The sequence below is a fragment of the Canis lupus genome, chromosome 25 (assembly GCF_048164855.1).
Source record: "Canis lupus baileyi chromosome 25, mCanLup2.hap1, whole genome shotgun sequence".
Taxonomy (NCBI): domain Eukaryota; kingdom Metazoa; phylum Chordata; class Mammalia; order Carnivora; family Canidae; genus Canis; species Canis lupus.
This window is the reverse complement of record NC_132862.1, coordinates 31,730,022-31,948,833: the sequence shown is the minus strand read 5'-3', so window position 1 is coordinate 31,948,833 and position 218,812 is coordinate 31,730,022. Positions and strand designations below refer to the sequence as shown.

General features: G+C 37.1%; 1 protein-coding gene across 5 annotated transcripts; it reads right to left on the bottom strand.

Annotated features, from left to right (window-relative positions):
* Positions 1–102,816: 102,816 nt before the first annotated feature.
* RERG (RAS like estrogen regulated growth inhibitor) lies at positions 102,817–216,381 on the bottom strand. Of its 5 annotated transcripts, none has more exons than XM_072798872.1 (5): positions 216,233–216,381; positions 212,280–212,444; positions 113,083–113,139; positions 106,122–106,195; positions 102,817–104,556 (listed from the first exon to the last, which is right to left on the bottom strand). In XM_072798872.1, exons 2-5 carry the CDS (start codon positions 212,338–212,340, stop codon positions 104,149–104,151), a joined length of 600 nt encoding a protein of 199 aa, XP_072654973.1. In that variant the 5' UTR covers positions 212,341–212,444; positions 216,233–216,381; the 3' UTR covers positions 102,817–104,148. The 5 variants fall into 5 exon arrangements, with proteins under 5 accessions (XP_072654973.1, XP_072654975.1, XP_072654976.1 ...); XM_072798874.1 differs by lacking the exon at positions 216,233–216,381 and adding an exon at positions 215,816–216,003; XM_072798875.1 differs by lacking the exon at positions 216,233–216,381 and adding an exon at positions 213,812–214,001.
* Positions 216,382–218,812: the final 2,431 nt, after the last annotated feature.

Sequence of the window (218,812 nt, the reverse complement as noted above, 5' to 3'; positions counted from 1 at the left end):
TGGTGGCTGAATAGTATTCCATTGTATATAGACCACATCTTCTTTATCCATTCATCTATTGATGGACATCTGGGCTCTTTCCACAGTTTGATTATTGTGGACATTGCTGCTATGAACTCTGGGGTGGAGGTGCCCCTTAGGGTCACTACATTTATATCTTTGAGGTAAGTACCTAGTAGTGCAATTGCTGAGTCATAGGGTAGCTCCATTTTTAACTTCTTGAGGAACCTCCATACCATTTTCCAGTGTGGCTGTAACAGCTTGGATTCCCACCAACAGTGTAAGAGGCTTCCCCTTTCTCTGAATTCTTGCCAACATTTGTTATTTCCTGTCTTGTTCATTTTAGCCATTCTGACTGGTATGAAGTGATATCTTGCTGTGGTTTTGATCTGTATTTCCCAAATCAAGAAATTTCTTGAGAAATTTCAATTAAAGATACATCTATTAGCACCTTGCTTTCATATCCTTCACTAGCTTAGCAGAATTCCATTAATCTATGTTTTTAAGAATCCCCATAGAGTAAATAATGTTTTGTTTTCTATTAGAGACCACAAAGTTTTAGAGCATGTTAGCTTTTGTTTTTAGCTCTATCATGTAACATTCTGTCTAGAGGTAGAGAGTAGGGTGTTAGGTATAATTAATTGTGGGGTTAATTCACAAAGTTTCTGTTTTTGTCCTTTACATACAATGTACATTTTTATTAATATTCTTATTCTTGAATACTCTTTGGAAAGAGTGTGGCCAGTTTTGTCTCATTACTTGTGTCTGATATGGCCAATTGTCTTGATGCTGAATTATTCTTATTTTTAATTACGCGGCCCTACAGATCTGCCCTTTGAAGTGGGACATCTCATTTTACACATAATGTCCAGAGACAGTGAGTAACATCCTCTAGAATCACAGAAAAAGCTAAGAATGGATTATGAATGAGGACCTAGGAAATGACTAATTCCTGGCTTAATGTTTTAGCTACTGTTATGAATTTTTTCATGTACTTCATGGCAAACATGGACAGAGCAAATATATATATATATATATATATACATATATATGCATATATGTAGAGTTATACACACATTTATAGAGATACTATGTAAGCACATTTATATATAGTGTATCTGTAGTATCCACGTGTATATATGTGTGTTTCTATTTTCAGATGAGGCAGTAGAAAAATTGTCATTTCTATAACATTTTTTATGTGTCTGATGATTTAGATTACCTTCCTTTAGTCCTGAGAATAAAAATTCAATGTGTGCATTATTAATAGCATTTTACACTATATAGGAAAGTAAGTCTTAGCAAGGTTAAAATAGCAGAAGTGTGATTAAAATGCTGGTCTTGGAACACAAATTGAAAAGTTCTTTTCATTACACCTGCTATTTGCATAGGATAAGAAGGGACTTAAACTACATTGAACTTTCAAGTATAAATGATCAATTCCATGAAATGCAAAAAAGTAGTTTGGAGGTATTCTGGGAATAAGATATGTATGGCCTCAGAACATACTCATATGTAGAATATATATGGGGTATGTGGGTCACTCTGTCAGTTGCACGACTGGCTCCTGATTTTTGCTCAGGTCTTGATCTCAGAGTCATGGGATTGAGCCCCACATTGAGCTCTGGGTTCAGCAGGAAGTATGTGTGAGATTCTTTCCCCCTGCCCCCACTCCTGCCCACACCATGTACTCTTGCGCTCTCTCTCTCAAATAAATAAATAAATCTTTAAAAAAGAACATATTCAATGATATGATGATGTTTCTGCTTGAAATTTGGAGAAATTTATATAAATTTAATAAAATTTTTCAGTATCAATTATTTTAGGGATCCCTGGGTGGCTCAGCGGTTTAGTGCCTGCCTTCGGTCCAAGGCATGATCCTGGAGTCCCGGGATCGAGTCCCACATCAGGCTTCTGCATGGAGCCTGCTTCTCCCTCTGCCTGTGTCTCTGCCTTACTCTCTCTCTGTCTATGTCTCTCATGAATAAATAAATAAAATTTTTAAAAAAAAATTATTTTAAAAAATGTGTGTTATGGGTTGAGCTGTATTCTCCCCAAAAGATATGCGAAAAGTCCAAATTCCTAGTACCATGAATGTGACCTTATTTAGAAATAGGGTCTTTGTGGATATAATAAAAAATATGAGATAATATTGAAGTAGGGTGGACCTATAACTGAATATGACCATTGTCTTTACAAAAAAGGGGAATTTTGGACACAGACACCGACACACAGGGAAGATCTCCCTGTGAAGACAAAGGTGGGGATTGAAGGTAGGTTGCCATAAGCCAAGAAACATCTGGAAACACTATCAGAAGCTGGATTAGACAAGGAAAGATCCTTCCTTAGAGGCTTTGGAGGGAGAATGGCCTAACCAGCATCTTCATTTCAGATACCAGGCTTTAGAACTGTGAGAGAAAAAATTTCCATTACGTCACTCAGTTTGTGGTACTTTGTTATGGCAGCCCTAATTGCCTTAGTTATGATCCTACATTAGGAAATTAGTACATTCTGTTAGGTCTTGAAAGAGATATACAAAAGCTAATTATTTATTCATTTACTAATTTTTTAAAGATTTATTTATTTGGGAGAGAGAGTCGGGGGAGGGACAGAGAGAGTGGGAGAGAGAGACTCTCAAGCAGACTCCACACTGAGTGCAGAGCCCGATGCAGGGCTCGATATGAGGACCCTGAGGTCATGACCTGGGCTGAAGTCAAGAGTCAGATGTTCAACCAACTGTGCTACCCAGGTGCCTCATCATTTACCAAATATTTTGAGCACCAGTTTGTGTCAGGTACTCTTGCACTGTGCTACAGATATAATAAAGAACAAAACCAGACATGATCCTTGCCTTTGCGGCACTTACATTCTAGTTGGGAGAAATATAATAAATAAAGATGACATATAGAAAAGTAAAATTTCAGCTGTGGTTAGATGTATAATGATCTGTGGTATATAAAACTGTAATGGAGAAATAACCAGGAAAGGTGGTCAGGATAGACATTCTTGAAGAAAAAACAACTGAAGTGAGATCCAAAGGAAAATCTGATTATCTAGATGATGGTGTAATGAAGATGTGATGAAATATGTCAGGCAGAAGGTAGAGAGCATTCAATAGCTCAAGGAGGAGTGATCCTTGCAAGTTCCTGGAATTGAGCAAAGTTTGTTAAAGCAGGAGTGTGGGGAGGAGGCAGGAGGAGCACAGTGCAGGATGAGACTGGAGGAACAGAGGGTGTCAGACAATGTGTCTTGCTGGCCCTGGCAAGAATTAGTTAGACCTTTTTTCATCCATCCTATGAGAATGTTAGAGAAAGCCAAATTATACAAGTTGAGTCCAAAGAAAAAAGCTAGTGGCTGATGGTGTGTTTGTACAAGACTATGTATGTCCTGGGTTCTTCCTACTCAGAATATCCAGGGTAGAGAGACCCAGGGTAGAGAGGCTGTAATCAGAGACTGTGTCCCTGAAATCTGGGAGAAGCATTGAGAGGACAAGGGAACATGAGCATATCAAAGCCTAGGAGGATGGCGCTTCAGTGGTTAGGAGTATTCCAGAAACACTATGCCAGAGCAACACCAGGAACGTTTCCATGTTTGAGAGCCAGCATTGCCCCAAGGAGCCTGAGCAAGAGAAAGAGGAAATGGCAAAGAAATTGGGATAGTTGGTTTTATGTATCAACTGGGCAAGGCTGTACTGCCTAGCTTTTCAATCGAAAACACTAATAGGCTGGGAAGATATTTTGTCATTGTGATTAACATCTACAATCATGGATTGAAGTAAAGGAGATTATCCTTGCTAATCTGGGTGAGCCTGATCCAATCAGTTGTAAAGCCTTGAGAGCACAACTGATGGTTCTCCGAAGAAAAATTTGGCCTGTACCAACCAGCTTCTGCTTGAGAGTTTCCAGCCTGCATTAAGATTTCAGGCCTACCTCGCCAGTCCCCAAAACCGCATACATCAATTTCTTAATAAAAACGTCTTAATGTTTATAGCCTACTCATTCTGTTTCTCTGGCGGAACACTGACTGGTATGGAAGTGAAGGTGCTAAGAGGTTTGGTTGATGAAGCATACCTGCCAGGGATCTCAGAATTAACTGGAGGAGTGAGGGTCGTGAGGAGCAGATTGAATTTCCCACAGTGGGAGTGGAAGTACAAACCAGAGAAAGATGATTTTGTGATTATTACTGGGGAACTATGTTCACAGGCTGTTAAGGGGGTGGAAGGTTGTGCGGAGTCGGCTGTCTCTGAATGGTATTTATGGCCTTATGGGGCTTTTCCTCAACCTATTTCTCTTAGTTCTTAGCTTTGTAATTTCTCCCAATAAGACTAGGAGGGTTAAAAAGAATGAAAGGGACTCTTTCTAGAACTAGACTTAGACTGCCATCTTGTGGATATTTAGCTTCATAGTCTAGTGCTGAGAGACCAATACATAAATATGTGCACAAGTATTCTTAGGAAACGTTAAAACCGGGAGCAGACTTTACGTTTATACAATATTTTTATTTGGCCAATTTGATGAGCCATTTTGGTATATCAGTAGCTTTCTGCTCCTCTGGACCTCCAGATAGAGTAAGACCGGGTTCGAGGCACAGGTTGGACAAAGATGAGATTTTAGGTGTGAATAAGGATAGGATGAGGTTCAGAAATGGATGAAGCCAAAGCGTGGTTCTTAGCACACTATTTTATTGCAAAATTATTTCATAAAAATCAGTGTAAATACATATTTAAGAAAGTAAAAGAGCTTATTATAAATAGCAAAATGGGGGAATTCATGGGGGGCTCAGCGGTTTAGCGCCTGCCTTCGACCCAGGGCCTGATCCTGGAGACCTGGGATCAAGTCCCACGTCGGGCTCCCCGCATGGGGCCTGCTTCTCCCTCTGCCTGTGTCTCTGCCTGTGTCTCTGTCTCTGTCTCTCTGTGTCTTTCATGAATAAATAAATTTTTAAAAATAGCAAAATGCCCATTATACTTTTTCCATTCTCTACTTTCTAAGGGCAACTCTTTGTCTGCTTCTACTTTTTAGCTTCTCATCATTACCAGTATAACTTTAAATTAGAGGCTTATGCCTTTGTTTAAACAATATGTATAGAGTCCTTGCTAGAAAAGATGGTATATATGACTTATATCATTGGCTACTTTCCTTATCCATTCTCATTTCTTAAATTCAATTCTTAGTTTTAGATCTTCTATTCATTATCACTATAATTTCATTGATACAGTTCAAGTGACATTTCTTCTTCAAACAGCTTTTGTCATTTTCTTGATTCTTTGCTTATTTAGGATGAGATTAGTGCTTTTACCCCCTTCTCCTACTTTCTCTTCTCTTTTCACCATTCTGTCAGCCACAACTTTTCTTTCACATTCTCAGGATTTTTAACATTAACATTCTGTTCACTAGCCCTACAGGAACCTTCTACATTTCTCCTATAAAATGATCCTAAAAACAAAACTAATCAATAGCAGTTACATTATTATGATTATATATCTTTTTTCCCCTAAAGTAGGGCCAAGTAGTATACTTAGTAAACATTTCTTCTCTATTCATTCAGTGTCTACATTTCTGGACTGCTCAGTGGAACATCTTCCCAGCATCAAGGTCAAAAGAAATCTTGGGGCACCTGGGTGGCTTGGTTGGTTAGGCGTCTGACTCTTGATCTCAGCTCAGGTCTTGATCTTGGGGTTATGAATTCAAGCCCTCTGTTGGGCTCAGCCCTGATTGTGGAGCCTACTTAAAAAAATGAAGAATCTCTTCCTTTACACGTCATTTATTACTTTAAGTCTTATAAATTCATTGTTTTTCTATTTCTTTTTCCGATTATCTTTTTTTGTTTGTTTTTTGGCAAAAAAAAAAACTCTATGTCTTTGTCATACTCTCATAGTTTATCTAACCTCATGATTATTTTGTATATTGAACCAAGTTCTCTGACTCTTTTAGGGGAGACCCCATGAGAGCATCTGTCCTACTGGGCCTGTCTGGACTGGCTGTTTTCCAAGCTTGTAGCGTAGTTGTGTTGTCCCAGACAACAGATCAAATTCCAGACCAAATTTGTGTTTTCATTCCTGTAAACATTTGTGATTATTTTTTTTTTATCATTGGTGCTCTAAAATTTACAAAGATTTTTCATTGAGTCTACTCGGCAATCAGGAACCCCTCCTCAGGAGCCCTGGGTGGCTCTGTGGTTGAGTGTCTGCTTTTGGCTCAGGGCATGATCCCGGGGTCCTGGGATTAAGTCCCACATTAGGCTCCCCATGGGGAGCCTTCTTCTCCCTCTGCCTATGCCTTTCTCTGCGTCTCTCATGAATAAATTAATAAAATCTTAAAAAAAAAAGGAACTCCTTCTCTGCTGAAAACATCTTTCTCAATTTCTCAAGACTCCCCCCCCCACCCTGCTGTTCCTTTGATAACATTATTTCTCCCTTTTCTCTCTGTCTCTGAGATTCTAAGTAAAAAATGGTTTTTCTATACCTCTTATGTTTTCTCTCATACTATATTCCTCCTATTGTCTTGCTTACATTTTTTGATATTTCTGTCCTTTACTGTTCATATCATTTTAGTGTGTGTGTGTGTGTGTGTGTGTGTGTGTGTAGTTCTTTTTCTATCCTATTTCCAACTTCTTTACTGGTCTTTGCTTTCTCCTTTCTCTTCACATTCTGTTCATGGATGTCAAATCTTTTTGTACACACAGTTTCTTTTTTATCCCCTGTTGTGATTTTGTTTTTGTTGTTGATCCTTTTTTCCTTTACGCTGTTGTTTTTTTCTCACTTATCTGGTCACCTTTGGATTGTTTCTTCATATTTAAGAATGAAGGATGGGATCTGGTAAAAGCACCTACCCTGTTATATTGGTTTCCAATATTGGCTTTCAGACAGCTGCTCCAACTGAGTGGAAGGAGGGAGTTCTGTTTACACAGGCAGAGCCTGTGGAATGGCAAGCTTAGTTTTACAATGAGAAGATGTGGAGGTGGCTGTCAGGTGTGCTTTTTCCAAAAGTCAGAGCAAGGAGATTTTACTGTGGGGGCCAACATCACACTAGAAGTCTTAGTTAGCTCTTAGCTCCCCAGGAGGCTTGCAAATGTTGGCAATGAAGGAGGTGGAGAGAAAAGAATTGAACTGGTATCCCTTTTCCCTATTTATATTTTCAGTAAATCTGTCTGTTTCCAGGCTCCTGACCAATTCCTCACCCTGAGCCCAGAGCCCCTTTGAGATTCTAGTTGGCAGATAGTGGCACCCCCATCCTCCAATGCATTTCTCTCATGGAACATCCCAGGGTATGACCTCTTTTGCTATAGTCCATCAATAACAATAAACTCCCATCCGTGTCCTGTCTTCTAGGGATTTATTGAAATCTCTCATCTATTGGTTATTCTTACCCTCCATTCCTGCTGTTTTCTTGATGTTGTGTGTGTTTGTTTCTGAAATATTTCAGTTTGTTCTGGGAGAAATGGGATATAAAGACAGATATCCTTGAACACGTGACTCCCTTTGATGTTAAAATGTTCTATTTCACTAGTGCTGGTGTGTCCTTTTCTGATTCTTAATAAAATACTCTTCCTTTCATATGTTTATGGTGTTGGTTTAATGATGCAGAAATTATTTCACATCTATTTTGTTGAGTAGGGATTTACAAAGGAACTTGGAGATAGTTTCTGTTCTTTCCAATTAACAAATCAGGAACATGCTGAGGACCTCCATGTTTTTTGAAATATGATATGCACGTTGGTACATAAAAATATGGCATATTTTTGCCGCCTTCTAGGAATATAAATGGTAGTGGCATGGACAAAACAATTCAGGTAAACAAGAATCAATAAGAGAGATTATATAATTAAATCCCAAATGGTATAAAATGGCTGATTGTCTTTTAAGCTCTTTCAGCAAGAGTGAGAGCCGTGAGGATTGGAGGCAGCATGGATGGCTCCCTAGAGGAGCTAGAGGCTGAGGTGTCATGAGTAGGACCATAGTCAGAGATATGGTAGGCAGATGAGAGTGATCAAGGCACAGTCAGAGGACCCAGTGAAAACCATCCTATTATGGTCTAATGAATGAGACAAAACCTAATGGAATGTGTGGAATCACTTCTTTAGTCAATAAACACGAGTTAAGTTGCTCCTATGTGCAAGCAGGGTATTGTGTTGGACATTGGATAGGTAGCACAGGAAAAGCAAGCCCTGTCCCTTTCTATTTATATAAATAGACCTAGTTGATGTAAGAATGAAAACATAGGTAAAGACAGCTCCTATTGGTACAGCCACCCTGGAAAACTGTGTGGAGGTTCCTCAAAGAGTTAAAAATAGACCTGCCCTATGACCCAGCAATTGCACTGCTGGGGATTTACCCCAAAGATACAGATGCAGTGACATGCCGAGACACCTGCACCCCGATGTTTCTAGCAGCAATGTCCACAATAGCCAAACTGTGGAAGGAGCCTCGGTGTCCATCGAAAGATGAATGGATAAAGAAGATGTGGTCTATGTATACAATGGAATATTCCTCAGCCATTAGAAACGACAAATACCCACCATTTGCTTCAACGTGGATGGAACTGGAGGGTATTATACTGAGTGAAATAAGTCAATCAGAAAAGGGCAAACATTATATGGTCTCACTCATTTGGGGAATATAAAAAATAGTGAAAGGGAATAAAGGGGAAAGGAGAGAAAATGAGTGAAAATATCAGTGAGGGTGACAAACATGAGAGACCCCTAACTCTGGGAAATGAATAAGGGGTAGTGGAAGGGGAAGTGGGCAGGGGGTTGGGGTGACTGGGTGACGGGCACTGAGTGGGGCACTTGATGGATGAGCACTGGGTGTTATGCTATATGTTGGCAAATTGAACTCCAATAAAAAAATTAAAGAAAAAAATAAAATAAAATCGCCACCTAAAAAAAAAAAAAAAAAAAAAAAGACAGCTCCCACTTAGGTCTTTCAGACTCCTCATGTAAAATAGACATTAGAGGGTGATAGAATCTCTAAGCTTCCTTTCAATGATTATAACTTATTATTCAAGAATCACATTTAGAAGTACTTAAAGTTGTTGGCTTATTCTGTTTCAGATCTAGGAGCTTTCAAATTGCTGCAGATGCATGGCAAGAACGTACTAATCATCAATATTCATTAGTTTTTGAAAGATAAATATTAGGGGGTAGCAATATAGTGATTAATTTTTTTATCACTGTAATTGGTTTTGTAACATTGTAACAAGGTATTAACACACTTACTACTAAGACAGTCTTATTGTGAAAATACAGAGGGACGGTGGATTTGGACAGGGCTAAACCTACTATTTGCAGATCAAACAGATGCGAAGGCCAGTGGGGAATCAGGAAAGGGAAAGAAATCACATCCAGTTAAGCAACATTCTCTACAGTGAGAAGGAACATAATTAGAGACTTCAGATTCTATTCCTGAGAAATGAAGGAGTAAATTTCTAAGACTTTTTTTTGTTTGTTTTTCATCTTCCAGCAGGGTAGGTTAATTCTTAGGGTGTGTCCAGGAGGGAAATTGTCTGAAGACTACAGAAGACACTGAGAAAATGTACCTTGGTTTCTAACACTCCACTCTTTCAGATCCAGGGTCTCTGAATACATTCTGTCTCCATCCCCACAATGCGCTTATCTGAGAAATTACACTTTGGCATCGGGAACTTTAACATCTGGTATTTACTGATTAGCTGCAAGTAACAGGAAATCTGTTGGTTAAACCTTTTTTTTTTTTTTTTAAACCACTTTTTTAAAAATCATGAAGCGGTAGAAAATGTATAGATGCTAGTGGTCATTCAATTGCTCAAAGATGTCAGGGTTGCTAGAATATGTCAAAGTTGGTCTTCTGGATTTTCAGGTCCTTTTTTTTTTTTTTTCATAACTATAAGATGACCACTATAGTCATCACATCAATGTTCAAGATAGAATGAGGAAATAGGAGAAGAGGCAAAAATAGCCAGAGAATACAGCACTTATTCTGGTCCCCACCCCAGCAGACTTCTGCTTATAGATCAGAAATATATCACATGGTTACCTCTAAGCAAAGGAGGCCTTAAAGATATCCAATTGCTATATACAGAGACCACAGGATGAAAGGGTTAGGAATGGCTTTTGGTGAGCCAATCACCAATGTCTGCCCCATTATTTCATAAATCAGCAGCATACTTTGAACAAATAAATGCTTAACATTACAGATTATTCCCACAACTATTTGCCAATATAGTTTATTGATTGATATTCATCTGTTTCTCCATTCAACAAATATATTACTCTGAGTCAGGCACTAGGCACCATATTCAGTAAATAAGACATAATCCCTTGCCTCAGGGATCTTCCAGATGAGACAGATAAACTAGAACATCTAAATCAACTTGAAGTTGGAAGGGACTGGGAGGAGGCATTATGTGCCAGGCACTGTCTTAAGTTTGGGAAGTACAAAGATGAAAAAACTGAGTCCAGTGGAAGGAGATAAGTGGGATAAGGGATCAGATAGAGGTTCCTGTCATCTTAGATCTTCCATTATTCAGGCCTGTGCGACCAAGGAATCACTGCGTTTCTTATCCATTATTTTATTTAATTTATTAATTTAATGTAATTTATTTTTACTTGTTAGAGACAGAAAGAAAATGAACAGGGTTAGGAAGGGGCAGAGGGAGAGAGAATCTTAAGCAGGCTCCATGCTAGGCCTGTGGGTCTTGATATTATGACCCTGAGATCATGAACTGAACCAAAATCAAGAGTTGGACACTCAATTGACTGAGCTACCCAGGCACCTCTTCTTATCCATTTTAAAACAGGAGTTTCAGATATTTTGTAGAGTTAGTATCTTGTATACCCCATGCTTAGGCCCTTAGAAACAATATTCTTTCTAAGCTTTACAGGCTTTCTGTAGGTTTTCTGGTAAATTCACACACACACACACACACACACACACACACACACACACACACACACACTTCTACCTTTAAGTTGTATGACCTAAGACCTCTTCTTTCTTGACTCCACATCTTCATTCCCTTCTATATCTTCCTTCCCTTAATAGTCACCTTAAACTCATGGAGTTTCATGAACCTTCAACTAAAGATTGCACACTTAGATATGATATTCAGTTAATATGACCATATGTGTTGTCTGGATATTGATATTTCTATAATATAAGTAGGTAAGTACTGTCCTGAGCTTCCTACATGTCCCCCACACCTCTGCACCTTAACCTCTTCTCTACACAATCAGAAAGCAATGGGTTAATACTTAACACTGCATGAGACCTGTAGGACCTCACTCTATTACCCATACCTTTTTGATTTTTTTTTTTAAAGGTTTTATTTATTTATTTGAGAGAGAGAAATAGCAAGTGAGAAAGAAAGATCATGAGCAGGGAGAGGGGCAGAGGGAGAAGCAGGCTTCCCACTGAGCAGGGAAACCCAACAGGCTTGATCCCAGGACCCTGAGGTCATGATCGGAGCTGAAGGCAGACGCTTAACCCACTGAGGCGCCCAGGTACCTACGTTCTTGGTTCTTATATATGTTTAATATCTTTCTGAGCTATTCAATGAGTACAGAGTCTGTAAAACTCAAATTTCTCCAAAGGCCAGTAGGTGATGGAACTGGGTGCAGCAGTTTGAGCAGGACCAGAGATTGTGCCCCAGGGACAGCATGCTCATGTTAGAGGACATCTTCAAGGGTGGCCACTGGAAATTGAGAGCTAGTGTTATCTGATTCTCAGAATATGGGTTTTAATGTTAGCTGTGAGAAAAAAATAGTAGGAAGAGTTTTTTTTAAATCCCTCTGGAAATAAAATTTATCTTTATAGCATTCTAAATAATCTATATAACCTACAGATGTTTTATAGAGTTTAAATTAATCAAGGATCAATAAATGTATGCCAGAATCTTAGTTACTTTTGCACAAAGACACAAAGACACAAATTTGATTAATATTCTCCATATTTTAATAGTTATGGTGCCTAGAAGAAGCAAAGCAAGTTGGAGTCAAGACATCGGTAGTATTTATTTTGCCCAGAGTAAAAATATAATGGAGCTAGAATAACTCATCTTACAATATTTGTATGTGGACAACTAACTATACACTCAACTGTAAACAAGTGATTTGCCACTGAAGCTTTAAAGAAAGGACAAGTTCCTGAAATGTCTCTGGGTTTTAATTCTCCTGCATAAGCTGTGCCTGTAACTCTCCACTAAATCTCTTTGGGAGGATCATTTCAGACATCATAGGATATGTCCAGGGCAAAAACATCCTCCAAGAGAGTGTCCTACTGCCCCCCACCTTAGTGTTCGGGCTTGAGCTGATGTGTCTGACTTTGGATTTTTCCAGGGAGCAGCAAATCCTAGGTCTTGTTTTATCAGGGACATGTTGTCAGCCAGAATGCTTAATACGAGCTACTGACAGTTGGAATGATGGCTTATGAAAAACAGAAATTAATGTAAAATTGCAATCCAGATGAGCTGGAGCATTCAGTTATTTTTATAAAATACTCTGTGTTCATCACATTACAAAAGGGAAGTGGATTGAAGACCCCTTCCCTACCCCCACCCCACGGACCTAGCACTACTGGCCATTGGTTATGTGTTTGTTTGCAGTCTGTCTACCCCATTAGAATAATATAAGCTTCATGAGGACAGGGAATTTGTCCGTCTTATTCACTGTTACAACCACCCCAGCACCCAGAAAAAATGCCTAGAAATGAACGTCAAAAAATACTTCATGGTTGAATAAATATATGAATAAGTGAATGAATGAATAAGTGTCTATGGATGGCTGGAAAGATCAACATGGCATGAACAGGGCTTCCCTACTCTTAGACACAGAAATGATGTTCTTTGTTTACAAACTTCAGGTGCCAATTGAAGCACTGCTATGATTTGTGACTGCCTCAGTTTACTTGAAGTGGTTGCTAAGAAGATACTGGACTGATTTCTGAAGCTAGTCTCTATTCCAAACTCAGCTTTCTATCTTCAGCTTTGTGAGGCCAGGCTGAGAGGCCAGGAATTGTAATTTGGGCTGCCTGGAGGAGGAGGCCCTGGGGGCATGCTGGGAGGTAGAGGGAGAGAAGGGGAAGTTCCTGTTTCTTTCCTGTCAACAGTATACCCAGCAGCAGCTGCTCTCTCTTGGCAGCAGTGACTGATCCCTTCTGTTCTCCAGTTCCTTCTATGCTCTCCCTCCTTCTGAAGAGCTGTCAGCACCAGCCAGGGAGTGCCTTCTCCACAGAGGTCTGGTGAACTCCGAGGGCCCCTTCTCCACCTCCAAGTTTTTCCCTCTACTGCACCTTCCTTATGGTGGTTCCTGCTTCTGGAAGTTCTGTCTGTATTCATTACCTCAGTGTTCCCTTTCTGCATTTTTGGCCTTCTAATGCTTATTTAGGGAGTTCCTTAATTGATTATAATTAACTTATACTATTTATATCTGTTAAGTAATTAGCATGCTTTCTAGCTGCCTAAACTGGACTCCAGTGGACAATGATACTCATGTTTTCTATCCTAAAGCTATATGTGTTTCTGCAAATTCTGTATTTTATTAATTTTTTAAAAAAATTTATTTATTTCAGAGAGAGAGAGAAAGAGAAAGAGGGTGTGCACGAGAGTAGAGTGGGAGGAGAGGGACAAGCAGACTCTGTGCTGAGCCTGGAGCTGACGCAGCTGATCCTAGGATCCTGAGACCATGACCTGAGCCCAAGTCAAGAGTCAGCCACTTAACTGAGCCACCCAGGTGCCCCTACAAATTCTATATTTTAAAGCTCTAAAAATTTAACCACAAACTTGTCGACCTTTTTAAAATTTAATTTAATAGTAATTCAAGATTTCTTTTAATTTAAAAATATTTTTATGATGATGGGTATTTAACTACATAAAATGCATGGAAGCATGTACAGAATATAAATACCATAATTCCAGTGATCAATTTTAACACATTTCAATTGGGTCAATGCATTTTTTACTCTTAAAACTATCTTTTTTTAAAAGTACAACATAAAAAAAAAGAAAAAACTATGAATGCTCCATGAATTCTGAGATCATCATCTGATATTGGAGAGGAGAAGAAATTCCTATGATTTCTAATCCTATCCCGTGCAGTTAAATTTGTTGTTGTTGTTGTTGTTGTTTTAGATTGAATCATTTGAGTAGTTTTCAGAAGAGCCTAATCTCGACAGACCACTTGTTTTTGCCTGCCAGAGTCTATTCACAGCAAGAAGGATGTAGGTACACAGTGTTCGTGAAGCAAGTTTTAGGAAACCATCCTTTCCTGGTGGGTCAGAGTCAGGGCAGCTTCCAAACAAATGGAAGCATTATTGTAGCTACTTTACACACATTTTCTTTCATAGTTCTCCACAAACCTGTGTTGTAAATATTATAATGGTAGAATTTATCATGCCCAGAATTTAATCCCCCACAACTAGATAGTGGTGGAGCTCATCCTTGGTCAAGTCTAAGTCTAAAGCCTGACATGTTGCCTTTTCATTTTTCCTCTTTCCACTATAACAGATATGCACTTGTGCATAATCTTACAGGGACATTTTTTACAATTTTTCATGAATGAAAACCACAGAGAACTGATGTCTCTTGCAACTTTTTAAAAAATTTGCATTATTTTTCCATTTCAAAAACAGGTATCATGCCATTTCTTAATTTTTCAATAAATCTTATGGCATTGGTATTGATTCCTAAGGAGGTGGCTTAGAGTTTCAGATCTGAAGCTATTGATCACTCAAAAATTCCTCCTTGAATTTTAATGTCGCATTTGTCCTTAGAACTTCAGGTTTCGCATTTGCTCTGTGAGTTGTATTCCAATGGAAGATGGGAGCTTCCTTTACTGTTTTTCTAAAACTATGTGATTTGGAGGTATTTTCTTTAGCAAACATTGAAAGAATATTTATTATTATATGTTTGACGCTAGAGTGCAATTCTTACTGCAATATTACCTAAGACAGGTAATATTGAATAGCCCGACTTATAAATAAGAGACACTGAGGCTCAGAAGGTAATTGTTGAATGTTACTAACTAGACTAGAAGATAGTGGGGCAATGCCTCAAATCAAGTCTATCCAAAGCCCAAAGCCTATTCCCCAAAGCACTAAAATCTATCCCACCATGTCCACTGCATCATACCATCGCCCAAACCTTGACTCAGAGCAACAGTTTATAGAGCACATGCCTGATGCCCTGGTGGTACCGTGTGATATCCATAGAGCAATGATCTGGCTCTGTTGTAACTGGCTGTTTCTGTCACCCCAACTTGAGGAGTGACAGGCATGAAGAGGTCTTCTTCACTGTTTCATTCCAGCACTTAGCATAGTAAGGAGCACATAGTTGGGAGTTAGCAAATATTTATTAAATAAATGGGTGAATGAATTCTAGGCTTGCCAAACATATGCTTAACTTCGCCTTCTGAGCCTATGTCTACCTGGGGAATTTCCATCTGTTCCACCCACCATCAAATCTCCATAAATAAACACAGTCTTTGTCAGGTTGGTAATGGATATTTGTTGTTGTTGACAAAGCTGATTAAGGGATGTGGAGAAATGACCTCTCTGATTATTTCCAGGAGCAATGAGAAATGTTCCTGAATGGACATTTTGGTAACAATATATTTTACTGAAATTGTATTGGCTGTGTCTTTTTTTTTGTAGCAAGTGGCCAAAACCCAACTGACACTAGTTTAGCAAGAAGTGTATTTATAACTTTTAATATATAGCTGGGAAATAGAGTGTGGGAGCTGGCTTCAGACCCTGATGGGCTGCAGAGCTGTACAATCTTGTTTAGGCTTCTCCCCGCATGCCCCTTCCTTTCTCTTTATTCCATGTCTCTGATTCTGACTTCATTCTACAAAGAGGCTCCCCTTTTCAACCAAAGAGCAAAACTGGATAGAAGGACCATAAGTCCAGAGATCTTAGGGTGCTTCCTGCAGAAGCAGTGTCCCCCAGAAGTCGCAACTTCTCAGGCTCTACCCCAGCTCCCATTGACTAAGCAACTCTGAGAGGAGGGACCAGTATTCTATTCTTTGACAAGTCCTCCAAGCTATTGTGAGATATACTAAGATTTAAGAACCACTGGAAACTGAGTCATGAAATAAATGAGGGCCATCCAGTGACCTTTCATGTACAGAAACAGAGGAACATGGAGATGGACCCAAAGGAGAAATGCATGCCTGCAATTCATCTGAGGTACAAGTCACTTACTTGAGAAGAGCCTAATTAATCCACCTGAATTACATCTTTTTCCCTATTTGGAAGAATTTTCAAAAAGAAAAGGATCTGGTGAAAGTTTATTCATGGATGACACTTTGGCCAATTCAATCTTTAAGACTTAGAGAAGAATTGCAGGACAGTAAGGGTCTGTGCTCCACCCAAGAAAGGCATTCAGGGTCAAAATTCCAGACTACTATAAGAAATTTGGGAACTCTGAAGCTTCCAATTTTATTTTTTATTCAAAAAAAAAAAGTTTTTAGCATCATTCTTCTATTGTATGGTACTTAATAATAAAATCGTGGGATGAAAAAAGATTGTTTATTACTTCAGGGAGATAGCACAAAGAGGAAAAAGTCTGAAACTGATCTTGAGGAAAAGGCATCCATGTAGATGAAAACAAAAGCCCCAGCTCAGAGGAGGAGAGGAAAACTATTCATTGCACTTCCAAGAATAGAGGGCCCCCAGGGACTACAAAGGATTCCCGGGGACCTCAGCTCCCTTAGAAGTAGCCACAAGTCACTTTGGAATGCTGTGTTCTGTGCTGTTTGCCCCCTTTATCTGCAGGGGAGACATTCCAGGACCCCCAGTGGTGCCTGAAATCGTGGCTAGTACTGAGCCTTACATATACTAGTTTTTTTCCTAGACATACACAACTGTGATAGAGCTTCATGTATAAATGAGGCACAGCAAGAGATGAACAACAATAACAAATAAATAGAACAAGTATAACAATATACTAACAAAAATTATGTGAATGTGGGCCCTCTCTCTCTCAAAATACCTTACCATACTCACCATTCTTCTTGGGATGCCATAAGGTGATAACAATGCTTACGTGATACAATGAAGCGAGCTGAGTGATAATGTGCTTTGAGAGCAGACTTACGCTACTCTTGACCATGAGAAGGAGAATCACCTGCTTTCTGACGGTGGCTGACCACTGTTAACTGAAATTCTGGAAGCAGAATCGTGGATAAGGAGCGACTACTGTATTATCTTTCTTTTCAGACAATAATTGTTTTTATTCTCATTTGCTCCTTTAATTTTTTTATTTTTATTTTTTTTAGAAAAGATTTCTCCTCCTTTTAGGGCTGATTAGAATTGTCCTGGCTAGGGCCATGGTAGAGGGAAGGTTGTCAGAATGCCTCTTCAGGACAGTAACATTGGAGGCAGCCGCTTGGCCATTCCTGGGCTAAAATTAAGATACAAGAGCTAAGAGAGAGCTAAATAATAATTCTAAATAATGTAACGACTTAAAATTGAATAATCCCAATAATTACTCTAAATAAAATAGTTCTTTTTTAAAAAAGATTTTATTTATTTATGAGACACACACACACAGAGGGAGAGAGAGAGAGAGAGAGAGAGAGAGAGAGAGAGGCAGACATAGGCAGAAGGAGAAGCAGGCTCCAATGCGGGACTTGATCCCAGGACCCTGGAATCATGCTCTGAGCCTAAGGGAGATGCTTAACCACTGAGCCACCCAGGAGTCCCTTAAATAAAATAGTCCTAAATAATAACAATAGTAATATATAATGCAAACACTTACTGATCTTTTATGGTCTAACAGGCTCTTCAATTATATTAACTCAGTTAATGTTTTCAGCTAGTATCCATTTTACAAACAAAAAAAACCTGATATAGCTTGTCCAACTCACTTTTTTAAAAGAATTTATTCATTTATTTGAGAGAGAGAGAGAGAGAGAGAGAGAGAGAGACATCATAAGTGGGGGAGGGACAGGGGGATGAGCTGATTCCTCCCTGGCTGCAGAGCACCATGCGGTGCTCCACAGGCTGCTCGATCCCAGGACCCTGAGATAATGACTTGAGTGAAAGGCGATGCTCAACCGATAGAGCCACCCAGGTACCCCCCAACTCAGTTTTGGAAATAAATCCATAAAGTTCTGTCCTCCAGAGCTTATGCAGTTTATCATTACATAATGCTACCTCTCTAGAGAAAGTGAGTTTTAGCAAAGTATGCAGATGTCTGCTAACATTTAAGACTCCTTGGTGTCCAGAAGGCTGTTGCACACCATTTTCCTTAGGAGCCCCACGGTATGAGGATGGGATTCTACTACCATCCTATCTCATCATGACACTGTCATTGACTAAGACATCAGAGTGGACATTAACCTCTGCTCAAGGATTTCCATCCACAGACCCTATTTGAGGCAGCCTACATGTGCTGCCTGTAGCTTATGTTTTTCTTTAACTCTTTGCTGTGAAGTTAAAAGGCTCTTTCCCATCTGAATTGTTTTTGATGAAAAAGCTACCTTCCCAAGCTTAACTTGGGAAGAAATACATGAACCTGTGGCCAGGAGGAGGCTGAGTAACTTGTAACCTGACTTCTTGACAAAGCAACTGACATTCATGCATTTGTTTTTACTGTAATTTGTCATGGTTCTTGAAGCCTGCTCAGAATGTTCAATTGAGCAGTAGTGGAGTCTGGCAAGATCTTACATCATTCTACGGGAATCAATTTATAAACTTTGTTTACTTCAAGATTCTAGTTGATACATAAATTTAGCAGCTACAGAATTACAGATAGCATTACAAAAAAGCTATTAGCTATTCTCTTAGAGATAATATTTATACATGAAATATAATTACTGCCCAAACGCACACTATTTCAGAGCTAAAAGCAACAAAGCTAAAGCAGTAAAGAATTCACTATTAGTTCTCCTGGGAGAAGGAGGCCACCAGCAGAATGGGAAAGAGGCTAGGTTGAGCCTAGAAGGGGAAAGTAGAAAGAAGAGGAGGGGATTAAGAGAGAAAGTAGGCTCTTCCAGACAATGAGTATGTTCCAAGCTGTTCTAAGGGAGCAGAGACTGGCACCTACAAAGAGCTGAAGTCTTCTACTGTCACTAGGAGAAGATCTGTTAAAGTACTTTTCCAACCTGAGACAAACTTTCTCATGGGAATGCCTTGCTCACAGATGTTTTCCCTGAAGATGCTGTTTTCTTTTCCCAGATAATTGGATTTTAAAAATTAATGAATGCAACCCAACAAGCTAGAGCACATGTGGCCTTTATCCTTAGAGTTGAAATTCAATTCAGGAAATATTTATTGTGCAACTACTATGTGCAAGATACATTTCTAGGGGTTTTGAGAGATACCAAGGTGAATAAGACATGATTCCTATCCTCAAGAAGCTTAAGGTTTAGAAGAGTGAGAAGCCATATAATACTGTGATTACTAGGTACTTGGTGCCAGGCATTGTTCTCAGGACGTTAGACATATTAAGTCATTTTATCCTCACAGTTACTCTGCAAGAATATGTCATCCTTATTTAATAGATGAGAAAACAGAGGTAGAGCATTGTTACAACTTGTCCAGTGTTACACAGCAAAAAGTAAATTGAAACTTGGGATATCATATACTTGCCTTAAAGTCATACAGTAAATCTATGTCAGAGCCTGGGCTATAATTCAAACGGAGTCTCCTAACTCTCAGCACAAGGCCCCTTTTATTAAACTATGAAGTCTTTTTGTTTTTTCCTTAATAATGAATGGGACTAGAAGGGATTTCCACACTCCATCCAAGACTCCTGCTTGCTTATTCTGAGAAAGCAATCAACTTTAACTCCAACTTTGTTTTTCTAAAGAGCCTTGAAAAGTATTCAGTAAGGGTTTTATGAAACCTTTAAGCAAAGAACTGTTTGTACAAATACCATTTTGAAAGAGTTTTCTGGCTAGAACTAATATAAACGTACATTGACTGTTGACTTTAGGAAGGCCTAATGTGAATATCAGTTTTTGAAGTTTATTTATTTTGAAAAATCACTCATTTATCTAAGAATGTATGTTTTGGTTTAGCATATCACAATCAAAGTTTGTTAGATGTCTTTATTGGGAAAAAAAAGGCTTTATTTACATAAAATAAGCGTGCTAATTTTCCTAAATGATTTTGAGGACATCAGCAGGGCTGACTGTAATCAACCTGGACCCTTAGACAAAAGTGAACAGCAGGCAGTCTCGCTTCAATATCGTATTTTTGATCTGTCTTCTCCCTCTTGTCTCCTCTTCATTTCTTGGATCGCTTTATTTGTCCTCTAGCCACTTGGGATGTCTCGCTCCTATGCCTTTGGCAGCCACTGAAGCGTCTCTATTTTCTATTTCATTCTCCCACATTCTACGCTTTTTCAAGTGTTCAAAGAGATAACTACATGGTTAAATCAATTAGTGACAATGGGCGTATTATTTTTCCAGGGTTGTCATAGCAAAGTGCCACAAAATGGGCGACTTAAAACAGCAGAAATTTATTCTCTCACCATTCCGGAGGCCAGAAGTCCAAAGTCAAGATATTGGCAGGGTGGCACTCCCTCTGAAGGTCCTAGGGGAAGACAACTTTCTCGTTTCTTCTGAGCTCCTGGTGGGTCCTGTCAATCCTCGGTGTTTCTTGGCTTGTAGCTGCATCGTTCCAGTCTCTGTTCCTTATGTCTCTGCTATGTCTCTGCATCTGAATCTCCCTCTCCTTTTTTGAGCAACTCTCAAAAAATTGAGCAACTCCTCATCCTTTGTAAGCTGTGGTTCAGTTTACCTGTAACTCATCTTTGGCAGGGTGACAATGTTGGGCCCAAACCCAACCCTCTTTTTTGAGAGACAGGCAGAGACAGACAGGGTGCCAGCGCAAGCATATGTGAGCTGGTAAGGAAGGGGCAGAGGAAGAGGGAGAGAGAGAAAGAATCTGAAGCAGGCTCCATGCCTAGTGCAGAGCTAGTGTAGGGCTCTGAGGGGCTCAGGCTCATGACCCTGAGATCATGACTTGCCCAAGTCAAGAGTGGGATACTTAACCCACTGAGCCACTCAGGTGCCCTTCCTTCTCCCTTCTCTTAGAGAGACATTAGTCACTGGATTTAGGGTTCACTCTAATCCAGTATGGCCTCATCTTAACTACTTCTCTTTATTTCCCTATTTCCAAATAAGGGCACATTCTGAGGTCTCAGGTGGACATGGATTGTGGGGGACATTATTCAACCCAATACAATGGTTCAATAAAAGAAGGTAGGAGGAAAAGTCTAGTCGTCCAAACAAATACTGGTTTATTTTGAGAGGAATTGTAAGGTTTTATCTGCCTAGAATTAATGCTTCTACTATTTTGTCATAGTTTCAGTTTTCTTTTACAGCTGAATGGAAATGACCAATGACCTTGGGTGGGATAGCATCTCAAAAGCCATGGTGACAAGTGTCCATGTTAGGCGAAGAGGAAGGTTACCATTGGTCAGATTAATTCATCCACTTCACTAATTATCTTCCAAAGAGCAATAGAATTAGGTATGTCTTGAAAGGAAATGGTTGTTAAAAAGCAAGTAAGCAAGCAAGCAAGCGAGCAAGCAAGCAACTGGAGCATAGTGTCCTTAGTGTCAGACAAAACATTTAATTCTCAACACTGCCATGTACTAGTTTCCTAATCATGGGTAACTGTCTTAGCAGCAATCTCTTGGACAATTACATTTACATCCAGGGCTAGTTATTATTAACATTAAAGAAAGACACAGTAGGGGCACCTGGCTGGCTCAGACAGAAGAACAAGAGACCCTTGATGGGGTTGTGAATTTGAGCCACATGCTGGGTATTAGAGATTACTAGAAAAAGAAATAAACTTTAAAAAAGGCACAGTAGGTATTCAAAAATAAAAGCTAGTGTGTTTCTTATAATAATAATAATGTCAAAAGGGAATGGGATTGCTATATAAGAAGATGCCTTCTAAAATGTATTCTACTTTTTTCATATTTTTGAGGAAGTTAATCCTATATTCCACACCAAAGAAGGGGACAGTAGGCTACCTTAGAAAGCTGAAACAAAATATTTAGTATTTACTGAGGTGGTCAAACCTCCAGAATCCTCATCCTTTGTAAGCTGTGGTTCAGTTTATCTACAACTCATCTTAGGCAGGGTGACAATTTTGGGCCCAAACCCAACCCTTCCCCAACATGGCACAAATTCCATTTTTCTGGCAATAACTCTCTCTCTCTCTCTCTCTCTGTGTGTGTGTGTGTGTGTGTGTGTGTGTGTAGGTAGGCAGGTAAGTAGGGTAACTCTAAAGACTAAAAGTGGTGAGAAGATGTCACTTAAAAAGAGAAGGTGGTGTGGGGTAGGTGCAATACTTCTAAGTATCCAGCTAGCTCGTTCAGACAGGATTCTGACTGCATATATGAATCTCAAGAGGAGTATCCTTTTGTTTATTTTGTCTGTTTATTACTGCCAACTGGAAATCAACTTCTTGCTCACTGTCTCTCAATTTCTCCCATCAGTCCCTGGTTTGCTTAAGAGAGTGCTTAGGTGATCATTGGACTTGCCCTGGCTTTGGCCTGGTCTCAGTCCGCAAAATCTATTTTTTTTTAAGATTTTATTTATTTATTCATGAGACACACACACACACACAGAGAGAGAGAGAGAGAGAGAGGCAGAGACACAGGCAGAGGGGGGAGAAGCAGTTTCCATTCAGGAAGCCCAATGTGGACTCAATCCCAGGACTCCAGGATCATTCTCTGAGCCAAAGGCAGACGCTCAACTGCTGAGCCACCCAGGTGAACCAGTCTGCAAAATCTATTAATGTGGAGATACCTCTGATAAGTAGTCATGTAACACCCAGTTTTGCTCCCTGGACTTCAGGTCTCTGATCTTCTGTCTCAGGCTCCTTGGTAAATTTCTTGTCTCTCCTGATCCCCCTGGACATTGCCACCGCTACCACCACCACCTATCTGGCCTCACAGGTTGGTTGTTGCCCTGCTGGTGCCTGTGGTATAGTTCAGGCAGAGCTGTCTTTTTAAAAATGCCCACTAGGGAGCAGCACACTGAAAGGTTTAAAGCCATATGCACCCTTTCGCTGGGTGGATTCATTTAACTTTCTACGTAGTTATTTATTATAAAGTAAGTAAAATGTGAATTCTTACATAAAACTCTTATCTGAGTATTTTTATTAGGGTTTTAGGATGAAAACAGTCAGATACAAATATTTTCCGGACACTCGTTGGTTATAGAAATTTAACTAGGCTCTGTGGGAAGGCAAAATAATATGGTGTTTGCTTCAGGGAGGTCAAAAAACATCATGTTTTCCTCATCCTAAATGACCCCCCATTCTTCTACTTTCAGGGAAAAAAAAAACAAGGAAAATGTTCTATCACATAGTTCTTTCCATTTCCTTCATTCCATCCTCCTTTGAAATACCTACCACTGCCAACAGCAAAGGATTTTCTAAGCAAAACAAAAATTTGTCCTTGCCAAAGGAAAAATAAAGGTCAATCATTGGAAGAAACTCCAATAGTGAATTCAAACAAATGCAGCCCCAAATCCCTCTTTTCTCAGCATGATCCTTGTACTTTGAATCTTGAAATGAAAGAACAAGGGGAAACTTTTTTTCTGTAGAACATAACACAAAATTTCCCCTTATTCTTTCATTTCAAGAACTATACTGGGAGTTCAATTCAAGAACTATACTGGCCAATGTCACAGAATCTTATTTATTTTTATTTTATTTATTAATTTTTAGAGGTGGGGAAGGGGCAGAGGGAGAGAGAGAATCTCAAGCAGACTCTGCCCTGAGTGTGGAGCCCAACATGGGGATTGATCTCATGACCCTAAGATGTTGACCTGAGCCCAAGTTCAGAGTCAGATGTTTAACCGACTGAGCCACCAAGGTGCCCCACAGACAAAATCTTATTTAAGAAAAAGAACTTCTATCAACTTTAAGTACCTAAAATAATTTCCTACTTTCTTTCTTTTTCTTATAGTCACACACATACCCTCACTGCATGTAGTTTTTCTCAAAATTGTGGAAAGGAGAAACATTAGTTGAACTTAGGCCCATTTATCTCAGTAGATGAATTAGCCTGTAACTAGTGGGTTACCATTAACTGGGATGAAAATTCAAAATAAATGTAGTTCTCCACATGTAGTAGCAACTAGAACTTGTATCTTCATGTAGTTCCAATCCTGTAAGTACACATGGCAGGAAAAGAAGTGATGCAAGTGCATATAATGTTCTGGTTACATAAAGAAGCAATAAGATAAAAATCGAGTGTGTCTGCATCTGAGGCTGGAAAGTGGTCAAGCAGAGAGCACAAAAAAATGTCAAATGTCAAACCGGGTCCAGAAATCAGATAATAAATAGTGGACCCTGGATTTAGCTAAATGGGAAGGAAGAAATTCTTGGGATTGAGAGAAATGGACTTGAAAAGTAAACCATTTAAAGAAAATGTTCTTTCAAAACATGTGTTAGAATTAAATGGTGATCACTCATTCAAATATTATAAATACATGCTGTGAACATGAAAGCGGAGGGACAGTGAGGTCAAAGGACATCTTTGTCTTTTGAGCACATCAGGCTAGAGAGCAGGGACCAAGTAGAACAGAGTTGATGTCAGAGAAGGAAGAAAGGAAGCTGTAGCTGAGAGCAAATTGTTCTTTGTCCTTGAGATGAAATGGAATTTTGCACTGTTGGTTAGAAACGTGCATGGCACAGGTCCCAGAATGATTTTTTTTTAAATGTCTTATTCTACAGATGGAATGGAATTAGATGACCAACTGCTCTGATAGATCCAGTTAAGAGCAGAGCCTGGATCTCACACTCAAATTCTCCCATCTGCAATGCGTTCCTCACCATGGGATACTACATTAAAAATATTTGTTGTCCTTTAATCCTCAAGGCTGATGATGCCCATCACATAATCATCTCATGTGGTTGCTGGCGAGTCATTTGCCAAAAGCTCACATTCAGAAGCAGGAGGCCCAACGCGGGGCATACTCATAACAAATCTTCAGTGTCTCTGAGACAGAGAACCCTGGGGTCATTGGCTTTTCTTTCACCTTATGACAAGTTTCTGTTATGTTGCCATGGAGCAAACCTGCAAACTTAATGTGGCCTTATGGTGTCAAGAGTTATCAATAAACACAATCCAAGCAGATTATTATTTCCAGGACCTGAATGAAAACACTACCTTACCCTTCCACCACCCCTACCTCCTCTGCTGTAACCTATTATTTTCTCTGACCACCATGGTGATAAAAAGGCTTGACATTGGCTAGTCCTTTTGGGTAAATGCTTGTAATAGGCACTGTGGGATGGAATGTATTACTGCTGTAAGCTGAGGCTTTGCAACCTTGGCATTTGGGAAACTATTCACATTTGGCTAGGTATTTCTTCATCTTTGGGGTTGTCCTGGCATTGTAGGATGTTTAGCAGTACTTGGTCTCTACCTGTTAGATGCCAGTAGTATAAAATATCTCTAGACACTGCTAAAGCTCCCTGTAGGGCAAAATCACCCTGGCTGAGAACTGTTGCACTGAACTATTACCTTCCATTAATCCTGTGATTTGGCTCCAAGAGTCTAGCAGAGTATTGAGAGAACAGGAGGTTTCTGGAGCTCAGGAAAACTGGAAGCTCAGGAAGCTGTAGGAAGTGGCTCCACAGTGTAAATGTGAATTGGCTATTACAAAGCAGAGGTAACTTCCAGAAAACCACAGCATACTGAATGAAGGGAAGACAAGGATGAGGGGCGAAAAGAAAAACAACTGAAAAGAAGATGGAATATTGAGAACAATGTGCCTTTCTCTTTGGGGCTTAAACAGACAACCAGAAGGCAAAAACCACAACAGACAGAGAATCTAGGTTCTGATTTCCATTTACCCATAGTTTCCTTATCTTTAAAATGTGACTTTGCTTCTGGATCTGATTATCCCAGATTGTTGTGTTAAGGTAATATGTAAGAACGTATCTTGTAATTGCGTTTCCTATAAAAGTGTCAAGAATTGTTATTTTTGTACAGCTGTGCCTCACATAGAAGTTGGAAGGCTGAGGGGATGTAACTCAAAACTGTGGAGGACCTGGGGGTAGAGGAAGTCAAATCCATCCTAGGGGAGAATCATGTAGGTTAGTAAAAACTGAGGCCATGCTTCATAACCTAACCCCGGATTCCTGGCTTAGGAACAAGGGGCATCAGAGAATGAACAGTTATATCTGAATAGATTGGAGAGCAAAAGTCAACTGTCAGCATCTTCCATATAAAGGAATTTCTGTTAATCTCAATGTGCATGCATAGATCTTCCCAAAAAGGAAATCTTAAATCTTAGTAATAAGATCATCATACATCTATACTGCTTGTGTTCCATGGTGGAAAGAATACTTGCTTGGCAAAAACTTAGAGAGGTATTTTCAGTAACTCTGTACACAGAACAATCATGGATTTTTCTCCCTTATATCGTGTATGGGGAGCTGATAAGATCTTTCTTAAAGCATATATTTTTTTAAAGACCAAAATAAAGCATATATATTTTTTAAAGATAACAGGAGAACAAATGAAAACACCAGGTTGAAAACCTAAGGCAACAACACCTTTTGGAACTTCCTAAAAGGTTATGTTGAGGATCAGCTCAAGTTTTAAGACAAGATTTAGTGCTTATTTGCTCAACCTTAGTAAAAATAACTAAACATGTTTGCCCTCGGCTGTCTAGACTTTTGTACCGGGCCAAAAGGAAAAAACAACATCAGCGAAGATTAACCCAGTTCTTACTGGAATATACCATGTGGGGCAGAATTGAGAAGTGTAGATGTAAGCACAGTGACTGGATGATCCCACCTTTCTCTTTATGTAGAAAGTTAGACATCCTTTCAAATTTTCATTTTCATTTTCAAACTTTCTGTAGACCAAGCTATAAATAAAAATATGTGGAAATGTGTTTTAGGCTTTCTATATCTGAAATGCTGCTGGAGATTACAGTTGTACTAAGTTGGAAGCTGAGAGCTTAATTATAGTAAAATCTAGTAGTGTGGGAGGTAGCAGCTGAGATGCCAGACTGCTTTTCCTTTGTTTTCGGTGTGTGGGGATGGATTCTAACCCTCCTCTTTTATACTTCTTCTTTTCATTTTCCCAAACCAGACAGCTTAACCTATGTGCACATTGTTACTGCAGCCATCTCATGGGGGGTGATTAATAAGTAACCACAGTTTAATGATACAAGGAACCGAGTGGCTAGTTACCAGAAAGACAAAGGTGACTTGAAGAATGCTGTAATGCTTTAAGAAAAATAAGTGCTCTAAACTGGATTTAGATACTTCCTGTATGTCAAATTCTAGGATTTCAATAAATTCATCCCCAGAAGAGTACAGAGGGTAAAATATTGTAGATTTTAATGGTGAGGTTTATCGAAAAGTGCAGTAGGCACCCTCAAATTGGTTGGTTCCCTATCACTGAATTATTTCTAATAAGAATAATGATCTCTTCCATGTAAAAATATCCACAAAATGGATGGACAAATCTTCATGATTACTACTTACTTGGAAATTGTATGATGTATGTATGTTGTTGGATTCTTAGAACTTTTGCAAGAAAAACACTGAAATCCTGTTTAAAAAACAGATCTATTTTATATGGTACAACATGGATGAATCTAGCGGCCAATAAGCCAGCCACAAAAAAGACAAATGCTCTATGATTCCACTTATATAAGAGGCATCTAAAGTAGTCATATTCAAAGAAACAAAGTATATAATGGTGGTTGCCAGTAGCTGGAGGGAAGGAGATATAGGCAGCTTCTTTTCAGTGGATGGAGTTTCAGTTTTGCAAGACAAAAAAGTTCAGATCTAGTGCACAACAATGTGAATATACTTAATAATATGATAGGGAATAGTTCAATAGGGAACTATATGGTTCCCTAATGGGTTCCCAAATGGTTAAGGCGGTAATTTTTATGTGACTTTTTTTACAATTAAAAATTTTTAAAGTATTTAAAATTTAGTTTAAGCTATTTCACAAAGAACAAGACTTCGCTATAAAATCCTGGCAAGAATAATTGAGTAGGAACACAGAACATGGAGAGAGTAGCTGAGTGTGGTTGTGTTATCTGTCAGATAAGCTTTTAGATCAGAGAATGAGAATCACTACATTTTAAGTACAGTTGAGAAAAAAAGAACAATTCTGTGCTGTTACGTGACTTAGAAAAATATACATAGTGCAATCTTCAATAAATATTTACTAGACAATGAGGAGAACCAATCATTGCGCTAGGTGATAGGGATTTAGCAATGAATGGGACTGACTGACATTTCACACTTCAAGTCTATATTGCAAATTCCCCCTTGGTGAGGTTGTTGATGACCTTCTGGTAACTAAATACTCTAGAAGCATGTTTGACAGAGCCTTATTGACTAGTTCCTCCTTGTTCAAACTTTTTTCTCTATCAGCTTCCATGACATCACCCCTGCCTGCTCCCTTAAGTATTGGTACTATTCATTCAGCATTTGATCCTAGGCCCTCCTTTCTTCTCAATGCATACACCTTGGGAAATCTCATCAACTAATTAATGTCCCCAAATCTTCTCTCCAGCTCAAATATCTTTTTCTGGGGTCCAAAGTATAACATCTTACATGCTACCAGAGAGTTCTACCTTGAATGTCCCAAACTCAAGACACAATTAAACTCAACTCTTTTCTTATGTCATTCTCTTCTTACACATTCTGTTTCAGAAAATGACACCACTATTAATTTAATTTCTCAAGTCAGAAATGGGGGGTCACTCTATATTTCTTCCTCCATCTAATCCTCACCCAACATTGCCCAAGATGCTCTGTTAATTTCATCTCTTTAACACTTTAGATGTATGACTCATCTTCTCCCTCATCCTACTATCACCGTTTGAGTACTCATTTGAATGATCTCATTTTAAGTATTTCAACAGATTCATTAGTTTCCACCCACCTAGCCTTGACTTACCTTAATTCACCCAACATATTACTGTCAGAAGGATCTTAGCCTATGTTGAGAAGGAAGAATTACTTCTGCCCTTTGAGGTCCTTCTAGCAGGATTAAGAATAAAATTGACAAGAGACAAATTAACAGGAGAAAATGATATTTAATTTCATATGTATGGGAAATTCACGTAGATACGAAATTCTAAAGACAGGCAACATGAGGTATATATGCCATCCTGAACTAAGAAGGGAGTAAGAAGTCTGGGACTTCAAAGAGAAGGAATGCAATTCACAGGAAAATGAAGAAGACTAAATGGTTGGTAAACAGATATTTGCTAGGCCACTCAGAAACAGTGCAACATAGAAGACTTGGATCAAACAGCCCTTGCTGGGTTCCTTCCTGTCTACCACACCCAGTTCATATTGTAATGTAACTATCTATGGTGATGGTTTTCCTCCTGGAGCAAGTTCTCTAAATTCTTTTTAGCAGCTGAGGGGAAGGTAAAGAGCTTTTCCTGAACCTGCTGAATTTTGATTAGATTACTATTAACTTAAACATGATCTTCATGATGAAGTGGCTCATCTTTGGGGCAGCTTGCCCTTGGCCCCTACACACACACACACACACATCTAATTATGTTTTGCTGTACAAAATTCCTAGTCGTTCTTTATTACCTGTAAGATAAAAATCCTTACACTTTTTCATTATCTTTTGGGTGCTCTCTTGGACCTCCTCTCAAGCACCATCTCTTATTTATATTATCTTTGCATCGTATGCTCAAACAAAATTGTTCTTTAATTTGAGACTCTACTATGCTTGCTTTCACATCTGTGCCATTGCATATTATTTCCTTTGGCTGGTTTACTCTCCTAAAAACTTGCCCTGTGAACATTTTTATAAGTGAATGTACTTTTAGCCATACGGAATCTTAGTTCTAGGTGGCTCATAACTATTGTTTTATTATTTCATTGATTTTAACTGTACATAAGTATATGGGAACTCTACTTTCTGCTCAGTTTTCCCATAAACCTAAAACTACTTCTAAAGAAAGAAATACAGTCAGTTATATATTTAAAAAGTACACCTTAATTTCTGAAGACAGGCAAATAGTTTACTTAACATCTATGTATGCTTTATTACGCACCTGATGGTACTGAACCCAAGATCCCCAAGCAGCTAAAGTAAAGATGATTTTAGTGTAACACAGGCAGACACCTTCTCTTGTTATTGGCTGTTAGTATTAGTGCCAAACATTACAGGGGAAGAACTGGTGATTCTCAGGATGCTCATGAAAATTTTGTCTTTCCATGGGGTGGGGTAGATTCTCAAGTGAGCCAGGACCATGTCATTGGAAGCAAATGGATAATCGGCCATTTAAAGAAAAGAAGTATTAGTCAACAGCTGTATATCTTCTAAGAAGAAAATCCTAAATGATCACAACTACTTCTGAAAAAATAGTATTAATGTTACCAATGATGCTGATAATGGTAACAGGAGTGAACATTTGCTGAAAGCTCAGGAACTAACATTAGGAACTAAACATTTTGCCCCCAAGGTACCATCACTATTAGCCCCATTTTTCAGAGGAAGTCTTACAGGGGTTATATCTTGTCGAAGGCTATACAGCTATAAAATAAGAGTATAATGTAAAAGCCTCTTGGGTATTAAAGCTACTACTGCCTCTAAGAGAATTTAGAAACAGAGAATTTGGAAACAGGAGAAGGCTTTTGGAGGCCTAACTTCTTAGAACCTGACCCACCAAACATTTCTCATTTCTTGACTCAAGCTTTCCCTCATTTCAAGAGATCTGCACCACATTAGCCAGGAAGTGTCAGAGAGAACTTTGTCATGGTTATTTAAAACCCAGATTATATGAGACCTTTAGCTTTATCATCTCTACATTAAGCCACAGCAGGGGGAAAGCTACATGAAGAATGAGTATCTGATAAGTATTCTCTGCCTTGGGCAATATCTTCTCTTTGAATTTAAAAAGGAGGGAAAATAGCATATCCCTGTTATGACTGTGGGGAGGGGAAAAAATCATAAAACTCAGATGACTTTGTTAGAGAGTCACACAAAACAACAAAGTGAACAGACAATTGCTTTTTACAGAACCGAAGCTCCTTTGCTGGTTTAGGCTGAACCTGAAATGACATTGGAGTAGGATTTGTGAAAAGGGAATTGGATATCTTGATGTTCCTAACAAGATAGAACACAACCATACTGACACTAACAAAAGCCATTTGGTGCTGGTGGAAGGCAGAAAAAGCCTTGAAGGAGAAGGTTAAAGGGATGACTCAGAGAGTCTCTCCTTCCTGTAGCCAGTCACAGCAGGGCAGTGGGATTTCAGAGAGAATTCTCCCTGTGAAAACAAAGGTACAAATGTTCTGACTTCACATTTCATCATGCTGTATTCTTTCCCAGCTACTTTCGCATTTTATCCTCATGACAAATTTGTGATGGCATTAGGGCAAGTACTGTTTTATCCAAGAAAAAAAAAAAAAAAGACCCAGCAAGGTTCTTTGTCTTGGCTGAATTCAAGGAGTTAATAAGGAGTGAAAATTGTACTCGGACCAGGAATACTTGGCCAGGTACTGTAATCATTGCTCACAATTCAAAGGAAATAGAAGAAAAGAATGGGACCTCAGACCTTATACACTTTCAGGGGCCAGGTAAGTGCAGAAATGAGAAGTGCAGAAACCAGAGGAGAAAGGAGACCATCTCAATTCCACCAATATTCACTCCTAGAATTGTGAAGTTAACTGTCTTGTTTTGGGTTTTTCAAAAACAGGTCCAAAAAGAAGAATTTCAGTGAAAGAAGTTAGAGGGTGGGAAATCAAGAAAGGGAAGGGAAACCAGCCAATAAAAAGGATGCATGATCAAAGCCAATTACCACTGTTGGCTACTGGATCTTAATTCTTCTGGGGAACTCCCTGGGAGCTGATAAAGAAAATGTGCTTCATAGTTAGCTCATCCAAGGGGTCAGGGTTAAGGGATACTGCAGAGATTGTGTAAAGGGAAACTAATTCCTCAGCACTTGTAGCCAGGTTTAGGCAGGTTTCAGCCTGTAGAGAAAACTCACAGACAGTTAAAGATTGGTTAGTTTTTCACTCCAGTGATAAAATCATAAGGGGTGTGGGTGAGTGCTGACAGTCTGCATAACAGTACCTCCAGCAAAGGTCAAGTGTGGGAGAGAAGTACTCAAAGAATAGGATAGAAAAGTTTTATTCTCGGATGGAGAATAGTATGGTAATTGATTGAGTTTTCTCAGCATCAGAGGTAATATCAGAAGACTTCTTTTTAAAAATTTTAATTAACCTTTGCTGAAAGGTTTATTGAAATTAACCTCCCTCTTCCCTCTTTCTTTTTTTTTTAATATAAATTTATTTTTTATTGGTGCCTCTTCCTTCTTTCTTAACCCCTGGCAACCACCGATCTGTTCTCCATCTCTACAATTTTACCATTTTAAGAATGTTATATAAATGTAATCATTTGGTATGACCCTTTTGGAATTGGATCTTTTTTAATCAGCATAATTCTTTGGAAATTTATTCAAATTGTATGTATCTATAGTTCATTCCTTTTTATTTTTAAGTAGTATGGTACGCATGTTACACAGTTTGTTTAACCATTCAGCTGTTGAAAGACACTAGAATTTTGATAGTTTCTTGCTATTACGAATAAAGCTGCTATGACCATTTGGGCACAGGTTTATGTGTGAACAAAAATTTTAACTTCTCTGAAATAAGTGCCTAGGAGACAAATGTTGGGCTCTGTGGTAGTTTCATGTTTAGTTTTTTTTCCCATTTAATTGCCAGACTGTTTTCCAGAGTTCCTTTATCACTTTCTATCCTCATCTGTAAAATTAAAGTGATCCAGTTTCTTCCCATCCTCACCAGTATTTGGTGTTGTCACCATTTTTCCTTTTAGCCATTCTTATAGATGTGCAGTGTTGGCTCATCGTAATTTTAATATTTATTTCACTGATTGCTAATGATTTTGAACATATTTTCATATGTTCTGAATATAAGGCCTTTGTCTGATTTAACAAATTTATTCCAGTATGTACTTTGTCTTCTCTGTCTTTTCACATGATATTTTGTAGATCAAGGCTCTCAATTTTGATTAGATCCAATTTATCAATTGTTTACTCTTATGAATTATGCTTTTGGTGTCAAGTCTAAGAACCCTTTGGTTCGTCTTAAGTCCCAAATATTTTATCCTATGTTATTTTCTAAAAAATTTATAATTTTATGTTGCATCCATAACCCATCTTTGTATGAGTTAAATTTTGTGTTGTTAATTTTTGTGTAACATGTGAGATATAGGTTTTTTTCTTGCCAATGAATACTCAATTGTTCCAGCACCATTTATTGAAAAAGCAATCCTTCCTTCACTGAATTGTTTTTGTTCATTTGTCAGAAATTAATTGGACATACTTGTGTAGGTTAGTTTCTGGGTTCTCTATTCTATTCTAGTGATCTTTGTATCCTTCCAATAGCACTATACTCTCTTGATTATTTCGGCTATGTAGGAAGTAAGAATATTAGGAAAAGTGATTCCTCTACTTTATTTTTAATTTTCAAAATTATTTTCAAAAATAAAGGCCTCTAAAACTTTTTCTCTTTCCATATAAATTTTAGAATAAGTTTGTCTATGTCAACATGAAACTGAAATTTCAATAAACAGATAAATTTGGGGAAAATTGATATATTTGCTATGTGGCACTTTTCAACCCATAATCATGGCATATTCTCTCCAAGTGTTTAAGTCTGATTTTTCTCCCCAGCATTTTATAATTTTTACAGATTCACTCTATTTTGTTACATTTTTATCTATTTCACTTTCTTTGACCAATTATAAATGGTACTACATGCTTTATTCCAGTTTCTACTTGTTCATTGTCAATATATAGAAAAACGATTGATTGTGTGCTGATCATGGATCCTGTCACTCTACTAAATTGTCTAAGGAGGTTTTGTTTTAGAAATTCCTTGGAATTTTCTATACATACATATCATTTGCAAATGGATGTCGTTTTCTTTCTTTCCAATTTGTATGTATTTTGTTCCTTTTTCATGCCTAATTATTATAGTGGTTAAAATTTCCAGGTCTGGTTAAGTAAAAGTTGTGAGAATGGATATCCCTAGCCTTATTTCTGATCATATGGGGAAGCATTCTTTCACTATTAAAGATGATGTTGACTATAAGTTATTTGTAGATGCTCTTTATGAGGTTAAAAAAGTCCTCCTCTCATCTTGGTGTACTGGGAGTTTTTATTATGAATCAAAGTTGAATTATGTTAAATATTTTTTCTGTGTTAATTGATATCATATGATTTTTTAGTGGTTGTTGCATGAATTAGGTTGGTTAAATTTTGAATGTAGAGCCAGCATATATATGTGGAATAAATGCTACTTGGTTATGATGTATTATTTCTTTTATACAATGTTTGAATTGATTGCTAAAATTTTGTTGAGTTCCCAGAATTCTGCTTCCCACTAGGATCAGAGAGTTTCAGATATTTGAAATCTATGAGGAACAGATCTTACGTTTTCTTATCAGAAAACATAAGAACCTTTTGGCTAGTCTTAAGTTCCAAATATTTTATCCTATGGATAAAATTTCTTTCTTACTTCTATGAGGAAATGTCATTTTAGGGATACGGGAAGAGTCTTACATTTTCTCTTGTTTGCTGATAATTAAAAAATCTTAAGAGGAAACAACTGATTTCATTCTGTAATCAGAAATAAACCGCTTAAAATGCAAAACACCCAGGGGAAAAAATACATCTGTAGATTTTAATCTTGGGAAAAGTAGGTGATACAGACAATCTCTAATTTTGGTTACATGAATGGCAACGTAGAAATGTCTGGCATTTGCCACTTCTCCTAGCTACCCATTATCCCTGCATTTCTTATCTTCTACTCCTTGTTAACAAACACTACACCAAAGCCCCATTGCCAAACCAATCCTCAAAATGTTTAAAATCACAGAAACCAGTTTTTAAAAATTTTAACACGAATGTGTAACATAAATAAAACATAGAGAGCTGAATTGTGGAAGAAATGGGCTAGCTGGGGAGACTTAAGCCTGTCCAATTGTTCTCTGCTAAAAGTTTAAAAACCACTCTCCTAACCTGTTTTCCCCTGGAAAAAAAAAAAAAAATGTAGGATGGCTGTTTGAGGGGAGAGGAAATATTCAAATAAGACAATATCTTGTTAAAATTAATAGTTTTAAAAATCTGGACATGGAAGACTGATCAAAATCATGGCCAATGTCAGACTTTTGAATTACCGTTTAAACCAAAGTAAAACGGGACACCTGGGTGGCTCAGCAGTTGAGTATGGGCCTTCTGCTCAGGTTGTGATGAGTCCCGCATTGGGCTCCCTGCAGGGAGCCTGCTTCTCCCTCTACCTGTGTCTCTGCCTCTCTCGGTGTCTCTCGTGAATAAATAAATAAAATCTTTAAAAATAAAAAGATAAAAAAGCAAAAAAACAAAAACAAAAACAACAACAACAAAAAAACAAGCCCCAAATAAAACAGAATTTGTGCAGGACTGAAGAAGGAGATGTCTATACAGACATTATATTGATGTCCCTGTGCTTAGAGATATTCCCCACATCCAAGTTTTGACTGAAGACAGGAAGTTCTCTCTGTGAGCCTCCAGACTGCCTTTCCCCACGTTTGCTTCCTTCTGCACTGCAGTGAAGCCTGTATTTTTGGGTCACCCTGGTCTGTTTTGGGGTGGGGAGAGATTTGGAGGAATTCTTGGAGCTCAAGCTTTATTTAGTACTTGTCACTATGTAAATATATATTGTATATACTATAATATTGTATAGAAGTGACAATCTAACAATAGAAGTTGTGGTAAGGTGGTGAGGGATTTTATTTCCCTATGACTATTGGAAATAGGATTCAAATTTAGAATTGGGAACTTCATAAATTGTATACTTTGTAGCTGTAGTAGGAAAGAGAGGAGATGTAACTGAGATTTCATTTAGCCCAATGTGCCCTCCTCCAGTGAGAAGGGAACACAAGATTTACTGTGGACGTGGGTCTTCTGCCCACTTCCTCACACTCCTGCATCGCCAGAGGGCAATCACAATTAGGGTTCCCACCCTTCATTCCCCGCCCAAATTAATCTAGGCTCCATGATTGTAAAAGATGTAGGAAAGAAGACTTCTTGTAGTGAAAGGATGCCTATATTTTGAGGCAGGATGTTTATGTTCAATCCCTGGTCTGAGAATAACCAACAATGTGAATTTTGAATAAATCACTTCATATCTCTAGCTACAATTTTGTTTTCTGTAGATCAAAATATTTACCTCAAAAGGATACATTGTTAGGTGTTTCAGAGTTGTCCTGGCATCTCTCATGTTAGAGAAGAGCTATTTCCTGTATGCAAGCAAACAGCTATTTACACTTGGTGGAATTAATGTTTGGGCACTACTGATGAAAACATTTTCGACAGTGGTTCCTGAATCTGACCAAGCTTTGGAAGTTTTAAAAACAGATTTAGGCCCACCCCCAAACTAAGTGAATCAGAATTTCCATGGTCAAGATCCAAGACTAGATATTTTCAGATAGTGCTCTACTGTGATTTTGTTGATTGCCCAGATTTGGGGAAACCAATGCTTTTCAAATTTAAAGTACATGTAATTCACTCAGGCTTTAGCTAGAATGGAGGTTTTAATTCAGCAGATCTCAGGTGGGGACTGAGGCTCTCCATTTCTCAGGAGATACTCTTTAGGTAGCAAGGGTTTAGATATCTTTTGGGTCTTCCTCTCTTTGAGACGGCAAGTCACACATTGTCAAGAAGCTTCTCTCTGGGAAAAAGGAGAGATGATTTCAACTCAGAGACTCCTTAGTTTGTGAGTATTTCAAATGGCAAAAGACCACACAAATTATTCTTGGCAGGGCCAAAAAATAAGTGGTTGGATGTGTAATTAAAATGTCAACTCTGTGAAGGTATTAAAAGAAAGAAGGCAGTTGATTTTTAAATATCATGCCTTGGGGACGCCTGGGAGGCTCAGTGGTTGAACGTCTGCCTTCAGCTCAGGATGTGATCCCAGGTCTCAGGATTGAGTCCCACATTGGGCTCCCCATGGGGAGCCTGCTTCTCCCTCTGTCTATGTCTCTGCCTCTCTCTCTCTGTGTGTGTCTCTCATGAATGAATGAATGAATGAATGAATAAATAAATAAATCTTTAAAAAATCATGCCTTTTTTATGAGATAGTTTGGGAGGCTAAGGGGGGCGGGTAGCTATGATTTGTTTTGCATGTCCATGTGTAGGGCAACTTGATTATTATCTTATAACAATTTAGAGTCACTTCAGCCAATGATTCAGGTAATAAAATTCATTTTCTATTGGAAGATTCCCTCAACAATGAAAACTTATTGGGAAGTTTCATTTTAAATTATTCAAATTCAGACTCCTCATAAATATTGAAATGGGACTTGGAAACATTTTTTAAAATAAAAATATATAATTTTTAAAAACAAGGAAATGTAAGAAGCAATCTCATTTTGATGAATTTATCGGGACCTAGGTTCTCATCCTCGCCTTTGTATGTTCAGACGTTGTATTATAAAAAATTAACTATAACATTGACATTCTTATTTTACACTGAAAAACAAAGCAATCAGGCACAACAGTTACTTCCTTGTACTGATCGATATATATTTTTCTATAGGCAAGCTAATGATGATGTTACCAGGAGGCCTGGTTTCAGAACAGAGGGATTAATTATATGATCTAAATGCTTACTAATATCCAATTCTGATAATTCGATGATTCAATCTCCATAATGAAGTTGCCTCAACCCAGATGAATGGATACCATCACCAATTATGCCTCTGGCCATAATCTACCAAAATGGTACATACTTGCTGAATACCAATCCAATCTAGCAAGGTGGATGGGACATTTGAGTCAGTCTTTCAGGATATTCTCATCTTTGGACAGTGAATAATAAAACCGGTGTTTCTAATTTTATGCTTTTATTGCTGACCACCACAGCCTTTCTTCCTAAAAACCCACTGAATAGTATTTTTCTCTTCTTTTAGGAGAATAGAATTGATCACATTTCTCAGTTTTAGGCTAATTATGATCTGCATTCCAAGACTCCATGTTTATTTTGTGATACTTATTATTTTTTCCTTTACCAGCCCGAAGGGTAATTCCATTTCCTTATCCCCTCAGTAGGCACCCACTCTAGTATATGTTTCTTCCAATCCACCTTCTATACCTGTTTTAACCTTAGAAAAATGTAAGGTGTGATTTTGTCAGTTTAATATACATATTAATGTAATGCTGTAAAATAAAAGTTACAATTATATTCTTTTTCCTTTATTTTTCATACAGCACTGTGTTCTTGATGACCAAAAAAGTTAGGAAGTCCAGTTATGGCTTGTGATTGCTATAATAATCCATTCTATGTATATATCAGATGTTATTTGGCCATTCCAGTAGCAATGATCGTGTTAGTTATTTCCAATTCTGCTACCACAAGCAGTACTATGTGAACATTCTGGTGCACTCAATATTTTGATTGATGGGATCCCTGGGTGGCGCAGCGGTTTGGCGCCTGCCTTTGGCCCAGGGCGCGATCCTGGAGACCCGGGATCGAATCCCATATCAGGCTCCCGATGCATGGAGCCTGCTTCTCCCTCTGCCTGTGTCTCTGCCTCTCTCTCTCTCTGTGACTATCATAAGTAAATAAATAAAAATTAAAAAAAAAATTTTGATTGAGCTTTTTAGCTCATTAAAATACATATACTTAAGTTTTCTTTTGGGTTTTCAGTATTTTTTCTTGCTCAGTTTAGGAGTTTCTTGTATATTCTCAATACTAACCCTTGTTAGTTTTAAAAATTACAAATACTTTTCCCCAACCTGTCTTCTTTGCTTTGTCTAAGGTCTCTTTAATTGAAGAGAAATTTTGGTTTTGATGAAGTCAAATGTATATATTTATTTCTTAACACCCTAAAAGTTCAAACCATAGAGAAAAAAAATTATGCACATTTGACCACATCATTATCAGGCATCTCTCAGATAACTATCATAAGTTACATGTATACAAAAGTCCATTTATGAATTTTCCACTTGTTTTCCTGGTTGATTTATGTTCTTCTTCTAGCACCACACAATTTTAAATATTTGTCTTTGTAATGTTGTTTGAGCACAAGCACCTTTGCTCTTCTTTTTTTTTCAAAATGTATTAGCTATGCAGGGACTTTTATTTACTAATATTAATTTTTTAATTAATTTATTAAGGTTCCTGCTTTCTGAGATTTTGATTGAAATTTAACAGAGTGTATAATTTATAAATTATTTTAGAGATGAACTGCTGTTAACCAATACACACATACATATATATTCCTTTATATCTTCTAGAAGAATACTAAATTTTTCTCTACAAAAGTCTATGTTTTCTTTGTTAATTCCTAGGAATGTTGCAAATTTTGTGAAATGTTATTTTATATAGTTGGTTATTACTGGGAGAGAGGAATAGTATTAATTCTTGTATATGGCTCTTTGATTAAGTAATTTTTTTGAATTTCTTATAGTTCTTATAGTTTATATAGGAATTTTCTTAGGGTTTCAGTATAAATAAAATCATTACTAAATAGTATCTACTTGTTATTATACGTTTTCTTTTCGGTGTTTTTTTCACTAGGAAGACCTAGAAAATTTTGTTGAGGAATCACTTGTCACAGCAAAAACTCCTGTCAGGTTCCTAAACTTACATAAAGTTTCTCTAAAATTTGTATATTAAAAATGATTGGGAGAAAGTCATAAGATTAAGAAAGTTCTCTTCTAATCATAATTTTCTAATAATTTTTATTATTGATAGATCTTGAACACCACAGCAGGCTTTTAAGGAATCTTTTGATATTTTTCTATTTTAAGTCTATAATGTGGTGAATTACTTTGAGAGATTTTTTTGATGTTTAAGTTCCTCATATTCCTGAGTTAAAACCCTATGTTGCCATCATGCATTAAAAAGGAAAAGAATAATTGAAGTAGAAGGGGATTGATTACTTCTGTTTTTCTGGAAGTTTGAAAATGTTCACCATAAAATGTTAAAATTGAAATTTAAAATATTTCAATAATAACCTGTTCAATTATAGGTACTTAATTATTTTATTTAGGACTTTTACATCTATGTGATTTTTCTTAAATATGTTAATATCAGTAGTTCTTTCTTTTTCATGGCAGGGCCTTCTGTTCACTGAAAGGTTATATTATAGGTTTACTTATTTTTTTAAGGCTCAGGGGGCAATCTTATTTCCCTGAGTGCAAGCCATTATCATTTCACATGTGCTCTCAAAATCCTGTGAAAATCACACGACATAAAGAATGCCTCCCTCTTTTTGCTTCTGCCTAAGGCAGAGGCTGTGAAATTTAGGGAGATATGATAAAGAAAATAAGATAGTTTTGATTTGTTTTTTAGTCTTCCCAATCTCTTTTCCATAAGCCAGACAGACGTTCTAGCTTCTGGTATTGGCAAAATAGTTGGGTCAAATGAACTCTTCTAAGATGACAATTGTAAAATCTGGACACTACATAATACATAACCATTTGAAGGCACTGGAAAGTGATCAGATGCAGGCTGAAGGGAATCAACCCTTCAAAGATGGAAAATACAACATGAACGATTTGCATATTTTACAGCCATTTCCTAAGCATATTTCCTGCACAACTTGGGATAGCACATAGACATAGCTCATTAAAAATATGTGAACCAAACCTTCAATTCAAAAGCTTAGAAAAAGAACATCAACATTGACTTTGCAAAAGCAGAAGGGAGTAATTGAAAAAAGCAAAAAAAAATGAGTTAGAAAAGAAAAATTATAGAACAAAGAAAATATATTTGTGAAATTATCAACAAAATGAAAAGCATTTTTCTAGTCTGGTTAAAAAAGTAGGCACAGATACACAAATACAATTATAAGTTGGCAAAACAGAATAATTAGCAAAGCTAAATAATTTAAAATTATCATGTAACTACTCTATGTATCTTTTACAAATAAATGTATAAACCTAAATGAAATGAATAAGCTTCTAGGAAAATATGCTTTATTAGAAATGCAGTTGCTATAGCAGATCCAAGCAGACCAATTTCCATTGAAATAATGCAAAAAGTTGTGTAATAGCTTCCCTACACAAAATCATTGACCCAGATGATTTCATAGGGAAATTCTACTAAAACTTTGAAAATCTGGATAGTCCTAGCACTATTTACGCTATTACAGCACAGAGAAAAAAATTCTGAATTCTTTTATAATGTAAATATAACAACACTAAGGCCAATATCAGGTGAAAACTTCACAAAGGAATAACTAATTTTGCTTATGAATGCTGATGCAAAATAATCAATTATAAAATCACAAAGCATATAGAATTCAATATACATTACCTTTGGATTCAGTAAGACTTATTTCAGCAATGCAAGGATAGTTTAATATTATGGGTTCCACTAATCTAAACTGTACATTGATATTTCTAGGAGAATTATAGGATCATCTCCATAAATTCTGAAAATGCATTTCAGAATCAATTAAAAAATCAATGACTACTCTGGATTAAGATAAAATCAATGAAATAAAAATAAAACAATTTAGCAGGCACACTCTGATGCCAGGATTTTACTTAACAGAAGAACATTAAATACCTAACACATTCCTCCTAAAGTCAGAAATAAAATAGATTTTCCCAAATCATCTCTACTATTTAACATTGCATCAGAAGTATTACTAGCAAAATTAGACTGTTAAAAGTTACCGAAGACATAAGATTTGTAAAAGGAAAGGTAAAACTAACTGTATCTATAGATGATATAATTACATATTTAAAAATCTAGAAAAATTACTACAAAATAAGAGTCCCTAATAAAGTAGAAGAATATAAAAACAATACCTGTCTCTCTCTTCTTTGTATATACAAACAGTAACTAGTTAGATGATACAATCAAATTGAAGAATCCATTTATAATCACAATAAAGAGAAACAATCTCCTTATGAAGAAAGTTTTAAAACACTAGTGAAAAACATAAAAGATGACTTACACAAATAAACTATGTTCTTGTTTAAAATTTAATATCACTCAGTTGCCAGACCTTTCTAAATTTATATGTTTAATGTATTTCAAATAACCTTGCCAATAAGTTTTTATTTTCTCAAGCCATGCAAATTGACCAAAAAGTTCATATGGAAGAGTAAATAAACAAGAAGACCTAAAAAGTGCTTTGAGGAGACTAGTTAGTTCTGTTATATGTTAAAACATAACATAAAGCTTCTATAATTGAGGGAGTATGATATTATTGAATAAATAGGAAAGCTAATGGAATAGGATAAATAAATTTAAAAAAATAGACCCATGAATATAGTAATTCTGTATATGATAAATTAGGAAACTCAAATTTATGGATGGAAAGACAGATTTTTTTTTTCAAAAAAGATTTTATTTATTTATTTGAAAGCAAGTGAGAGACTGAGTATGAGCAGGGGGCAATGGCAAAGGGAGAGGGGAGGGAGAAGCAGAGTCCTTGCTGAGCATGGAGCTGGACTCTGGGCTCAATCCCAGGACCCTGAGATCATGACCTGAGTCAAAGGAGGACACTTAACTGACTGAGCTACTCAGGTGCCCTGGAAAGACAGACTTTTTAATAAAAGGTTTTGGAACAACTGATCAGCAGCCATTTGGAAAAAGGCAAAATTCTATCTAGATTATACACTACAACTAAGAAAAATTCTAAAAAGATTAGCACCATACAAATGGAATTGTATGATGTCTAGAAGAAATCATGTGTGAATTCCCCTTTGCACCAAGGTACAGGGGAAAACTTCCTAATTATACCTAAAATTCAGGAGCAACAAATGTCAATACATTTGGTCATATTAAAACAAAAACAAACCTCTGCATGGCAAAAACCAAAGAGACAAATGACACACTGGGAAAAAACTGTTACAACTTTTATCTTAGAAAAAGCACCAATAACCCTAATATGTAACAATCTTCTGAACATCAATAGGAAAAAAACCCAACAATTTGATTTTCTTTTCTGTTCTTTTTTTTTTTTTAAGTCGGCTCCATACCCAGTGTGGAGCCTGATGTGGGGCTTGAACTCACAACCCTGAGATCAAGACCTGAGCTGAGATCAAGAGTTGGATGCCTAACCAACTAAGCCACCCATAATAACTTGATTTTGAAAATGGACAAAAATATAGACAGTTCTCAAAAAAGAATGACAATGACCCTGATGAATAATGAATATGAAAAAATGTTGCTCAATCTTTCCCATAATAAGAGAAATGCAAATTAAATCCACACTGACATACTGTTTCTTACCATCAGTTTCACAGCATGTTCTGTTGGTGTGGCTCTAGAAAGGCAGTCACTCTCACACTTTGTTAGTGAAAATGCAAAATGGGGTAGCTTTCATAGAGGAGAATTTGACTGCAGTTAGTAAAATCCCCTCTAAAATTTCTCCTTTGACTTAGTAATCTCACTTTTGGAAATATATCACAAATATAAATTTAAAAAAGAAAAAGTGACATATATACAAGATTATTCATTGTGGCATTATTTGTAATAGCAAAAGACTCAAAAGAACTTGCATGGTTATCAATAGGCAACTGGTTGAATAACTATAGCATGATCACACCATTGAATCCTATGCAGTGGTAAAAAGGAATTAAGATATTAGAGGGATCTCTATACATTAAAATGTAGTCATCTCCAATATATATTGCTAAGTGAAAAAAATAACAAAGTATGAAGAATATTATAGAATGTTGGCTTTTTTGTATATGAGAGATGGGGGAAATACATATAATTTGTAAAATATATATGTTTGCAAAATGAAACAATGAAGGGAAATGTAGGGTTAACACAAGAATTCTTTGAGATCCCTCACTGAGTTTTGAATCTCGAACTATGTAAATATTTTACATAATAAAATAATTAAATAATGAAGAAAATAATCCTTTGGCATCATTGAAAATTGAAAACAACAAATAAATTAATATAACCATATATTAACTTGGTGGGGGAAAAAAACCTTACAAAGCTAAAATTCATTCTGCTTGACCATAAATAAATAAATAAATAAATAAATAAAATTTATTCTGCTTGACCTACTGTGACTTTAAATCCTTAGCTATGTTTAACTTAAAGACTAAAAACTGAAAGAAATCTTAAACTTTATTGAATACTTTTATTGTTAATTTAAAAAACTACTGTATTCATTTGAAAGTATTACATGTTTATTGTAGAAGAAAGAACAGAATTGTATTAATATCCTTAGGAGAGACTCCGATAACTAGCATTTTTTATATACGCAGGGAGAGCAGTGAAGGGGATCAGCTGCCAAGAGGCAGCGCAATACAGAGAAATGCCAATGTTCCAGGCAGAAGTTATCACTGGAAACCAGGCCAAAGCTGGTCTCAACAGACCAGATAATTGGAGGCAGGAAGATAATGTTGGCAAGCTTAACATGAGGCTTGGTCCTTGTTTGATTGTTTCTGGATAAAATGAAATCAATAAACAGTTATGTATTCAATTTATAATTGGAGCAAGTTAACAATTGTTTCGGGTATTCATTCAATGAAACAAAAACATTTATGATTGTTCTCCTCTTATAATAATCTCTTATATATTGAAATACATGACAAATTTACTTCTCAACCCTCTACTTGGATTAAAACAAAAGAATTCTAGCCGTTTCTTCTGTTTTATTTTTCTGATCCTTTCATTTGTCTTCTTTTCAAGTGAAAAGAAGGATCTAAATTGCAATTACAAAGCGCAGCAAAATACCAGAAAAATATCAGTAAAGCTTCAAGGATAGATACAAGAATTTAGTAAAGGGCAAGAATTGTGCACAGTAGGTAGGAGTCAGAGGAGTCACATGACTGGTGAGGCACAGAATCTGCCTGCTGCTAAAGGCAGTGGCTCAGGATAACACTGACATTTTCAACAAAGCGAAGTTGTCTATGAAGGAGATGTAATGCTATGTCATGTATCCAGAGGTGAAAATGGTTTTCCCAACCCCTGCTTTGCATTGAAACACAGAAGTCTGAAGATGACATTTTTTTGCTTGTGAAAAGTCCTTGGGAGGCTCAGCAAGGTTTGTCAGTTGAATTGGCATATGGGAACTATTCCTTCCTAATGGGGAGCCTTTGCCTCCATCTCAAACATGACATGATATCTTTCCACTTTCTCAAATCCAAAACCAACTTCCTCCATGGAGTGTTCACCTACCCATCTTGATCTCTTTATCTCGCCACCCCCCCACCCCCAACCCTTTCTAACTTCAAGGCATATTGAAGCCCAAGCAGGTCAAGTTTCCTTGAAGCAGATAGGGTTTTCCAGGTGGCTTCCATTTCTTTGCTTCACAAAAATGGAAAAGCATATATAGCTTTCCTTTGCTTAAGAATTAGAAGAATTACACATAGAAGAGAGGGAAAAAATGGGGGAGAAGTGGAAGCCAAATAATCAGCCTATCCTTATTTTGTTTAGAATTGAGATATATGCTACCAGAAATGTTTTTGGGTGTGGTCTTAACCAAGAGACCCTCAGTGCTCCATTTCTAGTGTATTTAGGCGACCAGTGTGATGTAGTTTAATAAAAACAAAAATTAGGTGGCTCAGTTGGTTAAGCACCTGCCTTTGGCTCAGGTCATGATCTTGGTTCCACCCCTGGTGGGGCTTCCTGTTCAGTGAGGACTGTTTCTCCCCTGCCCTCCATCCCTCCCTGCCACTCACGCTCTCTCTCTCTCAAATAAATTTTTTTTCTCAAATAAATTTTTAAAAATCGTTAAAAAGATTAGAAAAATGGGTTTCCTCAGTTTTGAATGTGTACTATTGTATATTAACTTTCAATTTTTATTTTAGTTCCTGTACATGGCTTAGAAATTCAGATAGACCCAAAGGCTCATATTACACACATAACCACACCGAGCACATGACCCACCTTTTGTTCCTGAGTCCTACTCCCCAGGGAAAACTGTTTTTCAACATTTTTAGCTACTGCTCCTAGTATTTGCTTCCATATTTCTGAGTAGTATGCTTATTGGCTATTTCTTGATTTATTTCGTTAGGATATTGTGTGATGGCTTCCTACTTGGGAAGATGATTTAGTCCTTTAATATTATACCATGGTCTCAGGCACTTCCACTTCTCCTTCATTCCAACGTATTTATTGGACACATTTTTGTTAAATCAGTATTAGGCTTAGATTATTAGAATTATGCACATATTGTTTGCTGAGGCACATGGTGTATTATGATTACATTTTTCCTCATATAACTTTTAACTTCTCCTGGAGTTAACAACTGGCTCTTTTTTCCATTTGTTTGGTTTTTTAATGTATCTAGAAACTTCAGAAGGTGAGGGAAAGCATTGAACCTCACTGTGCCTCTGAGGGCATGGGCTTTGAAAGCATCACCAGCAACTTCATTTCAAAAGTTGGCTGAGAGTAGTTCTGCATCTGGCATGTATGTGGGGTCAATGGGGAAACTGCTCCTAGGAGACAAGATTCATAGGCAACATATGGCAGAGGACTGGAATGCTTTGGGATCTTACTGGAAGGCAGAAATAGATAAAAAGCCTGCAAAGAAAGAAGGGCAGTAAATGTTTCTTTAGGTTGCAGGTTAAAAATGAGAGGAGTTTACATATAAGAAGCACCAGTGGTTGCATGAAAAATAATTTACACAAATTCCTTGCCTAGAGTGCTGAGTACATAAAACTCAAAGGGAAAAAGGAAATTAAGACTTTTTAAATATATGGGATCAAGGGGCAAAAAGAAGGCTCATGGAGACTGGAATGTCTCAAATGCTCTGAGCGATAAAGCGGTGCATATGATAGATTCTTTTTCCCTAGGATAGGGGAAATATGAAAATTTACCTCTCAGTGGGACATTCTTGGAAATGAGTTTCATCCTACAGATTGCAAGCTTCAGACTACTGTTCAGAGAATGAATGGCATCCCAATCCATTGAAGGTAAGATATATTTTTCTCCTTTACCTTGTATATTTCCTGTCTACCCTTTCTAAGATAAGATCAAGCTTTTGCCTTGGTACACTTTGGTAGGTAGGCATGGAATAATCTTGTTCCTAGGAATTTAGCCATGGGGCCAAAAATTTGTTTTACAAGTTTAATGGAGATGAGGCCAGTGATATGATAGCGTATATCCTTTTCAGTAGGCCTGGACAAAGATGTACACACAAGCTCTAGAGTTGAAATAACAATTTGGGAGGCACCAGGGAGGGACACCATAGGACACAGCAGCTGGTGAAGAAACCCCAATTAAATGAGTGTCCTCTGAGCTGAGCAACAGAGAAAATGGCTTTTGAACTTTGATTTTTTAGTGCACAAGAAGAATATTCCATCTAAAAATGTAATTTTCTCTGGTAACGTCAGATTTAGAAAATGTACATATTAGTTTTCAGCACGTTGTATTATTTGGAGATAGTATTTATGCTGTCATTGGGGTATCACCTATAATCTTGGATGAGTTATAATGGATAAAATTACCGAGCGTAATCTGGAAATGAGAAATAGAATAAGGTTGACTTTTTGTATAGACCACATAACTTTGAATTAGTTAATGCTTTGTTCTGACCCATATGAAAGTATTTTGGGGGTGACCATTGAGTGGCAATTTCATGAACTTCAGAAGAATGTATCAGGGCATTGAACCTAGTCTGGCATGGCAATGTGAAAGACAGCCAAGAAGGCCATTCACACTCCTAATTGACCAGATGCATGGCTGTACAGTCTACTGACTATGATAGAAAAAAAAAATTGTGGAATCTTAGTAACATTGCATGAAACTACATTGCTGTTTTGGGCCAGAAAGCAGGATATTTCAATTTTCCATCCAACTTGGGAAATAGGAGCAAGTGTTAACCTGTACCTCACATCCTTATTTGCTCTCTTGTTCAGATAAAGGATGAATAATGAGTCTCTGCATTTATGGGCTCATGGCTTTTTACTAGTTTATAGAGTACTTTGCTTTAAAACTGGAAAAAATGGCACCACTCAGCCGAAAAGGCAGTTGATTTGTTTGGTTCTTCTAGTCCCCTGGAGAAAAAAGAAAGATAGGGACTTTACCTGGAAGGGCCAGCTAAGTCTCTGCTTCCTCTGTTCTAATGTCTTAGCCAGGAACTGTAAATCAACCCAGGCCTGAATATTTTTGATGTAATCAGCTTGGGGTTAGGGAAAAAATGGTCTTTCATGTTGTTAAAGTCCATCTTGTCGAAGGATTACTCTGCACCTTAGTAGAAAAATGAGCACCTAACTGGCCATAAATAAAGCTGATCTTTTGAGTCCAATTAGCTATATTATCATTGTACCTATTCTTTCTTATGGGGAAGGTCAGTCTTACCATCCCTATATTTGCAAAGCTAGAAAGTAACTTGAGCCTTTGCACCTGTGGCTGCCATCCACATGACCACATCTGTAGGCACTTCACTGGGCACAGCTGAAGAGCCTATGGTAGAATGCGACTTGATTCTCAATTATAATCACCTGGGGCATTTAAAAACATAATGCTCAGTTCTGCTCTCCAGAGATTTGATTTAATTGGGCTGACTTGGCCCTAGCATCAATGTTTCTATAAAGTTCATGGAGTTTCTAACATGCAGCCAGAGTGGGACCTAAATAAAATTAGAAGTTGAACAACAAGGGCTCTTACTTCACCTGAAATAGTCAAGGAACATGGCTTCTTAATAATAAGAATGCTATTTTAATTAAATAGCTTCTTTTTTCTTCTCCCATTCCGTCACCCTAGTGTCCTTACAGAAGAACTGGCATTACTAATTTATAGACTCTGCAGTTCCTGTTGGCCAGGAGCTGTAAAGGGTATATAGACTCGGGTGTTTAATCCTTACCATAATAGCTGTATTTTCATCTTATTGAAGAATCAAAAGCTAAAAGTAAAATCATTTTCCCAAGCCCACACTGTTAAGTTTGACAAGAAAAATAGGATTGGAACACTGGTAAGTTTGAATTACTCCATTATTTTATTCTCAGACTTATTCAGTACCTAGTTTTTAAAGTTTATATTTTAGTATTGTCATATATTTATTGAAATTCTTTTTTTAAAAAAAGGTTTTATTTATTTATTTGACAGAGAGTGAAGGAGAGAACACAAGCAGAGGGTAGAGGGAGAAGCAGACTCCCTGCTGAGCAGAGATCTTGATGTGGGGCTCTATTCCAGCACCCTGGGATCATGACCTGAGCCAAAGGCAGAGTCTTAACTGACTAAGCCATCCAGACTCCCCTGAAAGTCTTGTTATTTGCAGCTGTTTTAAGAAAGGGGCATGTGTAAAAATACCTTTACTTCATTATCATTAGTTATAAGTCAAGGGTGAAATTTCACCATGATCATTACCTATAGCTCTCCAAGTGCTAGAGGTGGGTTAGGTTGGCAATTTAAAGGGCAAAGGTTGGGGATCCCTGGATGGCGCAGCGGTTTGGCGCCTGCCTTTGGCCCAGGGCGCAATCCTGGAGACCCGGGATCGAATCCCACGTCGGGCTCCCGGTGCATGGAGCCTGCTTCTCCCTCTGCCTATGTCTCTGCGCCTCTCTCTCTCTGTGTGACTATCATAAATAAATTAAAAAAAATAAAGGGCAAAGGTTTTGAAACCAGGCCACACCACTTCAAGTCTTAGCCCTGTTATCTGTGTAACTTTGAGAAGTTTACTTAATGCATCTGTGCCTCAATTTCCCCATCTTAAAAGTGGGGATGTTTTCTGTTTTGTTCTGAGAATTTATATTAATATAAATTAAATATTGAGAACATAATCATAATTAACCAAATGTCAGCTATTACCTTGGCGTTGGTGAGTATTTGATGAGTAATATCTGAAAGTGCTCTGTTGCTTCATTGACACCCTTCATCAGAGTGGAAGGCCCAATAAGGTCAATTCTAGACCCCTTTAAAAGGATTTTTTCATTGAAAGATTTATAAGGAATTTGAATTTTTTGAGTATTTGCTCCAATTCTGGCACTAATAGCATTTTGTTTATCCCCTTAACTCTAAAATATATTATTTCCTGGTTGTATAGTGGAGCAAATGTTCTTGCATAATGTTTAAAATATTTAGGGAAAGTGACTTACATAGTTTCTTTTTTACATGATGTTTAAGTGTTAATGGTACTAAGTGGCACTGGGTTATTGGTTTTAGGTGTTGCATACTGTTTTCCACTAATGTACCTATGCTCCTGTCTTTTGCCTTATCCTCATTTCTCAATTTTATCCCTTAGGCAATACTGTTAGAGCCTAATAGTCTAAATAACATTTCCTCGGCTTAATGTATTGCAAGCTACCCAAATATTTTTACTTTATGGTAGAACACAAACCAAACCTAATTTGACTGCAGGTGTGAAAACTCATGGACTTTGGCAGAATTAACAAATTCTTGCTGCTTGTGGAATTAGCTGAATAGTTGTGATTCTGCCCCTTGGGGATGACTGGCTTAGGAAACTCTAAGCCTATAAAGATGGCCACATGCCAGTGCTTTGAGGTGGAGTCTTTGAAAGTCTCCACAGAACCTCTGTTGGCCAGGTTCATGATTCCAATGACTAAGCCTGCAAAATCAGTAAAGAAGTGGCTAATAGACTGTGTTAGTTACAAGTACTATAGCTTCTTTGTTGTGCTAGTTTGAAAAGTAAATAGGTGAGTTCAAGAACTGTAACATAGAATGATGTGAATTCCCTTTGAGTCTGGACTATTGTGAGAGAGTATATTTTAAATGTATCTTGGCAAGAGTACCAATGAGTCCCTGTGATTTGTAAAATTATTCTTCTAATCTACTTTGTTGCAACAAAGGCCACTACTTGGGATCTAGCTACTGATTTACAATCAATCTTTAAATCTTCTGTCACCTTTCTAAGTATTTCATTGTAACTATAAAAATAGAAAATCATGCATGCTGAGTATCTCTTATTTATAAACGTATAATATCAGTGTTTGAGTCAGTAAGAATATTGAGCCATTACAAATTTACTCTTTCAATAACAAGGTAATGTATAAAATACAGACAATATACACTGCAGAGCAAGTATTCGATGTCACAATTTTCAAAGATGAGACATACAGTCAGTTAAGTCTTCAAGAGAAAGGAATGGTTTGAAGGAAAAGCCTTGAAGAAGACATTACAGGTTTGACAATATTATTGTCATATGGGAGTGACAGGAACAAAGGTATTGCCACAGAAATGTTAGGTATGATCACAAACAATAAGTAGATATGTCAGCTGGAGGAAAGATTTGTGTTCAATTTCAGACCCCTTTTAAGAAAAGCACATTGATAAATGTACTTGCCCTTTTGATGTAACTTTATTCACTGATACAAAAGCATTTTGAAGATGCTACTTTTGTGACTTTAAGAGCATATCTCTTCTAATTTGTGTTGTCAAATGTTTATAGTACTAGTTAATACCAATTTCTGGAATCGTCCTTTTCTGGTTGTTAATGGTAGAAGGCTGAAGACCACATTTTTACTTGTCACTGTTTGCTTACATCAACCTACTTTTGTGTGTTTTTCTAATGATGCTGGAGAGCTCATTCTGTATTTCACATGGGGCTGCCTACTTCCCTTTGCTGATAAACTCTTGTTCTTTTGGAATACATCATATGTGGCATCTTGTTTTTTAGATATTTTTACTCCTAATAACTGCATAGAAATAGATGGATATAAGAAGAATTTAAAATAATCCTTAGATTTCTAAGGATGAAACTTGCTTCCTGCCTTCTCAAAAAAATAGTAGCAGACTTGATCAGTTCAGCCCTCTTCAGCCCCAAGCATCAATATGCTATGGCTAAGGCTATGAATCCTTGAGCCAAGTTGCCTTGCCTAAGCCAAGGAGCCTTAGTTTGAATCCTGGCTCCACCATTTTTGCACTGCTGACTTGGCCAAAATATTTAGTTTCTCAGGGCATCTCTGTGAAATGGAAATGATAATAAATATCTACTTTCTTGGATTATTCTGAGAGATTTAAATAATTAATGCATGCCTTCTTAAAAAGTGCTAGGCACAGATAGGACCACAAACTATTATGTAACTATAGTTAAGGTTACATTTTTTTTGGTTTTCTAATATTTTTCTACTACTGAAAACTTGCTACTATGCAGGCTAAATATAGTTGTAAAGTTGTAAATGAGCCTTGACATGCTTTTACATATTTGCTTATTTGTTTATTTATTTTTAAATCCACCCTTTTCTATTCTCCCATTCATGGAACTGGGGTAGCTTTACATTCCTCTGAGTAAACTGTGCCCTTATCTTCAGCTATCATGTAGAACGTGTATTCTACTGGCCACTAAGACTTGCTTTGCTGCAGATTTTCAGTGTTCTGCCTTGCTTCCCCATTTGCTGAGGAAGGAGGAAAAACAAAGAAAGATTGTCTCCCCCTTCCTAAATTTCTTTCATTTCTCCCCACCTGACCCCCGCCCCACCACACACACAGACATGTTGGCACTGATTTATCTTCAGGAGAATATAATAAGAAAACATGAATAAGGACTTTTAGTCTTCCACATTTGAACTTTTGGACACAACTTTAAACAAATTTGGCATATGTTAGCCATATGTTTAAATGTCAGCCAAGTAGTTAGATGTCTAATATTCGAACATAAGCTGCAGCGTTTAGGATTGCAGTAGAGATTTTCCTTTTTGTTCAGAGCTGGGCTCAAACTGTTATGTTTCTATGTTGTATGATTTGAAGGGCACCAACAGCCTTTTCCGTTTGTCCGAAAAATCCCTCTTCACCCTCCTGTTCTAAATGGATCTTCCTTTACTAATTATTTTTTGGGAAAATGACAAAGACTTGCATGCAAAAGCAAGTTAGATTGCTTTCTGTGCAGGCAGGATTAGCAAGTATGTAAACAGCCAAGTATACTTGAACATTTCAGTTGAGTAAGAAGAAAGATGGGGAAGAAAGGGACAGAGCCTTGAATTAATTTTTGCCCATATGATTCTCTTGCTTAAAGGGTTTCTGTCTTCACTTATTTCTAAAATTCTTTGAAGGAGTATAGACCTCCCTATGTTATTGAGCAAGTAATAGATGGTTGCCTTTTAGAAAATGGAACCACAGATATTACCCAGGACCAACAAATATTAGCTAGAACCCAAAACTTTCCTAATATAAGCAAGGATGGGATATTTCCCTTTGAGAAATGACCTAACACTTAGTGTCCATGATGTTGAAATGAAAAAAAATATCCACTTAATGGAAACAAGGGTGGAGTAACTACCCACTGTTTAAGCTAAAATTATCTCTTTGTTTCTTTAAAAGTGATGTGTTTATTTCCATGTCTTCTTATTGCCAAATAAAAGCCATATAGGAGGAAATTCACAAAGTATCTGCAAACCCCTTGGGGCCCTATCTCCTATCCAGCTATGAGATACTGACCCAATTAAATACCATTATTCAAAACATTTACTTTCCATTTATTCCCACTTGTGCCAATCATTAAGAATGGCCACAGATTAATTTTTTTTTTGTTTCAACTTAGTATTTGGAACCATCTGTATTTTGGTATACCTGTTAGTCTATAGCATATTCACTAGACTTATTTCTATAGTAACCAGCTCTTTGGGGTTTTAGGACGAAATATAAGGCAATATAGTTTGAATCATTATGTTCAAATGCAGGTAGAAGAGCTTTTTAGTCATCTGGTTACATGTGATCCTTCAGTCACATGGAAAAATACATAGGTGACCAAATCCATTAGGGTTGGTTAAGCCAAGATGTCGTAAGTTACCTTTGCTTTGTGACAATGAATTGTTTATGATGTGGAAAGGGGTAGACTGTAAACACTATGGGTGAAAAAACTGAATTCAGTTGTGGTAAAAAACACAACAAACCATGAGCCTTGAAATTTGGCTGACTTAGGTTCAAATCTTGCCTCTGTCCTTAGTAGTTATATCATTCTAGGCAAGTTATTTAAAGTTTGAATGTCTATTTTTTTCTTTAAATAAAAAGATAAAAAATATTCCTTGAGGACTAGCATAAGGAGGGAAGAAAATAAAGCATGTGAAATATGAGTGGTAGACCATCAGGAAACAATAGATATTAATGTTAAGAATATAGAGTTCTAAATTTTCTCTACTTACTATCACCATCAAACTGATTCTATATACTCCCCACTTTTATCCATGCATCCAATTAACTTGATCTCAAAAATTTGTAACAAACATAATAATGGTTGATACCCTAAGTGAATGGATCTTAACTAGCCCATAAGGCAAGACAATATCTCTGAAGAGTTTCCATGGGTGTCATGAACCTCTTCAAGGCATTAGGATGTCTGCAGCTTTATTTTGTTTTGTCTTGGAGGAAGAGTCTATCTATACTTGCATTTCCTTATTGACTGGACACATAGCTATGCCTTAGCATTATTCTGAAATTGTGGAAAAGCAGACTCAAACTATTTTGTCAGACCTTTTTGTTTGTAAGCTGTACTACAAATATTATCAGTATATAAGGATATCTAATATTCAAATAAAATTCTCTAAAACCCGTTGCTCTGTAAGATATTCATTAGAGATATTGTCTCATTGACTTTGGGTACCTTTTAATAATTTATCTTATTTTAACTTAATAAGTTGGCTGACATGTCTGTTGGAACTTTATTCAATGATTATTGGTTTCCTAAATTCATAGGATATCTCATGACTGGCACTGGTACCCTTTTGGAAAATAAGATCTAAACAGAAGTTAAATGTATATGAATACAAATAATGTATCTTTTGTCACCTGCATTTACATCAGAAGTATTTATGAAGAAAACAAGCAAAGGCCAAAGACGGGAGCAGTACCTCCATAATTTCACTCTCTGCTTTGAAATAGATTCTGTCTCCACCACTGGCTTATGTCTTATCAAATTTATTTAATAAGTTGGTCAGAATTGGAATTAAAAAGGAAAGGTGTCGTCATTAAAGTAAAATTTACTCAATTAACTTGAGTGATAAAATTATTTTACAAACTTAATTTAGATCCCACAGAGCCAAATTTGGGAGAATTTGTTAAGATATCTTAGCATGGTGTGGGGCTTGTTTCTTGCATTTTAGATACTAAGTTGATACTCCTTTTATTTACTTATTTATTTTTAAGTTGATATTCCAATTAAGGTTGAGAGCTAAGTGGAAGTAGCTACTTCTACTTCAAAGTAATGGACTATTTATCTTCTATGAGTTATAGATTTAAACATTTTATTTTCTAACTTTAAACATTTTTTTTCTCATTAAGCTTTTGTTTTAATGGGTGTCAAAATTCTGTGACAGATTTTTGGTCAAGTTGTTTCCATTAAAAAGTACTGATTTTAAAAACTAATAATGTAAAACTGTCACACACACACACACAAAAAACCCCAAATGGTCCACAAAACATTCTCCTTTCCTTCTGAGGGTTTTACGATGCATTGTTATCATTAACCAGTCTTTTACTATTAAACTTAAATGGCCAATTGACACAAACAGTTCTGAGACTGTTCTTCCACCACTGATTAAGACTGGGGTGGCAGGTATTGGGGATAATACTCATTTAGCCTTCTGAGCTTTCTGGGCAGACTTGGTGACTTTGCCAGCTCCAGCTGCCTTCTTGTCCACTGCTTTGATGACACCCATAGCAACTGTCTGTCTCATGTCGCGAACAGCAAAACGGCCCAGAGGAGGATAGTCAGAGAAGCTCTCAACACACATAGGTTTGCCAGGAACCATATCAACAAAGGCAGCATCCCCAGATTTCAAGAACTTGGGACCATCTTCCAGCTTTTTTCCAGAACGACGATCTATCTTCCTCAGCTCAGCAAACTTGCAAGCAATGTGAGCTATGTGACAATCAAGCACAGGTGCATATCCAGCACTGATTTGGCCCGGATGGTTCAGGATAATCACCTGAGCGGTGAAACCAGCTGCTTCCATTGGTGGGTCATTTTTGCTGTCACCAGCCACGTTACCATGATGAACATCTTTGACAGATACATTCTTGACATTGAAGCCCACATTATCCCCAGGAAGAGCCTCACTCAAAGCTTCGTGGTGCATTTCAACAGACTTTATTTCAGTTGTAACATTGGCTGGAGCAAAGGGGACCACCATGCCAGGCTTAAGAACACCAGTCTCCACTCGTCCACAGGGACAGTACCAATACCACCAATTTTGTAGACATCCTGGAGAGGCAGACGCAAGGGCTTATCAGCTGGACGAGTTGGTGGCCAAATGCAATCCAGACCTTCAAGCAGTGTGGTTCCACTGGCATTCCAATGTTTACGAGTGACTTTCCATCCCTTGAACCAAGGGATATTAGCACTTGGCTCCAGCATGTTGTCACCATTCCAACCAGAAATTGGCACAAATGCTACTGTGTCAGGGTTGTAGCCAATTTTCTTAATGTAGGTGCTGACTTCCTTAGTGATTTCCTCGTATCTCTTCTGGCTGTAGGGTGGTTCAGTGGAATCCATTTTGTTGACACCAACAAATAGTTGTTTTACACCCAGTGTGTAAGCCTGGGCATGCTCATGGGTCTGCCTATTATTGGAGATACCTGCTTCAAATTCACCAACACCAGCAGCCCCAATCAGGATAGAACAGTCAGCCTGAGATGTGCTTGTAGTCATGTTTTCAATAAAGTCTCTGTGTCCTGGGGCATCAATGATGGTCGCATAATACTTGCTGGGAGATATCAATGGTGATACTACAGGGAGATATCAATGGTGATCCCACGTTCACGTTCAGCTTTCAGTTTATCCAAGACCCAGGCACACTTGAAGGAGCCTTCTCCCATCTCAGCAGCCTCCTTCCCAAATTTTTCGATAGTTCTTTTGTCGATCCCACCACATTTGTAGATAAGATGGCCAGTAGTGGTAGACTTGCCCGAATCTACATGTCCAATGACGACAATGTTGATGTGAATCTTTTCCTTTCCCATTTTGGTTTAGGTTTAGCAGTGGTTTTCACGACACCTGTGTTCTGGCGGCAAACCCATTGCAAAAAAGTAACTTTAAACATTTAAAAAAAAACAGTGATTATTCCTGTCTAAAGAATTTCATATTTTAATTTAGTGTATATATAAAATAAAGTTAAAATGAGTGAGAATAGAACTGATATATTATAGTCCTAGTTTTACCTCCGTTTTTTTTGTTTAGAACGTTTCCTTTGGATTCATTCTGGGTCAACTGTTCTACTTCAGGCAGGGATTTAAATACTTGATCTTTAAGCTTTTGGTTTTAGGTTTGCTATTTCCCTTGGGAACCAGCTTTAATTGCACAAATGAGTCTTTTCTGGGATCATAAACCAAAGGGGCTGTGTGTAGTTTGCTTTTTAAAATATTCCCTCTCATCTAAGATCACTCATGTTCTTTCATATTAAAAAGGCAGAAATTAGTCTCTGCTATATACAGGATGTGTCTCCAATTTGAAGCCTTACATACATCTTTTTTTTTTTTTTTCCTGTGAGGTGCTTTCTGTTACTTAACCCAGTAACAAATCATAACATTTTTATGCTGTCTTATCATTTGTAAATTACTTTCATATTCTCATTTCATAAACCTATGAAAGAGTAGTATCCCTTATTAAGCCCCTGGCATGTAGTAGGTTCTTAAGGATTGACTGAGTGAAGTGTAGATATTGATGTCTTATTTTTTAAAAAATAGGTACTTGAAGCACTGAAAAGTTAAAATGATATTCTAAGGCAGTAGGTAGAGTTTGGACTCATTTTCAGGTTTTCTAGATCACGGGTCAAGGTTCTTTCACCATATGCTACCACACTGATTATACCTGTGGCTTTAGTTGCCTTTAAGGTGAATTTTACATTGAGTGAAATGTCAGATATTAAGTGTACAAATCGAGTTTTGAAAAATGCATTCACCTATAAAACCAACAAACCAGTGAAGATATTGAGTTTTTTCACTTCCCCCACATTCCTTGAGGACTTTCTCATATATCCACTACCTCAGGCAATTAATGTTCCTATCTTTTTTCCCACTATAGGTGAGTTTTGCCTAGTCTAACTTTCTTTTTTTTTTTTTAATTTTTTTAAATTTATTTATGATAGTCACAGAGAGAGAGAGAGGCAGAGACATAGGCAGAGGGAGAAGCAGGCTCCATGCACCGGGAGCCCGACGTGGGATTCGATCCCGGGTCTCCAGGATCGCGCCCTGGGCCAAAGGCAGGCGCTAAACCGCGGCGCCACCCAGGGATCCCTAGTCTAACTTTCTTACAAATAAAATCATATAGTTGATACTTTCTTGCGTCCCAATTCTAACACCCAACCCAGTCTGAGATTTACTCACCTTGTTGCATACCTAAATATTTGATTCCTTTTAATTGCTGAGTACTAGTCCATTGTATGAATACACCACAATTTGTTCATCTGTTCTCTTATTGGCGATCATTTGGATTATTTCTAATATTTAGCTATTATAAGTCAAGTTGATATAAGCATTTGTGTATAAGTCAAATTGATATAAGCATTTGTATATAAGTTTGTGGATATCCATTTTCCCTTTCTTTCTTTTCTTTCTTTCTTTCTTTCTTTCTTTCTTTCTTTCTTTCTTTCTTTCTTTCTTTTCTTTCTTTCTTTCTTTTCTTCTTTCTCTTTTTCTTTTTTGTGAGAACTGGTAGGTTATAAGACAGATAATGGGACATGAAAAAAACTGCCGAGGCTTTCCTCAAAGTGTATCACTTTGTACTATTTTATATTCCCATCAATACTTATGATTATTCCATCTGTTTCATATCTTTACTGATTTTTAATGTTGTCAGTCTTTTAAATTTTGGCCACTGTAGTAATATGTAGTGAATCTCACTGAGGTTTATTTTGTATTCCCTTGGTTAATTAATGTGTGGAGCTTTTTTTCTTGTGCTTACATGCTATTCCCCGTATCTTTCTTAGTGAAGCGTCCCAATTCTCTCCCCTGCCACCTTAAAGTAGCATTGTCTTTTCATTGAGTTGTAGGCACTCTTTATATATTCTGGATATACACCTTGGTCAGATATATGTCTTGGGAATATGCTCTCTGAGTTGGCAGCTTGCCAATTTATTTTCTAAGGCTGTCTGGATGAACAGAAATCTAACACTTTTTCTTTTGTGGTTATTGCTTTCTGCATTCTAAGAAGTATTTGCCTTATCCTGGATTGCAAAGATATGTTTTCTCCTATATTTTTTATACATTTAGATATTATATTGTAGTTTGTAAGTTTAGCAGTACATATGTCCATTTCATATTAGTTTTTCAAATAAATGTTGAGATGAATTATTTTCCATGGATAGCCTGTTGTTTCAGCATCTTTCTTTGAAAAACGTTTACCTGCTTAATGAGTAGTTTTATCATCTTTCAAGTCAATTGACTGTGTAAGTATGTTTATTTCTGGGCTCTCTCCTATTTGACCAATCTACTAGCCAATCCTTATGCCAGCACTACACATTTTAATTACTGTAGGTTAATAGGAAATTTTGAAATATGGTAGTGACTTCTAATGATTTTACAAAAATCATTTTGACTAATGTGAGTTCTTTGCATTTTCATTTAAATTTTAGAAATACCTTATTAATTTTAGTGAAATCCTGCTGAAGTTATAATTAGGCTGTTTTCATATATATATATATATATATATATATATATATATATATATCAATTTGGGGAGCATTAATAGTTTAACAATATTGAATGTTTCAACCCATGAATTTAATATATCCTTCATTCACCTATACTTTCTGTGTGCAATTCTTTGTGTTTTCAGTATATAGGTCTTTAGATATTTTGCTAAATTTATATCTAAGGATATAAATTTATATCAAAGAATATCTTAGGATATATAAGAATTTTCTGTTCATGTTATTGTGAATAGAATTTTAAATTTTGTTTTTTAATTGTGTGGTGCAAGTGTATAGAAATAAATCAATTTTGCATATTGACTTTGTATGGAGAACTTACTAAATTCTCTTAATAGTTGTTTCATGAATGACCTCAAATATTCTTACACAAACAATCATGTTATCTCCAAATAAAGACTTTACTTTTCTAATTTTTATGTAGTTTGTATTTTTCTTGCTTTGTGGCACTGTAAGGCCTTCTTTTTTTTTTTTTTTTAAGGTTTTATTTATTTATTCATGAGAAACACAGAAAGAGAGGCAGAGATATAGGCAGAGGGAGAAGCAGGCTCCTGTGAGGAGCCTGATGTGGGACTCAATCCTAGTACTCCAGGATCATGACCTGAGCCAAACGCAGATGTTCAACAATTGAGTCACCCAGGTGCCCCAGTAAGACCTTCTTTATACTATTAAATAGATATGTTGAAAACTGATATCCTTGCTTTGTTCCTGATGTTAAGTAAAAAGTGTTCAGTGTTGCACCATTAAGTAAACTAAGTTTTGTTTTGTTTTTTAAATAAATACTCTTATCAGAGTAAGGAAATTCCATTCTATTCCTATTTGTTTTGAACTTTTATCATGACTAGCACATAATTTTGTCAAATACTTTCTTATCAGATAAGATAATCATATGGCTTTTTCTTTAACTTGTCATTGTGCAGACTTACAGTGATTTTCAAATGTTAAGCTGACTTGCATTCCTAGGATAAACACCATTTGGCCATTAATGTTTTATCCTTTCTATATATTGCCAAATTCAATATGCTAAATCTCTTAAGGGTTTCTGCATGTATGTTTATAATGCACATTGGTCTGCAGTTTACTCTTTGTTATACCTTTGTCTGGCTTTTGGTATCAGAATTATGCTGGACCCAACAATCTGGGCAGTATTCCATCCTCTTTTTCTCTGCTGAAGGGCATTATGTAAAATTGGCATTATTTCTTTCTTAAATATTTAGTATAATTTACTAGGGAAATCATCTAGGTGTGATGTTTTCTTCATGGAGTTTTTTCATTTGTTATTAGTTACCTTCATAGGAATAAGTCTATTCAGATTTTCTATTTCATATCTTCTCAATTTTTATTAAGTTTTGTGTTTTAAGAAACCTAACCATTTCATCTAAGTTGTTGAATTTATCAACATAAAGTTATCCACGAGGTGTCCTTATTCTCCTTTTAATATCTGTGGTATCTGCAGCTATTTTGTCTTTCATTTATAGTTTTGGTAAATTGTGGTCTCTCCATCAGTCCCTCTGTTCTGCTCCTGCTGTTGCTCCTCCTCCTCCTCTTTCCTTTTTCTCTCTGTTTCCCCCTCCCTTTCCCTCTGACTCTTCTCTTCAACCCCACCTCCCCCTCCTCTTCATCTTTCCTTTTGTACTGCTTTTCCTTTCCTTCTCCCTTTCCTCTTCCTTTTGTACTGCCTTTCCTTTCCTTCTCCCTTTCCTCTTCCTTCCTCTCCCCCTCCCCCATCTCCCCTCCCCTTACCTTGATATTCCCTTGGTAGAGGTGTTCCAATTTTATTGTTGTTGTTTTTTTTTTCAAAGAAACAATTTGGCTTTTATTTTTATACTGTATGTCTGGTTCTTATTGTATTGATTTCAGCTTTTTATTTCTTTTTTTTCTACCTCCTAGATGAGTACATTGATCCCGAAGGATATTGAGAGATCATATTTTTATTGAATTCTAATAATTTAATTTTGTTGTGCTTAAAGAATGTACTCCATGAGATCTCAGTCTTTAAATTTTATTGAAATTTATTCTGTGGTACAGCATATGGTTCATCTTGGTAAATATTTCATATGCCCTTAAGAGTATATACATATAGGGGTACCTTGATAGCTCAGTCAATTAAGCACTCAGTCCTTGGTTTCAGCTCAGGTTGTGATCTCAGGGTTGTAGGATGGAGCCCTGGGTTGGGCTCTGAGCTTGTCCTTTTCTCTCTGCTCCTCCTCTCATGCTCTCTCTCTAAAATAGATTAGTATATAAAATCTTTTAAAAAAAGAGCATATGCATTTATAAAATTTAGTTTTATGTAGTGATGAGTAGGAATTAGGTCAAACTGGTTAGTGTTTAAATCTTTTTTCTCTTTACTGCATGGTTTTATATAATTAATTGTTCTATCAATTGCTGAGATAGAGGTGTTGGTATCAAACTATTTTTGTAGATTTCTCTTCCTTTAATTTTGTCAATATATTGCTTCATTTCAAAGCTCTTATATTAGGCAGGCACACATACATTTATAATTTATGATTATAAATAATTTATGATTTATTATGATTTCTATTGAATTGTCTTTTTTGTCATTATTAAATAACTTTCTTTGTCTTGAAGTCATCCTACTTCATCTGCAATTAATATAGCTACTCCAGACTTCTTATGCTGACTGTTTTTAGTAAGCATTGTTTCCACTAATTTGTTTTCAATCTGTCAGTGTCTTTATATGTAAATTGTGTTTCTTAGTGACAGCATTTAGTTGAGTCTTGCTTTTTGATTGAGTCTGACGACCTCTTCTCTTTCAGTTGGAAAATTTAGACCATTACATACGACATGATTATTGATATGTTTGCATTTAATACTATTTTGCATTTTAAAAATTTTTGTCATTTGCGTATGTTTTTTTTTTCATATGTTTTTTATCCTTAGTTCTTCGTTTCTTGTCTTGTTGTAAATCAATCATTTTTATCCCATCTTAACTCCTCCATTGGCTATTTAGCTATATCTCTTTGTTTATATATTTTTATATTTGTACCATTATAGTTTAGTGTTTGATTCAAGGTCTTCAGAATGCATTCCTTTGAAATGATGTTTAAACCCTTTACATAAAATGTAAGAACTTCTTAACAGTGAAATTCTATTTACCATCCCCACTTTACTATTTTATGTTTTATATTTATACATTATAAGCTCCACAATAGAAATTTATATTTGCTTTAAATAGTTGTTTGTCTTTATAAAAATATAAAGAGAAGAAAAATATAGTCTTTTATATTTACACTGATATTTACCACTTTTGGTACTTTTCATTTTTCCTCTAAATTCAAGTTTGCATTTAATGTTAATACCATTCATTGAATAGAATTTCCTTTAAAATTTATTCTGCTGCCAGAAAATTCTCTTATTATTTCTCTATTATTAATACTTTATTTAGAGATGAAATGTTTTCACTGGATTTACAGTATAGAGTTGCTTCCTCCTACCAGTTTTCTCTTAACACTTTAAAAAATTTCACTCCATTGTCTTTTGGTCTTCAATATTTTTGATAAGAAGTCTTTGATAATTCATATAATTTTTTTTCTGTGTGTATTTTTCCCTAGTTGTCTTCAATATCTTCTCTTTATTCTTTACTCTCAACAATTTGCCAGTGATGTACCTCTCTGGGGTTTTCTTTGTTTTCATTCTGTTCATAGTTTATTGAGATTTTGGATCTCTATGTTCCTGTTCATCATCAAACTTGGGAAACTTGCAGTGTGTAGTTGTATCTGGATTTATCATGCTTCATATTGTTTTGGCAGGCGATTAATTTACTGGTAGATAAGTTTGATCTTTTGAGTTTGTTTTTAAGCTCTTTAAGTGTGCTTCTAGAGCAGCCATTACTTTAGCTCTATATGTATTTGGTGAGGTTTCTCCATTCTGACTGGTCAGAATTTCTGTCTCCCCATATGACTCTAGAATTTCCATTCATCTCATAAATTTATAGTATCTCTTTTCTGGAAGACCTCACTTATGACTTTATTTTTAAATTTTTATTTATTTATGATAGTCACAGAGAGAGAGAGAGAGGCAGAGACACAGGCAGAGGGAGAAGCAGGCTCCATGCACCGGGAGCCCAACGTGGGACTCGATCCCGGGTCTCCAGGTTCGCGCCCTGGGCCAAAGGCAGGCGCTAAACTGCTGCACCACCCAGGGATCCCCCTCACTTATGATTTTTGTATGCATGTTTATATTAGTATTCGGCTAAAATCTTAAGAGGCATCATATGAAGATTAATTTCTCCTTCTCCTTCTCCTTCTCCTCCTCCTCCTCCTCCTCCTCCTCCTTTCTTCTTCTTCTTCTTCTTTTTCTTCTTCTTCTTCTTCTTCTTCTTCTTCTTCTTCTTCTTCTTCTTCTTCTTCCTTCTTCTTCTTCTTCTTCTTCTTCTTCTTCTTCTTCTTCTTCTTCTTCTTCTTCTTCTTTGTAGCCCTCATCTCTCTTGTAAATTTCAACCAATGTGGTAACATCAAAGTCTGATTTCTGCCTTATCAGTTTATTGAGACCTAATAGGGCTTTCTTGAAGTCTTTCTTCCATGTACCGCAGTCAAGAAACTACTCCCAGTTAAAAAGTCATGGTCATTGCTGGGCTCATCTCATCAATTTTCCTCTCTGAAGTATCACAGCCCTATGTTGCCTATTGTCCATCATCTGAAAACAGATTCCTCATATTTTTTCAATCCTATTTTACAATGGCTTACCTTGGAAACCTTAGTTGGGTACCAGTTACTTCGTCATGAGCAGAAGTGGAAATCTCTTATGGGCAAAACAGGAGTTTTATTTTTTATTTTTTTTTAGAACAGAAGTTTTAATCATTGTTTTGGAGGAACTTTGTTCCTATTAGCTATTCATAACTTAAAATAGATGTTTAATTATACTTTCTACTTATCTTTCCCATATCACATAACTTAATAAACTTCTTGTCCTTTTCCTTTTCCTCCTCCTCCTCCTTCTTCTCCTTCTTTAATAAATAAGCTTAAACTTCTAGGAGAATTTTCTTGCTTCCCTAGAACAGTGGTGCTCAAAGTAAGTCTTAGGAAAGCAGCATCAACATCATTGGGGGAATTATTAGAAATAAAACTTATTGGCCCCATTCAAGACCCACTAAATAAGAAACTGTGGATTTGGAGATTATCAGTATTTTTCTTAACAAGCCCCCAATTATTCTGATGTGCCATGAAGTTTAGCTGCTACCCTGTCAGGTATCCTCCTATATGCCTCCATGTAGTATCCTTTGTTTTAGCTACTTGACAGATTGTTGGCTTTTCCCCTAAGTTCCATGAAAGCAGGAAATGTGCCTCATATTTACCTGATTCACAAATTGATGTTGATTTTAAAAAATTGAATATATGTGCTGTAGAGGAGTCACTTGCTTTGTTTCTAAATTTAATTAAAAAATCTGATAATTTCCTTAGGCAGTAAATCTGTTTAAATAAGCATTATCTCTGTAGTTTTAAATTTGATTAGGCCCATTAGGTTGAAGTAGGCAGGGAAAAGAGTTCCATTTCAATGGGACTCCGATTTTGGGAGTCTTATTAGTTGAGCTCTGTAATTAGATCAGGACCTGGTGTAGAAAAGAATGCTTCCAGATATAGTTGCCTTTCTGCTCCAGGAGTAGGGTCATAACTTCGTAATGTCACAGGGACTGAGAAGGTAAGAAACTTTTGCTCACTATTACTGAAAGCACATTCAAATAAGGGTAGTATGGTGAGAATTTCTGGAAGTAAGTTAAATTACATGAGGAACTTATGAAACCTTTTTAACCTCAGTTTCATTATCTGTAAAATAAGCATGATGTTTTGGGTCCTTCCTATATGAAAACTGTTTACTCTCAATTTTCTTCCATCTTCATTCCCACTTCTGCATTCTAAATTTCTTTTTCTTGCCTGGAACATTCCTGTCACCTTGAAGATTTTTCAATAGCTCAGTGTTTTATCTTTTTTTAATTTCATATTTCCCCACTACTGTAAGAAGTATATTAGATCGCTTTTCAGTAAAATAATCTTTATTCTACCAAGTATTACATTAAAACTAACTTAAAAGAGGAAAGGATGCAAGCCTTTGAATCCATAGCATGACCCTTGTCATGAATCCTCATCATGAATCCTAACTGATAATAAATGTGTTCTAAGTTACATATTTAGTGTCCTTCTACTAACCCTATAGCCTCAGAATTTCATGCTTTGCTATGTCATTTATCAGCCCCTGTCTTTATTAGTGGTAAAGATATATATGTATATATGTGTGTATAAAAATCTATTGATATAAATTTATTTTTATAATTTCATATATATAAAATTTGTAATTAAATCATATTTATAAATAAATTATATAGTTATATAAGTTTTATTTATATTTTATATATTTAATTTATTATTTTTAACTATTATATATTTCAATATATAATAAAATGTTTTAAAATATATGTTAGGTGCCATTAGAATTTGAGAAGATTACTGTTTTTTCTATGTGGCCTGTCTGCCTATCCAAATCTCCCTTTCATCTTTTGTCTTTTCTAAATCCAGCAAGAAGGCTTTGTTTTATAGGTAGATGCATTGACATTACAAATTTGGTTATCATACCAGCAGATTCAGAAACATAGGTTGGGATCTTTGTTTAGAAAGATTATGCTTTGAAACTGAATATATACATATTTTCCACTTTGATAAAAACAACCAGAGTATATCATATTTAACCAAGTGTTTACCATTGCTAAACATCCTAGTATCATTTTCTTAACAGCAAATATTGAAAATGTTAGCAGCAAAACTTGTTTATGCCTGTTTTTTCTTGTATGAGATCCAGGCTATATAAATAAAATGAGAGCTTTTCCTTTCTCAGATGAATCTCTTTTCAGTACAGTTACAGAAAAATCAGTTACCATGACTGCAAGATTAGTGCCCATTCATTCATTTATTAAATTACTGTCTAACAATAGTCATTCCTACTTGCTGGCCCAGGGACACGATTTGACCTTTCATTTTGAATTGCTAAGTAAAATTATAAATACATGTATTCATTTTCCTATTTGAAAAGGCTGTTTTTTATGTTTCCTTGGTTATAGAAGTTAATTTTTTTTTTGAATTGATTAAACTCAGTCTTGTTACATGAACTCTCAGGAGTGGAGTCATAGGTTTTATTGGTATCACAAGAGCTCATAAAAGATAATTGACTGCCTACAATGGAAAATGAAGTTTCTTTTCTATGAAAATTATAACATGCCGATAAGTGTCTGATGCTGACATTACTACCACTCACATATAGGATTTTGCATATTTCTTAAAATTAATTCGATCAAATCAGCTAGCAATAACCAGATATATTGTACTTATTGCTAAAAGAACTCCCCTCCCAAATTAGGTTTGAGATAAGATTGTATTAGCTATTCATTTTTGGTCTGATGGTAAAATATATTTATATTAAAAACAATGCTTTTTTAAAAAAGAGATATATTAAATATTTTTCACATTATTTTTATTACTTAATACTTTTACTCTCCTGTATGGAGTTCTGTGAAATACTTAAAGGTATTAGAATCTTTTCAGCTTCTGGGAGAAGATGTAAAATAAATTCACTAAAAAGAAGTATACTACAATGCAATATAGCTCTTGCAAACACTGAAAGAATGACTGGAATAGAATTGATTTAGGTGATATTGGTTACAAAGGAAGTAAGGAACATTTGGTATGACTGCCTCTATATAATTTAAGACTATTTTTTTGTGTCTGTTAATCTCCTCCTTTGTAAAATCCCTGTGTATGTCATTGGACCCTTCAGAAGAATTGGAAAGGAAATGATGAATGAGTAAATTTGGTGCTAATTATTACTTCTAACCACCACTACTAGTAAACTGGTGCTAGTCTAACTAGCTCAAGGATTAGGTTAGGGGATCATCCAACATTCTGACATCTTTAGGAATGTCACATATCGTTTTGGGTCTTGGTTTCCTTGCCTATAAATGAAGGATGTTGATTAAATACTTTCTGATATTTAATCTTATATTTTGAGTTTCACTGATTAGCTATAGCCCTTCTGGTACAGCTGTGATCATTTGAATATGGCATTTGATTACATATATCTTCATGATAACTAACTTCAGAAATTTCAAGAACATTTGAATAAAAATCTAAATATGTTAGATTTCAAATGTATCCTGTTCCTTTTCTAATTTTGTTTAAAACAACAACAAACTTCAAGGCAGAAGGAAGACATAAACCAATTCTGCAAGTGTAACTGTCATTTTTCTGTTAGATGCAGTTAATTATAGATATAAAACTTAACTAAGAACTAATTCCACTTGGAGCTCATGATTATGGCAGAGGAACTTACAGACAGGGGAAATAAACTATTTTTAATTACACTAGCCAGCAGTGATGACTAATATTAAATAGTAGTGCTTGATCATCTTTTTAAAAACAATTATTTATCTATTTGAGAGAGAGAGAGAGTAAGAGGAGGGATAGAGGGAGAAGGAGAGAGAGAAACCTCAAGCAGATTTCCTACTGAGTGCAGAGGCTGATGCGGGGCTCAACCCCAGGACCCTGAGATCATGATCTGAGCTGAAATAAAGAATTGGACTCTTAAACAAACAAACAAACAAAAAGATTTTATTTATTTATTTGAGATATATAGAGAGATCAAGAGAGAGAGAGAGAACATGAGTGGGGGGCAGTAGGGACAGAGGGAGAGGTAGAAGCAGACCCCCACTGAACAGGGAGCCAGAAGCAGGGCTTAGTCCTGGGACCCTGGGATCATGATCTGAATTGAAGGCAGATGCTTAATTGATTGAGCCACCCAGAAGCCCCACTGATCATTTTAAAGTATAAAATATCTCTTACTTACTCCTGCCCTAATCCAATGCTCTTCTGTTACTTATTTGTTCTGGCATTTTTTGTTTTTGTTGTTTTACCTGACTAATGAATAAATTAAGATTGCAATAGGAATGGAAGGGACATTATGAGTAAAAATGGCTGACAGTTGGGAGGCCTAGGTGGCTCACTCAGTTAAGTATCTGACTCTTGACTTTAGCTCAGATTTTGGTCTCAGGGTTGTGAATTCAAGTCACACAGTAGGCTATATGCTGGGTCTGAAGCCTACTAAAAAAATTTTTTTAGGGCAGCCTGTTCAGTGCTCAGCAGTTCAGTGCTGCATTCAGCCCAGGGCCTGATCCTGGAGACCTGGGATCGAGTTCCGCGTTAGGCTCCCTGCATGGAGCCTGCTTCTCCCTCTGCCTGTGTCTCTGCCTCTCTCTCTCTCTCTTTCTCTTTCTCTGTGTGTCTCTCATGAGTAAATAAATAAAATCTTTAGGGCAGCCCAGGTGGCTCAGGGGTTTAGTGCCACCTTTGGCCCAGGGCATGATCCTGGAGACCTGGGAGGTAGTACCACGTCAGGCGCCCTGCATGGAGACTGATTCTCCCCCTGCCTGTGCCCCTCTCTCCTCTCTGTGTTTCTAATGAATAAATAAATAAAAAAAATTAATGGCTGATAAGTTGCATTGTTTCTTACTATTTTAAGAAAGCAATGTTTATCTTCTCCACACTGTTTAGTAATAAAATAGCTTTCTGTCAAGTTCAAACATGCATATATGACCCTAAAATAAAGTGATTTAAGACATGGGGAGAGTCTGTGGGAGTTGTGTAGTTTTCTGTTGTTAGCCAGACCCAAATGGAGCTATATCTTGATTACTCAGGAGAATGACAGAGGAAATTGATATCTCCTTGGCTCTCAAGAGACACAATCCTAGTGACTGTAGAGAAATAATAATGCCAAATACTTCCTTCTAAACACTTATGATCATCAATATCTGTATCTCAGTTTACTGTAGTGGATAGGATACCTGCAATCCTCTTCCTTTGGGAAGGAGTGTAGTTACAAGTTATTAGTAGACAAAAGGGATATTTATCATGATTTGAGGCAAAATCTCTATCACAGGTTTCTTAAAGAAGATAGATTGGAAAAAATTTCCAAGGCATCTGAAATTTTTATTAATCAAAAGATATTGTGCTATAATCATATGATACTAGACTTACAGTTTTGTTGGTTGACAAGTCTGTATCATTTTAGGAATAACTATTTGTACCTAACAATGATAAAATTATTTTTTTTAAAGATTTTATTTATTCATGAGAGACACAGAGAGAAAGGCAGAGACACAGGCAGAGGGAGAAGCAGGCCCCATGCAGGGAGCCTGATGTGGGACTCGATCCTGGGTCTCCAGGATCACGCCCTGGGCTGAAGGTGGCGCTAAATCGCTGAGCCACGCAGGCTGCCCACAATGATAAAATTCTATGCCAAACCAGCTTTGTTTATATGTCCCATAATTTGTTCCCAACCCATACAATGTTATGGGTGCCCTGCCATTCTGATTCTGCACATTTTTTTGCATGATCCTCTTGAACCATTTACCCTCTTTTCATCCTCCAAACACCCATATTAAGCTGACTTTTGCTTGGCCTTCAAGATGAATTCCCAGTGTTCATTCTCTGCCATGAAACTCATACCCATCCCACCACGTGGATCAGGTCTTTTATTTATAAATTACTTCTATCAGAGCCTGACATTACATCAATACTAAGAAAATATTATAATTTATCTTTCTCTTTAAGTAGACTCTGAACTCTAAGGGCAGAAATTTGTCTCATTTATCTTTTACCCTGTAGGGCATTGTGGTCAACATAACACATGGTAAGAGATTTATAAACAAAATTTTAAAAAATACCAGAAATAACACTTTTGTGCAGGGGGAATATCAAAATGGTGAAATTGTTAGAAAGTCAAACTTTCAGGATGCCTGGGTGGCTTAGTGGTTGAGCATCTGCCTTTGGCTCAGGTCATGATCCGGGGATCCTAGGATCAAATCTTGCATCAGGCTTCCCATGGGGAACCTACTTCTCTCTCTGCGTGTCTCTGACTCTCTTTATATGTCTCTCATGAATAAATAAAATATTTAAAAACTATATTTAAAAAGAAAGAAGGTCAAAAGGTCAAACTTCATACCACTCATTTTCTTTTTTTTTTTTTTTTTAACTTTTATTTATGATAGTCACACAGATTGAGAGAGAGAGGGGTAGAGACACAGGCACAGGGAGAAGCAGGCTCCATGCACCGGGAGCCCGACGTGGGATTCGATCCCGGGTCTCCAGGATCGCGCCCTGGGCCAAAGGCAGGCGCCAAACCGCTGCGCCACCCAGGGATCCCATACCGCTCATTTTTTTATGTATATAGCTGTGGTACTTAAAGTACATAGAAGTATATTAAGTATCTTTGAACAGAAATATCTGGTTTAAAATAAATTAAGATGATCAGAGAAGCAATATAATTAAAAGCTAACAGTGAGTTAGTGTAACATAAGTTTTCAACTTTAAAAAAAAACTGGCTATATAGTTTGTTGGGGGAGGAATGCCATCTTAGCTTTAAATAAAAGGGAATCCTGGGCTGATTCTAAGATTACATTTGGGGCATCTGGATGGCTCAGTAGGTTAAATGGTCAAATCTTGATTTTTGGCTCAGGTTATGGTCTCAGGGTCCTGGGATTGGGCACCAGGTGGGGCCCCATGTTCAGTGGGGAGTCTGCTTGAAGATGCTCTCTCCCTCTGCCCCTCTACATGCTTGCATGCCCCCCTACTCAAAATCAATCAATCAATCTTCTAATTAATTAATTAATTAATTAATTAAAAGATGACACTATAGTTTCACCTTCCGAAATTTAAACCAATGTATTCTCTGTAGTAGTTCCAAATTTAGTGAATATGATAGGGATTACTCTAAGAGATACCCTCTGATTGCTAGTTATATTACTGCTACTAGATACTACTAGCATGAGATGGTGAAATATCTTTTTCTCTGATATTCATGCCATTTGTGTTTGACTCTATTTAAGATTAAGTGTCCAAATTATGTTTTCTAGTGATGTTTTCTTAACCCCTACTGTGTGAGGGCAAGATCAAAGAACATTACAATACCATGAGTAGAATTTCAATTTAAAATTATTCTGCTATTCCACATCCCCCCTCCTCATTTTATATTTTAACTTTATTTTTTAATTTTTAAAAAAGATTTTATTTATTTAATCATGAGAGACACACAGAGAGAGGCAGAGACATAGGCAGAGAGAGAAGCAGGCTCCATGCAGGGAGCCTGATGTGGGACTCGATCCTGGCACTCCAGAATCATGCACTGAGCTGAAGGCAGGCACTCAACCACTGAGCCACCCAGGTGTCCCTACATTTTAACTTTAAAGAATATGCCTTGCCAAGTGATTTGGCTTAAGATAAAAGAATATTATAAAGCAATTTCAAATGTATGGCAATATACCTAGAAAACAATCTTCCTTGCTTGAAATTTGATTGTCTAGAAGGATAAATTATAAAAACCTGATTTTTAGAAAACTGAATTTTATAATATTTGCGAGTACCTAAAATAAAGTAATAATTTCCATATCAGATGTAATCTTATCAGGAATCCCAATTTCTCTCTCAAATAAGGCTTTCTGAATGTTTTTATGATATTTATAAATATTGCTTGTGTTTTTATGTTTAAACAAAATGTTTATTTTTATTTGTTTATTTTTTTAAAGATTTCATGAGAGACACAGAGAGAGGCAGAGACATAGGCAGATAGAAGCACAATGCGGGACTCAATCCCAGGACCCTGAGATCACTCCCTGAGCCAAGGCAGATGCTCAAGCTCTGAGCCACCCAGGCATCCCTAAACAAGATGTATTTAATGTTAAATAATGTTTAATAATATATTCCTGATTTATAGTAAAATTTGCTTCCATTTTTTTGGTGTATAGTCTGTTAAATTTAGATTTCAATATTTTATCATTCATTCATAATTCAAAGTCTGAGTGAATCACTGCTATATGGCATACACTGTTCTAGGCACTAGGTAGATTGCCAGGGCAAAGTAGATAAGATGCTTGCTTTTGTGGAACCTGCTGTAATCGGACAGAAACTTTCTGGCCCAGAAGTATTTCTTTGCTCTTGTTGTTTTTTTGTCTGTCTTTGACAAAATCCTTTAAATTGGGGGCCTATCAGGACAAATAATATCAGAGAATTATTTGCTCATGAAATAATGGGAAGTGCCAGTCTGTCCAGCATATGAGGAGGTAGGAAGGAAATAAAATTTGGGGAAAGTCAGTCTTCTTAGAGGACCTTTGAAAGTGGTATGTCTCTATTCCTGGTTGCTTTTAAGGTTTCCTTTTTGTATTTTATTTTTAGCAATTGATTATAGAGGGCTTAAGTGTGATTTTGTTTGTATTTGTCCTGTATAAGAGATCAGTGAACTAGAATTTGTAGGTTGATATCTCTCATCAGATATGAAAATTTCTCTGCCAATATTTCTCAGATATCCCTTCTGTCTCATTCTCTTGCATCTCCTTTTGGAATTCCAGTGGAAGGTGTTTAGACTTTTAGAGAAGATCTGCATATTCTATTGTTTCTATCCTTGTTCTCTCTGTACTTCAGTGTCAATACATCCTATTGAAATATCTTTGCACTCCCTAATCCTGTCTTCTGTGCTGATCTACTGTTAAGCCTATCCAATAAATTCTTCATTTCAGATATATTTCAGATATTACAAGTTGCAGTTCTAGAATGCCCATTAAGTTTTTTTTTAAAAATTCTAATTCTGTATTTAAATATTTCATTTTTAAAATCTAATTTGTCCATTTCCTCTATTTTCTTTATACATTGATTGTGTTACATGCTAACTTCTGCATGTGAATCATCTCTGGATCTCATTAATTTTTAAATCTCTTTTATTAGCTTTTTCCTGCTTAATCACATTTGGATGATACATGATCAAGCTCTACACTATGATGTCTTCCTCTAAAGAGTGTTGAGTTTTGTTCTGACAGTCAGTTAAATTACCTGCAGTTAACTTTGATCATAGAGAAACTTGATTTTAGGCTTTGTTACAGCAGGCCTGTTTTGTTTTGCACCTACTCCTAGGGTGTGACATTTTCTGGGCTTGGAACCCAAAGACAAGATTGTTCACCAAGGCCTCTCCACACTGGTTTAGCACAACTCCAACTTCTGTCTTTTCAGAGCCATGTAGTGTTCTCTGCTGTGCCTCTTAGAATTTTGTTCTAATTTTGTGGGTGTACAGCTTGGGATCAGCCAAGGAACAGAAGAGATTTCTGAACACAGATTTTTAGAGTTTTTACCTTATTGTTCTCATCTCCAGGACCCTCCCCTCAAATCTTACCTGCCTTGGCAACCCCAAATAATAACCTATATCTTCTTGTTAGCAGGCAACACTGCTCTTTGCTTGGACTCCATCTCTCTGCACTGAAGTTTGGAAGATGCCCTCAGTGAGACCCAGGAAGAACACAGGGTTCACTTTGTGTTGTCTACTTCTCTCAAGTTTGGAGCTCTGCTCTAGTTGTAGTTCAAGTGCCTACAAGAATTGTTTATGTGTTTTAATTCTTAACTATTTATAACAAGAGGGTAAGCCCAATGCTAGTCAATCCTTCTTGCCTTTTGATAATAGGAATTCTTTCAATTTTTTTTATCAAAGAAGTTCTTTTAATGTGAAATTCCTCATATTTGTGTTTTAGTTAATTAAATTATCACCTTCTCTCCCAAGAATGTTGAAATAGGGAATGGGGCAAAATAGTTATTTTGAGTTTTGTTTTTTTTTTAATTTTAAGTTTTTTATTTCCAGCCCATTGACCCACCAGCCTGATTTTCAACCCCTTCATTCTACAGTATCTTCTAAACAAGTTCAATGACTCAATTCACTTGAGACAATAAGTATATCTCAACTTTCAACCTCCTTAACCTCTGAAGCATTTATTAGTAACAACCATGCTATTCTTTTTTTTTTTTAATATTTTATTTATTTATTCATGAGAGACACAGAGTCAGAGAGAGAGGCAGAGACACAGGCAGAGGGAGAAGCAGGCTCCATGTAGGGAGCCCGACATGGGACTCGATCCTGGGTCTCCAGGATCACGCCCTGAGCTGAAGGTGGCGCTAAACCACTGAGCCACCAGGGCTGCCCCAACCATGCTATTCTTGATATTCTCCTCCATGTATTCGTTTGTATTTGTATCTCTAATAATATTTGACTCCTTTATTTCATGTACCTTGCAGATATTTACAGTTACTCTTCTCAGAAGATATTCTTTCTCCTTTCTCCCTAGTGATTCTAGTCAATTCCTGTGGCTTTAACCCCTAAACAAATGGTCTCTTTGGTCTAGAGTTGTAACTCTAAACTTTCAGGGTCATGCCTTAAATGTTGACTTCTTTGAAGTTATGGAATTATTGAAGTAGTATTGGGATGAACATTTCTGCTGTCATTTCATAGAAAATTCAAAGCAATTTACCCAGCTCTGTGGGAATCTCTCTCTTCCTCCCACATCTTTCCCTGTCAAGAACTTACTAGTTCACAAGCTCTGTAAAACCAAAGACAGTTCATTCCTCTGTGTAGATTTAACAGTTCTCTGGACACAGCTGATAAAGATTTTCTTGAGTAAATGCTTATCATTCATATGCTATTGAAAGTCCTATTAATATCTCAAGTACAAATTGTTCTGCTAGTCACCAAAGTTTTGAGTTATAAGAGGTGAATATTTTTTTTACAAACATTTATTACAAATACATCTCTTCGAGGAGATTTATTTGTTTACAGAAAAAAGAAAATGCTGCATGGGATTAGGAAATGGAATTCCTGATCATGATGGCAAGCAGGAAAATAAGCAACAGAGACCTTTTCTTCTGCAAGAAATGGGGTAAGAGTGAGATGAGAAGTCAAGGGATTGGAGGGCTGGATGCTGTGAGGGATAAAGTCATAGGGAAACTGTTAGGACTTTTAAGGGACACAAAGAATCCTGTCTCTGACTGGAATCCTTTTGCCTTCCTTCAGGATAGAACACTTTTTCATGACCCTTGGAGTTCCAGTTGAAACTGACTGTAATTCCTTAATAATTTAGGTGAGTGTTTTGTATTTTGTTTTACTTTGATCTTTGGAATTTGAAAAAGACTGTGTTTCACATTAAGAACAAAAAATTAAGAATGAGAGAGATCAGCCATCAGAAGACAGATGTGGCTGCAAGAACAATTTGCGTTAATCTTGGGAAAGAACTGTAGACTTCCAGAGGCTATAGGAATTCTAAAGTGTTTTACTTGGATCTGATGGCTGGAAGGGTCTCAGCTAATAACTAGTTAATAGTAGCACTTACCAAGTACCACTTTCAAAATAATGCTAAATGCAGTTTCTTATTTTCTTGGTATATTTGAGCTCCTAAAAGATAGAATCATACCTTAAACATTCTTTGTTTCTTCTTCCATCTCTGAAATAGATTTGTAGGATGAAGTTTACAGTTGGTCAGTTTGAATGAATGAAATAAATTAATTAATAAACTTACGCTATTTTCTCACCCATAAATGATCAGATTTTGAGCCCAACGATCAGATTTACCTTGATTTTGTGGTACTTTTTAAAAAATTAGGTGAAGAGAGGAAATATCCTAAATGTGTTGCCAATCATATAGACTATGGGAAACAACTAAATCAGTAGTTCTTATATTTTAGCATGCTTCAGAATGAGCTAGAAGATTTGTTAAAACGTTTTTGGGAGCTCCACAAGTTTCTGATTCAGTTGATGTGGGGTGGGACCCAAGACATTTGCAATTCTTACAAGTTCCCAGGAGATGCTGATGATGCTGATCTGGAGGCTGTATTTTGTGAACCACTGATGAAGGTAATATATTAGAACATATGGAGTGCTCTTTGCAGGTAACATTGCAGGAACATTATATTCTTGAAATGCCTCAAATATCCTTCACTGCCCTGTCGCATAACAAAGCATAAGTTCCCATATTGTACAAACTTAGCTTTGCCACCTACTAAGGGTGACCTTAGGTAAACCATGTCTATTTGTATTTAAGCTTCTTCTCATGAAGGGGCACCTGGTAACTTTCATATTTTGCAGTTTTGCTAGTATGAAAACTCTACAGGATTGAAAGTACATGCCCTTATATGAAGAGCATTGACTAAACCCCACTGATTCACTTACATTTCCCCCCTCCCCCAGAAGCTTTTGTTGCAATATTCTATCGTAGCCAGACTCTGCAGAAGTGACATACTAAAAATAAGAGTAACAAAAACCAGAACTTGATCTTGATTAATCTTTTATACCATTTATAGTACAAAGATATTGAATGTGCTTGATTTAGACTGGGATTGAGTCTCACTCCCTCCATAACACATGAGGACAGGCTACATAGGAGAATGGATCAGTGGAGTTCTTTGTCTTTACCCAAGGAGCCCCTGAGCTCTTGGTGCCTTGCACATTGACACAGAACAGTCATCTCAAATGAGTGAAATAACTACCTCCTTCCCCAAGTTCTCAAAGCAAAGCATTTCAAATTCAGTATCTTTTCTTCTGTTATAAAACAAGATCCATGTTTGAAAGTCAGCCGTATGGGATAAAGATATTTTTATTCTATTTCCTTTCCAAAAAGATTCAAATTCTCTAGAATCAGAACGCCATTCTGGGGCTCTTCATATGCAGAGTTGGTTTGAGGATATATAATAGTCACATAATTTGAAAGTGTAAACAAGGCCTAAACTATTAATTTTGAACTTCTCTATATGATGATATGTATGTAATTTAGTTAATTGTGAGCATTTCAAGTTTATTTTCTCACCATTATTCTCCATGCTTGTTCATTTTCCAGTGGTTGACATTGATTGATACTGTCTAGACAAAATTGATTATATTTCTCACTCTGTTGTGTGGTGTAGGATAGACAGAGCTTTGAAAGGAATTGAGTTGCAAGTTTGGCACCCTTTATCTGTGAACTACCACATGCCTTGCAGAAGGGACTCATGTAGCATCCAGGAATCACATCTGATGTTAGCTCTAATTTTGAATTTTCGGTTCTGCATCCTTGTAAGTTCTATATATTGAAATGATGTTTGGATTCCAGCAGGCAGAAGAAAATGATGTAGACAGCAACAGACTGCAAAATTTTAATGAAAATCATGGTGCTTTTTGAGCAATGATGTACTTTTAGATACAAAGTATGTTTCCTTGGTATTATGGCAAAAGTGTATTTGTGAGTAGGATGAGTATAGAGAGCATTTTGCCTGGGACAGTCTTGGTTTATGTCTGTTTCTTTGGCAAACTTATTAATAATGTTCCTTTTTGATACAGAGTGCTTCACTTTGGATGGTAAACATCTTATCATCTTATTTATTACAAGTGTAAATCATACTCAAAAAACCACTTTCTTGTATGTTTATTGAAGAAGTAAGTTGTAAACATCTTCTGGTTCCTTGTATGCTTATAATTTCCACAACACTGGGGTAACAACAGGCATTGACTTCAGCAAATAATTAGTCTCTGATTCATAGAGAGTTCCCAATAGACACACTGAAGGTATAAGGTACACGAAATGCAAGATGGGACAACTTGGTGACACCAGTACTTTTATCAGTGACAATTGGAAATTGTATTGTTTATATATCTGGAAAAAATGACTTATCATCATACTAAACATATTTTGAATTGTTGTTATTGCTGTCTATAGTGCAAATAAATTTTAGAAAGTATTTTTAAATTATTCAGGAAAAAGGAAGGAATTGTAGTGGATGATATTTACAGATAAGAGGGTCCATTATGTATAGAGACCAGAAAGTTTCCCCATAGAAGGGGTCTTCTCTTTGCTGTTCATTATCTATTAATGTTTATTATTATCTACTCATGCTCATTATCTATTTAGGTCACAGATACTACGTCCAAGTATCAATAGACATCATAAATTTGTCATAAAGTCATATTCTGACAAGTGCATTTCTGCTTTCAAGTAAATGAATTATTTACTACCAACTTTGTTCTTAGTATTGCTTTAGGCCCTACAGTTTATAAAAAATAATTTAAAGTTCAGTAAAGAAGCACAAGACAATTATATAAATGTAGGTTTCCAATAAATAGGATAGATGGTTGTGCTGAGGAATGCATGACTTATAATATTTTAAGGGCATTTAACAGGTGCCAACTAGAATTTGCCTGCTATTTGGGCCTTAAAATGATGTACAAAATGCCTGTGCTCAGTGCTTCTGTGCCAAATGTCAACTCTTCAGCAGCATTTGTGCCAAGCGCTTTGAGCAAACTGCTGCCAAATCTGCAGTGAAATTAAACAAATGGCACAATAAAGAATCTCCTTTTTATTTACCAGTCTGTTTATGCAGACTTAGGGGCCATTTCATTCTACATGAAATAAGGTTGCTCTCTAGAAATTCCAGCCATGGGGACAAAGGGAGGAAGAGATCAAAGTAACTAATCCTCTGAGAATATTAGAAGAAATTGTGATCGATACAACTAGCTTTAAATAATGCCATTCTGGAAAATCCAAATAGCTATCAAATTTAGAATTGCCATTCTTAATGTTGAATATTCCATTAAAGAGCAAGCAAATACATGCTGGGAAGTTTTAAAATCCACATTGCCTTCAGAAAGATATTATAACAGAGAAGGGCATGGAACTGTCAGAATCTTTGCCCTCCATGTTTCTGGCAGGCTGAAGGTAGCTACCTAACCTTGGCCATTTAAGTAACTTAGCATCAGCAGAGGGACAGCTTCTAGTTTTCTTATCCTCTCTTCCTAGAGGGAGTAATCTTTCTTTTTTTATTTTTAAGCCTGATTTATTTATTTTTGCGAGAGCATGTGTATGCAAGTAGGGGGAAAGGCAGAGAGAGATAGGGAGAGAAAGAATCTTAAGCAGACTCTGTGCTTAGTGTGGAGTCCAGCTTGGAGCTTGATCTCATGACCCCAAGATCGTGACCTGAGGCAAACCAAGATTTGGATGCTTAACACATTGAGTCACCCAGGTGCCCTGTAGGAGTAATTTTTCTATTTCCATTTACCCAGGCCAGAGTAGAAAGTATTACATTTCATGCATGCAACTGTCATTAAAAGTTACTAAAAATGGATGAAAGATCTAAATGTGAGACAAGATTCCATCAAAATCCTAGAGGAGAACACAGGCAACACCCTTTTTGAACTTGGCCACAGTAACTTCTTGCAACATACATCCATGAAGGCAAGGGAAACAAAAGCAAAAGTGAACTACTGGGACTTCATCAAGATAAGAAGCTTTTGCACAGCAAAAGAAACAGTCAACAAAACTAAAAGACAACCTACAGAATGGGAGAAGATATTTGCAAATGACGTATCAGATAAAGGGCTAGTGTCCAAGATCTATGAAGAACTTAGTAAACTCAACAGCAAGGAAACAAACAATCCAATCATGAAATGGGCAAAAGACATGAACAGAAATCTCACAGAGGAAGACATAGACATGGCCAACATGCACATGAGAAAATGCTCCGCAACACTGGCCATCAGGGAAATACAAATCAAAACCACAATGAGATACCACCTCACACCAGTGAGAATGGGGAAAATTCACAAGGCAGGAAACCACAAATGTTGGAGAGGATGCGGAGAAAGGGAAACCCTCTTACACTGTTGGTGGGAATGTGAACTGGTACATCCACTCTGGAAAACTGTGTGGAGGTTCCTCAAAGAGTTAAAAATAGACCTGCCCTACGACCCAGCAATTGCACTGCTGGGGATTTACCCCAAAGATACAGATGCAGTGAAGCGCTGGGACACTGCACCCTGATGTTTATAGCAGCAATGTCCACAATAGCCAAACTGTGGAAGGAGCCTCGGTGTCCATCGAAAGATGAATGGATAAAGAAGATGTGGTCTATGTATACGATGGAATATTCCTCAGCCATTAGAAATGACAAATACCCACCATTTGCTTCGACATGGATGGAACTGGAGGCTATTATGCTGAGTGAAATAAGTCAATCGGAGAAGGACAAACATTATATGGTCTGATTCATTTGGGGAATATAAAAAATAGCGAAAGGGAACAGAAGGGAAGGGAGAAGAAATGTGTGGAAATATCATAAAGGGAGACAGAACATGAGAGACTCCTAACTCTGGGAAACAAACTAGGGGTGGTAGAAAGGGAGGTGGGCAGGGGGTGGGGGTGACTGGGTGACGGGCACGGAGGGGGGCACTTGATGGGATGAGCACTGGGTGTTATTCTATATGTTGGCAAATCGAACACCAATAAAAAATAAATTTATAAAAAAAAATGGGTAACCCCATCTAATCATGAGAAAACATTGGACAAACCTAGATCGGGGGACTTTCCATGCCAGAAGTGACCTGGCCTCTTTACAGCTGTCAATGTCAAGAAAGACGAGGAAAGCCGAGGAACTGACTGGAGAGATATCTGTAGTACTCCTGGATTGGGTCCTGGATGGGGAAAAAGTGCTTCAAAGGACATTCCTGGGACAGTGGGGAGAATCTGAACATGAATTGTAGCTTGGATAATAGTATATCAACATTAGATTTCCTGATTCTTGTGATTGAACTGTGGTTATATGAGAGAATGTTTTTTTTTTTTTTTAAACATTTTTTTTTTAAATTTATTTATTTACGATAGTCACACTCAGAGAGAGAGAGAGAGGCAGAGACACAGGCAGAGGGAGAAGCAGGCTCCATGCACCGGGAGCCCGACGTGGGATTCGATCCCGGGTCTCCAGGATCGCGCCCTGGGCCAAAGGCAGGCGCCAAACCGCTGCGCCACCCAGGGATCCCGAGAATGTTTTTTATTACTGAGAATTACACTATGAAGTATTTAGGGGGTAAAGGGGCATGAAACACTCTACTAAGGATCAAAGTTATCTATCTGTACATATCTGCATCTATCTGCTATCTAACTACTACCTATCTATTGAGAAAATGATAAAGGAAATGTGGTCAAATGTTAGCAATTGATGAATTTGGGTGAATATGGGATTTCTTTGTACTACCTTTGCAACTATTCTGTAAGTTTGAAATTATTTCACAATAAAACAATTTTTAAAAAGTTACTAAAATAATGTTTTTTCTTAAGGCATTCAGGAGATACTAAAAAAGATTCCTACGTGTAGAATTTAAGGCAAGAAATAGAAATACAAAGTTTCCTTACTGAAGGAAGCAACATGTTTCTTGTGAAATTCAAGATAGGAAATTCTGAGGCTGTGTTCAATGATTTTAGGACAATCATAGAAGTCTATCCCCAAAGTCCTTCTCTGAACTTTTAAGAAAAGGTGAGGGGTATAACATTGAAGGAAATGTGAAGCCAGAAAAATTAAGTGGGTTGAAGCCTTACCCAGATGGGAGCAAAGACAGAACTCAAACTGTTCTCTCAATATCTAAGCTGGCAAACTTTCCTTTATGTAAATACCTTCCATAGTTCAGATGTAATAAAAATTCTCAGTAGAAACACTTGCATGGAAACTAGGTAAAGCAAGTCTTTTACTATTAAAAAAGTTAATGTTGCCCTATAATAGTCAAATGAACATTTTGTGGAATATGTCTGAATGACTGGAAATTATTCTCCATCTGTTAAAATCTTACTCATCTACAAAAGGGGCTATCTCTGTATTCTCTACAAACATTCTGTACATTAAAAAGAACAGATAAAAATTTGGTGCATAAGCCCCACTCAGACCAACTGAATACTCAATCCATCTCTGGAGGATGAGGATGACGCCTGGTTCCTGGGAGGACATGTATATTAGTTTGTAGGGCTGCCATAACAACATACCACAGAGTGGAAGACAAAGAACAGAAATTTATTCTCTCATATTTCTGAAGGTTAGAAGGCCACAACCAAGGCGTGTTCAGGTTTAATTTCTTCTGAGGCCTCTGCTGGGCTGGCAGACGTTCACTTTGCTGTGTCCTCACATGGTCATCCTTCTGTCTTGTTGTCTGTGTCCTAATCTCTTCTTCTCCTAAGGACACTAGTTCGGATTTGATTAGGGCCCACTCTAATGACCCTGTTTTACCTTTACCCCTTTAAAGTCTCCACTTCTAAATACAGTTACATTCTGAGGTATTGAGGTTAAGCTTCTCAACACATCAATTTTGGAGAGAACACAATTCAGCTCATAACAGCATACATGGGTTAGAAGTCTTACTTCTGAGGATCTCTGGGCTGCTTATGGGCACTGCACATGCAAGAGTGTTTGGAACACACTTCATATACTTCATAACTTTGCTAATAGCAAGCTGAGTCTTGAAGTCAGTTTGTGTTACAGATCAAGAGCCCTGATCTGCGAAGGTAGTTTGGGATGCTGGAAACACGGCAAATGTAGCTCTGACTGGTGGTTATATAGGTGAGTAAGGTAACCATTCCGTCTTACTTTTCTCATCTGAAAAATAGGAATGGTATCTCAGAGGTTATTTTGCTATATTATAACTATAATAATATTTAAAGTGATAATATATGACTGAAGTGTTCAAATATTAGCAAAAATAGGATTCTAGTCCTCCCTCTACCACGTATTAACTGTATACCTATATCTATTTTCTATTGCTCTTATAACAAATTACTACAAAATTAGAGCTTTAAAACAATGTTAATTTATTATGTTACAGTTCTGGCAGTCAGAAGTCTGACACGGGTCTCACTGGGCTAAAATCACGAGCCAGCAGGGCTGTCCTCTTTCTGGAGGCTCAAGGGGAGAATACATTTCCTTGTCCTTTCCAGCTTCTAGAGGCTGTCTGCATTTCTTGGCTCATGGTTCCCTTCCTCCATCGTCAAAGCCAACTATGGTGGGTTGACTCAACATCTCTCTGACCCTGCTTCTGGAATTGTTACATCTCTTTCTCTGATATTAGCCAGCGAAGATTCTCTGCTTTTAAGGACCCATGTGATTAGTTTGGGTCCACCTGGACAATCCAGGATAATTTCCCCATCTCCAGGTCCTCTATTTAATCACATCTGCCATGTCCCCTTTGCCAAATAAGGCGACATACTCACTGGTTCACAATAATGGAGGCCATTATTCTGCCTACCACAGTACCCTTGCATACATTTTCTCTGAGTCGATTCTTTTACTATAAAATGGAGATGTTATTGTCACTGCCCTTAACTGAAGAGGTTTGTTATAAAAATTTATTACATGATTTCCTATTTGAGAGTAAAAATCTGACAGTGAATAAGATTTATCCCTATTTTATAGCCATATGAGAAAATAAGACTGATTATCAAAACCATAACCACAAATTCTATCAATTCTCCTTACACTGGGTAAAATTTCTCTTTCTTTACTTTTCTTTTCTTTTCCTTTCTTTTCTTTTCCTTTCTTTTCTTTTCTTTCCTTTTCTTTTCTTTTCTTTTCTTTTTTCTTTTTTTTCTTCTTTTCTTTTCTTTCTTTTCTTTTCTTTCTTCTTTCTTCTTTCTTTTTCTTTCCTGTTCCTGACTGATACCTCAGTGATTGCCTTTTATTTTAGTGATAACTTTCTCTTACTTTCCAGGTTCAAGTTCTATATTTACTTTGTAAATGTACCACAAAGACTACCACATCTTTTAACTCATCAAGATACCACTTTCTCTGGCTGTTCTAGACAAAAATGAAAAAAAAAAAAAAAAAGAAACAAACTTGGACATGGTCCTTATCTACTAGATACTAAACTTGATACTGAGATTACTAGCATATTCTAAGATTCCTGAAGACAGAACTTATTGACCTAAAATAAACTGATAATATAATTTGGGAGTACACATGGCTACTTTTTTTGTTGTTACTCTTCTCCCATAGGATGTAGAAGCCAGACCCACTTGATGCATGGGAAATAAAAAGGTAACTAATACATATTATCCTTTGATCTGGTCTAATCATACAATAGAAAAGAGTGTTTCAGAATTGGGCCTTATGGTCAAAGATATCGGGGTTTAACCCTTAGTATGCTATTATTTCTAGTAAGTGACATTGGGAAAGCTTTACCTTATATAAACCTTCACTTCCCCACCTGTTAAGTGGTGGTAATATCTAACTTATAGGTTTGATTCTGATATTAAATAACACATTGAAAATATCACAATGTCTAACATAAATGAAGCACTCAATATTTAACTTTTGTTACTATATTTTGTCTTCAGCTTTCCAAATGGCTCATATGAAGAAAATGAGAAAGGATTTAGATTGATAATAATTAATATGTTAGTTTTTTCTTTCCTATGTGAAGACCCGAAGACATTTATGGGAAGCAAACATGGTAAGCAAATTTAAAAATGTAAATATTTTCCAAGTGTCTCCTTTCCTCCTCCCCCCTACCAAAGATGGTCAGCTTTTCTCTTTCAGTTTTTTCCTCTTGATTGCCCACCAAAAGAAAGTCGTTTCACTTTTAGATTTGTACTTTGAGTTTTTATAGTGCAGAATCTGGAGAAATGGGCAGATAGAATGAGGAAGGGTGGGGAGGCTTTTTTTCTCTTTTGAGGGTTTGAACAGAAATGTGCCAGAGGAGCTACTGTAGAAGTAAAAAGAGGAAAGGGGACTTAAAAATATAATATTGTTTCACTTTTAAATTATTTTGGACAATCTGTTTACTTAAGATGTTAAGAAATTCATTAAGAAATCACTATTTTGAAATTAGGTTTTAGTGATGAACCTATTTGTTTGCTGTACAGCAAATTGTGATAAGCTAGGATCACAAAACAGCAGACATTGAGAGAGAATGAGAGGAAGAAAGAGAGACTGGAAGGAGTGGCTCTGAGTAAGAAAAGAGGAGACAAGACAAACTACTCATTTCAGAATTCTGGCTGGGATCAGACCCTGCAATATGAGTTGGTTGTATCCATATTCAGCTACTCAGAGTTCACATTTAAGGTCATATTTTAGGCAAAGCAAGACCACAGATCGATTTGCTAACCTCAGATTTTAAAAAGTCTTAACAACTGGTTTATTTTGGGTCTCATGGAAACAAATAACTGGCTTTACTAACGAGGCATTTTTAAGCTGGTGGTTTGGCTCCATCATCACAGCCAGAATCAGGGATCAAAACCAAGCCTTGACTGTGACTGAGTGGATGCAGACACATCAAATAAAAAGTGACATTTTCTTTTTGGACAAAGATCACAGATTATATGCTCCTGAGTTTTAGGTTTTGGCTTTGTCTTTGAGCTATAATTTTAATTCAGGTACATTGTCCTTTATTTCCCCCAACTCTTTCCTGGAAATAATGGCAGTTTTCTTTTCTTTTTTTTTTTTCTTTTTTTTTTTTTAATGGCAGTTTTCATCCAGAGATTGATCTTGTATTCACGTAGCTGGTAGCTGATTGCTCTTATTTATGGACCAAATGTGGGCTTAATTTTTTTAAGCCCCTAGCCAGGTCCTTAAATGCTCATTAATATAGAAAAGTAGAGGCTGTAGTAAAATTGGGAAAACTGTAATTCTCAAGATTTTGGCTTAATATAATAAATATACTGCAAATGAGCACCATGGTTTTAAAAGACCTTGTTCTCAGACCTATGGAAGCCAAAATCAAAACAAGGCATGACTCCTACAATTAAATGAATGATGATCTAGTTCATGAAACTAACAAAACATACATCACCACAATGCAAGTTAAAAAATAATCATTATAAATCAAGTAATCTGTGAATACAAAGAAGGAAAAGGAGAAAGGTCTGTGAAAAAAATGTTCATTGAAAAGATGCTATTGAAGCTGAAGATATTTAAGATTAAATCTTTAAGATTAGGTAGTATCTATGTTTAATACTGTCTATAGCTTCTTTTTCTTATCTGAAAAGTTATACAGGTGCAGGTTATTTGACAAACACCAAAACATTATAATTCAGTAAAAGACAAGCACATCAGCATTTTATTTCAGATTTAGAGAGGGAGAGAGAGAGGAAGGGAGAGGCAGAGGGAGAGGGAAAGAATCTCATGCAAACTCCACGTTTGGTGTAGAGCCCAATGTGGGGCTCCATCTCAGAACCCTGAGATCATGACCTAAGCCAAATTAAGAGCCAGACACTTAACCAACTAAATTGCCTAGGCACCCCTCAGTCTTTCTTTGTAGGCATGGTTTTCATATGGTTAAGGTTTATCTGTATAATTTACATCTCATTAATCTTTTTAAAAAACGTCATAAGCACTTCCTCATGTTTTTTAAAACTTCATAAATAATCGCAATGTCTGTGTAAAATGTATTTGCCTACACTATAATTTCCAACAAACCCCTTATTGGATATGTAAGTTGCTTCCTTTTAAAAAATTTCATTTGCTTGTTTGTTTTTTGTTATTATGAGACTCAAGAGTGTGACTTATACCTTTGGTATTATGTATTTGCCATATATTAAAACAATTTCTTTAAAATCATTTTCTGGAAATTGCCTCTTGAGTATAAGTACTTGAAGATATAAAAGGGCAGATACAGAAATATTCTTTTAGATGAAGCATAATAACAGTAGGCTATTTCCCCAGTTGTGAAAATAACTGTAAGAAAATAAACTTCATCTAGAAAAATGACTGAATGTGGAGATAAATTGTCTGGGTGGGCAGAGAATTATGAATTACAAGTAAATAGTGATTTTAAGATAAAATGGGGGAAGCTGCTAATTGTATAACTTTGCTAATAGAGAGAATCCAGATCACTAAACACAGAGTACCAGAGGTTCTGATTAAAAAATTATATAAAGGAAGAGCTAATGATGAGGCACCAGACAAATAAAATTCACACAGAGAATCTAAAAATGATCTTCTTTTTCTAGGGATGAAATAGTGGGAAAAGAAGAGGAGATATGGGCTGGTACAATCCAGAAGTGGGTTCTTGATGTAGTTTCTTTTGATTAGAGGGATCACAGGAAGAACCCTAGGAAGATTTTCTGAATGACTTTTATGGGGAGTTGATCTTGGCTGCTGAGAGGCATGAAACCGCTTCAATCTAATAGGGGTATATCTTCCTAGGTCAGGAAATACCAGTGTGCCCAACTCATCCACAAATAATTGAAAGTTGACAGTTCTTTCCTACCACCTGGTAACAGCCACAATGAGAGGAAAACACGAAGCCAACCTATGTTCTTTAGCCAGAAATGATCCCCTTTTAATTAATAAATAATTATGAAGAGAGGAGAGCAGCAGAGAGAAATATATCTACTGGCACATTAACAGTTTTACATGGAGCTCCATTTTGTTTGGTTTAATGTTTTAGAAAACATTAGAAAGTAAAAGAACAAAAACAAACAAACAAAAAATCCAGTAGTAGATCCCCATTCTCCTAGAACTAGAACCTCTTTCTTATAGGGAAATCACAACATGTTATCTAGGTGGAGCTGATCTTTTCTCCAGCTAGAGGAATTGAGAACAAATATGGTCTTGAGCAATTAGAGTACCCAACTTGCTGACCACAGTAAATGGTTTAAGGATGGGTTTAAGATCCTCAGGAGGACAATTAGGTTCTGTGGGGGGTTTTCCAGCCCTCTTTCCCCTGGGCTCACCAGTAGCTGGTTTTGTTTTTCTTGACAGAGAATGAAGGGAGACAGTATCCTATTTTGTTTTAATTCCCTGGATCCATCCATGCCTGAAACCCTTATCCTTGACCTTCCCACTCATCCATTGCATAGTTTCTGTCAGCTATGACGAAAAATGTACTGACTAACATGTATTTCTTATGTTCCACAGAAATGAGTTTGTTAAAGAAAAGGCAGTATTTATTTAGAAAACTCTGAAGTGAAGTAAGAAAGTAAAATATATTGTATTCCTTCTTGAACCGTTAGGCTCAAGTTCCCGAAAAATCCCTATGACAGAAGAATTTGCCTTGGAAAAGTTCAGGGACCTTATATAACAAAACAAGGCTATAGATGGTCAAATACACTTACAAGTATTTATTAAGCTCACAGGAATAAAACAAACATTGAATAAATATAATGTTACTGACTTTTTAAGTAAGCTTTAGTATCATGTATATTAATTAACTTTTATGTACTATTATTTAATTACTAGAAATCTTTTTGAAATTTTTCTTAAAATTGCATTCCTGATAAAGTAGTTGTAAATTTCTTTTGCTTTACCGTACAATAAGAAGTGTTAAGTCTAAGCGTCCTTCCACATGGTCAACACTTTCTGGATTTTTTAAAAAGATTTTTTTTTAATTCATGAGAATCAAGCAGGTGGAGACATAGGTAGAAGGAGAAGCAGGCTCCCTGCTGGCACTTGATCCCAGGACCCCTGGATAATGCTCCCAGCCAAAGCCAGTGCTCAACCACTGAGCCACCCAGGTGCCCTAAAACTTTCTAGATTTTTATGACTTCGAGTCATTTGTGCCTAAATCTCCAATCTTTTCAATGATGCAAAATAATATGAATGCTTGAGATGGAAAAAGTTTCATATAATGTTTGTAATTATTTCCCTGTGTCTTTCTCAACACCCAAGCTAAATAATTTTCACTCCTCCCTTGACAAGTTTAGGCTATATCACAAATCACCATCCTGTTCAGGCAGGATTCAGCCTCAACGCCTCCTCACAAGCTCTGGAGTACTTCTTTTCTCTCTCCACAGGGTAAATTACAGAAGTCTTTGTCCTTGTTCTGACATCACTAAGGTTTTTAGCAGTTTAATTATCCGTGGGCTATTGGGAGAAGCTGACCTCTTGGGATACTGCCTTGCAAGCATCAGAAATTAATATATTTATCTTCTTATCCTCATTCTTTTGATGTATTTCTGCTCAATTTAAGTGAGGACTGCCATCACTAAAAATGATGCCAAGACTACTTCAAGATAATGTCTGTTCTGGATAAAAAATAAGATGATTATAGAGACTTTGGTATTCAGATTCATTATGTTGGCCCGAGTTCTTTTTACCATTTTAATTAAATAAGTATTATTATAAAGTTGGAGGTGAGAGGCTTTATTAGAAACTCAGCTTCATTCCATTCTTCAGGAACTATACAAATTTACTCAGGTACTTTTGTCAAAGCTGTCATAACTCTAAGAACATTGGACAACCCTGGCTCCTGCACAATAATAATAATACCTGACATTTCCTATTATAGGATAAGAGAAAACAATAACAATTTAGATATTCCCCTGCCCCATAAAATTCATAGACTCTTCAGAATATAGATATTTGATATATTTGATATTGGTTTCTTGTGTTCTTTGGCCCAACAGAAGTTGTCATGTTTTGATGTATACAATCACCACTTAGGAAGCTTGCTAAAATGCAGATTTCTGAGCTCTACTCCCATATATTCTGGTTCAGTAAGCCTAGAGTAGGTCTAGGATATAAATTTTATTTTTATTTTATTTTTAATTTTTTAAAAATTTATTTATGATAGTCACAGAGAGAGAGAGAGAGAGAGAGAGGCAGAGACACAGGCAGAGGGAGAAGCAGGCTCCATGCACTGGGAGCCTGATGTGGGATTTGATCCCGGGTCTCCAGGATCGCGCCCTGGGCCAAAGGCAGGCGCCAAACCGCTGCGCCACCCAGGGATCCCAGGATATAAATTTTAAACAAGCTTCCCAGATCACTCTACTGAAAGTGTTCCATGGGCTATACTTTGAGAAACATTGCAACAGGGAATAGAGTCCTCAGCTATTTCGTGAATTTCAGGTATTCCTAAAGTCCCTCCAAGCTGTGTAGAAAGGGGATAAGATCTTTCCTATTAGTCTCCCAATAGGTTTTGACTAAGATGGAGAAAGATGGAGGAGAAAGGGCTATTTACTTATGAGTTCAGATTTTTGCTCCCACATGATTTTACCCTTGACTCTAATGAGAACATGATTTGCAGCATGGAAGTAACATCTGGAGGGTTGGCAGTCCTGGGTGTAGCTTAGTGTTAGGACAAGCAGAATTCAGATAGAGCAGTATGGTTTGTGAGCTGGTGCCCAGGAATTGCAGTTGGTGAGAACAATTCCAATCTGCTTTAATTGCTCATGATGTTTTATGGTCACGCTTAGATCATTTATCAGCATCCTACATTTGTCCAGCATAATTTCTGTTCCTCACTCTGAGCTATGATTTTAACAGATTGTTTCTAGACAAGGTGGTAGCTGGAGATAGGGTGTTGATTCACTGTTAATTAACTTCAAGTGGGAAGAGAATCACAGCAGCCTATGTCTTGTTTGCCTATCGTCATTGTTCCTAAGAAACGTGGATGGATAGTGCTTTGCCTGCTTTGTTTTCACCTATCCTTTGATCTATTCCTTTTCCCCATAAAAGGTTTCATTTAGTACTCTGGTTGACTTGAGTGCATAATATTCATGATGAACAACACTTAGAGTAGTAAAGTGAAGCTAGCAAACTGGAGACCCATTTTTTTTTTTTTTTTTTTTTTTGTGAAAAGTCAATGTGGATGTGAAATATCTCAATTTTCCATAGAAAAATAGTTTGGTAAATGTATAGATAATTAAATCTCAATTTGCTGATTTTTTTTCATATTTCTATTTTCCCCAAGGTCCAATAGAATGAGTTGGCTAGAAAAACTAGTAAAATGAATTTTAAGATTCAAGTTGTGTGTGATATAATTGGTCTTACAGATAAATGCTGAGCAGGTAAATGAGAGCTGTATACCCATCTCATCAGAGAAATGGAGATCGAGCATATTACTAACTTGGCTATGGAAGCTGACTTTATTATATGTTTGTATTGACTTAAGTGCTTCATACAATGAAAGTGTAGCAACAGACAAGAAGAAAAGTTGCTCTATAATCTACAAAGTATGTTCTGTTTTTAGCTTGGCACTAAACATGAGCAGGTGGTATCACTTTATACAGTAGCTAAAGTCTGGAAAATGTGTTTGCAAATTGAATTTTTATTTAAAAAATCACATAGTTAATTTCCTGAAGGTGGGCAATTTTTAAGAGGAATTCTATAGTGATTGTTTTTTAAGGGATAGCTAGCAATTATTTTCATAAATTCAATCCTGATGTTGTCATTTTTAAAACAGTATCGTATATGAAAGCCCAGGAGAATGTCACCAGGCCATCCAAAGACCTGTGTTCCAATCTCATCACTATTTCATTACTTTGCTATAGAATTGAAAGGGACTGTATTAGATGATTTCTAAGAACACTTCATTACTAAAATTTCAGGATTCTTTTCTTTTTTTTTTTTAAAGATTTTATTATTTATTCATGAGACACACACACACACACAGAGGCAGAGACACAGGCAGAGGGAGAAGCAGGCTCCACGCAGGGAGCCCAACGTGGAACTTGATCCTGGGTCCCCAGGATCACACCCTGGGCTGAAGGCGGCACTAAACCGCTGTGCCACCCTGCCTGCCAAATTTCAGGATTCTAATTGCAATTTTTTTATTCACTGGATTTGTTCAAAATAAAGGAGGGCTAAGACTCAACAGATGTTAAAATATTCTATAACTGCGCCATTCAATCCCATAGCCACTAATCAGATGTGGCTATTGAGCTCTTGAAATATGGTTGGTCCAAATTGAGATGCACTATAAGTGTAAAGTACACATTGGACTTCAAAGACTTCGTGCAGGGCAGCCCCAGTGGCTCAGCTGTTTAGCGCCGCCTTCAGTCCAGGGCGTGATCCTGGAGACCCAGGATCAAGTCCCACGTTGGGCTCCCCCTGCGTGGAGCCTGCTTCTCCCTCTGCCTGTGTTTCTGCCTCTCTCTCTCTCTCTGTCTCTCATGAATAAATAAATAAAATGTTTTTTAAAAAGTGCAGAAATTTGTAATGTATCCTATAAATTAGTAAGTTTTATGTTCATTATATCTTAGACTATTGCACTAAATAAATCATATTAAAATAAATTCCATGTATTTTTAAAATTTTAAGTATAATCATCTTAAAATCTAAATAATTTAAACTTAGGCAATTAATAATGATCTAATATATTTAAAATAGAAAACTTTAACCTCAAGATATGGCTCACATTGCATTTTTATTGGGCAGCATTACTCTAAGGGGATAGTACATCCTACAAATGAAGCCCCTGAAGATCAGAGAAGTCTCCCCATTACTGATGGAAAGCCTTGTAAGATGGAAGAGATTTTTTGAAGATTAAAACATTATTTTTAAAAAATATAATTCATGGAGCACAAGTCCTGGGAGGGATATCACCATAGTCAAGTGAGTTTAGGCAACACTGTCCCCCTCTTACTGATTGACTAGCATAATGAAAGTTCAACTAAGTCACCCAGTTAATGAAACCTGCTTCTTTCATGTGAATCCACAAATTCATTTGAAACAGAATCCCTTTATCTTTATATGACAACTAGTAGCAATCTATAGACTCAAGAAAGTTACTTTGGGACATGCTGTATTTCCTTTTGTCCATTGTGGCTTTACAGGCAGCTGATAGAAGCTCATCTCTTACAAATTGTACTTGTTTCTGTGGATGCATGCTCCTTTTCTAAAAAAACTCCTTCCTTTCTCCTACATAAAATATTTTCTTTCACTTTTCTGGGTGATTTGAAATATTAGCAGTTAGATGTGTTTATGTTATCAGTCACCCTCTTTAAAAAATTTCCTATTTGCCCCACTTCCCAAAGAAGGTTTATAGTCAAGGGTTCAAGGAGATGGGGAGTTGGGGGTGGGGAAGATCACAATGTGTGGGAAAGCCATGGGAGAGGTTCTGAAAGGTATTTGTCTTTTTTGAAATGTTATATTTAATATATTTATCACCAAGAAAAGTGCTGTTATGTATTAAGCAGGCTCCTATGGACTAGCTGGGGAACCTAAGTATGATTTATAACTTGGCTTTCCAGGAAAATTGCATCCAGCATTCCAAAAAAAGCCAATTTAAAAGCAAATGTTAGGAACATAAATTTTAAGTTGGACCCTACCAGGGGTATAGATTGACTTGGAAGCTTAGGGAATAAAAGGAATCAATATCCTGTATTTATTACAATACCGTGCTTTTCACAATAAGCCCCTTGCTTTCCCAAACAGTGAAGAGAGGGGAGGAATGAAAGAACACACATTTTTATGACAATGTTTATAGGATCTCATAAACCATAAAAGAATGTCAAGAAGTATTGTTAAGTGCTTCCCTAGGTTACTAAATAGTGATGTTTTTATTCTTAAAACTACTCCTTTATAGAATAAACCATTTTATTCTCTCATAAAACATGTCAGGAATAGACAGACACATGCACATACATACACTCTCAAACTCAGGAAGCCCAAATGCTCATTCACCGGTTCCTAAGGAAAAAAATGCAATAATATCTGGATTCACTAGCATAGAATGGAATGTTCACTTGCAATGTATCTCTGTTGATTGGAGGTACTTCAGCCAGGGAGCCTGAAATGGTATAGTAGCATGGAGAATTTAAATGAAACTATCATTTTAAAATGAAATATTGACAGCTTATTAAGAATGGAAAAGATGCAAATGAAAAACCTATTCTGAGATGTTAGGCATTTGTTTTAAATAGATTTCGGGAAGGCTTTCTTTGACTTGATCTCCTTGCTGAATTCCCAAATAAAAGATAGGTTTCTTTTTCTAATCCACATTTTTGAGATACAATTTATATATAATAAATGAACCAATTTCACATTTACAAAACAATGTTTAAGAAAGTGTATAAGTCATATAACTACTGCTACATTTATAATATATCATATTTCCATCACTATGGAAAGTTCCCTTGAATCCCCCAATGCTCTATTTCTATTTGTTACTTTCAGACTCCGATGACCACAGATCTGCTTTTACTATTGCTTTCCTCTTCTAGGATTTTGTATAGATGGAATCTTATCATATAGAGTATCCTGTGCCTGGCTTCTTTTACTTAGGGTAATGCTTTGAGAGGTAGGCAGTTAGTTTCCTGTGTTTAGTGCTGAGTGGCACTTCATTGTGTAGATACACCACAGTTTTTTATTCATTCACTCATTGATAGAAAGTGGAGTTGTTGCCAAGTTTGTGGGGTTTTTTTTTGCAATTATGAATAAAGCTGCTGTAATGTTAACAGATAGGTCTTCATGTGGACCTAGATTTTCATTTATTTTGGGACTAGGAAAAGATTGCTAAGTTGCATGTTAAGTACATTTTGAACTTTATAATAACTGTCAACCTGTTCTCCAGATTGGCTGTACAATCTTGCATCCCCACTGGTGATGTATGAGACACATCCCCACCAATATCTGTATCATCAGTCTTTTTTGAAATTTAGCTAATCTAGTGGGTGTGTACAGATAATGCATTGTACTTCTAACTTGTATTTCCCTAACGTCTGATGATGTAGAGCATCTTTTCATGTAATTGTTTGCCATTTGCATATCTTCTTTGGTGATTTACCTATTCAAAACTTTTGCCCAATATTTTAACCAGAATATTTGTCTTGAGTACTAAGAGTTCTTCATATATTCTGGATATACATCTTTGGTGAGATATGTATTTCCCATATTTTTCTTCCCATCTGACTTGCTGTTGCATTTTCTTAAAGTCTCTCAAAATAACAACTTTTTAATTTAGTTTTTATTTGTGCTTTTTGTGCTCTAAGAGATCCTTGCCTAACTCAAGGTCACAAAAATCTTCTATGCTTTCTACTGGAAGTTTTATAGTTCTTTTATTTTATTATAGTTTTATAGTTCTTTTATTTAGGTCAAAGATCCATTTAGAATTTAAATTTTGCATATAATAGGAAGTATGAGTTGATGTTTATTTATTTTGCAGACAGATATGTTATAGTTCTAGCATCCTTTGTTGAAAACAATATTCTTTTTCAACTGAATTATCTTTGTACCTGTGTCAAAAATCAATCAATCTTACAGGATAGTTCTACTTCTCGATTTGTTCTGTTCCATAGATTTTTTTTTATTAGATCCTTACTCTTATAACATGTTATCTTGATGATTATAGCTTTATAAAAAGCATTTAAAATCAGGCAGTATAAGTTCTTTAACATTTTTCTTTTCAAAAACTATTTTGACTATCCTAGGCCCTCTGCAGTTCAATATCAGTTTTAGAATCAGCTTGTCCACCTTACAAAATAGCCTGCTAAAATTGTGGTTAGCATTTTGTTGAATCTATAAATCAAATTAGAGGAAAGTAACATCTTAACAATATTAAGTCTTCCAACCCATGGACATGGCATATCTCTGCATCTATTTGTAGATTCCTTAGAATTTTCTATGCAAATGATCATGTCATCTGCAAATAAAAACTATTTACTTCTACATTCCCTTACCTTATTGCACTAGCTATAATAGTATAATGCTGTGTATATGTGATGAGAACATGCATATTTGCTTTGTTCCCTTTCTTTTTTTCTTTTTTCTTTTTTTTTTGCTTTGTTCCCTTTCTCAGGGAAAAGCTTTCAGTCTTTCAACATCAAGTATCATATTAACTTCAAAAAGTTTGAAGCTATTCTTTTTCAGAGTGAAGAAGTTCTCCTCTAGTCCTAGTTTGCTGGGAAATACTTAGGCTTTTTCTTTTTTTTACAACATGATTTGGTATTGGACTTTATAAAAATACTATTGTGAATCCATTGAGATTACTGTAAGATTGTATCTTCATTTGTTAAAATTGTGAATTACATTAACTGATTTTTTAAAAAAATTTTTAAAGATTTTATTTATTTCTTTTTTTTTCTTTCTTTTTTTTTTTTTTATTTATTTATGATAGTCACAGAGAGAGAGAGAGAGAGAGAGAGAGAGGCAGAGACACAGGCAGAGGGAGAAGCAGGCTCCATGCACCGGGAGCCTGACGTGGGATTCGATCTTGGGTCTCCAGGATCGCGCCCTGGGCCAAAGGCAGGCGCCAAACCGCTGCGCCACCCAGGGATCCCTTATTTATTTCTTTATGAGAGACATAGAGAGGCAGAAACAGGCAGAGGGAGAAGCAGGCCACATGCAGGGAGCCTGATGTGGGACTTGATCCAGGGACTCCGGGATCACGCCCTGGTCCGAAGGCAGATGCTCAACTGCTGAGCCACCCAGACGTCCCCCATTAATTGATTTTTGAATGTTAAACCGACTTCACAATTGCTAGTATTAATCCCTTTTGATCATGGTGCATGTATATATATACGTGTGTGTGTGTGTGTGTGTGTGTGTGTGTGTGTGTGGTCTTGATTTGCTAAAATTTTGATAAGGAGTTTTGTTTCTATGTTCATGAGGACTATTGGTCTGTAGTTTAGCAAGTTGTTCTAACATTTACAATGTCGTCATTCAACTCATCACTGCCTACCTTCTTTTCTTTGGGGGGGAGTGCCTACCTTCAAATAATATAATTATATTTGATTATTCTTATCTCTTTTTTAAAAAAAGATTTTTATTTATCTATTCATGAGAGACACAGAGAAAAGCAGAGACACAGGCAGAGGGAGCAGTAGGCTCTCTGCAGGGAGCCCGATGCAGGAATGGATCTCAGGACCCTGGGGTCATGCCCTGAGCCAAAGGCAGATGCTCAACTACTGAGCCACCCAGATGCCCCTGATCATTCTTCTCTCTTATCCACTGTAGACATGTGTTTCCATCTCCCCATCTAACCCTTGGCTGCTTTAAACATTTTCTCTTTATCATTGCTTTTCAGGAATTTGATTTTGATATTTCTTGGTATGGATTCCTCTGCTTTTTATTCCTGAGGTGCCATCATCCCTCTCTTTTGTTTCTGGGAATCCAATTATTATGGATGTTATATTGTTTGATTTTGTCTCACAGATCATTGATCCTTTCTTCATTATTGAGTTTTTAGTCTTTTTTTGCCTCTCTGCTTCATTTTGGATTGTTTGTATTTCTGTGTCATCATTTGAGTTCACTGGTCATTTCTTCAGGGTCTCATCTAATGTTAATCCAATTTAGTGTTTTATTATTTTAGATATTTTATTTTCCACTCTAAAAGTTACATTCGGGGGGCTCCTGGGTGGCTCAGTCTGTTAAGCATCCAGCTCTTGATTTCAGCTCAGGTCATGATCTCAGCAAGTCCCATGTCAAGCTCTGTGCTCAGCAAAGTCTGTTAGAGATTCTCTCCTCCTTCCCTCTCTGTCCCTCCCCTGCTCATGCTTTCTCTGTCCCTCAAATACGAAAATACATATCTTTTTAAAAAAGTTACATTTGGGGGGCATGTGGGTGGCTCAGTGGTTGAGCATCTGCCTTTGGCTCAGGGCACGATCCGGGGTCCTGGGATCAAGTACTGCATGGAGCCTGCTTCTCCTTCTGCTTATGTCTCTGCCTCTCTCTGTGTGTCTCCCATGAATAAATAAAATCTTTAAAACATTTTTAAAAAGTTACATTTGGGCCTTGTTTATACCTTTCATTTCTGTCCTTATTATGCTCATGTCTTTTTCTATCTTCTTGAGCATATAAAGCATATTTGTAATAGCTGTCTTAAGCTCCTTGTTAATGTGATCATCTCACTTCTTGTTCTGTTCCTATTTATGAGTCATATTTTCTTGTTTCTTAGCATTCATGGTACTTTTGTTTAAAAAATATTTTATTTATTTATTCATAAGAGACACACAGAGAGAGGCAGAGACACAGGCAGAGAGAGAAGCAGGCTCCATGCAGGGATCCCGATGTGGGACTTGATCCTGGGACTCCAGGATCATTCCCTGGGCCAAAGGCAGGTGCTCAACCGCTGAGCCACCCAGGCATCCCTCATGCTACTTTTCAACTGGATGCTGACATTGTAACTTACCATTTGGGTGCAGGATTTTAACAATTTATAGTGTATGAGGCACGTTTCTAGTACAAAATCAAGTTACCTGGACTCACTTTAAAAAGTTTCAGACTTGCTTTTAAGTTTCACTGGGGCAGATACTTAGAAGCCTGGTCTTGGACTAGTTTATAGTCATAATTAATACAATATCTTTTTGAGATCTTGTGTATTACCTGATGCCCTAAGTATTACAACATCTTTCTACTCTGACCAGTGGAAATACAAACTGTTCCTAGCCCTAAGTACACTCCCCAAGTTTTGGCCTATTTTTTGGGGGGTGTATTTTTTTTTTCTTCAGCCTCAAGTGAATTTTTCTCACCATGAGAAAGTCCATACTCAACCTAAGACTAAAGGGAAACATTATAAAGATCTCTAACAGTTTCACTCTGTAAAGCTCCTTTCCTTCCAGAAGTTCTACCCCCAAAATTCTTACAATTTGGCCTACTCAAACTGATTTTTGTCTCCTCAATTCAGTAAGACTGCCAGGTTCTGTCTGCGTATGCACTACTTCCTGCAATTTGCCATTTGGCAGTAAGTTGGCATGCTTTCAGTTTACCTCACTTTTTTCCTTTCTCTCAGGGACCACTGGAATGCTTGTTGTTCAAAGTCTGAAAACCATTGTTTCAAGTATTTTGCCTGATTGTTTCTACTTGTTTAATATGTAAGGGTAAATTTCCTATCTGTTACTCCATCATGGCAAGATGAATGCTATACTTTTAACGCTAAAAATGAAAATCTATCTCTACTGAAGCAAAGTAAATCTTGCTTCATTCACAATCATGCAAATGAAGCTCAGCTTCCAAATAACTAGTAGTCCTAACTTGTTTAGGAATGGCATCAGCAAGATGCCTGAATAAGACCTCCCTCACATGTATTCTACCCTCAACAATAAAAATCTGGCATTTATTCATGGATAAAAGTGCCTTTGTGGGGACTTTGAGGCCCAGGTAGGAGATTCTGAAACCATAGTTGGTCAAAGACTGAGGAGAGACCTTTTGAGAAGACAGGCTCACAAGCCTGTGGCCGACTTGCCAACTGGAATCCCAGCTACAGACACAGAAACAGGCTCTATATATCTGAGAACTCAGCTAGAGCCCTATTTGGTGTTAAGTCTGTCACCAGCACCATAGGCTAAGGGACCCAGGAGGAGTCACACCCACCTGTGTAATAGACATACAGGCCTCAGTGACACCTACAGACCCTGACATGGCCTGTGAACAGGCTCCAGCCCCTCTCAACTGTGGTCCAGGAGACCCTGGAGGTAAAACCCACCAAATATGGTCAGATTGCAGATTGTGAAAGGGCCCTATAACTGGGGTCCAGTCTATCCCATCCAGTCTATGGCCAGTTTTGCTGCCACAGGGACCCTGCAGGAGACACTCCCATCTGTGTCCCTGGAGGTCCTGGAAGGGCCCTATATACTAGGCATCATCTCTATCCCACCTGCATCACAGGAAGCTGGCAAGGAACCAGGCAGGATAAATTGCAATCTGGGCCCCCAGAGATTGTAAAAGGGCCCTAGATGCAGAAATCTTTTTAACAAACAGTGTTGAAGAAACTAGATATTCACATGTAAAAGAATGAAATTGAACCCTTAATTTATACCACTGATAAAACTAACTTGAAGTGGATTAAACTTAAATGTAAGACCTGAAACCACTAAACTAAAGGAAAACATAGAGAAAACTCTTTGACATTGATCCTGGCAATGAATTTTTGGATATGACACCAAAAGCACAAGCAGCAAAAGCAAAAATAAGCAAGTGGGAGTACATGAAACCTTAAAGCTTCTATACAGCAAAAGAAACAACAGAAAGAAAAAAAAACCTATGGAATTGGAAAAAATATTAGAAAGTCATATTTCACATAAAGGATTAACATCCAAAATGTTTAAGGAACTCATATAGCTCAAGAGCAAGATAATAACAAAATACAATAATCCAAATAAAAAATGGGTAAACAGCTTGAATAGAAAAATTTCCAAAAAACATACAGATGGGCAACAGGCACATGAAAAGATGTTCAACATCACTAATTATCAGGGAAATGCATATGAAAACCACAATGAGATATCACCTCATACCTGTTAGAATGGTATTATCCAAAAGACAAGAGACAACAAGTATTGGTGAGGATGTGGACCCTAGTGCACTATTAATGGGAATACAAATTAGTACAGCCATTATGGAATTTCCTCAATAAAGTTCAAATAGAGCTACCATATGACCCATCAATCCCATTTCTGGGTATATATTAGAAGGAAACGAAATCACTATGTCAAGGAGATATCTGGACCCCCATGTTCATTCATTGCAGCATTACTTACAGTAGCCAAGATGTGGAAACAAGTGTTCATCAATGGATAAATAGATTTTCTAAAAAGTGAAATTAATACATGCATACACATATTTGAATATTTTCAGCCAGAAAAAAAGGAGGAAATCCTGTCTTTTGTGACAACATGGACAGACTTTGAGGACATTAAACTAAATGAAATATGTCATATAGAGAAAGACATATGCTATATGATTTCACTTATATGTGGAAACTAGAAAAAGTCATAAAAACAGATCATAGAATGCTGGTTGTCAGGGGTAGGGGTGGGGGAGATGTAGGAATGTTGGTCAAAATCTTCAAACTTTCATTTAAAATGTAAGTTCCAGGGATCTAATATTCAGTAAGGTGACCACAGTTAACAATACTGTATTATATACTTGAAAGTTGTTAGGAGGGTAAATCTTGAATACTCTCACCACAAAAAAAGGTAATTATGTGATGTGATTAATATGAATGAATCTTATTGTGGTAATTATTTCACAGTATATATATGTATCACATCATCGTCTTGTATACCTTAAACTTACACAATGTTTCATGTTGATTACATCTCAATAAAGCTGAAAAAAAAGGGTACTGGTTTCAAAGCATAAACAGCAAATTTTCCTTCAAATTCCATTTTAGAACAGTTGTATAGTATCAAAGCAGAGTAATACCCAAGCCAAAACATTTATTCTTAATTTTGATACCTAATAGGAACTATTTTAACATATTATCAGACTCAATTTTTAAATATCATGGCTCTAGAGCATGAATAGACAAATACACCAATGAAACAGAACAGACAGTTCAAAAACAGACATATATGTATGCTAAACATAGCATTTCACATCTTTGGAGAAAATATATTTATGTCATTTTTTTCCTCAGAATCCCCCAATAAGCTCAGGACAACTGAATTCAAAATTATTCTGATTAAATCTGGCCCAATGAACTGGCCACTTTCTTATAATCTTCAAAGTGGACACAGGCTGATTTAAGAAGAAATCTTAGTTGGTATTATACTTTGAACCCCAAATATTGTGTTTATCTATGTATGTGTATTATACATGTTATCTGAAAGGAAGATCCTGAATTATGGGTTCCTTCTCTCAGTGCTGTGAGGCATACGAATACAAACCCAATATTTAGAAATAAGGTTTTTTGAAGAAAAGGAAAACAACTACAAACAGCAAATGTTGGTAGTGGTAATGTGGTGATAACAACCCATTATTCAAGAACACACAGGTTTCCATCATTAAAATATTCTAAAAAAAAAACCCCAACTTATTTATAACCTTTGTTTGTGGAGAAGCCTGAGGCATGAGAGGAAAAACTAATTTATATTTGTGCAATCTCATGTTCTTCTGTAATTACTCGTTGGCACGTATGCCAGTGGTTCTTTGAATTTTTAACAGGTCTGGATTTGTATGTATATGTCTAGGGAAGTTGCTGGTGTTGTTGACTGTGAATTTCATTTCCTTAGTGTTTGACCCAAAATAGCACCCAGGTATTTCACTCTCCTTAGGAGCTTGCTCTTTATAAGAACTGGCTGAGATTCATCTGCAAGTATAGGTATGAGACAGTGAAAGAGGTTGTGATTCTAGAAGGTGGTAACATTTAGAAAAGAATTTTACTCTGTTTTCCCCTTCTATACCCTGTCTAGATGGACATTACTGAAAATGAATCACAGGTTACCTACCAAGTAACCTTTAATATTTGGTTACCTAAATTTTCAGTTTTATGCATTTTTGACATTTTTTCTTATTCCCAAATGCCTTATTATTTTTTCTTTCTTTTAATTCCTTCCCTCTGTTCTCCATTCTGTTTTTTTTTCCTTAAGAATGATATAAATTAAAAAAAAAAAAGAATGATATAAATGGCTCAATTGCTTTTAATTACTACACTCTGTGACCTTTCATGTCTCCTTATTTTGGTTCCATGCTATTCCTTTTGGGTAGAATATTCTCACCATCTTTCTTTCCTGAGTTGCTTGTATGTATTCTTCAATGCTCAGCTAAGACGCTAACAAATGGAATAAATTGTGTTAAGTTATATGCCCAACTTATATATAAATATTTCCTAATGAATGAATGAAAGCATAAGTGAAGCAAATCTTCCCTAAATTTTCTTCTTCCTTGTCTTCATCCCCACAGCTCCAGAAGAAGAGCTATATGTCAGTCTACTAATAAATTGTATTGGATAATAAATAGTATGGGCTCTATGGTCACATTGTCCCTCTGGGTTCAAATCCTTGTTCCACCTACTAAATAGCTGTGCAATCATTTTTTCTTGGGGCTCAATACCTTAATCCCTGCAATTGTGATCAGAGCAATATCTCTTGCATAGGGTATTTGAGGATTCAATGAGATAATACACAAAGTGCCTAAAATATCACCTAAGCATTCTACCAAAAGAGCTATTATTATGAATGGAAGCTTATTTTTTATATCACATGCACTGCTTTGTCAACTCTGCAATTTGATTGTCTACTCGTCTCTTCTAAAATTACAAACTTTTCATGTTATCACAAGAAAGACTGCTGGATGTGACAGAATGTGAAAATTATGCTTTTTATTGGATCACATAAAATAGTTACACCAAGTTGTCCAAATGCACTGGTGAATTAAAGCCTCCAGCTCTTACAAATTTTTATACATATATCTATGCATTTATAAATACACACATATGTAAAAGATATATATTTTCTTCTAAAATAAAGTGCCCAAATCTTGATATGTGGGGGCATAATAGGGAAAAAAAATCATAAAGTTTTATCAGTTACAGACTGTACTTTCACAATATAAGGATCTGTTTTACACACATTTATCCAGGTATAGTGAACTTTAATTACTCATTCTTTTCTGAATTCTGAGTGAATTAATTTATCCAAAATATTAGAAGTCATATAGCCAATTTAATGAATCAGAAGCTAATTTTTCTTACTGTGCCTAGCATTAAATCCTTGGCTTCCCAATGGAAGGGTAGTTTAGCTTCATTCTTAATTTTCCTGTGTTTTGGACTGTTGTCTTTCTGCTAAGATGATAAGTGGAGAGATAAATGAATCAGACACCTCTAATTCTAAATCCTCTATTAGCATTCAATAAAAATCAGGGTTTGGTGAAAAAAACTTTTAATGTCTTTACATTGCCCTGGGCTTGGTGAGAAATAGCCCAGCAGGATCTGAATTGAAGTATCCTGCTGCCTCTCTTATGATGAAATCTTACTGAAGCGACAGAAGAATCAGAGTACAGTGATCAAGAGCTCATTGAGAGAACCCACTCAAAATGAAATGGAACTCTACTACAGTGGAAAACTTTGTGACAACAGGTTTGAATTTAAGAGCAGAATAAGGGCTAAAAGAAAAACTAGATAATTTAAGATAAGTAAGAAAATTCTCATTTCAAATAGGAACTAGGGTTCTACTCCCTGCTCCAGTATCTCAGCTTTCTTCCTGGGGTTTTATTGTATTTTCTATTATCTTACACTTTTAAGATGATCATTTGCAGTCTTTGACAAGGAATGGAATTTCAAAATGCCTTTGAAAAGCCTTCAACCTATTGAAGCAAGGTGAGGATGCCTAAAAATAGCTTAATATGAACCCAGCCATTTCATAATCTCTGGTGATTACAGGTTCAGACAGCAATAGAGTGGATCTTATTCAAGCAGGAAAGGGAGAAATTGTCAGCACTAAAATCGCATAAAACACTCTATAACTTCTCAACATATGGAAGACCTGGGAACAATGGGAAGTCCAGACATTTCTCAATGTCAGAACAAGGAATGGAGTATTTTCTTTTATTTTGAGACGAAGAAGGGGGAAAAATGGGCAAGAAAGTGTTTCTAATTACCTGACCCACTTCAGTAGGGTCTTTTCAAGAACAGAGCCACCTAACTACTGATTTTAGTGAGCATCTTGTTAATGGCTTGCTTGACATGTGTGGTGGAGCTTCGTCGCCTTGTCTTGCCCTGGACCATCCTCCTGCGACGCACCTCTCGACACAGCTCATAGAATATCTCCGTGATGTTTCCTTCTCCAGTGCAAGCAGAACACTCATAAAAAGCACATGCCAATTCGGTGGCCAGCTTCTCCCCTTCTTCTGTACTAACCTGTCTGGAGTGGTCCAAATCAGCTTTGTTTCCAACCAAGATAAGAGTCACATTCTTAGGCTTTTTTATCTCATCCAGGATGTTCTTAAGTGGGAGAACTTCCTCAAAACTTCCTCGGTCAGTAATGTCATAGACCAGCACAAAGCCTTCCCCCCATCGCATGTGTCCTTCCCTCTGAATGGTATCTTCCTGTTGACAAGGAAACAATGGCAGTTGGGGAATTGGAAGTCATTTCAGTGTATAGATGTTGCTCATGCTAATAATTAGTCCTTAATTACTATTCTTTATGTTTGGTGTCATTAAAATGTCTTGATAGTATGCCCATACAAGCTTACCTTCTCAATCAGCTTGGAATAGAAGCATTACTTACTCACAGACAGATATGTCAAGGAACTAAAAACATTCTAACTGCATAGACCTTTTACTTTCTGCTTCTAATTTTCTACTGGACATATTATTAAATCCATAATTACAAGAACTATAAAGAAATTATCTTAGTTGAGTGCACTGCCTCCAAGGCTTTTCATCACAATTAAAGAATCGGCAAATAGGTAACAAACAAGTAGCTCTTTTGCCACCCTTTAGAGATCAGATTTAGAGGCACAGCTTAGTAAGTGGTTTTGATTTCGTTTTTTGCTTTAATCTCTTTTGCCTGCGGATCATAAACAATTGGGCACCAGGGACAGAAAAACAGTGAAAAATTGTATAGTGAGTCAAACTCAAAGCCAAGGGCTTTTGGCTTTTTTTTTTCTATCTAAACACACCCAAAATATTACACCATCCCAATAATGATAGAAACTCATTTGAAGTGATTTTCAAAGGGGGTGATCACTCTTTCCTAGGAAAGCAGCATGCGAGATTTGAAAATGCATTGCTCACATGGGCTTATATAACTCTGCAGGTATGTAAGTCCCTACCATGTCTCTCTAGAATCAGGGATGGGTGGCAGGGAAAGCATATATAATGAGGTGATGATGAGAAATAAACGTGTCTAGCTGGTTTCAAGAACATTTCTTGGATTAAATACATTAGTTCAAGTCTTCTTCAGGTCATAGGTCACTGATAGAGCACCATGGAACCTTTCAGCTTCCTAACTTTCACTCCTATCGGTCATTTTATTCTTGGGAACTAAGCTTAGCTATGAACCTAGCTGTAATCTCAGAACTGACTGACATTAGGACAAATTTATGTTAGCTTCCTTTGTTATGGATTGCTTATTATACAATTATGTAGCTCAAATCTTCAATAGGATGTTGTGAAGTCTGGAAAGAATATTACAGGAGAGATTCCTAAAATATTCTGAAAAAAGATTTGGAGGTTATATAAGTTTAGAATATAATATATACTGAAACTCTTAAGGATTCATCTTATACCTTGGCATAGAAGGCTCTGAGAACTTCCCTATAACAATACTTGTTTAACTCTATCAGAGCATTTCAAAATACTTAACCATGAACCTCTTAATATCGTGCCAAAATATATGTGGGTAATTCTATTCTAGATGATGTCATCTGGATGTTATAGTATTTTCAATCCTCCTCCCATCCTGCTAAAGTACTGGGTAATTTATATAGGTATGCATACATAAGCTGTTCCATATATGTTAGTATATAAATAACTAGATAATCAAAGAGAAAAGTCTTTAGGCATCATTAGTTAGTTGGAGGAAGGTGTCTTAATTTTATTCATAGTATGCATGTATACATCTCATTTTTATTTGATCCAGGAAATTTTTATCTGAACCCTTTATTCACCTGACCAGCAGTATCTAGTATCTCCATGGTGACAACTTCATCATCGATGGTTGCTTGGTGTCGATAGGTGGATTCTGAGAGAATGAGCAAAAAAAGATAAAAAAGCAAATTAGTTCATGATTTAATTTGATGTTTAAATTACAAAGTTGTCATAGAAGTACATCTGTTTATATAGCATAAGGGAATGTGCATCCTAGAGAGGAGAGGATGGATGTGCAAGAATGTGCCATTTCTATACTCTTTGAAATCCTAGAAGTACAGGTTCTCATGTGCGAGTCACAGATTTTCAGGGTATATAGCATGAGGGTATATCACCTGAGAGAATCTTTGTCTCTTTGCTCATTTTATTCTCCTATGAGGCCAGCTTCCTGATGTTCTCTTCCTTCTAAAATAAGGCCTCTACATCCTAGACTGAGAAAATGATTCCCACAAAATGCCTTCTACCTTGATATTCCTAAAATCCTGTTTCAGGGAATCACAGTTAGTTATTGTACCTGACAAGATGACATATAAGCAGGAGTTGTTCATTGCCTTCAAGACTCCAGCCCTGGAAATGCAGTGGACACTAGATAAGGTGGATAAGCCATTCATGTAAAAGATGACCATGTAAAGCTATGAGAAACCCTTGTGGCAGTAAAAGGCAGTTAGGCTCCATGTTTGGTGGTTGTGAGGAAAGCAGAGGAGGGCTGGGTTGCACAGAGAGAGATGCAACAAAGCAGAGTTCTCCTGCTCATGTTACCTCTTCAAGGTAGAAAAATGACAATAGCTCAGTGCCAGCTGAAGGCTGGTAGGGTAATATCAGAGAGGTCCCCAAACTCTACTGGGGTGAGGAGAAGTCAGCAGATACAAGAACTTTGGGTGGTCTAAGTGTGCCTTTCACCACATGACATGGCCAGAGGTTAAAATAAATACCAACTGGTACTGCTCTGTATAAAAACTAAAACAGTTGAAATAATGAACTCAACAAATGATTGACTGAGCCAATGAAGGTCAGGTTGAAGAACTCTTTCAGAAGGCATCAGTACATGATAAGAAGAAGGAAACTGTAAAAGTAAAATATAAGAGAGATGGATAATTGAAATAGACATGTTATTATCTCTTATAAAATGAGCCTCAAAGAGAATAAAATACACTTGGGGGGGGGCAGTGAAAATACTTGAGGCTGTAATAACTGAGAATTTCCCAGGAGGGAAGGTCTTGAAACAGTTCAGATCCAAAGGACTAAAAGGACAAACAAGGAAAACATCATATATAAACTATATATATATATATATATATATATATATATATATATATATATATATATATATATATATGAAACATATATAAAACATCACAGCAAAATTTAGGGATATCAGTGATAAAGACAAATTTTAAAGGGTCAACAGAAAAAAAGCACATCACCTATAGAAGGACATGACTCAGATTGACATTAGACTTCTCACCAGTAAAACTGAACTTGAGATCCCAATGGAGTAAAATAGACTAATCAAACCACACCAAAAGCAATCAAGAATTATAATTCTTGATGATACCAATATACTGGGGTGGGAGGAGTGGGGAGACACAAGAGGCAGTTCTTTTTTAACCACAGTTTTTGTTACTTTGCTACAAATATAATCTCCTACCTAAAAGACAAACTGCAGAAAGGAAGCTTAACTAAGTAGCATAACCCAGCCTTCTGCCTGCCATCAGCCCTGTGTCATGAACATTGCCATAGGCATGGCACATGGCTGAAATCTTTTCTGAACAGTACAATTTAAAAATGAAGTTATGTTCAATATATTTTAAAAGAGCATATTTTGCAGTATTGTTATTCTGTTAGAATAGGTAATCTGTATGTGGTATGTACAATGATTCTCAATTCTAGAACATTCCATCCTCCTACTCTTTATGTTAAATGAGAGATTATTATTTTGCTAATTTAATGCTCTAAAATACCATGTGTAGCAACTTCTCATCTATACATGTTCTCTTAACTACTTCCTTTTGCGTCTTCAGTGCTCCAGTTTGACAAGGAGAGGCCCAGACAGCAGCATGCATGTTAGGATCTATACCATTTCTGTTTCTTCCACTACTGTTCTGTGGTGGCCTTTGTGCTACCTTCCTTTTTAAAAGGGCTGGCATCAGCCTTAGGGCCTGAAAAACAGAGTTCTGGGCTCTCTTCCATTTCTTTACACCAAAAGTTGTCTGACAGACAGGGACATTTTTCTCTGTTGCTTCCATGATAAATAGGATATGTATTTCAACCACAGAAGGCCACAGTAGGGGGGAAATAAAATATAATGAAAATTGTATGAAGTTGTGTGATTCCTTGGCTGTTTGTTAACTGAAACGAAAATGATGGAATGCAGGAAATGAGGGAATGTCTGCCACAGACATAGCAGCGGGGAGTAGCAGTGATTTCATCTAAGCTGAGTATTGGTTTCATGCCATTTTGAGCCTTTTCTCTTTAAGCCTTTTCTCTCTCATTAGAAACCCATATCTTCATGTAAACAGTGAAGTATAGCCCACGCAGGCAAAATGTTGTGCCTCTAAGCGCTAACTTTAATGAAGCTAATTCTAAAAAAACATATTAAGCACTTTTTGGAATTAAACTTCACTATTCATTCTAAAACAAGAGAAAATGTGTATATGTGGGGAGAGTGGACACACCTTTTATTTTGTTTATGCTAACCTAAAATAGAAATTCCGAGTCTTTTTTTCTTTTTAAAAGGAAGGGGGGGGTGATTGTTTAAGGCATATATCTAAATGAACCAAAATATCATACACTAAAGACCAATATTAGTTTCAAGATGCAATTTGGTATATTAAAAATTATATCTGAATTGCATTGTATATGAACAATACATGATCTAAAACCTGCATTCAGTGACATTTCTATCAATAGAAGTATATTTTGTATACTCCAAGAGAACTTGATGCTCAAAGAGATGTTGTAGATGCTTAATCCTTTACTGATTTAGCTTTTTTTGTGTATTTCGACATATTAATATGGACATTTAGCCAGTACAGTAACAACAGCAGTTAGTAATGTTGATTTATGCTACAGTGGAAATTGTACTGACTTGAGTTCTGTTACTGGTCTAACCTCACACAAGCCACATAATGTGGGATGAATTTACTTCACTCGACTTGTTTCCTTATTTGCCTAATGACGACCTCAATGTTCCCTGCTGTGCCAATACTGAATAGTTTCATGAGTTGGCTAAGTACCTCTGTTTTAGTATCCAATTCAGATAATTTGTTCTGGGTGTGCCTGTCTCTTGTGTAAACCTTTCTTTCCAAACAGTGGGTACTGTGAAGCAGGAAGGAAGAACTAATCACAAAATCCAAGTGTCATTGGGTCTGTCTCCCAATTCCTACCCTCGTTCCTATCTGAGCCTTTACTAACGAGAGAGAGATGCCATAATCCATTCGAACACAGAGTAAAAGGTGCCTCCAAGATGGTAATAGTAGTGGTAAGTGCTGATATGCAGTCTCTCTCTTCTCCAGACACCAACACACACACACACACACACACACACACACACACAACCATACACATCTAAGCCTTTGTCCATATGCTCTGCCACAATCAGCACTCTTCTGAGGGACTCTCAGAAGCAGGGATTCAGTTCCTGTTGGGGATCTAATCAGAACACAGACCCTGTTGCAAATAGAACACTACACTCACCATCATAAAGCACTTTTGCTGGTCAGATGGTGCAAGTCCCAAACCTCAAAGGCTTCAGTGCTGGTTTTCAAATGCTAGTCATAGACCAGCTCTGATCCCTGACAAACATTTCACTGCGAAATGAGAAAAATTTAAGGAAAACTAAAATTGCCTAATGTAAAGAACTGAACTTTTTTTCTTAGATTATAGCCTTAAAACATTTGGATGTTAAGTATACTTGCCATTCTATGAAATGCAAGTGCAAATAGAATATTTAATTTAGGGACCCCCTGGGTGGCTCAGCAGCCTTCGACCCAGGGCATGACCCTGGGGTCCCGGGATCCAGTCCCACATCAGGCTCCCTGCACGGAGCCTGCTTCTCCCTCTGTGTCTCTGCCTGTCTCTCTCTCTGTATCTCTCATGAATAAATAAATAAAATCTTTTAAAAAAAGAATATTTAGTTTAAAATTAGTTTTAAATAATTTTAGTTCTCTCTCACCTCTGTGCCTTGTTTGTATCTCTAATGGCAGTTCCTATGATAATACCTCTCTTTAGAAGACCAAAAAGCAAAACCTACTGAAATGAAAAGTCCGGGAATCATTTGCTATTATAGATGCAAACATTTTCTTCTTAGTTGTACTTCAGAGCAGTAAATATTCAACTTCCCTAATATGTCGAATGGTGCTCATAGTCTTTGGCTTCTCATGGAGCAGTAATTCTATTATAGGTTGAAAACACTGCACTATTAAAAAATGTTGCTACCTATTTTTGTTGAAGTATAATTAACTTAGAGTGTTATAGTATGCTCCAGGTTTTTGAAGAAGGCTCTGGATTCAGAATTCAAGGCTGTTTTGGCAAATATGCCACTTAGCTTTTTAATGGTAGCTTTCCTTTCTCGTGGTGGTTTTGAAACGCTATGATAGTGTAAAGTCAAGCCCAGGAAATGCTTGATTCATCTTGCATCAAATAGATGGGAACCTCCTGTAGGCTTGAACATTGGTGACTTCTAGCATGCACACACACACACACACACACACACACACACACACACACCAGTTTCCAGGGTGAGTTAATGAAACCCTCACCTAGAAGTGAGTCATACATCAGATACTCCTGAAGTCTGATCAAGGCTCTTGTTGCTTAGCAGCAGTAATCCTTTCTGAACAGTACAGTACAAGGTCACTCAATAAAGTTTCATTGTTCCTAGTGAGGGAAGCCTGTATTATAAATAACCAATGCAGGCAGATTTCTATTAACAGCAGTTGTTTTTCAGAAGGAATAAAACAAAAGGGACAATGATTCACCTAAGACTAAAAATAGTAACATTAGTTACTGGAACATATTCAGAGAGGTAAAAAAAAAAGAGATAATTTTTTATAAGCTTCATCTTTTGTTGAAATATACTAGGATTGCTAAGTAAAATCAGGATTTTTCTACTGAACTCCGGTAAACCATTAAGGTTCTCAGGAACTATAATCTTTGTAAAGCTTATATAAGTAATAAAAATATCAGAGGAGAGTGGGACAAAAATAGATAATAAATGATTTTTTAAAAACAAGTGCATGTTTGATACAAATATATCATTTTAAGATTAGATTGCACTTATATTAAAAACATGTTAAAAATTACTGATGTTAAAAAACGATTTAAAAGCAAAAACAGAGAAGTAAAGACTAATAAAAATAGATATGTTATTAGATCATAAAAAACTGAATACTATAAAGAGGTGAATCTTCCCAAAGTAATTTATAGTTTTAATTCAATTCCAGAAAATCATGTCATGCTATTATAGAGTTTTAAAAATTGGCCTTAGAGAATAGACTAGAAATACTAGCCAAAGTAATTTTGTATAAAGTTTAAGAAAGAAGACCTCTCTACTGTGTGTCAAAATGTTCTAAAGAGCACAATTATGAAAAGTGTGTGGTATTGGTGGTGGATATAAAAAAAAAAGCAAATCTAGAGCTGCATCCTAATGTAAATGACCCAATGTACTAAAAAAAAAAAAAAACAGGTTTGGAAGTAGGGAGAAAAGGTGGGGACTATTTAGTAAATAGTAGCAGGACAATTTGTCAACTATTTGGAAACACTGTTGGATCTTGAGCCTGTACTTCTCACAAAAGTAAGTCCCAGATGGATCAAGAAGTTAAAAATTAAATAAACTTAAAAGATCACTCTGTATTCCTGTCTCTGGTCAGTTTTTCTTCATAGTATTTATCACTTTTTGACATATATTTGTTTATTGACTCTTCTGTATTTACTAGATTGTTAGTTCAAAAATCCAGAGGCTTTCCTTTCCTGCCTATTGATGTATCCTCTGCACCTGGAATAATCTGATACATAGGAGATGATTTATGATATTTGCTGAATAAGTGAATAAAAGCAATAAAAGGAGGCATATATGGAAAGAAATATCCCTTTTTACCTGAACACTTGTAAGCTTGGAGTCATAACCAAATCAAAACAAAATGAAATTAAAAAAAAAAAAAAGGAATAATTGCCCATTACACTATTCTAAGGCCAGCTCAGCCTGGATCCTGTTACTGGTAAGGAAACAATGTCTCTCCCTCCTTCTCTGGATTGAAAGTTGTTGCCCTTTACAAAACCAGCCTGGGTCCCAGATGTGTAAGGAACAAAAACTCAAAAGATTATTTCAGAGTAAAATCTGAAGCTGAAATTAGAACCCAGGGATTGTCAGCATTGTTTTGAGGATGACAACAAAATAGGTATCTATTGGACTAGGTATAGGTATGTTTTGGACTATTTAAAAGCATGATGAATGCTTCATACATCAATATTATGCTACTTTCAAGATCCACAGACATTAATTTTTGCTGCTTCTTTTTTTCTTTTTTAAATAGGCTTTACTCAGATCCACTGAAGAGAAACAGTTTATTTTTATGTTTTCCCCAAATCAGTATTCAGACAGTTTATTTTATTGTAATACTCCCCTCAGCATGCCAGTCTCTTCCGCACCAGATTAGTCTTGTCCACTGGTGTCCTCCTTCTCCCACTAGAATGAATGATACTACATTTCCCGAAGGGAGGGCATCATGTTGTACCCACTTCCTTCTTGTCTCGTCTCCAGTCTGACCTATTTTTTTTTCATCTATGCATGAAAACCCTGCATGGTTCTAAGCACAGACAGCATGAGACACATGTCTAGTTTCTTTAAAGACTTTGCATGATTTGATAAGGCACTTCCCAAGCAACTGGTAGGTGCTTCAAAATGTTGCAAAAGAAAATGTCATTGCCGCTTTTAGGTCATAAACTTTGACTGGAAAGAGGAGGAAACAAAATTTGACCTACCAAGAGTGGGATCATATTCCCAGATGAACCGTTTGGTCAGGAATCTCACTACAAGAGCTGTGGAAAAAAAAGAGCAACATTTCAAACAAATTTGTTAATTTTCTTATAGTTCTTATCCTTGTATCGAAAGAGAAATAGCTCAGACAACCATAGTGCTTTATATTTCTTGGCACATAAACTCAATGCATTTATTTACGTTTATTCAAGTACTTTTTCAATTTCATATTGTGGCCTAAAAACTTGTATAATGTTTTAATGGTACATTAACAGGTTAGATTTGTTCTTTTAGTTACAGGGTTAAAACAAACAAAAGACATCACAATGTGAAAATGCTCACATATAAAATTTTTAGCAAAACAATAAATTTGGATGTGTCACAATATAGGTGTCTAAAGTTTGAATATTGATAACAATTAATAGCAGTGAGTTGAAAACACAAAGAATTTTAACTGTAATGAAAAGATCACTAGGTGGTAATTTGCATTTAAAAAATAGATATTTAAATGGGCATTTGGGCGGCTCAGTCAGTTAAGCAGCTGACTCTTAATTTCTTCTCAGGTCATGATCTCAGGGTCATGAGATTGAGCCCTGCACAGGGGGAGTCTGCTCGAGATTCTCTTTATTCCTCTCTTTCTGTCCCCCCCACCCCACTTGTGTGTGTGTGTGTGTGTGTGTGTGTGTATACATGCTCTCTCTCTAAATAAATATTTTTAAAAACCCAGCTATTTAAAATTAAGGATTTTATTAATGACTCATTAAAGCTCATCAAAGATGAAACTGATGAAACAGTACAGTCAGAGGTAGGGTCCTGAACCGTGTGAAACACTACTTGCCTGATCTTCTCAACCCTTACTTCATCTCTATGAGGCAGATACTATGATTGTTTCCATTTTTCAAATAAGGAAACTGAGGCTCTGAAAGCTCAACAAATTTCACTGAGTTCACTTAGCTAGTTAGTGGCCAAGTCAGGACTTGAGCCGTGTAGTCTGTTTCCAAAGCCGGTGATTTATCCATTATTCTGAAGTTAATTTAAGGCCTGGGCCATCCAGATAATACTTGACTAGAACCTGGTGACAGAAGGAGAATTGGTAAAATGTGTCGGCTCCAATGTCCTTAAAAACTGGTAGGACATGGGGCACCTGGGTGGCTCAGGGGTTAAGGGTCTGCCTTTGACTCAGCTCGTGATCCCAGGGTCTTGGGAACAAGCCCCACAGTCGGGCTCCCTGCTCAGCAGGGAGTCTGCTTCTCTCTCCCCCACTCCCGCTGCTGTATGCTAGCGTGCTCTCTCTCTCTCTGTCAAATAAATAAATACAATCTTAAGAAAAGAAAACCAACAACCGATGGGACACATGCTCAACATTTTCCTGTAGGTGTACTGAAAACAGCAGCTTTTAATCTTTAAAATATTCTTTTTTGGAAAAGGGTGTCACAGACACTTTGAAAATGGAATGAGAGCTTGGAATCTGTTCCCTGGTGAAGTGCATATTATGTGCATTTTGGCAAACAACTTCAGCAGGCTAATGAGCCCTCTGAAGACCTTCTGTGGTCTTCCTGGGATCCCACTGATCCTCACTAAAGAATGTCTATCACATTTTATAGTTTAAAAATATCTATTATTAGAGGTTTTTTTTTTTTTATTTTTACCAAAAGGCCCTGGATGTATGAGTCTAAGGATACTCCTGGAAGAAACAGAACTAGTTATTTGGAGATTACTGTTAGTTTCTTTGTTGCCCCTGCAGGATCAGCAGAAGTGTATCGTCCCTATCATAGTGTCTTATGTGAGAGATCACAGTGCAAATTACGATGAGAACCTCATAAAACAGACCACAAACATATGTGGCTTGGCTGGAGACTGAGAGTAGCAATGTTCTTTCTAATTACAGAGTGTGAGTCTGAATTTAAGCCAAAATATTTGCAGTGCCTAAAGTAGCAAGGCCACTGACCCTATAATACTTCCCACAGTGAGTGTACTTGTGGTTTTATCTGCAATTTTCAGTCTGTCACTGTTCACTCTCTTGAGAATCCTTTTTTTTTTTTTTTTTTTTGGGTGTGTAAGACGCAGTAAGCAGTAGACAGATATTTTTCTGTTTTTAAATTAGCATGTTAGGAAACATAACTAACTGCCTACAGTATCCATAGTTCACCTTTTGTTAGAATATGTAGTTTTAACTCTAAAAGTTTCAACTGGAAAAATACATTGATCAGACGTCTTTAAGCAATAATGTAGTAAAATTAAAGTCTTACATAACTGAAGTTTGAACTTCCCCAATTCTAAGACCATTTAAACTTCAATTATTTCTTCAAGAAATCTTTCTAAAATGTATTTGAGACTCCATTGCCTTTCAAAACTGAGTATATTGAACATAACCAAATCATTTAAAAATGCCTAGATCTTAGTTAACCTGGATTAGTACCCTATGCAGTTACACAATAATACTTTCAGAATCCATAGAATGGTTGAAGCAACACAACTCTAGAATGCTAGGGCTTTAAATCATTTTAGTTTTTAAGTATATATATTCATATGTACATAGCTTTTTTTCCTCTCTCAAATACCATGGCTTTCTCTCTTTTTTAAAAGATTTTTTAAAAAATTATTTATTTGAGAGAGAGAGAGAGAGAAAGGGAGAGAGAGAGTACATGAGAGGGGGGAGTGGCAGAGAGAGAGGGAGAAACAGGCTCCCCACTGAGTAGGGAGCCTGATGTGGAACTCGATCCCAAGACCCTGAGATCACGAGCTGAGCCAAAGGCTGGCACTTTACTGACTGAGCCATTCAGGTGCCCCTGGCTTTCTCTTTTTGCCACAGTCACTGAGACCACCTCCAAATCCATCTGTATGCTTCCTTTGTTACTTTTATTATTCCCAAGACCGATAAACCATATTAACAAGCTTGTTAGAATTTTTCTCACATTAGAGTAAATTAGCTCTGTGGTTGGATACTAAGGAAGCCGTTCTATGAATATAAACAGGATTCTGGTGACCTTTGAGATGTCATGTTTGTTGTTGAGAAGCTGAGTTATTGGTTCAGTTGCAGAAAGCCACCTTCCAATGGGGCAGCGTTGCTAGGCTTTGTCATTGAAATCAATCTAAACATTTCTAATATTGTTAAGAGACACACATTATTATTTGATGGCCATTTTAACAATAGTATCATACTTTTAAAGTTCATTCTATTTTTTTTATTGGAGTTCAATTTGCCAACATATAGCATAACACCCAGTGCTCATCCCATCAAGTGCCCCCCTCAGTGCCCATCACCCAGTCACCCCCACTCCCTGCCCACCTCCCTTTCCACCACCCCTTGTTTGTTTCCCAGAGCTAGTTTTTTATTTTAAAAGATTGATTTATTTACTTGAGAGAGAGACAGAGAGACAGAGGGAGAGTAGAGGAAGACAAGCAGATTCCCACTGAGTGGGGAGCCCAATGCAGGACTCGATCCCATGACCTTGAGATCATGACCTGAACCAGAGTCAAGAGTCAGATGCTTAACTAACTGAGCCACCCAGGCGTCCCCAATTCAGTCTATTTCAAATGCAGCAAAAAACATCCAAACCACATTGAAGAATTGACATGCCTTATGTTTATTCTTGAAGGACATGTTTTTATTTCTCTCACACACAGATTATTCATGGAAAAGACAAGCACATTGTCTATATTTTTAAGCTTTCAAAAGTATTTTAATTGAAAATTATTAGTCTCAAGAATGAAAATAACTTTACATCTGTGGAAGGGATTTCTGTTAAAGGCTCTATTATTTACATTGTGTCTGAGGTACTTTTGTGACATTCACCATTTACCGATGGAATCATAGAACTTCAATATTATTTACCCACAAATTTGATTATAATTTTATTTAGGAAATATGACTTTCACATGGGATATGTCTTGCCATGTCTCACCTCTTCCACCACTACCACTCTCATCACATGATTTCACCTGTTAATGATAATACAATTGCTTCCTCAGTAGTGTTCATCCTTCAGCTGCACTCCCAGAACTCCCTCAAACTATTCTCCACAAAGCAGCCAATGCTTCTGTTAAATCATCGCATGCCACATCTTTTCCCCAAATGCTCCCTGACTTTATCTCATTGGATAAATATTTATTGAGTGCCTACTCTATCAGGTTCTATTTTAGGACTTTGGACTAGTCCAGTAAATAAGTGAGGTCATTTCCTGCCACTCCCCCAGTCATGCATTCCGTAAATCTACTACTACTACTAGTACTGTTAATATCACTACTACCACTACTAGTAATAATAGTAATAATAAAAAAACTGAAAAGCTATTTTATTGTTATTATTATTTTACTTGATTTTTTCTTTAGAATCTGTATTCCTGAGGGCATTTAATTGATTTATCACTGTTTTCTAGTATGGGGAACATTGTCTGGCACACAGTAGACTGCAAAACACTTGTTGAATAGATGAAAAAGATACATCAATCCTTGTTACAGCTCACTCTTCTTAGAGTTAGATAACAACCAGGGGTTGAGAGAAGCAGCAGAAAAAACAAAGCAAGAGAGTTCACAACAAAACCATGCCATGTTTCCATAACTTTTTCTTGAAAGTTTATATAAATATATAATCTGCAATGCCTTCTAATGGGTACTTCATAATCCTCCTACAAATTATACTTCTGTAGTTTTTTTAAATGATTAAAATACAGAATTGATTTAATTTTCTTTTGAATACCTTTTCCTCTTCATCCCAACTAGCCTGAGCAAAAGTCTTGATGTAAAATGGTGGTATGGATAATCTTTATGTTTGCTAGCAATCTGATATAAGATCTTGTTTTCCCTGAAGTTTTGAGGTTTGACATATTTAATTGGTTGCAGGTAAGTTTCTGCATTCTGAAATATCTTATTTTCTTCCCTTTGCCTTGAAAACCTACCTTTCCACTAAATAAGCCAAACTTGTCTAAAAGTTAGAGAAGAACATTTTGCTTAATGTATTACCTACTTGAATAACTCTGCATTATATACGGTTTATTTTTATATTACTATAACTGAATTTCATGATTATCTATGAAAGCTGCCTTCTAGCAAAATGGAAAATTCACTAGGTAGAATTTAATCCAAGGAAATATTATTTAATGGCACATCAATTTAATAATTCCATCGGATAGTTCATTTATAAGCAAATGCTAAAAGGTAACATTTCTATATTAAAATAATTATGCCATTTCTAAAAATTAACAAGTCTGGGTGAGTTATTCAAAATGATTTCCAATGTCATTATCAAGAAGAAAATATCAAAAGTACCAACTTTAATGATCAGAATCATATTTTAAAATCATGGTTGAGGGGCAGCCTGGGTGGCTCAGTGGTTTAGTGCCTGCCTTCAGCCCAGGGCCTGATCCTGGAGACCTGGGATCGAGTCCCATGTCAGGCTCCCTGCTTCTCCCTCTGCCTGTGTCTCTGCCTCTCTCTCTCTCTCTTTCTCTCTCTTTCTCTCTCTCTGTGTCTCTCATGAATAAATAAATATATAAATCTTAAAAAAATCAATAAAATCATGATTGAATATGATCTGTATGGTAAACCAACTTTCAGAAAGAAATGAACTTTTCAAGGTAAATGAACACTAACACACATGATAGCCTCAAAAAAATTTAAAAATATACTCAAGAGAGATTCTGACAGAACTTTCAAATATTACTTTTCAGGCTCATGTTCTTAAAACAATTCTTGTGATGCCATTATTTTTCACTTCTACGGTTTACAAAATAACCTGAGGTGACCCAATTAACAGTGTTTATAATACAATTGTTTTGTAGATCCTTAAGTATATATGGTCCCCAAAATATTTGTGGTTATTATTCTTCTCTATAGGTCTCTTGAAGAAGTGTCCTTAATGTGAAAATCTAGTCCTTTTGTCTGAAGGGAACTTTCTTATTTCACTGATATATATTGAATGCTCTATCACTTAAAGCAGTTTCCAGTTACCTGTCCTCTCCAAACTTCAGCTTTCTCATCTATAATATATGGATAGCAATACTACCCTATGGCTCAGAGTTGATTCCCTTGCTTCCCCTGATCCTCACACACTTTCTCAACCTGAATTTCAATCACTTCCAGTAGTGTTCCTTATGCTTAAATCAGCCTGCCAGATTGTTTGTACTATTTAATATCATGCATGTTCATCTCTGAATGCATCTAATCATGTTGTTCCTGCTGCCTTGAAGGTCCTTATCTAACAAATAAAATCCTAATCATTCTTCAAAATCTAGTTCAAATATAACCTCCTTTGTGAAACAGTTCCTTTCTCTATCAATTAGCTACTGCTGCTGAACAAATATATACCCCCAAACTCAGCAGCATGCAACAATGAGTATTTATTATAAGAAAATTATAATGTGCTTATGAAACTGTGGTCAACTGATTGTGCTCGAAAAAGCCCGCTAACTGTGTTTAAAACAGCCAGTTCAGATTGTTTTAGGACAGGAAAACAATTTCTGTTTCAATTAAGAGTACTTCAAAGAACACTGTTCTTCACCTAAATTCCTTTTGAATTCTGCCTGTAATCCTGGTAACACACCCAGTGAAACCCTTGATTTAATATTTGCTCAAAGATGGTGCTTGTTGTCTTCTACATTCATATAATAATGAGAACTTATTATGAATATGTATTAAGTGATGTGTATGGTTTTCATTCTGTAACCTCTGGGACCTTCATAAAAAAATACATAGTTCCTGGGGCACCTGGGTGGCTCAGTTGGTTAGTTAAGTGTCTGCCTTCAGCTCAGGTAATGAATTCAGGGTAATGATCAATCAAGCCCCACATTAGGCTCACTGCTCAGCAGGGGGTCTGCTTCTGATTCTGTCTCCCTCTGGCACGCCTCCTGCTTGTGCTCTCTCTCTGTGCTCTCACTCTCTCCAATAAAAAAATAATAATAGAAAAACATAGTTACTTTTAAGTTGTAAGACCAGTAACTTTGAGATAGTCTTTAATGACCTTCCACAAGAGTCTACTAAGTTCAGAACATTTATGTTGCAATGAGTCTCAATTATTCTGTGGAAAAAAAAAAAAACACAACTATTTCTGCTGAAGGGAAAGAAGGCAAAAGTGGATAATACTAGCAAAAGCATAGCCCACCACGGGTTGCCAGTATATTCACAACATGTTATCCAAATCATTTTTCTATTTTTTTAACAACAAAATGTTTCAACATTCAATAGAATTCTTAAAGCTTGAAAACTACATGAAGACATTATAATAAACATACCCAGTATCCTAAATGTGAAACTTCTCAAAATTAGACTGCCAGACCAGGAGAGAGTAGCTCTCTTCCCCCTCCTCCTCCTTTCTTCCTTTTTACAGAACGTACAGTATAATTACCTGGCCATTAGAAAACAGAGGCAGTGGTGTGTAATCCCAAGCCTGCATGGGTGGCCAAATCAACACTACATTGGTTTCAGGTTGAATTTTATAAACTATAGGTAAAATGTCACAATAGATAAAGGATTTGAAAAATAATGAAAAGGAGAAAGATGAGAGAGTTTAATACCATTTGGGAACTGTTTTCTCACTTCAATAAACACATCAATGTAAGCAGAATCATAAAAATTATGATGGGAAAGCATTTAAATGTAATGCACTATCACTAGCTTTGCTACCCACCTTCATTTGGTGAGTGTGCACCGTTAGGTCAGATGCTTTACCTTAACTTTACATACATACTTGGTCCTTGACCAACATAGGTTTGAAATGTCTGGGTCTATTTGTATGCACATTTTTTAAATAAATACTGTACAACACCATAAATATATTTTCTTTTCCTCATGATTTTTCTAGTGACACTTTCTTTTCTCTAGCTTACTTTATTATAGGAATACAGTATATAATACATAACATACAAAATATGTGTTAATTGACTTAATGGTATCAGTAAGACTTCTGGTCAACAGTAGGCTATTAAGTTTTGGGGGAATCAAAAGTTATACATGGGTTTTTAATTGTATGGGAGGTTGGTGTCCTTAACCTCCACATTGTTCAAGAGCCAACTATGTGTCTTTACCCTTCACTGCCTTATAGCACAGTGTATATGTATATGTGTATATGCCTATGGATATGTATCTGTGTGCATCAATGAAGAAACCGAAGCTCAGATTATTTACATTTCTTTCTGGAATGTTTGCTCAACTTTCAGTGCCCCACCCTAACTCATTTAGTGGAATCCCCTCTTTCTACAGATGAGGAATTTGTTTTTTTTTTTTTTATTGGTGTTCAATTTACTAACATACAGAATAACACCCAGTGCCCGTCACCCATTCACTCCCACCCCCCGCCCTCCTCCCCTTCTACCACCCCTAGTTCGTTTCCCAGAGTTAGCAGTTTTTACGTTCTGTCTCCCTTTCTGATATTTCCCACACATTTCTTCTCCCTTCCCTTATTTTCCCTTTCACTATTATTTATATTCCCCAAATGAATGAGAACATATAATGTTTGTCCTTCTCCGACTGACTTACTTCACTCAGCATAATACCCTCCAGTTCCATCCACGTTGAAGCAAATGGTGGGTATTTGTCATTTCTAATAGCTGAGTAATATTCCATTGTATACATAAACGAGGAATTTGTTACTGGACAGCTTTTGAGTCCTGCTGATATGATCCTCCATGGTTATTAAACTCTTAACTTGAAAACTTTGGGGGTGAAATTGTTTGTACTTTAGATAGAGGATGCATTTTGAAGAAAATATATTGTGTGATCACAAACACTGCTTTTATTACAAAAGAAAAGAATCAAAGACCTGGCAAAAAAAAAATAAAGTCTGAAATGTCTCTAGGAAAAATAAAGCTTGAAATGTCTCCGATATAAACTTCTGAACATTCATGAGTTTCTTTAATAGACTTAATGTAGAGCACTAATACTGTTCTTTTTATTCTGTAATCCATGGTGTATAAAAACATACAGAAGACAATGTAGTCATCCTCATGATACAATTTTGCTTCATCATTTTATTGTAGTTGACTGTATGTTTCTAAGGTGTCTTTTAGAGCTTATCATTATTATTATTTTATATAATGCAAAGATCATAACTTCTTTTGGGTGTTCCATAAATACTTCCAGGCTCATTTCTTTTTTAAAACTATGTACCCTTAAACATCCAAATAAGCTAAAAACTAGTCCACATGTTAAGCAGGTGATATAGAACTGAATCAAAGAGGAAAAGAAAGATGTATTTAGAATGGAATAGACTCGGGGCACCTAGGTGGCTTAGCAGTTGAGCGTCTACCTTTGGCCCAGGTTGTGATCCTGGGGTCCTGGGATAGAGTCCCACATCACCCTCCCCATAGGGAGCCTGCTTAGCCCTCTGCCTATGTCTCTGCCTCTCTCTGTGTGTCTCTCCTGAATAAAAAATACAATCTTAAAAAAAAAAAACAAAAACAAACAAAGAACGGAATAGACTCATAGATGGAGTTACTATTCACCACATAGCATTTCTAACTGTGTAACTAGTGAGGCACCACCTCCCCTTTAAACTGTCAATCACTGACCTTCCCAAACCATCAATCACTCCCTACCTGACATGAACTTGTTTGTTTCTTCCCTATTATAGAGCATGTACAACTGTTTTATAGATATTAGTTTACATTTCTATGTGTCTTACAAATTCTGAGGCTGTAGATTAAGCCTTGTTCATCTTTATCTCCAGTGGCTGGCACATCACCTGATACCATTAAACAGGCTCAATAAATATTTGAGAAACAAATGAGAAAACAATTAAAAACTAGATAAATTATTTGGCTTCCATATTACCATTGTCTGTATGCTAGGGTGTCTTTATCATTTAAAGATAACATGTTCTTTCAAGTACCTTCTACTGAATATATATCAACCTTCTCAGGTCCAGTGCCTAGTGCAGATGCCCATCACAAACCTGACAGACAGAGAAGGGCGTGATCCATGATGCCTCTTCTCCTAGGCCAGAGAAGAACCACTATCCCTGATCTCATACTGATAGCAGCCTCAGGTTTAACTCCAACACTGCAGTGGTAAAAAGCTTCACAAAAGTAGAAATAAACATACGTACAGAAAACAGAGGGAATTGTACTCTATGTTTGCAGAGATAGTTTATTGATAAATAAATTAAATTTATGGAACCAAGAATCCACTTACTAAATGACATTAGTTGTTGGATTAAAAGTGTATATACTCTGCAAAAATATGATCAGGGAGATTTTAGTTCTGTTTTAAATCAAAACATGATTGGGAATTCTGACACGCTAAATATCAGAAGGGCAGTTTGTATTGAATCCTGACCACAAGCTTATTTATGTCTCACAACATTCTTAAAAGTAGGAATTAAGGCTCCAACTTTACATGTAAGAGACCTGAACCAAGAAGTAAATAAACTTGTCTATTTTACAAAGCAGTAAAGTGACAGAACTGAGATTAAACCCGTGTTTGTTTCCTTTAAACCTCCTGTTTTTTCCAATATTCAATACATACCACTATATTTTAGTATTTCTCTGGATATGATCTAATTCTGAATGGTTGACATTGTTTTCAAAGTGAGCATACTTCCTATGGAGAGGCATGCTTTGGAAAAGCACATTTTTTTGTTCATCACTAGATTTCTTCATCCTTGGTGGAGGGAATATCCATGACCAGAAACCATGGCAACACAGAAAGAGAATATGAATTTCAAAAAGGAAACTCTTATATAAATAAGATTTTTGTTTTTCTCTGAAGCAGGTCTTTAAGGATGCAGCAAAGGAGGAAAACAAGTGTATAATGATATAGACGTAGGGTAGAACATGATAAGCAACTGCTTCCTACTCGTTTCCTCAGACATTTGCAAGTTCATTCTTTCAACAACGACGAGGAAACCCAGAATGTCAGGAACCATTTTAGGCAGTGAAGGAAACAGGGAAGAAAACAAGATACAGTTTCTATTCTTGAGGAGATGAGAGTCTGTGCCTTTGTATGTTTCAGGAAAAATAAAAAGATCTATAGGTAGAATATTATCTAATTTAAGTCCTATTATGATGTCTGGGCAAAAGGAGGAAAGCCAGACGGAGGTGAGTCCAACTGACTTTAGTGCATCAGAGAGAAAAAAACAAAATAAAATGAAAAAAAAAATCTTGTGTTTTCTGGAAGAGAAAATGTAACAGACAAAATCTAAGTAGTTTGTCTCAAGGATCAAGCCTATAACTGCTTCTGTTCCATCTTAGAGACTGCAAACCAGAAGGCTTACCTAAAATACAAGAGGAAGTTCAGTTTCACCTCCTTCCCTTTGTCACCTAGGTATATCATCCTTCTGTTAAATCAGGACTCAAAAAAAATACTATACATCAAATTTCCCTGTTCTCCCATTTCTGGAGTCCAATACTTATGGTCCTTCATATCTTATTCCTGGGTCTTTCCTCAACCACCAACCCTCAAGTTCATGTTCTTTTTAGCAGTCCTCTCTTTTCTTTTTTTTTTTTTTAAGATTTTATTTATTTATTCATGAAAGACACAGAGAGAGAAAGGCAGAGATGTAGGCAGAGGGAGAAGCAGGCTCCAGGCAAAGCCTGATGTGGGACTCGATCCTGAGACCGTGGATCATGCCCTGAGCCAGGGGCAGGTGCTCAACCCCTGAGCCACCCAGGTGTCCCGGTCCTCTCTTTTCTATGATTACTCTAGCCTCCTCTAAGAAATATGGGCTGTTGTGCCTAAAATCAAAGTGAATTATAGACTGAGCCTTGGTCTAGTAGTCACATCATGTGGGGGCCAGGACAGCTCTTTGAAGTTTTGGCTTAAGAACTGTCCGTGACAGCTGAGACCAAGAATGTGCCAGTTTGGAATCTCAGGACCCACAGTGGGATGGGGCTAAAAGCCTTTTCTGAACTGAGGAGCTAGACTACAAAGGAAATGTCAAAAATCATACAGCAAACAGTGTGATTTAAAATGTCAGATCTTAAAGAGAGGGGCTTGGAGCAAAGATATGGACATGGAATTCAGATTTCAGAAATACTGAGATCTAAATTTAATAATTTTCCACTTGTCTTTGTTACTAAATCTTTCTCTTCTCCCTCCTCCCCTATGAGTTCTACACATATCCATTTAATTGATAAATATTTACCGAGCACATGCTAGGCACCAAAGAAAACAAGGCCGAGAGGATCCCCTAAGCAAGATATTAGAAATGACTTCACATTAGAACTAAATTTTGAGGGCAGCCCCGGTGGCACAGTGGTTTAGCGCCGCCTGCAGCCCAGGGCGTGATCCTGGAGACACTGGATGGAGTCCCGCGTCAGGCTCTCTGTATGATGCCTGCTTCTCCCTCTGCCTGTGTCTCTGCCTCTCTCTCTCTCCCTCTCTGTCTCTATGAATAAATAAAATCTTAAAAAAAAAAAAAAAGAACTAAATTTTGAGCTGGGTCTTAGATGAGTTGAAACTCATGAATGTAGGAAGGGCATTCCAAGCAAAGAGGAATGTTCAAAGGCCTAGAAGTGGAAGAGCCTGGTCTAGAACCACATGTGGTTCAAGGTAGGTTGAGTGGTCTGAGGGTAGAGTTTTGTGGAGGGTAAGTTGTGAGCTTCTTCAGAAATCAGACCAGGAAGGTGCTCCTATGTCACCTTTAAGAGCTCAGATTTTACTCTGAAATCTATGAACACACAGCAATCTGAGTAGGGGGATGGCTTAATATGAACTGGTTACTTATGGAAATTGTTCATTGTTTAGTTGCAGAGTGAGACAGAGAAATTAGTCCATAGGGTATAAAAGTCTGGGGTAGCATATTCTCTGAGACAGAATATAATGAAATAGGAGCAAGTGAGGGGGGGGGAAGAGCAAGTCAGGTTAGGTTTGAGCAAGTGGAACAAGAGACATTAATGAGAATATCCAGATAGAGAAGTTCCATCTATCCATCTGTCCATCCATCTATCCTCTATCCTTCCATTCATCTACTCATCTATCACACATTAAACATATGCTCATTAAATATCTATCATGTCCCAGGCACTGCTTGACATATAGGCAGCTGACATCACCCTCCTGAAGCTGGAAGAAGTGATCTTTGCCCTAGTGACACTTTGTAGTGATTAGTAAATGCAATGGCCATGGTTAAGGTGTCCCATATAGGCAGTTTAAAGTAAGAAAAGAGAAGTTAGCACAAAACTCTATGTTCATTCTCATCCTATGGTGATCTTTTTAGTTTCCTTTTTAGTTTTCCCCTATCTCAACCCCTCAAAATTTCCAGCTAAACTAAAAAAGTTGATGGTTCAAGCCAAGGGACAAAAATTTGTTCATATAGCTGTAGTTTCTGAAGCAGTCCATCTCTGACGCTACCCCCGCTCCTTGCTCTGCTCCCTGGGAAGGTCAAAATAATTTGACATAAAAACTCTTAAGCCATATAAAAACACAGAAATGGAGTAATTTAATGGAAATTTAAAATTAGGGCAATATAAAAGTGAGTGCTTTGTAATGCCACAAGTTAAAATGAGAAGTAAATTAGTTCCACATGGGCGTCTAGGGATTGCTTTTAAATTATTAGGTTTAAGCCTGAAAATTTTGACTTGTCCTGCATTCTGACAAAAATATCACTGAGAGACAGAGTTACAGGAAAAATGTCAGTTCTCTTCACAAGGAATTTATTAAGGATAAGTGCTATAATCTCTAAGAATTAATAAAGCAAACACTTGTCTCTGAAAATAGCCTGAAAGTCTAGCTTCAGCGCATGCTAAGTCCTAAGAGTTGGTAAGGTAAAGGTTAATTTGATATGAAAACTGGAATTTAGAATGACAAATGAGAATGGGAAAAATGGCAGAACCCTGACTTGTAATTCCTAATATGTTTGATAGGGAGCAGAGGTTAGGGGATGCTTAGAAAGAATGTAAAATCAAAAATATTTTGTTTTAAATTTAAAAATTAACTTGTATGACTGAATAACAACAAATTATTCCTGAATTTAAATTGAAAATAGAAATAAGAGGAATTAAACTTGGAATATGGTAATCAATTGATTTGGCTTTATCCTTTGTTTGTATAGAGATTAATAAAGTTATGGATTCTGTGCCCAAGAATTCAAACCAGTTTATGTAAATTGAAAATTATTATTCATTTTAATTACAAGTGATGTTTAAGAATAAGAGTGATGTTTTACTAGAAGAACCAAGATGGCTTGGTAGGTTAAGCATCTGACTCTTGAATTCAGCTCAGGTCATGATCTCAGGGTCAGGGGATTGAGCCCCATTGGGCTCTGCACTGGGCTGGGAGGCTGCTTAAGATTCTCTCTCTCACCTTCTGGCCCTCCTTACCTCTCTCGCACCCCGTTTGACCACTTTCTCTCTCTCTAAAAGAAGAAATTACTAAATTTTCCAAACCAGAGTTTTTAACTTAATAATTTTTAATTTAATATGTTTTTATTAAAATAATATTTTATACCAAAGCATTATATTTAAACAGAATTATCTGTACTGTATTGGTGTGTTTTTTTAAATTTTCAAGAAATCTGGATATGAATTTGTATTTTTTAACTTTGCTTTTTTCTAAAAGAGGAAACATATACGGTGTTAATGTCTGAATATTTTCTATGCTTATTTTGCTAAAGAACACGAGAAACTGGCAACTGAAAACATCTGGACTTTGATGTGACATAAAAGTGATTCAGAGTCACTAAGTATCCCAGGGAAACAGAGAAGTATCTCATATAATCGCTTTCTTTTATAAAGGATCAGGGAACTTACCAGTTACTCTGCTCATGTATACCCCTGCCCCAGACTCAGTTTGCTTCCTGGATATCTGGGCACATACAGATGTAATAGGCTGTGGCTATGACTCTAGCCCAGAGGGGGTTACTGCTAGCAATAGAGTGTCTCTACTTGCAGCCCCAATACCAATCCTACTGCTAGCTTTATAACCTCATTAAACAACAACATAAAAGGGAATTTAAAAAGCCACAGTGTAAATGGAGAACTACAGAGGAATTGTGAGAGATTGGATTAGAAAATTATCCACATTCTGAAGTGTTGATAAGCCAAACTAAGAAATACCAAATTATGCTTACAATGACAGCCACTAAAGTATTATAAACATAAAGATGCCATGATCATCTTTTCATTTTATAAGGGGCACTGCTGTTTCCATGCCAAGATGAACAAGGGTGATGAAGGCAAGGCTAGAGACAGGAGGATTAAGATGGGACCAATTCCAGTACTATAGAGAAAAAAAAAAAAAGTGAAACCCAATGGATGACTCCTCCTTCACTCCTCTCCAGTAGTCAACGTGTCAAGACATAATTGGGAGTAGACATTATGTGGCATTTTCAATCTGACTTGCACGTAGCAATATGCATTTAAGGTTTTTCTATGTCCTGTCCTGGCTCAAGAACTTATTTCTGTTTATTGCTGAATAATCCATTGTATACCACAACTTGTTTATCCGGCCAGCAATTGAAGAACATCTTGGACGCTTTCAATCTTTGGCAATTATGTTTCGGCTATAAACATTCACATGAGGGTATGTATATAGATATAAGTTATCAGATAGTTGGGTAAATATGTAAGAGCACAATTGTTGGATTATTATTAAATCGTGTTTAACTTTATAAAAAACTGAAAAACTGTTTTCCAAAGCGGCTGTCCCATTCTGCATTTCCACAAATAATAAATGAGAGTTCCTGTTGCTCCCTAGTTTTGAAAGCAGTTAGTATTATCAATTTTGTTTTGTTGTTTTAATTTTTTTTTTGCCATTCAAGCAGGTGTGCAGTATTTTCTCACTGCTGTTGATTTGTTTGTTCATTTGTTGTAGTTCTCTAGTGATAAATGATATTGATAATCCTTTCACTTGATTTTTTTTTGCCATCCATATATCTTCTTTGGCAAGGTGTCTGTTCAGATCTTTTGTCCATTTAAAAAAAATTATTTTAGAGCAGTTTTGTATTTTCTGCCCTTTTATCCCTTCCTCCCTCATAAATCTTGGCAATCACTATTCTTTTTCTTGTCTCTGTAGTTTTGCCTTTTCCCAGAATAGTATATAGTTGGAATCATATAATATGCAGCCTTCTCAGGTGATTTTTTTAACTTAGTAATACGCATTTATGGTCTCACTATGTCTTCTCATGGCTTTATACAGCATTTCTTTTTAGTACTGAATACTATTTCATAGTCTGCATATAGCACAGTTTATTTATCCACTCAGTTATTTAAGGGACATTGATTGCTTCCAAATTTTGGCAATTGTCAGTAAAGCAGCTATAAACAACCATGTGAAGGTTTTGTATGGACATAAGTTTTCATCTCACCCGGGTAAATACTAAGAAGGGTGAGTGCTGGATTGTATTTATTTTAAGAGTATGTTGAGTTTTGTAAGAAACCATCAAACTGTCTTCTAAAGTGGCTATGTAATTTTGCATTCCCACCAGCAACGAATGAGTGCTCCTGTTGCTCCACATCCATATATCACATTTGGTGTTGCCAGTATTTTGATTTTGTTCATTCTAATAGGTGTATAGTGGTATCTCATTGTTGTTTGCATTTTAAATTCTGTAATGACATATGTGCAGCATCTTTTTCTATATTCATTTGGCATCTGTATATCTTCTTTTGTGAGGTATCTATTCAGATATTTTATTCATTTTTTTTTATTTTATTCATTTTTTTAACTGGGTTATTTTTCTTATTTTTGAGTTTTAAAAGTCCTTTGTATATTCTGGATAATTATTCTTTATCAAAATGTCCTTTGCAAATATTTTCTCCCAGTCTGGGGCTTGTCTTTTCATTCTCTTGACAATGTCTTTCTCAGAGCAGAAGTTTTAATTTTGAAGAAGTTCAGCTTATCAGTCATTTCTTTTATGGGTCATGCCTTTAGTGGTATATCTAAAAAGTCACTGCCTTTCCCTAGTTCACCTAATTTTTCTCCTGCATTATCTTCTATGCGTTTCATAGTTCTGTATTTTGTATTTAGTTCTATGATACATTTTGACTTAATTTTTGGGAAGAGTATAAGATCTGTATCAAGATTCATTTTTTTTGCATGTGGATGTCTGGTTGTTCTAGCACCATTTGTCTAAAAGACTTATCTTTGCTTCATTGTATTCCCTTTACTCCTTTGTCAAAGATACTTGACATAATTTATGTGGGTCTATTTCTGCTCTATCTGTTCCATAGATCTATTTGTGAATTCTTTTGACAATACCACACAGTCTTGATTATTGTGGCTTACAGTATACCTTGGAAAGTCAGGTACTGTCAGTCTTCCAACTTTGTTCTTTTCTTTCAATATTGTGTTGGCTATTCCAGGTCTTTTGCCTCTTCCTGTAACTTTAGGGTCAGTTTTCCCATATCCACACGTTGTAAAGGAGTGGTGAATGGGCCACCCTATCCTTGTTCCTGATCTTAGTGGAGAACTTTCTAGCTTCTCATTATTAATTATAACATTAGCTATAGGTTTTTCAGCTGTTCTTTGTCAAATTGAGAAAGTTCCTCTCTATTCCTAGTTTGCTAACAGTTTTCATCTTAACTGGGTGTTAGATTTTGTCAAATGCCTTTTTTTTTGCATCCATTATTATGATCATGTCATTTTTTTTTCTTCTCCCGCCTGTTCATGTGATAGAATGAATACATTAACTGGTCTTTGAATGTTGAACTAGCCTTGTATACTGGGCTAAATTCCACTTGCTTGTGGCATATAATAGTTTTTGTAGACAACCAATAGTTGTTTTTGTTTTCTTATCCATCCTGACAATCTCTTCAGTTGGTTTATGGAGATCATTCACATTCCGAATGTTTATTTAAATAGTTAAATTAATATCTACTATATTTGTAATCACTTTCTATCTGTTGCATTTATTGTTTCTTTTTTCTTCCCTCTTTATCTGGCTTCTCTGGGTTTCACTGAGTACTTTATATGATTTCATTTTTGCTTCATTGTTAGCATATCAATTACTTCTTTTTAAGAAAATTTTAGTGGTTTTTTTATAGCTTACAATATAAATTTACAACCAAATCTACTTTAAAATAATACTATACTGCTTTATGGAAGTTACTTTATATCAAGTTATTCCCAATACCTTCCTTTCATCTCTTAGAATAGTCATTCATTTCTTATATGTCATTATGTCATTCATTTCACTTATCCAAATGCTATAATTATCAATACATAGTTACCATTAATAATTTAAATAATAATAGTTATCCATTAGGTCTATTAAGGATAAGAAACATAAAAGATTTTATTTGGCCTTCTTTTTTTGGCTTCGTTCTGCAATGCTTTCCTTTTTTATGTAAATTTGAGTTTCTGATCTGTATTATTTTCCTTCTTTAGGAAGAACTTTGAGTATTTCTTGCAGGGCAGCTCTGCTAGTGATGAATTCTGTCCATTTTTGTTTGACTTTCTTGACTTCTTTACTTGTGAAGGATAATTTCTATTTTTACAACCTTTCTGATATAAAATTCTAGGTTGGTTGAGTTATTTTTCTTTTCAACATTTAAAATATTTCACTACATTCTCTTCATGCTTGGTTTCTGATGAGAGGCGGACTGTATAATTCTTATACTCCTCTACAACTAAGATGATCCCACCCCATTCCAGTTTCTTTCAAGATACTCCCTTTGGTTTTGGCTTTTGTTTTTGTTTTTGTTTTTTTCAGATTATGATATATCTATGTGTACATTTTTTTTGGTATTCATCTTGCTCAGTATTCTCTGAGATTTTTGGAACCATAGTTTTGGTGTCTGTTACTAGTTTTGAAATATTCTTAGTCATTCTCTCAAATATTTCTTCTCCATTCTCTGTCTTCTCCTTATGATGTTCCAACTATATGCATTTTATACCTTTTTTAAGGTTTTATTTACTTACTCGACAGAGACATAGAGAGAGAGACAAACAAGGGGAGCAGCTGAAGGAGAGGGAGAAGCAGGCTCCCCACTGAGTGGGAGTGTGGGGTAGGATTCAATTCCAGGACCCTGGAATCATGACCTGGGCTGAAGGCAGATGTTTAACTGACTGAGCCATCCAGGCACCCTATTTTATACCTTTTAGGATTATCCTACACTTCTTAGATATTCTGCTTTTTCTCTTCACATTTCAGCCTAGGAAATTTCAACGAAAGTTTACTGATTATTTCCTCAACTGTGTCAGTCTACTGATGAATCTATCTAAGGCATTCATTTCTTTTACATAGTTTTCCATTTCCAGAATATCATTTTTATTCTTTCATAAAGTTTCCATCTCCATTTACATTTCTTATCTATTCTTGCCTGTTGTCTACAGTCCACAGTTCTGTTAGTTTTTGTCCAAGTAAGCTAATCTTGGCTATGATTTTCAATATTTTTCTCTCTCCAGATTTTAGGATATAGTGGATTTCCCAGAAGCTTCATTTTTTTAAGTAGTCCAAGAAAAGTAATTGATTTTGTTTGTTTAGCTCTTCTAGTTTTAAGGATAGGAATGATGAGTTAGAAGCTCTTTACATCTCAGGGCTGAAATTGGAAGATTGTCCACCTTCTTTATATAATAAATAGGTTTCAGAGCTTCTTAACCCTGTTGTTATTTTTGCCTTTTTAGTATTCTCTTACTCTTCTTCCAGCTCAGCCATATATTACCTTCATTCTAGCATTTTATTTTATTTTTCTAGCATTTTAAAAATAATGTGTTATTTACATATTTTTAAGTGTGCAATGTAAAGACGGATTTCACGGACCTACATCAACACCCTAGGCCTGGACACAGACTTCAGATTGACAAGTATTTAATATTCCATCATTAGTATTTAGTTTACTTCTAATTTTAAAAATTGCTCATATTTACCTAACTTTACATATTGTACAAGAATATTGTTTTAATGTTTTATTTAAATTCAATTTGCCAACATAGAGGATAGCACTCTGTGCTCATCCCATCATTGTACAAGAATATTTAGTTCATATATATTATTATATATAATCACAAACTCTTGATTATTCTCTATTAATAAATAAAATTGTGTTCAAATTTTTTCATAGACTCATAACCTTACATGTGTTATTGTCTTAGCCTTTATAATCCTAGATCCATTGAGTTATTCAAATTGAAATGTTATACTTCAGATTCATTTTGCTAATTTTATTTCTTTTCAACACAAATGACATAAGCATATTCTCTTGCTAGCACTTTCTCAAAATTGTCAAGCAAAACTAAAATCTAACAGCTAGAGATTTATAGACACAGAGCAAAGTTTCCATGTCACTTACTAGAGTATTTTATAAAAAGATTTCACTTCATACTTTATGTTTTGTTTCCTTTGTTCTTAAATTACAAAAGCTCACCAAATTATTGTCATGTTCATTTATTTGTTATATACATGACCCTAAGATGAATATATGGTTGATAAGGCTCATGCAGTGTGATTTGAGTGTCAATTATGGATTATTTGGTGGTGATTTATCAATTAGTTTTTTTTTATTTTTATTTTTCTAGCATTTTCTCTGGATAATAATAATATTTTGGGTCCCATAAGAAGTGTGGGAGAACAGAAATGAAAAATGTAATACTAGTCCCTCTAATTAGATAAGCCAAAGCATTTTAAAAATTCACTGGCATATGTTTTACACACTTTCTAAAACTATATTGTCATCTGTTATGTTTCATTTTGAAATAATTGGCACAAATTTGATGCATATATTGGCAAAAGCACAGAACTTAACCAACTCTCTTCTAGCTGTTCCAAACCCACTTTTCAGTGTGGGATATGAAAGCAATCTGCACATAGCAGGGAATACATTTGGATACAGAATAGACTGACCTCACAGAACCCTAATTTCCAATCCAAAGGATTATTTCAATGATCTTCTTTAGCACATGCTTTCTAAAGCTCTGCTGCACACTGGCAGTCGGGATGGTATATTAAAGTGGTAGTCATGTTGGTAGCTCTTACCGAAGGCACTTACCAGTATGTAAGTGTACCAGTCTTGTATGTAAGCCCCTTAAAGGATAATTCATCAGTAATTAGTGGTTCCTTCCATAGAAAATCTCAGAAAAAGACAAAAACTATAGAAAGGTTAAATTAAGGATATATATTTTTTTCTGTGAGTTTTAGAGTTCAAGACAAAGTTCTCATAGGTTTAGCCCATTTCATTCATCTATGTGACATATTTTCACTAATAACTGTTATGTGTATATCTTTGAGCTCATTACTGAGTAACAGTACTGGTGTGAGTCTTTTTTGTTCATTAATTCATTCAATACTTTTGGAGAAACTACAATGTGTCAGGTTCCTTTAGGATCTAGAGACATAAACAGAGCAAAGTCTCATCTGATAAGCTTTGTCCTTAGAATCCAGTACAGGAAGGCAGATATTAAATAATAAACAAGTAAATAAATAGTGTATTATATGGTGATAAGTACTATGGAGAAAAGTAGAGCAGAGAAAAGGAGATTGGAAGGGCTGGCATGGAGTACTGCATTAAAAAGAGTGATCAAGGAAGGCTTGATCATCCTGGCAGAGACCCAAAGTGGGTAATGGAGTGAGTCATCTAACTATTTGGGGAAAGAATGTTTCAGACAGAAGAAAGAGCACATGTAAAGGCCCTGAGGAAAAAAGGCACTTGGCATGTTTAAGTAACACAAGGCAGCCATTGCGGCTGGAGCAGAGAGAACAAAGGAAAGAGTGTATGGAGGGGGAAAGTTAAGTAAAGGGTGGTGAGATCATGCAGAGCCATGGAGGTGAGTATACAGATGTTGACTGGAGTCAGAGAAATATCAGACCATTCTGAGGAAAGAAGTGACATGATTTGATCACTATGAGGGTTAAGGGCAAGGGAAGGAGAGGGAGAGCAATCAGGAGATTGTTGGGATAACTGAAATCATGGTAGCTGAACCAGGGAAGAGCAGAGGAAAGGTGAGAAAAATCAGATTTGCTTTTGAACTGGTGATGGAGTGTGAGAAGAAAAGAGGAATAAGGATGACTCCTAGATTTATGGTCTAAGAAATTGGAGGGACAAACTGCCATTTGCTCAGATGAGGAAAGACTACAGGTAGCGAAGCTTGTAGAGGAAAGATAAGGAGTCAATTTCAGACATGATAAGTGGGTGACAGCTTTTATACATGCAATGGGGACATTAGGAACCAGTGGGATGTAAAAATCTGGAGCTGAGGGCAAAAATCCAGACTAGATATCCAAGTGTGTAAATATGTCAGTATAACAATGGTATTTAAAGACACAAAACTTGATGAAGCCACCCAAAGACAGTACAAATATAGGAGTTTCTTGAATTGTGGGACATCTCTAAGTTTTAGCAGTTGGGTCGATGAGGTAAAAGCCAGTGAAAGTGACTAGAAAGGTAAATAGGAAAATAGGAGAATTCAGAATCCTGGAAGCTATGCAAAGAAAATTTTTTTGTGAAGAAGGGATTGATCAACCATTTTAAAAGCTGCAAATAAGTAAAAGGAGGATGGAGAATTGGATTTCACTGTGTGAAATCATTGGTGATGGAGTGGTATGAATGACAGCTTGATTGGAGTGGGCTCAAGAGAATACAGAGGAGAGGAAATGGAGAAGTAAAGCTAGGCTTTTAAGCTATTATCAAATGGCTCTGAATCACATAACCATTCACAGTGATGTGCCCATTTTAAACATTTATCAGTCATCATTTGTTTGAAGGTAACATTGTGAATCACACAAATTTAATGATATATTCAGCTACTATTTAGCAGTATACCAAATATAGTTTAAATGTGTAATGCTATAGCGATGAGACTAGAACAAAATGACAGAAAGTTGTAAGATGAGAGTGGGAGAAAATGTGGTGAGGCATTTACTTAAATGTGCGTGTGGATTTTTTTTTTAGCAAAAAATTTCTTGTTTTTTTTTTTTCTCATTCTCTTTTCCTCCTTTCAATTAGACCTTGACCTCTGCTAACCCAAGGGAAGTTAAGCCAGAGAATGAATACAAAGAAAAATCAGATATTTATTCATAGATATAAGCATCCGGAAGCCAAGATTTTGGCATTAGTAATTAGATTGTAGCCAGAACTCCTAAACACCGCATCCTCAGATGCCTGAGATAAACACTGTTTCTATACTAAGAAGAGGGGGAAAAAACAGAGAGAAAAGCAAATGAAATTTTGATATAGACCTATATCTCCCACCTCTTAATCTGAGGCAGAGATGTGGAGCTGGAGAAAAGGGCAGGCAATCTCCAGTTAGCTTTAGTGGATTTAGAAGAGGAAGAAGAGGAACCTTTCCTTTACAGCCAGTCCTGGCCCACAGAGTCCCATGTCTAAGGAAGAACAGTAGGGGCAACTCATGGGATGACCAAGCAGAGGGATTTCAAACAGGGTCTCAGAATCACTGTCACATAGGACCCAGGCCACCTCCAAAAATTTGCTCCATGGCTCAGAAAGTGCTCCAGGTATGCCATCAAGAGCCAGTGGGCCTGAGCATATCCAATAGTCTGACAAGAGGATTTCAACAGCAAATGTGCTCAAGTTCATCAGTGGAATGGCTACACAGAGGGCTGGCTGTGTACCTGAATACCAATGCCAGTAGACCCCTGCAGGCCCAAGTGATAAAGAGATTGCAATGCTGGATATAAGCTTGCATATTGGGGTACCTGGGTGGTTCAGTCTTTTAAGTGTTTGCCTTTGGCTCAGGTCATGAGCCCAGGGTCCTGAGATGGAGTCCCACATCAGGCTCCCTGCTCAGTGTAGAGTCTGCTTCTCCCTCTCCCTCTGCTGCTCCCCCTGATTGTGCGCTCTCACTCTCTCTTTCCCTGTCAAATAAATAAGTAAAATCTTAATAAAATAAAATAAAATAAAATAAAATAAAATAAAATAAAGCCTGCATATCTTCTATCTCATACCCTGGAGTGAAGTGGGAGGCAGCAAAACCCTACAGTGGACCATAAATTCACTAAGGAAAGGCTGAATTTCAGATGAAATTCACATAAAATCGGCTATTTTAAGTTCATGTTGGAACACAGGAAAGACTTAAGATTTGAAATTAGGTTGTTGTAGAGAAATTTATACCAGCTACATGCACCCACAATCACAAAGAAAATATGTTTACAAGCTCTTTGGGAGAAACTGTGGGATAGAGAAGTACAATACACTGTTCTTGGGATAGTTAAGAACTGGATATGAATCCTAGCTCTGTTGTTTCCCTAGAATTTCAAACAAGGTAATTAAGCTTTCTGAGCTCTGGTGCCCTTCTTTGCAAAATGAAGACAAGTAAGTATATCTTGCAATACTGTCGTGATTATAAAACGCCATACTATATGTAAAAGTGTTTGGGGGTGGTGCCTGGGTGGCTCAGGTTAAACATCTGTCTTCGCCTAGGTCATGATCCCGGCTTTCTGGGATGGAGCTCTGCATTGGGCTTCTGTACTCAGCAGGGAGTCTACTTCTCCCTCTCCCCCCTCTTGTGCTCTCTCTCTCTTTCAAACAAATAAAGTCCTTTAAAAAAATAAAAATAAATAAAAATGCTTGATAAACTTCAAATGTTCCAAAATAGGTCAGCCCCGGTGGCCCAGCAGTTTAGCACCACCTTCAGCCCAGGGCCTGATCCTGGGGACCCCAGATTGAGTCCCACATCGGGCTCCTTGCATGGAGCCTGCTTCTCCCTCTGCCTGTGTCTCTGCCCCTCTCTCTCTCTCTCTCTGTGTCTCTAATAAATAAGTAAAATCTTAAAAAATAAAATAAAAAATAAATGTTCCAAAATAAAGTGTAAAGAAACCAATACTAGGTGCTGCAATGTACCAGGCTCCTTGTATTATAGTAAATATTATGTGTATTTTATACTTTTATATTTAATATGCATATACCATAATATAGATACTAGTTATGTTGCTTTATTGAAAATCAAATCTAGGTCCGCCAACTTGAAAAGTCAGGCTGTTTTGTCTACCGTACCATCATGTAAGGGACAGCATTACTCTTTTATTCCCTTTTATTTTATTATTGAAGCATAATTAACATACAGTATTCTATTTCAGGCCTACAATACAATGATTCAACGATTCTGCACATTACTCTGTGCTCTTCAGGATAAGTGTACTCTTAATCCCCTTCACCTATTTCACCCATCCCCCCATCCACCTCTCCTCTGGCAATCACCAGTTTGTTCTCTGTACTCCAGTTGGCTTTTTTGTTTGTTCATTTGTTTTGTTTCTTAATTCCACATGCGAGTGAAGTCATGTGGTGTTTGTCTTTCCCTCACTGACAATATTACTCTTGGTTTGCATTAGAACTACGTGTGTGTACACTGAAGCCATTTCTCTGAGGTACCAAGGATGGCAGCCATTTGAACGACAGCAGCAAGTCAGGGGCAGACTACAGGCTAATCCCTGAATCCCTGAGCAGCCTCCCAAATCCTGTTTACCTTTAGCCATTTGGCCTTTGCATTGGATTGGCAAACAGTACAAAAGCATGCAGATTAGCTTTAAGCAAATCAACTTAGAAATATTACACTAACAACCCCTCATCAGTTTTCTTTCTTTTTATTTGGGTTTCAGTCAAATATTTTTAAAAGAAAAATCTATATCTCTCTCAAATCTGCCTTTTCCTTGGTGTTCTAAAGCTTTTAATTGTGTCCAGCTTGTAAACCTAATTTGCTGAAATAGAAAAAAAGCAAGCAAGCTATGTTTGCTTCAGTTAAGCCTGGATAAGGTCCATGCCAGATCTCATTTTAACAAAATGAATTCACTATTCCCTGGTAAACACTGGATGGAAGTTATAATTGTACTGGTAACCAGAAAGGTTCTCTGGCTTTAGTTTACAGAATTATGTGACCTTAAGTTAATATTATAAATCAAAGAGATTAAAATCTGGATCTGAGAGTGAACATTATTCCTATTGGAAAATTTGCTGTAGGCAAAAAAAGCATTTTGTAACATCCTTTCACAAAAACTGTGTCTTTATAATCCAAATACAATGGATATTTGAGGGATGATCTTCAGTTAATTCAGGATGAAATAATCTGAATAAAAATAGAGGAAAAGTGGAATCATTTTATGACTGTATGACTGTAATCATGCAGATATATTTATTTTTCAGAACTGTGAGGGCATAAGTGAACATCTTGTTATACTGATAAAAGATGGGGGAAACCACAGTTTTGTTTTGTTTTTAAATACATGTACACATAGAACCTGTAATCATGCCCACTGACCCACATTCGTCTATCAACACGTCATTGACTATTTCGGAAAATTAAACATCAAGCAAAATATTAGCCCAGAATGATTCACTGAAGAGATCTAAATGCAGTAAAAAGCAGATTGTGAGAAATTCATGTATTATAGTGATGAACAAGAAAAGAGAGGCTGATGAATTGCTTTCTACTTGGGAAAATGTAGGTTTATAAAACTGAGGCTAATCTTTCTATCATTTCTGTAGAATCAAAAATGCCATCTCAGGTCAGATAGCACATCCGTGCATCTTGATGGATAACAGTAACTCGTGCACCTGAAATATCAAACACATATGTAAAGTATATCACATTTCCTCGGAATGACATGGACAAATGTCTGGATCTCAGATCTCCACTCACAGGGAGTATGTTTACATGGATCCAAGAAAATACTGCAAAGTTGAAAACAGACTTACGGTCTAGGGAGTGACTGCAATGCATTCTGAGATAATGTGAACTGAAGTTGGGGGGAGTCATACAGAGAAGTTCTCCAGAAGACAAGGCTATATAGGTACCTTCAAAATAAACTGAGTTGTAGGTAATAAAGTCAAAGGACACCTAGAGGGCTAAGCAGACTGGCCATTGTGGGGACTGTTAAGATTCCCAAAAGATATTGGAAATGCTAACTGGTATAAAACAAGACGGGGTGAATAAAGAATGTAGAGATTAAAAACAACACCAAAAAAACAAACAAGCAACAAATGAAGAAGAATGCCAGTAATGGTTTGCTTTAGTCAGCCTCCTGTTTCTGGAAGAATGTGGACTAAGTATGATAAGAATAAAACTTAAGGACGATGGGAAAATATTTCTATCCATTCAGCACAAGACACTTTGTAAGAAATGATCTAAGTGTATTAATTATTTTTTAAAGATTTTATTTGTTTATTTTGAGAGAGAGAGAGTGTGTGTATGTATGTGAGTGGGGAAGGGCAGAGAGAGAGAGGAAATCTCAAGCAGACTCCATGCTGGGCAAAGCCCAGCATAGGGCTTGATCTCACAATCATAAAATCATGACTTGAGATGAAATCAAGAGTCAGTTCCTCAACCAAAGGAGCCACCCAGGCACCCCTAAGAGTATTATCAATGAATAAGCTTTATGTGAGATGACTTGATAAATCAGCCATTGATGCCAAGGGCAAAGGTACTGAGGGGACATGAAGTGAATTACAGGGTCACCTTTTAATTAAAAGTACCTGTTCCATAGGCATTTAGAGATTTTTCATTACTCCAATATTCCAGTTCCAATATTAATGTGTCTACTTAGTACTAAATTTTGGTCTGTACCCTAACATCAGTCATTTGAACAATGGTTCCATTAAATTCATTAAATTCATTAGAGAAACTGAGAAAAACAGGGCTGAGTTTATTGGTTCTTTCTTAAAATCAAGAAAATCTTCTCCAATTTTTTATTACTGCATCTCAGGCTTCCCTTAAATGAGCTTAATTCTGATACCTAATTCTTAGCTTTCTAAAAACAATATTAAAATATTTAATATATTAAAATATTAAAATGTAGGACACCTGGATGGCTCAGTATAAGGGATTATATCCATATATATATATATATATATATATATCCCTATATTTAAAGCAAAGTTTGCATCCACATCTACTGTGGAAAAAGGCAACATGGTGTCAGGCGCTGTCAGTAATTGTCATTGGGTGAGGATGAAACACAGAAGCACAAAAGAGAACTTATACCTCAGGGCTCTGCAGTTCTGATGGGAAGATAGTTGCTTAGCAATAGTACACGGCAGAATGTGACCTGTGCCACAAACTGGGGGCGGGGTGGGGGGTGCAGAGTGCTCTTCTCTAAAAGAGTATGGAGCTTTAACTCCAGTGTTGGGAATTCCACTTCTAGTAATTTATCTCGAAAGCTGTATTGGACAAATGCAAGGAGATGTATCTACCAAGATGCTTCCTATGTCAGTATTTGGCCATGTGCACTAAACAATTAGCCAGATGCTTGACTGTGCCAACATGACAATCACTTTTATTCTGGATTTAGAGTTAATAGAAAATAAAATACTTAAAAGAAAGGAGATATATATATATATATAAAATGTTTATATTTATATAAAAATATATAAGTATATAATAAATATAATATATATTTGTATTATTTTTATATATTTATATGTATATAAAATATCTGGGGCTGACGTATAGACCCTCACTGTCCTTTTTGTGCCCGTGACAGACATTACTAATTGATCATGGCATACTTTGGTCTGTATTCTCATCAGGTCATTAGAATCCTTCCTTCCTGACATATAATTCTTGAGAATTGCTACCAAGTATTGAGACAGCAAAAGATGAGAACATTTTATTATCCAGGATGTAGGCCCTCATTCTCATGCCATGCTCCCTGAGTTCAGGAAAGGTCTTGGGGGCTGGCAGGAGCAGTGAGCAGAAGGCAGAACATGTGGAGATCTGAAGTTTCTCCCAGCAGCTCTTCTGGTTGACATTTTGCACCTCAGAATAAGATTTCTTTGCAGTAATTTCTTTGCTAAGAATTTGAAGACTCTTATGACTCCTAATCTCCCTAATTGATAAAGACAAGATCCTTGATATTGAACAACTTGTTCTGTCACACCGTTTATGGATGACTAGGTAATAATGACTATATGAGAAATTTGCCAGAACACAAGCAGACTTTTCTGTTCACGAACTACTTTGCCATAAATACCGCATCCTTGCTTACTTTTAATTTTAGCTTCTAAATTTAGATTTCTTGATATCTCATTCATATTATAGAATTTAACTATGTTACAAATGAGTTCTTTCTATTGTGTAAGTAAATTTAAACTTAAGTGCTTTTCAAGAGCTCATAATTATTAATGGATTTCATTTTTTAGATCCCAAAGTGATTTAGATCAAATGATGTCTTCTGTTCTAATATGTTTTAAAAATTTAAAAAAATGGCCTCTAATTCTCTTACATTAGCTGAAAGTTAACTCTATGGGGTATAAATTGCTGAGACTATTTTGGAAAATTATATGGCAATAACATACTAAAGCTAAAAATATGCTTACCCAGCAACTGGGCTCCTAGGGGTTCATCCAATGGAAATACATACATATGTTCACCAAAAGTCATGTCACTACATTATCACTACAGCAATATTCATAATGGTCCCAAGTTGGAAATCTCCCAAATGTCAGAGAGGGAAACAGATACATTGTGATGTGACACGTAATAGTACACTATATAGGAATGAAAATGGGGGTGCCTGGGTGGCTCAGCAGTTGTGCATCTGCCTTCGGCTCAGGGCGTGATCCCAGAGTTCCGGGATTGAGTCCTGATTAGGGCTCCACATGGGGAGCCTGCTTCTCCCTCTGCCTGTGTCTCTGCCTCTCTCTCTCTCTGTGTCTCTCATGAATAAATAAATAAAATCTTTAAAAAAAAAAGAAATGAAAATGAATGAACAACTTGGATAAATCTTGCAAACATAAAGCTAAGTGAAGGAAATCAGATACAAAAAGGGTTATACTGTCTACTTCCATGTATATAGAGTTCAAAACCAGGCAAACCATCTATGTGTTAGCAATTAGCTCGCTGGTGACCACTGCAGGTGTTGTGACGGCACACAGGCACAAGGAGACTTTTGAGAGTCTGGGAATGGGGCAGCACTGATTTCTCACATGCTTTGACTTGTGAAAATTCACACAGCTTAAACTCATGATTTGTGCATCTTTCTTTTTTACATGAATTTTTCTCTATGTATCTTATACATCCATAAAAACCAAAGAAGCTAACTAATAGTTAACTCACCACATCCAAAAATATATGGTGAGCTCAGGTGTTACAGACAGTCAGATCGGGTAGGATTTAGGCCCTCTGCAGTAATTTGCCATGTGACTAGTATAAGTCCCTGGGGTTCTCAGGATCATCTTTTCTTTTCCTTTTCCTTTTCCTTTTCCTTTTCCTTTCCTTCTCTTCTCTTTTCTTTCTTTTCTCTTCTCTTGTCTTTCTTTTCTTTCTGTTCTTTTCTCTCTCTTTTTTTTAAAGATTTTATTTATTTATTCATGAGAAACACAGAGACAGAGGCAGAGACATAAGGAGAGGGAGAAGCAGGCTCCCCACAGGGGCTTGATGCAGAACTTGATCCCCAGGGCCCTGGGATCATGACCTGAGCCTAAGGCAGACACTCAACCTCTAAGCCACCCGGGTGTCCCAGGATAATTTTCCTTATATGAAATAAGGATAAGAATATCTAACTCACAGGATTGTTATGAGGGTTAGATGGCATGATAAATGGAAAGAACTCAGTATAATGCCTAATATATCACATAAATTATTAATAATAACAGCTAACATTTGTGGAGTACTTCCCATGTACTGTTATAGGGACTTTAATTTTCTCCTAAAAATCTTGTGGGAGAGGGCCTTTATTTGACAAAGGAAGAAACTGTAGCACTAGACTTTAAATTACTCATCTAAGATCACACAGATAGTAGGGGGGGAAGCCAGAATTAAATGCAATCGGCCACATACTTAACCACTGTATTATCTTGTGTAATAAGAGCCTAATAAATGGCAGTTATTAGTATTACAAGAACAATTCCTAGGAGATGTGGGAGGTTATAGGGAAGAATTGAGTGTGAGCTAAATTACTGTTTTCTAGGAGGCAAATGGCAATGTGAGGGTTAGGCTTGGCAAATCTGTGCTAAATAAATGGCTGCTATTATTATTATGCAATTGCCATACCTAATTTGGGACAGAAAATGAAAGTACATAAATGCAATATTATCATTGCACTTTATAAAATGAGAAAACAGCTGCATGGAAAGTTAATGACACGCTCACCCTCAGTCCATTAGAGTCTGTTCCCTTAGGATATATTCCAGGGAAGCAGTCTATGTTGGTAGGCTCTAACCAAAATCAGTGTTGGCTTTGGTGTAGCTGTGGGTGATTTTTTTCCTCTGTATTTTCAACATTTTCTATAACGAACACACTTCATTTCACGGTGGAAAACCAACTTTAAAAAATAAAATGAAGTGAAAACAAAACCAATTTCTGTAAGGCAATAAGAACCACATGTCTTTTAAATGGAAAACACGCTTATTTCTCCTTTGTTTCTTGGAAGCAGCTTGCCAGACACAAAGTCCATGGCTTTGAACCATTTATATAAACACAACCAAGCCAAGGGTTTGCACGCAACAGTTAAATTGCACCCATACTGGCAACTGGACGACTTTGAAGGGCAGTGGTAAAAACTGAAACTCACTTCAGTTGAATTCACCTTAAATATTTCTCACAAACCACACACTGGTGACATCTGTGGTAGACTGTAGCATCCCAAGTCACTTTGAAAGAAAACCCTATCAATGCAAAATGGGGGTGAGGTGGGGAAGGGTGTACAAAGTGGTAGCAAAAGGTACAAATCCTTCCAGTGAAATGGATGTCCAGTATCTGAGTGATGCAAGAGAATTGTTACTATCCACTAGAGGGCACTGCCAGTATGTATGTACAAAACTTTCTCAGGAAAAGGTGAACAGCCCACTCCTCTCTGGAGTTCTAGGCAGAGAAAACCAGTGTGATTAAGTCAACAGAATTCTACTTTTATTTTGCTTGCTTTTTTCCCCATAAATTAGGTAAGGTTTTTCCTCCTTATGGAGAGATCGATGGACTATGGGCTACTCTTACTATTACAACTTACTTACTTACTATTACTTACTTACTATTACAACTCTTAAATTGCTATAACCATTTGATTACAAAAATGTAAGCTGACAATAGATGTTGAGTATCTCCCATGTGCTAAATACTGAGCTTGTCACCATGATGGTACAAACTAGCTACAAAATCACCTGCTTGCCCGCAAGTCAGACAAGCACAGGGCATCTGAAAAACTATGGGGCACATGAAAAAACCCACAAACTGTAACATATAGAAGATCTATGCTATTTGGTTTTGACAAATGCTATTGCTCAGCAATGAGAATATTGGCCACATTTTGGAAAGCCATTAGAGGAAGGCACAGAAGCATATCAACTTGCTACAGAAGAAAACAGAAGCCAGCATTAGCAAAGTCATAGAAGTAGAAATTTCATTAGTAAGAAAAACTAATAATGCCTTTATTTAATATCACTGGCTGTCTGAACATTGATTTAGAAAACTTTTTTTTAAAGATCTATTTATTTATTTTAGAGAGGGGGCGAATAGGGGGAGGGGCAGAGGGAGAGGGAGAGAACCGCAAGCAGACTCTCTGCTGAGGGCAGATCCTGATGCCGGGATCATCCAAGGACCCCAAGATCATGGTGAGAGCCAAAATCAAGAGTCTGCTGCTTATCCAATTGAGCCACCCAGGCACCCCTGGAAAACTTTAAAATGCACCTGTTTTAGAGACTAAGTGATATTTCTAAGCCCCCTACTGTAACTGATGAGCTTTTAATATTTTCTGAAGCTGTTATCCATAGTGGGTTGTATTTTGTTTATTTGTTTCCCTAACAGAGAAGATTCTGAGGCATGCCACCTCTTGAAAACTCAGAGCTTCATCCTTTCCTGCCTGATCCTGGACATAGTAGGGGTTTGCTCTCAGAACTGGGAACACATGGCACTGTCTCACTTGTGCCACTGAAAATTCAGGCCATGTAGCAGTGCCCTAGGAGTGAAGTTTGCCACTTATCACTTGAATTGAGGGAACCGACCCAGCTGGAAAACTTCCCTGTAGTTTCCCATGTACTAGGAATTTAAATTTGGTATGAACAACTATATTTTTTAAAAGTTAATTTTCACACAGTATTTGAAATTTAACAGGAAGCTTTTTAGAACAAGATCTGGTGTACATGTTTTTAGGTATTAAAGAACCAATACAATTACATTATTATTATTACTTGAAAAAAAGGATTCTTTTGTCATAATAACTTTTCTTCAAAAATATCATCACTTTGTACTTTTATTGAATTATCTACTGTTTCTCATGTTATGCACTTAGAAAAATGCTTTCTTATTAAATTAATATGTGCAGACAAGCATTTGCTCACTACACATCAACATGTGTAGTGCACTTAGAAAAATACTTTCTTATTAAATTAATATGTGCAGACAAGCATTTGCTCACTACACATCAACATGACCTCCTTATAAGTCATCACTCCTAATATTTATGGCCTAAGAGTGAGGTAGTTTGGGTGAGTCATATATTTACACTTAGTCCAGAGATTAAGAAAAAAAATTAATGCCACAATTTCCCTTTAGTAATGGAAAAGATTGTTACACATTTATTTTCTGGGTCAGTATTTTTCCAGCCATTCCACAGAGCCCAAGTATCACCCAAGGCTTTTTAAGTTTTTTTTTAAAGGAAGAACAGGAAAAGTTATGATGGATGCTTAATTTTAGATTTGATTATAATTGTCTGTTACTTTAAGAGAACACAGCCAACTATTGTGAAGGTTACTCTTCTGATAGTGAAAAACATAAACCAGTGGTACAGACTTTGAATATTTGAAAGAAATGAAAGTGAATTAAATTTCCCAAATAACAGGGCCCCAGACATGCTACCCCAGCATAAAAGAGGGAGAGTCTAGTGTTTATAAGTTAAGAGGAAACAATGAGATTTAAGAAAATGCCAACAGGGTCTATGAGGAAATAATAAAGAATCACAGTCTCTGGAAAATGTAGGAAGAATTGAATAGCATTTATAATTTATAGAAAAAGAACATTCATGGTACATTACTTTTGGCATTCTAGCATTCTACCATCTAAGTAAGACATCTGGAATAAATAAATTCGCTGAAGGCAAATGATACGATTCACATACATTTTATTAATAGTTACAATGATCTTCTCTGGTGGTATTTCAAGATAGACACTGTAATGGATATAATTGATAGTGAATTAATATTGGTATTGAAGTTTTAATTCCCAGTGCCTTTGAATGTGACCATATTTGGAGATAGAGTCTCTACAGATGATCAAATTAAGATGAGGTCATTAGGGTGGGCCCTAACCCAACATGACTGCATCGTTATAAAGAGGAAGTTTGAATGCAGAGATAGATATGTACAGAGGGAAGATGATATGAAGACACTGGAGAACACCATCTATAAGCCAAAGAATGCCTGAGATGACCAGCAGGAGAAAGGCCTGGAACAGATGTTGCCTCACAGCCTCAGAAAAAGCCAACTATACTGCTGACACCTTGATTTTAGGCTTCCAGCCTCTAAAATGGTCAGATAATATACTTCTGTTGTTTAAACCGCCCAGTTTGTGGTACTTTGTTATGGCAACACCAGCAAACACACACAGATATGTATCCCTGTCTTTTGGCTTGCCATTGAGCTGTTCAGCCTTCCTGGCAATCAACAGAGCACAGAAGTTGTGTCCAGATTGCCTTTAGACTCAACCACCTGATCTGGTTCTAAACCATCTCACACTGCCACCTATGTAAGGCAAGTTCCTTTAAAAATGTGCCAGACTGGCACAATTAGAAGGGCAAATCTGTTGTAAAAATTCACATACTATATACATGAGGAAGCAAAACAAATTCTATTTTGATTATTGCTCCTCATAAAGGAAGAAGTGGCCTCAATAATCAGAAGAGAATCAAGGTTTGATTGTATTTCATTTTCTTCCAGGAAAATTTGACCAAATAGCTAGAGTAGTCTGATTAATAAGAATTTAGCAGAATGTAAAACAAACAAACAAACACTAGAATTAACCAGAAGCCACCATGGTTATCCACTGATGGCCCAAGAACACAGCAAATCTTCTGCTTCTATTTAGGTGGCAGGTCATTGGTTTCCTACCCAACAGGGAAATCAGTGTAGATTAAAACTTGTCTCAGTCACACTCAGCAATTATGCTTATAAATATTTCCTCCACGTATTATTAAGATGATGCCTTAAAAACCATCATGCAACAGAATTTTTACTATTACTATTTTTAAAATATATTAAACTTCAAGAATGGGTCTGTCCAGATAGTTGATGAACAAACTTAAGAGAAGCTAATTTAAATGAAATTATAGTATCACACATTTTCATTTTTTGAAATGTAGGTTACATGTGCTTTGATATTTCAACACTGATGCCACATCTCTTCATGGTACTCACTCCACAAAGAGACTTGGAAAAGACACTGAATTATGTATGTATTAAAATGATAAGCTGTGGGATGCCTGAGTGGTTCAGTGATTGAGCATCTGCCTTCTCAGGTTCAGGGCACAATCCCAGAATCCTAGGATCAAGTCCCACATCGGGCTCCCTGGGGGGAGGCTGCTTCTCCCCCTGCCTGTGTCTCTGCCTCTCTCTGTCTCTCATGATTAAATAAATAAATCTTTTAAAAAAATGATAAGTTATGATAAGAAACTCAGCTAAGAGATACTCTGGTGGGGAAGGGAGTGGTGGGTGGAAAGACAACCAACAAGGAAACCTAGGTGAAGGGGAAAAAATGCCAGCATAATAATAGAATATCTAAAGTAATCTAACACCACTACGTTTTTTCATCTTTCATTTTCCAGTAAGGGTCTATGATGCATTGTAACTATCAGAAAAATATGCACACACCTGGTGCCACCTGTGTAGGTGTGACCAGAATCTGCCTGTTGGAAAATAAAGGATTAAAAAAAAGAAATTAGAGAAAATGACACATAAAAGGACAACTTAAGTTTCCAGTAACACAAATATATAGCTAAGATCATCAACCCTCCAGCATAGTCCTTCTGGGCTGTGTTTTCACAGGCAAATGAGAGTGGAGAGAATCACAAAAGTCTTGGCTCCCATCCACCCCTGTAGCCTGCTAACACAGGCCCAACTCCCCAGAGCACTGGGGTCCACTGGAGTTGCTGCCAAAAGATCTGCTTTCATTAAAATGGAGTAGGAAAGACAACAAGCAGTGGGGCTGGGCAGAGTAACTGCCCAGGCTTCTGGTCCTGCAAGGGCTTGGGGTCCGAGAGGGGAGAGGGTGGCTCTTTCTCTTCTGACTGGGAAGCATCAGGTTGGACATGCGTAATAGTTCCTCACAATTATCTTGTCTAGCATTTAGAGCCTTTCCCCATTCCTGGGGTCACTGCAATGCCCCAGGGGGCTCTGAAAGCAGCCATTGTTACTCCCCACTAAGGCTAAGATAGTGTTTACGCTACAGAGCAGAATTCTTAACCATTCTTGTGCCATGTACCATTTTGGCATAGGCTATAAACCAATTCTAATAATAACAACAACAATAATAATAATAATATAAAAGACATATAATTACAAATAAAACCAACTAGGATGAGATACCACTATTAAAGTGTTCAAAAATATTGACATACTACTATAAAAATACTTTTGAAGCAAATTTGTGATATAGCCATTACATTTTTGTTAACATTTAAAATAAGATCGAGTCACAAGTTTAATAATTACCTAAAAATTATCATAATCTCAAGGGTTTTTTTTAAGGTTTTATTTTTAAGTAATCTCTACACTCAACATGGGACTCAAACTCACAACCCCGAGATCAGGAGTCTCACAGTCTACCGACTGAGCCAGCCAGGTGCCCCCATAATCTCAAATTAATTATGAATATAAATGACATTTTGAAATATTAGCAACAATCGGCAGGGTCGAAAATATCTGTAATTTCTATTGGTGACAAAGTCACAGGTATTGCTAACAATACTGTGATTTGTATATATCGACATTCACAATGGAAGGCAGTGCTAAATTTCTTAAAAAATTAAAATTTAATAAATTATTTAATTTATTAACTTCTTAATAAATCAAATAAAATTTAAAGGTTAGTGGAAATTAAGATGAAATGTATTCCCATTCAAGTTCCCAGACCCTCTGAAATCTATCTGCTGGCTGCTTGGTGGGTCTGGACCTCAGGTTGAAAACTACTATAGAGGTATACCTACCCTGATGAAGAAGTTTACCACAATAATGTCAATGCCACATCAGTTTTTAAGCAATTGTATTATGATGACCCACTTTTAAGAAATGTTAATTTAATCTCTAATCTTTCTGATGATTCAGAAGTCATTTCAAAATCTTACAGCATGCCAACAGATATTGTGAGTACCAAATGCTGTTGCCTGGAGATTGGAGGAATGCTTGTGACTGAGATTGTCAAGGTCAGAAAACCTATAATTGTTGTTGGTACTTCTATCTAAACCAGGATATGTGGGACACCTGGGTGGCTCAGTGGTTGAGCATCTGCCTTTGGCTCAGGTCATGATTCCAGGGTCATGGGATCAAGTCCCACATCAGGCTTGCCACATAGAGCCTGCTTCTCCCTCTGTCTATGTCTCTGCCTCTCTCTCTCTGTCTCTCATGAATAAAATAAGTAAAATCTTTAAAAAAATAAACTGGGATATACAACAAATTATGCAAGAGTGGATGATGTTATCATTATTCTATGAGTCTTCAGGAGAAAAAGTAGAGTGAGTTGATCGATACAGTTCATGAAACAGGATAAAGTTTAGTGAGATTCTGAAGTTATGGAGAAGTTCATTCAAATCTCAACCCTGCTACTCACATTTGGTGAGTCATTTTACTTCTCTAAATTTTAGTCATCTGAGCTGCTAAAAGGAGATAAAAATAGTGCCCACCTCAGAAATATTAAGGGGTGAAATGAGATAAAGTCATAGAGTATCCCTTGCCTGTTTGAAATGAGAAAATGAAGACCGGCCACAGATCTGTCAAACATCTTGGCCTGTCTGCTCTTTCAGCTTCTTTTTTTTGGACCTACTCTAGATTTTCCCCTTTAGTAGATGTTCTCTGATTTTCATTCTGGACTCTTAAATTTCCTTGGTTTAAAAAGGCAGGAAGAGATGGAAGAGGCCCCTTGGATTGCATAAGGCAGATTCTCAGGGCATACCAGAATAGCTTAAAATTATGTGTAGTCAGCAGATAAGTGTATGTCTGGTATCAGCTCTAAAATATTTTGTGATTTTGGGAAATATTTTACAATCCAGCCACCCCCAGTTTTACTTTGGCAAAATGTCATGAGAGAAGTACAAGAAGCTTGAGAACTAGCAAGTAATTTTTCATACAAATTCCCATCAGTTGGGGCTGACTTGAAGAATGTAATTTATTGCCATTCTTGGGAAATAACCATATTCTTGTTTCATGAAAATATGGTACTAAAACTGATCATCTGTGTCCTGTCCCTAAAATCGTAGGGCTGAACTTACCAGGAGTGTCCCATTTTTACCCCCTTTAGTTCCCACCTTATAAGTAAAGATGCGAAAATTAAAAACAAAGCAAAACAAAACTCTAACTCCAAAACACATAAAGATAAGTAACACAAAACACACAGAGATAATGATTAGGAAATGAGAGTTTTGGCTGCTTATTTCAGGAAGCTGGGCTTTCCTTTCTCATTCCAGTGAGATGCAGATGATTGCATCTGCTGTTGGGGGAATTTTGCTTTCCCATATTTTGGGGGTCATTTTTTTGAGAATGTACTTTCAAACCTAGAAAAAAGCTATGAATATAGAATAAGTAACTCTCATATACTCTCTATTGAGATCCACACATTGTTTACACTTTGCTTGATTTATTTTATCATTCACTCCTTTCTCTCAATACATAGATAGATGATAGATAGATTAGATAGATAGATAGATAGATAGATAGATTATATAAATCTCTCTCTCTCTATATATATATATAGCTAAATATAGAAGGAACATGTATATATTTACATTTTTTGTGCCATTAGAGAGTAAGTTGGAGATACTATGCATTCTTACCTCTAAATATTTCAATATGTGTACTTTATAATAAAGATATTTTCTAATATGCCAGTATAATTATCAATACCAGAAAATTTAGCATTGATACAATATTATCTAGTCCATAGTTCATATTCAAATTTCCTCAACTGTCCCAATAATGCTGTTATAATTCATTTCTTTTTTCCTGATCTAGAGTCTGATGCAGGAGCAAACATTCCAGTTAGTTGTTATATATCTTTATTGTCTTTTAAACTGTTACATTTCCTCAGTCTTCTTTTTTTTTTTAAGATTTACTTATTTATTTGAGAGAGAGAGTGTGTGTGTGTGTGAGCAGGGGGAGGGGAAGAAGGAGAGGGACAATCCTCAGGCCAACTCTCCACTGAGCATGGCACCGGACTCAGGACTTGATCTCATGGCCCTGAGATCATGACTTGAGCTGAAATCAAGAGTCTATGCTCAAATGACTGTGCCACCCAGGTGCCTCTATCTTTACTCTCTTTTAAACTATAATATTTCCTCATTCTTCTTTTTAAAAAATATTTCAAGCCTTTGAGATTTTTGAAGAGCACAACAGCATCTTGAAGAGTATACAGTTTATGAAGAGGGACAGACTAAAATGTTCCCCAATTAGGTTTGTCTAATATTTCCTCATGATTAGATCCAGCTTGTGCATGTGGGGGCAGAAATGCCACAGAAGTAACACTGTGTCCTCAGTACATCATATCAGAAGGCACAGGTTGTTGGTTTGTCTCATCACTGGTGATGCTAACTTTATTCCTTTGATTAAGGTGGGATTTTTCATGTTTTCTCCCTTGTAAACTTGTTATTTTTCCACTTGCAATTAATAATAATTTGGAGAAGGTACTCTGAGACTATGTAAATAGCTTGATCCTCATCAAACTTTCAACCATCAGTTTCAGAAACCACTGATGACATGTCTGAATCAATTAGTAATATAACACTGCCCAAATGGTAGTTCTCTAAATCTGCCATTCTCTCTACACTTAGTAGTTGATATTCTGTTCTAACAGAACAGAATTTGTTTATATTGCCATAGACTCATATAATCTTATTTTATTCAATGAATTGTAATCCATTACTGTCAGTATTGATTTTGTCTCAGTATTGTCCAGTGAGAGCCCTATTGAGCTGGTTCCTGTGCCCTTTTGATAGGTCCCCATCATCTGTTGAGCACAACCATGACAGTATTTCACTCCTTTGCATAATTTGATGCCCTGCCAGTACAAAAATATCTTTAGTTCTTACATAAAGATGATTCATTTTACTTTTGCAGGAAGGAGAATAAAGATTAATGATTGATTTAACTATATGTGTGTGTGTGTATGTCTTCTTCTAAGATTTATATTTAGCTTTTCAGAATTTTCAGTTTTCTTTATTTTAGTTATTGCTTTCAGATATTTCTTTATATTTATTGATAAAAGAATCAATCAGACTCAAAACAAAAGAAACAAAAGAATTCTGCCCAAGTCATCTTCTTGAGTATGAAAAAAGAAAGACTTCGTGGATCTTGGTCTTACAGAAAGGAGCAAAATTTTAATGTCCCACTGATCATATAAGACATAAGAGAGCATTAGAAATTACCTTAAACTTTGGAGATGGGCATAATTAATCAGTAATGTCAATAACAATCTAATAATTACAAGAAACCATATTGTTGAGCATTTACTAATGCTCTGTTTAGATGAAAAATCTTCCCTCAAACATGAATGTATATATTGTTGTCATTCCCATTTTACAATTAAAAAAAAATAAGTCTTGTAAAGCTTAAGTAACTTTCCCCCAGTAACTACCTAAAAGAGGCAGAACTTAAACCTAGTCTGGCTTTAGTCTCTGTACTCTGGGTAAAGAAAGTAGAGAGGATTGTAGAAACATACTGTAATCCACCCTAGGGGTAGAAATGAAAAACTTTCCTAAGGAAGTGTTGTCTAACTAAGACTTGAAAGATAAGATACTGCCTTCATCAAAATCAAGTCTCTTATGAAGCTTTTAAGGTCTTAACATGGGACAATGGTAGGGTGATGAGAAGAGAAATATTTGAGAGCAGGAAAATTCAAATCTCATTGTGGAAATGAGTGCCTACCCTGGTTAAGCACCAAGTAAACCCAGTGTACACACAGCCCTCACAGAGCACTGCCACCAGGAGAAAGCATGGGGTGAGCCAATTAGAATAAGGGAAAAAAATTCAGGAGATCTAGTCTTCCAACATACCAAGTTAATCCTCCAGTGAAGAAGGATGGGGAGCTTGGGTATATGGAGGTTAACTACACAAACCGAAAACACAGACTCCAAAGCCCCATTAGTCTTTTCTCCCACTCTTAGAGCTAACTGCCAAAGCACTGCTTCTTGGGCAAAGGGATAATTAGAGATGCTTTATGATTCAAGGTGTTAGGGGGGAATACAGATGGGAGTATCCGATCAGGAAAAGAAGCAAAGGAATGTTTTGTTCTCTATGCTCATGAAGAGCTCTTTTGTTCTTAAGGAGGGAAAATAAAGTATGAAGAATAAGAAAAAAAGCACAATTGAATTTACCAGAAAGTTATAACTTTATATTTCTGGGCTCTTAGAGATTATCTAGTCAAACTCCCTTACTTTGCAAATGTGAAAACAGACCCATAAGGAAAAGTCTTGCTTCTGGTCACATAGCTAATAACTGGCACAGGCCTCCTTACAATGTAGTGCCTGACCTTGAAATCCTCTAGCATACATTTGTACTGTGAACAATTTAAATTCTTACCATTCTTACCATTACCATTCTTACCAGGCAGATATTCAGGTAAGCCTAAATTTTTGCAGAATTTTGACAAACTTTGCTGAAGCAACATGAATATTATTTGTTCTTGGGCCCTTGGCTGTGTTAATGAGGATCCCTCAGCCTCATGGTGACATGGCATTTCTGCCTTCTGTTGAAATACAACAGATGTGGGTGGAGATCACGAGAACTTTCCTCTTGCTCTGAGCCAACAATGCCAGAAGCACTATACAAACCTGAGCAGACACTACCTCTGCCAGGTGGCCTGATATTCAAAGAAGAGAAAAGAATAGCATAATAGGAAAAGTCAATGATTCAGGCTGGAGGGAAGATACGATGAGGACTAACGTCTATAATTTCATTTTGTGACTCATAGGACCATTTTTCCAGATCGTATTTCAAATAATGCAGTTAATTTTTTAAAATGGATATACTGATTTGAGACTAAAAAGATAGGTGACCCAAAAGAACTAAAATTCAACATGGATGTGAAGAATCAGGCTAGAAAGAACTGTTTCAGTAGGGAATAGGACATAAATCTGGAATAGTGAAAAGGAAGTAATTTAATAGTCAGATGGTTTTTGAGGCAATTTCAGGTCTGCACAGTGAGAATATATCATAGGGTCTAGCCAGGTAAATGTAATACCAGTGTAGGTCTTTCACACAGAGGGCATTTAATAGAGGGAGATTGTTATTCAAAATGATAGAAGAACTGGAAATCCAGCTAGGAAGGAGATGGGGCAGCAACAGCAGAAAGCTATAATGGCAACTAGTGCTGACAGGACAGTGGGAGAAAGTGGGTAACCAGGGCCTGGGCATCTGGAACCTTCCAGAAGGAGCTGGAGTCAGTGGAGACTGCATGTGGGAGATGGGACCATGGAGGGATAGGCTTCTTTTTTTAGGTAATTAGAACTCTAGAGGAAAGGTAGCAACCACAGGAGACACAAAAAGATGCAGAGAGAGGAAGAAGGAGAAATACTGTGGTTTTCCTTTTCCTACCCTACAATCTTCTGCCACCGCCTCACAGTGGCCATACCAGTAAAGCAAAGGACAAAGGAGCCTAGAAAATGTAATTCCATTGAAATAGATTAGAGTCAGAAAAGGGCAGAAAAAAATCCAAAATGCCCCAGGTAGTTGACCAAAACACCCACATTTAATGCAGTCTGACCCCAGCCGTGCTGTTACATTAATCTCTGAGCCAGTCCTGATTGAAGCCAGTTTTCCATTAGGACCTCAGTGACTGTGGGGTCTGGATTTGTCCATCCTCCTCTCTGGTACTTCAGAAGTGAGCTCCAAACTCACTATCTATTTGCTTTAAAGTGTTTGGACCAGTATGAAGTTAGGCTCCAGCTTACCATATGAGTCTACTCTGAACCTGTTGGATTTTTCTGAGACCCTGACAGCCTCAGCAGCTCTAATTCCCTCTTCCAAGGGACATGAACAAGCTTGAACTCTTAAATTTGGAACAGGATACTGATACAGAATGAACTGATCACCTGGCATCCCAGTGCAGCCATCAGTGGGATGTCATTCATTGCCACCAGTCAGCGTCCCCAGACTCGGTGTCCCCACCCTCCAGACGGGACCTCCTTGATAGGGTCAACAGCACCTGCCTTCATCTGAAGGCTATCAGCCGTGGGGGCAACAGAACTGTTTAGTTCCCTGCATTCAGACAGCCCCTGTTTTCCATTAAGCATTAAAATTGAGTTTTCCTTCTTTATCTTTCCTTCAGTAATTTGCCACCTCTGAGAGCTGTTAATTAGCACAAAATAGTCCAAGACATATGAGAATAAGATAGAAATAAAACTAAATTTGCTTTAGAAACTTGACCTTTTGCCCCCAAGAAGAATCCAAAAGAGTGTTGGTGAAGTTTTCCATTCAACTGCCTTAAGCCAGAGTGCTACTCAGAAAATTTAAATGTAAGAGCAAATTGTAAATAATTCTCTTGGCACTAAAGGTTGTGCTCTTTCTTCAAGGCTTCAACGGCTCCTCTAGAGCAGATTCTAAGCTAAATGAAAAGGGGGAACAAAGTGTTCTGAAACCCCAAAGGATCCGAGGACACAGTCAGCTGCTTGACCATTTTTCCTCTCTCGGTGGCACTTCAAAAGCTGAAGGTGAAAGGAAGTCTCCTTGCTTCCCTGTGGACTCCTGGTGGCATTAGTCATAGGAGGGTGGCAGCCACTCAAAGATTGCAAATTACTGATTTCTGGCTCTGCATATAAACCATTATGGTACAACTGAGGAGACTAGATTGGAACCCCATATACCAACCACTTCTTCTAGCCAACAATCTTTTAACTTCTGCCAAGGATTTTTTTTTTTTTTTCACTAAAATAAAGTTGCTCAGGCTCCAAAAATAACATCTGTTGCTCGGAGTAACATTTTCAAACAACTGTACTTCCAGAAAACACACATTCTAGGCTTCCCTAAGAGACCTTGTAGAATGAATGGATGATGTAGGGTCCTGAGGTCCCTCATTTCATGCACTGCCTGCTCTTGGGCCAATGATTTTATTGTCACGGATGGGGATATGAGTTACCATGCACCAGTTGCCTCCATTTGCAACAGGCTGTGACTGGAGAGGCTTTAAATGACAACCCTACTTAGATGTGCTGGGAAGGCTTTCATGAGCAGGTTGTTTTTCTTAAACTGGGACCATGGTGCCCTGAAGTTGGTTCAAGGGAGATCCAAGAAGTTTTAAAAAAAGATAAAAACAAAATGGTGCCACTTTCAGCCTAGTACATCATTAGAATCTCTGAAAGTCAGCTTTGCTTTCAGGTGTCACCTAACCATCTCACTCAAACCCCCCAGAAGTAATCCACAATTTGCTAATCATAGAATTTTAGCCTCCCCATCCCTCCCCTTCATTCTTTTAGAGATAGAAGGACAAAAGCAAGGAGGTGCTTGGATCACAGTCTGCTCTAGAACTATAATGACCTCCTCTGATACCTCCTAGGTATAGGTCAGAGTTACAGGATAATTGGGATATGTAGGTGGTGTATAATCATTACCACTACTGGAGAGAATTCAAGACATTCATTTCTGTATGCACAGGCTGAAGGACTTTGCTCCATCAGAACCCATCATCTCTAATTTGAGCAAGAATCCCAAAGGCATTTCTATTGTTATTGAACCCTTAGGGCATGAGGGATTGCCCTGCTGCCTGCCTGGGCAATGATGTGTAGCAGGGGCAATGAAGGAAAGTGGCTGCCAAGAGCAAGGGACCAAGGAGGCAGAGCTAGTGATCCCAGGGTTTCTTATAATCTAAAATATATTGAAAGGGAATATCCACTCTCATGAGCTTGCAAGGAGAATTTTTACAAATAAAACATCATATTCATCCAATTCATTCAAATTAATCTATTTCCCTGATCCTAGGGAAGTACGATGCAAAGAGGATAGGAAAATATGAATTTCAGTTTGAATTCTCCCATGCAATTATTGAACTCTGGAAAAGCCAATCAGCCTCTCTGAGCTTCAGTTTCCTTATGATGATGAAGATGATGATACTCATATTCCCTGATATACAGGTTATTTGGAAACTACATTAAGTTTCTATGTATTAAATTATAAAAGATATAGTACTTTGCTATCATTATTATTTAGATTATTTGTAAATAACCATAATACTGCCTGACAAAGAGCTGAACTCTATGACTTTTAAGAACCCTTGACCCTAAGATTATATTATCCCATGTATTCATGCTCTTTCTTATCTTCTAAATTCAAAACCTCAATTAAAATATATTGTCATGCAAGTAAGGCAAATCTTATTAAGGAGACAATGCATAAGCAAGACTTACATATTCCCGCTGCCAAATGCAGTATAGGGTGTGTGTAAAGATTTCTTCCCATTAGCCTAATCTGGCTTTCCCAATTGGACCTGCTTGGAGGACCAAACATAGCAGGATTTCTCTGAGACTTAACCTAGCCTGGATTGAATGCAACCTCCTGCTGAGTTGCCCCTGAGAGGAATCCAGTCTCTAGATTGCCTCTCCCTGTTTGTTCCAAGTGAAATCAGAAGGGATTTAGATTTTGTACTGAAAGAATCCCACTGCCAAGTCAATGCCTGATTCTTCTGGAACAGACATTTTCAGAATTTAAAATCATCAGAATCAGTTGGAGGTCTTGTAACATAGAGATTCCTGGACCCCAACTCCAGAGTTTCCAATGTGGTAGGTCTGGGAAGGAGCCTGGGAATTTGCATTCCCAAGGTAATGCTGATGCTCATTGTCTGAAGACCACACAATGAGAATCACTATTTAGGAGGAGCCAACATATGTACTGGTATCTAAAATAACCCTTTACATGTGCTTCAGAAACAAGCAGTCTTGTGAGTTGGTTCTGATGGAAGCTGGAATAGAAAAGGGTGATTTTAAAAATAAATATGAACTTAAAAATAATCTTGTTCGATAAATTACATTCAAATAAATATTATTTTTTGTGTATAGATTTCTCTTTTTAACATTTTTATAAAGACACAAAATCATCAGGTATCTATTTTTTGTTTTTGGTTTAATCTTTTGCCCCCCTCTGGCTAGAAAAGTGAATAAAGTTTTAATCGGTTCTTTGCCCAAATCAAGGCAAAAGGCTTTCAGATTGGCAACACAGATTTACAATTTGTCCTCTGAAAGTTGAATAATAGTTAGAAATTATGACTTGAGAGAAAGGTAAGGTCAGTTTTAGACCTCTGTTTTTTCCTTCATTATACCTGCAAGTTTGGCTTATGATTGCTTCTCACCTAATTAACCAATTAAGCTCTTACCCTTCTGTCGTCACACTCAGAGCTCCAAGGCACCGCTTTTAACAGTGCATTCCATCATAACAAAAGGTGTATAGTCCCCTACTTTCCTAAGCCGTTACATTTCCTGAGATTTATGTGCTATTTTCAGGTTCAATACGGATGATGGGAATGCATCCTCTGTAGCTTCAATCATGCATTGCAAACCAGAAGTGAAGAATGAGCACAGTGCAGCCTCCACCCTCCCTCATCTGCTCACCTTGTTAGCTCTGGAGCAACCCTGCAGTGAAAGCCTCTGGTTTTGAGTCTGAAGACTCAGCCTCCATCCAGCTCTAATGCTCCCTACTTCCAGACGTGGAGGAAGCCCTTGACTCCCCACATGTTTTCAGTAGTAAAATGGGGCCAACATGCACCTAGACTACTTCAAAGGGTTGTTTTGGTGATCAAATAAAAAATTAAATAACATGAATGAGAGCGCTTTGGAAACTGTTAAGCCTTAAAATTGGCAAGGTTTCCTTCTTCTTGGTGTCAAGTTACGGGCACAGTGTATTCTCACTGATGGATTGTTAGTTCCCCCTGGTCCGTGTTCCCAGCCTTTGCTCTTGCTCCGGTGCTGCTGGATCCTTTCTGTAGACTGACCAGACAGGTGATGGTTCCACACCATTCATACCCCCATAATGCTAACATTTCTCCACTGTGGAATATAGGTAATATGGTCATTTCTAAATACATGATCTCTCTTAACCTTTAAAACCTGTACAGTTAGTATTATTTCCCCAATTTACAGATGAGGAAGCAAAGATGTAGACTATCAGTTTTCTCAAGTACAGAGGCAGAACCCAGCTGTCTCAGAAAGTTCAAGGTCTTCCCATCTCTAAGATGGTTCTTTTCTGGTAAACCAAATTTAAATAGATAAAAAGATAGATAAGTAGGTAAGCAGATAGATAATAGATGGATGAATGCTGGATGGACAAACAGCCGATTAAAGAGTATATTCTGCTGGTACACTAAAACTTTCTTCTTTGTATGATAATATTGTTTTAATGACTTAGGGGGTTGATTTAATTTACAACAAAGAGATCTCAAGGCAAGAAAATAAAACAAGAGAATAGGAGTTCTGGCTTGCCAGTGAAATGAACCATAAACCCAAACTTGAACCTTAAGGTTTAAAATGGTGAAGTTTAATTGGTTTCAGCCCACAATGGGTTCTCTAAGAGATAACCCATAAAGACATCTGTAATATTCCTTCTAGACAGAAAGGGCTCCCTTTCAAATGTGTATAGAATCTTATTTTTATGTTTTCCTAGCTAGGCATTCATGTGACACCAATCTCTGGACTAGGCTAAATGTCCTCTTTTAATAATTTACCACTGTCTTATGGAGGGCAGGAGGTGGTAACTTTAGCAAAAGCCAGACACAACATGAGCTCCGAAACAAGGAGAGCACATACCAACAGATAATCCACTTTAAAGTGTGTATGTGTGGGCAGCCCAGGTGGCTCAGTGGTTTAGCGCCGCCTTCAGCCCAGGGCCTGATCCTGGAGACCCCAGATTGAGTCCCACATCGGGCTCCTTGCATGGAGCCTGCTTCTCCCTCTGCCTGTGTCTCTGCCTCTGTGTGTGTGTGTCTCTCTCATGAATAAATGAATAAAATCTAAAAACAAACAAAAAAAAAGTATGTGTGTGTGTGTGTGTGTGTGTGTGTATGTACATGTGTGTTTGTGCATGTTGTATCAGATCTACAATGAAGCAATTCTGGGGAAACCAGATATCAAGACCCAGCTTGCAACATGTTTCTATTGTTAATTATTGTAAAGCCCACCAAATTTAAAGTGAGATATCCATACATAGAATTGGCATTCACAACTGAATTCAACTACCCTAACAATAATAAGACTTAGGACTACTTACACATAAAGATATAAATTTATTTAAATAAAAGCAGTGCTCTAAATGATTTTTAAAATAAATATTAAAAAAGGAAACCCTACTGTAAACTATGGACTTGGATGACAATGATTTGCTACTGTGCATTCATTCATAGTAACAAATGTACCACTCTAGTGTGGGATATTGATAAGGATGAATTTGTATGGGAACTTTGTGTTTTCAACTCAATTTAGCTGTGAACAAAACTAAAAAAAAGATCAATTTTTTAATTTTTTAATTTTTTAAAAATATTTTATTTATTTGTTCATGAGAGACACAGAGAGAGAGAGAAAAAGAGAGAGAGAGACAGAGACACAGGCAGAGGGAGAAGCAGGCTCCATGCAGGGAGCCCAACATGGGACTCGATCTCGGGTCTCCAGGATCATGCCCTGGACCGAAGGTGGCACCAAACCGTTGAGTCACCGGGGCCGCCCTAAGATCCATTTAAAAAAAGAAACATTTCCAATTTTTTAAAGACACACTTTCTGGAGTTGTAAGTCCTCAGGATCATTGCTATCAAGTGTTTCTTACAAACATGCAGGGGCCAGTGGCTTCCAAACTCTGAGTATACTCTGGAGGCTAGACTCTAGTTTAACTTCTGGTCACAAACCTTTACTCTGAATGAACATATTTTGAAGAACATACAATGGGCAGTCACATTATAGGAAACCTGTGGAATTCTCAAGTGTTAAGGCACTCTGAATCTAAATGACATTTCCAGCTCTCACTGAAGACACCCATTTTCCCACTCACCTCCTAACTACTTTAGCTCCTTAAAGAGAAAATGACCCTAAATAACCACTTTTTAAAAATCTAAATCACTTCCCTAATAACCAGAGCAAGTAGAAATGACCTTTGTCCCTTACTACCTGACTATGCCCATAAACTCTGCAGCGTGATGCTACTTTCTCACTTTGGGATGTTTGTATCTACCTAGTTAGTAAGCTATAATCAGAGCTGGTGACTGCAGCTGGTGTTTGACCTTACCATGCATGTCTGAGTTGATAACACCACTAATTTCTACTCTACCTTGTGGCCTTCTAATTTCTGTCAAGAACTTTAGTTTACTGTACATATGATACATAGTAGACATTGAACAAATATTTTAAAGATTAGTGGAATAAATGAATGAATGAATGCCAGGTGAGTTCAGAGGCCAAATCATTTGAATGATGTACAGAATTTACGTAAGAGCAGCAGATAAGGCTGGCCTGTAGATTGCAATTAAACTGTGGGAGATCCTGAGTGGCTGGCAGAGAAGCTTGGAAGAGAAGAGCCACTGAAGGTTTCTGAGTGGGGCAGGAATATAATCAAACTTACTTTAGTAAGAATGTGATCAGGAGTGATGAGTCAAAGTAAATAACAGAATACCTACAAGGCAATTATTCTTTCTTTTTATTTTATATAATTATTGAATTATTTTGAAATGTTTTAGGTTAATCTGAAAAAGTCTTCAAATTTTAATAAAATTAAAATTATTCTGTTTCAATGAGCTCATAAAAAAGAGTATTTTCTAAGTGATGTATTTCCACGGGGGGGGGGGGGGGGGGAAGAATTCACACACTCTAAGAGTGCAACCTAACTAAAATAATAGGTTACTGTTTAAATATCCTAATAAAATTATGCTAACAATTAATAGAATTATCATATACAGTCCTCCTCTACTTTTCATGAAATAAAGTATTTTAACACATCTAACACCTATCACTTCTTGTTTATTCTTTTTAAGCTATGTAATAGTTTTACAAATGGATTTATTAAAAAGATAATTGACATAAAACATTTACCAATTTAACATGTATAATTTGATGTTTTTAGTGTATTCAAGTTGTACGACCATCAACACAATCTAGTTTTAGAATATTTTAATCACCAAAAGAAACCTCATACCCATCGGCAGTCACTCTCCATCCCAGCCCTAGGCAACCACTCATTAATCTTTCTGTATCTATATATTTGCCCTTTGTGGAAATTTCACATAAATGATATCATATAGTATGTGATCTCTTATGATTGGCTTTTGTCAATTAACATGATGTTTCCAAGGTTTATCCATGTTATAGCATGTATGACTACTAATTCCTTTTTATTACTGAAAATATTCCATTATATGAATTACCACTTTGTTTATACATTCATCGGTTTATGAACGTTTGAGTTGTTTTCATTTGAGGATTATTATAAATAACACTCTATAAACATTCACGTGCAAGATTTTGTGTAGACATATCTTTTCTTTCTATTGGGTATATATCTAGGAGGAGAATCTCTTGGTCATAGAGTAACTCTAGGTTTAACATCTTGAGGAGCTGCCAGCTTTTTTCCAAAGTACACCAGTTTACATTCCCCCAGCTTTGTTTGAGGGTCCCAATTTGTCCACATCCTTGCCAACATTCACCACTATTTGTGTTTTTGATTATAGCCATCTTAAGTGGGTGAAAAATAATATCTCATTGTGGTTTTCATTTACATTTTCCTAATGGCTAATGATGTTGAGCATCTCTTCATGTGCTTATTTTTCATTATATATCTCCTGTGGAGACATGTCAAATCAAATATTTTGTCCACTTTAAAAATTTATTTGTAATTGGCATGCAATATTATATTATTCTCAGGTGCACAAAACAGTGGGTATTTTTATGTGTTATGAAACGATCATCTCAATAGGCCCAGTTACCATCTGTCAGTATATAAAGTTACAACAATATTATGGACTGTATTACCCATGCTGTACATTACATCCCTGTGACTTAGTCACTTCATAACTGAAAGTTTGTAACCGCTAACGCCTTTCACCTATTTTTGCCTATCTCTCCACGTTCCTCCCCTCTGGCAATCACCAGGTTGTTCTCTGTATCTATTCAGTTTCTGTTTTGTTTGTTCTATTTTGTAGATTTCACATAAAATGAAATCATATGGCATTTGTTTTCCTCTAACTGACTTATCTCACTTAGCATATCTTCCATGTCCATCTATGTCATTGCAAATGACAAAATTTCATTATTTTTTATGATTAATATTCCATCATATATATACTGTATCTTTATCCATTCATCAACTGCTGGACACTTGAGTTGCTTTCATATCTTGGCTATTGTAGCTAATGCTACAATGAACACAGGGGTGCATATATAATTTGAATTAGTGTTTTCATTTTCTTTAAATACCTAGAAGTAAAATCTATTTCAAGTTCTGTTTTCAAGCTTTCAAGGAACCGCCATACTGTTTTCTATACTGGCTGCACCAATTTACATTGCTACCAATAGCGCACAAGGGTTTCCTTTTCTCTACTTTTTAAACTGGATAGTCATATTTTTTATCATTTAACATAAAGTTTCTTTGTAAATTCTGGATACAAGTCCCTTATCAGATATTTGGTTTGAATACATTTCTCCCATTCTGTGAGGTGTTTTTTCACTTTCTTGATAATGTCCTTTTTTTAAAAAAAAAAAAAAAAGATTTTATTTATTTATTTGAGAGAGAGCAAGGCAGCAGGAGCAGGAGGAGGGAGAGAGGGAGAAGCAGACTCCTTGCTGAGCATGGAGCCTTATGTGGGGCTTGATCCCAGGACTCTGAAATCATGACCTGAACTGAAGGCATATACTTAATTGACTGAGCCACCCAGACACCCCCTGATAATATCCTTTGAGGAACAAAAAGTTTTAAATTTTGATTAAGTCCAATGTATTTATCTTTTTCTTTTGTCACATTTTCATGTCACATTTAAGAAACTATTGCTTATAAATACCTACTCCTACTCCTAGTTTTTCTTCTAAGAGTTTATAGTTTAGCTTTTATATTTAGATCTATGATGTATTTTTAAATATTTTATTTATTTATTTATTTATTTATTTATTCATTCATTTTATTTATTTATTTATTTATTTATTTATTTATTTATTTATTCTCTCAGACACACAGAGAGAGAAAGAGAGAGGCAGAGACACAGGCAGAGTCGAGAAGCAGGCTCTACGCAGGACACCCGATGCGGAACTCAATCCTGGGACTGCAGGATCACACTCTGGGCCTAAGGCAGGTGCTAAGCTGCTGAGCCACCCAGGGACCCCCAAAGATCTATGATGTATGTTGAGTTAGATTTTATATATGGTATGAAGTACAAGTCCCCACTTCATCCTTTTACATGTGGATTTGTAGTTGTCCCAGAACCACATGTTGGTAAAGCTCTTCATTCTTCACTGAATTGTTTTGGTATGTCTGTAAAACTCAGTCATATATATAGATTTATTTTTGGGCTGTCAATTTTATTCCATTGATTTATATGTCTATCCTTATGACAGTAGCACATCGTTTTGATTACTGTAGCTTTGTAGTAAGTTTTGATATTTGTCTTTCTTCTATGGGTCTCCAACTCTGGTCTTCTTTATCAAGATTCTTTGGGTATTCTGGATTTATTGCATTTCCATATTAGTGTTATTAGGAACAACTTACGAATGTCATAAAAAATTCTAGATGAAATTTTAATGGGGATTGCACTGAATTTGTACAAAATTTGTGGAGTACTGCCGTCTTGTTATCTTAGCAGTAGTAATCTTCCAATACATGGGCATGAGTTGTCTGTCTTTCACTTACTTCAGTGGTAGTTGATTTCTATCAGCAATGTTCTATAGTTTTCATTGTACAAGTATAGCACTACTTTTGTGACCTTAACACCTAAGCATTTTATTCTTTTTATGCTATTATCAATGGAATTGTTTTATTCCTTTAATTTTAGAATTGATTGTTGGCATATAGTGTATAGATTGTTAGTGATTTTTGTAAATGGACTCTATCCTGAAACCTTGATAAACTTGTTTATTATTTCTAATGAAACCCATTAGAATGCCTTAGGATTTTCTATATATATCATCATGCCATCTGTCAGTAAAGATTGTTTTATTTCTTCCTTTCTAAACTGGTTGTCATTTATTAAAAAAATAAAACCTTTTATACTACCTTCCATATTTACCTCTGCAGTTACCTTTACTCATGTTCTTTGTGTCTTTTGTGAGTCAAGTATCCCTTGTGTCTTTTCAATTCTGCCTGAAGGATTTCCTTTAGTGTGTTTCATAAGACAGATATATTAGAGACAAATTCTTTAGTTTTTTTGTTTTTAGAGAAGTTTCTGTTTTAATTTATTCCATTTTTGAAGTGTAATTTTGCTGGATATTGAATTCTTGGTTGATAATCTTTTTCTTTCAGCACTTTGGACATTCTTTCTTCCTTCTGGTCTCTATGGTTTCTGAGGAAAAGTCAGTTGTCACTCTTATTGAGGATTCATTATATATGATGGGTAATTTTTCTCCTACTTTCAAGATTCTCTCTTTGTCTTTTGAAAGTTTGACTATGATAATGTGTGTAGGTGTAGATCTTCTTTTGTTTATTCTACTAGAGTTTTTGAGCTTTGGGGGATATGTGGATTAATGGGTTTTTTAAAATCAAATTTGAGGAGTTTTTTTTCTCTCTTCTACTCTGGGATTCCCATGATACATCTGTTATTTTTCATGTTCTCACAGGTCTATGAAGCTGTTTCTTTTTTTTTAAGATTGTATTTATTTATTCATGAGAGACATAGAGAGAAGTCAGAAACATAGGCAGAGGAAGAAGCAGGCTTTCTGCAGGGAGCCCAATGCAGGACTGGATCCCAGCACCCTGGGATCACGACCTGAGCCAAAGGCAGACACTCAACCGCTGAGCCACCCAGGCACCCTGAAGCTGTTTCTTTTTCTTCTTCCTCTCTGTTTTTCATACTGGATAATCTCAATTAAGCTGTATCCAAGTTTGCTGATTATTTTTTTTTTTTTTGTCAGCTAAAATCTGCTGTTGGGTTCTTCTCCTGTATTTTTCATTTTAGTTCTTATAACTTCAAGACCAAAATTTCTATTTGGTTCTTTACTTATAATCACTATTTCTTTATTGATATTCTCTATTTAGTGACTTTCATCGTCATATTTTCCTTTTTAATTCTTTTGGAATATTTTCCTTTAGTTCTTTGAACATATTTTTAAGAGCTAATTTAAATTCTTTGTTTAGTAAGTCTAAACAAAGTCTGATCCCTCAGGGACAGTTTCTATTGACTGCTTCTTTTCCTGTGTATTTTACTATTCTTTTGTACATCTCCTATTTTTTTTTTCTTAAAAATTGGACATTCTAAGTAATATAATGTGGAAATTTTGGAAATTAGACTATCCTCTCCCAACCAAGTTTTATTGTTGTTATTATTATTTTCTTATTATTGTGTTGCTGCTGTCTGTTTTGTAACTTTCCTGGACCGATCCTGTAAATTTTGTATTCTCTGTAGTGTGTAACTGCTAAAGTCTCTGTTTGGTTACCTTATTAATCAGCTAATGATTGGCCAGATATTTCTTTAAATGTCTTGAAAAACTAAATCTTCCAACCCTTGCTGTCAGGCTGTATGTGTATTTTGGGGCATGATTTCAATGGCTCAGGCAATGAGTTTACCACTCTGCCTTAGATTTTATTTTCTGCTTGCACAAAGATTCAAGGTCAGCCAGAGGTGAGATATTGGGAACTTCTCAGGTCTTTCCTGGGCATGCATACAGCCCTGTGCATGAATGCAGCCCTCTAGATCCCCAGGAATATGCTAGAGCTTTTAAAAAAAAAAAACCCTATGGACATCATATTTCCCTTAACTTCCTTTTAAGTTTCTGGCCAGGCTTTTAGCTATTTGTGATGTTAAATAATCACCACTGATGTTTTTTGACACATGCCCTAAAGATAGGCTTTTCCTCCAGCAGGTGTTCTGAGTCACATCAAATAACACCACCACCTTGGATGGACTTTTCCAGAGGCTGTGAAATAAGTCAAATAGTGACAATGTTCTACAGTTGGAACTCTTTGTGGAGCTGCAAATATGATCTGCCTGTCCCTCCAGTGCCTGAAAAGCTGCCATATTTCACAGCTATCATGGTTGTGAGGCTGCTGGTTTTCAAGGCTACTACATACAGAGCTGGAAAAAGAGTGATAATAGTAAATCAAGTTGAAATGCCACGAATCCTATAGTTCTTAATGAGGTACATTAGTTTTCCCTGAATAAACTCTTCAGATTATTAAAGACTAGTTAATTGACAATGGTCTAAAAAGTTGACTTTGATGATTCTGCCACTGTTTTCACTGCTTTTATAGAAGGAGAAATCTACAGAGGTCTACATTGTGCCATTCCAGAAGTCTTCTACCATTATTTATTCTTAGAGGGAAATGAAATTTGATTAAAACCTTTCATATATTTTAAATGATTCTTCACCTCCATTTTCATCAATTTTATTTAGGTGGTTGCATATTTAGTTCAAAATTCATGAATTTATGACATCTGGCAGAAACCTAAATTTTTCTGTTTCTTTTCAGCTCCTTCTTCATTTACATAGTTCCTCATATTATATCAAAGATTCAATTCCCTAAGTGACTCTCCTATCTATTCCTTCTAGTTTGGTTATGCCTTTTGTACCATTAGTACCCAAAACAAAACAATATTCCTTTGCAATCAGACCTTTGCAGAACATAGAAGGACTTTTCCATTTCCCGTTATAGCTATTATGTTTATATTGCTGTTGTTTATCAATGTATATACCTGCTTGAGTATGTGAATCTACACAGATTCATATCAGCTTAAAATAGGATTGGATAATGAAAATTGTGAAATAGATGCTGATAGGTTAGTTTTTCTGTAATGGAGTTCAGGAACTTTGGTACACTGGAATTTGAAAATGGGTAGAAAGCTAGTTTGCTGAAACACATTTTTCCAGCTGCCTGCTGTGATGCCTATAAATTCTTTAAGAAACAATGGAGAGAAAAAAAATTCCATCCATCTTTAATGACTATAAGGATAATCATGAATTTAAAATACCAGAGCACACAAATTTTTACTTGGTATTTTATTTTATTATATTTTATTATATATATAATAAATATATATATACACACAAAGTAAATATATATAAAATATATATGTGTCAAAGTAAAATACATACATATATTTAAGCAAGAATAATGTAAGGTTTCTTCTACTGGGAAATGCATTACCTTACAGTACCTTTCTAATGTTCGATCTTTCAATAAAAGAATTCATTAGTCATTACTCTTAACTAACCACACAACACTTAAAAAACAAGAGTAAGCAAATTTATTTGGTCACTAAACCTTTATGCCATCTTATTAAAATGTTACATATGCATGAAAACCATTGATTTTATTGAAAATGTCCTTCCTGAATTTTTCTATATCTAAGTTATACACAGGTGCATAATCTTTTGTTTATTTCCAAATAAGTTTAAGAATATATTTTGGCATAATAACTTCTAATTTCTTAAAAACCTTAAAAGTTATCCCTTTGTAATTTAGCACTTATTTATGAGTTTCTCCTGAAATTCATACCATTGCTTAGTGGAATACCTCAAAGTATATTTCTTCCTAATAAGTTTAATGGCCCTATGTTTGAATATAAAAAGCAAACAAAACAAAACAAAACAAACACATTATATTTTAGAATTGAGGACACCTAAGCTGTCAGCTTACAGGAACATTTGTTATCAACCTCCTGTCTTATAAACACCTAGACTACACCTAAAAGCCTAGGACAAAGATAAAAAAAATTTTTTTGAAAGATGGAGCCTATGAAGGACATTAGGAATGAAGATGCAAGAGACAAAATGAGAGACTAAAATTGTGATTTCTCTGATTCCATCTCTTTCATTTTAACATGTATCATCTATTAAATTATTTGTGCTGCTAACTAGAAGCACAGAGCACATGGAAGAAATGGAGTTGGAAACATACATTTAGACATTTAAATGTTATAGTCACCAAATCTCTCTTTAGTTTTTTCCCAAAGAGGTTGAGACCTTCCCTGGTTGACTGAGGGAACTGATTTCACATTTCTATCACTAAAATGGAGCAGGAAAGGGTAAAAGAAGTGCTATAACTTAGGAATATTCTGCTATTCTCTCATTTGGGCTATGTATTAAGAAGAACATGATTATATAATGAAGTAATTTCAAGAGTATCTCCAAGCTGTCTAGAAATGACTAGTTATATTCTTCTTATTCATTTCAATCATTCTTCTGGCTAAAACATGCTACCTTCCCACCCCACTTGAAATGACATCATTGGGATTTCTGCAATATTTACTATTATATATTTCTCTGGGTCCCAAGTAAAAATATGAATACTAGGATGTTGGCCCTGATGCATAGACTTCATCTAAATTCTGCAAAATTAAAGTATCAGGAATAATCGATACACTATCAAGGAAGGCATAGAGACAACATCCATCAGAAGTTTTTTTTCATTAATTTTATAGAATATATAGGGAGAGAATATGCTTTGGATTCATGGAGGCCTAGACTTGAGTTCCAGATTCATCTCTTAATAACTAACTGTGGCCTTATGCAAGTTATTTATTATATTTGAGCCTCAATTTCCTCATCTGTAAGACAGATAATAAAACCTATTGTGAGAACCAAACTAAATCATAAACACAAATTAAATGACTGTATTGAAAGGAGAGTTTGACTCCTACAGACCTCAAAGACATTCATCCAGGATATGTTTCTCAATTTACATGGAGAGTCCATAAGATGACCATCCATTAAACACGTGAAAAAAAATATGCTTCCCTGAAGAGATCTCCCCTATCAGGATATAACTGTTTTCTTTTTCTAGAGTTATAACTGCATTAAAACTCAGCTATGACTCTTTAATCTCAGTTACAAGAAGTGAGTGCCTACAGTAAAAGTTTCCAAATTAATTACTAAGAGTTTGTGTTGAACTGAATAAACTTCTGTCCCTTTACTCACAAAAAAAGAGTTTGTGTTGAAATTATAATTTATTACTTTCTCTAGATGATATGTTGCCTAAATCACAATTGTTTCCCCATATCCTCGTTAGAAAAAAAATTTGTACATCAGAAATGTAGAAGTAAGAGAAAAAAGGGGAGGAGAGGGGAAAAGCAAGAGAGAATCGGTGTTTATGGGGGCTGGTGAGGAAGATATAATTTATTACTTTCTCTAGATGATATGTTGCCTAAATCACAATTGTTTCCCCATATCCCCGTTAGAAGAAAATTTTGTACATCAGAAATGTAGAAGTAAGAGAAAAAAGGGGAGGAAAGGGGGAAAGCAAGAGAGAATCGGTGTTTATGGGGGCTGGTGAGGAAGAGTGAGTGGTAGGAATGTGTGTGTAGGAGGGTGAGGGTAGCTACTTCTTAGCTATTCTGGAACCAATTTAAACCCCTTTATTGTCCTTTAATTAACACAATTGCTTCTAAAGACAGCAGTGATTTTCTCCTTACATGATCAGCCATAACTTTTGCAATCTCAAAAGCAGTTTAGTTAAAAGGGTCTCAAAAACCAATGCAGTTTGGAGAAAGGCTGAAAGGTAGGGCCCTGAACTCCTTTTATCTATCTAAATGGAACTATAGAACTGCATTAAGGTCTCTGCCATCAATCACTGTTCAAGTCCAGGATGAGAGTTCTGTTCCTGTTAAAAGCAACCTCCTGACCCACACTGCTGCAATTAAAAATATAGATTTTCTGAATTTCCACCAAAACTTTCTGAATTATCTGGCTTATTCCCCTGAATGCATTATCATTCATATTTAGGTTGCATCTTTCTCCAAAAAAAAAATTGTTAGGAAACATTTGCTCGCTGCCATGTAACATCCAAAAATATCAAGGCATTAAGAGACATGTGAGAAAATGTGTATGGGTTTTTTATTCCAATTGCCATTCCTGAAAGCCACAACACAGTGATTCACTGCTTTTCATGGAGAAAATTACCAATTAAGAGAAAGCAAAATGAGACACTGAGGGATATAGTGTGGGCAGCTCCAGTTATAGTCATGCTTTATGGCAGCTTATCCACTGAACAGCGGGAGCTTCAAAAGATTGTGTCTGAACTTTGCATGAAGCTCATGGGACAGCACTTCACAAGCTTGGACACAGATCATCAGGGTCAGTGGCCAGGCCAAAGCTGTAATGAAAAGCAGGTGGGCTGAGTTTAGTAGTTTTGAGAAGAAGGAGGAAGAGACATGAAATCCATGCATATGATCCTATTTCAGGAGGTTTCCAGTGGAAGAAAATGAAAGAAAGAAAGGATAGCACAATTCCTTGGGTAGGAATTTAACTTCTTCTAACTGGAAAGGCAAGAAATATAATGTAATACTGTCCTTTCAAAGAGAGAGGATTATTATTATACAAGCAATAGAGATCTTGAAATTTTACTGCAAAGGGCTGGCATAGGAAGTTCATAAAGTTTTGAATTATAAAATAAAAAATAAAGATTAGCTTTATTTCCAGTGTGAAATGAACCCATAAAGCACATCCATGGGTCCTGGGGCCCCTGCCTCAAGCCATTCATCCCCTAGGAGCCTTCTTCAAACCCCTCCTTTTTATTCTGGCTTAAGAGGTGGGAGGGCTGAGGCCCTGGGTGGAAAGGCCTGAGCTAGCGGCTATGGCTCTGGCATGAGGAGGAGCCCTGCCTCTGCACAGCCTCGACAGCCAAGCTTCCTGCAAGCAGTAGCTCTGAAAACTGTGGCCAAGAATGTTCAAACATAAAATCCCACGCCCTTGAGGCAAATCCAATAAATCATCCATAGCACCCTCTAACTCCAGAGGGACAAGGTTTGAGACTGGAGTCACACTGGCTGAAGTCAATAGGAATGTTGTGGAGCCCTCCTATCCGAAAGAAACTAGGTGATTCTAAACCACCATCCATCCCTTGCACTACTGATAAAGCAATTTCTGAGGTGGATCTATCAGCTATCAGCCTCACTTCTGGATGCCTCACTCCTGACTCCATAGGGATGTATCTTCCCCGTTGTATGTGGTAAGGGATGGAAGGAGGGGTTCCCAACTTTGTGAGCAGAAAGCAGAATTTTCTAGTATTCTTTATCTAAACTGGAGAATAAGGCCACACAGCCAGGTTGCTTCTCGTTAGGCAGACCATGAGTTATAAAGATACTTTATCTGTTCTCAGTCTTGATTCTTCTAATCCATATAAATGATTAATAATGACAATCCTATTGTATTCAGGCTTATCTTTTTCCACTTATTTTTTGTTTCCTTGGCAAACATCCTTAGGCCAGGAAAAAAACGAACATAGACATCAATAGCTTTAAAAATTTGGTTTTGGTTCCTCTTCTGTATCTGAGACTGGTTTAATTTAGAACCAGCACATACAGAACAGTCCAAATAAAATCCTCATCCCTCCCAGAACAGTGAATACTCTGAGCGAGACCCAACAGCCAGCAAGCTAGTCATCTTCATCCTGAAAAATCTTAATCCAAACAGTATCTGAAATATTAAGCTAGAACACTTTTATGAAATTCCATATCCAATTCAAAAGCTGGATGGATTTGTTTCCTTGTTTGTGTTCACAGATATCCCATTCGTCAAAGTAGCTGATAGCTGGGCTTTGCAGACTTAAAGAGTGAACAACCAACTGTTGTCAGGACACAGTGTAAGGTATTGGCTAGATTGCAAATCCTGGCTGTGCCACCTACTTAGCCTCTTATCCCTAATTTCCCCAACTGTAAGCAGAGATAAAGTTAGTTATCTCATAGGGTTGTTAACAAAAAGAAATTAATTAATATATGTAAGATGTTCAGAACAATTCCTGAAATATCAGAAGAGCTCAATAAATGTTAGGCTCTATCATTATGGCTGGGTGAACCTGCTCTCCAATCCATATAGGAAGAAAGGAAGTAACTAAAGTCTGAAAGGGCATCCCTCTAAGTTTCTATCAATAAGGAGAAAGAGAAGATGAGAAGTGAGATCACACATACACAGCCAGGTGGAAAATGCCCCATGAGCTCATTGCAAAGGTGTAGCTGAATGGTTCTGCTATTCAGAGTAAATTCTGAGAGAATGTCATTATGATGATTGGAAGGAGTCATCTGGAAATTCAGTCATTTTCTCTTTTATACTCCGAAGAATTAAATTACAGTTGATGAAACAATTTTATCCCAGAAGAAGAAAATAACTGGCAGACTATACTTGAAGGGGGTTCTTGTGAAAAGCACTGTCCATATACACCAAGTAATTCCTCCCTTATCTTAAACATAATGGGAACAAAATGGCTAATATGAGTTTTGAAGGTTAAAAATCATCAAATATTGACACAAAGATAGAAGATCACATAAAATCACATGTCTTATTTCTTTTCATCTAACACCATTAAGAATACATAAGTTCTAGGAAATATGAGCCTATTGCTAAATTATAAAACATGTACTTTCTTCATACATGTTGATTCCAGAATGATACCAACATCAAGTGATATAAACTGTTCATCTCTATATTCTAACTTAATAATAATGATCTTTCACTTCCTGATGACCTCAAAATATTTTACAGACATTATCTCATTAAGAAGGTATTAATAGGAGATGCTCGCCCAAACATTATGAAAAAGTGATGGGAGATATGGAATGGAAGACCAGAAGTTCAATGAATGTAATGATAATAATCTGAAATGTAATAATAATATAATATTATGTAATAATGCATAATATAATAACTTGTTATCATATCATGTTTAATAGTTAAGAAAATGTCTTTTCAGTCAGGATATCATTTAAATTTTAACATAAACTAGGAGAGTGGCAGGAGAATATATAATAATAATCTGTGATCAAGTTGACTCATTAAATTTAGTTGAGGATTTTAACTAAATGCTAAAGCCAACAATAGCCAATCTGTGGAAGGAGCCAAGATGTCCTTCAACAGATGAATGGATCACTTCTTGGCCTTTTGTCTAAGATCAAGTGCAACAGATGAATGGATAAAGAAGATGTGAGATATATATATATATATATATATATATAGTAGTTTTGAGAAGAAAACTATATATATATATATAATGGGATATTACTCAGCCATCCAAAAGGATGATTACCTACCATTTACATTGACATGGATGGAACTGAAGGGTATTATGCTGAATGAAATAAGTCAATTGGAGAAAGAAAATTATCATATGGTTTCACTCATATGCAGAATATAAGAAAAAGTGCAGAGGACTATAAGGGAAGGGAGAGAAACTGAATGGGAAAAAATTAGAGAGAGAGACAAACCATGAAAAACTCTTAACTTTGGGAAACAAATTGAAGGTTGCTGATGGGGAGGGGGGTTGGGGGGATAGGGTAACTGGGTGATGGGCATCAAGGAGGGCACGTGATGTGATGAGCACTGGGTGTTATATGATATATAACAACTGATGAATTATTGAAAACCACATCTGAAACTAATGATGTACTATATGTTGGCTAATTGAATTTAAATTTTAAAAAATACATAAAAAAGAAAAGATAGTAAATGCTGAATAAAAATAATTGTGTTGGGAAGGTTGGGTGGCTCAGCAGTTGGGCATCTGTCTTTGGCTCAGGGCGTGATCTCACAGTTCTGGGACAGAGGCCCACATCAGGCTCCCTGCATGGAGCCTGCCTCTCTCTCTGCCTATGTCTCTGACTCTCTCTCTCTGGGTTTCTCATGAATAAAAAATAAAATCTACAAAAATAATGATTTTGTTTACAAATTTAAATGTGTAATGGTATACTTATTCAACACCATTTTTGCAACTCAAAAATTTGCATCTTCTTTCTGAAATATATATAATAAATAAAAGTCTTTCTTTCTGGTAGCCAGAAAATATAGGCATCTAACTCAATTTTTAGTGAAAGAAAACCAATGAAGGCATAAAATATCACATTCGATCCAAACTTCTAGTTCAGGTGTACAATGCAGGAAGAATATTTTCCCTGATGTTATGTAAAGTTTTATGCATGGTATATTTATTTTGCAATCTCATTCTGGGATGTGAAAAAATTAGAAAGCTATTAGGATATTTTTTCTTTAAATAACTGGCCTTCATGTATTATTTTAGAAAAATCACTTTATTATAGTTTATCCTAAATCCATAGAAAGCACAGCTTTTACACAGGCCCTTAAGAGTATGGAGAGCAAAGTCTCATCCTGATTAACCCTAAATACACACATTTCAGGGTAAGCCTGTCACAAATCCAGCTGGGAATAATGCCCAGTTTTATCAGAACTATGTATTTCTTCAGCTTCTCTGAAGAACATACTGGGGAGTCTGTAAACTAACACTTAATATCTCTATTTTCCTATCAAATTTTTGTAGGAAGCCAAGTAACTTTTCTTAAAGTAAAATGTGTGATGTGAATTTATGGAAACCTACTTTATCCTACTATCACCCTCTATCTCTTGCAACCAAGACACATATGTCAAGTCCAATGACACTCATGAGTCAGAACATGATGGTGAGCACAAACTGGAGAAAGGAAATTTTGGGTAAATCACTTAACACCTTTTAGTCCATTTTTCATCCATACCAGTAGTCTCCAAAGGGAGACAAGAAGCACATACCCAAACTTCTGTTTCTATTAATTTTAATTTCATCTTTTAAAAATTTCTACACTTTATAGTTTTTATAATGTGAATAATACATGAGTGTGGTAGTGACATGTAGTTAATCCAAATGAGCCTGGTCCAAAGAGAAGTGAGAGATGTTCTTTTGTATATAGGAGTAGTTTTGCAGAAAGCAGGTCTTATTTATCTTCAAATATGTCATTTACTGTTCCTAAATTTGTGGCTTGCTTCTTTTTAAAAAAGGAACATAGGGATGCTTGAGGTGATTCAGTCCGTTGAGCTTCTGCTTTTGCCTTCGGTCATAGTCTAGGAGTCCTGATGTTGAGCCCTGCATTGAGCTCCACACTCACTGGAGAGTCTGCTTCTCCTTTTGCCCCTCCCTGCTGCTCCTGCTTTCTCTCTCTTTTTCTCAAATAAATAAATAAAATCTTTTTTTTTAAAAAAAGGACTATAAACTATAATTTTTTTCTAGTGAAGAGGTAATAAACCAGAATTTTTGAAATTTTTTAATCCAGCAAACCTCACTCATACCAGTTACATGATCATTCAGGCCTAATTTATCAGGAATTCACAGAGACCCAGATCATTATTACAAGCTATAAACCTGGGAACAGAGTGTGATCAAACCAATGAATTAAATAGCAAGCATCCAATGACAGCAAATCATAATGACAGACAGTGTGTCATAAAAGCAGTCTAATAAGAATTGTGAAAAATGCATATCAAGTCAGTTTGGGGGCAACTTGTGATTTTCCTGTAATTCTTCTTAAAAGGGCCAACTCTTGGAAGTTCGTTCAGAATATGAACTAAGGTGCTTATAAAGTCTCTCTTAGATCGTATGATTTGAAATTATCACAAGAAAGGGGGGGTAGACATAAGGAACAACAATCTGTTTTACATGTAATTTTATTTTCGCTTAACCTTATAGTGACAGAAAAGCAACTCCAACAATTTGTCAAACATAGACTAAGCACTGCACAAATAACCTCCATGTGATTCCCCAACATTTACTTCATTCCTAAGCAGACAAGATCTTAGGGAAGCATATGCCCACAATTTTTTTCTGATGGTATGTTTATATAATATTCATTCCCCCAAAACATTTAGATCTTATGTTGATTGCCACAACTGCCAGAACGCACATAAATTGAACTTAAATTCTGCAATGTTTCAACAACTAGAATATAGAACACGAAATACTTATTTTCTTTGCTCCTGAGATATGGTTTATATTCCTAAAACTGTGTCCTTTTACAACCCAAACCTCAAACACATTCTCTAAAAAGGAATAATATAGGCTGGGATGAAATTTTGTGACCTAAAGCTTGATATTCTAGAATCGTCATTATCTCTCCATGCTTAAAAATGTGCCTCTTTCATCTTTTTCACAGGGAGGAGGAAAAGTCTAAGGTTATTAGGATACTTCTATTTGCCTGATTATTTTTCCCTCTATATAGTCTTGTCCTGAAGGATTCCATTGGAACTTGATCCTGCTATAGCAAGTCATACCTGCTAAAGACAGTAAGTTATAAAGTGCTGTTTCCAGATTCATTGCTAAAATTCTAGAAGTTGAGTTAAAGAGATCTTGAATCTTAGTGATCTGATCCTGGGTTTAAAGGATAGACATACTAAAATAATCTTTGCTGATCACTGTTTTTAATGGAAACTAAGATTTACTGAACACCTTTCAGAAACTTTTGAACACATGTGTAACTTTGTATTTATAACTCATATAGGAGATGTTAGTTGTTCCCATTTTACTGGAAATAAAACTGACTCTCAAAATTTAAGTAACTAGTCTAAGGCCATGGAGCTAGACAAGCACAGAGCACATAATCTTCATATTCTTTTTATTAATTTTACACTGTGCCATCCTTATCAAGTTGGTTCTAATAAATTAACAATTTCAGGAAAGCAGCTGTTTAGAATACTGTGGTGAACACACACAGTAGGGTCACAGCAGTGAATCACAATTTTGTGGAAACCCCTCCCCTCACACCTCTTCTTGACTGTGAAAACCGTGACTCATTTCTAACCAATAGAACACAGCAAAGGTGATGGGATGTCATTCTCATAATTATGTTATGTTACCCAGACCGGAGGGAGAGAGATTTATTCGCCAGCTTTGAAGAAGTAAGCTGTCATATCGCAAGGAGGTCATGTGGCAAGGAACTGTGGGTGCTTGTAGAGCCGAGAGAGATCACTGGCTGACAGCAAGAAAATGAATTCTGTGAAAATATTTTTTTTAATTTTTTACTTTTTAACATTTTATTTAAATTCAATTTGCCAACATACAGTATAACACCCAGTGCTCACCTCATCATGTGCCCTCCCTAGTGCCTGTCACCCAGTTACCCCATTCCCCCACCCACCTCCCCTTTTGAAGCTCTTTGTTTCCCAGAGTCAGGAGTCTCCCATGGTTTGTCTTCCTCTCTAATTTTTCCCCATTCAATTTCTCTCCTTTCTCTTATGCTCCCTTTCACTATTCTGTCAAAATCTTAAATGAGTTTGGAAGCAGATTTTTTCCTGGTCAAGCCTCCAGATGAGAATGCACTTGGATGACATCATCATGAAACCCTTAGCAGAGAATCTACCCATGATCAGACTGGCCATCTGGCCCATGAACACTGTGAGATAATAAATGAGTGCTGTGTTAAGTCACTAAATTTGCAGTAATTTGTTATGCAGCCATAGAAAAGTAATACAGATTCAACTCTCTTTATAATATATGGTTTTTTTTAAAGATCTATTTATTTTTAGAGAGAGAGAGGCAGAGAGAGCACAAGAGGCAGGAGCAGAGGGAGAAAGGAGAGAGAATCTCAAGCCGACTCTGTGACCAGTGTAGAGCCCAATGCCTGGCTTGAGCCCACAACCTTGAAGTCATGACCTGAGCTGAAACCACTGGTTGGATGCTCAACTGACTCCGCCACCCAGGCACCCCTACAATATATGGGTTTTAAGCACACAAGGGACAAGTTACTACATTAAACATCTATGTAGATTAAAGAGTGAAACTGCCTTTTCTATGGCAATACACTTCTGAACAGGGGGAAGGCAATCTGCTTAATGATATTCATCTGTGCCAATCTATAAGGAACATCCTTTCCACCCCCTCAAGGAATGCTGATGAAAGATGAGCTTTTAACAGTTTCTCTCTATGGCATGCAAGGGTTCCAAAAGCAACCAGCAACATATTGGCATTGCACGTTTCAACATGAAACCATAGGCTCTCATGTTTGACGGGAAGTCAGTATTTCTTGACTTCCAAAATGGTAAGGCAAGTCAGAGTTTAAAACAGTCCTCCTCCTCCTCTCTTCTTTTCCTTCACTTTCAAATGTGTAACAAACACTTTTTTGCTTCTAGGAGTGAAAGAAATCTTGATCCTCATGAATTATTCCCTTTACCATACGATGCTGTGCAATTCTACACTGATATCAACAATTAAGTTCCAAGCCACAGTTTTGAGAAACTCTAGTGGCCATTATATGCTGAACAGCCACTGTGTACATGGAGCATTTCCTGTTTGCTTTGGTAAGGGTCAGAGGACATCTGAATGGTCAACTGGCAGAAACAGAAGTGCAATTACTCTATTTCGCTCCTTCTGCCACAAGAGTTTTAGAGTTGTCTTACTGCTTTAAGGATGTAATATATTAGTTTGACAGTAAAGATGAACAGGCAACAACAACAAAACCCAGTAATAACAAAGACTCATTCCCTGAAGCTACAAATTAGTTGTTCCTGTCTGTTTTGAAGACTTATAGGGCTGATGAATTCAGTATTTGGAAAACACTGAAATTCGCTCTCATTCTTAGCTATGATGAGGAAGCTGGGGCATGAACGAAAGCTCAGTTGTACAATCAGAGAACAGATTCTGAGCCTCCAATGGTGAACAAGGAAGTGACCTAAGTTCTGTGCTGGGCAATGGCTACAAACTTGGCTTCTCAATGAAGTCCCTAGGGAAACTGAAAAATGCTAATGTTTGGGGCTAGGATGTGGCTTCAGATTTCTTAAATGCTCCCAGATAATTCCAATATGCATCCACTGGTTTAGAGTTGGTAGAAAAAGGGAAGCTACCTGGGTAAGGAAGCTCCTCAGGAAGCCTGCAATTCAATTCAGCTTAATAAATTAAATTTTGTAATACACAATCAAAACATTTCTATTTTCTTTAGAGGTTAATGTTATTTGAAGATTCCCCTTTTCAACTTCCATGTTTCTTAGCTCTGACTACCAGGTGATCTCCTTCTTTGCAGGATTAGTTCTCAGGGTCTCCCTCTCCTTTCTCACTCCTGACAGTGTTCTGGGCAACTCCAACCACTTGTGTGTGTTTGAAAAAGACATTAAAGGAATTCATTTGTTTATTCATCTGAACAATATTTACAAATGCCTACTCTGTTCCATGTATTTTTACAGACAAAAGATTTCATTCTTGCCCTTAAAAACTGAGGATTGAATGGGAAGACAGATGGGGCTTTAAACCATTAGCATACTTTACCCTTGTCAAGATGGGTACAGAGTATAGGAAGACAGTCACGAAAGGACTTAAGTATGATCAGGTAAGGTGAAGAACACTTTGCAGGTGAAAACTGAGCTCATCCTTGAAGGATAAATATTACTTTGCTGAGTGAGCAAAGGGGATAGCTGCTTGTGGTTAGGGTACAAACCCTGTATAAAACTGTGGAGGTAGGAAAGAGAATTGTGACTACTGCACCAGACACAGTGAGTCCGTGGGAGTAGAGGAAGCATAAAAACAAAAGTAAAGTGTGGAAAAGGGCTATCATGCTACATGACCCCTGAATGACTGATTAGGTTCTTAGCAAGTGCCGCTCACTGTCTACGCGCCTTATAAATTTTTTATTTAAACTTCATGGCACACATATGCACTAGATACAATTATTCTTATGTACAAATGAGAGAACTGAGGCCTAGAGAGGTCAAGAGTGTTGTTTCATATTTTAAGCAGCAGTGCTAGTTCACATTTGGTCAGACTCCAGAAGCTAAGCATCATCTGCTCCACCACACTGTCCTTTAAAAAAAGATTCTCTTTATTTATTTGAGAGAAAAGAGAGACAGAGAGAATGTGTGTGTGTGTGTGTGTGTGTGTGTGTGTGTGTCTGTGTGTCTGTGTGCAGAGTGAGGGGAGAGGCAAAGAGAGAGGGAGAAGCAGTCTACCCGCTGAGCAGGAAGCCCTGTGTAGGGCTCAATCCCAGGACCCTGAGATCCTGACCTGAGACAAAGGCAGATGTTTAACTGACTGAACCATCCAGGTACTTCTATTTTCTCCCCTTTAAGGAGAAAGTGAGACAGCTAAGCAGGTGCCAAATTTATAACTGTAATAATGGCCTCCAACGGGAACTCTTTGCTATATTTTATCATCTATTTCTTCTTTGGAATTATTCAATTAATTCTCTCCTCCCATAATTCCTTGTCACATTGGTCTTGGGTGTGACCTATGCATTAGGATTTGTAAAAGCTCCCCCCTATAATTGTTTTAAATATTTTTTAAATTTATTTTAGGGTAGGGGGGAGGGGCAGAAGAAGGAGCTAGAGTCCTAATCAGACTCAGTGCTGAACACAGAGCATGATGCGAGACTCGATTCCACGACCCTGAGATCATAACCTGAGCCAAAACCAAGAGTCAGATGGTCAACCAACCGTACATTCAGGTGCCCCCCCCCCGCCCCACATAATTCTAATGTGTACCCAAAGGCTGAGAATGAATGGAGAGGAGATGCAAAGCATGGGTAAGGAAGCTCCTTAGGGAGCTTGCAATTCAATTCTGTGACCATCTGCTCTTAGAATCCCTGATTCTGCTAGATCTCCTTGGATGCCTCTACCTTCTGCTAGGGGAAGGCATCTCATTTAGTGCCAAGAACCTCTCTATGTGAAAGCAATGGCGTTTGTTGTAAGCATTAACAGAGCATCAAGGGGAAAATTCTGAGGTTGGAATCTCTGAAAAATATAATGCTTTTTAAATACCTTCCTGTGTTGTCAAGGTGTGGTCCTTGTGATCACAAGTAAAAAATTACTACCATAATGCCAAATAATGAAATTCTTTATTTTTTTCTTGTTCAGCTTTTATAGCAATCCATATCATCGGGATATTTCCTGGACCATGTGCTCAACCCAAAGATTAACCTTTGTGGAGAAAGACATTTAAAAGCAATACATATTTAATTCTAAAACTTAAAACCTTCTTCTGAGTAAGAAGAGATTAGAAGGAAAATTTAAAAAATAGTTGATATCCATCTGATATATGAGAGAATCTGGCTTTGAGTCAGAGAGATGCAAGGGGAAAAAAGAAGAGAAAAGGAGAAGAGAAGGGAAAAGGGAAGGAGAAAGAAAAGGAAGCTGACTGACTCAGAAAAAAGATGGAGAGGGGCACCTGGGTGGCTCAGCTGGTTAGGTGTCCAACTCTCAGTTTCAGCTCAGGTCATGATCTCAGGGTGGTGAGATCGAGCCCTCTCTCTTAGCTCCCTCCCTCCACCCCACTGGCCCTGGCACTGACTGTTGAATCTACTTGACATTCTCTCTCCCTCTCCTTCCACCCCTCCTCCCCCACCCTCACACACAAATGCACAAACTGTCTCTCTAAAATAAAATTTTAAAAGAAAAAAAGAAAAAAAAAAGAAGAAATTAAAAAAAAAAAAAAAACACTTGGAGACTACTTCTTCACAGCCATATGAGATAAGTGACAAAGAACAGGCCTTGCTATTAATGAAAATAAGCTGCCAAAGTCCAGGACCATGCGGAAAATAACAAAGCATTTAATTATACAGTGACAGTTGCAGCGCTGGGGATTTCCCGGAGATTAATGGAGCAGCTGGGAAGAGTCGATGGCCCTGGGGACAGCCGAAATGATCCCAGTGAATGAATAATACCCAGGAAAAGCCTCTTGTTAACTTCGCTATTAAGCAGAAAATGGTGGAGGACCTGGGTGCCTGGTTTGTTTTCTCCTTTTTCTTCCTATTTAAAAAAACTTAACACAGGGGATAGCTTGGTTTCAATTAAGATTCCTACAGAGATAATTAGACTGTCTAATTTATCTCTCACCAAGTCTCTTAACCATGGATAAAACTTTCACTACACTGGGAGTTAGGATCAAGGTAATTGTTGAAAAGATGGGAAGGGCAGAAGAATAGATGTTATAAAAATTGAGCTTCTAAGAGGTGATAGAACAGGTGTTCAGATCAAGAATTAGGATGAGACCATGATGAACCCCAAGTAAAAGATACTATTCTTTTTGGAGAATAAGGCTTACAGTGTAAAGGAGAGTAAATGCAATATTCAGCACAACCATATGCTAAATATTAACATACTAATACAAAATTTAAATTTGACTTGACTGGCAGCCAGAAAGTTCCTTAGGTCTGGGGTCTTAGCACCATTACTAATTGGCCCATATGTCAGCGACCAGCTATACCACTGTTAACTCTTAAGTCTGACAATGTCTGATACTAACGTGAATTAAAGCCAAATATATTTATTGCTGCGTCTTGGTCATTTAGCTATTTTTAATAGCAAAACTCAATACTCTGAGACCTTTTCAATTGTCCTAGGAGAACTACAATGAAGTAAGCATTTATTATTCTTTTGTAGGATTATATCTTGCTTTCCTTTGCATTATCAGGAAATAAACAAATACCGAAGACACAAGGACCTAGAAAATTTCTTCCCATTATAGTAAATAAGAATAGATGATGCCAAACTGGGTCACAGAGTTCCAGAACTAGAATGGGTTCTTAAACAGGCAGTAGTTTTATTTTAAGGATGAGGAATAGATATCCAGAGACATGGATTATTTGCTTGCCCAAGGTCACAAGGCTAACCGTGGCAAAGTCAAGACCATAACTTCTGTCCCCACCCCCACCCAATCCAAAGTTCATATACTTCTACCAGCATTTTCTTTTTCTCACACGGTCAGCTTCTCCTTGGTGAAGAGATGTTTATCTTTCATTCTCTAATAGAATAAGCTTTTGACAAAGGACAAGAGAGCACACTCTGCTCAAAGATCCAAGCTTGGGTAAGCACTGTCAGTTGGAAAAGGTCACAATGTTTCTCTGATATAATAAGGAAGTTACACAAACACATGTACAAAGATTTCTAATCTACTGACATTCTTCTTTGATCATCATGCATGAAGAAATGTCCAGAAAGGAGACAGTATGAAGTATATCAATGAAAAGGGAGTAGTCTTGGGATCAGTTCTTGCTCTAACACTAATGCCTACACTAATTTATCTTCTCTACACTTTGGCTTTACCAAACAATGGGAATACATTTTACATATTTAGTGTGAAGATAAAAAATGAGTTAATTGTATGTAGCATATAATAGATACAATATAATGTGTGTTTATACCAAGAGCATATTAAAATTGTATGTAGCATGTAATGTGTACTTAATAGTAAGATTTTTATCTGTTCTTTCTTAACAGAGCCTTTCCAGCCAAAATGATAATTATTAGAGAGAAATAAATGTTCTAGAGAAGGAGGAACCTATTATTCCTTCCACAGTTTTCTACTCACCACGGGCAGGAGTTAAAAGAACACCCCAGACAACATGTCCTCTCAGGAGAGAGAAAGAGAGAGAGAGAGAGAGAAGGAGAGAGAGAGAGAGCAAGCGCACTCTTGGTCTCTTGACATCAGTGATCAAAAGAAGCCAAGGTTTCCCATATTGTCCCTCTTCCCAGTAAGTCAAGTAGAACTTTCTGTGATGATGGAAATGTTCTCTATTTACACTGTCCTTCCCAGATTCTTTTTCTTTTTCTTTTTTTGTTCTACCCAGATTATTGAAATAGCTGCCTAACTCTTTCTTTGTCCCACCCTTGTTTCAAATCTCTCTGCCCTAAATACACACCCTATTGTATTCTTAGTATAGAAATCAGAACAGTATAATTAAAATGCAAACCATATCGTATCACTGCTCTGCTTAAAATATTTCAGTGGCTTTTCATCTCATTCCAGTAAGAGTCAAAGTTGTTACACTGACCAATAAGCACCTATATGGTTTCACCATCTTCTAGAATCTCTCTGACCTCTTTCCCTTCCTCCATTCCACTCCTCTCCTCTCCAACTAAATTGGCCTCCCTCTTCAGTGTCCTTGCATACATAGAACCTTTGCACTTACTGTTCCATTTGCCTGGAATGCTTTTTATTCAGATAGCCAACCACAAGACTCACTCCCTCACTTTCTTCAGATCTTTGCTTAAATGACATCTTTTCATTGAAATCTTCCCTGATCACTCTTTAAAATTGCAACCCTCAACACTGTTTCTACTCCCATTTTTAATTTTTTTTCCATTACAGCTATGATCATTTGACATAATTTGCATTATTTTTTTCTTATTTTATCTCTTCCCCTTTAGAATGTAAATTCCATTATTTTTAAGTAATTGTTCCTTGTTATATTCCCAGAGTTTGGACTATGTCTAGCATACAGTAGGTATTAAATAAACATTGGTTGTATAAATGTTCTCTAGCTAAAATATGAGGAAGAAGGAGCTTCTGGGAGAATTTACATGACCTTCACCAAAGTGAGGGCTAAGAAGTGGAGAGCTTGGTGAACCTCATCATCAAAAGTTCATGGAAAAGGCAGAAAGCCATAGCCTTCTAGTTATCACCAATTTCAGTAAGGATACAAACCAGGGAGCTTGACATTAACAGCTCTCTATAATTTCTTAGACTGTGAACATCCCCAAATATATTATTTTCATAACAATCTATTTTTTTTAATGCTTTGTGTTTTTTTAAGTTTATTTATTCATAAGATACACACAGAGAGAGAGAGGCAGAGACACAGGTAGAGGGAGAAGCAGGCTCCCTACAGGGAGCCCGATGTGGGACTCCATCAGGAGACTCCACGATCACACCCTGAGCTGAAGGCAGACGCTTAACCACTGAGCCACCCAGGCATCCAATCTATTTATTTCTTAGCATTAACTTAAAATGTTAATTTTCTTAGTAACAGGAAGACAGGGAAGAATTGAGGTTACACTATATAGAGTCCAGGCTAAGGATACGATTAGAGGGGTTTGAAGAACTGTAAGAATTAAAGCAGATAGTGATAGTTTAAATAAAACCGTAAACACCATTAGGTCCATAGTGCCTGTGACAAGTGATACAGGATAACATGGGAAGCCAGCTGGGGTCTACAGTGGGTCCTCAGGATTTAAACAGAGAGAAGGCCTTTGGGATGCTGAAACACCTGAAAGCAAATGTCATTGGCAATGGGTGCCCATCATTTTAGAGAGATCCAAAGGTGGTAAGATGTTTCTTGGTTTGTAAATTAACACACTTATAATACTAGAACCAAAGGAAGTTTTTGATATTTGGAACATCTGGGTTAAGTACCTGAAAACATAAGGATAGATAAAAACAAGAAGAAAGACCCTTGGTTTAAGAGTTTAATAACGGACAGCTAAAGATAGAAAACACAAAAGAGAAGACAAAGTCATCCAGAGCAAGTAGATTCAGTTTCTGTGACTGCACAGCAAACTGCATAACAAATTTAGAGGCTCAAAACACCCTTGATTATCTCTTAAGTTCCTTGGGTCAGGAAATTCACCAGATTGCAGAGTCAGTTGGGATTGTGGTCTCATCAGAGGCTTGATTTGGGCAAGATGCACTTCCAGGCCTCTTCAGGTTGCTGGTAGAATTTCAATTCATGGCAGTTGTAAGACCCATGCTCATTTTCTTTGCTGGCTGTCAGCTCCTAGAGATTACCCATAACTTTTTGCCGTGCAGCCCTTTCACAACATGGTGTCTTATTCCTTCAGAGCCAGAACCGGGGTCTCTCACTTCAGTTGGCTGAGATGGAGTCATACATGATGTAACTTAATCATAGAAGTGACATCCCATTCTTGCCATTTTCTATAGGTTAGCAACAAGCTACAGTTTATGCCCAAACTCCAGGGAAGGGGATGTAACTCATTAGAGACGCTCTCCAGGTATGTCTGTCATACCCACACAAGCATCATCATAGAGCTCCAGATGACTACGTTTGAGTCACAGGCTGCCACTGCCATATATGATAGTGTGGATCTATGTGTAGACTAAGAAATGATGGACGGATTCTGGATGGGGAACTGAGCATTCTAAACAGGAAGTGTCCCTCACCCTCACCACCATCACGCAAAAGAAACAGTAGCTTCTGTTCATTATACCTTCCGGAAATTTCTCAAATCTGTCCATGTTCTCTATAAAGCTCACCAGGTGTCAAGGTCTTTGCCATTCCTTGCTGGGACTGCTAGATCAGCTTCCTAACTGGTCTCCCTGAACCTCTGCCTCTGCCCTATCCCTCTTTATGATCTATTCTTCACACAGAAGCCAGAGTGATTTTTCTAAAACATAAATATGATAGCATAGCTCCCCAATAAAAGCGCTTTACTAGCTGTCCCTCTCATTTTAGTTACAAACTTCTTAATATAGTCTGGTTTCTGCTTCACCTCTTTAGCTCCCCCTGAGCTCCATGATCCATTCCAATTGGCGATGCTTGTTGTTTTTTCAAAAGCTCCATGTTTTTTCTTGCCTCCACTCTTGCTCTGCTATTTCTTCTGCCTGAAACATATCCCTATACCCCTCCTGCCTCCTCTCTCCCCAAACAACCCAGACTTGCTAACTTGTATTCATCTTTAGCTCTGTGATCTCTGATTCCCCAAGCCTAAATTAAGTGCTGCTTCTGTGTATCCCCACAGAACCATGTACCTCCCCTTTCCTGGCACTAGTTGCTTTATCAGGATCTACCTGGTTTATTAGCTGCTAAATCCCTGAAACTAACAGTGATTCAACCTAGGGCTGCTGAGTAGCTGTTGAATGAATAAATGACAAGTTTTATGATTAGCAGCTATCTTGCCACTGTCCCAAATGTCTTACATTTATTTTCTAGTGTTGAAAAGTATAGAGAGATAACTAAATATCACATATGCAAGGACTTCTTGTGTGGAGATAATTTTAGACTTAAAAGAGTTGTAAAAATAGTAGAGTTCCCTATTCCTTTCACCCACATTCATGAAATGTTAACATCTTACATAACCATAGCACAATGACCACAACTAAGAAATTAACATTGGTACAGTACCATTAACTAAACTACAGCTCTTATTTGGTTTTACTAGTTTTTTCAGTAATGTCCCTTTTTTTTTTTCTCCCCTTCAGGATACAATGCAGGATCTCATGCTGCACATAGGATGGCCACATCTCCTTATTCTCTTCCAATCTGTGACAGATCCTCAGTCTTTCTTTGTCTTTCTTGACCTTGACATTTATAAAGAGTACTGGCCAGCTATTTATATAGAATGTCCTTCAATTTGGGCTTGTCTGATGTTAATCTGTGATCAGATATGAGATTATTGGAGTTACTGGAAAGAATGCCACCAAGATGATGTGTCCTTCTCAGGGCATCGTATCACTATGGCATTATGCCCTCTTCCTAGTGATGCTAACCTCTAGGACTTGGTTAAGGTGGTATCTGCCAGGTTTCTTCACTGTACAGTTACTATTGTTCCCTTTATAATTTTTTTGAAGATTTCTTTATTTACTAGAGAGAGAGTGTGTGCACATGGGCAGGGGGGAAGAGCAGAGTGAGAAACTCAAACAAGTCTGTGCTGAGTGCAGGTCCTGATATGGGACATGGTACAACAAGAATTGTATCCCACAACCCCTACATCATGACCTGTGCCGAAATCAAGAGCCAGATGCTCAACGTATGGAGGGATGCCCCTGTTCCCTGTGAAACATTCAGACTATGCAAATATCTTGTTTCTGCTTAAACTTTTACCCACTAAACCCACCCATGGTTGCCTGCAGCAATTATTACCATGTTGTTCAAATGTTCTATTTCCTTTGTTCATTCTTTAGTATTTAGAATTTCTTTATAAGGAAGGTTTGTCATTTCTTCCGCTTTTATTTCTTTAGTCACTTATTTGTTGCAAGACTATACTTCCAATCGCTTCTCGGCCTTTTGGCTAAGATCAAGTGAAGACTATACTTCCAGGGATCATTTCATAGTTTGTTTATATCAGTATGGATGCAAGAATATCCATGTTTTCCCCCGGGGTTATAATCAGTACTATTACTGGGTTTATGTTCATATTTTGTTCAAATGATTCCAGTTCTCACCCCTGGAAGCCCTTTCAGGTTAGTAGGCATGCCTCCATGCTCTGTTTTTCAGTTCTTCCTTACTTTCTGACACCACAAGATATCCAATGCTCATCTTTCATTTGTCTGCCCCAGCCCTGGAACCAACCACTTCTCCAGGGAATCCTGATTCCTTTTATTAGAGAATTATACTTGCCTGTCTGAACTCCACACCCATTCCCACACTTCCCGCACTGAAATCCTCTCTTCTGTTTCCCCTTAATATGACAGTTTTAGAAACCTATAAGGGTCCATGACATAATAACAGACATATGAAAATACAAAATAATAGAAAGGGTGCTGAATTTAGAGCTGGAAGATATTCCTGATAATCTAGCATTTTAACTCTGAGTCTGGTTTGGATAGAAAATATATTGTAAGTAAGAGCAAGTATAAATATCATTGCGAAGGAAGAAACGCTGCCTAAAAACACTTGGCTATTATTTTCCCTGCATGCGTTCTCCTGTTCCTAAATTTCAATGGAAGGCAAAGGATTCAGGTTATTATTATACTACAAAAAGGAGTGAATCGGTGAAAAGAGCCTTGCTTCTTTTTAGTCTCTACTTTCCCACCCCTCCCCCAAAAGGATTTGAATCTGAGATTTTCCTTTGCCAGCAGGAAAAAAAGTAAGTACCTCAAGAACAATCAAAACAATGACTCACAAACTGTGCAAGGATTTAAGATTATTTCCCTGTTTTGAGAACTTTGGGGGGATTATGCTAAATAATATGCTGAAGGGTAAAAAAGAGTGTGCAGCTGTAGGACATCTATGCTTGCATGACACACATTCACAGGATCCAGGCTGGACTCTAAATAACAAACACTGACTTCCTTCAAAAGCACATTCCAGGCCTGCTATTAAGGGAGCAAAGGCAAAAGACATTTAAGTATGATCATAAATGATCATTTAGAAGTCACTGGAAACTGATCTTTTGAAGCACTCTTTCTCTACTGTCTCATATATTGTCTGCTGCTCCCCAGGTCTCAAAATATATATGTTCTCCCCTCAGAACTATGCTTTTGAAAATAGCTTTTATTAGGTGGAATGTTTTTAATTAAGAAAAAAAAAAAAAGAAGCCTGATCTCTTGAAAAAGGTTGGTGTTCAGTGAAATCTGTACTAGGAATGTTTCGCTCTTTTACTAGCATTCCATTATCTCAGATTCATGCACTATATATACAGTCTTGGTGTTGTTTAAAAGCCTGGAGCCCATCTCTTCCCGGAATGCTTAACACGATGTCCAGTTTACAGCTGCCAAGAAAGGAGTGCTATTTTGCTGTATTGGTTAAAAGCAATTCTGTTGACCATAGCAGGACCTCTTGCTGTGTCCATACTTCACCCTCTGGTTGCTGCACGATACTGGGTTGATTGTCTGACCACTGAGAACTTGATGAAATCCATAAAGAAAACCCTACTGGTGGTTGTCAGGTTCTCCAGGTATAATTTCCACAACTATCTCAATATCCACCAGTTAAGCAAGATCAATTTCCAGGTTGTTAGATGGCACAGAGTAACTTACATCAAGGATTCACCCTCAACATGTATCAGAAATTGAGAGGTTTTTTTTGTTGTGTTTCTTAAGGATCTTTATATATTGTCTTCCAATATATTGTCTTCCAATATACAAAGGTTTAACGCATTCCCCAGAAAGTTAGAGCGTATCAAATTAATGCTTGCAAAGTGACTTGGGTAAAGTCCTCCTGAACATCATTATAGTTGTGGCTAATGGACAAGTAGGGAAAGATTCTAATGAGTCACCCAGAGATGGTGGCAGAATGGCAGAGATTCCCTCACTGCCTTCAAGAGGGTTGCTATGGGTGAGGTCCAACATGGGCTAAGGATTAGCCTAACCCAATACAGATGGAATGAGGTACAAACTTTTTGAGACCCCTTACCTGTCTTTCCCATTTGTTATGTACAAATGCAAAAGGTACCTAATTAGGAAGTAAAGAGTTGGATCATCAGAGACGGGTCATTATTAATCTCCAATCTTTCCTGCCTACTCATCTTCTTCCTGCTAAGTAGGTGGCCTTCACTCTGCTCTGGGGATAATTGTGTATCCTGGTTCTGAAACCACTCATGGAAAATCTCCATTTACTTTCTTAATGCACAACAAGTTTGGCTGTTTTTTTTTTTTTTAACTGTTGGTTTAGTTAATTGCCCAAATCCATCAGCATTTATTTGTCTCAAATTGAACTGAGGTCAAAAGAAAATCAGTTCAGGAAGGTGGGAGGAAATCAGAGTTGGCTGCCATATGGCACCAAACTGAGGCAAGCAGATACCTAGAAGTTGCATCACTGATGATAAATACACTATTAACATGCCATCCTCCTCCCCAGAAGGCTTGCAGCTTCAGTTACCATCCTATGTTCCCATCACCAAATCACATTTAAATTGGATTTATGAACAACTTAAGATGGAGAGCCACTCAATCAGATGGTTTTGTGTTTTATGTATCTTGAGATATTTAAAATAAGCTGGACAGACAAGCATGTGAAAAGGACATAGCTGTCTACCCAGAATGCTCACTGGACTGCATGCATGCTTCACCCACAGCAACACTCTCAAAGCTGTGTGACCTTTGACTACCTGAGGAATATGAGCCAATGACATCTCTTCTCCCTTCATGACATTTAAAATCTGGGAAAGAAATGGCTATTCCTCCACAAATTATGTCAGTAAGCCCTCTGCAGTCAACAATTTGTTGAACAGGATCCATCCTGAGTCAAGTTAGAAAGCAGCCCAGTCCTAGAGATACGTGGGATGTGCACACCATCCATGTGAAATGGTGTGGATGCAGAGGTTTTGTTTGTTGATGGAAAAAAGGAAAACATTTTGTTCTACCCAGGCACAGCTTTTCTGACTGAAGAGTTGATCCTGGATGAAGATAATTAACATCAGCTTGCTACAAGGTTGGCAGAGATATGCTGGAAAATGACCCCTTGTCTTAGCCGATCTTTTCCCTTGAGGAAGTATTTCTCAAACAGATGCAACCCCCAGCTCAGGCTTCATCTGAGTGACTGTGCTTGAGTTTTAAGCCCTCGTGCAAAGGTCAGTCAGGTCTCCTCTACTTCCAAGACTGTGGACCTCGCACCCAAAATATGCCGAGTCAACTCAAGCAAACACACAAGTGAAGAGGAAGCTTTTGGTGAGTGGTGAATAGTTAGTTTACACTGAAAACAAAATCCACGCCACTTCTCTCGGATGATAAATTGTTTTTTAAAGACCTGAAGAAGAGGTGATTCCCCAGTTGCAGGCAGTAGTTCATTCAAAGAAAGGGATTTTTTACCCCTATTGTGTTGTACTGGAGAGGAATAGCTATTCTTCAGCATTCATGGCACAGTTTATATTTAACAAATACTGTGTGATCCTTTTTAATTGCTGACACTGAAACAGAAGAGTCCTAGGTGAGAGCAAGAAGAGAGGTGAAAGCAAGGTCAGGAACAAGGGAGAAAGTTGCTAATCACAAAGTAAGGTTGAGGGGTTCCATCTCATGTATAATAACAATTGCTAACACTGACTGAGCTTTCAGTAGTTGTCAGGCACTGTTCTAAGTATGCTCATAGATTATTCCACTTAATACTTACAATGACACCTGGGGCAGTCTTTCATTCTACAAATATTTATTGAGCAACTACATACAACGTGTCAAACACTAGTCTGGGTGCTGGGGCTGTTGCACGTGTCATAACACAAAAATGCCTGTATTCTGTAGCTTTCATTGCAGGGAAGCCAAGAAGCAGTGCAGCCAGGATCCGAATTCAAGAAGTCTGGCTACTGAGCTATAAAATTATTATAGTTATTAGCAAGGTATCATAAAATGCAGCCTCTTTTGGAGCCAATGGGAATCTCATAAATCACCAATAGTTAAAAGTGAAACAATTGGGAGATATTTGCATTCTCTGATACTATTGGATTGGCGAAATTGAACTACTCTCAACTAGGACAGTCTAAGCAGGCAAGGCCTAGAACTGAAGAGAGCTAGCATTTGCAGTCAGCGCTCCTGGGTTCCAGTTCTGAACCACCATTCACTACATCTATGCTGTGGGCAAGTTGCTAAACCTCTTGGAACCTCCATTTACTCATCAGTAAGACAGAGATCATAACAAGACCTAAATGGTGGTGCTATGATGAGCCATTAGGTGAGGTATTATAAGTAAAGTATTTTGTAAAATGCCTGGTGTTCTGTGAAGGAAGATATTTTTATTATTCACTGTTTAGGGGCCCTCAATGCTAGACAACAGAATGTTCTCATGAAGCTAACTTAAGTCATCTTAGGAATGTGAGCCCTGCACCTTATAAATTCCTGACTATACAGACCAGGGCACACTACACCCATCTGTCTTCAGCATGTGTGCTCATGGGGGTGGGCAGTGCACAGAGAGTGGACAGGCTGCCCTGCCTGACCCAGGGCACTATTTAGCCTGACTCAGAGGCTGAGCAACCTGTATTGGGGAGACTGGTTTTCATCCTGTGCCACCAGCTTTGCTTCCTTTAGGTGTCTGCCCTAAAAAAGCCCAGGTTATCTAGGGCCCATAGAAAACCAAGATTCCTAAAGATCATAAACTGCTTTGTCTATGAGGATATCACTTGGCCTGGATCCCCGTATTCAATGCTTCAGTTCTCTTTAGTGGTGGACTAAACTTTCCCTTTTATCTCTCTTACGGTCTTCTCCCTTGGTGAGGATGCATCCATTGAGATATGTGCATGGTTTGAACAACTATGGGTATAGCCTCCTCTCCTATGTGTACCATTCTCTAAGGCAGCCCCTTCTTTTCCAAGAGGGGTGCAGGACTCCAGTCCACCCAGAACATGCCTCACTCAAATGATCACTCATTGTGATGCCCTGTACTTGGAAACTAACTAGCTATGATTCTTTAGCATTTTGGTCATCTCCACTCAGTTGGTCTCCATGAAGTCTTATTAGGACTCCATTCCTGAGTTTTCACAGACTATTTTGAACTTTGGGGCAAGGGGGCAAATGTAGACACAGACTCAGAGAATTTATTTTGGATAGAAAATATTGATTCTCAGCAGTTTCACACTGTATGCAGCCAAATTTTCTAGGAGCCTCAATTTTCATGCACAAGAATCCAAATTATCACACATTTACTACTCAACAACACAAACTTATCATCTTATACTTTTGTAGGCCCCTGACAGTTATCAGGGCCCCTCTGGAGGCTAGGAGAGAATCCATTTCCCTGCCTCCTCCAGCCCCCAGAGTTTATCCATATTTTTTGGCCAATGGTCCCCTTTCTCTGTCCTCAAAGCCAGCACCTCATTACACCTCTGTGACCATTCCTTCTTAGTCACATCTTCCCTTTGCCTCCCTGCAGCACATCTCTGACCTCAGCCTAGAAAGGTTCTTCAATTTTTAGGAATCATGGGATTAGGCTGGGCAATCTAGAAGAATCTCCTCATGTCAAGGTTCATAACTTCAATCATATCTGTAAAGTCCCCTTTGCCATGTAAGAAAATATATTGACAGGTTCTTGAGATTGGGGCATGGATATCTTTGGGGAGTCATTACTCTGCCCATTGCAATGCTCTCACAGACCCCAATGGGAGTTCCACATGCAAATATATTCACTACATTCTAAGGTTCTCAATATTTACAGTCTATTATATCTATTCATAGTCCCAAAGCTCACATTAATCTCACCAGCTCCAAAGTCCCAAATCTCATTAACTACCTCATATAAACCAGCTATGGGTGAGGCTCTGGGTGGCAACAGGAGGTAATCTTTTTCCAATGCAAATATTTTAAAATAACACAGTTGTTACTGTTTCTATAGTTAACACATTTTATCAAATGCTTCCATTTGGTGATGGCATTCAAAAAGACCATGAGTGGGTATTTTGTTTCCTTTTGTTTATTCCAAAAGACTATGAGTGGGTATCTTGTTTTGTTTTGTTTCTGTATGTCCCCATATGTCTACTGCATTCCACTTTAATCTTTCCATTCTGTCTGCAGCTCTAAAAAGCTACATATGAAACTAAATGAAGACGAAATATTAAGCCCATTAGAATCTCAGAATTTTCCATATATTTCAAACTTAGGAAACACTACTACTCATAGAGGGTTTAGGTTTTTGACTTTTTGGAGTAATACTCTTAGTCAACACACACACATGCACACACACACACACAGACATTCATCAAGTAACAGTGGAGATTAGAAAATTACCTAACTTAATTGAATGGCTAGTCCAGTATCTTTTAAAATTCAGTTTCGTTTCCACCTTTATTGATATATCTTCATAGAAAAATACTCCAAGATTAAAATAAACCTGATATTTCTTGGAAATTGCTTTCTTTATGTTTGCATTTGTTTACCAATAAAACAAAACCCTTTCACTGTCATAAAATTATAGTAAATTTGGAGTCATTCAAACCAGGACATGTTAGAAATAAACATATCAATAGTGCGAATTGTGTCAGAACTTAATACGAGGTGCAGAGGACTTAAAATAAGCTTGACTAAGCTAAGGAATTTGGGAGACTCTGATGACTATTCTATAGGGGATCAAATAATATAGAAGTGTTTAATTACTAACTATGGCAATGCAATATTGCACAAATAAAAGATAATCTTTAAAAATCTTGTTTCGTGATACTTTAAGTAAAATGCACTTACAGAAGCTACATTTTCTCATGATGGTTGGTTTGAGAATTTCGTAATTTGCACTGAAAAAACCTCCTTTTTACTGAATCTGAAACAGTGACCTGAAAAACTATATGCAAAGTTTCCACCTTGACATCACAACTGTTTATGCCAATTATTCATCCAAAATAGCACCACTATAATGTAATTTGAATTACAATATAAAATGAATTATCAATTATCGGATTAAAAATAATTGGCAACAATAAATGATGGTAGTCCCTTGCAGTTATAAGCAGCATCATACTTTAACAAATTTATTGACCTATAAGTCTCCAGCAATAATTAATCACAAATTATTCATAGCAGATAAAGGATCTTGAGTTATCTGATGGGATCCAAACCTGCCCAATCTGCCCTCATAAAATGTTTGAAGCCTTTTGGCATTTTGCCCTGTGTAGGAGCCTGATTCTTTCAGCTATTTGGTTCACAAGAACATCTTGTATTTCAGTGAAGAAAAACAACACTCTCCTATTGTGACAAATAATGGAGGAAATCTCTGCAATCCAATATTTCTAACACACATCATTTTAAAATTTTGACTTGACTATATATTTTCCTTAATGTTGACATGCTAGGACTTTCATGTTTTTAAAAAGCTTCTGAGTTTTGCTTTTGGGGCTCTTCCAGGTCAATTTATTAGTGTATCCTCCCTTCCCACTGAGGATATTTAACACACTTCACATTTTTCACATATGCAATGTTAGGCTCTTCTGTCTTTATAATTTCCATCTTCTTCCTAGCACCTCCTTCACATACTGCTGGGTCTCAAAAGCCAAATGAGAGGTTTTAGCATGAAATCATAGGCAGAATTTGGAATAGAAATATTATTTTTAAAACTGAGCCGAATAAAAATGTAATATAAGGCAATAAGATCTCTTAGTAATCACCGTCTTCTCTGTTCTGGTTCCTCATTTTCCTTAGTAATGGATCAAGTAAATAAAGTAGTTTTCATAGATACCAAATTATCTAAATGAGTGCTTCTAAGTACTGAGGAAGAGAAGGGGGGCAGGAGAGGGAAAGAAAACACTCATGGAGTATTTCTAGTATTGTGGTTGACATTTTGTTAGAAAACTTCACAAGTATCATAGATAAAAGGACAGACAGTGAAGGCAAAATGCCTGGGTTTGAATTCCACCTTTGCAAGAATCCAGTCACTACCTGTGTGGCCTGGCACAAATTACTTACTCTTTGGGACCTCAAGCTACCCATCTGTAAAGAAGGGATAGTAATAGGGCCAAATCTATAGAGCAGTTGAGGTAATTATTTGGTGTCATATGTGTTGTGCCCTATAATAGTGCTTGGCTTATAATTGATGCTGTAAGCATTAGCTAGTTATTATTATTGCTGACTATTATTAGATCTCATTCGGTTTGGGTGCACCAGAGCCCACATATAAGATAATTATTATCATTTGTATTTTACTGAAGAGGAAACTGGGCTCCCCAAAGGTAAGTAAGCTAATCACACACACAGTTCCCAAATGATCTGTTGGGCTCCAAGACTGTGCTTCTGCCACTGAAGGGAATGAGGACTGCTGAACTAGCTCTGGGCATATTTTAGAGGACTTTTCCTGGAACTGAACCAGCATGATGGTGAAAGCTCTTCTCTCCTGACTACCATTCAGTTCCTATCTCTTTCTTTCACTTTGTTGTCCTTTTCCCCCCTTCTAATTCCCAACATTCATGACATATGTGAATTGGTATGAGGAAAACATCATAATCTTGAAAGATAAGAAATAAGAGAGAAGCCTCCTTCAAGGTCTCTCCAAGTATTTTCCACTGATTTCTCTTCCTTTTCTCAATTCCTCTAGCATTTATGGTCTGAACTAAACTGCTAGAACATGTTATGTATGATCTAAATTGCTAAATTGCAATTATACCTCTATAAATTTCTGATAAGTAGTTTATCAGATTTCACCTTTTGAAAACTCATGAAGAGTTCCATCCTTTCTTGAAGGCTCTCCTTCTGTATTCCTCCCCAACTGTCTTTCCAAATGGGCCCTGAGCCAGAATTGAGTAAAAAAATCAATCATTCTAAGATCTATAGCTTAGTTGTATCCATGCAATGCAATTGGCATTTTGTCCATGTAATTTCATGGTTTTGATAATACGTTGTGGTTATATAAAATGTTATCACCAGGAAGAGCTAGGTGATGCATACACGAGAACTCTCTGTACTGTTTTGCAACTCTGACAATTCTTTTTAAAAACATTTCAGGATAAAAAATTATAAAAATCAATCATTCTGCTGGAACACAAACTATCACTAGCTGATTTCTAATTGTAAGTCATACATATATCCAACAAAGCACTAAGGTCTTGGAAGACAAAAACAAGGATATAGTTCTCTGGACTTCCCCCACAAATATTGACATTATAGATAGGAGGACGGAGAGAGTGGAAGAGTTGGGAACATAGGAGGAAATTTCATAAACATTTGTAAATTGATAAGTGAGAGACAGGAAATCATGGATTAAATTTTGGGACTCAAAGATCCAAATTCATGGTTGCTATGCTCCTGTTTTCATCTCTTTTGGAACACTGTGGAAAAATTAATTTAAGATTATAAAATATTTGAATGGAAAAATGTCCCTGACATTGGAACAGATAACCATTACTCATATCACCATGCATGGCTGAATCTTCCTTTAAAACCTCTAACTTAACATGTGTTGCCAAATGACTAGGAAGCTGGCTCAGTTGTTAGATTCAGTTGTAATTTATGGGGTTCATAATGCACAAAAAAGTCAAATAGTTTTCAGACAAATAAATATTCACAATTTTTTATTCTTTTTAAATTTTTGGCTTTTCCTCTTAAATTACTGCCCAATGGCATAAAACAAAAGAGAATTTAAAAAAATATTTTAAAAAACAAGGAAATGCATCATTGAGAAAAAGATGTTATCTTTCTACCCCAACAGTGGAAACTTAGGAACTTTTGTCAATAATAGAGTTCTACATACCATTCCATAAGTTTTATAAATGCCACTGTCAAAGAGCAGTTAAAAATCATTTTTCCAAGTCATTGTTCCAAAAGTAAAACTATCTTACTTTAGTTCTACATTTGCCTTAACTTGACACGGTGAAGCTTGGTGTTAATGAAAAGTTCAAGGTTATGGGTTCAATTCCTATGTGGACTGCTTAGCTTCTCTCAATAGAAAGTTCAGTATTGTGGTCTTAGGCTATATGTTTAATTTCCAGACACTTAACAATGCAGTTTAGCTGAACTGACCCCTACTATTGTCAAACATCTCATCTCAAAACCAAAGCTCAGCATGTCACAGTTGTTGAAGTATATATTCTTTTTTTAAAAGAAAACTTACCATAGAGTGAAAAATTCTAGTTGTAAGAAACCTCAGAAAAACCTCACATTTGCTTTGTCCCAGAGAGTATTTTTGGCTCACCTAATCCACTCACACTCAGATTAGCCTCATGAGGGCAGATAGCCCATCCGTTTTTTTACCACTGTATCACCAGTACTTATGGCAGTGACTGGCACTCACTGTTTCTAACACACAGCTGGAGAAGAGCTCCATGCATTTTCAATGTTGCAAACACCTATTTCAAATGGAAATTGAGTACTTAGCAAGCTTAACACAATGGTTCCCAAAACGTGGTCCCCAGACTAGCAGCATCAGAATCATCTGGGAACTTGTTAGAAATACAAATTCTCTGACTCTACTACAGATCTACTGAACCAGAGCCTCTGGGGATGGGGTCCTGAAACATGTATTTGAACAAGCCCTCCGTGTGATTCTGAGGTAGGCTAAAGTTTGCTAGCAACTGGGATAACCCAATGAAGAAAATCTCTTTCCAAACTCAGTGGGGATTTGCAGTGGCAGTTCCGAATCACATAAATCCTTCCATTTTAGTGCAGAAGTGTACATTCAAATCCTGGATGAGTGTCTGAAAAATTACTTCCTTCCTTTTTTAAAACAAGATTTATTTATTTGAAAGAGAGAGAGAGAGAGACTGAGAGTGCTTGTGGCCTGAGTGTGGCAAAGAGAGAAGAAGAGAATCTCAGGCAGACTCTATCTCAAGACCCTGAGATCATGACCTGAGCTGAAATCAGGAGTCAGATGCTTACCTGACTGAGTCAGCCAGGTGCCCCTAAAAAACAACTTTTTGTAGAGAATAGATACTTGGACCAATAAAAGCTGATCACGGTTATGCACTTTATATAATGATATACCTTGAATCCTAAGAATATGAGACAAAAACAAGAAATGCTAAATATAACATTAAGCAAGGGATTATAACTGTAAGCCATCCTCCCACATCACTCTTTCTAAGGCAAATCTAAATAGAATTTATTTAATGAACACAGAAGTAATGTGATATGCTGGTAATGTCCTCACACTTAGAGCCAAAGACCTTTGTTTTTCTTTACTGGCTATAAATTACCCAAAAAAACTCATTGGGATTCTTAATCATTTCAGTGAGCTAAATTATACCAAAGTGGAAAATTCTATGCATGAATAAGAGCATCAAGGGCCCATAATGTTTAAAACCAACATATTTCTAGATGACAGAAAATAAAGAAGGGTGATACATATACTAGATCCAAAAGTCTCCAGAATAGGCCAGGAGAATAGATGAAATCTAACGAAACTATGTTTAAAAGGATGAAAATAAACTTCTAACCTGGGTTAAAGATTTTATTTATTTATTCATGAGAGACACAGAGGGAGAGGCAGAGACATAGACAGAGGGAGAAGCAGGCTCCCTGCAGGGAGCCCTATGGGGGACTCGATTGCTGGACTGCTGGGATTTTTCTTTTTTAAGATTTTATTTATTTATTCATGAGAGTCAGAGAGAGAGAGAGAAAGAGAGAGAGAGAGAGAGAGAAGCAGGCTCCATGCAGGGAGCCTGACATGGGACTCTATCCCAGGACTCCAGCATCAGGCCCTGGGCTGAAGGTGGCGCTAAACCGCTGAGCCACCCAGGCTGCCCTGGGATTTACACCCTGACCTGAAGGCAGACGTTCAACCACTGAGCCACCCAGGCATCCCTACACCTGGACTAAACGTACAAAAGTATAAGTTTGGGAAGATTTGACACAGCAACACCATATATTAAAACAAAACTAAACAAAACAAAACAAACTTCATTTGCAATAACCTCCCCATGAGCCAACAGTGCATCTGCTGTCACCCAGAAGGCAACAATGACCTTAGGATATCTTAACAAAAGCAGGATGTATAGCCACAGATTCAGAGCTGTGCTTTGATCTGGTCTGGATGTCCCATTTCTGAAATGTCTGCATTCTCCTCCAGGTCCCATACTTCATGGGGTGCACAGATCAAGTGAAACAGCCAGAATGGTGCTGTGGCTAGAAACCACTCTCTGTAGGGCAAATGCAGTAACTATGAGTAACCAGACTGTGGAAGAGAAAACTCAGCATGAGTCCAGGCACGCTAGCTATCTTCAAATGTCTTAAGAGCTGTCACAAGAAAGAGGCATTGAAATGCCCCCATGTAACTCTGAGGGTAAGCTTCAAGTCAATGAGTAGAAGCTAATGAACTACCTTTGGTTCCAAAGGTAAAGTAACAAGCAGGAATAACTATTGTGATAGTTTTATGTACCAGTTTGGCTGGGCTAAAGCAGTGCCCAATGATTTAATCACAGATTACGGTAAGAGTAACTGTGAAGGTACTTTGTGGATGTGGTTAACATCTACAGTCAGTTGACCTTAAGTAAAGGAGATTAACTTTAATAATGTGGGTGGGCCTCATCCAATTACTGGAAGGCCTTTAGTGCAAAAACCTAGGTTTCCAGAGTGAAAGAAATTTGGCCAAAAGATTACAAGATTAACTCCTGCCTGAGCTTCCAGCCTGCCAGCTTGCTCTATAGATAACAGTTTTGCTAGCATAAATAAGCAAATAAATAAATTGTGTGTGTGTGTCCTTATTCTGTTGGTTCTGTTTCTCTGGAACAGATTGCCAACTGTTCAAGGATAGAATGGTCTACATCAAGTCATACTGAGTTCCTTTCACTGGAGATATTCAGGTGCAGCTGAGGAAATGACCTTAGTTATAATAAGGAGATCATTAAAATATATCTCTGTTAATAAAATTATAAAGCATGGATAGCCCACACTGAGTCTAACTCAATTTATTCATTTTATTGAGGATCCAGTCTGTGTCAAATATTGTGTGAGGGTCTGGGGACATAATGATGAGTAGGTATATACCTACTGTTCTCCTTTGTTGGAATGGACATGAATTTTGTAGCATATGCAACTACTCTAGAACATAAAGGTGATGTCCAACAGATACTTGTTAAATGAGTAACTGAATGAATGTGAAATATATTCTAAGATTGTAGGGAAATATATAGATACATACATTTATATATTATTTTTTTTCTTTTTTTTCATTTATATATTATTTGAGAAGCCTTTCAATTAAAAATATTTTCATAAAAAAAAATAAAAATAAAAAAAAAATAAAAAATAAATAAAAATATTTTCATGTCTTACACTTTAATTTTTTAATAAGGATAGGATTTGATCCTCAAAAAATATATATACCATGTCACGCTTCCTTCCCCAATAAGGCATAAGTCTGAATTACTTTCCTAAACTCTTCTCGCATATTGACCTCTTCCATACTGATCCTCAAAAAAAAACCCCAACTCAATGTTTATTCATTTCACATATTTCAAAGGGCAAACTCTTAAGGCATAGAAACTGCTCCCTCGGAACAGTCTGGAATGTTATGTACTCGGTAGAGGAGCAGTAACAGCCATCTGCGGGACTGTGTGTTCTCCTCGGGCTTCCAGCAATGGGATAGTCCGAGAACTCACCATACTGTTTGTCCAAAAAGAAATGTGAAGGAACTATAGGGGAAGAACTACATAGACTCTGACAACAAGAGCATGATAGTATGAAGACCGAATTCATATCACACTTGTAATTTTTCAAAGTACTTTCAAAGCTTCCTACTTGTATTGCTATATAAATAAATAAGCAAGCAAGCAAGTAAATGTATATGATAAAAAGAGGTATGAACAGGAAAAAGCTGAAGTGTTTTTTTTTTTAAGATTTATCTATTTATTCCTGCGAGACAGAGAGAGAGGCAGAGACACAGGCAGAGGGAGAAGCAGGCTCCATGCAGGGAGCCTGACATGGGACTCGATCCTGGGTCTCCAGGATCACACCCTAGGCCGAAGGCAGTGCTAAACCTGAAGTTTTAACCCCAATTCTTTCAGTAAGTACAGTTGAGTGCTTTTTTATAAAAAAAATGAGATCATATTGACAGGACATAGTATAAAACATTCTTTTGATAACAATGAGAAATTTGAAGTGCCTGGGTGGCACAGGTGGTTAAACATCCAACTCTTGGTTTCAGTTCAGGTTGTGATCTCAGGGTCATGAGATGGAGCTGCACATTGGGCTCCATGCTCAGCGGAGTGTCTCCTGGGGATTCTCTCCCTCTGCCCATCCCACCCATGCTCTTTCTCTAAAATAAATAAATAAATAAATAAATAAATAAATAAATAAATAAATAAATAAATCTTTTTTAAAAAATAAGAAATGTATTCCTTAGCAGAGGATGATTCATCAGTTTTTTACACTTGATTCAATGCTGTAAGACATGAAATACATTATAGGGGAACTTTCTTATATACGCAGGTTGCTGAGAATCTCACAGATAGCTGTCTTGGCTGGCAACACACCCAGGAGTCCCAGGAGGATTTGCTATGCATTGGTTATTTATTGATTATTGGAAATTTCTTATAAAAACAAAACTCATCAGGTTTTACAAGGTTCATATCCTAAAATTCCAATGATCACCTCATTCCCTAAAAGGAGGTGTTCAAAAGAATGTGGAAAAGAATGAGGTGATACAGAATGAAAACATTTAGTAGCAAACCTGCAAGAGTCATAAACTAGGATTCTAGACTTGGCTGTGCCCCAAGAAGCTGGGTGATCTATGTAACAACCTCTCACTCATAGGTATGTACAGAAGCTTTACATATTTGCTTGCTCCATGCTGAAATTACCTTTCAGACTGCTTTGTGTTTATAATGTAACTGCTCTCATTTTTTAATGGGATGGAAGAAATTATAGCCGGTTTTCTGAAACCACATCAATTTTCAAAGGCAGCTGTAGCAACAGAGATGCGTTTGCACTGGAATTTTGGCTTCAAGGACAGTACCACTTTGAAAATTTGGCTGATTTCCCCAAACTCATAAGTTGGAGAAATACCAGGAATAAAAAGGGGAATTACATGGATGATTTACAATTTTCTTCACTCCCTTTCCTTAAAGTTAGTCCTTGTCAGTTGCCAAGAAAACAAGTTGAGAGCAAAATGGAACCAAGCGATGACTGACAAGTAACTACAGGAAACTATTCCAATGAATAAATTAGCCATAAGTTAAAAATAAAGGACACCTGAATTTTAATAATATATTCCAATAGAAAAATGCAGGGACAGAGGTATGTCCTTTTGGCTTTGATAAACATCTTGATTTTGTTTTGTTTTGTTTTCCACATTGTTTCCTCCTTCATTATATTTTCCTTAACAAAAATCTAAGAATTGGTCATTGCCAACCTAAAAGACGCTTACCCACCAACTAACAACTGATTTTGATTTTAATTTCTTCTTTCCTTTTAATTATTTCTTTTTCTTTCCTTTTACTAAACCCTCACCATTTCCTATCTTTGCTTTTCTTCCTGGGCATACAATAAAGGTCAGTATGACTTATAGCTTGCACCAAAGTCTGGTTTTTACACATACACCTGCCATTTGAAAATACCCTTTTGTTCCTGTTGGGATAGAAGAAACAAATGAAAATCAACTCACCTAGGCTGTTCATCTCTTTTTGCTTTTCTATGTTTGCAGGTAAAAGAAAGTCTTAATGCTTGAAAGCCACAGGTAACCATATCATTAACATTTTATGACAGGAAAACAGCTAGTTTTCTAGCCCCATCCAAACCTGTCTCAATGCCAACTTCCTCTCGTTGGCCTAGCCCTTTAAAAGCCAATTTTTTTCTCTAACCCCCAACTAACTATACAAGGAACCACCAATGGGCCTCATCTCTGATAATCCTTCAAATTCAACAACCGCCTAGGAAATGCATGCACACACACACACTCACACACACACATACATGTGTCCAGGAGCTGTGGAATTTCTGTACCCACCTTTAGACACAATCTGTCCCTCTTCTTACCCAAATTTTTAAAGAAAATTTACCATTAAGGTTATATAATTTTAAAGCAAGAATGACCAAGAACTTGAAGAGCTGATTGAGAATTTAAGTAGGTAACAAAACAAAAAACAAAGTAGGTGCTACAGGAGTGTTGTCAGTGCAAATCACATGTGCTTTCATGTGATATACACAGCTGAGGCCATTTCCTATACTTGTGGCTTTGAAACTGGACCTGGAGCCTACATGTTATTGAAGTCACAGATCAACTTGTTTTATCTTCCCAATGAGTTCATTTTAGTCACTATTTGGCTGGGGGTATCACTTTTATTTTCAAACATAGAAGCATTATAGAACAACATTAAGTTTTGCCTAGTTTTTATGTAATTGAGAAAGCATGCAAAATAATTATATGATCATAATGAGATGCTTATATACTCCAAACTGCCTAGATCTTTCTCTTCTTCTTTCAGAAGTCCTTTGAAAATGATGTTCAAGCATCATACTACACCATTCTCAATAAATGGAACGAACTGGCATATAGCTACACATAGAGAAAAACTTCTAAAATACAAGGTTGGGGGATGCCTGGGTGGCTCAGTCAGTTGAGCAACCAATTCCTAGTTTCAACTCAAGTCATGATCTAAGGGTCATGGGATCAAGTCCTGCATCAGGCTTCAGAATCAGCAGGGTGTCTGCTTGAGATTCACTTTCCCTCTTCCCCTCCCCCAAGCTCACACTCCCTCTCTCTCTCTCTCTCTAACATAAATAAACAAATATTTAAAATGCAAAGATTGGTTGTATAACATAAGGAAACTGACCTCCTCAAGATACTTTCGATATTGGTGTTTTCATTTAATATATGTGCAATCTCATGTACATACCCCAGCCATAAAGCACACATATATGTTAAAGCAGTATTTGGTACTTACTAGAAGAGTCATATTTAAAATCAGAATTGTCTCTGTCCCACTAAAAAATAAAATGAAAAAAAAGGTTTTCAAAACTTTTTTATAATTGAGAGAGAGAGAGAGGAGAAAAGCAAACAGAACAAGGAAACAAATTAAAAAGGGGGAAAATAAATCACTCCTCTCTGTGCCAAGTAAAAATATATCACAAGTTTGTTTGTGTTCAGCCCCCAATTTATAACTCAGCAATCTGAATCTATGAACTTAAGCCTTCACGGATGAGTGCACCAATTGGCTTTTGAATTAGAGGATAGCATTACTCAATTAACTTTGAGACTAGCCCTTTCAAGAAATATATTTAGCGATGGCACAACAATATTTCAATTCTAAAATGAGAATGTCAGCTGTGAAACTAAATTTAAAATTTCAGTGGCTTTTCTCTCAGCTACTCCCGCACTTACTACAAATTTGAATAAGATGAAGCCGGGAAGCATTTAAATAAATATGATGTGCATTCTAGGTTTTATTGCAGGTAGCACTGCTTTAATCACTTGGAGCCTGTCAAATTATAGGCTGACACACACAAGTAAGGAAATCTATGTCCCACATGCCATGTTATTAGCGCTCTACTCTCAGCCAGTGAAAGGAAATGTTTACCCTGCTGGGGCAAGAGAAAATGGAATGGGCTGGGACACTGTGGCTCTGTGGTCTGCAGCATCCCCCACAGTGCTCACCATGCTGAGTCAGCAAGCAAGCTCCCCTGAAGACAGAACTGTAAGGTAAAATTAGACAGAAAAGGAAAGAATCCTCCCAATACAGAAGACCATGTAAATACTGATATATATATAATATATATACACACACACACACACACACACACACACACACACATCACATGTTCCTTCAGTGCTCCTTAAGAATCAACATATTACTAAATTTTGCCTGTGCTAACAACTCTTCTATGGTCAACCTGTCAACCAAAAATTTCTGGTTAGTGTTAAATTCTGTTTTAAACACAGAGGGCTTATCTATTATGTGGCTTAAGAAGCTGTCTACTACATACCAGAAGCACTTTCAAATTTAAGGCTGATGATTTATTGATGACACAAACATATTTCTGGCTGTTTTTTCAAGATATAAGCCACAAGAAGTATTGTTATGATCACTAGTAGTCACACCATAATTGACATTAACCAGACTTTGGATTCAAAAGACAGAGAAAATTGGATACTGCTGAAAATTTGATATTGCTGTTTTCATTTAATATATGTGCAATCTCATGTACATAAATGTACACGTACAGAAAATCTGTGTGTGTGCATGTGTGTGTGTATGTTTGTGCATGTGTACATGCTTAGGGTATGCAAAGTAGCAATATAGAATTTTTGCCTTATAAACTTCCTGAATTTAATGAAAACTAAAATGCCCACTTGAATGTAAATGTATCTTTGATTGCATGTTTTCACTAGAAAACTTACAAATCAAAATGAGCATACCTCGAAAAGCTATAATATTATAAGCTAATACTGGAGCATTTACTACGTGCCAGGTGCTTTTCTAAGACATCTGCATCTAATAGGTTATTCAATACTAACAATTCTTTGAGATAGGCACGATTAGATCCTTTTTAAAAAGATTTTATTTATTTATTTATTTATTTATTTATTATTTATTTATTTATTTATTTATGAACATGTGAGCAGGGGGAGAAGCAGAGAGAGAGGGAAAAGTAGACTCTGCACTCAGCATGGAGCCCAATGGGGGGCTCGATCCCACAACCCTGAGATCATGACCTGAGCCAAAATTAAGAGTTAGAGGCTTAACCAACTGGGCCACTCAGGTGCTCCTATATCCTTTCTATAGTTGATGGACTTGAGAAGTTAAGTAACTTGCCAAAAAGTTCCCACGTTCACACCACTAATAAAGTGTAGAATTGGAAGTCAGACTAATAGTGAAACCCCAGACCTCCTACTCCCAACTCCAGTCTACACTGCTCTCTAATTGCAAATGGACAACATGATCTTTATCCCAATTTCTAATTTGGTAGTGAGTGTGGGGAAAAAGTAGATGGTACATGTAAGACTTGAAGCCTCTGAAGCAGTGCAATCAGAGACACTCCATTTCTACTTTCCAAGATCACAAGCTGGCTCCCTCCAAGAATGCTTCCTCTGCTGGGTGTCTGGAGAGAAACAGATTGTTGAGCCCATGGGAAGATCATGATGATCTGTGGGGAGGCATTTGAGAAAACAAGGAGCTGCAGTGACATCCTAGCAAGTATAACTTGGTACAGACTAAAAAAAAAAAAAAAAAAAAAAAAAGCTACGTATAAGGTTGATACAGACTATAAGTGAGATCATAATGCTAAGAGTCTTTCTCTGATTGAATTATTTCACTTAGCATAATACCCTCTAGTTCCAACCATGTCATTGCAAATGGCAAGATTTCATTTTTCCTCACTCATATGTGAAATTTAAGAAACAAAACAGAGGGCCACAGGGGAAGAGAGGAAAAAATAGAATAAGACGAAATCAGAGAGGGAGATAAACCATAAGAGACTCTTAATCAGGGCAGCCTGGGGGGCTCAGCGGTTTAGCACTGTCTTCAGCCCAGGGCCTGATCCTGGAGACTCAGGATCAAGTCCCAAGTCAAGCTCCCTGCATGGAGCCTGCTTCTCCCTCTGCCTGTGTCTCTGCCTCTCTCTCTCTCTCTCTCTCTCTCTGTCTCTCTCTCTGACTCTCATGAATAAATAAATAAATAATCTTAAAAAAAAGAGACTCTTAATCATAGAAAACAGACTGAAAGTTGCTGGATGGGAGGGGGTGGGGGGATGAGGTAACTAACTGGGTGATGGGCATTAACGACGGCACGTGATGTAATGAGTACTAGGTGTTATATAAAACTGATGAATCACTGACCTCTATCTCTGAAACTAACAATACATTATATATTAATTAATTGAATTTAAATTTTAAAAGTTTTTAAAAAGATTGATACAGCCTGTAGGATAGAAAAGTGAATGTGTGGTACAGTTACTGGTAGAGATATCATATATCTATATTAATAAAGAATTAGAATAAACATGAGTTAAATAGTGCTACTATCAGGTTTCAGTGTTGATAAATACAAAGTACTCTCTGGTTCCTTTCACTTAATTATGCGAAAAACTCTCAGAATTGTCTCCCATGCAAAAGTCAAACCAGTACTACCTTTAAATGTGAGGTGTGGTCACCAGGTCTCAGGAAGACAGTCTAATGTCGAAATAGGTAAACACTGTGTATCGATGACAGACAAAAAGCAATTGTTTAAGGCATATATTCTATCATTGTCATTGTCGCCTACATGAAAATAAATACAAATGGTAGAATGTATATAAGGTGGATGGAAAAACCAGTCCAAAGAACATGCATTAAGAATTATAAGACTTTCCAGTTAGAAATTTAGTGAACAAGTCCAACTTCTGTATTTTACATAAAATAAAACCATGGTCAATAGAATCTAGATTGTGCATGCAGGTGTAGCTTCAGCTGTGGGTGTGAAGAACTGCCCCTAGAGAGAATTATGGAGTGAGAAGACATAAAATGGGTATGTAGGACCCTGAAAGCCCTGGGCTCTGAGAAGTGGGCCAATGAAGAGCCCTCCATGAAAGCAGCTGGTTAGAGACAATGGAGCCATAGCAAGAAAGCCAAGCAATGTGAAGTCATGAGAGCCTGGGAGGGAAGGAATTTTAGGAAACAGTAAGTGGTTGTGCCAAATAGTAAAAAAAAGTTCTAAGAAGACTAGAACTAGGAAACGTTCCTTTAGATTTGTCGGTTATTGATCAGTCATGACCTAGCAAAAGCAGTTTCAGAAACATGACTACAGTGGAAGATTGCCATGTTTTAGGTAATGTATGAAAGGTAAAAACAGTTAAGACAGTAAGGCCAGAGCCCACATTCTATAAGTTTGGAAAAGAGAAAAAGATGGTGCAGTGGTCAAAGAAATGCTTAAGGGGAAACTGTTGGTGGAGAATGAGAGAAATAATTGAAGCAGTAAGAGAAACAATTTGAGAGAAGACTAAAGAAATAGGTAGAGTTCAGGCTGATGAAGCTTGATGAAGAGGATGTATGGAGCTTGCTCTGAGACAGTAAAGATAGGAAATGGGTGGCTATACATACAGCTAGTTAGTTCTCCCCACCAAAGTTTAATTTTTATGCTTAACTTTCCCAACCATATGGAATTGATTTTGGTAAATGATCAAAGTTCTAAAAATTCCCTTCTTTTACTGCCTATGGTAAGGTTTGAATGAATGAGTAATAAACAGGGAGCCCCAGGCCTAGACCCTCCACTCACGAAGGACTCAGACAAGCTATTGTTGGCAGCACAGGCTCCCACACAGTCCCTTCCCTTCTTTCTCCATGCACTGGAACAGCTTCCTCATTCTCCAGATCCTTCCACCAGCTACGGAAATTAGGTTCTCACGCCATCGGAAAACACTGAGGAGATTAATGGGGAGGAGTTCAACTATCTTCAATCTTGTGAAGGCAGTTTTTAAGCCTTGCCAACTATCTTATTTTCTTTGTTTGGTTTCTGCCAGAGGCAAGAGTGAGCAGTAAGAAGAAAGGGTGACGCAGAAGAGAGCACTTTTTAGAAAATTAAAAGAAAAAGAGAGAGAGAGAAAGACTTAGAATAGGGAAGATTTACTGCTGAACTTAAACCAGAGAGCTGGATTAGAAAAGAGAGGTTGGTCACAGAATTAAAAACTACTCATGTGTGTTTATTTAAGATTATGTGGATTACCTATTATATTGGACGACCCAAATGCATTTCCCTCTATACACAGGCTCCTACTAGATATCTGTTTGAGTCTTTTCCTAAACCCAGAGCTCTGTGTGCAAAGTCAATTATGGTTCTTTCCTCCAGTAAGAGATCAAGACAATGTGGTCTAAGAAGCCATGTTGCCCTTAGATTTTAGCAACATCTACTTCAGCAGTATTCTTTAATTATAAAGTCTGAGATACATTTTTCAAAATTGGATCAGATACATTTTCACATCTGTAATTTCCCCCTTAATCTTTAAGGTCTTACAAGACTTTTCTTAGGTGAGGAATAAAAAAAAAAAAAAGTCTCTGAATTACTAGTGTAAGCCACAATACGATCATTTAAATTCACTCCAGAGACACTGGCAATAGCTATCTTGCTTGAGGTCGTGAATTCTACATTTTCCCCAATCCTAACCCCCAAATTTTAGAAGTGCTGGGTAATAATGCAATTCTGTTTCTTGAAAGGATATACTCATTCAACAAGGATTTATTAAGCACTCAACACATGCTTGACATTGGGCTGGCTGCTACAAATACCGAGATGAACGAGATACAAAGTTGGTCCCACAGGATCTTGCATAGAGAAAAAAGGAAAACTATATTTTTTCATTTCCACAATCTGATTTCTTTGGAGGTTTATTTTATACACTTCCTCAGAATACCAAGACCTATGATATATCCATTGCTTTGTGTATTGTTGGCAGAGCTGCTTCATCATCAATAAGCAAAAAAGTACATAAACCTGGTTATGCAAAGTAAAAGTTCTAGATAAAGAGAAAGAGACTTCACCTAAAAGAGCAACACATGAGACTATGAGAAATGCCAACCATCATCCTGTCTAATCCCAGGAGGCAGTATCAAAGACACACACACACACACACACACACACACACACACACACAGAGTACGAAGACTATAACAAAAAACTTACCTGACTTGCCCACACCTGCTCTCCCAAATATTGCCAGTTTGACCTCTGCACTTTTAGCCATGCCGGGTGTCCGTAAATAATTCACTGTCGTTCAAACTAAAAAGCTGAGAAAATCTTTTTGCTTCCAGCCTTAGGATTCACCATATCATTGTAAATCTGCAATCCCTGAACAAAAGAGATTTGGAGACTCATAAGTGACTGAAGAAAGGAATTAGTGTTTAGTAAGCACCTTATACATGCCAGCCACCATTCCCTTGATCAACATTTTCCATTTTGATCTCCATCGCAATCCTGTGAAAGGGTGATAGTCCTTTACCACAAACCAGTCAACTAATAAGTGACAGACTCATTACCTGAACTCAGTTCTCTTTGGTTCTAAAACATATGCATTTTCATACAAAATAGCATTATTTAAGTCGTGTTTTTATGAAGGCACTGTTTTTTGGTCACTAACTGATAACAAGTACTTGAAGTATGTGAATACTTGTATTTATCATGTGTCATTAAATACCCAATACACAACTCGTATGATGGGGAGAGTCACATTTGGAATTCTTTCTATTCCATAGGGCTGAATAATATATTTTCATCTTAATCTATCCTACTGTAATGATTGGATTTGTACTTCAAGGTCAAATTTGGGCTCAGGAAAAAAAAAAAAATTTGGGCTCAGTTCACACTAGATCACATGATTGGGTCATGTGACAGGTATACATGTTCCAGGAATTGATATATACTATCTAGTTTATATTTTTATATTTTTCTGGGCACAATGCCCCTGGTACACATATTTGATTCCTTTTCTATAACAACTTTAACACTGAACACTGTTCAATACTTAGGAAATGACATTACATACAATGTAAGCACATTATATAGAGGTGAGTGTTGTAGGAATGACAACTAGGTTCTTAGTACCACGAATATGTGAAGTTGGAAAGAGCCTTGGGCTCAACCGAAGGAATCCTCCAGCCATCAGACAACTGTCTCGCGTCTGATTTACCACTTGCGGGAACTTGGGGTCAGTGCTGGTGAGTAGACATCAAGTCAAATTTTTGTTTACATTCATTCAGAAGCCTTCACGTAGCCTAGCAGCTATTAGGACCCTCTGTCCCATCCTAGGTTACTACTTCCTAGGAAAAGGAGACCTGGACCTTCCCTTGTTCTTTATGAGCTGTATGGTCTTGTTTTTGACTCTTGCCTGCTCTCTCTCTTTTTTTTTTATAATAAATTTATTTTTTATTGGTGTTCACTTTGCCAACATACAGAATAACACCCAGTGCTCATCCCGTCAAGTGCCCCCCTCAGTGCCCGTCACCCATTCACCCCCACCCCCCGCCCTCCTCCCCTTCCACCACCGCTAGTTCATTTCCCAGAGTTAGGAGTCTTTACGTTCTGTCTCCCTTTCTGATATTTCCTACCCATTTCTTCTCCCTTCCCTTCTATTCCCTTTCACTATTATTTATATTCCCCGAATGAATGAGACCATATAATGTTTGTCCTCCTCCGATTGACTTATTTCACTCACCCACCAGTTCCATCCACGTTGAAGCAAATGGTGGGTATTTGTCGTTTCTAATGGCTGAGCAATATTCCATTGGCTGCTCTCTTTACCACACGCAGCCCTCTTTGCTGGTACTTGTCATGTGATCACCAAAAACATGGCATCCACTGCGTTCACTAGTTGAGATATGACCTGACAAACTAACCTATCAAAATTCATCACGATTCTCTCTATTCTTGGCACCGTGGCTGCACAGCCACTCACAGCAAGACTCACATCTCTCACAGGAACTGGAGACTCCCTCGTTCTGAACTTCAGCAATCAGGGTTTTAAGCCTAAATATAAGACTTCACTCTCATCATGTTAAACTTAATCACATCAGTGATTCATTCATTTCATCCTCTCTTCCTTTTTTTTTTTCAGACTGCAAAGATATTTTTGCAACACAAATCTGTTATCTAACGTGTAAACGGCTCCTGCCAGGGTTTTGTCATCTACAACTTTTCAAAAGAGTTTCTCAAAAGAAAGGATAAGGTAAAAATCCTCCTGCGAAAAGTACTCTACAAAGTCATTAATGCGTAATTGTTTTCTTCCTGATGTATCTTAGCCATGGACTTGGACCTAACTAACTTTGAACTTGCTGATTCCCAAAGGACCAGAGCTTCCTCTGAAGGATAAAGAGGTCAATATCTAAATTAGCTATTGTTTATCTCACCCCCAGTAACAAAAAAAATTTCTCTGTAATCGCTAATAGTATGAAAACCAGAAGCTTTAACATCTGCAAGTTGTCCAGGCCCCTACTTTTGGCTCAAGATAAAAGAATTTCCTTATTTGTCATTTTAATGTATTCATTAAGGAAAGACCCTATGCTTAAACCTCAGAGTCTCATCACAGAAGCATCACAAAAGCAGAATATATTGAGATACATAACTATATAAATTCTAAATGAGAATGGCAAGCATTTCTTTGAAACATAGACCATGGGAGGGTCTGAAGCTTGTATAAACAACAATTTGTAATTTCATGCAAAATAGCTCATTCCCATGCACATAAAACCTAAGTAATTATCTATCTGATTTATAGTTCATGAAAGTAGCCATCAAATGTGATTTGTAAAAAAACATTTGCTAAGTCAAGTATTTCATTAACTCCCAAATGGCCTCAGCAGTACAGGAATTTCACATAAGAGAGAGAAATTGTGTAGGTTAATTTTTTCACTTATAAAGATACAGCTGCTTATTGTCAAGCTTATGTTTAGAAAAATCACTTAAAGGAAGACACAAGCTGACATGTACCTTTCAACAGCTTGTTTTTCACATAAAAATGTGAGGTTACATTTGACAAAGATATAAAACAAAGATAAATGTGCAAATTGTTGCAACAAGTGACCTTTTGCCAATTCCTGATGTTCAAAATAGTTTATGATCCAAGATCTTCCATAACGTGGGCCTAAAAACATTTGTTTTAATTATTGTATAGTAATATCCTGGCTGGGTCTAGGAGCTGCCATCGACTTACTATGTGGATGGTGCTTTCCTAACACAAAAACTTCTGAGTTTCTATCGCTCCTAAAACTAAAATCACATGTAAATATTTAAGAGATTTAAAGCATAGTGATTGCCCCCCTCAACACATAAAAGAATTAAAAGAAAGCTTAGAAAGAAGAAGAAGAAAAAAGAAGCTAGCCTCCAAATCTTAAGTCATTATTAATACATTCATTGATCATTCCACAATCATGCTAACCACAGACAAACAAAAGTGGCTACCTTCCAGGAGCTTACAATCTGTTAGACCTGTGACATTTCGGTCACCAATAACCTGATTTTTTTTTTTTTTTTACATTTATTGAAAGAAAGGATTCATTCATCATTCCCAAGACTATATTTATCAAAATTTCTGCTTTCCACTTCCTCTCTGGTGGGTGGGTGGTGGGGGGGTAGCAAGCAAGCATCTTTATAAGATAACAGTTTTTCTAACTTCTGTATTTGTCATCAAATAAAGCGCAGCTGTTTAGGCAAGCAAAGCGTCTAGCCTGGTGGTGGGAATGAGATCCTCTTCTCCAGCTCTGAGATCAAGTTCTCCTCCTCTCCCTTCCTCAGTTCTCCCTCCTCTTGCCACGCAGCCCCCGCCGCGACCAGGGTAGTCGTGCAACGAACGCCCTGCGGGGACAGCTTTGCTCCAAAAGCAACAGGTCTCGCAGAGTGATCACCGAGCCCGTCGCGGACGGCGGGCCACCCGCTCTCCACCTGGAGCGCCCTGCCCTGCAGCCTGAGTCAAGAGGGCATTGGCTCCGCCTGGCCGGGAGGGCGCTGGCAGGCTCGGGGCGCCGGCGCTCACAGCTGCCTCGCTCTCCGCGAGCCCCAGGCCAGGACGGCCGACCGCAGGCCAAGCGCTCGGGGGAAGGGGGGTCGTCCCGAAAGAGCCACCTGGGCGCGTGCGTGACACTCACCTGTTCACACTCTGCAGGCCCGGGAGAGCCGCGGTCCCCCGCAAGTTGGGAATCGGCCCCCCGGGACCGCGAAGCAGCGCGGCCGCGGCCGGCGTTCCCCAGGCTCGGGGCCGCGGGGGCGCGCGGGAGCCGCCGCTGCAGCTGCGAGCGCCGACGGGGCGGCGGGGTCCGGGCGCGGGCGCGGGCGCGGGCGCGGGCGCTCGCCGGGACTGGCGGCCGGGGGACTGCGGCAGGACGCGAGCTCAGCCCGGCCGGGCCGCCGAGATGCTGCAGTGCGGCGCGGCGGCGCCCCCTGCTGGGGCCGGGGCGCGATCCTCCCGCGACACCGGCCCCCGCGCGCTGCAGCCCCGCCGCCTGGGGCGCCTTCCCCGCTCCGCCCGGCCGCCGGGTCCCCCCCACGAGGACCTCTCTCCTCGCTTGAAACTCTTGGCGTGAAAGCCTCGCTCTCTCCGAAAGCCTCCATTCCTTACTTCCGACGATGCTTACTAAGACATCCCCTTGGGGCACCTTTGAGTTCTCCCCGTGCTACCCAACAGGAAATTGAAAGGAGATAAATAACTTGTCCAAGGCTAGTAAATGGTTGCAATGAAATCCAGGCCGGATTGGAAGCTGAGAGATGCTAGGAGCGATCTAAAGTACTGAATGTAATGGAAATTTATAGTTATTGTCATTTATAGTTATATATAGTTATAGTGACTAATACAGTTAACATTATAATACTATATATAGTTATACAATACTATATGGCGTAAATAACTAATATAGTTATTTATAGTTATACATATCTGACAAAGCTCCAAAAGCTTCACCATCTCCTTTCCATGATGGGCCTTTCTAATGTTTGAATAGGAGTCACACTCCACCATCCTCAGAACCTAACGAAGATGATTATTAATATTGGTGCTGCACTAGACCTGCTCTCATCCCTCGTCTCGTTTGAGAGTGACACCCTCCCTTGAGCACTAGTATTATAATTATTAGCCTTTCACAGATGAGGAGGTGAGTTTCGGAGAGGTTAAATGATTTCCCAAAGACTATGAAACTTCGGATCAAAGGAGCAGGAAACACAAGGCTATTATTTCATGCCTTCAGATTTGGGGTGTTCTTACCAGGATACTAGGTGGCCTCCAGAAAACCATTGCAATATAGAGCAGACAGGGAGCTAGCACTCAGGGAACATCTGCAGTTCCCTGATGGGAGAGATGTAACCAGGAAGGCAGTTTCCAGGGCCAGTGCTGACCTGGGAAGCCACTGTTCTCAGAGTCAAGGGCCAGACTGAATGGAGATGCTGCATGGTGGCACAGGTAGGAATTGCCTAGCTGTTCAGGTGTCATCCTCCCAATCCTTTGAGAATGCACCAATGTTTTATCTTCAATGACTTTCGTGACTACGAATCTGTTTCCTCTCCACAACCCACACCTGGATAGGATGAGCCAGTTTTGTATCCTGTAGCCTGTTAGCTGTCCTCATGTGTGCATTGTGCTCCTTTTTATTTGCCTGCTCCATTAAACCTGAACTTCCTGAATGTTGGGATCTAGTGTAGGTATCTCTGTATTTCCAGCCTCTACCATTGCGCCTGGTGCATAATGAATATTCAAGAGACAAGATGTTGAGTGAATGAAAGGAAAGAACCAGTTGTGAGAGGATAGGCTTGATTTTTCTTACATACAGAATTCAGAATGGAATAGCCAGTAAGGAGTTGAATGCCTAATGGGTCTGAAGTTTGGGAAAGAGGCCTGAGACAGAGATTTCATCATCTGGGCATACAGGAAGTCTTTGAAGTCTGGGATGTGGAAAAATTGTCTAGGTAGATGATATAGAATTTTAAGAGATTCAATTACACAGAATCTTATGGCATTTGTGTTCGGATAGAACATGTTACCTTCTTCCTCTATCAAGTTCTGTATTTCTGAATATTTATATTTATTTCTACCAACTTAAGTTGAAATGAACCCTCAGCCCCTCTTATCTAATTGAAGTTATTTAAAAGTCCCCAAACCAGGCCTTTCTTGAAGCAGTTCTTTGGGATCTTGTCTATGGACACTTTCCCTCCATATTCCCCCTCAGTCAATATGGGCCAGCACTCCTCTGTCAACTAAGGAAGTTTTTGCAGCCATGTTTTCAGTTCTTGATGTACCACACCAAGAGAAATTAAGTAGCTGTATCAGAACTTTAATCCATTGTGTTATATCTTCAGCACATATCGTATATTCAACGGGAGTGTTTCCTTTGTCTCAAAAGCAGCAAAATGGAGCCACTCCCAATGAAGATGCCTGCTTCAGGGATCAGTAAGAAAGACAGAAGACACTTTGCATTTAATGCTCCTCAATATTTGCCTTACTGGGCAGAAATTCCCCTGGGGAAAGATCTTATCATACTTAAATCCCTTAGACTGGCTGCAGGCTTAAGCTAAAACATCTAACATAAAACTAGTAAGTTGTCAGTATAACCCCCAAACACACAAAAAACTGGAATTGTGTGTGTGTTGTGTAGGTGCTAATCATGCTCATTGCAGATTAATTAAGTAGTAGAAAAAATACAAAGAAATAGAAAGTCACCCCCAAAGTCACACTATCCAGA

Excerpts from the sequence above, each read along its gene's own strand:
- RERG (XM_072798872.1), bottom strand. The coding sequence starts at position 212,340 with ATGGCTAAAAGTGCAGAGGTCAAACTGGCAATATTTGGGAGAGCAGGT. Across the intron at positions 113,140-212,279 it reads AGCAGGTGTGGGCAAGTCAG|CTCTTGTAGTGAGATTCCTG; the intron begins GTAAGTTTTTTG and ends TTTTTTCCACAG. Across the intron at positions 104,557-106,121 it reads TACTAGATACTGCTGGTCAG|GAAGATACCATTCAGAGGGA; the intron begins GTGAATAAAGGG and ends CCTTGTCAACAG.